Here is a 202083-nt window from a genome sequence, read left to right on the forward strand (position 1 = left end):
ACTGATTATACATAAGGAAAAACAAAAAAAGAAATTGGATCCCTATCCCAATCTGTACACAAAAATTAATCCCTAGTGACTGAAAGAATTAAATGTGATGGAATATAATACTTTTAGAAGAAAATATAACATTTCTATGATATCGGGGAGGGAAGACATTCTTAAGCACACACCAAAAGTGCAAAACATAAATAGTCTGATAAATTGCTAAAATTATGAACTTTTGTTCAACAAGAGACAATAAATAAAAGGTATAGATAAACCACAAATTGGAAGAATATACTGGCAATGTTGGGACAACTAAGTTCTTCTTCAAAGACTCAACTTCCGGGTCACAAGTTATAGAAGTTGTAAATCAATCCTACCCCCCATTTCCTTCTTCTTTTCACAAATCATGCATTTATGCTATTTGGAAAAGTTTAAGTCTTAGCCAATTAGGATCAGCTTAGATTGTGTGGTCCAACCCCAGCCAATATGGGAAGGACACAGACACAGGGACTGCATTAGGATTAAAAACTCCTTCCCTCCTTTGTTCGGTGTGCTCTTGTGATTGTAACAGGTGCAAGCAGCACCCTTTTGCAGAAGTAAAGATGCCTTGCTGAGAAATTTTCTGTCTAAGTGCAGGTTTCTTTTGGCTATGCCAACCACTTATTTCCAACAAATTTGGGGGCTCATCTGGGATCCCGTTCTCCTTTGGGAGTGGCTAGCAATTATCTTTTATGGGGAGTTGCATCCCACTGCCTCATTGTGGTGGCCCCAGGAGTGGAGGATCGATTCCCGCACGAAGTGACAAATAAATACAGACTCTCAGCAACGTGGGCAGTAGGGAGGATCCTTAAGAACTCCATGGTGACCAGATAACTCTGTGCACAGACCAAGGTAAGAAATGTCCCTACTGGGGCAACAAAGTATTCCTTGGTGGTCAGGGTCTCTGGAGGTTGAAAGTGTGTAAGTGAGATGCGCCATTGCGGGTGATGCGAGTGCAGAGTCCAGACTTGGTTCCATGGTCACCTCATACGGCTTAGGGCCGTTTTCCAGTTGGGGGATTATACTGACCTGCCAATGCTAACAGGGGCCTAAAATTCTCACAAGGGAATTAGCCAATAAGGACGAAGTGAGTGCTCACGAGAGTGCAAGAAACCTCCAGTGGGGACTGGGCATGGTGGTTCATGTCTGTAATCCCAGCACTTTGGGAGGCTGAGGTGGGCAGATTTCCTGAGCTCAGGCAGTTGAAACCAGCCAGGGCAACACGGTGAAACCCCGTTTCTACTAAAAATACAAAAAAAGGCCGAGCATGGTGGCTCACGCCTGTAATCCCAGCACTTTGGGAGGCCGAGGCAGCACTTTGGATCACAAGGTCAGGAGATCAAGACCATCCTGCATAACACGGTGAAACCCTGTCTACTAAAAATACAAAAAAATAGCCAGGCATGGTGGCAGGTGCCTGTAGTCCCAGCTACTCGGGAGGCTGAGGCAGGAGAATGGCGTGAACCTGGGAGGCGGAGTTTGCAGTGAGCCAAGATTGCGCCACTGCACTCCAGCCTGGGCGACAGAGTGAGACTCCATCTCAAAAAACAATAAATAAATACAATTAAAAAAATAAATTAAAATACAAAAAAATTAGCCGGGCATGTCGGCATGCATCTGTAGTCCCAGCTACTCGGGAGGCTGAGGGAGGAGAATGGCTTGAACCCGGGAGGCAGAGGTTGTAGTGAGCCGAGATCGCCGCTGCACTCCACACCCCAGCCTGGGTGACAGAGTGAGACTCCATCTTCAAAAAAAAAAAAAAAAAAAGAAAGAAATCTCCAGTGGGAAAAGGGGAGGTTGAACCTTTAGGATATGGGAGTGCAAGAAATCTCTAATACAAGAGATTGAGCCTCATCAGCCCCCAGGATGGGAAATACCCCAAGTAAGACAGGGGCTATAAAAGGCCAAGCAGACAATAAAATTCCCCCGACAGGACCCTAGGCCTTATGTTAAAATACTGCAAGGATAATGAAAGGACCAAACACAAGAAAAGACAACAAATGATAAAGTATTGCTGTTTTATTTGGACTAAGGAACCCATCCTCAGACCTTTCGTCTTTTGGCCAAAGTTTGGGTTGAACAAGGACTGGATATGCCAACTCCTGATCCAATATGTCAATTATAAAAGTCCAGTTTCTCAAGAGGAGATAGATTATGCTCTATGTTGGAGACAAGGACCTCTCCTTCTCTATCCCCTAAAGGACGAAAAAGCAAAGCCAAACTTAAAACCCCCCAAAGACGACCTAGCTAAGTCATATCCCATATCTAAAGATGCATGGGATCCTCTAGACCACCTTCTCCCGCCTAACCCTCTGCCCCAAGCTGAACACTCAGCCCTTCCCCTGCTTACCCCTCTGCCCCAAGCTGAACACTCAGTCCCTCCCCCATATAACCCTGCCCCATGGGCCTTGACACCCCACACCCCCACTGGACAGCCTCCTGAACATGCCCCTTCTTCGGGAAAGTTCCAACGGGAAATAGAACAATGCCAAGGGATATGCAAAACTTTCGTTTCCCCTCTTCCTCAAAGAAGTGTGCCCCAACTCTTTTTCCCTTAAGGGAAATACCACTAGGAGGAGGGGATATTGGCTTCATAAATGCCCCCTTAACCAGTTCAGAGGTTAGAAATCTAAAGAAAAGGAACTCAAACCAGTTAGATGACTCTTTTGGAGTCGCAGATCAAATTTACCAATTTCTGGGGCCACAACTGTACACTTGGGCTGAAGTAATGTCTATTCTAGGTATTCTTTTCTTAGGAAAGAACCATGATCCACAGGGCCTCTGTGATAGTCTAGGAGCACAAGCACCCCTCTTGTCAAAATGTCCTTGCAGTGGAGCATAAATTCCCAGCCCAGGATCCTCAGTGGAATAATAACAGTGCGGCCCACCAAGAAAACATGAGAGATCTCAGAGATATGATAATTAAAGGGATTTGGGAAGCCATTCCTCAAACCCAAGATATTTCCCTAGCATTTAATATACAACAAGGGAAAGATGAAGGACCCATGGAATTCTTGAACAGATTTAAGGAACAGATAAGGAAATATGCAAGTTTGGACATAGAGGATCCAATGGGACAAGGGATGTTAAAGCTCCACTTTGTCACCAATAGATGGCCAGACATTACAAAGAAATTATAAAAGATAGAATATTGGAAAGACCGTCCCATAGAAGAACTTTTAAGAGAGGCCCAAGAGGTATACGTATGAAGGGATGAGGAAAGGCAGAAGCAAGATGCAAAAATTATGCTGTACACCCTACAACAGGGAACTCTTCAACAGGGAGCCCAGGGAACTAGAACTTGTAAACCTTTTAAGTACCCTGGCTGCCAGACCCTATACAGGAAGCAAAGGGATGAAAACCAAGAGTCAGGGAATAGGGAGGGGAAGAAGGGAAAACAGATGTTTCAGGTGTGGAAAGCCAGGACATTCTAAGAGGAAATGTCCCAAATGGGAGAGGGAAAAGAAAGTCCTTCCACTCATGACGTTTGAAGAAGAATAGGGGGGTCAGGGGCTCTACATCTTCCATCTCGTGTCCCACCGAGAGCCCTTGATAAGTTTAACAGTGGGACCCAAATTGGAGATAATCACTTTCTTAGTAGATTCGGGAGCGGCTTGCTCCCCGCTATGTTTTTTCCCATCAGGTTTAGCCTGGTCAGCAGAAGACCATACTGTCTCAGGAGTTAAAGGGGAGGGTTCAGGGCAAAAACTCTAGAGGAAACCGAAGTCAAATATAAGAATAAGTTGGTTACTACTAAGTTCTTGTTAATTCCTGAAGCAGGAACTAATTTATTAGGAAGGGACTTAATGTTAAGATTAGGCCTAGGCCTATATGTTAATCAGGAAAAGCTCCTTACTTCCTTAAACCTGCTCACCACTTCAGAAGAAAGCCACATCCATCCCAACATATGGTCGAAGGAAGGAAATCGAGGAAAGCTACGGGTTACTCCAATCCATGCCAAATTAAAAACTCCTGGGGAAGTAGTGAGAAGAGAACAATACCCTATTCCCTTGGAAGCCAGGATAGGTTTAAAACCTCTAATTGAAAGCCTTGTCCATGACGGACTCCTTAAACCCTGTATGTCCCCTTATAACACTGTAAGGAAGCCAGACAGGTCATACTGGCTAGTGCAAGATCTCCGGGCTATTAATCAAATAGTTCAGACCACCCACACTGTTGTTCCCAATCCTTACACCAATGTCAGCAGAATCCCTCACAACCACCAGCGGTTCACGGTGATAGATTTAAAAGATGCTTTTTGGGCTTGCCTTTTAGCAGAGGACAGCCAGGACATGTTTGCCTTTGAGTGGGAGGACCCTCACTCCGGTCAAAAACAGCAGTACCAATGGACAGTCTTGCCCCAAGGGTTTACAAAGTCCCCAAATCTATTTGGTCAAATTTTAGAACAAGTCTTGGAAACTTCTCCCTGCCTTCATCCATATGCCAATATGTAGATGACCTGCTCATTTCAGGAGATAACAAGGATCAAGTAACAGCAATTTCAGTTAACTTCCTAAATTTCCTGAGGGAACAAGGGTTACAGGTCTCAAAGAACAAACTTCAAGTCGTAGGACCTGAGGTAAAATATCTAGGACACCTAATCAGCAAAGGTAAGCAAAAGATAGAGCCCAAACGAATTGAAGATATCATATCTTTGCCTTTACCCGAAACAAAGCAGGAACTTAGGAAATTCTTAGGATTGGTCAGATATTGTCACCTGTGGATTGACTCTTATGCCTTAAAAACAAAGCCCATATATAAAAACTCACTCAAGAAGGAGCAGACCTGCTCCTTTGGACCCTATCAGAGATCCAATAGGTAAAATAATTAAAACACCTGCTTGTAACTGCCCCCATTCTAGCCTTGCCCTCCTTAGAACAGCCATTCCACCTTTTTGTTAATGTAAGCAAAGGAGTGGCCTTAGGGGTACTCACCCAAAAACACGGAGGCCATGGGCAGCCCATAGACTTCCTGTCAAAAATCCTTGACCCAGTAACCTGTGGATGGCCCGAATGTGTCCAATCCATAGCAGCAACTCCCTTGCTCACAGAAGAAAGCAGGAAAATAACCTTTGGAGGAAACCTCATCATAAGTGTCCCTCATCAAGTGAGAACCGTTCTTAATCAGAAGGCAGGGAGATGGCTCATTGACTCAAGAATTTTAAAATATGAAGCTATCTTATTAGAGAGGGATAACCTAACACTAACCACTGACAATTCACTCAACCCCACTGCTTTCCTAACAGGAAATCCAAACCAGGAAGAACCTGAGCATAAATGCTTAGATTTAATCAGTTATCAAACTAGAGTCAGAGTGGATCTAAGTGAAACCCCTTTCCAAATAGAGGGTCATCTCTTTATAGATGGCTCCTCCTAGGTCATTGAAGCAAAAAGGCACAACAGGTACTCCATAGTTGGTGGGGAAACCCTCACAGAGGTAGAGTCAGGAAGACTGCCAAATAACTGGTTTGCCCAAACACGTTAACTCTTTGCATTAAACCAACCCTTAAAATCCCTGCAGAATCAGGAAGGAACTATTTACATTGACTCCAAGTATGCCTTCTGAGTAGTCCATACCTTTGGAAAGATCTGGATTGAACAAGGCCTCATCGATAGTAAGGGCCAAGATTTGGTCCCCAAGGAATTAATTATGCAAGTATTAGAAAATCTTCAGCTGCCGGAAGAGATTGCGGTTGTCCATGTCCCACAACACCAACACCAAAAGAACTCATCTTTTGAAAGCCGGGGAAATAACCTCGCAGATCAAGTAGCTGAGCAAGCTGCCTCTTCCCAAGTGGCACCCATTTTCCACCTAACTTCTTCTCTTCCCCCTCCAGCTGCAATCCCCATCTTCTCCCACGCAGACCAAGAGAAACTAAAGAAAATAGGAGCTAAGGAGAGCCCAAAGGGCAAGTGGGTACTAACAGATGGAAGGGAAATGCTCTCTAAACCCCTCATGAGGGAAGTATTGTCACAGCTTTATCAAGGAACTCACTGGGGTCCTCGAGCTATATGCAATGCAGCCCTTAGGGTCTATGGGTGTGTAGGGATATATACCCTCGATAGGCAAGTGGCGGATGGTTGCATAGTGTGCAGAAAAACTAATAAGCAAACCCTAAAGAGGCAAGCCTCCCGGGAGAAGAAACCCAGGGCTGAGGCCATTCTAAAGCGTCCAAGTTGACCATACTGAAATGCCCCCAATAGGCTGTCTCAAGTATTTGCTAGTCATAGTAGACTAGCATCCACTGGGTAGAAGCCATCCCCTTCCCAAGCACAATAGCCAGCAATGTAGTCAAAGCCCTGTTGGAACATATCACACCCAGGTTTGGACTAATAGAGAACATTGATTCAGACAATGGGACCCACTTCACTGCACACATCATTAAGGGGCTAACCCAAGCAACAGGAATAAAATGGGAATATCATACTCCCTGGCACTTCCCCTCATCAGGGAGGGTAGAAAGAATGAATCAAACTCTAAACAATCACCTAACCAGGCCAGGTGCGGTGTAATCCCAGCTTCTCAGGAGGCTGAGGCAAGAAGAATTGCTTGAGACTGGGAGACAGAGGTTACAGTGAGCCGAGATCGTGCCACTGCACTCCAGCCTGGCCAACAGAGTGAGACTCTGTCTCAAAAAAAAAAAAAAAATCACCTAACCAAATTAATCTCGGAAACCCAGTTACCATGGACAAAATGCCTTCCCATGGCCTTACTAAGAATCCAAACTGTCCCTTGAAAAGATCTTGGCCTGTCCCCTTATGAAATGCTCTGCGGGCTGCCTTATCTAAATTCCACTACTGACCTTCCCACATTTGAAACAAAAGGTCAGCTTCTCAAAAACTATATACTTGGTCTGTCTTCCACCCTTTCTTCCCTCAGGACTCAAGGCCTCCTAGCGCAAACTCCACCCCTCGAATTCCCAGTTCACCAACACCAGCCCGGAGATCACGTCCTTATCAAAAGTTGGAAAGAGGGAAAGCTCAAACCAACCTGGGAGGGACCTTATCTAGTACTCCTAACCACTGAAACAGCAATCCCAACGAAAAAGGATGGACCCACAACACTTGAGTAAAAAAGGCCCCACCCCTTGGAGAGTCATGGACTTTCACTCCAGGACCTACGGTCTCCAAACTAACATTCAAAAGGGTTTAATCTGTCTTTTTCTTCTGCCTTTAGCTACCGAAGGACATCTTATCATCAGTGCAACCCAATCACCCTCCCCCCCAAACAATTATATTCAATGCCTGTCTTGTCATGCCCTGCGGGGATCTCCAAAGTCAAAGATAGCTAGCCTCTTCAGAAAAGTACCTTTGTCCCTCTAGGATAAATTACACTGCCTACAAAACTAACTCTTGCACTGAATGGGCACGAACTTAGCATTGATGGTTTTGCTATACTTGGGGAGATGTTATATGGACTACTAAGTATCAGGGCTGGACCTCCTCAGAGGGTTGCACCGCCCTAAATCCTACCTCCACTTCACCAAAGGAACCACCCTCTCTAGTTGTCAATCTTACCATTGCAACCCAGTACTTATCTTTATTAATACCCCTACCTCCACCAACCCTACACCCACTTTAGAGTGCTTTTATGGCCTAGGAGCAGATGTCACTGGAAAGGACCCTATAGGCTTCTTCGAAACGCGCTTTGTTCCTCCTCCTCCATCTTCCACCATTACCCCCTCCCCAAACCCACAAAATCAAACCATTTCTCTCTTCATGCCCAATGACAAAACCAAAGTAGCTACAGTAGAAGTCAAGGACTTAAAGCAAACCATAGCCATAGAAACCGGGTATCAAGATGTAAATGCCTGGCTGAAATGGATTAAATATTCTGTTGACACCCTAAATAAAAGCGATTGTTATGCTTGTGCAACGGGCAGGCCAGAAATCCAAATTGTTCCCCTCCCACTCGGATGGGCCAACCAACCCGGCATGGACTGTATGGTAGCCCTCTTCTAGCACCCCACAGCTTGAGGAAACAAGTCATGTGCCACTCTTTCACTACTTTTCCCAAAGGTCAGGAGCCCTATGGGACAGCCCCCAAGGGCCATTCAACTTCCAGCTCTTGATGCCAATTTTACCTCATGTCTCTCATGGCAAGGGGAAAATTTGACATTCCTTGGAAACATAATAGGATGTAGTGACACTAAACTTTTTCAAACTTTTTTCAATCAGTCGGCCCTATCCATCCCTGAGTGGATATGTGGTGGTATTGTGGGGGACCAATATTGGGTACACTGCCAAACGACTGGAGTGGCACTTGCGCTCTGATCCAATTGGCCATCCCTTTCACCTTGGCATTTCATCAATCAGACAGGAAGCAGGTAACCTGAAGAAAAAGAGAAGTCCCAATTAACAGGTCCTTTGACCCCCACGTTTACATAGACAGCATTGGGGTCCTGCTGGGGGTACCAAATGAATTCAACACTTGAAACCAAATAGCTGCTGGGATCGAGTCTATCTTATTCTGGTGGTACACTATAAATAAAAATGTAGACTGGATAAATTATATATACTACAATCAGCAGCGATTCATCAATTATACCAGAGATGCCATAAAAGGAATAGCTGAACAATTAGGCCCTACCAGCCAGATGGCCTGGGAAAATAGAATAGTGCTTGACATGATGTTAGCCAAAAAAGGCGGAGTCTGTGTCATGATTGGGGTCCAGTGTTGTACTTTTATCCCTAATAATACACCACCCGATGGGACAATCTCAAAAGCCTTACAAGGCCTTACCACCCCAGCAAATGAATTAGCCAAAAACTCTGGAATAGAAGATCCCTTTACGGGCCTGATGGAAAGGTGGTTTGGAAAATGGAAAGGACTCATGACCTCAATCATTACCTCCCTTGCAATTGTTACAGATGTACTCATCCTTGTGGGCTGCTGTATCATACCCTATATTCGTGGGTTAACCCAAAGGCTCATAGAAGCAGCTCTCACAAAATCCTCCCCTACGTCTCCCCCTCTGTACTCAGATAAGTTCTTGCTCCTAGATAATCAAGAAGAACAACAAAGCCAAATCCTGTTGAAGAAATCTGAAGAGGAAGAGCTATAGAACAGAAGAGGGGAAATTGTTGGGACAACTAAGTGCCTCTTCAAAGACTCAACTTTCTGCTCGTAAGTTGTAAAAGTTGTAAATCAATCCTACCTGCCCCCCTTCTTCTTCATTTTGCAAATTGTGCGTTTACCATATTTGGAAAAGTTTAAGTCTTAGCCAATCAGGATCAGCTTAGATTGTGCAGTCCAACCCCAGTCAATAGGGGAAGGACACAGAAACAGGAACTGCATTAGGATTAAAAACTCCTTCCCTCCTTTGTTTGGTGTGCTCTTGTGATTTTAACAGGTGCAAGCAGCACCATCCTGCAGAAGTAAAGGTGCCTTACTGAGAAATTTTCTGTCTAAGTGTGGGTTTCTTTTGGCTACGCCAAGCACTTGTTTCCAATAAATCTGGGGGCTCGTCTGGGATCCTGTTCTCCTTCAGGAGGGGCTAGCGATTATCTTTTATGGGGAGACGCATCCCACTGCCTCACTGTGGTATCTCCAAATACCATTACATTGGAGGCTAGGGCTTCAACATGTAAATTATGGGGAGGACACAATTTAGCCTATAGCAGCCTATAAGCATTTTTTTTTTTTTTTTTTTGAGACAAAGTCTTGCTGTTTTGCCCAGGCTGGAGTGCAGTGGCATGATCTCAGTTCACTGCAACCTCTGCCTCCCAGGTCCAAGCAATTCTAAAGTTAACATTTTATTTGGGAGGCAAGAATTGCAATTCAAAGCATATACACAGACTGGGTGTTCTTTGGTTCACTTTGAGGTTTTACAAAAAGGAGAAATGTTACATATGGCTTTGAAAGAAAGTTCATTGGCACTAGGAAAGTTTTAGGTTGCTGGCAAGCTCTTGATTGGTGAGTGACTGCAGTGGGTAAAACTAGTCCTTTGAGGCTGGGCTCAGTGGCTCAAGCCTGTAATCCCAGGACTTTGGGAGGTTTAGGTGAGTGGATCACTTAAGCCTGGGAGTTCAAGGCCAGCCTGGCAACATGATGAAACCCTGTCTCTACAAAAAAGACAAAAATTAACTGGGCTTGCTGGTATGCAGCTGTAGTTCCAACTATTTGGGAAGCTAAAGTGGGAGGATTGATTGAGCCCAGGAGGTCAAGGCTGCAGTGAGCCCCGCCCCGATCACACCACTGCACTTCAGCCTGGGTGACAGGGAGAGAGACCCTGTCAAAAACAAAACAACAACCAACAACAACAACAACAAAAACCACCAAAAAACCAAACTAGTCTTTGAGTCATGGCAGTTTGTTTCAATAGCTATTGGGTAAAACTGGTTTCACGTTACAACAGGCAGTTTCAGCAGACAGGGTTGCAGAGAATTACATTCTTTGAGCAATGAAATGTGCCCTCAGTGTTTCCCCTCCCACCATTTTCGTTGGGTATGAGAAGAATGACCCAATTTGTATGCTTAACTTTCACAAGTGTAATCCAGAGTAAGTCATGAGATTGATTTTAGTAGTGCTGAAGTATAATTTTCTGAAAAGTAAAATCATGACTCTCTTACAAATATAAAAAAAAAGTATCAAATATTTTATTTATCTCATTAACTTATAAGGGAGCCAGTAAGATGTTTAGGAATGTAGCATGAATTTGCTAAGAATCAGGAATGTTTAAATGAATTTGCTAAGAAGGGTAAAAATGGCTTAATATGCTACAGGTCAATAAAACAATGTTTTGGTGTATCTTTTCTACAGATGGGCAAGAATTATTTTAAGTACTACCAGTTTTCTGGTGAAATAGTTTAGTCAATAGAAAGTCAGAGCTCCCTATGGATGCAAATCCTTCCAGCCTTACACTGAAAGGGCACACAGAATTCTCTTTTCCTCATTTCCAAGTCTTTGACAATGTTTGCTGACAATAGGTCCCTGTTAGCAGTTTTTGGTAATGAAATAGAAAAGAAGAAATAAAAATTTAGTGCACTGTGGGTCGTAAGTGTAAACATAGTTTTGTGAAGATTTTGTTTCAGGCCAGGGACGGTGGCTCACACCTCCCAGCACTTTGGGAGGCCGAGGCGGGCGGATCACTTGAGCCCAGGAGTTGGAGACCAGCCTGGTCAACATGGCGAAATCTTGTCTCTACTAAAAATACAAAAAATTAGCCTGGCGGTGGTGGCACAGGCCTGTAGTCCCAGCTACTCAGGAGGCTGAAGTGGGAGGATTACCAGAGCCCAGGAAGTCGAGGCTGCAGTGAGCCGAGATGGCACCACTGCACTCCAGCCTGGGCGACAAAGCCAGGCCCTGTCTCATAAAAAGAGAAAGAAATACACTTTGGGAGGCCGAGTCGGGCGGATCACCTGAGGTGGGGAGTTTGAGACCAGCCTGACCAACATGGAGAAACTCAGTCTGTACTAAAAATACAAAATTAGCCGGGCATGGTGGCGCATGCCTGCAATCCCAGCTACTTGAGAGGCTGAGGCAGGAGAATCGCTTGAACCCAGGAGGCGGAGGTTGCGGTGAGCCGAGATCCGGCCATTGCATTCATTCTAGCCTGGGCAACAAGAGCGAAATTCCGTCTCAAAAAATAAAAAAATAAAAATAAAAATAAAGAAATAAGATTTTGTGTTAGATATATACTTCTATATATATACTCACAAGTATGTGGTATTGAGTTTGATGTAAAATATTTTTGTTCACCGTAGGCTGGGATCAAAACAGTTTGAAAGCCACTAATGTGACACATGAGGGTCAACAGTGAAAAAAACTGGACTTTTGAGTTCTTCCTTCCCCAAAATAAGTATCCCTTCAGTGCCAGGCTCAGTCATGCAGACTCAGAAAACGATTCGAGAGAACGGTAGAGAAGCACCGTGCCAGGTGTTCGGCTCGTCTCTGCTTAACACTGAGATCCGCGGCCTTCTTGGGACACCACAAGAATCAGAGTGCAAGCGGAATGGAAAGGGCGAGCCAGCCGGCCCCAGCAGGCAGAAGCAGAGGCTTGCAGCTAGGCTGTTGATCCTTGGGGAAGCAAGCCCAAGCCCTGGGCCCCATCAGTGGGCACTGAGAGGCGCCAGCGGCCCAGTCTCCCGCGAGCGGAAGAACCTCGCGCACGCGCAGTGAAAACCCAGGGCCCGCGAAGCGTCAGAAGTCCCTTCCCACCGCCCGGCTTCGCCTCCAGTTCTCGGGGAACTGTACGGCCCAGTCACTCCCGCCTCGTCACCCTCGCCAGGTTTCCCCCGCCCTCTCCGGCCGGGGCTGGTCGCGACTGCGCGCGCAGGGCCTAAGCGGGCGCCGGAGGGAAGGGGAAGCGGCGGGTAAGGAGGGCCTGCGTTCGGGCGCGTCTGTGACGGGGTTGGGAACTTCCTCTTCTACTCCCTCCGGCTTTCCGGACCCCTGAGGACTGGAGTGAGAGCAGCCTCTAGAACTGTGTATTTCCTTGTCTTTCCTCCTGCCGCCGCAGGCCTTCCTCCGACAGTCTAAGTGTCGCCCTCCCCAGACCTTCTCGTCCGGACCGCTCCTGCCTCCCCCGCCCCAACTGGGGAATCCTGAGGCTGTGTCCCCAGTCCCTCTGTTGTCGCCTCGTTTGTCTGAGATCCCTTCCCTGACCTTTAGGTAGCGCAGGAACGATTATTAGCTTTTAGTGTAGCAGCAGTTTAGGGCTAGCTCTCTAGGTCGGGCCCCCAACTCAAGCACAAAGAACCACGGGTGTTTTGACACTTGTTCCGGGGATTCTTTCTGACACCCCTTTGCTGAAGCAGTTTCCACATGTTCCCAGCAGTGAATTCAAAGCCAGCAAACATAGGTCCGCTTTAGTTCCTCTGGGCATTTCTACCGTTTCCTAATAATCTGTTTTTTTTGGGGGACAGTCTCGCCCCGTCTCCTAGGCTGGAATGCAGTGGTGCGATCACAACTCACTGCAGCCTCGACTTCTCAGGCTCTAGCGATCCTCTCACCTCAGCCTCCCAAGTAGCCGGAAGTACAGGCTTGCCCCATCACAGCCAGCTAATGTTAAATTTTTTTTTGGGGGTGGGGGTGCTCGCTGTGTTGCCCAGGCTGGTCTTGAACTCTAGGACTCAAGCGATCCTCCCGCCAGGACATCCCAAAGTGCTGGGGTTACAGGTGTGAGCCACCTTGCCCAGTCAACAATCTGCTTTTCAAGTTTGGGGCACGTGAGGCATGCAACGTCACAGAATTGTGCTCTTTTCCTTTGGAAATATGGTCACTCCACATGCCACCTTTTGGGATGACGTTCCTACTCCACTGACAGTGGGATGGTATCAACAGTTACTGAGAAGCATGGTAACAGACTAGTATTTCTGTTGTCTGCCACCCGAATGGATATTCAGTCAACTCTTTCTTGTAGCAGGAGGCAGCATTTTAGCTCAGTGGCTGTGCTTGATGCCTTGAAGTAGGGGACAGAGGAGGTACCTTGTAATTAAACCACTAGGGTTCAAAATGTGCTGACAGAAATGTAAAACAGAAAAGGCCTGACAGTCATGTCATGTTGATAATAGTTCCAGGTCACATTTCTGTGTAGGGCCAAATACATGGTTTCTCCGCCCCCCACCCCCTTTTTTTCCTTTTTTTTTTTGAGACGGAGTCTCTCTGTTGCCCAGGCTGGAATGCAGTGGCTCCATCTCCACTCACTGCAACCTCTGCCTCCCAGGTTCAAGCGATTCTCCTGCCTCAGCCGCCCACGTCACTGGGATTACAGGCGCCCACCACCATGACTGGGTAATTTTTTGTATTTTTTAGTAGAGATGGGGTCACCATGTTGGCCAGGCTGGTCCTGAACGCCTGACCTCTGGTGATCCACCCACCTCAGCCTTCCGAAGTGCTGGGATTAAAGGCGTGAGTCACCGCACCTGCTTTTTGTTGTTGTTGTTGTTGTTGTTGTTGTTGTTGTTGTTGTTGAGACAGGGTCTTGCTCTGTTGTCCAGGCTGGAGTGCAGTGGCACCATCTCAGCTCACTGCAGCCTGGACTTCCCTGGCTCAGGTGGTCCTCCCACCTCAGCCTCCCCTGAGTAGCTGGGACTACAGGCCTGTGCTATCATGCCTGGCTAATTTTTTTGTATTTTTAGTAGAGACAGGGTTTAGCCATGTTGCCCAGACTGGTCTCAAACTCCTGGACTCAAGCAATCTGCCTGCCTCAGCCTCCTAAAAATCTGGGCTTACAGGTATGAGCCACTGTGCCCAGCCCCTTTCACCCTCTTTAAAAAATTTATTTTTCACTTCAATTTGGGTGACAGAGTGAGACCCTGTCCCCCCAAATAGATATTTTTTAAATTGGCACATAATGATTGTTTTATATTTACATTTATGAGGTACAGTGTGATATTTTGATACATGTATATAATGTATAATTATCAAATCAGGGTAATTAGCATATTCATCACCTCAAACACTGCTTGCTTTTACATGCTAGTTATATGTAATATGTTGATATTCTGTAGATGGTGATATGAAGTTTTAGCAGCTACCTTCGAACCTCTCAATCAAATTTCTCAATAAGTTAATTCCTAGAAAGTGATGATAATCAGCCTTGTTATTTTGACTTTGATAAGTTTAAATGCTATAAACGTAACCATTTTTTTCTAACATCAGCCCACACTATAAGTCTTATTACCCATTGTCATTGATACCTAAATTACAAAATCTTAGTCATCTTAAATTTCCCTGTGCTATTCCATATGTCTTATATTACAGGATCTCATGGGTTTTTTTTTTTTTTTTTTTTTTTGAGACAGAGTCTTGCTCTGTCACCCAGCACCCAGGCTGGAGAGTGGAGGGCAGTGGTGTGATCTCAGCTCACTGCAACCTCCATCTCCTGGGCTCAGGCGATTCTTGTGCCTCAGCCTCCCAAGTAGCTGGGATTATAGCCCTGATCCACCACGCCTGGCTAATTTTTATATTTTTAGAAGAGACGGGGTTTTGTCATGTTAGTCAGGTTGGTCTCGAACTCCTGGATTCAAGTGATCCTCATGCCTCAGCATCCCAATGTGCTGGGATTACAGGCGTGAGCCACTGTGCCCAGCAGTTTCTTTATTTAGAAAGTAATTTAGAACGTGTCCGGTGGCCTAATAATTCCTATGCAGTGTGATATGGTGGAACAGTCCTGGATTTAGAGTAAGAAGGCCTGGTTTCAGATACTGAGACTGTCATACTAACATTGTATCCTTGGGAAAACTTTGAGCTTCAGTTTCCTTTTCTCTCATTTTAGATAAGATTATCTTTTCTTCTCACCTCTTAATTATTGTGAGAGTTACCATTGACATAATATGTGGAGAAGCTAAAAGTTAAAAAAAAAAAACACCCAACCTAAGCTATTGTTATTTCTCCTTGTTCTCATTCATTTCACAAACATTGAAAACCTAACATATGTTATATACTGGTGCTAAAGCTATGAAAGATAGTACCTGCCCTTAAAGGGCTGTCTTTCAAGGAGCTCTGAGTGTGTGTGTGTGTGTGTGCGCACTAGGAGTAGGGTGGTAGGGTATTTGATAAGGTAGACCTGTGCTATAGAATGTAAAACCAATAAGCTTAGGGTGAGCAACAAACTCAGATGAGTTTGGGACCATATTTCCACAATTCCAGAGGAGCAATGGGGAAAGGTTCCTGGAGGAAGTTATATTTGAACAGAGTCTTAAATTATAACAAGAATCCCGAAGGGCTTTGTGTGCTACAGGAAGTGTACACATTGAATGATTTTAAGCAGTTAGACTGATCACAACTGCTTTTCGAAAGTTGCTGTTGTCTGTGATGTGTGCTCTGTGATGTGTGCTTTGTTAACTTTCTGTCTTTGTGCTTTATTATTATTTTTTTTACTCCATCAAGAAGTGTCCTCTCCTCATACCTTAATATTAACTGTTTATCTTTCAGTTTCTAGTGCAGGTCCCATTTCTTGTGTGAAGCATTCTCCAATTATTTTAGCTTCCCTACTTATTTCATTCTCTGAAACCATATTAGAAATAGTAATAGTACCACACTTTAGTCCTTATTTGTTTTATGTTTGTTTTATGTCCTTAAGTAGATTTTAAGTATAGAGAATGTTTCTTATATGTGAATAGAAAGCATGTTAAAAAAATTTTGTTGCTTGATCTCTTTGTATTTTGTTTTTCAGGGTAGTAACAGATTATGGGCAACAGTCCTTTTAATTAATCTACTGTCATCATGGCTAATGAGGACTGTCCCAAGGCTGCTGATAGTCCTTTTTCATCAGATAAACATGCCCAACTCATCTTGGCCCAAATCAATAAGATGAGAAATGGAGAGCATTTCTGTGATGTGCAGCTGCAAGTTGGACAGGAAAGTTTTAAAGCTCATCGGCTGGTTTTGGCTGCCAGCAGTCCTTACTTTGCAGCTTTGTTCACTGGAGGAATGAAAGAGTCCTCAAAAGATGTTGTACCGATTCTAGGAATTGAAGCAGGAATCTTTCAGATACTTCTAGATTTCATTTACACAGGTATGTTACATGAGTCTGTTGCTTTGACTGAAGAATGATTCAATCACTCATGCACTAAAGTGGAAATATAAATTGATCTAACTTATCTAGAAGGTAATTTAGCAACAAGTTATTATGTGACTGAAAATTCATATCTTATGACCCGGTGGTCCTTTTCTAGGAATCTGAAGGAATTAATTAGTGATGCAGGCACATATTTACAAACCAGGATTTTATTGTAACATTATTATTATTATTTTATTATTATTTTTTTTTGAGATGGAGTCTCTCTCTGTCACCCAAGCTGGAGTGCAGTGGGGCGATCTTGGCTCATTGCAACCTCTGCCTCCCAGGTTCAAGCGATTCTCCTGCCTCAGCCTCCCGAGTAGCTGGGACTACAGGCGTGTGCCACCATGCCCAGCTAATTTTTATATTTTTAGTATAGACGGGGTTTCACCATGTTGGCCAGGATGGTCTCGATCTCTTGACTTCGTGATCCACCTGCCTCGGCCTCCCAAAGTACTAGGATTACAGGCGTGAGCCACTACGCCTAGCCAAAAATTTTTTTTTTTTAATTAGCTGGGTGTGTGGCTTGTGTCTTTAGTCCCAGCTAACGGGAGGCTGATGTGGGAGGATCCAGGAGTTTGAGGCTGCAGTGAGCTATGATCAAGCTGCTGCACCCTGGACTGGGAGACAGAGTGAGACCCCATCTCTAAATAAAATAAAACAACTGGAATGATGAAGAGGGGAGTAGGGGAAGGGGAAAGAAAGAGAAGGCACACCAAAACGATGTATAGTCTTACAGGATATGCAACAAATATGCATAGAAAAAAGATTTGAAAGGCTGAGATGGGATGATCACTTGAGCCTAGGATGCTGCGGCTTCAGTGAGTGATGATCATGCTACTGCACTCCAGCCTGGGCAACAGAACAAGACACTGTCTCAAAAAGAGAGAGATAAAAACTATATGAAGAAAGACACTACAGTGTTAATACAATGTATGTCTGTGTATGGAAAAATATGTTTTTCATTTTAGTTTTTCTGTCTTAAAGTTCTTTTTACACAGTGAATATATATTACTCTTTTTTTTTTTTTTTTTTTTTGGTGACGGGGTTTCACTTTGTCGCCCAGGCTGGAGTATAGTGGCACAATCTTGGCTCACTGCAACATCTGCCTCCCAGTTTCAAGCGATTCTCCTGCTTCAGCCTCCCAAGTAGCTGGGATTATAGGCTTGCACTAACATGCCCAGCTAATTTTTGTATTTTTTTTTTTAGTAGAGACGGGTTTTCACCATGTTGGCCCGGCTGGTCTCAAACTCCTGACCTCAAGTGATCCACTCACCTCAGCTTCCTAAAGTTCTGGGATTACAGGGGAGAGCCACCGTACCCAGACTCTTTTATTTTTTATTTTGTGAGACAGAGTCTTGCTTTGTCACCCACTCTGGAATGCAGTGGCAAGATCATTGCAGCTTGACCTCCTGGGCTCAAGCTATTCTCCCACCTCAGCCTCCTGAGTACCTGTAGGACCACAACACACACCACCATGCCTGGCTAATTTTTAAATTTTTTTTGTAGAGATTATGTCTGGCTATGTTGCCCAGACTGGTCTCAAACTCCTAGGCTCAAGCAATCCTCCCACCTCAGCCTCCCTAGTAGCTGAGACTACAGGTGCACATGCTACCACACCTGGCTAATTTTTTTTTTTGAGGCGGAGTCTTGCTGGGCTTAGTGGCGCACACCTGTAGTCCCAGCTACTCAGGAGGCTGAGCCAGGAGAATTGCTTGAACCTGGGAGGCAGAGGTTGCAGTGAGCAGAGACCATGCCACTGTACTCTAGCCTGAGCAACAGAGCAAGACCCTGTCTCAAAAAAAAAAAAAAAAAAGATGGGTGTGGTGGCTCACGCCTGTAATCCCAGCACTTTGGGAGGCTGAGGTGGGTGGATCACCTGAGGCCAGGAGTTCGAGACCAGCCTGACCAACATGGTGAAACCTCGTCCCTACTGAAAATACAAAAATTAGCTGGTTGTGGTGGTGCGCATCTGTAATCCTGGCTACTTAGGAGGCTGAGGCAGGAAAATCACTTGAACCCAGGAGGTGTTGGTTGTAGTGGGCCGAGGATGCACCACTATACTCCAACCTGGGTGACATAGTGAGACTCTGTCTCGAAAAAAATAAAAAAATTAAAAAAAGAAAGTGAAGCCCTTGGAAAAGAAAGTGGTATACATAGTTAAGTATTTAATAGTTTCTCTTATGTTATAGATTATTGGTTATTCCTAATATTAAAAACTAGCATTGTGTATAATCCCAGCACTTTGGGAGGCTGAGGTGGGTGGATTGCTTGAGCCCAGGAGTTTGAGATCAGCCTGGGCAATGTGGCGAAACCCTGTCTCTAAAAAAAAAAACACAGAAAATTAGCCGATCATGGTGGTGAGTGTCTGTAGTACCAGCTACTCGGGAGGTTGAGGTGGGAGGCTCACCTGAGCGTGGGAGGCAGAGGTTGCAGTGGGCTAAGATTGCGCCACTGCACTCCAGCCTGGACAACAGAACGAGACCCTGTCTCAAAACAAGCACAAACAAAAAATGAACATTATATGGCGTTTTATCATAATTGAAGATAGAGACCTTGTCTTACTCTCCCCAGTGCCTCAGTAAATGTCTGTTACATGCATATAACCTTATGTTAAAAGCATAGACTTTATTTGTTGTTGTTGCTGTTGTTGTTTGTTTTTTTTCTTTCCAACTTTTAGGTTCAAGAGGTACATATGCGGGTTTGTTCCATGGGTAAATTGTGTGTCTTGGGGGCTTGGTATGTAGATAATTTTGTCCCCCAGTTAATCAGTATAATACCCGATAGGTAGTTTTTCAATCTTTACCCTCCTCCTACCTTCCACTCTCAAGTAGGCCCGAATGTGTATCCATGTCTTCTTGGTGTCCATGTGTATGCAATGTTTAGCTCCCATTTATGAGTGAGAACATATGATATTTGGTTTTCTGTACTTGTGTTAATTTGCTTAGAATCATGGCCTCCAGCTCCATCTGTGTTCCTGTAAAGCACATGATTTCCTTCTTTTTTATGGCAAAAGCATGGACTTTGATGTCAACCCCTACCTTGCAACTTGCTTTACCATGCAACTTTTGGACAAGTGACTTAAACTTTGATCCTGTTTCTTTAATACGAAAATAAGAAAAATAATAATATCTACCACATGGGATTATAATAAGGGTTAAATTAGCATATAAAGCAATTAATACTGCACCTGGTTCATTGTTAAGTTTTTCATAAATGTGTTAGGTATCGTTATCGTTTAAATTTTGTGCTCTTTACTCAAATCCTTGATTGCCTTTTTTAGTGTCTGTCTACTCTGCAGGCATCAAACTATCAGTGAAATCAAATATAATACTTTTTGAATATGGTAAGCCAATGTTTGTTTTTATTTTATTGGCCATTTTGTCTTCCTACTTCTCTAGGTATAGTGAACATAGGTGTGAATAATGTCCAGGAGTTGATTATTGCAGCAGACATGCTACAGTTGACTGAAGTTGTTCATCTTTGCTGTGAATTTCTGAAAGGACAAATTGATCCACTGAACTGCATTGGAATTTTTCAGTTCTCTGAGCAAATTGCCTGCCATGATCTCTTGGAATTCTCAGAAAACTACATTCATGTCCATTTCTTGGAGGTTCATAGTGGAGAAGAGTTCCTGGCACTTACGAAAGATCAGCTGATCAAAATTTTGCGAAGTGAAGAGCTTAGCATTGAGGATGAATACCAGGTCTTCTTAGCTGCAATGCAATGGATTCTGAAAGATTTGGGAAAAAGAAGAAAACATGTGGTGGAAGTGCTAGACCCAATTCGATTCCCTTTATTACCTCCTCAGAGACTTTTAAAGTATATAGAAGGTAACTTTTTTGCTATATATCAAATTAGTTGATTAATTATCCAGTGATGTGTTCTCTGAAATGTGGGAGAGTATTTTCATTTTTTGGTTCAGTAACAGACATTTATTGAATGATTACTCTTTTTTTTTCTTTTTTTAAAATATATTGAATGATTATGTAAGATACAACTTTTGTGTTTTGTGGGTGGGCAGTAGTATTTTAATATTTCTACCCACTATTTTTATCAAAATCTTTCTTGAGATTGATTACTAAGGCAGATTAGTGTTATAGATAAAAATTACTGACAGAGCTACTAACATACCACTGCTGTTGACAGAACCAATTATTTCAGTTAAGATTTCCTCTTGCTACTCTGAAAAATTAAGCAAAACCTAACACTTGGAGAAAATGCATACACTAAAAATAAAAAAACTCAATGAATCCTATAAATCCTTTCATTATAAAATAAATTTGGTATTGATATACAATTATGGCCTCTGAGTAGCCTTTGAATCATCTTTAGATTCTAAACTTAATTCTAAAAATATGTTTTACCATAGTATAAAATAGTTTTTATGTTTATATTAGAAAAATGATGTTTAAATTTATTTCTAAGAATTACTTTAGGCCAGGTGCAGTGGTTCATGCCTATAATTCTGGCACTTTAGCAGGCCAAGGCAGGCAGATCGCTTTAGTGCAAGAATTCAAGACCAGCCTGGGCAACATGGTGAAACCCTGTCTCTACAAAAAAAAAAAAAAAAAAAAAGGCAAAAAATTAGCCCAGCATGGTGGCATGCACTTATAGTCACTGCTACCTGGGAGGCTGAGGTGGGAGGATCACCTGAGTCCAGGAGGTCAAGGCTACAGTGAGCCAGGATTGTGCCATTGCTCTCCAGCCTACTTTAGACCTGGTTTTGAGATTTGAAGTTTTTACTCTTGTCATGCACTGAAAGATTAGGTTGCTATTGAATTACAAATGATTTTATTACAAGTTAAATACACTACTAAGCATTAACGGTGTAATTCTGTAAATACATAATTTAAAATAATGAGTTATTAGTTTTTCTCCACTCTTAGCAATGTTAACATAATTTTGTAGGTTTTTCTGAGTGATATCTTGTTTTACTACAGATATAGTTGATTGTTATTTGCAGTAGTTATGTTGTATAAGTCTGCTGCAAACACGGAATTAGCAAATACTGAACAACTGCTCCTAGGGGAAATACAGGTTTAGGTTCCTGCAAGCCTATAGTCACAACATTTTTGTCACATAGTCAGTAGAGCCTTGTTTTATATAGATTTTTTCTTGTTTGTTTTTGTTTTTGTTTTTGTTTTTTTGAGATGGAGTCTTGCTCTGTTGCCCAGGCTGGAGTGCAGTGGCACAATCTTGGCTCACTGCAAGCTCCGCCTCCTGGGTTCACACCATTCTCCTGCCTCAGCCTCCCAAGTAGCTGGGACTACAGGCGCCCGCCACCATGCCCGGCTAATTTTTTGTATTTTTAGTAGAGACAGGGTTTCACCGTGTTAGCCAGGATGGTCTCGATCTCCTGACCTCGTGATCCACCTGCCTCGGCCTCCCAAAGTGCTGGGATTGTAGGTGTGAGCCACCACGCCCGGCCTATATAGGTTTTTGTCTAAAACCACCTTATTTAATATATATTATTGATTCATTAACAATGAACTCATGGCCACCAGTCTATAACTCATCCCTGAATGAAACTCTGTCTAACGTAGGTATTTTCTCTGTAAGGCACTTCATAGCTTTCTTGCACTTAGGGACACTAGGTAACAACTGAACATTATGGTTAGGGGCCATTTTAAACAGCAAAATTACCAACAAAAAGCACAAAAATGCAAAAAAAAAAAAATGACACTAAATAGACTGTGGAAAAGGATACTTGTTTATAGCATAAGAGCTGAAATGAGAAGACAGAGTGAAACTTTGACCTCACCCAGAAAGTACATGTAGGGTGATTTAAATTTTTTGCCACTCTGTGCATGTCTGTGAATGACTGCAAAAGAACAAGTGCAGTAGTCCCCCTTTATCCATGGGGGATACATTCTAAGAACCCCCCAGTGGATGCCTGAAACTGTAGGTGATAATGAACCTAATGTACATTATGTTTTTTCCTATAAATACATACCTATGATAAAGTTTAATTTATAAATTAGAGACAGTAAGAGATTAATAATAGCTAATAATAAAGTAGAACAATTATGTTCATATTTGTAATAAAAGTTATGTGGATGTACTTTATCTTAAAATATCTTATTATACTGTCCTTACCCTTCTGGTGATGATATGAGATGATAAAGTACCTATGTGATAAGATGAAATGAGGTGAATGACCTAGGCATTGTGTTACAGTGTTAGGCTGTTAATCAAAACTAATGTAAAACTTAAGAACTGTGTATTTCTGGGCCAGGCACGGTGGCTCATGCCTGTAATCCCCGCACTTTGGGAGGATGAGGTGGACAGATCACTTGAGCCTAGGAGTTCAAGACCAGCCTGGGCAACATGGTGAAACCTGTGTCTACAAAAAATAGAAAAATTGGCTGGGGATGGTGGCATGTGCTTGTAGACCCAGCTATTCATGGGGCTGAGGTGGGAAGGTCACTTGAACCCAGGAAGCTGAGGCTGCAGTGAGCCAAGATCGTACCACCGTACTCCAGCCTGGGTGGCAGAGCCAGACCGTGTCTCAAAAAAAAAAAAAAAAAAAAGAATTGTTTATTTCTGGAATTTCCACTTAATATTTTGGAAATATTAATGGGTAATTGAAATCATGGAAAGTAAAACCGCAGATAAGGGTACTACTATATTAATTTGGGGGTTACAAATACATTTTAGCAAGTAGGTATATTCACAAATAAGGAATACATCTTATTCCTTATTTAATTGTGTATAGGAATACACTATTTAAATGTTTAAACAAGGGAGAGAAATTATCCAGACACACATTGGCATGAATCAGGTGAGAATTTAGGAGTGGGACAAAAGCTTTCATGACTGAGTTGGTTTTTCCAAGTGTAGCAGACACAGAGTACTAACAGAAATTTCTTCTGCTAGGAGCAAGGCAGTGTCCCCTAGAAATGGGACATGTTTTCCTACAGCTTTTTCTTTTTTTTTTTTTTTTTTGAGATGGAGTCTCGCTCTGTTGCCCAGGCTGGAGTGCAGTGGCGCGATCTGGGCTCACTGCAACCTCCGCCTCCCGGGTTCATGCCGTTCTCCTGCCTCAGCCTTCCGCGTAGCTGGGACTACGGGCGCCCGCCACCACGCCCGGCTAATTTTTTTTTTGTATTTTTAGTAGAGACAGGGTTTCACCATGTTAGCCAGGATGGTCTCGATCTCCTGACCTCGTGATCCACCCGCCTTGGCCTCCCAAAGTGCTGGGATTACAGTCATGAGCCACCGCGCCCGCCTCCTACGGCCTTTTAAAATTATAATTTATAATTTAAAATTAGACACAGTGAGAGTGTCTAATTCAAGTCCTGAAGTGTTTTTTAAGCATGCCCAGTAGTTATCACCTAGTGGTATTTCAGTGAAGGAAAATACTGCAAAGATCAAGGGAGAAGTAAATTGATTTTTTTTTAAGGCAACCATAATATTTTTCAACTTTGAAACTTTTCCTCTTTGATCATATTGGAGAAAATATAAGCAACTTGTGTAGAAAAATGAGACTATAAAATTCAGAGGGAGCAAAATCTTAAATGGTTAAGTTATATTACATGAAATGTGTAGATTTTTTTCCATAGTATATATATTATTGTACTTACAACTGAAATAATTTAGGCAATTTAATATTATTAGATATTTGATTATATGTCTGTTTCTTGTATTTTAGAGAATAATTTTACTTATCTTTAAATGGAATATGCTTATTATAAAAAGTTTAGGTAATACAGAAATATAAAAACAACAATAGGCTCGGCGTGGTGGTCACAACTGTAATTCCAACACTTTGGGAGGCCAAGGCGGGATGATCACTTGAGACCAGGAGTTTGAGACTAGCCTGGGCTGAACATAGTGAGACCCTGTCTCTACAAAAAAAATTTTTTTTTTTTTTTTGAGATGGAGTCTCGCTCTGTCACTGAAGCTAGAACGCAGTGGTGTGATTTCGGCTCACTGCAACCTCCGCCTCCTGGGTTCAAGTGATTCTCCTGCCTCAGCCTCCCCAGTAGCTGGGACTGCAGGCCTGTGCCACCACACCCGGATAATTTTTTGTATTTTTAGTAGAGACAGGGTTTCACCATGTTAGCCAGGATGGTCTTGATCTCCTGACCTCATGATCCACCCTCCTTGACCTCCCAAAGTGCTGGGATTACAGGCGTGAGACACCGCACCTGGCCTACAAAAAAATTTTTTTAAAAAATTAGCCAGGCGTGGCCGGGTGTGGTGGCTCACGCCTGTAATCCCAGCACTTTGGGAGGCCGAGGCGGGTGGATCACGAGGTCAGGAAATCAAGACAATCCTGGCTAACAGGGTGAAACCCCATCTCTACTAAAACTACAAAAAGTTAGCTGGGTGTGGTGTCACACATCTGTAGTCCCAGCTACTCGAGAGGCTGAGGCAGGAGAATTGCTTGAACCCAGGAGGCGGAGGTGGCAGTGAGCCAAGATCGCACCACTGCACTCCAGCCTGGCGACAGAGCAAGACTCTATCTCACAAAAAAAAAAAAAAAAAATAGCCAGGTCTGGTGGTGCATGCATATAGTCCCAGCTAGGAGGATCAATTGAGCCAAGGAGGTCGAGGCTGCAGTGAGCTGTGATCATGCCACTTCACTCCAGCCTGGGTTAGAGAATGAGACCCTGCCTCAAAAAGAAAAAAAAAAAAAAGCAAAATTAAATCAATAAAAAATAAAATAAAAAGATAAAAAATAAAGCAAGACCTTGTTTCTACAAAAAAAAAAACATTTAAAATTAGTTGCTGGGTGTGGTGTCTCATGCCTTTAATCCCAGCACTTTGGGAGGCAGAGGCAGGTGGATCCCTTGAGGTCAGGAGTTCGAGACCAGCCTGGCCAATATGGTGAAACTCTGTCTCTACTAAAAATACAAAAATTAGCTGGGCGTGGTGGCATGTGCCTGTAGTCCCTGCTACTCTGGAGGCTGAGGCAGGAGAATCACTTGAACCCAGGAGGTTGAGGTTACAGTGAGCCGAGATCGCACCACTGCACTGGAGCCTGGGTTACAAAGCAAGACTCCATCTCAAAATAAAAGCAAATAAAATTAGGCTGGGCACAGTGGCTCACGCCTGTAATCCCAGCACTTTGGGAGGCCAAGGCAGGCAGATCACCTGAGGTCAGGAGTTCTAGACCAGCCTGGCCAACATGGTGAAATCCTGTCTCTACTAAAAATACAAAAATTAGCTGGGTGTGGTGGCACACACCTGTAGTCCCAGCTACTTGGGAGGCTGAGGCAGGAGAATTGCTTGAACCTGGGAGGTGGAGGTTGGTGTGAGCTGAGTTTGTGCCACTGCACTCCCACCTGGCAACAGAGCAGGACTCTGTCTCAAAGAAAAAAAAATAGCCAGGTGTGGTGGTGCATGTCTGTATTCCCAGCCACTCAGGAGGCTGAGGCAGGAGAATTGCTTGAACCCAAGAGGCAGAGGTTGCAGTGAGCCGAGATCTCACCACTGCGCTCCAGCCTGGGCGATAGAGTGAGATTCTGTATCTAAATAAATAAATAAGTAAATAATTTAAAATTACCCTGGCATGGTGGTGCCTACTAGTAGTCCCAGCTACTTGGTGGGAGGCTGACAGGGGAGGATCACTTGAGCTCAGGAGTTTGAGGCTGCAGTGAGCTATGACTGTGCCAGTGCACTCCAGCCTGAGCAACAGAGCAAGACTCTTGTCTCAAAAAAAAAAATAAGGAAGAAAATAATAAAAATAAAAATAATTTTATACATATTATTTATAATACAAAAAATTTACCTAAATCTTGCTATAAGTTAACAAAAGAAGAAACTGAAGTAATAACTAATTTCAGATTTATGTTCCCTTGTCCCAAGAAATATTTATTCTAAAAGGTTCATGTAGAATTAAGGACAAAAGATGAAAATCATTAAAAGAATCATAGTTTCAAATTGTATTTCAATTTTAAACAGTATCAACTTTTTGCTAAGAAAAATTAGGTAATTAGCATTTTTATTTTTCTTTCCACTCCTTTTTTTGTGTCAAGGTGTATAGCCCTTATTTATATATATATTTGTAGTCATGATTCCCCTAGCTCTGTCCTTTTAGTTTTGAATTTAAATGGATTTGATGTTCTCTACCAACTTTTTGACCATGGTCTTTTCATTGATGATTTTTTTTAATATGCATTGTTTTGGTTGGCTGGATTTCATCATCAAGTGCTTTTTTAAAGAAAGCCTCATGATTACTGTGTTTCCTGAATTCCTTCATATTTGAGAATTTCTATGTGTTGCTTTTTAAATTTCACACCAATTTGGGTGGGCATAATACTGTTTTTTTTTTTTGAGATGGAGTCTTACTCTGTCTCCCAGGCTGGAATGCAATGGCGTGATCTCGGCTCACTACAACCTCCGCCTCCTGGGTTCAAGCGATTCTCCTGCCTCAGCCTCCCGAGTAGCTGGGATTACAGATGCCCACCACCACACCCGACTAATTTTTGTATTTTTAGTACAGACGGGGTTTCGCCATATTGGCCAGGCTGGTTTTGAACTCCTGACCTCAGGTGATCCGCCTGCCTCGGCCTCCCAAAGTGCTCAGGCGTGAGCCACCATGCCCGGCCAATATTCTTTAATTATAATGATTCTCCTGTGTCTCCTCTCCTCAAACTTTGTAAGGCATAGTTTGGATTTTGGGGTTTTTCTTTTTAATGACTTGCTTATTTATTTATTTATTTATTTTTTTTGAGATGAAGTCTCACTTTGTCACTCAGGCTGGCGTCAGTGGTGTGATCTCAGCTCACTGCAACTTCTGCCTGCTGGGTTCAAGCAATTCTTCTGCCTCAGCCTTCTGAGTAGCTGGGGACTACAGGCGTGCACCACTATGCCCAGCTAATTTTTGTATTTTTAGTAGAGATGGGGTTTCACCATATTGGCCAGGCTGGTCTCGAACTCCTGACCTTGTGATCTGCCCACCTCGGCCTCCCAAAGTGCTGGGATTACAGGCGTGAGCCGCTGCACCTGGCCATGACTTGATTTTTCTGATTGAATGTCTAAGGAATTCTCTTTCATTATTCTTGATTTGTTTTGAAGTTGATCATTTTTTCATTAGACTGCCGTATATCTTTTCTCTTTGAAATTTTAGTTTTTCCTTCATTTTGGGGAAATTTTCTTATGTGAAATTTCTAAATACTTTAAATGTTTCAAGGCCGGGCACGGTGGCTCGCACCTGTAATCCCAGCACTTTGGGAGGCTGAGGCAGGCAGATCACGAGGTCAGGAGATTGAGACCATTCTGGCTAACACGGTGAAACCCTGTCTCTACTAAAAATACAAAAATTAGCCAGGCGTGGGGGTGGGCGCCTGTAGTCCTAGCTACTCGGAAGGCTGAGGCAGGAGAATGGCATGAACCCAGGAGGTGGAGCTTGCAGGGAGCCGAGATCGCACCACTGCACTCCAGCCTGGGCGACAGAGCAAGACTCTGTCTCAAAATAAATAAATAAATAAATAAAAATACTTTAAATGTTTCATTTGGTAGTCTTTTTCCTTTTATTGGAACTTCTTTGTCATTCATACTTATCATCTTCTAATGTTACAGTATTTTTTCTCTCTATTCACAATTATTTTCTCAAGCCTTTCCTCCACATCAGTAATTTGATTTTCAGTCATATCTATTGTTTCTAATTTATTAACTGTACAATACTGTCATTTCATTTCTTACTTTGTTTTCTTAGCAATGCATCTCATCTGTATTTGAGCTCTTGTTTTGCAGGACCTACATTGTTTTTTGTGTTTTTTTTTTTTTTTTTTTTGAGGCGGAGTCTCGCTCTTTTGCCCAAGCTGGAGTGCAGTGGCGTGATCTCGGCTCACTGCAACCTCCCCCTCCCGGGTTCAAGCAGTTCTCCCTGCCTCAGCCTCCCAAGTGGGTGGGATTACAGGTGCCCACCACAACGCCCAGCTAATTTTTGTAATTTTTAGTAGAGATGAGGTTTCACCATGTTGGCCAGGCTGGTCTTGAACTCTTGACCTCAGGTGATCCACCCGCCATAGCCTCCCAAAGTGCTAGGATTACAGGCATGAGACACCGTGCCCGGCCAGGACCTACATTCTTAAACAATTGTATCATGTGAAGCACTTACGAGGAGTCTGTCTATTTGTAGCTGATGTTTTCTTCTGACTGAATTCTTCAATCTCTTATCTTCTTTTTCCTGGGATGTACTTTTTTTCTTTTTCCCCCGAGACGGAGTGTTGCTCTGTCACCCAGGCTGGAGTGCAGTGGCCGTGATATTGGCTCACCGCAACCTTTGCCTCCCGGGTTCAAGCAATTCTGCTGCCTCAGCCTCCTGAGTAGCTGAGATTACAGGCATGTGCCACCATGCCTGGCTAATTTTTGTATTTTTTAGTAGAGATAGGGTTTCATCATGTTGGCCAGGCTGGTCTCTTAACTCCTGACCTCATGGTTCGCCCCCCTCGGCCTCCCAAAGTGCTGGGATTAGAAGTGTGAGCCACCACACCTGGCCCTGGGATGTACTTTAATAAGGCATATGCTCTTTCTTGATATCTTGCTCATACTGAACTGTTGTTCATGTCAACTCTGTTCAAACTCTGTTCTGATAATACAAGAACTAATTCTCCTTGGCACTCTTTCTACCTAGTACAACTACTTTGTTTTCTCTAGTCTAAAATTTGAAGGCTATGTGTTGTGTTCTTGCCACCTTTGTTCTGTTTTGTTTTGGGACAGAGTCTCACTCTGTCACTCACACTGTCATGCAGTGGGGCAGTCATAGTCACTGAAGCCTTGACTTCCTGGGCTCAAGTGATCCTCCCTCCTCAGCCTCCAGAGTAGCTGGAACTAAAAGTTCATACCACCACGCCCAGCTCATTTTAAAATTTTTTGTAGAGACAGGGTCTCACTGTGTTGCCCAGGCTGGTCTTGAACTCCTGGCCTCAAACAGTCCTCCCACCTCAGCCTCCCAAAGTGCTGGGATTACAGGCATGAGGCACTGTGCTGGCCCTTGCCACTTCTTTCTAGCCTGAGGCATGAGGGTGGTTGAAGACTAGAGATCCACTAGGGCTGAGATCCTTACTTAGGAACTTGACTTTGATATCTCTATTGAGTTCTTGTTATTTATCTTATATCTGGGTCTACTTAACCTGGCCAGAGATGTATCCCACTAGTGTGGACTTTGGCTACCACAGTGTTCTGTTAGAGAGCAAATCCAGGTGATCCTTTCTACCTTAATGGTCTTGTAAAGACTTTTCCTTTTAATGATTTTGTTCGTCAACTTTTCTCAGTTCTGCTTTTCATTCTTGATTCTGTCTGCAAATTATTATTAGTGAAAATTCTCAAGATTTTGTTAGTTGACCATTTTTCTTCAATATTGCTTCTTGTCTGGGATACAGAGAAAAGATTAGAGATGGAAGAATAGGAGACAATCTCTTGCTAGCATTTATAATGCCTTTGTGCAAATTAGAAAATAGTGCCCTTTCAGGGAGAACAGGTCTTACAACTTGGCAAATGAACACAGGTTGACTCTCATCCCGTTTACCTCCTCAGCTAAGCACGCTTGAGCAAGGACAACCTACCTCATCATATGTATAATCCTTTTAGGATATGGTACTCATGCCACCAGAATTTATTTTTCTTGCTTTGTCTATCATTCTTAAATGTTAATGACATAATTTTATATCTTTTTTGTTACGTTTTAAGTATAGAATTTGTGGCTATTTTAATTTTTAAATTTTGTTAGATAATTGTGATCTTGTTTCAGTTTGCAATCTTTATTTGGAAATTCTTCTTTTTTTTTTTTTTTTTATTTTTGAGACAGAATCTCACCCTGTCATCCAGGCTGGAGTGCAGTGGTGCAATCCTGCCTCACTGCAAACTCTGCTTCCCGAGCTCAAGTGGTACTCCCACATGAACCTCCTGAGTAGCTAGAACTATAGGCATGTGCCACCACACCCGGCTAATTTTTGTATTTTTTGTAGCAGCAAAGTTTCATTCACCACATTGGCCAGGCTGGTCTCTAACTCCTGGGCTCAAGCAATCCACCTGACTTGGCCCCCCAAAGTACTGGGATTACATGCGTGAGCTACCACGTCTGGCCTGGAAATTCTTATGCATGGGGGGATACTGTGAAGCATATATATTTTTAGTAATTGCTATTCTGCTTATATATGAAGCATATATTTTAACAACAACCTTTTTTGTTCTTCATTAGTGAAGAAAATACTTACCTTAAAATAGTCAGTACCAATATTTGGTATTGTAGGAAACAAACACCATTGTTTGATGATGATTTTTTATTTCTTGATGGTTAAATGTGTCTTATCTTTATAGAAATGTATTTTTTCAATATTATTTAAAAATTGTTTAAAACATTGTCTTTTAAAATATTGTTTTAGGAGTATCCGATTTTAATCTTCGTGTTGCATTGCAAACACTTCTGAAAGAGTACTGTGAAGTATGCAAATCTCCCAAAGAGAACAAGTTTTGTAGTTTTCTGCAGACATCTAAGGTTCGACCTCGGAAGAAAGCAAGAAAGTACCTGTATGCAGTAGGTGAGAGAGCCCTTAAAAAAGTAATAGAAATTATATTTGTGTTCCAGATCAAACCTTTTTAATATTTTGTTGTTATTACTATACATGTCAGAATATGTGGGTGTGTTGAAGAAGCATATTTAATTTCACATACAGACTACAGATTTATAAACTGCATTTATATATTATGACAAATATGTCTAAAAAGAAATAGCTATTCATTTGATATCTGTTATTCTGTGATCTAAACCTTTGAGTTCGTAGATTATCCAGTTATCAAATAAGTGACTAAAGAAATGCTGCTTTAAAAGTAAAAAATTTGAATTATTGTGAAAAATAAATAAATCTCAAGTTTTTAAACTATTCACAGTATCTTAGTCATTAGGAGTGATAGGAACCAATGATCTCCAAAGTGTGGTTATAAAAGATGATCCATAGGAATATCAGAGGAACATATTACAACTTCTTCTTTTTTTTTTTTGAGGTAGTCTTACTCTGTCTCCCAGGCTGGAGTGCAGTGGCACGATCTCGGATCACTGCAATCTCTGCCTCCTGGGTTCAAGCGATTCTCCTGCCTCAGCCTCCTGAGTAGCTGGGACTACAGGCATGCGCCACCATGCCCAGCTAATTTTTGTATACATATATATATATATTTTTTTTAAGTAGAGACAGGGTTTCACCATATTGGCCAGGCTGGTCTCGAACTCCTGACCTTGTGATCCGCCTGCCTTGGCCTCCCAAAGTGCTGGGATTACAGCCGTGAGCCACTGTGCCCTGCCACATATTACAACTTCTTTTCATTTTTATTTTAAAAAGCATTAAACTTACATCTGGATGTGGTGGCTCATGGCCTGTAATCCCAGCACTTTGGAAGGCTGAGGTGGGAGGATTGTGTGAGCCCAGAAGTTCAAGACCAGTCTAGGCAACATGATGAAACCTTGTCTTTATGCAAAAATACAGAAATTAGCTTGGTGTGGTGGTGTGTGCCTGTAGTCCCAGCTACTTGGGAAGCTGAAGTGGGAGGATCACTTGAGCCCAGGAGGCAGAGGTTGCAGTGAGCAGAGATTGTACCACTGCACTCCAGCCTGGGCAACAGAGCAAGACCCTGTCTCAAAAAAAGAAAAAAAAAGCATTAAACTTTATCAGCATTTAAAATACATATAATATATAGCATATTGATACATATAGTCCAGATCTGTATACATACTATTTTTATGTAAGTACCTTATGTATGAGATAATTTATAATTTACATATATATAATTACATATATGTATTAATATTTAAGTATAATGCTTTTGGGTGCTTAAAATTTTTTTGCCGATTGGATGTATAGTCAAAACAAGGATTTCATCAGGAGGTTGATGAGGGAAGATCGAGGCTGCAGTAAGCTGTGATCACATCACTGCACTCCAGCCTGGGTGACAGAGTGAAACCCTGCCTCAAACACACACACACACACACACACACACACACACACACACACACACAGCTTTCAACTCACTATTTTTAATTGAAAAAGACATTAATGAAAGTTATAATGAAACTTTCCTAATTTAACAGATAAGCAGTGCCTAGGTTTATATTTCATATAATATTCTATTTATAACCAAGACCAAGTGGTAAAACACTGAGGCTAACCTTCTTACTGTATTTAAGCAACAATCTTTCAGGAATTGGCAAATTTAAGAATATTACATTATATGTATATAGAGAAAGTAATTTCTAAACCATTTATTTCTTGTTATATAGTAGTTATACTAAATGTTTAGATGTAGAACAGTAGATTTTCATTACTACTTTTTCTTCTTTTGTTTAGGTGGATATACTCGGTTGCAGGGGGGTCGCTGGAGTGATAGCAGAGCCCTCAGCTGTGTAGAACGTTTTGACACCTTTAGCCAGTACTGGACCACTGTGTCTTCACTTCATCAGGCTCGAAGTGGGCTGGGAGTAACAGTTCTGGGAGGGATGGTCTACGCTATTGGAGGTAATAATAAAAATGTCTTATTTTCTTTATTAGTCTTGTTGGCTATATTCTAATATGCTTTATGATTTATATGTTGCTATGTGACATACATGTATCTAATTGTCCTCAATAAGTATTTACAGAAAGGAAGGAAGGAAGGAAGGAGGGAGGGAGGGAGGGAGGGAGGGAGGAAAGGAAGAGAAAGGGAAGAGAAGGGCAAGGGGAAGGGGAAGGGCAAGATGGTCAATATTTCATATCAGATGAATTCTATGATTTATCACAAGCCAGAATACTTAGGTTTGGTTTTAATGAAAAGTTGTGGCGGGGTGCAGTGGCTCACACCTGTAATCCCAGAACTTTTGGAAGCCAAGGCAGGCGGATCACTTGAGCTCAAGAGTTTGAGACCACCCTGGGCAATATATCGAGACTTTATCTCTACAAAAAATTTAAAAATGAGCCAGATGTGGTGGCACATTCCTGTAGTCCCAGCTACTTGAGAGGATGATGTGGGAAGATTGCTTGAGCCCAGGAGGCAGAGGTTGCAGTGAGCCATGATCGTGCCACTGTACTCCAGCCTGGGTGACAGAGCAAGACCCTCTCTCAAAAAAGAAAAGAAAAGTTGTTTATAGAATATGGCACCTGCCTGGCGTAGTGGCTCATGCCTGTAATCGCTCCCAGCACTTTGGGAGGCCGAGACAGGCAGATCACCTGAGGTCAGGAGTTCAAGACCAGCCTGGCCAACATGGTGAAACCTTGTCTCTACTAAAAATACAAAAAAATTAGCTGGGCATGGTGGCGGGTGCTGGTAATCCCAGCTACTCAGGAGGCTGAGGCAGGAGAATCATTTGAACCCGGGAGGCGGAGGTTGCAGTGAGCTGAGATCGCGCCATTGCACTCCAGCCTGGGCAACAAGAGCGAAACTCCATCTCAAAAAAAAAAAAAAAAAAAAGTGGCATCAAAATTTAGATCAATATTTATGATAGAATTTTTTTAAATTCTGAAAGCTGCATAATGATTCATTTAATAAACCAAGCAGTATGGATACTGGATACATAAAAACCAAGTCAACAAAATAGTAGGATATATTTCTTGGTTGAAATCATGGTGTTTTGTAAAACCGTTTTTATGAATTATTAAATAATAAAGTAACTGGGACTATAGGCATGCATCACCATGTATGGCTCATTAAAAATTTACTTATTTATTTGATATGGAGTTTTGCTCTTGTTGTCCAGGTTGGAGTGCAATGGCATGATCTGGTGATCTCAGCTCACCACAACCTCCACCTCCCGGGTTCAAGCGATTCTCCTGCCTCAGCCTCCTCTGTAGCTGGGATTACAGGCATGCACCACCACGCCCGGCTAATTTTGTATTTTTAGTAGAGACAGGGTTTCTTCATGTTGGTCAGGCTGGTCTCGAACTCCTGACCTCAGGTGATCCATCCGCCTCAGCCTCCCATAGTGCTGGGATTACAGACATGAGCCACCATGCCCAGCCAATTTTTTTTTTTTTTTAGAGATGGGGTCTCACTATGTTGCCCAGGCTGGTCTTGAACTCCTGAGCCCAAGTGATTCTCCTGCCTCAGCCTCCCAAAGTGCTGGGATTACAAATGTGAGCCATGGCACCCATACTGTATATAAAAAAAAATTGTAATTATTTTATTTTTATTTTTATTTTATTTATTTATTTTTTAGTGGGCCAGGGTTTGGTGAGTCATCCCCACCCAAAAATTTTATAAATATTTTCTGACTATGGTACTGTCAGTTTAAATTATGGCGATATAGGAACTATTTGATTTTTATCTTTACTTTGGAGGGTATATAACTCAGAACTGTTTATTAAATCAAGAAATGACATGTGCAACAGAAGATTCCAACAAGGAAATTAGAATTTTAAGCAATAACTTCCTGTCTGCATAAAGAGCACAATTCTGTGTAGTCCTTGACTACAACTTTAATAATTCCTTTTATGTGTCTTTTGTCAATTATGCATAGTTTTATCACTTGAACTCTTCTGTTTAACCTAGGGTCAGAGGTCCTTCTGTGACACTTGCGTATGTATGTATTCCATCCCCTGATACCACAGAAGTGCTTACAGAGGCTCTTCAAAACTGCTATGACTTCACTAGCTATTAATACTGTCAACATTGCTATCTTAAGATATTCCTTAATATATAACTTTTAAATACTTTTAAAATTATAAAAGTAATTCAGGTTTGTTGTAGAAAATTTTGTTAAAACAGAAGCATATGAAAAAGAAAATTTAAATCCCTTATGCCATAATCATACCACCCAGAATAATCACAGTTAACATTTTGGTTTAGTTTCTTCCCGATACATACATATCTGGGTTCATATTCTAAATGTTGGGTTTTTAAAATTAAGATATAATTTGCATACCAAATTCATCATTTAGAGAATATAGTTTAGTGGTTTTTAGCATAGTCACAAAGTTGTGCAATCGTCACCACTATCTCATTCCAGAACATTTCATCACCCCAGAAAGAAACACTGTACCCATCAGCAGTCACTTCCCATCTCTCCTCCTAAACCCTAGTAACCGCTAATCTACTTTATGTCTCTATGGCTTGCCTATTCTGGACATTTCATATAAATGGAATCATATAATATTGTGTCTGACTTCTTTCACTTAGCATGTCATAACACGTATCAGTACTTCATTTCTTTTTATGACTGAATAATATTTCATTGTGTGGAAATAATCATATTTTGTTTGTTTATTCATTCCGTAGTCGATGGACATTTACATTGTTTCCACTTAATATTCAAGTAAAAGTTTTTGTGTAGATGTAAGTTTGATTTCTTTTGGGTATATACTTAGGAGTAGAATTGTTAGGTTATATGGTAACTCTATATTTAACTTTTTGAGATATATATTGTTATTAACTTTTTCTTTTTTTGCTTTTTACTTACATAAAATATTTATTTTTATTTTTATTTTATTTATTTATTTTTTGAGACGGAGTCTCGCTCTGTTGCCCAGGCTGGAATGCAGTGGTGCGATGTCAACTCACTGCAACCTCTGCCTCCTGGATTCAAGTGATGCCTCAGCCTCCCGAGTAGCTGGGATTACAGGCATGCACCACCACACCCGGCTAATTTTTGCATTTTTAATAGAGATGGGGTTTCGCCATGTTGGCCAGGCTGGTCTCGAACTCCTGAACTCAGGTGATCTACCCGCCTTGGCCTCCCAAAGTGCTGGGATTACAGGGTGAGCCACCACCCTGTATTTTTATTTTTATTTTTTGAAACGGAGTCTCACTCTGTCACCCAGGCTAGAGGGCAGTGGCTCAGTCTCGGCTCACAGCAACCTCTGCCTCCCGGGTTCAAGTGATTCTCCTGCCTCAGCCTCCCAAATAGTTGGGATTACAGGCATAGACCACCATGCCTGGCCAGTTTTTTGTTGTTGTTGGTTGTTTGTTTCTTTTTGTTTTGAAACGGAGTCTCACTCTGTGCCAGGCTGTAGTGCAGTGGCGTGATCTCGGCTCACTGCAACCTCTGCCTCTCGGGTTCAAGTGATTCTCCTGCCTCAGCCTCCCAAGTAGCTGGGATTACAGACACACACCACCACGCCTGGCTAATTTTTGTGTTTTTAGTAGAGACAGGGTTTCACCATGTTGGTCAGGCTGGTCAGGCTGGTCAGGCTGGTCTAGAACTCCTGACCTCGTGATCTGCCCGCCTTGGCCTCCCAAAGTGCTGGGATTACAGGCGTGAGCCACCACACCCAGCTGGATTTCTTCTTTCAAGAAGTAACTTTTTAGATACTTAGTGCATTTTTAAAATTGTCTGTTTTGTTGATTTGTAGGTCCATCAGGGTTCCCAAGACCACTCCCAGTTTTAGTGATTTGCTAAAAGGACTTACAAGGTTTAGCATGTAATTGTCTCCACAGTTAAGATTTATTATAGTGAAATGTAGAAAACAAAATCAGGAAAAGGCACATGTGATGAAGTCTGGAAGGAACCAGTTTACAGCTTTCCAGAGTCCTCACCCAGTAGAGTCACAGTCACACATGACATGCTTAATTCCTCAGCAATTAGTTGTGACAACATGTGGGAACTGTCTACCAGGGAAGCTCATTAGAGACATAGTGCCCAAGGTTTTTGCAGGCAGCTGATGACATAGCCTCCTTCTTCCTAGCACATACCAAAATTCCAGACCTTCAGAAGGAAAGCGTGTGTTCAGTATAAACCACGTTGTTTGTATAGTTTAAGCACAGTGAGCCACTCTTACCATTTTGGGAAAATTTTGTATCAGTGGAGGGAACTGTTAACCAGCCATATTCCCAGATTCCAGCAAAGGGTCAATCTTCCAAGTAGGACTTTCTAAGGACAGGCATTTTTAGGCCTGCTGTGTTAATTATTTTCTGTACAATAGGAATTTTGTTTATATTCAGGATTCTAGACCCTCATAAAGTCATATGTGCTATAAATATCTTCTACTGTGCTGCTTCATCTTTTATTCTCTTTATGGTATCCTTTGATGAACAGATATTTTTAATTTTAGTGTAGTCAAATCTCTTATTTTTTTCCCTTTATTGTTAATGTTTCTTGCATCTTATTTAAGACATCTTTCCCTACTCCAAATCATAAGGACCTATACCTTCATTGTTTTATACAGTTTTATAGTTTTTCCATTCATACTTATGTCAGTAATCTACCTGGAATTGAGTTTTTATGGATAATATGCAGTAGGGCATTAGTTTCCTCCCGATGTATAGTCAATTATTCTAGCATGAAAGATTGTTGTTTCCCTACTGCTCTGTAGTGCTAACTCTGTCTTCTATCAAGTAATCATATAGGTACGTCTCTGTTCCTAGAATTTCTTTTCTGTTCCATTAGTCTCTGTCTAACCCTTTCTTCATTACTATAGCTTTGTTATATGTCTTGATATATGATGGGACTGTTTCTCCTTATTCTTTTCCGAGAATGCTTGGCTCTTCTAGGCCCTTTGTACTTCCATATAAATTTTAGAATCAGTTTGTCAAATCTATTAAAAAATGGATTTTTTTGATTGGGAATACATTAAATCTTTAAGTCAATATGGGGTAACTATCATCTTTACACTGACTTTTTTTAAAATACAAAAATCTTCATGATACATTGACTCTTATAATTCATGAACATTATTCATCTCTTCATTTATTTAGATGTTCCATAATTTAAAACCTTAAATAAAATTTATAAATGTTATCCATAGAGGCATTGCATAATCTTTGGTTAGATTTACTCCTAAATATGTTATTTTAAAATTCTAAATTACCTGGACATGGTGGCACATGCTTATAGTCCTAGCTACTTGGGAGGCTGAGGCAGGAGGATCGCTTGAGTCCAGGAGTTCGAGGCTTCAGTGAGCGATGATTGTGCCACTGCACTCTAGCCTGGGTGACAGAGCCAGACTCTGTCTCTAAAAATAAATAAATAAATAAATATCAAAAACATGAAAATTTGGGTATCTTTTTAAAATTTTTTCATTTTCAGGCTGGGTGCGGTGTCTCACACCTGTAATCCCAGCACTTTGGGAGGCTGAGGTGGGCAGATCACGAGGTCAGGATCTTGTGATCCTGGCTAACAAGGTGAAACCCCGTCTCTACTAAAAATACAAAAAATTAGCTGGGCGCGGTGGCAGGCGCCTGTAGTCCCAGCTACTCAGGAGGCTGAGGCAGGAGAATGGCATGAACCCAGGAGGCGGAGCTTGCAGTGAGCCAAGACTGTGCTACTGCACTCCAGCCTGGGCGACAGAGCGAGACTCCGTCTCCAAAAAAAGAAAAATTTCATTTTCTGTTTGTTGTTAGAAAAGGATTACATTAAAACTCAAATTGTACCAGGGCCAGCCACCAAAACTAATATGTGAAAAAAAATATAGAAGTGTTAAAATGCAAATTGTATCCTAAAACATTACATGGATTGTTTGATTGTTTGGGTGGTAGAAATAGATAATAGGAAAATTGTGCCTCTGTTTCATAAGTGGGCTTTAATAAATGGCAGTGCTCTAGATTCAAAATACTGCTTGACAGGCAAATGAAAGTTAATGAATAGTATAAAATCAGACATAATGGTTGAATTTTTGACGATAGGGAATACTACTGAATATTGTGTTATGGTGCTAGTCTGTTGGCATTACTAAACTTTATAATATTTGTCTCTTTTATTTAACTCAGGTGAAAAGGATTCAATGATTTTTGATTGTACCGAATGCTATGATCCAGTTACTAAACAGTGGACAACTGTAGCTTCGATGAATCATCCCCGCTGTGGCTTAGGAGTGTGTGTGTGTTATGGGGCTATCTATGCTTTAGGTAATTATGCCGTTCAGTTTAAAGATAGCTAATATTGTTTATGTATTTTTAATTTTCATTTTTGTGGATACATAATAGGTATATATATTTATGGGGCACATGAGATACAGGCACATAATGCGTAATAATCACATCTTGTAAAATGGGATATCCGTCTCCTCAAATATTTATCCTTTGTGTTACAAACAATCCAGTTATACTCTTCTAGTTATTTTTAAATGTACAATTAAATTATTGACTATAGTCACCCTGTTGCACTATCAAATACTAGGTCTTATTCATTCTTTTTTTTTTTTTTGTATTCATTAACCATACCCACCTCCTCCCTCCCCACCCCCACTACACTACCCTTCCCAGCCTCTGGTAACCATCCTTCTACTCTCTATCTCCATGAGTTCAATTGTTTTGATTTTTAGATCCCACAAAGAAGTGAGAATATGCAGTGTTTATAAAGATAGCTAATATTATTTAAATTATTGGGTTCTGATGACTTTGGAGATGTTCTTTCCCTCTTTTCAGCTCTTTACATTCTTTTTTTAAAAACCAACTGGCTTTAATCTGTATACTCTGGAGGCTGGGCAAGGTCGTAGGGGAAGGTGTAGGTGGGGGTCAGCGGGTCAGGGGTTGGAGGGGGTGCTCCTGGGCTGTCCATCCTAAGGAGGCACTCAGGCGGGGGATGGTACACGAGGACCTGAGCACCTGCAGGGCAGAGCCTTGATGGGCAGATGGTAGATGCCTGCCTGGCCAGTTGGCTGGCTGCCCAAGCTGCTAGTCACACACATTCTTCTGCAGGTATCTCTGGAGCTACTGTATGCTGTAGATGCACTTGCCAGCTCTTTAAATTGTTATTCTCAAAATTGTATTACTGGAGACAAAATATAGATGAGACATCCAGTGAAGTACTTTAGCTGAGTAGTTAAATCTCATTATTTTAATTAAGCATATAACATTTTTACCACCCTGCATAGTGGCCTAATTATGTCTAATATAAGAAAGCACATGCCAAAAAATTAAATATATCACAAGGAAGTTCTGTACTATATTATTTTTATTCTTGTAGATGTAGTGAATGATTATGAGCAAGGTATTCTACTTTGATTATCTGTGTAACAAATGTTACAATCAAGGTTGTTCCTAGGGAAAGTTATAAGGTGACGTAGCTCTCAGCCTCCCCTATTTTCTCCTTCTCACTCCTTCTTCAGTTCACTGTAACTCAGTGTCTTCCCCTCATCCAAACCTATTGTGGAAAAAATATCAGTTACCTTAAGGTGAATTTGATCTATTATATTTTATTACCTCCATAAGTATCTGCATTTTTCAGTTAATTGTGGGAAATAATATTTTCAGTTTTAAGAATTGGAGAGTGTTGGCTGGACATGGTGGCTTACGCCTGTAATCCCAGCACTTTGGGAGGCTGAGGCGGGCAGATCATGAAGTCAGGAGATTGAGACCAACTTGGCTAACATGGTGAAACCCTGTCTCTACTAAAAATACAAACAAAATTAGCTGGGCGTGGTGGTGGGCGCCTGTAGTCCCAGCTACTCCGGAGGCTGAGGCAGGAGAATGGCGTGAACCCAGGAGGTGGAGCTTGCACTGAGCCTGAGCCGAGATTGCACCACTGCACTCCAGCCTGGATGACACAGCGAGACTCCATCTCAAAAAAAAAAAGAATTGGAGAGTGTTAAGAAAATGTTATTGTGGGGATAAGGGGCCTTTTTGAAGTTCCTGAAATTACACCAAATACATGGTATACTCTGATTAGGTTTGGAGCTGGCCTTGATTAGGATAAACATTCTAAATAGCCAGAAGTAATTTCAAAAGGTAGTTTTGCAAAATACCATCTTTTCCATGCAATATATTGAAGTTTTGGGGCTCTTGTTGTTTTGTTTTTAGTCTTTAGTGAAAAATAGGGAGTTAAAAGACTTGAATTCCTTTTTTTTTTTTTTTTTTCTCAAAAGAGCATCAGTTATGCAAAGGACCTGAGTTCTACTCATGGTCAAATTCTAACTTTTTCATGGGATCGTGGAACAGATAACCTCTTTGGCTCATGTGATATCTATAATATGAAGTATTTGGTTTAGATGTTTTCTAAGGTCTTTGTCATAAATAAGAATCTTTTATCCCGGAAACAAACATTTTTCTATTTCATTATAGGTGGATGGGTTGGAGCTGAGATAGGGAACACCATTGAACGATTTGATCCTGATGAAAATAAATGGGAAGTAGTTGGTAACATGGCTGTGTCACGCTACTACTTTGGGTGCTGTGAAATGCAAGGTAATCACTTTATAAAATATTTTTCCTCAAAATGTAGTTCTGAAAAACTGTTTGAGGCCTTATTTTCACAAAAGTATATTTTAAGTCTGTTAGTATTGAATGACTGATACTAGCAGCATAGAAGTTCTGCTTTTTACCTCCTGTCATTGACTTTTATTTCTGTATTGCTAAAATAATTGATTTGATTTTTTCAAAAATAAACAAGGCTAGAATTAAAAATTGTAAGTAAGCAGGAATATCTGACTAGCACAATAAACATTTGAAGTGTTATCTGTTATTGTCTTTTCTCTCCCATGAACATCTAAGTAAATATTTCTAAGTAGGGAGAGAGTATCAGAAACAGTTTTTGGGCATGGTGGCTCATGCCTGTAATCCCAGCACTTTGGGAGGCTGAGGCAGGAGGATCACCTGAGGTTAGGAGTTCGAGACCATCCTGGCCAACGTGGTGAAACCTCATTTCTACTAAAAATACAAAAATTAGCTGGGCATGTTACTACACACCTGTAATCCCAGCTACTAGGGAGGCTGAGGCAGGATAATTGCTTGAACCCAGGAGGCGGAGGTTGCAGTGAGCGAGATGGTGCCACTGCATTGCAGCCTGGGTAACAGTGAGACTCTATCTCAAAAAATAGATAAAAATAAATTATTTTCATGGTCTATAGGCTTCTTTAGCGTTTTTTTTCTACAAAGTACATTGTGATGCCACTCACATAACATATAATCCTGTGACAGATTTAAAGGATTCTATGTTGCATATTAAAGTGGTATACAAACATTATTTTAATTGTCTACTATACTGTTGAGAGGTAGGTAGTAAGCTGTTTTAACTAGAACCTGATTCTCTGTGTAGGATTGGAGAGCTGATTTTTATGCACCTGTGGAGAAGGAAGCAACTTTCCCATTGTTGTATGACAGCCTAACCTGCTAAAGTTCTTTCTGCTTTGTGGTTACCTTCTCTGATTTCCATTAGCAAATTATGCGGTGCAGACTATATCTTACTGTTTAATATTATATTGTCTCCTAGTTGTTTTATATTTATTATTTTTATCATCCCATCTGAAATCATAGAGCTAGCTAGAAAGGGATCTTTGAACTTACCTATGTCAACTTCTTTAAGTTATAGATGAGGAAGCTGAAGATCAGGAAGGTTGTGAGTTATCTTTTCTCATAGCTGGTTACTGGCAAGGCTGGAACTAAAACCCAAGTTTACTATACTAATATTTAGCCCACATTTCTTTTTTTTTTTTTTGAGATGGAGTCTCGCTCTGTCGCCCAGGCTGGAGTGCAGTGGTGCAATCTTGGCTCAGTGCAAGCTCTGCCTTCCAGGTTCACACCATTCTCCTGCCTCAGCCGCCCGAGTAGCTGGGACTACAGGCGCCCACCACCACACCTGGCAAATTTTTTGTATTTTTAGTAGAGATGGGATTTCACCGTGTTAGCCAGGATGATCACAATCTCCTGACCTCGTGATCTGCCCACCTTGGCCCCCTAAAGTGCTGGGATTACAGGCGTGAGCCACCACGCCCGGCCTAGCCCACATTTCTTAAAATATAATTCTTTGTAACTCCTCACTTTAGAAGATGAAGTACAACACTAGAGATTCAAAAATAATTGTAGATTGCCAGAGTTTATAAGGAAATTTTATGTAAATTACATTATATTTTACCATAGTAATTTTTTTTTTTTTTTTTTTTTGAGAGAAGGTCTGGCTCTGTTGCCCAGGCTGGAGTGCAGTGGTGCAATTTTGGCTCACTGTAACCCCTGCCTCCCACGCTCAAGCCATCCTCCCACCTCAGTCTCCTGAGTAGCTGGGACTGCAGGCACACACCACCATGCCTGGCTAATTTTGTATTTTTTGCCCAGGTTGGTCTCAAGCTCAAGTGATCCGCCTGCCCTGTCCTCCCAAAGTGCTGGGATTGTGAACCACTACACCCAGCTGTGTACTGTAGTAATTGATTCTGATATCTTAATTTAGCCATATACTATTTAAATTTAAATTCCCTACTTTATGTCCATCTGAGCAACAGATAGGCTGTTACTAAAGAGGGCCATGTAATTCCCAGCTTAAGTGCATGACATTTTTTAGGGAAAAAAAAATCCATGTTCCTTTCCTGTTTTATCTATGGGTGGATCTGGAACCTGAGATCACCAAGCAGACAATTAGATAGAAAATCCTTAGCTGACAGATTATTTCAAGTTCTTTGAAAACTCAATGCTATTTTAAATTAATTCCACTAATTTTTTGCAACTTGCTGAATAGTGAGGTGATAAACTTGACAAAGTTGATTTTCTCTCTTAAATAATATTGTAAGCCCTAGATTAAACATAGCATCGGCATTGGAAACATAGATCACAATCATTACTTTTCATCATTATTTGTATCTCACTATCTGTAGCATCTGAGCAAAAATATTCCACTTCCAGGTTTAATTTATGTAATTGGAGGCATCAGCAATGAAGGAATAGAACTTCGTTCTTTTGAAGTCTATGATCCACTTTCTAAGCGTTGGTCTCCACTTCCTCCAATGGGAACCAGGAGAGCATATCTTGGTGTGGCTGCACTCAATGACTGCATCTATTCTATTGGAGGATGGAATGAGACCCAAGATGCTCTTCATACTGTAGAAAAATATTCCTTTGAAGAGGTAGGTTGGATGATTTCAGATATTTAGTATCCTGATATTCTTTTAATGTCTGTAAGATCTATGGTGATGCACTCTTTTTCACTCATGATATTGATCATTCGTGGATTTTTTTCCCCTTTTTTCTTTCCAAAGAAGAAACTTTTGGTGTCACTGCTTTTCTTCTATTGTCAATTTTCTGTTTTATTGATTTCTGTTCTTATTTTTCCGTTTTTCCTATTTGTTTTTGATTGAGTTTGCTCTTCTTTTTCTAGATTATTTATTTTTTAATTTTTTAAGAGACAGGGTCTTGCTCTGTTGCCCAGCTGGAGTGCACTGATATAATCATAGCTCACTGTAACATTGAACTCCTGCCCAGTTAATTAAAAAAAAAACTTTTTTTGTACTGCTGGGCGTGGTGGCCCACGCCTGTAATCCCAGCACTTTGGGAAGCCAAGATGAGAGGATAGCTTGAGCCCAGGAGTTCAAGACCAGCGTGAACAGCATAGTGAGACTGTCTATATAATAAATAACAAAATTAGTTGGGCATGGTGGTATGCACCTGTGGTTCTAGCTACTCAGGGGGATGAGGTGGGAGGATCACTTGAGCCTAGGAGGTCAAGGATGCAGTGAGCTGTGATCAAGCCATTGTGCTCCAGCCTCGGTAACAGCAAGAGACCCTCTCTCAAAAGAGTAATTTTTTTTTTTTGAAACGGAGTTTTTCTTTTGTTGCCCAAGCTGGAGTGCAGTGGCACCATCTCACCTCACCACAACCTCCGCCTCCTGGGTTCAAGCAGTTCTCCTGCCTCAACCTCTTGAGTAGCTGGGATTTCAGGCATGCGCCACCATACCTGGCTAGTTTTGTATTTTTAGTGGAGACGGGGTTTCTCTATGTTGGTCAGGCTGGTTTCGAACTCCCGACCTCAGGTGATCCGCCCGCCTCAGCCTCCCAAAGTGCTGGGATTACAGGCATGAGCCACTGCACCCAGCTGAATTTTTTTTTTTCTATGGTTAGGGTCTCGCTATGTAACCCAGACTGATCTCAAACTCCTGGTCTTAAGCGATTCTCCTGCCTTGGCATCCCAAAGCACTGGCATTACAGATCTTTCGGAGCCACTGCGCTCCCCAAATCCCAACAATCTCAGCTCTTTTTTTCTAGATTCTTAAAGTGGAAGCTTAGATGATCGATTTTAGACCTTCCTTTTTCTATAATAGAAACTGTAAATTCTCTTCAAGCACTGCTTTAATTTCATCCCACATATTTTGATATGTTGCCTTTTAATTAGTTGGCATTTATATTAAAATATTTTTTAGTCAGGTGTGGTGGCACATGCCTGTAAACCCAGCACTTTGGGAGCCCAAGGTGGGTGGTGTATATATATATAAAAATATATATATATAATATATATAAATATATATATATATAATATATATAAATATATATATATATAATATATAAATATATATATATAATATATATAAATATATATATATAATATATATAAATATATATATATAATATATATAAATATATATATATAATATATATAAATATATATATATAATATATATAAATATATATATAATATATATAAATATATATATAATATATATAAATATATATATAATATATATAAATATATATATAATATATAAATATATATATATAATATATATAAATATATATATAATATATATAAATATATATATAATATATATAAATATATATATAATATATATAAATATATATATAATATATATAAATATATATATAATATATATATATAATATATATAAATATATATATATTATATATATATAATATATATAAATATATATATAATATATATATATAATATATATAAATATATATATAATATATAAATATATATATAATATATATAAATATATATATAATATATAAATATATATATAATATATATAAAAATATATATATAATATATATATATATTTTTTTTTTCTTTTTTTTTTTGAGACAGAGTCTCTGTCACCCAGGCTGGAGTGCAGTGGTGCGATCTGGGCTCACTACAAGCTCCGCCTCCTGGGTTCACGCCATTCTCCTGCCTCAGCCTTCCAGTAGCTGGGACTGCAGACGCCCGCCACCATGCCTGGCTAATTTTTGTTGTATTTTTAGTAGAGACAGGGTTTCACCATGTTAGCCAGGATGGTCTCGATCTCCTGACCTCGTGATCCTCCTGCCTTGGCCTCCCAAAGTGCTGGGATTACAGGCATGAGCCCACCGTGCCCGGCCTTTTTTTTCTTTTTTAAATTTTTCTGGTAATTTCTTGTTTGACTAATGGGTTGTAAGAACAACGTTATTTAATTTAAAAATATGTGGGGATTTTCCAGATAAATCTTTTATTATTGACTTCTAATTTATTTCTATTATAATCAGAAAACATATTTTGTATTGCTTCTGTCTTATTAATACGTCATGTACATCTGAAAAGAATTTGTATTCTGCTGTTGTTGAATGTGGTGTTCTAATGTCCATTAAGTCAAGTTGGTTGCTTTTTTTTTTTTTTTTTTTTTTTTTAAGACGTCGTCTTGCTCAGTCACCAGGCTGCTCAGCTCACTGCAAACTTGGCCTCCCGGGTTCAAGTGATTCTCCTGCCTCAGCCTCCCGAGTAGCTGGGATTACAGGCATGCGCCACCATGCCTGGTTGATTTTTGTATTTTTTTAGTAGAGCCAGGGTTTCACCATGCTGGCCAGACTGGTCTCGAACTCATGACCTCAAGCAATCCACCCGACTCGGCCTCCCAAAGTGCTGGGATTACAGGTGTAAGCCACCACTCCTGGCCTCAAGTTGGTTTTTTAGTGTCATTCAGATCTTCCCTTGTCTGTCCTACTTGCACAATTGTTCTGTCAGTTTTTAAAAAAGGAGTGTTGGAATGTCCATCTATAATTATGGATTTGTCTGTTTCTCCTTTCATTTCTGTCAGGTTTAGCTTCACATATTTTGAAGATCCATTATTAGATACGTACCCATTGAGTTTATTATGTCTTCTTAATGAATGGATTCTTTGATTTTTATCTCTGGTAATATTCTTTATACTGAAGTCTACTTTTTTTTTTTTTTTGTGACAGAGTCTTACTCTGACCCCTAGGCTAGAGTACAGTGGCATGATCACAGCTCACTGCAACCTCTGTCTCCTGGGTTCAAGCGATTCTTGTGCCTCAACCACCCACGTAGCTGGGATTACAGGCATGTGCCACAACACCCAGCTACTTTTTGTATTTTTAGTAGAGATGGGGTTTTGCCGTGTTGGCCAGACTGGTCTCAAACTCCTGACCTCAAGTGATCTGCCCACCTTGGCCTCCCAAAGTGCTAGGATTACAGGTGTGAGCCATTGCACCCAGCCTCTAAGCTTTCTTTTCATTAGTGTTTTCATGGTATATTTTATCTTTTTCTTTCCTTCTACTTCTGTGTCTTTACAAACTGCACTTCTAGACAGCACATAGTTGTGGTCTGGTTTTTTTTGTTTTTTTTTTTTTGAGACGGAGTCTTCACTCTGTTGCCAGGCTGAAGTGCAATGGCGTGATCTTGGCTCACTACAACCTCCGCCTCCCAGGTTCAAGCAATTCCCTGCCTCAGCCTCCATAGTAGCTGGGACTACAAGCGCCCGCCACCATGCCTGGCTAATTTTGTTTTTCTTTTCTATTTTAGTAGAGATGGGGTTTCACCATGTTGGCTGGGATGGTCTCCATCTCCTGACCTCGGGATCCACCCACCTCGGCCTCCCAAAGTGCTAGGATTATAGGCGTGAGCCACTGCACCCAGCCAGTTGTGGTCTGTTTTTGTTTGTTTGTTTGTTTGTTTGTTTGTTTGTTTGTTTTGAGACGGAGTCTCGCTCTGTCACCCAGGCTAGAGTGCAGTGGTACAATGTCAGCTCACTGCAACCTCTGCCTCCTGGGTTCAAGTGATTCACCTGCCTCAGCCTCCCGAGTAGCAGGGTCTACAGGTGTGCACCACCACGCCTGGCTAATTTTTGTATTTTTGGTAGAGACAGGGTTTCACCATGTTGGCTAGGCTGGTCTTGAACTCCTGACCTCAGGTGATCCACCCGCCTCTGTCTCCCAGAGTGCTGGATTACAGGCGTGAGCCGCTGTGCTTGGCAAAAGTATATTTTTGTAAGTTCCTTACTTTCAAGTGATACAGTATGATATTGTGGATTTGATACACTAAAAATACATAATGTAAACCTGTGATATTATGAAGTACACAGCCTTCAACCCATTTCCTGGCATACAACTCCTAACATCCTGAGAATATCCAAAGTGATGCCCTTTTCTAATGTTGACTGATGGATGGAAGCCCATAGTTAGCTTCAGAATTAGGGCTGCTCACCAGAAAGACCAAGGCATGATTACAGAATTAGAACTTTCAGTCCCATCCCCTGACTTCCAGGGAGGGGAGAGGAGCTGAAGGTTAAGTGGATGCCCAATGATTTAATCAATCATGCCTATGTAATAAAGTCTCCAGAAAAACCAGCCCTGAAGTGGTGGCTCACACCTGTAATCCCAGCACTTTGGGAGGCTGAGGGAGATCAAGACCATCCTGGCCAACATGGTGAAACCCCGTCTCTACTAAAAATACAAAAATTAGCTGGGCGTGGCGGTGCGTGCCTGTAGTCCCAGCTACTTGGGAGGCTGAGGCAGGAGAATTGCTTGAACCCGGGAGGTGGAGGTTGCAGTGAGCCTAGATCGCAACATTTCACTCCAGCCTGGTGACAGAGCAAGACTCCGTCTAAAAAACAAAAACAAAAACAAAACAAAAAAACCCAAAAGGACTGAGTTCGGAGAACTTCCTGATAGTTGAACACCTGGCGGTTCTTAGAGGGTGGCATAAACAGAGAGGGCATAGAAGTACCATGCCATACCCCCATACCTCCCCATATGCATCTCTTCATCTGTATCATTTGAAATATCCCTTATAATAACCTGATAAACATAAGTAAGTGTTTCCCTGAGTTCTGTGAGCCACTCTAGCAAATTAACAGCCTCCAAAGAGGGTGTTGTGAGAACCCCAACTTGGAGCCAGTTGGTCAGAAGTTCCAGAGGCTTGGACTTGGAATAGTGCCTGAAGGAGGGGGCAGTCTTGGGGACTGAGCCCTCAACCTGTGGGGTCTGAGGCTATCTCCAGGTAAACAGTATAAGAATTTAATTGAATTAGAGGACACGTAGCTGGTATCTGCTGCTTAATGTGTAGGGGAAAACCCACACACATTTAGTCACAGAAGTTTTCTGTGTTGATGATTGTTGTGATGTGAGATCAGAGTAGAAAACATGTTGAGTATGTTTTTTCCACCCACAAAACTCTAAAGCAATCACCAAGAAAAAAGGTGAAGAAATGTAGCTAACTAGACAATAAAAGAGATAAAATGGAATACTAAAAAAATCAACATAAAGACGAAAAGAGGAAAAAAGAATCAAAGAATGGATTTCATAAACAGAAAACAAATGGCAAGGCCAGGCATGGTGTCTCACACCTATAATCCCAGCACTTTGGGAGGCCAGGGTGGGGGGAATCACTCAAGGTCAGGAGTTCTAGACCGGCCTGACCAACATGGTGAAACCTCAGCTTTACAAAAAATACAAAAATTAGGAGGGATGGTGGCAGGAACCTGTAATCTCAGCTACTCAGGAGGCTGAGTCAGGAGAATCACTTGAACCTGGGAGGCAGAGGTTGCAGCGAGACGAGATCAAGCCACTGCACCGCCAGCCTGAGCAACAGACCAAGGCTGTCTCAAGAAAAAGAACAAGAACAAACAAACAGCAAAATAGGAGTCTACAAACTGACCATATTTGTAATTACATAGAATATAAATAGTATAAACTCTAAAAGCCATTTAAAGTCAGCGATTGTCAAACTGAATTAAAAAATAGACCACAGGGCCAGGCGCGGTGGCTCACGCCTGTAATCCCAGCACTTTGGGAGGCCGAGGCAGGCGGATCATGAGGTCAGGAGATCGAGACCACCCTGGCTAACACGGTGAAACCCTGTCTCTACTAAAAATACAAAAAATTAGCTGGGCATGGTGGCGGGTGCCTGTAGTCCCAGCTACACGGGAGGCTGAGGCAGGAGAATGGCATGAACCCGGGAGGCAGAGCTTGCAGTGAGCTGAGATCGCACCACTGCACTCCATCTCAAAACAAACAAACAAACAAAAAAACAGACCACAACTGGCTGGGTGCGGTGGCTCACGCCTGTAATCCCTTTTTTTTTTTTTTTAGATGGAGTCTTGCTGTCTTTCGCCAGGCTAGACTGCAGTAGCGTGATCTCGGCTCACTGCAACCTCCGCCTCCCAGGTTCAAGCAATTCTCCTGTTTTAGCCTCCCGAGTAGCTGGGACAACAGGCGCATGCCACCATGCCCAGCTAATTTTTTTGTATTTTTAGTAGAGATGGGGTTCCATCATGATCTCCTGACCTCGTGATCTGCCCTCCTCAGCCTCCCAAAGTGCTGGGATTACAGGCGTGAGCCACCGCGCCCAGCTGAGAATGTCTTTTATAATTACCCATGTTTACTATTTCTAGTTCTATTAACTCTTGTGTAGAATTGCATTTCTATCTCACATCATGTTTTCTTAGCTCAAAGAGCTTCTCTCTCTTTTTTTTTTTTTTTAGACGGAGTCTTGCTCTCTTTCGCCAGGCTAGAGTGCAGTAGCGTGATCTCGGCTCACTGCAACCTCCGCCTCCCGGGTTCAAGCAATTCTCCTGTCTTAGCCTCCCGAGTAGCTGGGACAACAGGCGCATGCCACCATGCCCAGCTAATTTTTTTGTATTTTTAGTAGAGATGGGGTTCCATCATGATCTCCTGACCTCGTGATCTGCCCTCCTCAGCCTCCCAAAGTGCTGGGATTACAGGCGTGAGCCACCGCACCCAGCTGAGAATGTCTTTTATAATTACCCATATGTTTACTATTTCTAGTTCTATTAACTCTTTTGTGTAGAATTGCATTTCTATCTCACATCATGTTTTCTTAGCTCAAAGAGCTTCTCTTTTTTTTTTTTTTTTTTTGAGATGGAGTCTCTCTCTGTCGCCCAGGCTGGAGTGCAGTGGCACGATCTCGGCTCAGTGCAAGTTCTGCTTCCCGGGTTCACACCATTCTCCTGCCTCAGCCTCCCGAGTAGCTGGGACTACAGGCACATGCCGCCATGCCTGGCTAATTTTTTGTATTTTTAGTAGAGACGGGGTTTCACCGTGTTAGCCAGGATGGTCTCGAGCTCCTGACCTCGTGATCTGCCTGTCTTGGCCTCCCAAAGGGCTGGGATTACAATTGTGAGCCACCACACCCAGCCAAAGAGCTTCTCTTAATATTTCTTCCAGTGCAGGTCTGGTGGTGATGGTGATGAACTTCTCTTAGCTTTCATTTTCTGAAACTGTCTTTTTTTTCTCCTTTTTTTTTTGAGATGGAGTCTTGCTCTGTTGCCCAGGCTGGAGTGCAGCGGCACGAGCTCTGATCACTACAACCTCTGCCTCTCGGGTTCAAGCAGTTCTCCTGCCTCAGCCTCCCAAGTAGCTGAGATTACAGGTACCCACCACCACGCCCAGCTAATTTTTGTATTGTTTTAGTAGAGACAGGGTTTTGCCATGTTGGCCAGGCTGGTCTCAAACTACTGACTTCAGGTGATCTACCTGCCTTGGCCTCCCAAAGTGCTGGGATTACAGGCGTGAGCCACCGCGCTCAGACTCTCCTTCATTTTTGAAAGATAGTTTGCTGGGTATAGAATGTTAGGTTGCTTTTTTTTTTTTTTTTTTTTTTGTTTGGAGGTGAGTTTCACTCTCATCACCCAGGCTGGAGTGCAGTGGTGCGATTTTGGCTCACTGCAATGTCTGCCTCCCAGGTTCAAGTGATTGTCCTGCCTTAGCCTCCTGAGTAGCTGGTATTACAGGTGTGTGCCACCACACTTGGTTAATTTTTGTATTATTCCTAAAGACGGGGTTTCACCATGTTGGCCAGGCTGGTTGGTCTTGAACTCCTGGCCTCAGGTAATCCACCTGCCTTGGCCTCCCAAAGTGCTGGGATTACAGATGTGAGCCACCGCGCCTGGCCCTAGGTTGCTTTTTTTTATCTTTAATCACCCTGGGCTGGGCGCAGTGGCTCACGCCTGTTACTCCAGCACTTTGGGAGGCTGAGGCGGGCAGATCACGAGGTCAGGAGATTGAGAGCATCCTGGCTAACACAGTGAAACCCTGTCTCTGCTAAAAGTACAAAAAATGAGCTGGGCGTGGTGGCTGGTGTCTGTAGTCCTAGCCACTTGGGAGGCTGAGGCAGGAGAATGGCGTGAACCTGGGAGGTGGAGCTTGTAGTGAGCCGTGATCGTGCCACTGCACTCCAGCCTGGGCGACAGAGTGAGACTCCATCTCAAAAAAAAAAAAAGTAAAAATAAAATAAAATAATCACCCTGAAGATGTTTTTTAATTTCCTCTTAGATTTTTTTATGACAAGTAGTCAGTAGTAATTTTTGTCTTTGTTCCTCCATATGTAACGTGTTTTTTCTTCCGCAGCTTTTAAGATTTTCTCTTCATCATGGGTCTTCAGTAATTTGATTATGATGTGCCTTGTTATTTTTGTTTAACCTTTTTGGAATTCATTGAACTTCTTGAATCTGTGGGATTATAGCTTTAATCAAGTTGGAATGTTTTCTGCCATATTTTTTCAAATATTCTCTTGTCTTTCTGGGATTCCAATTATATATATATATGTAAGACCACCCAATATTGTCCCACAGCCATTGAGGCTCTGCTAAGTTTTTCCCACTCTTTTTTCTCTCTATGCTTCAGTTTGTCTAGTTTGTTTTGCTCTGTCTTCAAGTTTATTAATCCTTTAGAGTATCCAAACTTCTAGTTCACAGTGTCCAATCCCATCTATGGAATTTTTCATTTTAGATATTGTATTTTTTAGCTCTAGAAGATCTGTTTTCTTATGTCTTCTGTTTCTCTCCTCATCATGTTCATATTTTCCTTTAGCTCCCCAAACAATTAATAATATTAGTTTTAAAGTCATGTCTTTTTTTTTTTTTTTTTGATACGGAGTCTTGCTCTGTCACCCAGGCTGGAGTGCAGTGGCACGATCTTGGCTCACTGCAAGCTCCGCCTCCCAGGTTCACGCCATTCTCCTGCCTCAACCTCCCAAGTAGCTGGGACTACAGGTGCCCACCACCACGCCTGGCTAATTTTTTGTATTTTTAGTAGGGATGGGGTTTCACCGTGTTAGCCAGGATGGTCTCGATCTCCTGACCTCGTGATCCACCCGCCTCGGCCTCCAAAAGTGCTGGGATTACAGGCGTAAGCCACTGTGCCCAGCCTAAAGTCTTTTCTAATTTCATCATCTCTGTCATGTTTGGATATGTATCTGTTGACTTGTAAAATTTTAGAGACAAGGTTTTGCTGTGTTGCTCAGGGTGGCATCAAACTCCTAAGCTCAAGTGGTCTTTCTGCTTCAGCCTCCTGAGTAACTAGTACTACAGACATGCACTATGGTGCCTTGTTGACTTTTTAAATTCCTGGTTTGAGTAACATTTTTTCTGGCTTCTCCACATTTCTATTAACTTTTGATTAGATGGTAGACATTGTAAATATTATGCTGCTGAGTATTTGGATTTTGTTTTCTTCTTTTAAGTGTTGAATTTCTTTTTGTTAAATAATTCAATTATTTGCAAATCAGACTGATATTTTTGAGACTTAAAAAAATTATTTAGGCTGGGTGCAGTGGCTCACACCTATAATCCCAGCACTTTGGGAGGCCAAGATGGGTGGATCACTGAGGTAAGGAGTTCGAGATCAGCCTGGCCAACATGGTGAAACCCTGTCTCTACTAATAAAATACAAAATTAGCTGGGCAGGTTGGTGCATGCCTGTAATCCCAGCTACTTGGGGGGCTGAGGGAGGAGAATCGTTTCAACCTGGAAGGCAGAGGTTGCAGTGAGCTGGGATCATGCAATTGCACTCCAGCCTGGGCAACAAGAGTGAAACTCCGTCCTGGAAAAAAAAAATTATTAAAAATTTTTTTTCAGAGATGAGATCTTGCTGTATTGTCCAGGCTAGACGCAAACTCCCGGACTTAAGTAATCCTCCCAATTTAGCCTTCCAAGTAAGCTGGGACTACAGATACATGCCACGGTACCCAGCTTGAGACTTGTTTTAAGGCTTTGTAGGGAAGGTCTAGAGTAGCCCTTCCTTTAGATCTAGTTTATCCCTATTACTAAAGCATGACTCTTTTTGGGTCTCTGCTGATTGCCCCAGGTGTTCAACAAATTATCTTCACTTTGGTTGGTCAGAACTCAAATATCTCATAGCCTTGTGTGAGCTCTAGGAATTGCTCAGCTTACAACTCCTCCCATTAGTTGTCCTTTGCCTGTACCCACGGAATCTCACCTTAGCATGCATAGATTAGTAGTATTCAGTCAAAGACTGAAGGGGACCTCTATACTGTACCAAACTCTGATCTCTGTCTCCTGTATCAGCTGACTATCATGCACTGCTTGAGATCCCCTTCTGTGTACCTGTTTTCAAAAAGCCCCTCCAGGCATAAAGTCTAGCTGGCTGTGTTTACTTTGTTTCATTTTCTCAGGGATTACAGTTTTACATTGCCCGTTATCTAATGTCTGAGAGGTTTTTTGTTTGTTTGTTTGTTTGTTGAGACGATGTCTCACTCTGTCTCCCAGGCTGGAGTGCAGTGGGGCAGTCTTGGCTCACTGCAGCCTCCACTTCCTGGATTCGAGCGATTCTTGTGCCTCAGCCTCCCAGGTAGCTGAGATTACAGGTGCGCACCACCACACCCAGCTAATTTTTGTATTTTTAGTAGAGACAGGGTTTTGCCATGTTGGCCAGCTGGTCTCAAACTCCTGACCTCAAGTGATCTGCCCACCTCAGCCTCCCAAAGTGCTGGGATTACAGGCGTGAGCCATCACCGCAGCTGGCCTAATGCCTAAAAGTTTTGTTTCATGTTTTATCTAGTTTTCTAGGTCTTTAGGGTCAGAGGGCAAGTTTGGTAACAATTGATCTATTATGTCTGGAAATGGAAATCCCTCCTGTGTCCTTTTGATACATTACTGTCATTCATTCAGCATTTCTTTATTTTCTGGCAGAAATATTTTCAGTTTATCTTATACTTTTTCTGCTTTAGCCCTGGAATCAGCCATTTCTTCAAGAAGCCTTATTTCCTTTTGGTGAAGGACAGTATTTAGAAACCAAGATGTACACACTTAGAGTACTAAATGCTACTTGGATGTTGCTGCTTCTAGCTGTAGCAGGGCAGGAGAGCCCCAAATTGGGCTTAGCCCAGGAATGTTCTTGGCCTTGCTCAGGATGGAATTTAAGAGCAAGCTGGTGGTAGAAGAAAACAACCTTATTGAGGTGGCAGTGTTACAGCTCTGTAACTACTTCTGCAGAGCGGGGCTACTCCATAGACAGTGTGTTGAGAGTAGCAGCTCAGAGGCAGTTCTGCAGTCATTTATACCTACTTTTAATTATGTGCAAATTAAGTGGTGGGTTATTCAGAATTTTCTAGAAAAAGGGTGGTACTTCTGGGTTGTTGCCATGGAAAGGACAGTAACTTCTGGGTGTTGCCACTGGCAATGGTAAACTGACGGCACTGGTGGGTGTGTCTTACAGAGAGTTGCTTTCGCCTCTTCCCTGTTTCAGCTAGTCTTCAATCTTGTCTGGAGTTGATTCACCACCTTCTACCTCATAGCCACCCTCAGTAAACAGAGCTAGGAAATGTATGTATGTAAACAGGTTTTCACACACATATTCATCTGTAAATATTTCTATATCTATTTGTGCAGTTATATTGTAAAACCATGAATTCATAATGATAGCTCCAATTCTAGTACACCAGGTTTTTTCAGACCTTCTCCCTTTCCATGTTGTAAATACCTTTTCTGTCAGTTAAAGACTTTGCCTCCGCCGGGCGCGGTGTCTCACGCCGGTAATCCCAGCACTTGGGGAGGCCGAGGCGGGTGGATTGCTAGGTCAGGAGTTCAAGACCAGCTTGGCCAACATGGTGAAACCCCGTCTCTACTAAAATTACAAAAGTTAGCTGGGCGTGGTGGCAGGCGCCTATAATCCCAGCTACTCTGGAGGCTGAAGCAGGAGAATCGCTTGAACCCAGGAAGCCGAGGCTGCAGTGAGCCAAGATCACGCCACTGCACTCCAGCCTGCGTGACAGAGCGAGGCTCCGTCTCAAAAAAAAAAAAAAAAAGACTTTGCTTCCATTATCGTCAATATTTCATTCAATTTACTTATTTGCTAAATGAAGCCAATTTTCTTACCATACCAGCTGTCTTCTCCACCTAACATCTCCAGTGACCCATCCAGTCACTGCCTAGGTGAATTCCCCAGTGTTCCCTCATTCCCTCAGTTCCTGGGTTGACACAATTATGCTTATAGTAAGAGGAGAGAAGAGAAAGGTAGGAGACAGGAGGTTGCATCTTCATTGAGTCACTGTTCTGTCATGTATTTGTTCATTAGCTCATTTATTCATTCACAAATACAGACTTCTTAGTATGTAAGTATGGATCAGACACCATGCCAGGCAGAAACAAGAACAAACTCAACATATACAGCCACTGCTCTCAAGGAGGCTACATTGCAGTGAGGAATACGAGAAATAAATAGTCAGTTATGTTACAATGTGTTAAGTGCTGGGAAAGTGAAGTACAAAGTGTGTTATGCCCTAGACTTACAGGTTAGGCCAGCTTTTTCCGAATTAATTTCCATGGAATACTAATTTTTTGCACTGTTAATAGGAATTGAGTAACTTGAGTTTCCCTGGTCAACTATATTCAGGGAAATCTGGGTTAAACCAGGTTAAATTAGTTTCTTTACCACAGGACTTCTTTACAGAATTTAGTACAATAATGTACTTTATGAATCTTTGTGTCAAGTCTCTCAAATTCACTTGAACATAACCACCCTTGCTTTGTTCTGTGGATATTTGCAGAATATCTTGTGGAAGTGTTTCAGGGAACATATTTTGAGAAATAAGGTTTAGTCTTATTTGAATTTTATGGTTTTTAATGTCACTTATGGTTAGTAAAACCTTCAGAACTTTTGGCCAGGTGCAGTGGCTCACACCTGTAATCCCAGCACTTTGGGAGGCTGAAGCTGGTGGATCACTTGAGGTCAGGAGTTCGAGACCGGCCTGGGCAACATGATGAAAGCCCGTCTTTACTGAAAATACAAAAATTAGCTGGGCATGGGGGTGGCCTATAATCCCAGCTACTTTGGGAGGCTGATTCAGAAGAATTACTTGAACCTGAGAGGCAGAGGTTGCAATGAGTTGAGATTACCCAACCGTACTCCAGCCTGGGCGAGACTCCATCTCAAAAAAAAAAAAAAATGTTAAGTTTTTTTTTCTACTTTTTTTTTTTTTTTAAGTAGGAGGGTTTTAACAGCTTTATTGAAATATAATTCACTGACCAAACATTTTGGTTGTTTCTACTTTTTGGCTATTACAAACAATGCTACTATGAAGTTTTATGTACAAGTTTTTGTGTAGACATGTGTTTTCATTTCTCTTGGGCATATACCTAGGAGTAGAGTTGCTGGGTCACATAGTAACTGTGTTTAACCTTTTTGTTTGTTTGTTTGTTTTTTGTTTCCTTTTTGAGATGGAGTTTCGCTCTTGTTGCCCAGGCTGGACTGCAATGGTGATCTTGGCTCACTGCAACCTCCGCCTCCAGGGTTCAAATGATTATCCTTCCTCAGCCTCCCTAGTAGCTAGGATTACAGACGTGTGCCACCATGCCCGGCTAATTTTTTGTTTTTAGTAGAAATGGGGTTTCACCATGTTGACCAGGCTGATCTCGAACTCCTGATCTCAGGTGATCTTCGGGCTTCCCAAAGTGCCGGGATTACAGGTGTGAGCCACTGCACCCATCTGTGTTTAACCTTTTTAGGGAATCCCAGACTGTTTCCTAAAGTATCTACACCATTTTACATAACCACCATCAGTGTCTGAGGGTTCCAGTTTCTCCACATCCAATGCTTGTTATTATTTAGTTTTTCTTTTATAGCTGTTCTAGTAGGTATAAATGGGTATCTCATTGTGATTTTGATTTGCATTTCCCTGATAAGCATCTTTTCATTTGTTTTTTGGTCATCTGTTTATCTTCTTTGAAGAAACATCTATTCAATTTATCTGTTTTAAAATTGGATTGTCTTTTTATTATTGAGTTGTAAGAGTTCTGCTGGGCGCGGTGGCTCACGCCTATAATCCCAGCACTTTGGGAGGCTGAGGCAGGCAGATCACGAGGTCAGATCGAGACCATCCTGGCTAACATGGTGAAACCCCTTCTCTACTAAAAATACAAAAAGAATTAGCCAGTCGCGGTGGCGGGCGCCTGTAGTCCCAGCTACTCGGGAGGCTGAGGCAGGAGAATAGCATGAACCCAGGAGGCGGAGCTTGCAGTGAGCCGAGATCGCGCCACTGCACTCCAGCCTGGGCAACAGAGCGAGACTCCTTCTCAAAAAAAAAAGAAGAGTTCTTTTTATAATCTAGGTGCAAGTCCTTTGTCAAATATATAATTTACAATTTTTTCTCCCATTATATGTGTTGTTTTTTTTTTTTTGTTTGTTTGTTTTTTTTTTGAGAGGGAGTCTTGCTCTGTCGCCCAGGCTGGAGTGCAGTGGCTTTGGCTCACTGCAAGCTCCGCCCCCTGGGTTCACGCCGTTCTCCTGCCTCAGCCTCCCGAGTAGCTGGGACTACAGGCGCCCGCCATCACGCCATTTTTTTTTTTTTTTTTTTTTTTTTTTAGTAGAGACGGGGTTTCACCGTGTTAGTCAGGATGGTCTTGATCTCCTGACCTTGTTCCTTGTTCCACCTACCTCAGCCTCCCAAAGTGCTGGGATTACAGGCGTGAGCCACCGCGCCTGGCCCCATTATGTGTGTTTTCTTCACTTTCTTGTTGGTATTCAAGCATAACGTTTAAATTTTGATGTCCAATTTGTTTTGTTCTTTTGTTATTTGTGCGTTTGTTATAACTAAGAAAGCATTGGTTAATCCAAGGTCATAAGGATTTACAACTATGCTTATTTCTAAGAGTTTTATAGTTTTAATTTTTGTATTTAGGTCTTTGATACATTTTGATTTAATTTTATATGTGATGTGAGGAAGAGACCCACCCTCATTCTTTTGTATTTGGGTATCCAGTTGTTCCAGCATCACTGATTAAAAACACTGTTCTTTCCCCCATTGAATTATCTTGGCACCTTTGTTGAAAATAAGTTGACCATAGATGTGAGGGTTTATTTTTGAGCTTTCTATTCTGTTCATTTATCTGTATGTCTCTCTATCCTTTTGCCAGTACCAGACTCTCTTATTACAGCATTGTAGTAAGTTTTGAAATCAGAGAGTGTGAGTCCTTCAAGAAATTTGATCTTTTAAAAATTTGTTTGGCTCTCCTGGGCAACTTGAATTTCATACGCATTTCAGGATCAGCTTGTCAGTTCCTGCAGAGAAGCCAATTGGGTTTTTGACAGAGATTCCATTGAATTTGAGATCCATTTGGAGAGTATCACCACCTTAACAGTATTAAGTCTTTTGATTCATCAGAGGATGTCTTTCCTTTTAGTTAGGGCTTCAGATTGTTTCAACAATGTTTTATAATTTTCAGTTTCTTGTACTTTTTTGGTTAAAATTTATTCAGAAGTATTTTATTCCTTTTTTTTTTTTTTTTTTTTTTTTTGAGACGGAGTTTCGCTCTGTCGCCCAGGCTGGAGTGCAGTGGTGCGATCTCGACTCACTGCAAGCTCTGCCTCCCGGGTTCACGCCATTCTCCTGCCTCAGCCTCCTGCGTAGCTGGGACTACAGGCGCGCGCCACCATGCCTGGCTAATTTTTTGTATTTTTAGTAGAGACGGGGTTTCACCGTGTTAGCCAGGATGGTCTCCATCTCCTGACCTCGTGATCCACCCGTCTCGGCCTCCCAAAGTGCTGGGATTACAGGCGTGAGCCACCTTCCCGGCAGGTATTTTATTCCTTTTAATGCTGTTATAAATTGTTTTATTAATTTCATGTTCAGATTGTTCATTGCTCGTGTGTAGAAATACAATTTATCCTGCGACCTTGCTGCACTCATAGTATAATAGTTTTTTTTGGTGGATTCCTTAGGATTTTCTATATACAAGATCCTATCATCTGTAAATAAAGATTGTTGGCTGAGTGCAGTGACTTAAACCTGTAATCCCAGCACTTTGGGAGGCCAAGGTGGGTAGATCACTTGAGCCCAGGAGTTCAAGACTAGCCTGGGCAACATGGTGAAAACCCTGTCTCTATAAAAAATGTGAAAATTAGCCACGTGTGGTAGTGCACGCCTGTAGTCCCAGCTCCTCAGGAGGCTGAGGTGGGAGGATCACCTGAGCCCAGGAAGGTCAAGGATGCAGTAAGTCATGATTGCACCACGGCACTCCAGCCTGGGCCACAGAGTGAGACCTTGTCGTTAAAACAAACAAACAAAAAAGATTGTTTTACTTCTTCTTAAATCTGGATTAAAACTAGATGCATTTTATTTCATTGTTTTCCCCTCATTACCCTAGCTAGAACCTCCAGTACAATGTTGAAGTGGCAAGAATGGACTTTCATGTCTTGTTGTAAAGCATAAGGATTTTGATTCTCATTTCTGACAAGTTTTAAACTTTGGTGACATTTCAAATTCCTTTCTCCATGATCCTATTTGAGTTTATCTAATATAGAAAGTGAACTTTTTGAGGGCACTTTCTGTTGCTAATTTTTCTATATGGCTTTGAAATGAATAGATTTTAGTTTCAAATTAAGTCTTATCAATAATTGTTACTGGTCGGGTGCAGTGGCTCATGCCTGTAATCACAGCACTTTGGGAGGCTGAGGTGGGTGGATCACCTGAGATCAGGAGTTCAAGACCAGCCTGGCCAACATGGTAAAACCCTGTCTCTACTAAAAATACAAAAATTAGCTGGGAGTGGTGGTGCACACCTGTAATCCTAGCTACTTGGGAGGCTGAAGCAGGAGAATTGCCCCAACCCAGGAGGCAGAGGTTGCAGTGAGCCAAGATCACGTCACTGCACTCCAGCCTGGGCGACAGAGTGAGACTCCATCTCAAATGATAATAATAATAACAACAACAACAACGACAATGTGTTACCTTGTTTTTTATGCATATGAAATTTTATTGTTATTGACTACCTGCTAACAATTTGTGTTACAAATCCAGAAAAGATAGTGTAAAACTTGTTAGTGTTCTTAGAGTTTTTTTTTTTTTGAGGTAACATGGGATAAAGAGCAAATTATATTAGATGAGAACATGTCAATTAAATGAAAAATAAAGTAATAAAAATTTAAAAATTAAACTGTAGTTCTAATACACTGGTAGAAATGAAAGAAGAACAATATAGGATGAGCCCTAAGGTCCCTTTGTTATTGTCAAGGGGCATTTTGTGGGAGAGCAAAGCGTCTCCCTAATTATAAACATAACCTAAATTATCCTAACTTATCTTAACCAGAAATGGATCTTCTTGAGAATGTATTTATATTTTAAAATGTAAGTATTTTTTCAGTTGTGTCAGTTTTGTGATGTGCTCTGTAATTTCAGATGATCAAATAGTTTTCAAATTTAATCTAGTCCTTCACTTTCAAAGAATTGTCCCTGGTTTAGTATTTCATAATCTTATTTAAGTTCACATCAGCAAACATACACTAACTGTTTATAATGTGATGGCACTATCCTAGTACCTATGTGGGTACTGGGATGAGAAGCTCAAGTCCCTGTCCTCAAAAATTTACTTTCTAGCATTGATGAATAATCAGTCTTCACTATTTATGATTAAAAAAACTTTGTTCATCATATGCTTTATTTAAAGATTGATAATCTGTTCTCCCATTACCTGGCCACTTGCTCTTTGCTCTCCTAATTACTTCTTAGGACCTTTAGTAGCTTTCTTGTTTTCTGAGTATGGACGTTTTCCCTCAAGTAAGACACTACTAGTCGCTGGGCGCGGTGGCTCACGCCTGTAATCCCAGCACTTTGGGAGGCCGAGGCGGGTGGATCACTTGAGGTCAGGAGTTCGAGACCAGCCTGGCCAACACGGTGAAACTGTTTCTACCAAAAATACTAAAAATTAGCCAGGCGTGGTGGCGGGTTCCTGTAATCCCAGCTACTCAGGGGGCTGAGGCAGAAGAATCGCTTGAACCTGGGAGACAGAGGTTGCAGTGAGCCAAGATCACACCATTGCACTCCAGCCTGGGCAACAAGAGCGAGACTCTGTCTCAAAAAAAAACAAAAAAAAAAAGTAAGACACTACTAGTCATTTTGGCTATAGCAGCACATTGAAATTTCTTCAGGGAACAATGTATAACAGGAGTTAGCAAACTTTTTGTGTAAAAGGCCAGATAGTAAATATTTTTGGCCTGTGGGCAATACACAATATCCTTTTTTGATATATGCTTTGTCTTTTTTTAAAAAATATCTTTTAATATGGGAAAATCATTGTTTGTTCTCAGGCTATACCAAAGTAGACTATAGTTCCCAACCCCTGGTTAGCCCACCTTTTTGAAAATATGTTCTGCAGATTACTAACTCCACTGGATGCTCCTTGTAAAAAGGATTCCATGGTCAAATAAATTTGTCAGGTGTTCCATGCTGTGTCATTCTCTTGGACATTTTTAAGACCCGTTAAAATACTAAAGGCTTTTAAAAAATCCTTTGGTTTATAAGCTTCTTTCTCCTTGGAGCTTTGTGGTTCTTTTGTTTTTATTTGCTTATTTTTGAGTGTATTACCTACTTGTATTCCATAGACTTTGTTTCTTAGAATGTTGTCCTGTGTATGAATTCTAGGTCATTTCCTGATCATGTTTTATAATCAGACCTTTTAAAAAATTATATTCCTCTAACTTTACTTTGTCCATGCCCACTTCAAGTTTATTTTAAAATATTCTGGGCCGGGTGCTGTGGCTTACACCTGTAATCCTAGCACTTTGGGAGGCTGAGGTGGGACAATCACTTCAGTTTAGGAGTTTAAGACCAGCCTGGACAACATGGTGAAATTCCATCTCTACAATAGAAAAATTAGCTAGGTGTGGTGGTGTACACCTGTAGTCCTACCTACTCAGGAGGCTGAGGCAAGAGGAGCTCTTGAGTCTGGGAGGTTGAGGCTGCATTGAGCTGAGATTGTGCTGTGCATTCCAGCCTGGGTGACAGAGCGAGACCCTGTCTCCAAGGAAAAAACAAAGCAAAAAAAAGAAAAAAAAATCTGTATGCTTACCTGACTAGATAGTTTTACATTTAAACATGTAAAAAGAACTGGAATATCGAATTTCTCAGTGGATTTCTTTACTATCATTTCATAACACTGCTAACATATTTTTTTTTTTATCTCTTAACCAGGAAAAGTGGGTTGAAGTTGCCTCAATGAAAGTGCCTAGAGCAGGCATGTGTGTTGTGGCAGTCAATGGTCTTCTGTATGTTTCTGGAGGTCGATCTTCCAGCCATGATTTTTTGGCTCCGGGTACCTTGGACTCAGTTGAAGTTTATAACCCTCATTCAGATACATGGACAGAAATTGGTAACATGATCACCAGTCGTTGTGAAGGGGGCGTTGCTGTGCTATGAAATATAAAGCATAACAGAGCACAAGGAACATTTTGAAAATGCAGGACCTGACCTTTTGCAAAGCAAACATAGATTTGGTGATAAGACCCTCTGATTCTATGAGTTTTCCATGTATTTGGTAGATAAATGACTAACGAGGCTGGGCACAGTGGCCTCATGCCTATAATCCCAGCACTTTGGAAGGCTGAGGCAGAAGGATCACTTGAGCCCAGGAATTTGAGGTTGTAGTAAGCTACGATCATGCCACTGCACTCCACTCTGGGCAACAGAATGAGATCCTGTCTCTTAAAGAAAAAAAATAAACTCAAGAATGATTTTTCTAAAAATATGAGTGAGAATGGATATGGAATATATCCCAATTAATAAAGAGCTCACACAGATTTGCCAGGTTTACTAATAATAGGAACGCCATTTATGCTGTAGAATTCTCCAGTTTAAATGTAGACAACTCCTATTTTACAAATTTGTAGAAATTATTTACTAGAAGCTTCCTGGCAAATAGTCCCTTTAGCTACTACTCCAGTGCAGTATAAATTGTAACATAAAACTTTATGTGATATAGGAATAGTGTCAATGACACCGTTTAAAGACCTCTATATTCACAATTATATCCAGAGCATAATTTTCCATGGCCATAGTTTGAGCCACAGAGAAAGCCAATGAAATAGATTCCTACTTTTATTTAATGCCAAGAGTTTTCACTAGCCCCAAACTTTTTATTGGCAGCAGATATCCTAGGAGGGGTGTTTGGGAAATATCTAGCTATTTTAATAGATAGATACCTTTTTGCTTGATGATAAGTTTTTGCTTGCTCATATTTTTTGTCTTGATCCTGAGAATGCAAGTAAGGAATTAATAGGAGGTTCTTAGTGACCAGATGTTGTAATGGGCTATACAGTCCAGCAGGCAGTATGCACCTAGAAATTTCTCCCTTTTTTAGGCTGGGCATTGTGGCTCACACCTGTAATCCCAGCACTTTGAGAGGCCGAGGTGAGACGGGAAGATGGCTTGAACTCAGGAGTTCGAGACTAGCCTGGGCAACATGACGAGACTCCGTCTCTACCAAAAAAAATATAAAAATTAGCCGGACGTTGTGGCTTGTACCTGTGGTCCCATCTGCTTGGGAGGCTGAGGTTGCAGGATCACTTGAGCCCAGGAGGTCAAGGCTGCAGTGAGCCAAGATTGTGCCACTGCACACCGGCCTGGGTGACAGCATGAGAACCTGTCTCCAAAAAAAAGAACAAAAAGAAAAAAAAATTTCTTCCTTTTTTGCTAGATTGTTGTGACCAAAATTATCTGTTTGGCTTTAGGAAGAGGGAATTTTATTAGATTATCAAGCTTTGTAAAATTTATTTGTACTTGGGCAAACCTAAGTAAGAGCATACTGCAAAGCTACTGCTTGGATGTAGAGGGCTAAATTGTAGGTACTTCTGAAACTTTTTATAGATACTGACTCATAAGTGTAATTTGAAAGTACCCCTTGACCCAAACAAAACTGCTTCTCAAAACTTCTCATTTTCTCCCTGAGAAGCATTCTAAAGAATTGTTCTCTGTTCATTTCTAAGAGATTTACTGGATGTATGATGGGGTTACTTTTAAGTTATTTCTACTGGCCAGTTGGAGCAATATATATTAAAGGTCCGGCATACAGTAAAAAAATTTTTTTTTTGAGATGGAATTTTGCTCTTGTTGCCCAGGCTGGAGTGCAAAGGCGTGATCTCGGCTCACTGCAACCTCCGCCTCCCGGATTCAAGCGATTCTCCTGCCTCAGCCTCCCAAGTAGCTGGGATTACAGGCGCCCACCACCATGCCTAGCTAATTTTTTTGTACGGGGTTTCACCATGTTGGTCAGGCTGGTCTTGAACTCCTGACCTCAGATGATCCACCTGCCTTGGCCTCCCAAAGTGCTGGGATTACAGGCATGGGCCAGCGTGCCTGGCTGCATACAGTAAAATTTAACTAGTTGACTTAAGGATTTGATGTCCCGTTTCTTCTTTTTTTTTTTTTTTTTTTTAGATGGAGTCTTGCCCTGTCACTCAGACTGGAGTGCAATGGTGCGATCTCAGCTCACTGCAACCTCTGCCTCCCTGGTTCAAACGATTCTTCCGCCTCAGCCTCCCGAGTAACTGGGATTACAGATGTGAGCCACCATGCCCGGCTAATTTTTTGTATCTTTAGTAGAGACGGAGTTTCACTATGTTGGCCAGGCTGGTGTTGAACTCCTGACCTTGTGATCTGCCCACCTTGGCCTCCCAAAGTGCTGGGACTATAGGTGTGAGCCACCGCGCTCTGCCGATTTCCCATTTCTTTGCTAAGGTCCTTCAGTATATTACTATAAGCATCATCAACTTATTTAGATAGAAAACTTTTAATTGCATTAATGAATCAGGTAGCACTCATATCCAAATTATTTGGTTTAGGCTGGGCACCGTGGCTTATGCCTGTAATCCTAGCACTTTGGGAGACTGAGGTGGGCAGATCACTTGAGGTCAGGAGTTCAAGACCAGTCTTGCCAACATGGTGAAACCCCGTCTCTACTAAAAATACAAAAAATTGGCAGCAGGTGGTGGTACATGCCTGTAATCCCAGCTGCTGAGGAGGCTGAGGCAGGAGAATCACTTGAATCCAGGTTGTAGTGAGCTGAGATCATACCACTCACTGTGTTCTAGCCTGGGCCATAGAGCAAGACTTTGTCTCAAAAAAAAAAAAAAACAAAAAATATTTGGTTTAGTCTACAACTATCCCTTCCTTATAACTTAACCATATGCATTTATTAGGAAAAGTTTATGTAATGCAGACAGGAAGCTCTATGTTCCCTTCTCTGGGGCATCCTGAACGTCTGAAGGGTCACAGATGTCTGTGTAGAGATCTGTAAGATGTCAAAGAATAAAGATAATTTATAGACTAAGCTCTAACTCATGTGCCTTTACTATTTCTAGTTACAGAGAATCTGTATTCTGATTCAAAACAGATTTACAAAATACTTCTACAACTAATTTCTCATTATTGTCTAGTAGCAACTGAAAATGACACTTTGAAGAGGTGTGCTTTGCACAGCTGTGGCAGAAATGTAATGTCAAGGCAGTCAGTGTTTTAACAGGTCCTGAAGATCCCTGAAAATAGGTGACTGTAAATATGCTTATTATTCCTAGGTAATGACAAGATTGGTTTTTTGTTTTTGTTTTTGTTTTGAGATGGAGTTTCGCTCTTGTTGCCCAGACTGGAGTGCAATAGCATGATCTTGGCTCACCGCAACCTTTGCCTCCCGGGTTCAAGTGATTCTCCCGCCTCAGTCTCCTGAGTAGCTGGGATTGCAGGCATGAACCACGAGGCCCAGCTAATTTTGTATTTTTCGTAGAGATGGGGTTTCTCCATCTTGGTCACGCTGGTCTCGAACTCCCGACCTCAGGTGATCTGCCTGCCTTGGCCTTCCAAAGTGCTGGGATTACAGGCATGAGCCACCTCGCCAGGCTAACAAGATTGTTTTTAAAAGAATGTACTAATAAAGTATCTAGTTTTTTTGTTTCTTTGTATTACTTTATCAGTGGCATTCTGGGTTACCAAACTGTAGTAGGATTGCACAAGTTTTTTAGTTGGTTTTGTTTTAACTTTAAGGACTTGCACATTTCATTTTACATTTAATTCTGTTTTTTGAGAAATGATTAAAGTGATCTACCTCCAAAATGTTTAACAATCCGATATGCTTCTAAGTATCCTGCCAATGTACTTAATCAAATGTACTTAAAAATCAGTTTTCTTAAAGAAGCATACACTGTAATTCACCTGGAAAAATAGCATTTTTAAGTAAAATTAGGCAATTAGCCTAAAAATATGATTTGCCTCTATTCTGGAAAATAATTCATTTAATTCAGATTATGGAAAAGTCTTAAATTTGTATAGCATTCATGCAATTTAATAACAAAGAAGTGAGTTTCCTTATCAAAATAATCTGAGTAGAATCAGATTGAGACTGAGTGGAAACATCATCTCTAAAAAATATACAGGCCGGGCACGGTGGCTCATGTCTGTAATCCCAGAATTTTGGGAGGCCAAGGTGGGTGGGTCACCTGAAGTTGGGAGTTTCAGACCAGCCTGACCAACATGGAGAAACCCCGTCTCTACTAAAAATACAAAATTAGCTGGGCATGGTGGCGCATGCCTGTAATCCCAGGTACTCGGGAGGCTGAGGCAGGACAATTGCTTCAACACGGGAGGCGGAAGTTGCGGTGAGCCGAGATAGCGCCATTGCACTCCAGCCTGGGCAACAAGAGTGAAACTCCATCTGAAAAAAAAAAAAAAAATTCCAGGTTATACTATATCCTGACCTATATTCTTAGACCATTTTTAATGTTTTTCCTTTTTGGTGAGACTAGGAATTTCAGAAAACTAGGTTTTCTGTTAATTCTTTTTTTCTCCACCTTAAGTAGAGTGATTAGAGACTACGTTTTCAAGTGAAAATCTAAGGTGTTGCTTTTGCTGTTTTAAGAAAGCTTCTGCACTGGGTGCAGTGGCTCACGCCTGCAGTCGTAACACTTTGGGAGCCTAGGCAGGAAGATTGCTTGAGCTCAGTTCAAGACCAGCCTGGGCAACATAGGGAGACCCTGTCTCTACAAAAAATTAAAAAATTAGCTTGGCATAGTGGTGCACAACTGTAGTCCCAGCTACTCAGGAGGCAGAGGTGGGAGAATTGCTTGAGCCCAGGAGGTCGAGGCTGCAGTGAGCCATGACCACACCACTACACTCCGGCCTGAGCGACAGAGTGAGACCCTGCGTTTAAACAAAACAAAAACAAAAACACACCAAAGCTAAAAGCTTCTCTGTGATTTAAAAGATGTAGAACTAGACCAGCCTGTCCAACATGGTGAAATGCCACCTCTACTAAAAATACACACCAAAAAATTAGTTGGGCATGGTGGCACGTGCCTATAATCCCAGCTACTCTAGAGATGCTGAGGCAGGAGAATCACTTGAACTCGGGAGGTGGAGGTTGCGGTGAGCCAAGATCGTGCCACTGCACTCCAGCCTAGGCAACAGAATGAAACTCCATCTCAAAAAAAAAAGATGTAGAACTAGATAGGCCTGCTCATTAGAGTATCAAGATGGCTCCAGCTTGACTTTTCTTTCCTAATTTATATGTACTAGTGGCTTTATTTTAAATAGTTTCCTTTGAAAATAATCATTTTGACCAGCTATTATGTGTTTGGTGGTAAGGGACAAGTTGTTATCTGTACCATGGCAAATATCCTACTAAAAACTGGAAAACATGTCCGACTTACCTTTGAACGTGGCTTTCCCTCATGACACTGCTCCCTACTGACTTTAGAACCATAGATCCTTTTAGCTCATATAATTGGGTTATACCATGTGAAATAAGCTTGGACATGCCTTTCCCAGTGGTAACTCCTGTGAAAACTCAATGGAACTACCTTTTCTTTTCAGATACTCACAGATACGAGGTTTTCCGCTTGAAGTGGGAGAATATGTGCATTCTTTTCAATGATCACAAGACTCTAACAAAGGGGATTTTTAATCTTTAATTTTCAAGATGGTTAAAATATTGAAATGTTTAAGTGGATAACTATATTATTCATAAAATGACTGAGTGAAAACTAATATACTATGAGATGAAAAGTACTTGTCAGGGATTTTCAAGCTTTTGCTCAAGTAATTACCATGAAATAACAATTTCTAGAAATGAAGAACAATCTGTGAAGAATAAATTACCATTGGTGTGGGGAAAAAAAGCCAAACAGAAGTAGAAAAACGTGTAGCTGGCATACAAATGTTATCTACAGTGTATTTATATATATATATTTTTAAAACTTTTAACTAAAAAGTAAACTTTAATGTCGAAAATGCAAACTTGGGGAAGACAGAAAAGATCACACACAAGGCTGTCACTTCACACTTGGAAGGTTGCACAGCGGCCAGGCAGAGGCGCTCCTCACACTTCCCAGATGGTCAGGCGATCAGGCAGAGGTGCTCCTCACTTCCCAGAGGGGGCGGCAGGCAGGCAGAGGCGCTCCTCACTTCCCAGACGGGGCGGCGGCCAGGCAGAGGTGCTCCTCACTTCCCAGAGGGGGCGGCGGGCAGGCAGAGGCGCTCCTCACTTCCCAGACGGGGTGGCGGCCGGGCAGAGGTGCTCCTCACTTCCCAGACTTTTGTATTTTTTATACTTGACCAGGTCTCTTATGTCCTTTTTCTGGAAAACTACTTTTAACTACTAAAGTGATTATAAATGAAAAAGTGGCCAATAAAGTGACTACTATCCTCAGGGCTTTAAACCAGTTGGGAAAATGTGGTAAGAGGAAAAGTTCAAGGTGGAATGCTACTCCCATACCCATTATTACTGTGACTATGGCTTCACTAAGTCTTTCAGAAATAAGGAAGGCAAACCATGAAAAGAAAAGAGGAGCTGTACTGCTAGCTAAATTAAGGTAGTCTGGTTTGGCTGGACTACCTTCTGGTAGAGCAAAACCCCATCTGATCCCACCCAAGAAAGATAGGAAACTGGCTCCATAAGCCATCTGAGTAAAAGCTAATATGGGAATATAAGTTTTTGTCATCAGCATGACCAGTGGTGGAGCAATGAAGGGGATTAGTCCTGCCAGAGTTACATATAATGCTGGCTTTGGGCTGTCAGTTAGGTAAGTGATGGTGCTTGGGGGCCTGGCTAGAAGTGCTTGCTTCTGCTTCTTTTTAAAGCTGCAGGGGGATGTATGATAGCACTGTGTCTTGCTCATATACGCTGGAAATGATGAGGAAAGCCAAGGCCTTGGACATGGGGAAAAGTTCTGCTGGAGAGACATCTTGAGAGAAAGTATATCTGTTCTGCTGGTTCTTAGTCCCACTGGGAAAGAGTACTTCAGTATCTACAAAGAAAATAGAACCAAAAGACAAAATTAAAAATATATATATGTGTCATCAGATTTTAGTCAATCCCAGTATGAAATAATTGGGATTGTTTGAAAGGAGCAAACAAAAAAGATCTGCTTTCCATTACCACATCAAATTATACAGAAAGGATGAACTAATAACTCTGAAGTGATATTATTGCTGGTAAGAGTATTAAATGGCTATACAATGTACAGAAGAAACCACTGAACACAAACTAGTGATCTATTTCAACCTACCACTTAATCTTATTCCATGAGAAAAATATCTGAAAGAGGAGCAGGTAAAGACTAGATCTTCAGAATTTGGCCTTCTAAACTGCCTCTTTTATTGATAAATAGCAAAAGCAGCAGCACTAATTACCGTGGGAATGCTGTTTTTATATGGAGAAAATAAATCTACCTTCCAACTTAGTTTTATAAACACCACATACTTTTCACAGTTCCACACCTTTGTGTATGCTCTGCCTAGAATTCTAGCTCTTACTACTTTCCTATCTAGGAAACTTACCTCAACATTCAACATTCAACTTAAAGCTTTCCTTTACCCTTCTACGGTCTGATTTAATGCTCCTATAGTAAGTACCCTGTGCACACTTCCATCATAATTCTTCTCACAGTGAATTAAAATTGTGTGTTTACTTGTCTTTGTCTCAGTAGACTTGAGAGCCAGGACCGTATTTTTTTCCTTGCCTTAAAATCCCCAGGGCCTTTCATTGTACACGGGCAAAGTAATAACCCTTTCCTGCTGATTCTGTGTTTTAGTGACCAGACTTCAACTAAAAAGTGTTGCATTAAAGAAAAAATTGAAGTTATTGAAGAATCTCAGTGATTACTCAAACATGCTAGGAATGGTTCCATCTTGGAACCATTTCCCTGTTTCCATATTTACTGCTCTTCCCTCAGTTACCTATTTCTGATCCCCTGCCATTTATAAGTCCAATCCTACATCTTGACACTACCTATTGCCCTTCCCTGCTTTATAGTTCTCCACAGCATTTACCACTTGATGTATTAATTTTTATTTTTATCTTTTTGAGACTGAGTTTTGCTCTATCACCCAGGCTGGAGTGCAGTGGTACAATCTCTGCTCACTGCAACCTCTGCCTCCCAGGTTCAAGCGATTCTCTGCCTCAGCCTCCCGAGTAGCTGGGATTACAGGCGTCCGCCACCATGCCCGGCTAATTTTTGTATTTTTAGTAGAGACAGGGTTTCACCATGTTGTCCAGGCTGGTCTCGAACTCCTGACCTCAAGTGATCTGCCCGCCTTGGCATCCCAAAGTTTTGGGATTACAGGAGTGAGTGACCGTGCCTGGCCTTATTTTTTTAAATTTTTACTTTTTGAGATGAAGTATTCCTCTGTCACCCAAGCCAGAGTGCAGTGGCATAATCTCGGCTCACTGCAACCTTTGCTTCCTGGGTTCAAGTGATTCTTCTGCCTCAGCCCCCCAGGTAGCTGGGACTACAGGCGCCTACCACCATGCTGAGCTAATTTTTGTATTTTTCAGTGGAGACAAAGGTTTTACCATGTTGGCCAGGCAGGTACTGAACTCCTGACCTCAAGTGATCCACCTGCCTAAATTCCCAAAGTGCTGGGATTTCAGCCGTAAGCCACGGCACCTAGCCAATTTTTTTTTTTTTTTTTTTTTTTTAAACATTGTCTTGCTGTGTCACCCAGGCTGCAGTGCAGTGGCATGATCTCAGCTCACTGCAGCCTCAACCTCCTGGGCTAAAGCGATCCTCCTCCCTCAGCCTCCCAGGTAGCTGGGGCTATAGGCGTGTGACCCCATGCCCAGCTAATTTTTTGTATAGATGGGGTTTTGCCATGTGCCCAGACTGGTCTTGAACTCCTTGAGCTCAAGTGATCCCACCCACCTCGGCCTGCCAAATTGCTGGGACTACAGGCGTGAGCCACTGCACCCAGCCTGATATAATAAACATTTTACTTACTTGTATTTTACTTAACTCTTCCCTCCATCACCTGAATACACGAGGGTAAGGATTTTTGTCTTTTTCACTGCTACTGACCTAGCCCAAGGAATATTTGGCAAATAGTGCTCAAATATCTGCTGAACAAACCAACCTTTGAAGATGCTTGAGAAAACTTCTGGATGAAGCGAAGCATACTGGCCCCTATTGAAAGTCTTGTTCAGGAAGATGCCAGGCAGTTCTGATTAACGTGTTACAGCTAAGCAGAGGCACTGAATCAGGGGCATGTTTCTGTGTATAACACAAGGTGTCACTTAATTTTCCTCATTTTATACATTAATTTTTAAATAGTAGTAATTCATGAATATAACACTTTCCTTTGAAAAGAATCATTAATGTTTTCAAACTGTCGGTAACACAGTAACAAAATAGATCCTTTTAGTACCTGAACTGTTCTTTTAGCTTTGGCTGTCTAGTGTAATAGAAAGAGTAATGCACATAGAGATTTTACAGATACTTCCACCATTTCCTAGCTGTGTGACACTGGGCAAATTGCTCGAGTACCGGTTTTCTCATCTTTAAAATGAAGGGTCTTCTAAGTGGTGTTTTTGTGAAATTTAAAAAAAAAACAAAACCAAACTGGAAGGTCATAGCTTCTGTTTCCTTTTTTCCTCCTATTTTGGGGCTTAAGAGTTCACAACTCAAAATAACGATAGTACCAACCAATATAATTTAGGTTTTTTAATTTGTTTGTTTGTTTTGAGACAAGAGTCTTGCTGTGTCGCCCAGGCTGGAGTGCAGTGGCGCGATCTTGGCTCACTGCATCATCTGCCTACCGGGTTCAAGCGATTCTTGTGCCTCAGCCTCCCAAGTAGCTGGGATTACAGGCTCCTGCCACCATGTCTGGCCAATTTTTGTATTTTCAGGAGAGATGGGGTTTTGCCATGTTGGCCAGGCTGGTCCTGAACTCCTGACCTCAGGTGATCCAACTGCCTAGGCCTCCCAAAGTGTTGGGATTACAGGCATGAGCCACCGCGCCCGGTGAGCATTAACTCATTTAATGCTCAAAATAACCTCATTAACTTAGTACTGAGAGAGAATAGCCTGTTGGAATGCAGACTTTGGTGTCAAACTTGGTTGGAATCCTGGCTCCACTACTTATTAGCTGTGTGTCTTTGAACAAATTATTTAATCTTGTTATGGTGCAGTTCATTCACCTTTGAAATATGGGTACTAATTCATAGGGTTGATGTAACTTTTTTTTTTTTTTTTGGATACAGGGTCTCGCTCTGTCACCCAATCTGGAGTGCAGTGGCGTGATCTCCGCTGTCTGCAGCCTTGACCTCCCAGGATCGAGGGATCTTACCACCTCAGCCCTCTAAGGAGCTGGGACTACAGGCCACGCCACCATGCCCAGCCAATTTTTTGAGACGGAGTCTTGCTCTGTCGCCCAGGGTGGAGTGCAGTGGTGCCATCTCAGCTCACTGCAAGCTTCACCTCCCAGGTTCATGCCATTCTCCTGCCTCAGCCTCCTGAGTAGCTGGGACTACAGGCATATGCCACCACACCCAGCTCATTTTTTGTATTTTTAGGAGAGACGGAGTTTCACCATGTTCGGATGGTCTCGATCTCCTGACCTCGTGATCCGCCTGCTTCGGCCTCCCAAAGTGCTGGGATTACAGGCATTAGGCACCGTGCCTGGCCCCAGTTTTTGTATTTTTTGTATAGAAGGGGTTTTGCCATATTGCTCAGGCTGGTTTTGAACTCCTGAGCTCAAACAATCCACCTGCCTCGGCCTCCCAAAGTGCTGGGATTACAGGTGTGTGCCACTTAGCCTGATGTAACACTTAATAAGTTACTACATGTAAATAGCTGAGAACCGTCCCTGACACAAAGCACTTTACACAGGAGGGACTGATTAAAAACTCTAATGTAAGCAGCCAGTAAAAACAGGTGAATGATAATATGGATCTAGATCTGACAATTTCATTCTTAACCAAGAGAATGGGATGTCTAAAAAAACCTACAGTTGCTGCTTAATTTTAAAAAATCGATTGGGCAGGGCGCAGTGACTCGCTCCTGTAAGCCCAGCAGTTTGGGAGGCCAAGGTGGGTGGATCACGAGGTCAGGAGTTCGAGACCAGCCTGGCCAACGTAGTGAACCTCCCCCCGGTCTCTACTAAAAATACAAAAAATTAGCTGGGCGTGGTGGCAGGCGCCTGTAATCCCAGCTACTGGGGAGGCTGAGGCAGGAGAATTGCTTGAACCTGGGAGGCGGAGGTTGCAGTGAGCCGAGATCGCGCCATTGCACTCCAGCCCACGCGACAGTGCGAAGCTCCGTCTCAAAAAAAAAAAAAAAAAAATCGATTGAACTAATTTATTGATCACAGATCTTAGGGCTGGGTCAAGAAATCCTGTATACCAGTTAATGTCTTCATGCTATACTTAAGGAAGCAAGTAGGGAGGTAAGTAATCCTGGGCCTCCGAGTAGAATTTAGATCACACCCACACCCACCCACCTGAGCCCCAGACCAAAATGCCCGCAGAGCGTACCCATCACTTTTGTTCAAAATCACTTTCTTCGTAAGGACTTTCCAGACCACTCCATTTAAAATCTCAACCATCCCCCCATCTTTGGAAACTCCCTTTCCTCTGTGGCACGTGCTTTCCAACTAGTGGGTATTAAAAAGTGATAACCTAAAAAGTCCAGGGACGGCAGGTGATGCGGGATTAAGGACTGAGACTCAAAGCTTAATCCTCCTAATATAAATGAAAAAGCTCAATATTCCCATTGCCCTGGTGGGAAGACTGCAAACTGCCAGCTTCAAACTGACCTCTGAGAAAGGAAGGCGGGGTTTAGACGCCAGTGTCTTCGGGAAACCCTGCCCGAGAGTGCCCGCGTCTCCAATTTACTACCAACCCTTGGTGCCCTCCCATCCCAGCGTCGCAAATTTACTACCAACCCTTGGTGCCTTCCATCCCAACCTGCACCTGTGGCGACTTTGAGACTTGCCAGCGTTGCACGTAGAGAAGGAAAACAACCGCAACAACCCAGGTCCACTGGAAAGGCACTTCCGGCAAGTGGACTCAGAGAGGCCCCTACTTCCTGAGGGCTGAAAAAAAATGAGTCCGGGTAGGGACTTGACCTGCGCTAACTGGTTCCTAGGCCCGGCTTTCTGTTTGGGGGCCATTCTTAATTTCTAGTTGAATCCAGATGTTGAACGGTCCTTGAAGTTCTATTCCAGGGCTCCCAGGCAGCAGAATCTGCCCACAGAGTTCGGGAAAGTAGAGTGCAAGTACTGAAACAATCTCAGAATTATGGTGGTGAAGGAAGGTAAGAGACAGGATTTTAGGCCCAGTGTGACCTGAATTGCTTGCCATCTGTGGAACTTATGTTTTACTTTGCAAAACAGGGTTTATAAGGCCTATGGGGACACATCTCACTCTGCATTAGGACCCTTTACTATCATTTAGAGGGGGAAAAAAGCCCAGTTCTTACATCCATTTTCTTTGCTAGGACCTATAAACTTCATTAAGGGTTAAAGAGCACAAGAGCAGGATTTTCACTTCCATGAAAGGTGTTGTGATAAGGGCCCTAGGCTTGGGGGTGGTTCGGAAAGTCAGATCATTTCTCCTACTGCCCTCGGCTTTATTTCTCGGCTATGTGACCTTGGGCAAGTCCCTTCTCTTATCTAGACTTGTTTCACAGGAAATGGCACCAGGCAATTTTAGTGTCCTTCCGTGTCTATGGATAAAGCTGAAGACATGTAATAGGAGATCTCAGGGGCCCACGCCTGCCAGTCCCTCCAATCCTCCGGATTCTAGGTAGTCTAGCTTCCTGGTTGCCAGCCATTACACGGTTTAGCTTTCCGTGCCGGATGGAGCCACAGCGAAGTCTTCCTTAATAGTAAGCGCTTTTAGTCGAGCTAGGCCTTCAGTTTTATTGCCTTCTCTGTCATGGCAGCGCCGCCCCTTCCAGTAGTGCGATACCCAATGAGACTTCAGGTAGGAGAAACGGCACTGTCACAAGCGCAGGCTCTCGCCGGAATCCCGCCCTTCGCTGGGGCGGGGGAGTGACGCCTGAGCTCCAGGGGAACTACTACTCCCAGCGGGTAGCGCGGCCGACGCAGCCGCGCAGCCTCCGGGGCCAGGCCGTGTGGCCCGCTGGGGACTGGAGTCTCAACGACGCGCACACGTGAAGTAAGGAGCGGAAGGTGGGAAAGGGCCGGAAAACACACGTTCCTCCGAAACCGGTTTGCAAGTCCTTGTAGAGGTAGTTTCGGGACGCGCACTGGCCCAGGGGCGGGCTGTGGGAGGGTGAAGAAAAAAGGGATACACATATGCATACCCACCCACTCATTCATATGCGCCCAGGCCCTGGAAGTGGGCAGGGGGGTTAGAAGGGGCGTACTAAACTAGGCTTGTCCGTGCCTCAGGCGGCACGAGGAAAGGCAGAGGATTCAATTCTGTAGGGGGCAGAGGCGACCACGCGCCGCCTCAAGCGGCGAGGAAGGGAGCCGGGGGCGGGGCAGGGCATAACCGCCGTTCTGGAGGCCGAACGTTGGCAGCGTAGGGAACTGGCGTCCGGCAGGGTCGCCGGAGCAGGTCCCTTGCGCATGCGCTTCTTCAGGTGGGCGTGTGTAAGGCGGGGTCGGACGGGGGAGGGGAGGGCCGTGCTGCTGGTCGCTCCTCCTCCTCCACCCGCTCTGCCCCTCCTGGACCTTGTGGGCCGGGCAGCCATTTTGGGAAGAGCTTTGTTATGGTTGTGGACTAGCCGCCTCTGCCGGGTCGACAAGCTGGGGACGCGTCCTCAGACGCAGCGTCTAGTCCCTGGCCATAGCTCCGCCGCTGCCCGGTGAGTGGGAGTTTGGGAAACGGGGCAGTAGGAGATCTTGGAGTCGTTCTGGCGCGGGGCTCCGCCCGGTGCCTAACCAACCGGCTGTTAAAACTAGTTGAAAGAAGCTCTCACACAGGTAGTTGGGTGTAGGTCCGACCCGAGAGGGGCGAGCGGAGCCCACGGGTCAAGTGGTTCGGATGCGGCACCCCCGCCTCCCCCGTGCGTGGAGCTTTGCACGCGAGCGTCGCCGGGGCTCCGCGAAAGCGCTCCTACTTTAACTTCGGTCGTCGGGTCGGAACGCTCACCTGCGGCTCTTTGGCTCCTCTCCAGGCGATCCGGCTTGGTGCTGGTTGAGTGACTTGGCTTACGGGTTTTTTTCTTTCCTTCTTGAAATGAGAGCTAAGGGCTTTTGTTTTCCTTCAAAGGAAAACCTAAGGAGGAAAAAGTGTAAGTCAAATGTTGGATATCTGAGGGGAAAAAAGTTTTAACCCCCAGCTTTCCGGTTCTCTGTGGTAGCGAGGTGTTTTCGCTTAGATTGAGTCTATCCGATATCTACCAACCTCCTTTCCTTGAAGGGGCAGGGAAAGCTGGTCGATCCTGAAATGTTTTAAGTGTTATTTTTTTTCTCTTGTTTTAAATCTAGTTCTCCCCAGCCCGTGAAATTCGAAAGACAGTCTGAATCTAAAATGGCTGTAGCTTGGGGAAGTGCCCTGCCCTTCGATTACTTAAGTACATTAACGTTTAAAGATTTTAGTCCTTTCCCCTGTGGGGACATTAACTGAATCTTTTGATATTTTGGTTTTTTGCAGTTGGTGTCTCACCTTTAACTCTCCTTATGCTGGGTGAAAACAAAGGTGAGGCTCACAAAGTTGACTATTCCAAAAGTTTACATAAGAATGGGTGCGGTGCGGTGGTGTGTGTGTTTAATAGTTGCTTATAGTTTTGAAATTGTGCTGTGGTGTCAATTTTATCTGACAACTTCGTGCTCTGAAGTTGGCTTGTCATATTTGTTGAAATATTTTTAACATTGACATTTATTGCTTACCAGAAAAATACAGAGTTAATAATAGTGGTTCATGTTTTAGTTTAGTAGTAAGTCATGTTCTTGTGTAAATCTTATCCAAAAGTAAAGTGATTGGTAGTCACTCCTCATTAGACTTATATTTGTAATTTAGTAGACTGCTGATCTTTTCTAAGGTCTTTTATATCCAATATTTGAAAGGAAATTAGGGTGCTATTAAGTTTGAGATATTTACTAGAATAGTGTAAGACATTTTAACAAGTGAAAACATACTTTAGGTATGGAGTACCTGATTGTCGTGCCCTTTTGAACAAGAGACTTTTTGTTTGCTTTTTTTTTTTAATCGATAGATCCAGAAGTTTAAACAAAAAGTCATAGATTGGAAACCAAAACCAATAAATTTCAATATTTGGAAAGGTGCTGAAGCCTGTATCTATTTAAAAGATAAAAGAGTGAAATGCTAATTGTGAATGAGAACTTTGAAATTAATAGTAAAATAAACTCATCTTTCCTAGGGAGTCAGTTTTCAATGTACCTTTTGACGTTTTTTCAAATACAAAAGTTGGTTTTTGTTAATACCCCTAGGATTTTTTTTGTTGTTGTTAAATTATTTTGGTGGTTTTACAGGAAAAATATTTAAAGTTTTTAATAGAAATTACAAGCTAGTTGCTTTGTGTTTTGTCACTGTTAACTACTAAACTGGAGTGAGATCTTGATTTTTTTGGGGGGTACTCAGTGGTTTGTACATGTTAATATAAACATTCAGTTGATTTTGGTTGGTGTCTTATCAGAGCTCTTGATTTGTGGTGTGGGGGGAACTCTTGGGGAAACCTCTTTATTTTGAGCGAATTCAATTTACTAGATTGCTCATCAGTGGCTGTTAAAATGCTTAGCTGAGGAGGGCACATTCAACCATTTAAATTTAGAATGATAAGAAATCTGGTGCATATTTCTGCTTGTAATTCATTTTTAATTTTGAGTTAAAGATAAGACACAATCGTGAATCATACTTAAGAAGATTGCATATCTTTATTTTATGGTTATAACTGATGTGCCAGGGACTGACTGCTGTTTAAAGTGCTTTGTATTTGTTACTTACTTTTTTTTCCTTCTTTTCTTTTCTTTTTCTTTTTCTTTTTTTTTTTTTTTTTTTGAGATGGAGTTTCACTCTTGTCGCCCCGGCTGGAGTGCGGTGGCTTGATTTCTGTTTACTGCAACCTCCGCCTCCTGGGTTCAAGCGATTCACCTGTCTCAGCCTCCTGAGTAGCTGGTATTACAGGGGCTCACCACTACGCCTGGCTAATTTTTTGTATTTTTAGTAGAGATGGGTTTCACCATGTTGGCCAGGCTGGTCTTGAACTCCTGACCTCAGGTGATCCGCCTGCCTTGGCCTCCCAAAGTGCTGGGATTACAGTCATGAGCCACCACCCCCGCCCGGCTTGTTGTTTACTTTTATAAGTATACTGGTTTATTTGTTTTGTTTTGTTTTTGATACGGGGTCTCTGTCACCCAGATTGGAGTGCGGTGGCGTGATTTCAGCTCACTGCAGCCTCCACCTCTCAGGCTTAAGCAGTCCTCCCACCTCAACCTCCCTAGTAGCTGGGACGACAGGTGCGTGCCACCTCACCCAGCTAATTTTTTTTTTTTTTTGTATTTTATTAGGAGGGGGAGGGTTCATCATATTGCCCAAGCTGGTCTTGAAGTCAGGGACTCAAGCAATCTGCTCACTTTAGCCTCCCAAAGTGTTGGGATTACAGGCGTGAGCCACAGCGCCAGGTCTAAGTAGATAGTGTTTTATACCCTATTTTGTAGTTGAGGAAAAGGAGTCCAGGGACTCATCCAGCTGGTAGGTAACAGTCTATATTCAGGCCGGGCGCGGTGGCTCACGCCTGTAATCCCAGCACTTTGGGAGGCCGAGGCGGGTGGATCACGAGGTCAGGAGATGGAGACCATCTTGGCTAACACTGTGAAACCCCGTCTCTACTAAAAATACAAAAAATAGCTGGGCGTGGTGGTAGGCGCCTGTAGTCGCAGCTACTCTGGAGGCTGAGGCTGGAGAATGGCATGAATCCGGAAGGCAGAGCTTCCAGTGAGCCGAGATCTGCGCTCCAACCTGGGGACAGAGCGAGACTCCCTCTCAAAAAAAAAAAAAAAAAAAAAAAAAAAAAAAAAAAGCCTATATTCAAATTTAGGCAATCTAAGTTGTTGTGTTTAACTTGACTGTTATGGTCACTGCCTTTAAACATGAAAGTAAGACTGTTGGTCTAAAAAGATGAAGGGCAGACAAAATTTTAAAGGATTCCAACTAAAAAAAAAACTAATGGGAAAGGCAAATTTTGGTGTATTTATGATTGTTCAGATAGATGAGGGGAAAAATAACATACCACCTCATAAGTGGCTGTAGTTGCTGTTGTCTGGAATTTAATACGTGGTTGTGCTGTTAGAGACCTAATTGCCCAAGTTACTTCTAAATCAGACTCAGTGTTTCCTATTTCCCACTGAAATCTGCCTCAAACAGCCTATAATCAAACTTGGAAAATAGTTCAGTAAGAGGAACTGAACTTTTGTCCACAGGTATACTTTAACTGAGGTAGATATATTTCTAATGTTATGTAAATTGAATTTTTATAGGTGATTTCAAACGTGCTAGGCAAACATTTAAAAGAGCCTATTATTTTTCTTTACTAAGGCAAATAATTGATCTGTTAGCTGAATCATTTTTCAGCTAAAACAGCTCAATCATTTATTTTTGTTAAGAAACTAGGGATTGGGAGTATCTAGATGACCATAAAACAAAGAACTTTACGGTTTAACAGATAATACTTAATAGTTGGAGGATAACATAAAAAGCATTTACTCTTAAAGGAGTTGATTTTAACAAACTCATTAAGTTCACCTTCCTTTTCTAAGATAAAAACCGCTTTGCCTTTTGTTAACCAGAGGTCAGGCTAGAGAATCACCAGAATGAACAAAGTTTTAGTACCCTTTTCTGAGCAGTAGGTCTATTTGTGTGGAGTAAGTTTTTTCCCCCAGAAAAATCTCATTTGGTTAAGTTTAGCTATACTTTAAATTGAGCTTGCAAACTCTGTTTCTGCTTAAGTTTAAAAGTTTGGTATATAAAAAAGTTATTGTCTGAATTATTGCTATCTTTAAAGTTTATAAGTATATAGAAAAGTTGGTTTTGGGGCTGTTTAGTTAGTTTGAAAGTAGAGCTTTTCCAGTTTTTGTGCTGTTTGTAAATTTTTCTACTTTTTAATTCGTCTTACCACGTATGGCAGGAAGGGCAATAGGAACCATTGTGGGCTTCATAAACGCAGATGCTGTAATAGAGTCAATTATGTAATCTTATTATTCCTTACTATTTAAAGAAGTAGATATTAACCCTTCTACAAGAGAGTATACAGAGGTTCCAAGAAGTTAAGTAATTTCGGTAACATAGAGATGGAGATTTGGGCTGCTTTCTGTGATTCCAAAGCATAATTTCCACCATAGCACACAGAGAAATGGCATAGTATGGTAATCAGTGGTTGGCTTTGTAGCCAGACCATTTGGGTTCGAATCTCAGCTTTGCTGCTTACAGCTTCGTGACTTTGAGTGAATTACTTAAATGAGACTGTTTGCCTGTTTCTTCATCTGTTAAATGGGGACAATAATAGTACCTTCTCCTAGAGTTGTTGTAATAAATAATATTTGTATAATTCTTAAAATAATGTCTGACGGTAAGAACTTCATGATTATTAGAGAAGTTGTCTTTAATGAACATCCTTTAACACACCAATCCAATGAAATTCAGTGAAATCTGCACAGATGAGTTGCACACGGAGTGGTGTTTTTCTTTCTTAGATACTGCTTTTCTGTTGACCTTTGTAATTTATTTGAATCAGGATCTAGGTCCCACAAACTGCAATTGGCTGCCATTTTAAATGCCTTAATTTGCATATTTCTCCTCAGTTTTTTTCCTTGTACTTTGTTGAAGAAACCAGGTCATTTGTCCTGCAGTTTCCCACATTCCAGATTTTCTTGATTCCTTGTAAATTGGTAGTTGGATATAGAGGCTTAGATTGAGGTTTGATTTGGAGGTAGAGAAGACTGAGAAGACTAAATTTGTTAGGTGATTCTGTGTATTTGGGGATTTTTATTTTCTGGTTTGTTCAGTGGTTCTCATCTGTATCATTTTCTTGCAATTTCTCTGTTGTGCAACATAGAATAACTTTATGGGTTATTTACTCTCATTTGAGATGCTAAGTAACGTGGAGCGTTTGGTTTGCTTTGGTGCCCAATTCAGTATTAACTTTTCCAGGTAGTTTCTTTCCTGCCTTTTTTTTTTTCCTACTTGTATATTTATTCTGTTATAAAATTGAGCCAAGTATCATGGGTTTTCAGTGTTCTTATTTCCTGGTTTTGGTTACTAATGAATAGTTGTCTCAGCATATTCAATCTGAAAATTTCTCAAAACTGAGTTTTTTTCCCTATTTTCTACCCTCCAACTATTAGGCATTTTATTATTTGCACTTATGGTATACTCACTGTAGGCTAGGCACTATTCTTTTTTCTTTTTGCAGGGAACAACATCCAGGCATTACTCTTAACACTTTATATACATTCATTCATTTAATCAACAATTCAAGAGTCTCCACATTAGGTATTTGGGACAAAAAGGGGTGAAATAACTTATTCAAAGTCACACAGCTAGTGTGTGACAGAGCCATCTAGGTCCAGAATTTGCTATTCTAACTTAAAAATTAATATTTGCATTGGAAGTGAAGCTCATCTTAAGAAGAGATTTTTAGAGATGCTTTTAAATGATTCTTTAAAAAAAAAAAAAAAAAGTATGTCTCAGCCGGTCATGGTGGCTCACAACTGTAATGCCAGCACTTTGGGAGGCTGAGGCAGGCGGATCACATGAGGCCAGGAGTTTAAGACCAGGCTGGTCAACATGGTGAAACCCTGTCTCTACTAAAAATACAAAAATTAGCCGGGCATGGTGGTGAATGTCTGTAATCCCAGCTGCTCTGGAGGCTGAGGCACTAGAATCACTGGAACCTGGGAGGTGGTGGTTGCAGTGAGCCAAGACTGTGCCATTGAACTCCAGCCTAGGTGACACAGCGAGACTGTCTCAAGGAAAAAAAAAAAAGCGTGTCTCAATCTGTTAGTCACTACTATTAAATCACTCATTTGTTTAAAAAAACTATAGTTTTGAAAATGTTACAAATAGCCTGTTTACTTGTAATCATAGGGAAATAGAGCCTTTTGGTGCTGCTGAAACTGATAAAAGTTTATTTATTTTGTAGAGACAGGGTCTTGCTCTGTTGCTCAGATTGGAGTGCAGTGGCATGTTCATAGCTCACTGCAGCTTTGACCTCCTAGGCTCAAGTGATCCTCCCACCTCAGCTCCATCCTGGGCCCCCACCCCCCGCCCTGCTGGGAATACAAGTGTGTGCCAGCATGCCTGGCTAATTTTTTTTTTTTTTTTTTTGTATAGATAAGAGTCTCTCACTGTTGTCCAGGCTGGTCTTGAACTTCTGGACTCAAGCAATTCCTCCCATCTTTACCTCCCCACATGATGGGATTACAGGCATGAGCCACTGTGCCTTGCCTAAAATTACTTTTTAGGAAATTTTTTTGGAACAATGAAGTAGAAGAAGGCACCGTAATTCAAGTTGATTCCAAATGGCAAGACTGGCAGGATTCCTGTGTTGGACATTTTACTAATTGGGCTTTAAAATGATCCTTTGTTGTTTCTTTTGTCTGTTTACCATTTTAGCCCCCTTCCGGTATTGCTTTTTTGTGAATCTTATTGGGAGAGGATGCTGGAAAGGTTGGGTGCACACATACACATACCATATAGATAAACTTTCTGTGCTGGACCCCTGGCAGCTAGAGCTGGGTCATGTTACCCAAACTGTGCCAGTCAGATGCCCTTTACTTTGGGGACTTACACCAGAAGTGAGAGATGCAAAGATGCAAGGACCGTTTGGAGTTCATTCCGGTGGCTGTTGGTGGTGGCATTACTAGCTGGAGCAGTTTCCTAAGCAGGCTCTTCCTGTGGCATGACCTTGGCAGGGGTTTTGAATGCTTAGCTTCCTTTGGTTTTTTGTGTTTGCCAAGTCAAGGGAATCTCTGCTTCGTCCTCTGAATTCCCAGGGTTCTTCTGATAAATTCCTTTTTAAACCTTGTCAGACAATTTTCCCTTTTATCTGTCCCAATTCTCAAAAGTGATAGTTATCAACCTTTTAAAATTTATCTGGGGTAAGGCCTGGACATCAGTGGTTTATTAAAACTCTCCGTGTGATTCTTTCTTTTTATTATTACAGAAGCAATGTAAGGGTAATGTAGAATATTAGACTATATAGATATGCAAAAATAAAGCCTTGGCATTCCCATCACACAGGAGTTACTACTGTTCACAACTCCGTGCATTTTTTTCCAGATTGTAGTCTAAGTGCATATGTTTAGGTTTCTATTTTTATTTTACTAAATGAGATCAACTTGCTTTTTTTTAGTTGGTGATACCCACTTTCCATGTGAGTAAATGATCATTTCTTCTAATACCCAGGTGCTATTCAAATTTCTCCATCTGATCCAAAAAATGTTTATTACAGCTAGCTATCCAAGCCATTATCTGATTCAGGACCTTGTTGCAAATGTTTAATTTATCTATATCTTTTTAGTGCAGTATAGTCTTTATTTTTCAGTGACACTGATTTTGAGACTGTGTCACTTACCCTAGAGTGGTTTGGTATGATTGCATCCTTATGGTATTATTTAGCTTGTTCTTTTTTTAATTCCTGTATTTTTCTCTAAAGTTTATAGCTGACAGATTGATGGATTCACCTTTAAACATTGTTGACTAAAATACAGCATAGCAATTCCTCATTTTGCATTGTATCACAAAAGACATTGTAATGCTAAGATTGGTTCTTTATTAAGGTAGTCCTATCTATATATTAAACAATCTTTCCCCTTAGAACAAGAAACTAATTTGCATGGTGTTACCTTGGTGGCGAAGGATTTCCCAGTCCCTTATCAATCGTTGGTCTTAATTTTTGGGGGAATAGCTTCATTGAGCTGTAATTTATATAACAAAATACAGTTATTTAAAGTGTTCGATTTAGTGGCTTTTAGTATATTCGCATGTGTACAACCATTGCTACTAATTGTAGAACATTTTCATCATCCCAAAATAAACTGTAACCATTACCAGTCATTCTTCATTCCTCTCTAGCTCTAGACGACCACTAATCTACTTTCTCTCTCTCTGGATTTGCCTATTCTGGATGTTTCATGTAAGTATACCATGTGGTCTTTTGTGTCTGGCTTCTTTCATGTAGCATAATGGATGAAGGTTCATCCATGTTGTAGGATGTTATCAGAATTTCTTGTGGTCATGGGTGATTAGGATTAATGGGTCATAGAGGTTTTACAACTTGTTAGCCAGTTTCCAAAGTGGTTGTGTGCCAGTGTTCACTCTAATCAGCAATATATGAGAATTCTTTGTTTGTGCCTCATCTTCATTAACACTTTGTAGTGTCAGAATTTCTTTTGCCAGTTTGATAGGTGTAAAATAGTCTCATGATTTGATTCAGGTTTTAAGAGTATGAATTAGTGAATAATTCGAGATAATGTTCTATATTGTGCTTTATATTATGTCATAGCACTTCACATGATTTCTCTCATGCACCTCTTATGGGTACAGAAATCCCATTGTTGTCGTTGAATTTGTGATAGAAATACAATTTTTGTTTGTTTATATTTTTTTGTTTTCCTAGCCACTACAGGGATTTTGTTTATTAGACCTCCATAGTAGACTTTACATATCCATGTTAATCACCGTAGTATTAGGTACTTTCTCTTTGTTTTTGCTGTTGTGAAACAGGGTCTCACACTGTAGCACAGGCTGGAGTGTAGTGGCATGATCATCACAGCTCACTGTAGCCTTGACTTCCCATGCTCCCACCCCAGCCTTCCAAGTAGTTGGGACTACAACACCACTATGCCTGGCTAAAATTCTTTTTTTTTTTTTTTTTTTTTCCTGAGACGAATCTTCCTCTGTCACCCAGGCTGGAGTGCAGTGGCGCAATCTCAGCTCACTCACTGCAACCTCCGCCTCCTAGGTTCAAGCAGTTCTCCTGCCTTAGTCTCCCGAGTAGCTGGGACTACAGGCATGCGCCACCATGCATGGCTAATTTTTGTATTTTTAGTAGAGATGGGGTTTCACCACATTGGCCAAGCTGGTCTCAAACTCCTGACCTCAAGTGATCCACCTGCCTCTCAGCCTCCCAAAGTGCTGGGATTACAGGCGTGAGCCACTGCACTGGCCCTTTTTTTGTTTTGTTTTGTTTTTTTGGTAGAGATCTTGCCATGTGGCTCAGGTTGATGGCAGACTCCTGGGCTCAAGTGATCCTCCCTCTTCGGCCTCCCAAAGTATTGGGATTACAGGCATGAGCCACCGTTCCTGGCCAAGTACTTTGTTGTTGTTGCTGTTTTGAGACAGGGTCTCTCTGTGTCACCCAGGCTGGAGTGCAGTGGCACAATCATGGCTCACTGCAGCTTAGACCTCCCGGATTCAAGTGATCCTCCCACTTCAGCTTCCCAAGTAGCTGGGACTACAGGCATGTGCCACCATGCCTAATTTTTTTTTTTTTTTTTTTTTGAGACAGAGTTTCACTCTTGTTGCCCAGGCTGGAATGCAGTGGTGCAGTCTCGGCTCACTGCAGCCTCCGCCTCCCAGGTTCAAGCGATACTCCTGCCTCAGCCTCCCGAGCAGCTGGGATTACAGGTGCCTGCCACCAAGCCCGGCTAATTTTTTGTATTTTTTAGTAGAGACAGGGTTTCACCGTGTTAGCCAGGATGGTCTCGATCTCCTGACCTCAGGTGATCCTCCCACCTCGGCCTCCCAAAGCTGGCTAATTTTTTTGTGTTTTTTTGTAGAGATGGGGTCTTGCCCTGTTTCCCAAGTTTGTCTTAAACTCCTGGGCTCAAGCAGTCTGTTCACCCTGGCCTCCAAAAGTGCTGGAATTACAGGCATGAGCCACTGTGCTCAGCCCCAAGTATTTTCTTAATAGACAGAAATGCTGTATGGGGAAAAAAATCTTAAGGTATCTTATATCCGTTTTTGGTTCATTGAAAGACTTGCTCAAATTTCATATTCTTCAGAAAATCTTAAATAGGAATTTCTCTCTTCTGGAGATAAAATAAGTAGTATTAAGTAGAAAATGGCTTTGGGCTCGTTTCTGTTAAGAATTAGAAATAAAAGAAGCAAGGCACTAATAACCCTTGAGTACTCCTTGTTGAGGACTTAGGAGGGAAACTATGTACAGATAGAAAATGAGTATATAGACTACTGTAAGGTTATACAGTCCTTTGAAGGAAGTCCCTTAAACCTGTGTGGTTTTCAAATCATGAGATTTTGAAAAGAAATATTAGGGTTAGTGAATATTTAAAGATAAACATACTATAGTCTTAGGATCTGCAGTTTAAGGAATAAGGAATGCTCAAGGATAGCTCTTAAGAACAGTAAGAAGGCTGGGTACAGTGGCTCATGCCTGTAATCCTAGCACTTTGGGAGGCCGAGGCTGGTGGATTGCTTGAGTCCAGGAGTTTGAGACCAGCCTGGGCAACATGGCCAAGACCCTGTCTCTACAAAAATTACAAAATATAGCCAGGCATGGTGATAGGTGCCTGTAGTCCTTGCTACTTGGGAAGCTGAGCTGGGAGGATCACTCGAGCCTGGGAGGTCAACTGTAATGAGCCGTGATCGTGCCACTGCACTCCAGCCTAGGCAACAGAGTGAGACCCTGTCTCAAAAAAGAACAGTTAAGATGAAGGGGATACTAATTTATAGAATTGTCAACACTTCAAAAAAATTACCATTTATTGGGCACCCACTAAATAGACCCCGTCTATAAAAAGATAGAGATAATCACCTTTGCTATTAATCCCTACCAAGTGTGTCCCATTTGTAAGGGAGATAAATACATAAAAAGGTAAGTGTAACGCATTGTGATGGGCCCATGAAGCAAGAATTTTTAATTTTTTTATTTTTATTTATTTATTTTTATTTTTTTTTGAGACAGAGTCTCGCTCTGTTGCCAGGCTGGAGTGCAGTGGCTCGATCTCGGCTCACTGCAACCTCCGCCTCCTGGGTTCAAGCGATTCTCCTGCCTCAGCCTCCCAAGTAGCTGGGACTACAGGCATGCACCTCCAAGCCCAGCTAATTTTTGTATTTTTAGTAGAGACGGGATTTCACCATGTTAGCCAGAATGGTCTTGATCTCTTGACCTTGTGATCTGCCCACCTCGGCCTCCCAATGAAGCAAGAATTTAAGTCACTCACTTGGAGACCTGAAGTCTTGAAAATTGATGAGATAATGAAGAGCACAGAAGAACAAGAAAAGGACTACATGGAAGCATTTAAAGAACCATTACATTGACAAGAGAAAGGAAGAGTCCAAAAAAAGTACAGCTACTCCTTGACTTACATCTGGATAAACCCATTGTAATTTGAAAATAACGTTAAGTTGAAAATGCACTTAATATGCCTAACCTACGAAGCATCATAGCCTACCTTACATAAGCCTAGCCTACCTTACGCGTTTTCAGAATGCTTACATGAGCTTGCTGTTGGGCAGAATCATCTGGCAACACATACCCTGTACAGTATCAGTTGTTTACTGTTGTCTGACCCTTGTGACTGACTGGGAGCTATGGCTTGCTGGCACTGCCCAGCATCACACGAAAATATTGTACTGCGTATTGCTAGCCTGGGCAAAGATCACAATTCAAAGTATGGTTTCTGTTGAGTTGCTTTCTCACCTCACACCATTGTAAAGTTGAACAATCTTAAATTGAACTATCGTCCTAAGTTAGGGACCATCTGTAATCACAGGGTAGGGAGAAGATCAGGATATATTAATACAGTGGTTGTCACTCATTGCTGCTCTCTGACAAAGACTTCAGCCCTTTGTGAATATTATCAATGTAAGATTGTTAACTTTTTTTTAAGGTGAGTTGTTCCTTTTTCCAAGATTTGTCTTTTATGACATACTGTCTTTAATGGAATTGTGATATTAAAATTTTTAATCTTCTACTAATCCAAATAAAATAGGCAATCCTGTGTCAGTCCTTAAAACATCTTTTGAATTTTTTTAGCTTGATGTAATCCAGGTTTGAGAACTGCTGGTCTAATGATGTAATGTCATGGAAATGAGGGGATTTAAGATGGGTTTTGCTAAGGAACATGTAAACAGTGTAAGCCATTGAAGTTGGGGATTCACAGGTCATTGACTTTTTCTTTTTTTGACAATTTCACTCTGTCACACAGGCTGGAGTGCAATGGCACAATCTCGGCTCACTGCAGCCTCCCACTCCCGTGTTCAAGAGATTCTCGTGATTTAGCCTCTTGAGTAGCTGGGATTACAAGCTTGGGCCACCGTGCCCGGCTTTCATTGACTTTTGAGAGTATATTGATTAGGGTTCTTTGTTATAGAAAACAATTTTTTTTGTTTGTTTGTTTGAGACGGAGTCTTGCTCTGTTGCCTGGCCTGGAGTGCAGTGGCGTGATCTTGGCTCAGTGCAACCTCCGTCTCCCGGATTCAAGCAATTCTGCCTCAACCTCCCGACTAGCTGGGATTACAGGCATGTGCCATTACGCCTGGCTAATTTTTTTGTATTTTTAGTAGAGATGGGGTTTCACCATATTGGGCAGGTTGGTCTTGAACTCCTGACCTTGTGATCCGCCTGCCTCGGCCTCCCAAAGTGCTAGGATTACAGGCGTGAGCCACCGTGCCCAGCCGAAAACAAATATTTAAAAGCATGGTTGTGTCTCTTTCAACCACAGTCAGCTTCATGGGTGACAAGCAAAGTAAGCAAGAACTGGGATCTTAACTTAGATTGGCATTTGGGGAATTGGGTATGGGTCAGTGAGAAGAGCAAGAGACTTCAGGGAGTCAAAAGTCATGGTAGCTTACAGGTGTGGGCCCTTACTCTGCTGGGAAGCTCTACTGTATCTGTGTAGTTCATTCTTCAGTTTCACGCTTTAATTCTTCTCACACCCCTCAACTCCTCTGCACCTACCCATACTTTTAGCTGAAGGTCTTGCTATCTACTTAGTTGAGAAGATAGAAGCAATCAGGGTAGACCTTCCAAGCTCTCATTGCATTAGTACCCACGTGTTCTGCTTTCCCACCTGTTCCTGTAAAGGAAGTATTCATGAGCCTGTTGAAGGCCAGTCTTTACTGGTACATCCCATCTCACCCCTCTGAACTGCTGAAGGATATTTCAGCAGTTTTCTGTATCAGCTGCATCGTTTTCTTTTTTTACTGGGTTATTCCTGTCAGTGCAGTAAAAAACTTATTTTGACCACACATCCCCTTCTAGCCTACATGCTCCTTTTCTCTGTTGTGCAGCAACACTTCTCAAAAGAGTTGTCTATACTTTTAGTCTCCAGTTCCTTCCCTCTTGAACTCACTGGAATCAGGCTTTCACCACCTCCCCTATCCAACATCATCACTGACACTTCCATGTGGATCCAGTGATGAGTTCTCAGCTTTTTATCCTATTTAATAACATTTGAAAATGGTCACTCTACCTTCTTGAAACATGTTTCTGCTTAGCTTCTGGGTCCCCACACTTTGATGGTTTTTTTCCTCAGTCTCCCCAATCTTTAAAGCTGTATATCAAGATTCCATCTCTTTTTACATTCACTTTGTTGATGATCTCATCTGGGTCCATGGATTTAAATAAAATTGGTCTACAGTCTGTATTTCTGTCATGAACTGCAGACTCTTATCCAGCTATCTACTTAACATCTCCACTTCGATGTCTGGTAGGCACCTAAAAGTTAACATGTGTATAAAAAGAGTTCTTCTGTCTCTCATTATTTGTGGAATCTATAGACAAATTATTAGAATTAATGAGAGTTTAGCAAGGTTGCTGGATATAATTTATGCCAGCAGTAAACAGCCATTTAAAGGAAATAATGCAATAGCATCAAAAAATATATATAAGATACCTAAGAATAAATCCTTTTTTTTTTTTTTTTTTTTTTTTTTTGTCGCCTGGGCTGGAGTGCAGTGGCACAATCTCAGCTCACTGCAACCTCCGCCTCCCGGATTCAAGTGATTCTCCTGCCTCAGCCTCCCGAGTAGTTAGGACTACAAGCGCCTGGCCACCATGCCCAGCTAATTTTTTTATTTTTAGTAGAGACATGGTTTCATAGTGTTGGCCAGGCTGGTCTCGAGCTCCTGACCTTGTGATTTGCCTGCCTTGGCCTCCCAAAGTGCTGGGATTACAGGCATGAGCCACCGCACCCGGCCTGAATAAATCTTTTTAAAAAGGTATTATTGCATCTTTATGGAGAAAAGTTTAGAACTTTATTTGATGATGTTAAAGAAGACTTAAATAAGAAATTGACCATGCTTATGATTTGGAAGATTTATTATGAAGATGTCAGTTCTCCCATTTTGATCTAGATTTATTGCCATTCCAAGCAGTGTCATAACAATATTTTCCACCTTAAATTTGACAGTTGTTTTTAAAATTATTTATTTATTTATTTATTTATTTATTATTATTATTATTAGAGACAGAGTCTCGCTCTGTCACCCAGGCCTGGAGTGCAGTGATGCCATCTCTGCTCACTGCGGCCTCAGCTTCCCAGGTTCAAGCAATCCTCCCACCTCAGCCTCCTGAGTAGTTGGGACTACAGGTGCAAGCCACCACATGCAGCTGATTTTTGTATTTTCTTTGTTGTAGAGATGGGGTTTCACCATGATGCTGAGGTTGATTTCGAACTCCTGAGCTCAAGCGATTCTCCCACCTCAGCCTCCCAAAGTGCTGGAATTACAGGCATGTACCACTGTGCCTGGCCTGTTTTAAAACTAATATTAAAGAGTCAGAGAGGCTGGGCATGGTGGCTCAAGCCTGTAATCCCAGCATTTTGGGAGGCCCAGGCAGGTGGATCAGTTGAGGCCAGGAGTTCAAGACCAGCTTGGCCAACATGGTGAAACCCCGTGTCTACTAAAAATACAAAAATTAGCTGGGCATGGTGGCACACGCCTGTAATCCCAGCTACTTGAGAAGGTGAGGCACGAGATTTGCTTGAACCTGGGAGGCAGAGGTTGCAGTGAGCTGAGATCACACCACTGTACTCCAGCCTAGGTGATAGAGTGAGACTGTCTCAAAAAAAAAAAGCCAGAGAGCCAAGAATAGCTAAGGCATTCTATAGGTATATTATGAGGGGAGATGGCCTTGCTCTAATACATATCAGAATATTATTGTAAAGGTATATAGTTAAGACATATGGTAGTCCGGGCGCGGTGGCTCACGCCTGTAATCCCAGCACTTTGGGAGGCTGAGGCGGGCGGATCACTTGAGGTCAGGAGTTCGAGACAAGCCTGGCTAACACAGTGAAACCCCGTCTCTAGTGAAAATACAAAAAATTAGCTGGGCGTGGTGGCGGGCGCCTGTAGTCCCAGCTACTCGGGAGGCTGAGGCAGGAGAATGGCGTGAACCTGGGAGGCGGAGCTTGCAGTGAGCCGAGATCACACCACTGCACTCCAGCCTGGGTGACAGAGCGAGACTCCATCTCACAAAAAAAAAAAAAAAAAAAAAAAAAAAGACATATGGCAGTAGTGTAGAAATACGTAAATAAGCCAATGGAACATAAATTTGGAAGCAGTTGCATACATATATAGAAACAATTTATGATAGAGCTGGCTGTATAAATCAGTGGAAAAAGAATACTTCTGGGACAGTTTTTTTTTCATATGGAAAAGAATGAAATTGGACCTGGGTCTCATACTGTATACAAATCATTTGCAACTGATTGAAGTCCTAAATGTGAAAGACAAAACTAAGAAGTCAATATAGGTAAATTGTTTGGACCTTGGAGAAGAACTGTTACAAACAAGACACAGAAATGTGAATCATAAAGGAGATGACCAGCAGCTTTGATTGCATCTAAATTAAGAACGTGTGCTCATCAAAAGACGTGGGAAAGAAAATCAAAAGATAACCCATGAAGTGGAAAAAGGTATTTGCAACTCATATAATCATAGGATTCGTATCTGATTTATTCTCTTGCGTTAAATAAATAAGATCAACAACCAAAAGAAGAATGGTAAAAAGAATAGGTATTCTATAAAAAGGGAAGTACAAAGACCTGATAAATAGATTAAAAGACCACACGGTAGGTGATCATGTTAAACCTACCAGCAGAGCAAAGAATAATCTCCATTCTGGCCATATGTAGTTTGGTTGAAGATGTAAAGCAGATGGAACGCTTAAAATGCTGCTGCTGATGGTGAAAACTGGTTACACGTTGTTCAGAAGTATTATGACATTACCTTGTGAGGTTGAAGATGTACTGCCCTACTAGTCACCAAAGCATTTATTAATACACTCATTCAGGAAATATTTATCTACTATGTTCCAGATAGTGTTCTATGTGCTTGGGATCAGTGGGAGACAGATAAAGATAGATTGATAACTAGTGATACGGGGAAATACTAAAAAGGAGTTCAGTTTTGTGCCAACTTATGTTTTTCATTTTTATGGATATAAGTTCTAAGAATGTTACATACTGTTTGATCAGTGCCACTCAGTTCTTTGAATCCTTGTATTTACTAAAAGTCACTTCACAATCCATCAAAAATTATTTTTAATGATCCCTTAGCTGAGAACTACATTCTTTTTCTATTTTGTGGAATACACAGATTGTAAACTATCCAATTAATTTATGAAATCATGTTACTTAGTCATTTTCTCAATTTTGGCAGGGGGTTGGGGGGGGGGTCATACCCAAAAGCCTTTACTCTGAAGAAGACTTTCAAATGACTAAACTATGTCTGTTATTCTTTTACTTAAAGTCACTTTGTTTATGGAGCCAAAATTAAACAAGGCTGGTCAAAAGTCAGATGCTGCATACTTTTAGATTTTCCCATAGAGCTATTAAATCCCTGGGCTGGCCACAGTGGCTCACACCTATAATTCTAGCACTTTGGGAGGCTGAGGCAGAAGGGCCCCTTGAGGCCAGGAGTTTGACACCAACCTGAGCAACATAGTGAGACCTCCATGTCTACCACCACTGTTGGTGGTATGCGCCTGTTGTCTCAGCTACTTGGGAGGCTAAAGCAAGAGGATTGCTTAAACTCAGGAGCTTGAAGCTATGGTGAACTATGATTGTGCCAGTGCACTCTAGGCTGGGCAACAGAGTGAGACCCTGTCTCCAAAAAAAGAAAGAATAATCTCTGTATTTGAGCCAAACTTAAATGGTATTACAGAGAGGACAATGCTTTTTAATTGTTTTATATAGTATAGATAGAATGGAAACTATTTCATGGTTGAAGATGTGCTCAAAATTATGCTTTTGACAGAATTAAAATGGTATCAATGACAGATGGAGAATGTATTGAAATTAAGTGAAGCTTTTAATTTTTATTTTTTTAGACACGGTCTCACTGTCACCCAGACTGGAGCGCAGTAGTACAGTCATAGCCTACTGCAACCTTGAATTCCTGGGCTCAAGTGATCTCTCACCTCAGCCTCCCAAGTAGCTGTAGGCGCCCACCACCATGCCTGGCTAAGTTTTAAATTTTTTGTAGATACAGGGTCTCCCTATTTTGCCTAGGCTGGTGAAGTTTTTCAAGTTTAGGGCATTACATCAGCCATTAACATCCTCAAGAACATTTGTTCAGCCTAATATGTAGATGCAGGTGTTCTGTTTTGGTTTTTTTGTTTTGTTTTTGTTTTTGAGACGGAGTCTTGCTCTGTTGCCCAAGCTGGAGTGCAGTGGTGTGATCTCGGCTCACTGCAACCTCTGCCACTTCCCGGGTTCAAGCAGTTCTTGTGCCTCAACAGCCCAAGTAGCCAGGATTACAGGTGTGTGCCATCATGCCCGGCTAATTCTTGTATTTTTAGTAGAGATGAGGTTTCACCATGTTGGCCAGGATGGCCTTGAACCCCTGACCTCAAGTTATCCACCTGCCTCAGCCTCCCAGAGTGCTGAGATGACCGGCGTGAGCCACCGCACCTGGCTGGGTGTTCTGTTTTTAAGTGTGCGATTTAATTTATTAGGTACTTAAAAAATTTCATAAATATTCCTACAGAATGTTGAATACTATAAATATATTCATTCTTATTTCAGCGCATATCTTTTCTTCACTGTCATTCATCAACCATTTCTCTGCAAACTTATTTATGCCTATCATATACTAGTTAGATTAACTTAATGGGAATATTTTGAAAATAGAGGGGCACCAGTCAGAGCTGTGGGAGAAAGGTAATTTTCTGTGGGTTGAGGAATAAATGGGTGAGTGAGGAAACAAAGACAATAAGGGTACACTATTCTGTATAGATTTTTGTTAAGACTAGAGGGCAGGCCGGGTGGCGTGGCTCACACCTGTAATCCCAGCACTCTTGGAGGCCAAGGCAGGTGGATCACTTGAGGCCAGGAGTTGGAGACCAGCCTGGCCAACATGGTGAAACTCCGTCTCTACTAAAAATACAAAATACAGGTCACACATGCCTGTAATCTCAGCTGTTCGGGAGGCTGAGGCACAAGAATTGTTTGAACCCAGGAGGTGGGGGTTGCAGTGAGCCAAGATTGAGCCATTGTACTCCAGCCTGGGTGACAATGAGACTCTGTCTCAAAGAACTGGAGAGTAAAGCACATAAAGGATATACCTGGAGCAAGATACAGGCTCTAGGAAGGGGGTTTGTTTTAATTTGGAGAATTGGATACAGTTTTTTGTTAAGTGGACCCAGTGTAAATAGAAGTTGAAGTTACCAGAAGGAATAAATTGATGATGCTACTGGACTCTGGAGAAAATGAGTGGTTGAAGCCAAGAGCACTGGTAGTGTATCTAGGTAAAAGGAGCCTGAAGTAGAGGTAATTGAGATAAGACTCTTGGCCGGGGAGGTGCTCTCCTAGCAGTATAAACTTAATTATAAAATATAAAATTAGGTCATGTTGTGAAGTACCGAATAGTGCACCTGACATATGAGGTGCCCAATAAGTTGGAGGTTTTGAAGAGATAAAATATTTGACAGATGTTTATGAATGAATGGTTGGATCAAGTATTCAGATACAAGGAGTTTGTAGAGAGGGAGCAAAAGTACTTACGTAATCTGAAAAAGAATGGGTGATGTAGGGCAGTGTTTGTATTTAATATTAACATTGACTGCTTTATTATAATTTTTTTAATTATGGGAAAATACAAGATTTACCATCATAACCAATTGAAAAAGTGTGCAATTCCATGGCATGAAGTACATTCTCAGCGTTGTGCAACCGTCACCACTATGTAGTTCCAGAACCTTTTCTTACCCCAAACTAAATTTTCATCTATATTAAGCAGTCACACCCCATTCCCTCCTCTTCCCAGTCCCTGGTAATCACGGATCTGTTTTTAGCTCTGTGAGACTGGATGTTCCATATAAGTGGAATAATACAACTTACAGTTTTTGTGTGTGGCTTCTTTCATTTAACGTAATATTTTCATGGTTCATCCATGTCGTAGCTTATATCAGTACTTCGTTTCCTTTTTATAGCTGAATAATAGCCTGTGGTGTGAATATACAGTATTTTGTTCATTCATCTGTTGATAGACATTTCAGTTGTTTCTGCTTTGTAGCTATTGTGAATAAGGCTGCTGTGAATGTTCATGTACAAGTGTTTGTGTGGACATGTTTTTATTTCTCTTGGATATATACCTAGAAGTAGAATTATTAGGTCATATGGTGCCTCAGTGTTTAATCAGTTATTCACAGTAGCTGCACCATTTTACATTTCTACCAGCAATACATTAGGTTTCTAATTTCTCTGCATCCTTTCTTTATTATAATTCATAAAAATTTATTAAACTTTTGAATCTTTATCATATGCATGGTACCATGCTAGATACATGCTGTGTGTGTCCTGGAAGAAGTGAGTATTAGTGGCTTAATAGGCACAATGAAAGTACTTTGAGGCCGGGCGCGGTGGCTCACACCTGTAATCCCAGCACTTTGGGAGGCCGAGGCGGGCGGATCACCTGAGGTCAGGAGTTCAAGACTAACCTGACCAATATGGTGAAACCCCGTCTCTACTAAAAATACAAAAATTAGCCGGGCATGGTGGTGGGTGCCTGTAGTCCCAGCTACTTGGGAGGCTGAGACAGGAGAATTGCTTGATTCTCCTGGGGGTTGGAGGTTGCAGTGGGTGCCACTGGGGGATGGAGGTTGCAGTGGGTGCCACTGCACTCCAGCCTGGGTGACAGAAGACTCCGTCTAAAAAAAAAAAAGTGTTTGAAGATTTCATTTTCAGAGGCAGGGATTACTTCCAGACTAAAGGAGACTTTTTAGACTCGTTTTTGAGGGGTGGGGGAAAGGCTTATTTCTTGTCTCTTAGACTGAGGAATTTAAATCCTGTCGTATTGTTGGTGGGAAATCAGAACTTTTTGAGCAGGGTAGTGATATAATTACAACCTAAGTCTAGGAACAGAGAGTGGCAACCAGTAGGAGAGGCTGAGGCAGATGGTGGAAAGAGACTAGTAGTGCCTAAAAAATTAGTTTTTTAAGTTAAAGAGTAATTTGACCTTGAAGAGTTGAAAGTAACAGGTGGAAAAGAAGTAAGGAAATAAACAAGACTTGGAAACTTTCCCTTTTTTTTTTTTTTTTTTTTTTTTTTTTTAGACGGCGTCTCGCTCTGTTGCCCAGGCTGGAGTGCAGTGGTGGCGTGATCTTGGCTCACTGCAACCTCCGCCTCCCGGTTTCAAGCGATTCTCCTGCCTCAGCCTTCTGAGTAGCTGGGATTACAGGCGTGCACCACCACACCCGGCTAGTTTTTGTATTTTTAGCAGGGACAGGGTTTCACCATGTTGGTCAGGCTGGTCTCAAACTCGTGATCCGCCTGCCTCAAACTCTCAAAGTGCTGGGATTACAAGTGTGAGCCACCGCGCTTGGCCAACTTTTCCATCTTTGTGTTCTCCTTGGATTTCACCTATTCCCAAACTTTAAATGTTGTCTACTAAATACTGACAGTTATGAAAATTCTACCAGTAGAACACACCTCCCCTTTGAGCTCCAGAGCACATGCTTGACATCTCATATTAGAAAGAATCTTGATTTCCCCTCCAGTCTAGTCTTTCATGTTTTGTTTTTCTTTGTGAGAGTCTCCCTCAGCCTGCAATGGGCGTGATCTCGGCTCACTTCAACCTCCCGAGTTCAATCAATTCTCCTGCCTCAGCCTCCCAAGTAGCTGGTATTACAGGTGCCAGCCACCACACCCAGCGAATTTTTGTATTTATAGTAGAGACGGGGGTTTCACCATATTGGCCAGGCTGGTCTCGAACTCCTGATTTCAGGTGATCCAACCCCCTTGGCCTCCCAAAGTGCTAGGATTACAGGTGTGAGCCACCACACCCGGCCATCTTTCATCTTTTTTAAAAGATCTATGAGGCCAGGTGCAGTGGCTCACACCTTTAATCCCAGCACTTTGGGAGGCCCAGGCGGTGGATCATTTCAAGTCAGGAGTTCAAGACCAACCTGGCTAACATGGCGAAACTCTATCTCTGCTAAAAATACAAAAATTAACCAGGTGTGGTGGTGGGCGCCTGCAATCCCAGCTACTTGAGAGGCTGAGGCATGAGAATTGCTTGAACCCGGGAGGAGGCAGAGGTTGCAGTGATCCGAGGTCATGCCACTGCACTCCAGCCAGGGTCACGAAGTAAGACTTCATCTCAAAAACAAAACAAAACAAAAAAACTGTGAGATGCTTGAGCTCAGGCATTTGAGACCAGCCTAGGCAACATAGTGAAACCCCATCTCTATGGAAGAATTTTATTTTATTTTGTTTTATTTGAGACAGAGTCTTGCTCTGTCGCCCAAGCTGGAGTGCAGTGGCCCATCTCCACTCACGGCAAGCTCCACCTCCCGGGTTCACGCCATTCTCCTGCCTCAGCCTCCGTAGTAGCTGGAACTACAGGCGCCCACCACCACGCCCAGCTAATTTTTTGTATTTTTAGTAGAGTCGGGGTTTCACCGTGTTAGCCAGGATGGTCTCAATCTCCTGACCTCGTGAGCCACCGCGCCCGGCCTTTTTTTTGAGACGGAGTCTCACTCTGTCGCCCAGGCTGGAGTGCAGTGGCACGATCTCGGTTCACTGCAAGCTCCACCTCCCGGGTTCCCGCCATTCTCCTGACTCAGCCTCCCGAGTAGCTGGTACTACAGGCGCCTGCCACCATGCCCAGCTAATTTTTTGTATTTTTAGTAGAGATGGAGTTTTACCATGGTCTCGATTTCCTGACCTCGTGATCCGCCCACCTCGGCCTCCCGAAGTGCTGGGATTACAGGCGTGAGCCACCGCGCCTGGCCCAAGAAATTTTTTTTTAATTAGCTCAGCATGGTGGCTTTCACCTGCAGTCCCAGCTACTCTGAACACTGCTCTATTGTCTCAAAAAAAAAAAAAAAGTTCTAAGAGAATTTTAAATGATGTGTTTTTTCTTCTCAGAATTTTTTAGTAATAAGCAGAAGTCTCCCAGTTAGCCATTCTGTAAAAATAGCCACAGCCCTAAAAGACATCACTAAAGATCTTTAATTTAAAATTTGCAGAGCAAGTAAGTTCGTTACAAAAACTTTTGACTAATAGAGAAGATAAAACAAAATGCCCATAATTCCACCATCCTAATAAAACCATGATTAACATTTTGGGATTTTTCCTTTTAGTCTTTTACTTCCAGAACAGAAATCTGTTTTATCTGTCTTCTTCATTTTTTATTTGTTCTGTTTGATTAAATGTCCCCACTTATGGCGCATCTCCTCTCAACCACATACTCTGCACATGCATGTGTAGGTCACACTCTTTACACTTCAGATATCGCAGCTTCTTGAGTGTGATGGGTGAGTAATTGTTATGGGATATATAACAGCTGTAGGACCTGTAACAGTAGCAAAGTATTGCTAGTTAGTATTTCTTCTACAGTCACTGCCTAAGTTGGGACTCTGCTATAGAAACTTTTGATTCGGTATGTAAAACACTGAAAAGGTGATGGTGTGTATCAGCTGGAAAACCGGAAAGTACCTAGTGGTGATTGAAAAGAGGGAATTGTTTATGTTGAAAATTGAGGCATTTTCCTTTGTGTCCAACAGCTTTATACCCTAACAGATGATTTATCTCTCTGTCTTGAACTTCAGGTTCTCTGTGGTTTAAACTAGAATTCGTAAGATAAAAAGTATGCACCAGACAGTTAATTATATCTTTTCCATATGGATGCTTGACTTGATTATTTTTCCAGAATAACTTCACTACAGGGACAGTTTCATGTATCTATTACTGAGAGTTACAGGTGTAGGCTTATATAAAAACAATTTTGGGGTTTTTTGCTTTTTTTTTTTTTTTTTGAGACAGAGTCTGGCTCTGTCTCCCAGGCTGGAGTGCATTGGTGGGATCTCGGCTCACTGTAACCTCCGCCTCCCGGATTCAAGTTATTCTCTTGCCTCAGCCTCCTGAGTAGCTGGAACTATGGGCATGCACCACCATGCCTGGCTAATTTTCGTATTTTTAGTAGTGACGGGGTTTCACCATGTTGGCCAGGCTGGTCTTGAACTCCTGACCTCCATTAATCCACCGTCTCGGCCTCCCAAAGTGCTGGGATTATAGGCGTGAGCCACCGCACCCGGCCTAATATTCTTTTAAGTGTTAGAAGTTTATAAAAAGAGCAATAAGTGAATAGTCATCTTGTACCCATCGCTCAACTTGAGAAATAATGCATTACAGATACAGTTGAAACTCTTTGGGGCCTCTCTTTTATTGCCCTTCATTTCCCCAGAGATACTTACTATCCTGAATTTGATATTTCTTATTCCTATGAACTTATTCCCATGAACAATAGTGCAAGGCTGCTGAATTGGATATATGAGAAATATCTTCCAAACTAAGATTTACCAGTATAGACCAGAATTGCCCATAGATGCAAAAATTCTTTTCTATCAAAAAATTATTTCCACAGCCAGGCACAGTGGCTCACACCTGTAATCTCAGCACTTTGAGAGGCCACAGCAGGAGGATTGCTTGAACCTAGGAGTTCAAGACCAGCCTGGGCAACACAGTGAGATCCTGTGTCTACAAAAAAATGTTTTTTAATTAGATGGGCATGATGGTGCATATCTGTACCATCTGTTTTTGTTACTCGGGAAGCTGAGGTCTCTGAGAGGATTGCTTAAGCCTGGGAGTTCAAGGATGCAGTGAGCTACGATCAAGTCACTGCACTCCAGCCTAGGCAGTAGGGTGAGACCCTGTTTCTAATTTGTATCCCCTGAAAGAATGTTGAGAAATTACCGAAGAAATTTTTGTTTCACTCCGTGCCTAACAAGTTAGATTATAAAAGTTTTAAATCTCTGAATTGAGAGCCAGGTATCTAAAAATATATACCATATAAATATATAAAAAATACTGTCACAGATATCTCAAGGATCCTAGCTGTGGCTAGTACTAAGCAAATAGGTAGTTGGTGATATACCAGCAAGCTATATGGTTCTTTGACCACTCATGGCAACCTGTCCCATTTATGAGAGAAAAATCTATATCTGAAAGACCTATTATTTTGCATTTCTGAATACCTTAGATAGCTGATTGGAAAATTTGGCCTCTCAAAGTGTTGAGATTACATGTGCTTTTATATAAAAAAGCAAACTCCAGGCCAGGCATGGTGGGTCACTCATGTAATCCCAGCACTTTGGGAGGCTAAGGTGGGTGGATCACAAAGTCGAGTTCGAGACCAGCCTGGACAACATAGTGAAACCCCATGTCTACTAAAGATACAAAAAATTAGCCGGGCGTGGTAGTGCACACCTGTAATCCCAGCTACTCAGGAGGCTGAGGCAGGCGAATCGCTTGAACCCGGGAGGTGGAGGTTGCAGTGAGCTGAGATGGCGACATTGCACTCCAGCTTGGGCAACAAGAGCGAAACTCCATCTCCAAAAAAAAAAAAAAAAAGAGCAAACTCTGTTTAGGTGACTTTTCTCAAATCCTTAAAAAAGATTTATATCCAATTCATCTTGTTGGTATAGGTGGTGACATACATCTGTAGTATCTAAATTGAACTTAAGAGTTTTGACTCTCAGGACCTTGATTTCATTATTTAACTGTGTCTCATTTTAGCAGATATATGTATATATGATAGTGATTTTGCCTTCTGTGATTTTATGTTTTGTTTTTTCATTTACAGAGTGATAGATTCGTGTGGCCTTTCAAATGATTGTGAAGTGGTGGAAATGGATCCAAAATAATAAGTGACTTCTCTACCAAAGCATAGAAGATTCTTCATATCTCCTTCCAGTGGCTCAATTCAGATTTTGGGAAGGAGCAGAACAAGTGAAACACAGAAAACTGAAGAGAAGAAATCCTCATTTTGGACCTATATTTCTCCTTGACTATTTCTTAATATCCATCCTACCCATCTTTCTAATGTTTTAACTTTGCTCTGAATTTATAAATAGTAAAGGCCAAAGACATAGAATATACATTTAGGAGCTTTATACCAAGAAATTTGCCTTGAAAGCTGCTGTTCGTGGAGGGAAAAGTGTAGCAAATTCCTATTTTTATTTTTTATTTTTTTTTTTAACAAAGACAAGATTTATGTCCCTAGATTTTGAAGGTTAAGGCAAATATAAATACATATCTGCACACTATTTTTTAGCAGTTGCATGAGTAAGAGTAATGAGATTTGTATTTTAAGGACTTTGTCATGTGGATGTTTTGGAGTTGACTGCTCAGATCTTTTATAGGGCTTTAATATTTTTGATCTATTACCTTGATGACATTATTTGTCCACACTTGAGCCCATCTGTCTTTCTAGCTATGACCTTGTTATGAACAGTATTTGCACTCGGTGCAAATATCCATGTCTTACCTAATTAAGCAACATCATAGTGCCATAACTCAAGGAAGTTGAATGAGGTGAACATAGATACAGCTCTTTCCCCTTCCCCCCCTTTTTAAATGTAACAAATACTTTTTATGTTCCCCTTCCCCCCTTCCCCTTTTCCCCTTTCCCCTTTTGGAAACGTGTCAGGAACCAAATAGTTTAAGATGAGCAGTTGAGGGGACTGAGAGAGTGATCCACACAGAACCTGGCTTCTTCGTGCTTCATCATAAGTCGTGCTGCCGGCCAGGTTACTTAAGCACCCTTTTAACAAGAAAACCTTGTGGGAGATCCAGCTGGCCAACTCGAGTTCAGAAACAGGACCACAGAGGTTACACTCTGCGGTAAATATTCTCCATATGTCTAACTTGGAAAGAAGACTCTATGTATATGCATCATGAAAAATACCTACTGCTTTCTGATGTATTTAATTTTGGAGAATATCAGTGGGGTGGTTTGAAGACACCAACAGATCTCAGGAAAACTGATGCTAGTTGGTATTTGAAGAAATTAATGTGAACTAAATACAAAAGCTCTTGAGAGGTTGTATCGTCCTTCTCTAGGAAGATCTTTTTTTTCCCCCTTCTTGAGGCAGGGTCTCACTCTGTCACCCAGGCTGGAGTGCAGTGGTGCAATCTCAGCTCACTGCAGCCTCAACCTTCCCAGCTCAGGTGATTCTCCCACCTTAGCCTCCAGAGTAGCTGGGACCACAGACGTGTGCCACCACACCTGGCTCCTTTATTATTATTTTTGTACAGATGAGGTTTTGCCATGTTGCCCAGACTGGTCTCGAACTGCTGGGCTCAAGCGATCCACCTCGGCCTCCCAAGGTGCTGAGATTACAGGTGTGAGCCACCGTGCCCAGCCAAGAAGATCTTTTCTACTGCTTTTGCTAGAAGTTACCTGAGTACTTGAAGCAGATTAATCTCTTTTGATAAGTATCTGTGGTTTTAAATAGATGTTTAATTCTTCATGTTCTTTGATGTAACAATCAAGAATTCATTAGCTTCCTTCATAAAACCTTCCAGATTCACTGGGCGCAGTGACTCACACCTGTAATCCCAACACTTCGCGAGGCTGAAGCAGGATGATCTCTTGAGGCCAGGAGTTCAAGATCAGCCTGGGCAACACAGCAAGACCCTTCCTCTAACAAAAAATAAAAATAAATCTTCCAGGCTCATGTTACAGTTTTCTTTTGTTTAGAACTTTTGTTTTAACAAAAATTGCTTTTATTTAGAACTTCTCTGAATTATAAGGCTTGGTAAGTAATCTGTAGAGAGGCCCAGAGGGCAGGTCTTTCTGTAAAGAGGAATCTTAGAATAATTACAGATTCCTTTACACATTGGTGTCAGATTCTTGTAAACATAAGTGATTTGAATTGTTTTGTTTTCAGATCCTGGCCATGAGGTTGGATGCCTCACCTTACTGAAAGGAGACACTGGACCTAAATGGCGCAGCATGATTTTGTTCCTGCTTGGCTAAATTTCTCAACACCACAGTCAGCTAAGGTACTGTTCTCCATTCCTGTAGTAACTTCTCAAATACGAGAGGGTTTGGGGGTGGTTTTGGTTGTTTTTTGGTTTCATTTTGTTTTGAGACAGGGTCTCCCTCTGTCACCCAGGATGAAGTGCGGTAGTGTGATCACAGCTCACTGCAGCTTTGGCCTTCTGGGCTCAGGCAGTCCTCCTGACTCAGCTCCCAGAGTAGCTGGGCCTACAGGCTGTGTACCACCACGCCCTGCTAATTTTTGTTTTTGTTGTTGTTGTTTTATAGAGATGGAATTTCACCATGTTGCCCAGGCTGGTTTTCAGCTCCTAAGCTCAAGTGATCCGCCTGCCTGGACTTCCCAAAGTGCTGGGATTACAGGCGTGAGCCACTGCACTCAGCCCAGTCTTGATGTTTTTTAATATATTCAACCTCGTGTGAGGATTTCAAAAACATTTTCATAGACTTAATAGCTTTCTGTTAGAAGGATGTAAGTAATTAGGCAGTCCACATGAATGTCTACCTTATTACTGCCAAGTATCTCACTTTTTTATGTTTCTTTTTTTCTTTTTTTAAGTATCTCACTTTTTTCGTTATATCCTAAGGCTTTTCTCATTACATGACACAGTTAAGTCTTGTATTAGCTGCAGCACACTTTGGAGATTAAACGTACTTGCTAACCTATTGTGGAGGTCAAAGGGGCAGAGGTAAAAGGGGAATGGCACTTGGGTAAACAGACCTTTGGAGTGAACACACATTTGTTTATGGCGATAGATGAAGAGGAGGAAAAGGTAGAGGCAGTGATTGTTCAACTACTACATGGATCTCAGATTAAATCCTAGAAACTGTTTTAGAGGCATTAACCTACTTAATAGTTTCAGGGGGGATGTGTGTTGTATTAAGGGTAAACATAAATGGAATTACCAGTTTATATAGATTAAAGCAGACCTAGTCACAGTACACAAAAGAATCAGCCTGAGTTATTGATAAAACATTTGGGAAGCTAGTAAACTTAAAAGTGCTTCCCATTTTGCCAGCGAATAGAGGAAGGATGAAATTGGTAGGCATTCCCAAAAATAAAGGCCTACCTTTCCTATTTTAAAATGTGGACTTTTGGGAAGGTGCTTCTGGTCTCATCTAGACCCATGGTCTTTTGCTCTAAACTTCATTTTGTTTCAATTTTATTTTACTTATTTATTTTTGAGACAGGGTCTCTGTCACCGAGGCTGGAGTACAGTGGCATGGTCATAGTTCATTGCAGCCTTGAACTCCCGGGCTCAAGCAATCCTCTCGCCTTAGTCTCTAGAGTAGCTGGTACTACAGGTGAGCACCACCATGCCCAGCTAACTTTTTTGGGTTTTTTGTAGAGATAGGGTCTCACCATGTTGCCCAAGGTGGTCTAGAACTGGCCTCAAACGATCCTGTCACCTCAGCCTCCAAAAGTGCTGAGATTACAGGCATGAGCCACTGTACCAGGCTAAACTTCATTTGGGGATTTTTGTTTGTTTTTTTTATTGAAACGGGGTCTTACTCTGTTGCCCAGGCTGGAGTGCAGTGATGTGATCATGGCTTACTGCAGCCTTGACTTCCCTGGCTCAGGCGATCCTCCTACCTCATCCTCCCAGGTAGCTGGGATTACAGGCGCACAGTACCACTCCCAGCTAACTTTTTGTAGTTTTCTGTAGAAGACAGGGTTTTGCCATGTTACCCGGCTGGTCTTGAAATCCTGGGCTCAAGCGATGTACCTGCCTCAGTCTCCCAAAGTGCTGGGATTACAGCAATGAACCACCACACCCGGCTCTAAACTTCATTTCAAATTGTCTTAACAAAATTTGCAGGACCTCATAATTGGCCTAATCTGACCCAAGGCTTGGAGCTAGTGGGCTACCTGAAAAGTATATAGATCTATCAGAGAAGAATAATTGTTTTAGCACAGTGAACTTAAGTAAAAAGAATTAGAAGACATTCTTTCATTTTCGAAACTATAATAAGCAAAGCCCTGTGGTTTTGGCGTAATGATAGACATAAAAGGAATAGAATAGAGAGTTCAAAAATAGGCCTGTAGAGGCTGGGCTCAGTAGCTCATGCCTGTAATCCAGCACTTTGAGAGGCTGACGCAGAAGGATTGCTTGAAAGCCAGGAGTTTGAGACCAGCTTGGGCAGCAAAGTGAGACCTTGTCTCTACAAGAAAAATTAAAAAAAAAACAACAACAAAAGCTAGGGAGGTGTGGTGGTGAATACCTGTCATCTCAGCTCCTTGGGAGGCTAAGGCAGGAGGATTGCTTGAGTCAAGGAGTTTGAGGCTACAGTGAGCTATGATTGGGCTACTGTACTCCAGCCTGGGTGACTGAGACCCTGGCTCTTAAAAAAAAAAAAAAAAAGGCTTATGTATGTATTTTGTTGTTTTTTGACTAAAGTACAAAGGTAATTCAATGGGGAAGTGATGATAGTGTGTTTTTGAGCTAGAAGAACTAGCTTCTATCTATATGGGGGCGGAGTAAAGAACCTCAGCCTTTGCTTCATACACAAAAAAATTAACCTGAAATGGAACATAAGTTAAAAAGCTAAAACCATAAAACTTTTAAGAGAAAACAGGAGAAAATCTTTTTACCGACTCGAATGGGTAAAATATTGGCAAGGATGTTGATAGTAAGAAAAATAAATGTAAACATGCCCCGACTTACGGTTTTCCTTGTCAAACATACCCATATTTTCATGGCTTTGTGGACTTTGGTCTCTATCGTTTAAGAATGTCATAGAATAAAATTCTTTGAAATAGGAAGGGATATTAGAGTTCATCTATAACAATGTTTCTCAAACTGCTTCCTTCCAGTTTTGTTACCTCAAAGACTTATTTTTTCTGTCTGACTTCTTTCATTATGTGTAAATGAGTAAAATGGGTATGATGCCAAAAGTTTAGTATTGTTACAGGTATTATATCTGGAAATAAATGTTTTATAAAACTGTAAAAACTCTAGTAGTTGGGAGCTGTGGCTTATACCTGTAATCCCAGAGCTTTGAGAGGCCAAGGCAGGAGGATTGCTTGAGGCCAGGACTGAGAGATCAGCCTGGGCAACATAGTGAGATCCCCATCTCTACAAAAAAATTAAAAAATTAGCCAGTCTTAGTGGCATGGGCCAATAGTTCTAGCTACTCCATAGGCCGAGGCAGGAGGATCCTTTAAGCTCAAGGGTAAGCAGCTGTAGTGAGCTTTGATTGTGCCACTGCACTCCAGCCTGGGCGACCGTGAGACTTCATCTCTTTTTTTTTTTTTTTTTTTTTTTTTTTAAGTTCTGTAATTACTACTGACCTCCCAGGGTGATATTTCAACCGTTGCCTTCACCCTTATTCCAGAAATACTAAAACTTTAGAATTATTTTTGAGGCAATCATCTTGATTTTCCTCTCCTACAAGATAAATATTTTTAAGTGTAAAGTTTTGGAGCTTATATTTATGAATATTTGCAAGGCTTTTTTTCCCTCCGCCTCCTTTCATGCAAACAATTGAAGTGGCTAGCTTTTCTCCTCTCCTGGAATAAAGGAAGTGAATTAACAATTGAATATATAACCTAGGACTTCTCTAAATTAGGCACCTGTGGGTACCCTTAGGGTCCATATGCTTACAATATGAGTTTCTATCACCATTATTACTTGTTTTTTGAAGGCCTGATGCAAAGCCTATTAAGATATTGAAAAGGACTAATAGCTATTTATCCATTTGCCTCTCCATACTTCATCATCTTAGTCACCTACTGCCACCTTCGAAAAACACGGAGAGCACCTACCCAGAGGAGAAGGCAGATTTGGAGTAAGCCGCCGTCGACATAATTCCTCTGATGGTTTTTTTAACAATGGTCCCCTACGAACTGCAGGAGGTGAGCCATGTCCAACTTTCATGACTATATTTAAGCTACTCATTTAGGACAAGCCCAGGCTGTGGGTACATGTCTGTAATCTTGAAATAGGATCTTTTCTGAACATAGTTTTCATTTAGATTCTCTAGTAGTCATTACGCAACTACATTGGCTTTCTAGGTCTAACTATGATTATGATTCTCATGAATCATCTGTTCAGTTGAACTGATTTCAGAAATTACCTCACAAAGAAAAGATACATTTTTTGATTTTTTTTGTGTGGACTTTTTATTAACGAGGTCCCCTGAAGGCCTTTGGCCAATACCGTAAACCAAATCAGGAAGCAAACAATCTAATTAGTCCTTTTCTTTACTATTCTAGATTCTTGGCACCAGCCCTCCCTGTTCCGCCATGATTCTGTGGACTCTGGTGTCTCTAAGGGAGCATATGCTGGAATCACAGGGAACGCATCTGGTTGGCATAGCTCTTCCCGAGGTCATGATGGCATGAGCCAACGTAGTGGGGGTGGCACAGGGAACCATCGCCACTGGAATGGCACCTTCCACTCCCGGAAAGGATGTGCTTTTCAGGAAAAGCCACCTATGGAGATTAGGGAAGAAAAGAAAGAAGACAAGGTGGAAAAGTTGCAGTTTGAAGAGGAGGACTTTGTAAGTATGAATCTTTAGATGTGTGGTTAGAAGCCAACAAATAATGTCTGAAATATGAGACCCTGTTAGTAATGAGAACATTTCAGAAATTACAGAAAAAGGAATTTGTAAGTTGAGGTTTTTATTGTTTTTAGAGGAAAGAAGTTAAGTTGATAATATTTGAAAATGGTGACCAAAACTCCTATGTAACTTGTAGCAAATTTTTCATCTTTGTGTCTTTGGAATTTAGAAAAATATTTAATTTCTCTTAAGTCTTATAAAGTTTACTCAAATATAATTATGTTAAGATGTACTCTTGCATGTTAAATTGTCTTTTTTCCAACTATGATAAAACATTTTTTCTCTTGATTTTGTTCTCTATCATATAAAATTACTGTGACATGAACATGTAGTTGGGAGTATTTCAGCTGTTGCCTATACGTTCAGTAACACTTGATGTTATTGTGTGTTAAATTACATGCCTTTTGGCCTCTTAAATCAAAGGTAGCATTTTCAGAGTATCTTTAAAATTTTTAAAATATATTTTATTTAAGAAAAGATTATCAGGCTGGGCTCGGTGGCTCATGCTTGTAATCTGAGCACTTTGGGAAGCCGAGGTGGGTGGATCACCTGAGGGCAGGAGTTCAAGATCAGCCTGACCAACATGGTGAAACCCCATATCTACTAAAAACACAAAAATTAGCTGGGCTTGGTGGCAAGTGCCTATAATTCCAGCTACTCAGGAGGCTGAGGCAGGAGAATCACGTGAACCCAGGTGGCAGAGGTTGCAGTGGGCTGAGATTGCGCCATTACACTCCAGTCTGGGCAATAGAGTGAGACTCCGTCTCAAAAAAAAAAAAAAAGAAAAAAAAGATTATCATTTTAACAAATCAGTATCTTTAAGTTGGCCAGGCATAGTGGCTCATGCCTGTAATCCCAGCACTTTCAGAGACCAAGCCAGGAGGATTGCTTGATGCCAGGAGTTTGAGACCAGCCTGGGGAGCACAGCAAGACCCTTGTCTCTGTAAAAAAATTTTGAAAAATTAGCTGGGCATGATGGCACATGTCTGCAGTCCCAGCCACTAGGGAGACTGAGGCAGGAGGATTACTTGAGCCCAGGAGTTTGAGGCTGCAGTGAGCTATGATTGCACCACTGCATTCATGCCACCACGCCCAGCTAATTTTTTTGTTTCTTATAGAGACTAGCTATCACTATGTTGCCCAGGCCAGTCTCAAATGCCTGACCTCAAGTGATCTTCCCACCTCGGCCTCCCAAAGTGCTAGGATTACAGACAGCCACCGCACCCAGCCTCTAGCTGTTTTTAAGTAGCACATCGATCAGTCACTTCTGTTATAGCCATTTCATCAGTTAGTAGAGTCACCTAAAGAGGAGTGAAATTTAGGCATTAGCTCCTCTACCCTCAAGTCTAGGAAGTGACCTGGGGTCCTTGCTGTAAATTATATATTAATGTGAATTCCTATTCCCAGGTGACTGTTCTTCAAAACTTTATCCTCAGGAAGGTCTATACTGCCCTTACATATTGAATATTTGTCCAGAATGTTCTAGATAACAAATAGTCGAGAAATTACTACAATTTCAAAGGTAATCTTTATTATTTATACAGCAAACTTGTATTACAAGCAAATCCAAGAAAGACCAGTGGGAATAATTTGAAAACAATGTATGTTGCTCATTACACTTAAGGAACTTGATGAAATTCATATCAAACTAGCAATGAAAGCATTAGCAACAGAGCTGGTGGACATGGGTGGTGTGCACCTATAGCCCCAGCTACTTGGGAGGCGGAGGTGGAAGCAAGACTCTATCTCTTAAAAAAAAAAAAATGCAGCAATTACAGTATATTCTTATTAAAAAACAACTTTCCTTTAATACTTTTATTCTATGATTAAATAAACCCATAATGATTTTAACATAATTTGTATCTGAAATGAAATATTTAGAGTATATCTAATATTATAACCATAGCCAACTGTGCATATAGAAGACTAATTTATTTGAATCCCCAATAGTTTTGATTTCTTATGTACTTCAATAAGAAAAAGAGAAGATTGTAGCAAACAAGAAATAGTGTGGAGTAAAGTAGAAGTAATTGTACCTTTTAAACTGGGTAGTATGCTACTGATTAGCATAGTTTGATTAGAAACTTCATTATCAGTCCTGTGACATTCCCAGTGGGAATGATACAAACATTCTATTTTATCAATTTGTGCATTTTTTTACCTTCATATGAATAATTCATACTGTAATTCTCTTATTTATGTAAAATTGTTTGAAGCTTACATGTGTTGAATCATGAGGCTCTAGCTTAGTGGTTCTCAACTAGGGGCAAGTTTGCCCGCTGGGGGATATTTGGCATTATATGGAGACATCTTTGTTGTCACAACTGGGGTTAGTGTTAATATCATCTAATATGTAGAGATCAGGGATGTTGCTAAACACTTAAAACGCACTGGACAGCCTCATAACAGAATTAACCAGGCTGAAATGTTAGTAGTGTCATGGCTGACACACTTTGCTCTAGATCTTTTTTACTACTCTATAGCAAATATTATATTGTGTGAATACACTTGATTTATTTATCCATTTTTCTGTTAATGGAAATTCAGTTTGTAAAAGACCTTGTTTTGGAGACTAAACTTAAAGGATTGGAACTGAGGTATTTTTAATTAGAGAAGGAAGAGTCAAAAATAAGATTTCTTCTCCTCCCGCCACCCAAGATGCCGAAAGGAAAGAAGGGCAAGGGGAAGAAGTTGGCTCTGGCCCCTGCTGTCGTCAAGAAGCAGAGCAGGAGGCCAAGAAAGTGGTGAATCCGCTGTTTAAGAAAAGGCCTAAGAATTTTGGCATTGGACAGGACACCCAGCCCAAAAGAGACCTCACCTGCTTTGTGAAATGGCCCTGCTATATCAGGTTGCAGCAGCAGAGAGCCATCCTCTATATGCAGCTGAAAATGCCTCCTGCGATTAACCAGTTCATCCAGGCCCTGCGCTGCCAAACAGCTACTCAGCTACTTAAGCTGGCCCACAAGTACAGATCAGAGACAAAGCAAGAGAAAGAAGCAGAGGCTATTGGCCCAGGCTGAGAAGAAAGCTGCCGGCAAAGGGGATGTCCCCAGTAAGAGACCACCTGTCTTTCAAGCAGGAGTCAGCACTTCACCACCTTGGTGGAGAACGCGAAGACTCAGCTAGTGGTGATTGCATATGACATGGATCCCATCAAGCTGGTTGTCTTCCTACCTGCCCTGTGTCGTAAAATGGGTGTCCCTTACTGCATTATCAAGGGGAAGTCAAGAGTGGGATGTCTACTCCACAGAAAGACCTGCACCACTGGTTGCCTTCACACAGGTTAACTTGGAAGACAAAGGAGCTTTGTCTAAGCTGGTGGAAGCTATCAGGATCGATTACAATGACAGATACAATGAGATCTGCCATCACTGGGGAGGCAATGTCCTGGGTCCCAAGTCTGTGACTCGCATTGCCAAGCTCATAAAGGCAAAGGCTAAAGAACTTGCCACCAATTGGATTAAATGTACACTGTTGAGCTTTCTGTACATAAAAAAGAAGGTAATGCAAATTTTCCTAAAGATTTCTATCCAAAGTGACTTGATGAATAATATGTAATTAACTTGAAGAGAGAAAGCAGAAGGAGCAGAATTGGTTGGAGAAAACAAATTCTTGATGCCAAAGAGATGGGTTAGGTCTAGAGAAGTGCACGTGAAAATAGAGATAATAGTTGAGGTTTGTGGATAAATAAAATCGCTCAAGGAGAGTAATACATTGGAAAGAAGGGAGGTGTAGAGCAGAACCTGTGGATTAGCAGTAAGGGAGACTGAGAAGTGGTTAGCTGAAGAAGGAACAAGTATACCAAGAAAAAGTAGGTAGATAAAAATCACAAATTGAAGATGTTTTGGGACCTGATTGTTTGCAGTAGATTTTCTATATTATTTTTTTCTATACCATATGTATGTATAATTAGAAAATTATTTTAAAATCATATTGGTTTCGTGTAATTAACAGTCCTATATTGTTACCTGGGCAAGTTAAATAGTCCTAATTGTCCCTGAGTTGTTAGAGAATGTTTGTGAACCACTCAGCACAGACCTTGACAGATAGGTTTTTGTTTTTTGCTTTTTTGAAGTACATGATATAGACAGGAACACAGATTTTTAAATGGTAGCTGTTACTAAGTATGGGAGAGAGCTTTGACTCTGGCAGTTTGGGATGGCCTTTCAAAAGTGACAAGTGTGGTTGTAAGGGTTAGAGAGTAAGTTGGTGATGAATGATACACTACTCTTTGGAGAATAAAGAGCCAGGTGTGAGGGTAGAGTTTTCTAGGATTAGGAGACTTGGATGTGTTTGAAACCTGAGGAGTAAGAAATTGGTGGAGAGAAGGGACTCTGAGAGGATGCCAGCAGTATTGGCTACAGCTTTTTCATCTTCCCCAATTATCCATCCAGTAAAAGCAGAGCTCCCTTTAATATTGGGAGCAATATTAAGATGTTTACTCATCACTTGTATTTATCATTGTATTGGAGGTCCTAACAAGTACAATAAGGCAAGAAAAAGAAATGTATACAGTTTAACAAGAGGAAATAAAACTTTGTGTTTGCAGGTGAAATGAAAATCCTAAGGACTCTGTAGAAAAACTATATATGAAATTCCAGAACAGCCAAATAATGTATGATGGGAAAGAAAATCAGAATGGTTTTATGGTTGCCTGTGCACAGTCCCATAACTGGGACTGTTAACTGGGAAAGGGTATGAAGGGAACTTTCTGGTTGATGGAAGTGTTAATAATCTTCATAGAAGTTAGGGAGGTATTAGCATTTTAAAAACTCATAGAATTGAGTATATTTTATATGTGTACATTTTACTGTATGAAAATTTTAGTATTAAAAATATTAAAATTACCAGTAGTGAAACATAGATTTAAACCTCCTGATATGATGGCACTGAGAAATATGCACCATCACCTCTGTAACATTCCTTCCAGAAATGCTTTGCCTGGATCTAATCATAGGAGACATCAGACAAGCCCAAATTGAGGATTCTACAAAAGAATTGCAAAATAACTGGCCTGTAGTCTTCAAAAATGTTAAGGCCATGAAAAAAAAAAAAAAAAGCTCCAGATAAAAGAACTAGAGATATGACAACTGAAAACAACATGTAAACCTAGATTAAATAACTACTGGGTGAGGCAAAACCATTTTGCAAAAATTTTCTTTTGCTAAAACATCAGTGGGACAATTTGAATAAGTGTTGTAGATTAGATAATATTATGTATAAGTGTTAATAATTACTCTGATTATGTAAAAGATATCCTTCTAAGGAAATACATATTTAAGGGTAAGTGGCATCAAGTCCTGCAACTTGCACATGGTTCAGGAGAAAGAATGGGGAAGCAAATGTGAAATATTAATACAGGTTGAGCATCTGCAGTCTAAAACTTTTTGAGTGTGGATGTCATGCCACAAGTAGAAAATTCCATACCTGATCTCATGCAACAGGTTGCAGTGAAAACTTTGTTTCCTGCACAAAATTATTTGAGACAGAGATTCACTCTTGTGTCTCAGGCTGGAGTGCAATGGCGCGATCTTGGCTCACTGCAACCTGCGCTTCCTGGGTTCAAGCCATTCTCCTGCCTCAGCCTCCCAAGTAGCTGGGATTACAGGCATGCGCACCCCTACGCCCAGCTAATTTTTGTATTTTTAGTAGAGGCGGGATTTCGCCATGTTGGTCAGGCTGGTCTCAAACTCCTGACCTCAAGTGATCCACCTGCCTCAGCCTCCCAAAGTGCTGGGATTACAGGTGTGAGCCACCGTGCTCAGCCCTGAAATTATTTTAAAGTAAAGTTAAAAATAAGACAAAGCAAGTACAGTTGAGGAACCAACAAAATCTACAGATGCCATCTACGTCAAAGCAAAATGATATTTCCCCACAAACCCGTAAAGGGATAGGGACAAACCACCAAAATCTATATAAGAGGCTTGGTTAATACTAGCATTTGTGCAGGGGGAACTGAAGGGAAGCAGCAGAGCACCTGACAGCATAAAGAATGCTAGCAGAGCCAACCGTTTTTCTGGAAAGCTCGTAGGGCATATTTGAGAAGAGCAGCAGTTAATCGGGAGTAGTTTTCCGTAATGGAATAACGAGTAAATACAGGGGCTCTGGGATAAGGTATGAAGGATCTGACTGGACCAGTCAAGAGTTCAAACCACACAGTAGTTTGAATAGAGAAAGTTAATATAAGGAATTGTTAACTATAGCAAGATTGGAGTAATGAAGGATTGACTAGTACAAAGTAAAAAGATCTTTAAAGAAAATAGAAATAGCACGTAGTCACAGTTCAGTGGCTCATGCCTGTGATTGCAGCACTTTGGGAGGTCGAGGCAGGGTGATTGCTTGAGTCCAGGAGTTTGAGACCAGCCTGGGCAACGTGGTGAAACTTTTGTCTCTACAAAAAAATTTAAAAATTAGCTGGACGTGGTGGGTACCTGGTAGTCCCAGCTACTCAGGGGGCTGAGGTGGGAGGATTGCTTGAGTCTGGCAGGTCATAGCTGCAGTGAGCCCAGATGGCACCACTTCATTCCACCCTGGGTAACAGAGTGACACCCTGTCTCAAAAAAAAAGAAAAAAACATACACACAGACATACATGCATACATACAAGGAGCAGCCACTACCCTTAGGGCTAAGACAGTGTGTCCAAGAATGAGTCCCCCATTTCCCTACCACCACCCCAGGGCTGAGATTCATACCTGGTTAGAAAGGGCTCAGTTGTGGCTCACTGAATGGCAGAGTAATTGCTGATGTGCTTCTCTGGGGAAGCGTGCTGAAAGGCTTTTCATGAGAGGTGTCACTCTGCTACAAAACTACTCAGATGAGGTGCTGCGGGAAGCTGCTGGTCTCTGAGCTCACTTATATGTCAGAACCTGGCTTTGAGGAACTGGGTGCTGTGGGAGCCTGCTGAAAAACACACGGGAACAGGAAGTAAAAATCTCTCCATTGTTCTCCGCTGGCAGAAGTTAACATGCCAGCTGTCAAAGGAAAAGTTTTAAAGTGTCCAGGCACATTTTTGCTCAACAGGCAGAAGGGATGACTTTGTGACTAAGAAGCAGTAACCAGCACAGGGTTCTATCGTTGTTCATGCTAACTGGCCACTATACCCTTCCAGAACAAAGCCCCTCACTGAGGACAAACTGTTGGAAATATAATCCAGATTGAGCTGCAGAGAGACAAGTCAGTAGAGACGAAAGGAAAGGTTCAGATAAAAGCGGTAGGGAGAAGATAACCAGGACATTAAAGAACGTAAACCCGGGAGGCAGAGGTTGCAGTGAGCCAAGATCGCGCCATTGCACTCCGGCCTGGGCAACAAGAGTATGAAACTCGGTCTCAGAAAAAAAAAAAAAAAAAAAAATCCTAAGTTGGTTTAAAAAAAAAAAATCATCTGGGAAAACTCAAAATAAGGGGCTAGAACTCTTGAAAAGAAGTAATAATAAAAGATTTCAGAAAAATAAAGACTAAAGAAAGAATAAAGAGAATAAATAATATTTTTCAAGAATTAGACAGCGAAGGAAAATTTTTTAAATGAAGGAGAAATACATAGGTAAGAAATTAAAACTGGAAAAAAAAAGTTTGGCAGAAAAGATCTAATATAGATATATAATAGGATCTTCCCACCCCCGCCCCCAGAAAGAAAACCAAAATAAAGGAATAGCTTAAATACTGACAAGTGGCCGGGTACGGTGGCTCACACCTGTAATCCCAGCAGTTTGGGAGGCCGAGGGGGGCAGATCACGAGGTCAGGAGATCGAGACCATCCTGACTAACATGTTGAAACCCTGTCTCTACTAAAAATACAAAAAATTAGCCAGGCATGGTGGCGGGCGCCTGTAGTCCTAGCTACTCGGGAGGCTGTGAGGCAGGAGAATGGCGTGAACCCGGGAGGTGGAGCTTGCAGTGAGCTGAGATCGCGCCACTGCACTCCAGCCTGGGGACAGAGTGAGACTCCGTCTCAAAAAAAAAAAAAAAATACTGAAAAGTATAGTTCAAGAACATTTTTCTGAAATACATTTAGATTTGAATCTACAAATTGAAAGGACAGCAGGATGACTAAGACATACTCTTACAAAATACTAGACTTGAACAAAAAAAGAAAGATATCCTTTGGCCATTCAGGCATAAAGACTGAGTTGTTAAGAGAAAGAAAACCAGATAGACTGTGACAGCAAAGCTTTATAACAAGTAAATGGAGTAACAATTACAATAAAGAAAATGTGAGCCAAAGATTTTGTGCTTTGTCAAGCTAATGTTCAGTTATAAAGATCACAGACAAACATCAATGTGTAAGTACTTGGAATATTGCTCTTTCCGGCATTGTTTCGCGCTGCCACAATGGTGTGTGTGAACGTCCTACCTGTTGCTCTCAAGAGTATCACCAATGCCAAAAAGAGAGGGAAACGCCGGTTCTTACTAGGCCATGCTCCAAAGTCATTCTCCAACTTCTAGCTGTGATGATGAAGCATCGTTACATTGGAAAATTTGAAATCATTGATGATAACAGAGCTGGGAAAATTGTGAACCTCACAGGCAGGCTAAACAAGTGTAGAGCCCCAGCTTTGATTTGCAACTCAAAGATCTAGAAAAACGGCAGAACAATCTGCTTCTATCCCAACCATTTGACTTCGTCATATTGACAGCCTTAGCTGGTATCATGGACCATGAAGAAGCAAGACGAAAACACACAGGAGGGAAAATCCTTGGATTTTGTTTCTAGGGATGCAATACATATTTACAAATAAAATGCCTCAAAAAAAAAAAAAAAAACTTCGGAATATCGTTTCCAAGACTTTTCCTGAGAACTACTGAAGAACAAGCTTCTGACAAACTAACCAGAAAGATTACAAAAGGAATGGTGGTAAATATTAAATGTATGGTTAATTGTAGAGCTAAGAAGAAATGAGGGTTAAAAGAGAGTTAGCATGTGATAGTTATATGATCTCACAATCTGGACACAGTATAACTTTTTTAAAGTGGGAAGATGGGGAGAACATGTCCAAAAAAAACAAAACATTTTGGTCACTGGTGAAATACTGACATTGCTATTCTGAAACTTGTGCATAATATGGGATAAAGCAATTAAATATGATATTCTATCCTTTGTATGCTTGAGAATCAGGATTCTTGTAGGAGGAAATAACATAAAATAGATGTTCCGTAAAATCCACAAGGGTACTCAGTTTGAATTGGGAATATCAGTAATAAGTTATGAGGTGTTTTAGCTTTGGAGTGAAAAATACATACTTCTAGGCGGTTCTGTCCACTGAAAAGACATAAAAACAGTGAACAACCCCATAGCAATGAGTGGCTCTACTGCCTGGATTGTGATCTTGAAATAATTTATCCAGACAGCATACTTAAAAGAAGAGCTTGGAATATTTTTTCAAACTAGATAACAAGTAAAGAACTACTTAGGGTTGTAGCAAAAGGATTTAGAAGCCAAATTGAAGAGGGTTCCACAGGCCAAACATGGGACAGTTTTATGCATCAATTAATAATAATAACGACGAGGGTTGAATCACATCAAATTGGATTTAAATCTGTGAATTCACAATGATACCTACCTCACCTTAGGAACAAGCATGTATCATATTTTTTCTATATGAACTGTACTGTTGAATCGCCAAATAGGGGAAGTTCCTATTTATGGAAGTTTACTACTTTATAAAGAATTGTAAAATTAGATCATTGTTTTTGCATCTTGTATTGAGCTGACAGTTTTAGGCTATGAGCACCAGTGTCTGCCAGCATCACTAAAAGAAGCACAACCACATGTTATTTGTGTGTGTCTCCTAATGGAAGAATACAAAACCACTAAGTATTCTGTAACCTCTAGAACCAACTACCAATTTATAGAAAGAGGCTTAAGATTTTCTAAAAACTAGTAGACTAAAAGTTGAGATTGTTTTTGGAGACAAAACTATAGTGTCAAGGGAGACACAATGGGTTAGTAAAAAAAAAAAAATGCGGTGATCACCATAAGTATGAGTAGTTTTGGGGTTTTTTTCTAATGAGATTTGTAATGTCTTTCTGGTTTGTCTGGTAATGTTATGTTGCTTAAACCATGTAGTGTTTAAAAGAACTTTTACCCATTAACTTATTCATTCGTTTTATATTTTTCCTGTTTATATTTTACAAGTTTTAAAACTGTATTTTTTAAAACAGTAGAAAGAGATCAAAGATACTGTATAAATAGGAGCATTGTCTCTGAGAACCCTGGGTACAACATGCCTATTAAAATGAAACAAGGGGCCGGGCGTGGTGGCTCACGCCTGTAATCCCAGCACTTTGGGAGGCCGAGACGGGTGGATCACGAGGTCAGGAGATCGAGACCATCCTGGCTAACACGGTGAAACCCCGTCTCTACTAAAAATACAAAAATTAGCCGGGCATGGTGGCGCGCGCCTGTAGTCCCAGCTACGCGGGAGGCTGAGGCAGGAGAATGGCGTGAACCCGGGAGGCAGAGCTTGCAGTGAGTCGATATCGCACCACTGCACTCCAGCCTGGGCGACAGAGCGAAACTCCGTCTCAAAAAAAAAAAAAAAAAATGAAACAACCACAGCTTTTATGGCTGGGTACTCCTTCTGCCTCTACTACTCCATCTAGAGGAATGTATTTACCTGTCCTTGAAAATCTGTCACTGATTTGTCCACTTACATAGAGAGTTGGTAGTTTCATTTGCATTTGGGCTTGTTCTCCTATTGTAGTGGTTCTCACCTTGATTGCTTGGAAAATACATACCTGCTAGAGGCCCTGCCCCTGGAGATTCTGATTCTGAAGCTCTGTAGTGGAGCCTGGGTGTCTTTTTGTTGTTGTATAATGTTCACAGGCAATTGTGCTGAAAAGCCATTTTCCTGCTGCGCACAGTGGCTCATGCCTGTAATCTCAGCACTTTGGGAGGCCAAGGTGAGTGGATCACTTGAGGTCAGTTCGAGACCAGCCTGGCCAGCATGGTGAAACCCTGTCTCTACTAAAAATAGAAAAATTAGCTGGGTGTGGTGGTGCGCACCTGTAATCCCAGTTACTCAGGAAGCTGAGACAGGAGAATTGCTTGAACCTGGAAAGTGGAGGTTGCAGTGAGCCAAGATTGTGCCACTGTACTCCAACCTGGGCAACAGAGTGACACTCTGTCTCAAAAAAAAAAAAAAAAAAAAAAGCCATTTTCCTACCCTGTTACCAGATTGTAAAGTTTGGGCTAGGACAGCAGTGTCATACGATTAGTTATTAAGTCTAGTCTATTGCTCTTAACTCTTCCCTGCCCTTTTCCTTATCTCGTTCTCTACTTCTGTTACCTTTATTACCCTCCCGGACTATGGAATTGATCTCCTAATGGTCTCTTAGTTGATGTTTAAATACCTCAGATCCATCCTTCAAGCTGCTACTAGAGTGACGGTTGTAAATTGATAGATTATGTTAACTGCATGAAAGATGGATCCTCATTACCTGTAGAATAAAACTTAATCTCCCCTAAGAAATCCTCCACAAGCTGGCTCTTGCCCACTTTGCCAGATACCTCTTTCCCTACAGAAGGGTCCCCTCCTTCCCTAGCACTACTCATGCTGAACTATTTGCAGACCTGAATATTCTGTTCTTTTTAATGCTTTCTGTTCCTGGAATTACCGATTTTCCAGCGTTGGAATTCATCTTTAAGGATTCTTAAATCACCTGTTAGTAAAGCCTTTTCTGATAACACTTCTCTTTCAAGTAGAATTGATGTTTCTTACTGAGTACTCCTTCTTCCCTAATATGAATTTTTTTCATCATCCTTGTAACCTTTTATTGTACTTAACTTGTCTACAAGTTTTTATAGCAAAACTGTGACCCGTGTGAAGACAGGGGCTCTTTATTGTATTTCTAGCACAGTCCTTGGCATATGGTCTGCCCCTGCCCTACACCCATCTTAGAAATGCAGTGAATACTATACATTTCACTGACCACATTGTCCTCCTTTAATCTGAGGAAAATGATCCACATTCTTGTTCATCTAACTTTCAGTGCCTCCTTATTTGGCATACATATCCTATAGGAAAGTGGGAATTTGCACATTTAGTCTGTTTATTTAAAATAAATGAAATCCCTTATATCAAAGGAAATGAAACTCAGGAGAACCTAATATTAACATAATACCTATTGATTTTGTATTTTGATATTTTCTGTTTGTTACAATTCTGAATACAGTGTCAAATTAGTAAGTGTTGCTAATATGTAAAATATGTAATTATTTGATAGGTTCCATGGTGATGGCTACTTTGTGAAAAGTGCCAAAATGATCAGCTTTCTGTATCAACCATTCATGTCCCTTTTTTCCTAGCCTTCCTTGAATCCAGAAGCTGGCAAACAGCATCAGCCATGCAGACCTATTGGGACACCTTCTGGAGTATGGGGTAGGTAGATTTTGCCATTTTAAAGGCACAACTTTAAAATTTTTTCTTAGCAGGGAGGGGAGCAAAGATTCCTTATCTCTTTTTATCTCTTGTTTCTCATCTCATGCATTTGCCCATGGTAACTAACATCTGACTGTAGCGGGTTATTCTGCCCCCCCACCCCACCCCCACAACCCCCAAACACCACTGAAATGTTACCATAGTAGTAGAGTCAAAATACAGACAACTGAGAGCTTATAGAACCCTGAATTTGGAAGCAGTTGTTTTGGTGGTGGTGTTTGTTAGTCTGTTTGTTTGAGACAGTCTCATTCTGTTGCCCAGGCTGTAGTGCAGTGGCGCAATCTCAGCTCACCGCAGCCTCCACCTCCCTAGCTGGGACTACACCATGCCTGGCTAATGTTTGTATTTTTAGTCCAGACAGGGTTTTACCGTGTTGATCAGGCTTGTCTTGAATTCCTGGCCTCAAGTGATCCACCCACCTTGGCCTCCCAAAGTGCTGGGATTACAGGCATGAGCTACCGTAGCCAACATGGAAGCAGATTTTAAGTAGAAAAAGTTCATGAAAAGTAACTTAATTAACATTGCTACTTCACTTACTTTTTTTTTTTTTTTTTTTTGAGATGGAGTCTCACTCTGTTGCCAGGCTGGAGTGCGGTGGCGAGATCTCAGCTCACTGCAACCTCAGCCTCCCGGATTCAAGCGATTCTCCTGCCTCAGCCTCCTAAGTAGCTGGGATTACAGGCCTATGCCACCACGCCCGGCTAATTTTTGTTATTTAGTAGAGATGGGGTTTCATCATGTTGGCCACGATGGTCTCGATCTCTTGACCTCATCATCCACCTGCCTCGGCCTCTCAAAGTGCTGAGATTACAGGCGTGAGCCACCATACCCAGCCCATAACAATATATTCTTAAACATTCATATATATGTATGTTTAAATATTCGTGTGTGTGTGTGTGTGTTTATGTGTATGTGTGTGTATATATATGTTTGTGGTTTTTTGTTTTGTTTTGTTTTGTTTTTTGAGACAGAATCTCACTCTGTCGCCCAGGCTGGAGTGCAGTGGTGCGATAGGAATCTGTATTTCAAACCAAACCTCATCTGTGGCATTGGGATCTTTGGCATTTACAAATTGGACTCTCCTGGTTTCTTCATTAGACATGTTGATAGCCATGAACATGGGAAGTCTTTAACATATCTAAATGATGGGTTTAGAATCCAGTATTGTAGGATTAAGATTGATCAATGTACCTTCTCCTCTTTGCTAATGGTGTATACCTTTGCTCCAGTTTGCCTCATCAGAGGGTTTCATGGCAGACTCCAATCCTTGATTACCTCATCTCTCTCTATTCTCATGCTGACAGGAGCTGCTACTTTTAGGTGGTTTTTTTTTGTTTTGTTTTGTTTTGTTTTTGTTTTTTTGAGTTAGGGTCTGACTTTGTCATCCATGCTGGAATGCAGTGGCACAGTCATGGCTTGCTGCAGCCTCGACCTGGGCTCAAGTGATTCTCCCGCCTCAGCCTCCTGAGTAGCTGGGACCACAGGAGTGCACCACCATGCCTGGCTAATGTTTGTATTTTTTGTAAAGATGGGGATTTGCCACAGGGTTTGCTAGCCCAGGCTGGTCTCGAACTCTTGGACTCAAGTGATCTGCCCACCTCAGCACCTCCAAGTGCTGGAATTACAGGCATGAGCCACAGTGCCTGGCCCTTGGATTTATTCTTGTTTGGTTCATGCTTGACTGATCACACTGTCCATCAGACATATTGTGCCCCTGAAGGACTGCTAACATCTTTGGACTTCCTGGCTGATTTATAAATTTAGTATCCAGTTCCTCATATGCTGCATTTTTTTGTACAGTTCCTGAGTAGTCTCACTTTTGAGAGTATCTATTAAGTGCATACCAGGGAATGTTTAATCCCTCTGTCTCAACTGTCAGCTGTTTTGTTGACTAAGGCCTTTGTATAAACTATGCTTCATGTTACACAACAGGTTTGACATTCTGTTGTCTCTCCACTCTTGTACTTCACAGAAAACCCGCCTAGTGCCAAGCAACCCTCCAAGATGCTAGTTATCAAAAAAGTTTCCAAAGAGGATCCTGCTGCTGCCTTCTCTGCTGCATTCACCTCACCAGGATGTCACCATGCAAATGGGAACAAATTGTCATCCATGGTTCCAAGTGTCTATAAGAACCTGGTTCCTAAGCCTGTACCACCTCCTTCCAAGGTATGATTTAGAATCAGGGCAAGAACCTTATACAAGAGAGGTTTGGGAATAAATCAGGAAAAAATTAATAAATTTGTTTTTTCTTGCCGAATCAGTCACCAGATACTCATTCAGTACCTGTTATATGTATACAGCTTTCTTTGCTTTTTTTTTTTTCTTTTTCTTTATTTTTTTTGAGACAAGGTCTCACTCTGTCACCCAGGCTGGAATGCAGTGGCACAATCATGGCTCAGTGTGACCTCAGCCTCCCAAGTAGCTGAAACTACAGGGGCACGCCATTATGCCTGGCTATTTTTTTTATTTATTTTATTTTTTGTTTTGTTTTGTTTTTTTGAGATGGAGCCTCGCTCTGTCACCCAGGCTGGAGTGCAGTGGCACGATCTCAGCTCACTGCAAGCTCCACCTCCTGGGTTCACACCATTCTTCCTCAGCCTCCCGAGTAGCTGGGACTACAGGCACCCGCCACCACACCCGGCTCATTTTTTTTTTGTATTTTTAGTAGAGACGGGGTTTCACTGTGTTAGCCAGGATGGTCTCAATCTCCTGACCTCGTGATCCGCCCGCCTCGGCCTCCCAAGGTGCTGGGATTACAGGTGTGAGCCGCCACGCCCAGCCGTTTTTTTTTTTTTTTAATTATTTTTTGTAGAGACAGAATCTCATTTTGTTGCCCAGGCTGGTCTCTATCTCCTGGCCTCAAGGAATCCTTCTGCCTCAGCCTCCCAGAGCACTGAGATTATGGGCGTGAGCCACCACACCTGGCCCCTCTGGTTTTCTGTAATAGCAACAACATCCTCATCACTCAGCTTGACTATCTTGGCTACTTCTCTCTCTTCCTCCTTAGTCATTCTCCTCAGCCAAGGAATTACAAAGTCCCTGTTATTCTCTCTATGCTGTCCTTGTTCAGGACTTTGTCTTCTCACATTTACTATTCTAGTATACCTTTCTATTTTCTCATGTCTCTATGTCCTACAGAACTGCCAGAATGATCATCCCAAAACAATTGAATATATCACATGCCTTCCTGAATTCCTTCAGTGGCTCCAAACAATGTATGGCAGGGATTGGTAATTTTTTTCTATGAAGGGCCAGATAATAAATATTTTAGGCTTTGCTTGATAAATATGATTTTTGTTACACATTGCCTTTTTTTTTTTTCAGCTCTTTAAAAATGTAAAAATAAGTATGAGCTCATGAATCATACAGAAATGCCTTGGGCAAGATTTGGCCCATGGGTCATAGTATGCTAGTCCTGTCGTCAGTGTGCAGAGTAAGCAGAGGTGTGTGAAGTTTCTCATAGCCAAACTCTAATCCATCTTTTGCATCTTATTGCCCCTTTTTTCTCTTACCCGGGAAGAAATTATTCTTCTGGCGCATGCCATCCTCTCTGTGAATAATTTTCTTTCTTTTCTTTCATCTATTTATTTAAAATACTGATTGGGGTCTCGCTATATTGCCCAGGCTGGTCTCGAACTTCTGGGCTCAAGCCATCCTCCCGCCTTGACCTCACAAAGTGCTAGGATTACAGACGTGAGCCACCGTGCTCACCCTCTGAATAAATTCACTGGGAATTACTATCCTAGTGATAATGATTGGAGTTTTCAAGGTAGATTAGATATACAAGAGAAGAGGATGGAAGAAGAGAAGAGGATAGAAGAGGAGTAAAGAATGGGATAGTACTGAGAAACTAGTTCAGAAAAAAATGGTAAACTCTCACAGAAATACAAGTGGGTGAGTTTGCAATAGCAACAGGGGTAACAAGTTGAGGAAAATAACTGAGAAAAAACCTTAGTGATTATCTTAGGAGACTTTTGAGTTGATGTTTTTAGGGAATAAAGTAGGGCTGAAACAGTATTTCAAGGGCTTTTGGAAATGTGTGGAGGTAGTGGCACCTTTTAACCTTGACAGTAAAAGGAACTAGATAGAATATAGGCAGTGGAAAAGATAAGTGAATGGATGAGGAAGTCTGTTGGAAGAAGCCACTGGAAGCAACTTGAACTGTACTTGGAAGAGAAGAGATCATTAAAGGATTATGGGCCAAGAAAAAATATGTGGGAATAAAACTAATTGACAAGTACAATTATCTTTGAAAAGGGTTTGGGATACTTAGGGTTTATTTTCCTCTGATGTAGAAGGGAAAGAATGTGAATTCAAGTGAAGAGAGCAACTATTACAAAGAAACAGCTGAGCATGGAAGTTAACTGCCGGGCTATGGAATAGACAGATTCCAACCTTACACCTTCTTCATCTTACGACCTTGAGCAAGTTTCTTCACTTCCCAGTCTCAGTTTCTTCTTCTATAAAATAGACGTAACAATGCCCCCCTTTTTTTTGTGAGGAGTAAATGAGAAAATTTTATGAAATACCTAAAACTGGCATATAATAAGTGCCAATAAATGGTAGCTATTGTTACCAACCTGCCAGCACAACTTATGTTTGTCCCATTTCTTGAGAGTTTATAAAGACTTTCTTAAGTGTTACTTTAAGATGTCTGCAAGCATTCTGCAGGACTACAGAAAATATAAAAATGAGTAAGAAAATGTCGTGTCCTCAAGGATCTCATAAATCAAAAGGTAAAAAAATTTTTACAAGGATAAAAATTATGATACAAAACTTAAGATCACTTTAGCCCTGTTGTGAGTCAGGGGTAGAATGAAGATTGGAAAACTAATATAAAGGCTGCTGCTCTTGAAGCTTGAAGAGGATGGTAACAGTTGGCAGAGAATGGCAGAGATGGTAACAATTGGCAGAGGTGGCAATGGCAGATAGTGGGAGGCAAATTAGGCAGCAAAAGAAAACAGAAGACATTCTTCCTGGGAAAATTGGGGTAAATATGGAAGGTCAGGTTTCAGGAAATGTGATTGTGGTTCTGGGTACGTAGGATATGAGATGTTAGAGGGAGGAAGAGGTACGATAACTAATAAGCAGATGTTGATTTATCCATTCATTTTATCTAAACATTAGCAATAATTATTGAGTATCTGAGTAGTAAACACTGTGTCACTAGAGACACAAAATAATACTTGGCCTGTAATCGCAAAGAGTTTACTGTCTAGTGAAGAAAGAGTTATTTGAAAAAAATTGTGCTTCTCTGCGTGGGGAGGGTCATCAAAGTCTTTACGGATAACTGGGATTCAAATACATGATAAAGGAAAGAGAACTGCCATTTGTTGACATCTTACTATGTTGCTTGGTTAGGGCTTTTACACATATTAAAGCATTTACTCTTAATCCTGGGATATAGAGAATTACACACTGTGGGGTTACGTAGCTAATAAGTGATAGAGTCAGGCTTTTAACTCAGGTCTGACTTCAAAACCAGGGCTCTTTCTCCTGTTCCAGAATGCCTCCTGTCTTGAAGGATGAAGAATAGAAGAGGAAGTTGAGAAATTAATCTTTTGACTCAAACTTAGCTAAGTTGAAATCTTTGTGACACTTTCTAGGGTTGTGATCTTAAGCAAGTTATTAGATTTTGCTAAACTCTTCTTGACAGTAAATTGGAGCAAGTACTTGGAATATAGTTTTTGAAACATCCTAATTACCCAGTAAGTGGACGTTTAAAAACAGTAGTACAGTAGTTCATTAGAAAGCAAGTAGGTAGGACATTCTCGGCAGAGGGAACCTGTTGTTACCCAGAAAATGGATGCAGAATATGGTATGTTTGGAGTAAAGGAACCGTATTGGTTCGGTATGACTGGTATGTGAAAGTGAATGGGGAAGTCAGACTTGATGGAGGCCTGTATAAAAAGAACAGGAGAGAAGTTAAAGTAGGTAGAGATGCAATTTTACATATTATCTACACAATTTTAACATTTTAAACTGAAACAGTTATAAGTAATTGCTTTTTCTAATGAAATTCACCTAGTTCAACAGATTACAGAAGAAGAAGAGTACTGAGTCTGGAATGCTAGTATACCTACATCCATTGAAAAGAAGGGAATTCAAGAGGCAAAGAGAGAACTGAGAGTGAAGCATCAGGAAATCAAGAAGGGAAAAAGGGACAGGTTCAGAAAATATTCATAATGAGCAATATCGCATTTCCCAAAGAAGACAGGTTTTTTAGAGCTGGCCTTTGTAATATAAGGATGAAAGTTTTGGTTATTTATGAAAGAGTTTTACTAAAATTGGGGATAGAGGTGAGTATTGCAGGGAACTAAGCAGTAAATAGTTAATGAACGAGTGAAAGATAATGTATACTGACTTACTCAGAAGTTTGGCAATAAGAAGGTGGTATATAAGATTGAGGGAAAATAAGAAGTCTGGCCTTTTTCTCCTAATTTCAATAAGGTGGATTAGCATATTTGATAAACCCAAAAGGAAAGAGAACAAAATGCTAGAAAGGGAGGAGGACATTCCTTTGAACTTGAGGGGCAAACGGCAGAGGAGGTGGGAGAAAGTTTGAGCCCAGTGATTTTAGAATTTTTAGTCCAGTAGAAGAAGATTCTGAAGTGGAGCAAGCTAGGGTTGATTAGGAATTTAGAGGAAAAGGAGAGAACATTTAAAAAACAACAACAAAAAAAACTGGTTATACAGTTCACCTTAATGGACTTTTACATATATAATCATCTAATAAAAACAGGTGTGGGGCATAATGATTTTTCCAGGGGGTAGTCTAGCTATCTCATAGGGTTTAAGTTACTGAAAATTAAGTTGAAATAAAATTGGCAGAGACATAGATATTCTGTTTTATGTAACAGAGTAAATCTTTTGTACTACTGTGGCAGAAACCCAAGTGTTTCTGTGCTCTGAAGTGACATTGTTTTAAAGACAGGACATCTGGTGACTACAGCTCAGGGGAAGCCACAAATCATCTTTGAGAGTTAACCTGACACAAGCAACCATCTTTAGATTTTTATCAATGCAAGAAAAAAATTAATCTTCATTCTGGTTGGGTCATCGTTTCTCTTATCTGCTTGCTTGTTCTTTGTGGAGGCATTTTGGGATAGTGGAAAGGTGGTTTCATTTACTAGCTGAATAACCTTGAACAAATTGTGGAACTTCCTTATTGTCAGTGTCATCCTCTATTAAAAGTCAGCGTAACAATTATTATTCCTGATTGGTTTAAGAATTAAATAGTCTGACCATCACCTGGTACATGGTAGATAGTAAAGTTAATTCCTTTCCTAAAGCTATTATTGTGTCTTCTTTTAATACCCATCAATCAAGAAAGCAACCAGGAAGGGAATCCATTTCACTCAGGCCCCTTTGTCCTGGAGGTCCTCAGTTCTAAGTGTTTCATTCTGGAAAAATAAGTTGGAAGTTTTTCATTTGCTTCAGCACCACTCCACTGGCTTGCCACATCTTCCTTGGTCTCCTTGGACAGTGTGGTAACTCAGTATTCCAGCTTTCCATCATACTTGGGGTTATGGCCAGAGTGACAGAATGGGCCCAGACCCTGCAGAGTTGAGTAGACGGGCCTCCAGACTAAATAAATCAGGATTGTTCAACCATTTACAATAGCCACCCTGGCCTGGAACTAGCCTTTTGCCATCAGAGTTCCTGGAAAGCAGCAATTTTGTGATGCACTTTGTGGGCTATCAGGATTACATCCAGAGTTAACAAACACTACTAAAAAAAGTTTTGGGATTCAATAAATTAGGAAAATGCTGCATAACTGCCTCTCAAATTCTTATGCGCAGTTAAGTGCTTTGAGAAATTGCACAGTGAAGAACCTTGTTGAACTTTTTTCACCCTGGCACCTCCCAAACTCATTGAACTATTGAACTAGAGCCCGGTTTTTGGGAAGTCACTATTAATGTCCAATGGCTCTTCTGTATCCCATCTACCATTTTCCTTGAAGTGCCTAACCTCCGAAAGAGGTTGCATACTTCCCAAACATGTTAAGACAGGTAAGCCCTGGAAACTTATGTTCTCATGTAACATTTCACTCTTTGCTTTATGATTTTATAAGCTGAGCTTCTGTTTGTGTGCTTGTTCTGACTGATTTGTTCTTTCACCCTGTGTAGCCTAATGCATGGAAAGCTAACAGGATGGAGCACAAGTCAGGATCCCTTTCCTCTAGCCGGGAGTCTGCTTTTACCAGTCCAATCTCTGTTACCAAACCAGTGGTACTGGCTAGTGGTGCAGCTCTGAGTTCTCCCAAAGAGGTGAGTGAGGATGAAGCAGGACAGTCTTTTCTGAAATTGCCATTTCCCGTTCACTTAGATAACAAGTGTAATATGTATAGCTGTGACACTTGTTTTATAGCTATATTTAGCTGAGAATAGTTTCTTTATTGATGTTTTCTGTTAGCATCCAAAAGTGGGCAGTGGCTAAATGGGGTAGATGCTCTGTGGTGGACCAAGGTCATCCTATGTTAGACTGGCATTCTGCTGATGTCTGTAGAAAGATCAAAGAGGTGCCATGTAAGCCAGCTGCTCTTAACTGTATAAACCCTGCAAAACTGAAGTTTGAACTGCTTAAATAAAAGGATTGTTTGGTTTAAGACAGAGTGATAAATAGGCTACCAGATTCTTGAAGTCAGCACTTAGTAGAAGAGAACCCCAGTTCTTGCTCTTTGCTGTCAGGAGCAACCTGTTTGTGGTATTTGCCCAGAGTCCCTCCAGCACCACCCCTCCAATTGAGATCAGCTCCTCTCGTCTGACCAAGTTGACCCGCCGAACCACCGACAGGAAGAGTGAGTTCCTGAAAACTCTGAAGGATGACCGGAATGGAGACTTCTCAGAGAACAGAGACTGTGACAAGCTGGAAGATGTAAGAGCATCTGCCTTTTCTGGGGGTAGCCTAGGAATTTTCCTTTGATACATACGTGATTTCTTCTTCTTAAAGGATAAAGATGTGGCAAGATTTTTAAATGTACAGAGATACTGTCTGTAGGTGTAACTGCCTTCTAGACCACATAGTAAAGTGAGTTTAATCCTTTTTTCAGCAAAAATTTTAAATTCGGGTTTATTTTAGTAATCACTCACCTATTGAAGTACATCTTGGTTGCTTCCAAGTGTTGGCAACTATGAATAAAACTGCAGTAAACATCCATGTGCAGGTTTTTGTGCTGGCATAAGTTCAGCAACTCCTTTGGGTAAATACCAAGGAGCGCAATTGCTGGATCATATGGTAAGAGCATGTTTAGCTTGTCAGGAAACCACCAAACTGTCTTCCAAAGTGGTTGTGCCATTTTGCATTCCCACCAGCAATAAATGAGAATTCCTGTTGGTACACCTCCTCACCAGTATTCGATATTATCAGTGTTCTGGATTTTGGCCCTCCTGATAGGTGTGTAGTTTTAATTTGCACTTCCATGATGACATATCATGTGGAGCATCCATCTATGTATCTTCTTTGTTGATGTGTTTGTTCAGGTCCCTTACCCATTTTTTAATGAGGTTGTCTGTTTTCTTATTGCTAAGTTTTAAGAGTTCTTAGAGTTCTTTGTATATCTTAGTTAATAGTCCTTTATTAGATGTGTCTTTGACTACAGTTTCTCCAAGTCTGTGATTTGACTCTTCATTCTTTCTTATTTATTTATTTTGAGACAGAGTCTCGCTCTTATCACCCAGACTGGAGTGCAGTGGCACGATCTGGGCTCATTGCAACCTCCGCCTCCCGGGTTCAAGCGATCCTCCTGCCTCAGCTTCCTGAGTAGCTGGGATTACAGGCACCCGCCACCACACCCAGCTAATTTTTGTATTCTTAGTAGAGATGGAGTTTCGTCATGTTGGCCAGGCTGGTCTTGAACTCCTGGCCTCAAGTGTTCTGCCTGTCTCAGCCTCCCAAAGTGCTAGGATTAAAGGCATAAGCCACCACATGTGGTCATATTTATTTATTTATTTATTTATTTATTTGTATTATTTTATTTTTTGAGATGGAGTTTCACTCTGTTGCCCAGGCTGGAGTGCAATGGAGCAATCTCAGCTTACTGCAACCACCGCCTTCCAGGTTCAAGCAGTTCTCCTGCCTCAGCCTCCCAAGTAGCTGGGATTACAGGCATGTGCCACCACATGACACACGTTATTTAGCTTCTTAGCTCTGGCCAGAGGACCAGGAAACTACAGTGCAGAACAAGAGGCAGAGGAAGGCCAACCTGCTTCCTTAAAGACCAAGAGCTCAGACCATAACTCTGGAACACAGCCTTGTGGTTCTGATAAGGAGTTAGACCTGTGAGGATGAAAGAGCATACTATTTTCTGGAATTTTTTTTGTATGTAGTAGAGACAAGGTTTCACCATGTTGGTCAGGCTGGTCTCGGATTCCAGACCTCAGGTAATCCACCCACCTCAGCCTCCCAAAATGCTGGGATTACAGGCATGAGCTGCCATGCCCAGCCGGCCATATTTGTTTTTGAGACAGTGTCTCACTCTGTCGCCCAGGCTGAATGCAGTGGCATTAATGATCACATTTCACTGCAGCCTCGACCTCCCCTCCTCAAGCTATCCCCCAGCCTCAGCCTCAGCCTCCCGAGTAGCTGGGACTATAGGCTTGTGCCACCATGCCTGGCTAATATTTTGTTTGTTACAGAGATAGCTTCTTGCTATGTTGCTCAGGCTGGTGTTAAACTCCTGGACTCAAGCAGTCCTCCCACCTTTGGCCTCTGAAAGTGCTAGGATTACAGGTGTGAGCAACTACACTGTCTTTTAATTCTCTTGACAGAGTGTTTTGCAGAGCAGAAATTTTTTTTATTTTAATGAAATCTAGCCTAATTAATTGTAGGCCAGGCACGGTGGCTCAAACCTATAATCCCAACACTTTGGTTGGCTGAGGTGGGCGGATCACCTGAGGTCAGGAGTTTGAGACCAGCCTGGCCAACCTGGCGAAACCCCGTTCCTACTAAAAACAGAAAAATTAGCCGGGCGTGGTAGCATGCACCCGTAGTCACAGCTACATGGGAGGCTGAGGCATGAGAATCACTTGAACATGGGAGGCGGGGGTTGCAGTGAGCCGAGATTGCGCCACTGCACTCCAGCCTGAGCAACAGAGTGAGACTTGATCTCCAAAAATAAGTAAGCAAATAAACAAATAAATAAATAAATAAATGTCATACCCAAGGTAATCTAAGTTTTCTTGTATGTTATCCTTATAGGAGTTTTATAGTTTTGTGTTTTACATTTAGGTCTGTGACCCATTTTGAGTTTATTGTTGTGACGGCTGTAAGGTCTTTGTTTAGACTGATTTTTTTTTTTTAGTGTGGCTGTCCAATTGTTCCCTCACCATTTGTTGAAAAGACTATCTTTTCTCCATTGTATTTCCTTTGTCAAAGATCAGTTGTCTATTTGTGGGCTCTCTGTTCTGTCCCATTGGACTATTTGTGTCATCTTCTGCCAGTACCACACTTTTTCCCCCCACACCTCTTATGAGCACTGTTACCATACTGTTTTAATTACTCTAGCTTTTGTGGTAAGTCTTGATGTCAGGTAATATCAGTACTCTGGTTTTATTCTTCAGTATTGTGTTGGCTGTTCTGGATCTTTTGCCTTTTCATTAAAACTTTAGAATCAGTTTGCTGATACAGCAGGTCCTCATTTGTAAATGGGGAAAAAAATCTGTGGGCTGAGGCTGTCTTTTGGAAAACACTTTCCTGGGTCGTGAGTCCTTGATTTCATAGGTTGCTTATATTACTACAAAGGAACCTTAAACCAACTGTGTCCTTCCTTTTCCTTATTGCAGTTGGAGGACAACAGCACACCTGAACCAAAGGAAAATGGGGAGGAAGACTGTCATCAAAATGGTCTTGCCCTCCCTGTAGTGGAAGAAGGGGAGGTTCTCTCACACTCTCTAGAAGCAGAGCACAGGTAAGTGAGGAGGACATCACAGGGCATGCAGTGTCTGACCTTTAAGGACCTTGAACATACTGGAGAAGATATCTCAGATAGATAGGTCCCACATGCAGAGAGAAGTGGCCCAGTCATAACTTGTTCTCTGTGTATGCCCCAGGTTGGCCTGTTGCTCATCAAGCATTCTCTCTCAGACTCAGCCATCTTTTCCACAATCTACTCTCCAATACTTTAATACTTTTAACTTCAGGCCGGGTGCAGTGGCTCATGCCTGTAATCCCAGCACTTTGGGAGGCCGGGGTGGGTGGATCAGTCGAGGTCAAGAGTTTGAGACCAGCTTGGCCAACATGGCGAAACCCCGTCTCTACCAAAAATACAAAAAGTAGCTGGGCATGGTAGTGTGCACCTGTAATCCTAGCTACTAGGGAGGCTGGGACGGGAGAATGGCTTGAACCCGGGAGGCGGAGGTTGCAGTGAACTGAGATTGCACCACTGCACTTCAGCCTGGGTGACAGAGTGAGACTCCATCCCAAAAAAAAAAAAAAGCCAGACTGCAAGTGCTCTCTTTCTTCCTTACACTGTCTTGGTTTTGCTTCTACTGTCTCTTCTTTAGCTCTTCCTCTCTCAACTGTGAAGAGCCTCCATTTATTTACAGGCACCCAGGTACCCACAATTAAAGCTTGTCCCACAGGGAGGAAAACAAAATTCCTTCTTTGACATCCATTGCCCCTGGGCAGAAAATTTTTCTGTGAAAAGTGGTGGGCTGTTCACTTAGGCTTAGTGATGTTGTATTCTCTTTACCTGTCCTTCTGCGTCCACCAGGTTATTGAAAGCTATGGGTTGGCAGGAATATCCTGAAAACGATGAGAATTGCCTTCCCCTCACAGAGGATGAGCTCAAAGAGTTCCACATGAAGACAGAGCAGGTATGTTGTAAACCTTCTTCCTAGAGACCAGTTAGTAACCAGGAGAATAAGGAGTCAAGACAGTTCTTGCCCTGAGGGAGCAAGTTTAATGTGAGAGAAAGATGGCGGGGGAGGGGGGGGAATTACCTTAGTAGAAATGTAGTGGGGCCCCTAAATCTGCCTGGGAAATAAGGATCCCCAGTGTTAGATACAAAAACCAAGTGTCAGTGATGAGCAGATTCCAAAAAATAGTATGCTCTTTCATCCTAACAGCTCTAACTCCTTATCAGAACCACAAGGCTGTGTTCCAGAGTTATGGTCTGACCTCTTGGTCTTTAAGGAAGCAGGTTCACCTTCCTCTGCTTCCTGTTCTGCACTGTAGTTTCCTGGTCCTCTGGCCAGAGCTAAGAAGCTAAATAGCTTGTGTCAGTTTATCCAGCAGTTGCTTGGATTCTTTCTCTGAATAAAACACTGCTAGATCTTAGGGTGAACAAGACAAATGGGGTTTCTATAAAAATCCTTGAACTTCTGGTGGCCTGTATTTACAGCACAATTGGCCAAGTCCTTAAAAGGGGCATGGCACAAGCTGATGTGAGACCTTGCCACTTAGAACTCTGTTAGAAATAAGGACTTATGGCTGGGCACAGTGGCTCATGCCTGTAATCCCAACACTTTGGGAGGCCGAGGCAGGCAGATGATGAGGTCAGGAGCTCAAGAGCAGCCTGGCCAATATTGGTGAAGCCCCATCTCTACTAAAAATACAAAAATTAACTAGGCGTGGTGGTGTGTGCCTGTAATCCAAGCTACTTGGGAGGCTGAGGCAGGAGAATCGCTTGAACCCAGGAGGCGGAGGATGCAGTGAGCCGAGATTGTGCCATTGCACTCTAGCCTGGGTGACAGAGCGAGACTCCGTCTCAAAAAAATAAATAAATAAGAAATAAGGACTTTCAAGCCCCATCCCAGACATTCTGAATCTGAATCTGCATTTTTGAAAGATGCGTAGATGACTCATAAATTAAAATTTGAAAAGCACTGCTATAAGAGATCTCAGAGGGTCTCTTAGAAGCACCCCCCGCCCCACATTCTACCTAGAATTGAATTGAGGCCTGGCCTTTCCCAGGGCTTATGGGTCAGTACAGTCATTGATACTTTTTTCTTTTTTCTTTCTCTCCCATGCTAACCATAGCTGAGAAGAAATGGCTTTGGAAAGAATGGCTTCTTGCAGAGCCGCAGTTCCAGCCTGTTCTCCCCTTGGAGAAGCACTTGCAAAGCAGAGTTTGAGGACTCAGACACCGAAACCAGTAGCAGTGAAACATCAGATGACGATGCCTGGAAGTAGGCATATAAATGCTCACAGTTAAATCTGACCCAGTAAACTCTGTGTGTTTAGGGAGTATACAAAAGAAATCGTTCTTTTCCTTTTCTTATGTTGTTGAATACTTCATTCACAAGGGAAATAATCATATCCCAAAGAGAGAGCGATTGGCTTGTTTTGCTTTTGTTGTTGTTCTTCCCTGTTATCTGCTTAATAGAGAGAAGTTTGTGTGGTGGGACAGATTTTTTAAACACACACACACACACACACACCCCCAGTATATATGGGGCGATGCACAGGTAGGAGCTGGCAGTGCAGGGAAGAGGAGACACTGGTCTGCAGCAACAGCTTCTACTACCAGCCCTTGGGGCACTCACCCCTGTGATCAAGTAATCATTGTCAATGACAAAGTGACTATTGAAGTTATAATTGTATTAAATTAATGCTAATAATTTGGATATTTTATTTTATTTTTGGCTGCTCGGGTAACTTTAGCCCTTAACCAAGCATATGTGGGTTTTTTTGGTTGTTTTTTTGTTTTTGTTTTTTTTCTTTTTCCTTTCTGGGTACAGCTGTAAAATATTTGGATATAGGAAATGTTGTGTTATTCTTGCAGCCTTGATATTCAGGGTGGATTGTAAAATATAAATTTTTGTGAGATTTCAAAGATTAAGATTATTTTGATAACATTATTTACAGAGTTAAAAGATGTGGTTATCACAAGTCTCGAGGGGGAAACTACTGCATAAAATAACTAACTTGGAATAAATATTTTGCATCAGTTTGGATTGTCTTGTGTAAGAAGTATATTTTCTTTAAAATTAGATGAGTGGATTCTTTTTTAGGGGAAATATTTTTAGAAGTTGGGGGGAAATGTGAATTCAGACACAACTGTTTCTCTTTTTAGCAGATACTTTTTTGATGCAGAAAAACCTGTGCAATAAATTACCAGTAATAAAGTCAGAAACCAAGTTTTTTTTTTTCCTGAAACTGTTTTTTAGTGCCCATGTATTTACCAGTGTACGTATTTTAAGGGAAGTCTGTTCTGTTTTCCTACTAAATAAGAACTTGGAGTGGGGGTTGGGGGGGAGCTGGACGATGCTAGCTGAACGGCTAGTGAAGGAAGCAGGTTTTTTCATTCAACAAATACTTTTTTTTTTTTTATTTTTTTTGAGACGGAGTCTCACTCTGTCACCCAGGCTGGAGTGCAGTAGCGATCTCAGCTCACTGCAAGCTCCGCCTCCCGGGTTCCCACCATTCTCCTGCCTCAGCCTCCCGAGTAGCTGGGACTACAGGCGCCTGCCACCACGCCTGGCTCATTTTTTGTATTTTTAGTAGAGACAGGGTTTCACCGTGTTTGCCAGGATGGTCTCGATCTCCTGATCTTGTGATCCACCCACCTCGGCCTCCCAAAGTTCTGGGATTACAGGCATGAGCCATCGCACCCGGCCCATTCAACAAATACTTTCTAAGCCCCTGTTGTATGTCCCAGGCATTATGCAAGGCTCTGAGGATGCAAGGAGTGCCCAGCCCAGTAGGGGAGAGAATAGACAGTGATCTAAGAAAAGGACAGGGGTTCAAGACCAGCCTGGGCAACACAGTGACCTGTCTCTATAAAAAACAAAAACATTAAAATGGTCAGGTCCAGCCAGGCGTGGCTCACGCCTGTAATCCCAGCACTTTGGGAGGCTGAAGCGGGTGGATCACCTGAGGTCAGGAGTTCGAGACCAGCCTGGCTAACATGGTGAAACCCCATCTCTACTGAAAATACAAAAAATTAGCCAGGCGTGGTGGTGGGTGTCTGTAGTCCCAGCTACTCGGGAGGCTGAGGCAGGAGATTGGCATGAACCCGGGAGGCAGAGCTTGCAGTGAGCTGAGATAGCACCACTGCACTCCAGCCTGGGAGAAAGAGCGAGACTCTGTCTCAAAAAAAAAAAAAAAAAAAACAGCCAGGCATGGCAGCAAGCACCTGTAATCCTAACTATTTAGGAGGCTGAGGCAGGAGAATTGCTTGAGCCCAGGAGGCAGAGGTTGCAGTGAGCCCATACTGCACCATTGCATTCCAGCCTGGGCAACAGAGCAAGACTCTGTCTCAAAAACAGAAACAAAACAGACAGGTCCACGTGGTAGCACACACTTGTAGTCCCAGCTTCTTGGGAGGCTAAGGCAGGAGGATTGCTTGATTCCAAGGCAGTTCAGGGCTACAGTGAGCCATGATGGCACCACTACAATCCAGCCTGGATGACAATCCTGCTCCCGCCTCTTCGGCCTAGAGCAGGAGATTAGAGAACTACAAGCTGTCTCTTGAGGGAAAAAAAAAAAAAAAAAAAATTGGTAGTGGTATTTCTACTGAATGCCCATCACTGTTGCACCATTGTAAAGTCAACCAGTCAAAAGTCTAACCGTTGAAAATTGGGACAAACTTAGTTGTTGAAAAGGAGGTTTCGATTTGGGCTTTGCTATTTACTTGTTTTCTGAGAACATATTTCTAAAAATGTACTCTTTATGTCAGTTGGAATTAAGCTGAACTGAGATGACGTACTTTGAACACTTCGTAACTTGCTGCTGGTGGGTCATACCTTGGCTTTAGGTACTGAGTAGGGAAATGTGTTAAGTCCCTGTCTTGTTTAGAAAAGGGAGTTTCGGCCAGGCATGGTGGCTCACACCTGTAATCCCAGCACTTTGGGAGGCCGAGGCGGGCGAATCACGAGGTCAGGAGATCGAGACCATCCTGGCTAACACTGTGAAACCCCGTCTCTACTAAAAATACAAAAAATTAGCCAGGCATAAGGCTGGGCGCAGTGGCTCACGCCTGTAATCTCAGCATTTTGGCAGGCCGAGGCAGGCGGATCACGAGGTCAGGAGATCAAGACCATCCTGGCTAACACGGTGAAACCCCATCTCTACTAAAAATACAAAAAAAATTAGCCAGGCGCAGTGGTGGGCACCTGTAGTCTCAGCTACTTGGGAGGCTGAGGCAGGAGAATGGCTTGAACCCGGAAGGCGGAGCTTGCAGTGAGCCCAGATAGTGCCACTGCACTTTGGCCTGGGCAAAAGAGCGAGACTCCGTCTCAAAAAAAAAAAAAAAAAAATTAGCCGGGTGTGGTGGCAGGCGCCTGTAGTCCCAGCTACTGGGGAGGCTGAGGCAGGAGAAGGGTGTCAACCTGGGAGGCAGAGCTTGCAGTGAGCCGAGACCGTGCCATTTGCAGTGAGCCGAGATCGTGCCATTGCACTGTAGCCTGGGCAACACAGCGAGACTGTCTCAAAAAAAAGAAAAGAAAAGGGTGTTTCTTGGCCAGGCGCAGTGGCTTACGCCTGTAATCCCAGCACTTTGGGAGGCCAAGGCGGGCGGATCACGAGGTCAGGAGATCGAGACCATCCTGGCTAACATGGTGAATCCCCATCTCTAATAAAAAAATACAAAAAATGAGCCAAGCGTGGTGGCGGGCACCTGTAGTCTCAGCTACTTGGGAGGCTGAGGCAGGAGAATGGCGTGAACCCAGGAGGCAGAGCTCATTGCAGTGAGCTGAGATCGCGCCACTGCACTTCGGCCTGGGCGACAGAGCGAGACTCCATCTCAAAAAAAAAAAAAAAGTAAAGAGGGTTTCTTAAGAAATATGCGGTCACCTCAGAGCTCCTCCATATATTTTGGGAGTGGGAGTGAAGAATTTCACCAACAGTTCAGGGTCTTTCTGGCTTCTGGCCAATCTTGGGAGAGAGAAGGGGTTTCTTCCTGGACTTGATTCCCTCATCTGATAGATTCACTCTGTTCGCCCACAGCTTTCATTTCTTGGGCTGTGCTGATTATCTTCGTCTACAGCTGAAAAATGAGGAATCAGGGAATGGGAGTTAGGGAGAGACTGCTATCCCTGGTGCGACATGGTTTCCAGGCAGAATGCTGGAAAGGTCAGAGTGCCTCCTTTGCCAGGTAGTTCTCTGGATTGGAGAATGGTACAAACTGTTACATCCACTTGGGAGTACAGCAATGAAAAAGATGACACTTGCCTTTTAGAGGCTATTAAATGACCAATGATATAGTAAGTGATAAGGGCCCAGCTAGTCTAGGAGGCAGCTGCTTTTTCTTCTTTATTAATAGTCAGGGAAACCAAGCTACAATTAGAGACTTGCCCACGTTCAGACTTTGTAACACTTTTTCAAGCCAGTGGCTCCTCCCAAACGGCTGAGGTTTCCCCACCCATTCTCCTGACCTGCCCAGCCCTGTGGTTGCTGTCCAGGGAGCTAAGGCTCTCCCCAAACAAACTTGAAGATCTCACAGACCTAATAGACCCAGCCTTTCCTCTCTGCCTCTGGCTTTATGTCTCTTTCATCCTCCTCTGCCTTTCCCCTGCCCTTGATCCCTTCTGCAGGTCTTGGCTGGTTTCAGGAAACAGGTCCCATCCCATGGACTCCCACTCTGGGGAGCCAGCGCTCCTGCCGTGTGGGACCTGTGACATGGTTTTCCGCTCCTCAGCTCTGTTAGCCACCCACACTCAGCGCTTCTGCATTGGCCACCCGACCCAAGAGATGACATTTGGAGCACAGGCATCAGTTGCCACTGAACCCCAGCGGGCCGCGGTAAGGGCCTCCATGGCCATGGGTGGGGATTCAAAGGAGCCAGGACCTTTATGATTCCTCATCCTACTACACCCTGTCCCCAGGTTGTGCCACAAGAACACCAGGGCGTGCCACAAGAACCCCAGGGCCTCCCAGACCAGCAGGCCAGTAGATCTGCTCTAAAGAGGTTAACAGAGGAGGTACAGCTACCTACCTTCCCCCAGGGCTCAAAACGTTGAGCGTCTTCCCCAAACCTGTAGATCATACTTGGGACAGATTCTGCCCACGCGGAGATCGCGGATCGCTGTTACCTCCAGGTGCAGTGGCTGCGGCTATCCCTACAGGAAATGCGGCCCTGGATAACAGAGGTCCCCAGGGTGTTCGCGGGGCCCTGGACACGTTCCGAGGCGCGGCCTCAGAGTCCCATGTCCGAGGCGGTGGGAAGCCCCAGCGAGCGGCTGCGGGCGCTGTTCAGGACTCGCGCGAGGCGCGTGGCGGAGATGGAAGCGCAGAGCCGGGCCCTGCAGCTACGCGGCGAGGGTGAAGGAGATGGGGGACGGGGACCAAGGACCTCCTCTGCCCTCGCCCTTTGGCTTAAGCTTGCTCGGGCCGGTTCTGACTCGGCCCGCATTCCCTCAGAACTGAGCCGACGCCTCCAAGTTGTGGCCTGTACGCGGGGCGGGATGTCCCGCCTCTTCGGCCTGGAGCAGGAGATTCGAGAACTACAAGCTGAGGCCGGGAGGACGCGGGGAGCTCTAGAGGTGTTGGGGGCCCGCATTCAGGAGCTGCAGGCGGAGCCAGGGTGAGACCCGACTAAGCGGATCCCCGGAACATGCGGCTCCGGGGTGGGAGGGGCGGGCTGGCTGCAGCTCCGGGGCTTCTGATGCGTTACCGTCTCCCTGCGCGTCGCCTGCCACCCCAGGAACCCGCTGAGCTCCCGGCGAGAGGCAGAACTTTATTCTCCAGTGCTAAAGGCCAACCCGGGAACTCTGGCTGCCGAAATCCGGTGAGAGCCGGGGCCGGAGATGGGCATAGGGCGAAGCGCTGAGCAGTTCTGGAAAGACGGCCTTCCTGTTCCCCACTCCCTAGGGCGCTGCGGGAGGCCTACATTCGAGACGGGGGCCGGGACCCCGGCGTGCTGGGCCAGATATGGCAGTTGCAGGTGGAGGCGTCTGCACTGGAGCTGCAGCGGTCGCAGACCCGTAGAGGTGAACAGGAGGGCCTCTCGCCAGCGGTGGTCAGTCCTGGGAGGAGAAAAGAACTCGAGGGAGGGCCTGTGGCTGTGGATGGGATGTGAGCTGACAAGTCCAGCCTTATCCGAAGAGCCTTAGCGCTGGAGAGCTGCTCACAGCCGGACGCGGCCAGTCACCAGAGGTCAAAGGTGACAGGTCACACTTGTTCATCGCAGGAAGGGCAGGTGCCACCTCAGGGGAGCTTCCAGTAGTGGAGGCTGAAAACCGGCGCCTGGAGGCAGAAATCTTGGCCTTGCAAATGCAGAGGGGTCGGGCACCCTTGGGTCAGTGAGCACCCCAACCCTATCCCATCCCACCTATCTCTCCCCAGCAGGCCTGGCTCAGGCAGACAGTGCATGGGGAACAAGACCCGTGTTTGTGACTCCCCTAGTTCATGTCTGCACGTGTGTATCCCTGTATCCACAGGGCTCCGCCAACCCATTTGTGGGCCCAACTCTTGGGGGAGGGGTATCTCAGCTAATTACCTGCTTTGTCCAACTTAGGGGCACCCTAACCCTTCTGCTCCTAGGGCCCCAGGATCTGCGACTCCTGGGGGATGCCAGCCTACAACCGAAGGGGAGGAGAGATCCCCCACTCCTCCCGCCACCGGTGGCACCACCACTGCCACCACTTCCAGGCTTCTCAGAGGTTCAGTTCTTGGGTGGAGCAAAGACTGTGAGGACACGGGGTGGGTTGGGGGAACAGGTTGGAGGCAGCTCTGCTCTGAGCAGTTGGGGGAACATGAGCAGCTACAAGGCTTTCTGGAGGAGTCAGCTCTCTTCCCCACAGCCACAGCTTCCTGGAACAATGACCAGAAACCTGGGCCTGGACCCACACTTCCTCCTGCCCACATCGGACGTGCTGGGCCCTGCACCCTATGATCCTGGGTGAGGCCCGTGCCAGCTTTGACAGCCTCTGTGACTTGGCCAGCACTGCTGGTTAAGGGAGCCCACTAGGACCAGATAGGGTTAGGGACCTGCCTGAGAGGAGGGAGGTTGAAAGGAGTTGGGTATTTCTGTGCTAAGACTTGTGTTCCCCAGGGCTGGCCTGGTCATTTTCTATGATTTCCTGCGGGGCCTTGAGGCTTCCTGGATTTGGGTGCAACTAAGGACTGGCTTGGCACGCGATGGACAGGATACAGGAAGGACCACAGCGTTGCCCCCAGCCCTTTGCCTGCCCCCCCCTCCTGCTCCCGGGCCCATGGGCAACTGTGCCATCCTTGCCAGCAGGCAGCCTGTGCCCAGGTCAGTAGGTGGGGATCATGACTCTGGTACTCTGCCACAATTGAGGCTTATCCACCATTCTGCTAAGTTTTCTCATCTGTATACAGAGGCCGCTGGCTCTAAAGGGCTAAGTCCTAGGAAGGGACTGTAGCTCTGGCTTCCGACACTGCTTTTTGGTTATTCTAGACTACCACCCTCACCATCAGTATCTTTGGTCTGTGAGCTGCAGGTCTGGCAGGGGCTGGCATGGGCTAGGGCACCACAGCCAAAGGCTTGGGTCTCACTTGGACTATTTGACCAAGATCAGCGGGTGCTAAGTGGCCGCTGGCGCCTCCCACTTCGGGCCCTTCCTCTGGACCCCAGCCTTAGCCTTGGGCAGCTGAATGGGATTCCTCAGGTGAGTGTGGTGCGCAGGGATTGGGCATACAGCAAAGTACAAGTGCAATACCATTTCATCTCTCCCCAGGCAGGTCAGGCTGAGCTCTTTCTGCGGCTGGTGAATGCAAGAGATGCAGCTGTCCAGACACTGGCAGAGATCAATCCAGCAAGTGTCCATGAGTACCAGTACCCACTTCCGGTGAGGGCCCAGCTGCAGCTAGGGACACCACAGCTACACATACCGGTGTGGCTGGTATGGCTAATAGCCAGCCTTTATTGACCACTGTGTGCCAGTCACTACCAATGCTTTCTTGTTTGATCCTCACATCTCTATGAAGTCCTACTATGTAACAGATAAGGAAATCAAAGCAGGACCAGGTTAACTTGGTTCACAGTGAGACTCTAAGGAAGCCTAACTCCAAAACCTGTGTGCTTAACCTTTACATTTTTGCTCAAAACCTGCCTTCTCCCTGTTCCACAGGTGTCCAGCACATCTTCACTGGAAGCCAACTTCCTCACCCCCGCAGTTGGCTTTGCTGATCCCCCACCTCGTACAGAAGAGCCCCTCAGTGGAGTCAAGGATAGAGATGAGGGTTTGGGCCCTCACCACAGTTCTGACTTGCCCCCAGTGAGTTTCTGAACCCAAGTGAATGTGGAGATGAGCATCTGAACATGCACAGGACTGGGGCCTATTTCCAGACCTACAGCTTTACTACTCCATGTTCTGACATTGGGTCTAGAAGCATCTAGCAGTTGAGTACAGAAAACGAGTTCCAACCACAGCTTTACCACCTCCCGTAAGTCCTTAACTTTTCTGTACCTCTTCTGTTTTTGTAAAACAGATTAAGGATTAAATGAGTTTGTCAGGTATTTGTGATATTGTCTGGCACTTACGAAGTTCTCCGAAAGGTGACTAGGGGGCATTAATTCCCACTAAAGCAACTTTAAATTCCCACTAGTTCCCACTGCTTTTTTTGGTAAAGCCAGTTTTATTGCCAAACTTAAATCCGTTTCCTCAGTATTTCTGCCAGGAAACCTTTCAGGTTCTCAATGTACCCATCAACAGGAAGCTCCTGAGGCCTTATGTACTTCGATTCTGGGATAGGTCCCCAGCCCAAGGTTGTTCCCCCAACCAGGGGTCACATGTGAGATCTAGCTTAGATACTGTGCCTAGCCCTAGATCCCAGTGCCAACCAGAGAAGGTCAAGTGCCTGGGAGTAAACTACATCATGACTGTCCTGACCAAGAAAAGGGGGCAAAGCGCCTCAGGACCTGGAACATATACTGCAACGGCAACATCAGGAAGAAACTGCACAGCCAGGATAAGCCAGAGATCCTGCAACCCTGAGTTACTGTGACCAGCCCAGAAAAACTTACTTAGTCTGAAAAATGGGGTTGAATTGAGGGGCCGGCCATCGCTTCTTCTGCCTCCAGTGCAACAAAGCAGCCCTATGGGTGTCAGGACTACTAAATTGAAGTGGTGATATAGGGCAGGCATTGTTTGGAATTCAGATCCTAACTGGTACTTAAGAGTCAGGTCAGAGGCAGTTCAGTCTCAAGTGAGCCCTGACCCCTAGACACCAGTGAGAGCACAACAGGTCTAACATTAATACTAGTGCCCTCACCACCAGCATCCTTGGACTGGTGGGCTCGTTTCTGCCTTTGAAACCCTCTATCGCACACAGAAATGCTCCAGGCAGTCAGGTGAAGTGGCTCACGCCTGTAATCCTAACATTCCTGAGGCCAAAGTGGGCAGATCACTTTAGGTCAGGAGTTCGAGACCAGCCTGGCCAACATGGTGAAACCTCGTCTCCACCAAAAATACAAAAATTAGCCTGTAGTGCTGGCTACTTGGGAGCCTCCTGAGGCAGGATAATCTCTTGAACCCAGGAGACAGAGGTTGCAGTGAGCCGAGATCACGCCACTGCACTCCAGCCTGGGCGACAAGAGTAAGATTCCATCTCAAAAAAAAAAAAAGCAGCCTCTAAGACCCCACTGTAAGATCTTTAAACATAATTCCAGACAAGGAGATTTTTAGCATCTTTATTTGAGAAGTCAATTCTGCAGATGGGTAACAATTCCAAGTGTTGATATATCTCAACCTTTCTATACAGAAAATAACAAAACTCAACCAGCCAGCTTCTCCACATATGCTTCCAGCCACATCTGGAGTGTCCACCATCAGTCCCCTTGGCTACTTTCAAACCAGAGCTCAAATGCAGACCGTTTTCCTTAGGAATCATTCCCCTGACCCAGGTTTTCAGAGTTCTTTTTCCAGGACAGAATTATAGCCCCAGGTGAAGACTAGGTGGATATAGGACAAGTACCATCCTAGGCCTGGCTCACAGCCAAAGTCCATCATCCATTTTCAGCACTGAAGAGCAAGATCTTCACCAAGTCTTGTTTTTGTAGCCCCCATCCAGGGACAGCACCACTGAAAGTTTGCAAGACAGCTGGGTTCAAGTGAAGTGTTTGAAAACAGAATATAGCACCATTGGAAAACAAAGGCCTACAGCCACACTTGATCACCTCCACGTTAGACAGATAGGAATTAGGATCAGGAACACAGATCAGTACAGAAGGCCAGAACAAAACCTTTGGCTAATATATAAAACCAGCAGTGCTCCAAGGCAGATTCAGCCAATAATTAAGAAAAAAACCATCAAAGCCTCAACCTTTGCTTACAATCTTTATTGAAGTTATACAAAAAGAATCCTCCAAAAGTGAAAAAATACATTATATACAAAAACACTTTCCCTTGGGAGGAGGGCTGTGCCCCCTCTTAACATGCAGTGCTTTCAACTGTAGCTCCAGCCTCCACTGTCCCCTCCACTGCTGCCCGGCTTTCAGCCTGATTCTCAGCCTGGAAGACAAACAGAACCCGGGCATGAGTGAGCCTAGTTTAAGCCATTCTGTCTTATACAACCGAGGCCTCAGTCAGAGGAAGCATATACAAGTCACCCAAACTCTGCTTTGCTCCCTGTATTAAGAGGGCAGTGACCACGAAGTATTTCTTGAATACTCTGTGATAATGGGGCTGACAGAGCCAATAATCATCACGTGGAAGAAAGTGACCTAATGGTTTTGCCCATCAAGTGCCTTCTCATATTGTTCATCGAGGGACCTATAACATACAGGTTCCATTTGTCAGTGAGTCATCCTACACTCCCATAACCAAACTGTTTTCCTGCACAAGTACCGTTTTCTTGTACACAAGTACCGAGGACTGCACTCAACAATCGTTAGCAGGCTCAAGGTGGGGAGCATGCACTTGAGAGGACTGATTTCCCCAGGTCCTGAGAACAAGGAATGAGGCAAGAGGCTAAGCCCTGCTTAACTGCCCACCTCCTCCTCCATGTTTTCCGAAACTTCATTTCCACTGGAGACAGCATCCCCACTGCCTCCGTTCACCTCCGGCTCTTGTTTGGCTTTCTTTGCATCATCTTTCCGGGGACTCTCTTCCTCTGGTTTCCTCTAAAGATATAATTGTGAAGGCTTCACAAATGTGCTTAATGTTTTTAAAAAGACAACTGCAAAACATTTCCTTAACCCTTGTGGTGCAAAGATCCTGAACATCAGGATTCACAGCTCTAAGGGTCTCTCTCCCTAGCCACAGGCAGATGCCAACCTGTACTCTCAGAATAAATTAATCTGTCCCACCATATCACTTCAGGCCCCTCTACCGGAAGCACAGGGAGATAGGGTTGGGGTGAGGAGATGTGAATGGTAATCACTGTACAAATTTGAATTCCTGTGTTTGAGTCAGGAAACAGAACAGGAGTTCAGAGTTCCCTGGCTGAGGGCAGTGGCTCACGCTTATAATCCCAGCGCTTTGGGATGCCGAGGTGGGTGGATCACGAGGTCAGCAGTTCAAGACCAGCCTGGTCAGTATGGCAAAACCCCATCTCTACTAAAAATACAAAAACTAGCCAGGCGTGGTGGCGGGCGCCTGTAATCCCAGCTACTTGGGAAGCTGAGGCAGGAGAATCACTTGAACCTGGGGGGCAGAGGTTTCAGTGAGCCGAGACCGCACCACTGCACTCCAGCCTGGGTGACAGAGCAAGACTCCGTCTCAAAACAAAACAAAACAGTCTCCACTCACAAATCCTTATCACCTTTGGAAAATAAGTGTCTTATATGCACCAACTATAGGGAGGGGTTTATAGGAAAGGTATTAAAAATGGAGTCTGAGGAAACGGTAGAAAAGAAACACCACATATAGACTTACCTTCTTTCTGACAAGGTGGGAAATATCAGTCACACAATTTGATGAGGAAGCACCGTCTGTTGGCTTTCTACTGGCAATCTGGCAAAATAAGCCCTTATTAGCAATTGTACAAGGTATATGAGATCAATGCTGAGGCTTTTATAATTTTTTAGTTTTTCAGAGACAAGGTCTCACTATGTTGCCCAGGCTAGTGTTGAATTCCAAGCCTCAAGCAATCTTCCTGCCTTGGCCTCCCAAAATGCTGGGATTACAGGCATGAGCCAACACTGAGACTTAATGTAAGTGACCAAAAAACCACCTGAATACGCACCATGGAGACTGAAGAGCCTCCTCCACCAGGAGTGAAACCTGAAGTAGAACTCTCCACCTGCGAGAAATGACAAATCCAAATTAGTTTGAAGATAGAACCCAGGCCACCCACAGCCTTATAACAGGTACCCATCACCATCCAAACAACTGAGTAAGACCTGAAATGCTAGTGGCCTCCATATAGTATCAAGTTCTACCCCTGGCCCACCTATGCCTGTCTAGCAGCCACCCAGAGCATAGTCTATACATAGAGTGTACATAATAAACTAAATCTTCTATATCCTACCTGCAGGGTAAAAAGGTCTGTGCCAAAAACAGAACCAGGCAATTTGTGGTGAATGCCTCTCAATGCCTCATTAATTTACGCAAATGAGTTCTTGGAGATGGAAATAGCAACTTACATTTTTTAAGAAATGTCTATTTTTCCAGTACTGTCAGAAGTATATTTTACACATATGTACTACAGGTCGGGCATCCCATCCCTTAATCCAACAATCTGAAACTTTTTGAGGACTGACTGACACTCAAAGGAAATGCTCTCTGGAGCATTTCAGATTTTAGATTAAGGGTATCCAGCTGTTGAGTATGATGCAAATATTCCAAAATCCAAAAGCATCTGAAATGCAAAACACTTCTGGTCTCAAGCATTCAGGTAAGGATACTCAACCTGTATTATCCCCATTTTACAAATGGGTCAACTGAGGGAGAGAAAGGCCCATGGCCACACGTAAGTATGGAATTAAAACCCAGATAGTCTGGGGCTCCAGGGTATTTCCTCTTAACCACTGCATTATTTGATAGGAATAATTAGATGAGCCCACCAACTCCCTGGAAACCAAGTCATGATGAAAAGTTCCTGGCAAATAGAACATTAACATAAATGGTACCAAACATGCTATTATCAAAATGTTAACGGAACCAACCAGAGTAGCTTTCAGAGCCAGTTCAGCTACATTCCCACTACGCTGAGACTCCTTTGCATCTTCTATCTTCTCTCTAATTTCGGGTAGCAGTTCCTTTAGTTCCTCGATTTCTTTCTTGTATTCAGCAGACGATCCTTCAGCCTCCTTCACCTGCTCGTTTAGTACAGCTAAAAAGAATAAAGTGATTAGTAACGGCACAAAAAAGAACTGTTTTCTTCCTTGTTAATTGCTGGATCCAACATCACCATGAAGCAGCTCGTCTTCACTCACCCATTCTGTTCTCAATGACTTCAATAGATTTGCTGAACTGTGCCACTGCCTCATCATACTGAGAGTTGTACCCATAAGCCAAGCCCAGCTGGTAGTGGGTCTCTGCAAGGAGACGGTCGTGGGCTTCCAGGTACTGTTCCTGCAGGTTAAGGCAGGACTGGAACTCCTCCACAGCTTGCACATAGTTTTCTAACGAAGAGAAAAAGAAGAGCAAGTAAATGGACAGCATTTAACATAAAATACTTCCAGAATTCAGACCCATCCTATGGGAATGCACCCATATTTAACATTCCATTTTTGTTTATAGTTATTTCCAGGACCCTTGGCTATAAAGAAAGTCAAAATGACTTTTAAAAACCTATTGAGGCTGGGCGTGGTGGCTCACACCTGTAATCCCAGCACTTTGGGAGGCTGAGGCGGGCAGATCACAAGGTCAGGAGTTCAAGACCAGCCTGGCCAATATGGTGAAACCCCATCTCTACTAAAAATACAAAAATTAACCGGGCGTGGTGGTGGGTGCCTGTAATCCCAGCTACTCGAGAGCCTGAGGCAGGAGAATCGCTTGAACCCGGGAAGCTGAGGTTGCAGTGAGCTGAGATTACGCCATTGCACTCCAGCCTGGGCGACAGAGCAAGACCCCATCTCAAAAAAACAAAACAAACCTACTGGAAGACTGAGTGCCACTTGGAAGAGACTGTTCATTGTTCCAGGGTCTACAGGGAACACAGACCTATCTTTTTAAATATCAAGTTCGGTTCCACAGAATCTATTAGAGGAAGAACGAGGGAGCTGAAGAGAGTAGGAGAGTATAAAATGGAAAATGCATTACCAGATTCAACACTAACTTCTCCAAGTTTAAGATGTGCCTGGGCAGCATAAAGCTGTGCTTCTTTTGTTTCTTGCCTAAAAGAAGGAAAATTGATCAAAAACCTTAACAGTACCTGTCTAACCCTAACTGGTTTCTATTTAACCACCAAACTCCCAACCCAAGCCTAGAAGCACCAAGAGTTTTACCTTTTAAAAATGATCTTTGCTAAATCCAGCATATCCCAGGCAAGCTCTAGGTTCCCAATCTCCTCCTCCTCATTTTCTTGAAGAGACTAAAGTATAACCAAATAATAAAAAGATAGGCATCTTTTTCAAATACAAATCTAAATGTATAACAGCGTAGCTTAAAAAAAGTTGATATACGATTCAAAATTTGGACTTTCTCCCTAAAATCTAGAGAATGGGTCCACATACTGTCTTAAGTCATGACCATGTCACTGATATTTTAACAGTGAAATGTTGGCTCACATACTAACACACAGGAACCCCAGGATCAAATATATCCACCCATCCTAGGCATGAATAAAGGGTCCCTAATCCATAACCAAGAGACAGTTATCTATAATAATCATGCCTAGGGCTGGGCATGGTGGGTTATGCCTATAATCCCAACACTTTGGGAGGCTGAGGCAGGAGAATAACTTGAGGCCAGGTTTGAGACCAGCCTGGGCAGCACAGCAAGATGGCTGTCTAAACAAAATAAAATTAGAGAACAAATTAGCCAGACATGGTGGCAGACATCTGGAGACCTAGCTATCTGAGAAGATGAGGCAGAAGGATTCCTTGAACCCAGGAGGCTGAAGATACAGTGAGCCCTGATCATGCCAGTGCACTCCGGCCTGGGCAACAGAGACAGAGATTCTATCTCTTAAAAAAATAATAATTGTGCCTAAACTAGGTAAGCTACAGTCCTGCAAACTAGCTGGGCATGTTGGCACAAGCCTGTAGTCCCAGCTACTTGAGAGGCTGAGGTGAGGCGATCACTTAAACCCGGGTCTAGGCTGCAGTGAGCCATGATCATGATCACCCCACTGCAATCCAGCCTAGGCAACAAGAGTGAGCTCCAGTCTCCCAAAAACAGAAAAAGGCTGACAACAGTACTGAGTGGCTAACAACATACCTTGTTTTCAAGGACTGAGTCATTTGGCATTTCTTCGGTCTTATCATTTTCTTTATCATCCTCTTCTGAGCCTTCAGTTTCTACAAGTAAAAATTCCTCAGTATTGAGAATATAACTAAGAACATATTCTGACTAGTCAGAGATTCCAATGCACGTCTCAACCTATATTCAGAGATAGGACAGGCCAGATGCTAATCCAAGTGAGTTAACACCTGAACTGAATATATCGTCAGTGGGTGCAGTCTAGTTCAAGTGTAACCTAGACTAAGAATGTGTAATCTTATAGTCTATGGGTCAGACCTTCAGCAATTAAAAGGCTGAGTGTTTCTCTTATAAAAGTCAACCTGGACCATTCAGAATAAGAAACATTGGCTACTGCCTCTTATTCAATGGCTAGAAGCTCCCATTCATTCAGCCAGAAGCAGGTGGAGACCTCAGTGTTTCTGGTATCTTTAAGCCACTCATTAGATAATACTAATAGCCTGGGAAAGTACCAAAGTTAAATTATTCCAGTCCATTCTGATCAAGAATGCTCAAGAGACTAGCTTTCCCACAAGAGATGTGGAGCAAAAAGCATAGTCCTTACCGACTTACACCAATGAGCATGCCACAGACTCCAGCCAGCTCTAGCACATACAGAATTTGAGTAAGGAATACTATAACCCCTATTTTACTCCTATACCTTGCTAATGACACCTCTAAAATCTGCAGCCATATATCAATACCATATTTCACCATATTGAATACACTCACAAGTCAACCATCTAAAGGTCAGGCTCCTAATCAATAGCTCTACTGTGATTAGACAAATCAACAATGTTAAGTGATTAAAATAAGCTTTCTGTTAACACAAACAACTCATGAATTGGATATAATATGCCTCTCTCTGCCATCTTTCATTATGCATTTTTAACACCAGCAAAAAAGCTCAAACACTATCTCCAAACACTCTTACTATGGGAATATAAATATGGCAATGAGGACTTAGAGCAATCGTCAGGTCAAAGGAGTTTTATCAGCAGAAACCACAAAGAGATTCCGTTCTCAAAGAAGCTTAGAAAATACTTTAACAGGGTCAGGCGCGGTGGCTCACGCCTGTAATCCCAGCTCTTTGGGAGGCTGAGGCGGGCGGATCACGAGGTCAGGAGATTGAGACCATCCTGGCGAACATGGTGAAACCCCGTCTCTACAAAAAAAAACAAAAAACAAAAAACAAAAAAATTAGCCGGGTGTGGTGGCAGGCGCATGTAGTCCCAGCTACTCGGGAGGCTGAGGCAGGAGAGTGGCGTGAACCCAGGAGGTGGAGCTTGCAGTGAGCGGATTATCGCACCACTGCACTCCAGCCTGGGTGACAGAGCAAGACTCCATCTCAAAAAAAAAAAGATACTTTAACAAATTTACTGAGGACATCAGGGCATTGCCATTGATACCTGGGCACAAGTTGGGAAAGGTTTTAAAGTAATGGCAACGGCTGCCAGGTGCGGTGGCTCACACCTGTAATCCTAGCACTTTGGGAGGCCAAGGTGGGCAGATCACCAGGTCAGGAGATTGGGACCATCCTGGCTAACACGGTGAAACCCCGTCTCTACTAAAAATACAAAAAATTAGCCGGGCGTGGTGGCACATGCCTGTAGTCCCAGCTACTCGGAAGGCGGAGGCAGAACAATCACTTGAACCTAGGAGGCGGAGGTTGCAGTGAGCCTAGATCACGCCACTGCATTCCAGCCTGGGTGACAGAGCAAGACTCTGTCTCAAAAAAAAAAAAAAAGTAATGGCGATGGCTTTCTCCTTAACCTAGCTCCCCACCATTCCTTGAAGATGGTACAGATTCCTCAAGAGGAACCAGTAATATTCTTCTGAAGCAATTATAGGAATTTTAATTTAAAAATTTGATGTAAAACTTCCAAGTAATTAAGATATTTTGTTTCAAATTAGAGGTTGTCTTCTAGTATTCTGGTATGAGTAGGAAGAGATACCAGGTAAGAATAGAAGATAACAATATCAATTTAATTTTTCCTACAAATTGGGAAGATGAAGTATTTACTTTTCTATCAATTATCCTACATATGTAAATCTACTTCAGCTTTTCTGCATATTCTGCTAGAGGATGGGCAGAGTTAATAAGACCATCCATCTGGTCTAACTTTGGGGAACTAAGCCCGGACCCACTTGGAAATTTGGATATGAGAAGATAATGGCGTATGGTGGGCCAGGTGCAATGGTTCACACCTGTAATCCCAGCACTCTGGGAGGCTGAGGCTAGTGGATCACCTGAGGTCAGGAGTTCGAGACCAACCTGGCCAGCATGGTGAAATCCCATCTCTAGTAAAAATACAAAAAAATTAGTCGGGCCTGGGGGCATGTGCCTGTAGTCCCAGCTACTCAGGAGGCTGAGGTAGGAGAATCGCTTGAACCTGGGAGATGCAGGTTGCAGTGAGCGAGACTACACCACTGCACCCCAGCTGGGCATGGTGATACACACCCATAGTCTCAGCTGCCTGAGAGACTGAGGGAGGAAGATGGCTTCAGCAAAGGAGTTTGAGGCTGTAGTGAGCCATGACTGCGATGCCACTGTACTCCAGCCTGGCAAAAGAGCAAGACCCGATTCAAAGAGAAAAAGAAGAGACCAATTATCTTTATTAGAAGCAAATGTACAGCCCAACACATGGCAAAGAGTCAAGAGGTGGCAGTAAACAGGGTTTTAATTTTTAAGTGAAAAAAACTGCTTGGAAGTTTTCTGCAGAATGGTGCTGCCACATAAAGGCAAATAAAGCACAGAAAGTAAGTGGTTGAGTACTCAAGCCAGAAGTTTGGGTAGCAGGCTTCTCCTTACTGTGTGACTAGGGCAAGTTACTTAAACCCCTTTCTCCCATGTCTTCTTTTGTAAAATATGGAAAACTGTATTGTCTTTACAAGCAGAACAGTATCTGATATACAACACCAAAAAATGCAGCATATGAAAAGCCTGGGGCTTTTAAAATATAGTTAATTTTTTAAATAAGTGACAAATTTTTCTTTTGGAAGACAGAGACTCGCTGTGTTGCCCAGGCTGGAGCGCAGCGGCATGATCTCAGCTCACTGCAACCTCTGCCTCCCGGGTTCAAGCGATTCTTCCAGTTCGGCCTCCCAAGTAGCTGGGACCACAGGCGCATGCCACCATGTCCAGCTAATTTTTGTATTTTTAGTAGAGTCAAAGTTTCAACATATTGGCCAGGCTAGTCTCAAACTTCTGACCATGTGATCTGCCCACCTCAGCCTCTCAAAGTGCTGGGATACAGGTGTGAAGCTACTGCACCCAGCCCACGACAAAATTTCTAAGCAGTGGGTGTAGGAAAGGGATGAACACTGTCTTCTTCAATGTGTGGTAACTTGGGAAGAATAATATATTCAAGGCAGATCTGGGTTCAGATTCAGTATTATGACCCTAAACAAGTCATGTAACCTTTAAACCTCAACCTCATCACTGTAACTTGGGCAATACTACCTATCACATAGTATTGTTTTAGGATCAGATGTAATGTATGAGAGTTCCAACAATGTTAATTATGATCCAACGAGTTTTCGAACAATCTGTAAGGGACTGTGATATCTCTATTGTAGCTTACCATTCAAGGTCTTAGGGGCCAGCCAGCAGAGCTTTTTACCATCCTTGCTCACAATCATTAAGATCAAGACATGGGAGTTTTGTTTTTTTGTGTGTGTGGTTTTTTTTGTTTTTGTTTTTCGTTTGTTTGTTTTTTTTGAGGAATTTAGTTCTGTGCTTTTTTCCACAAAGAACTCCTAAAGCTCCATTAAGAAACCCAATGGTGCTACCATTTTAGCCAATTCATTTCCAGTTACTGAGCCTGTGTTGGCTGGAGTACAGGGACCTGCACATAGGTAGAAGGAAGTTTACCAGAATGAGCTCAAAGTATCGAAGATGGGTCTCTGAAAATCTAAAACTTACGAGAACTCTTGAAGTAGTCTGGCAATTACAAGAAGTAACAATTAGTTGGAATATACCTGTGGTTATTAATGCCAATGTTAGATGAAACTTATATACAGTAGAATCCTCAAATGATAGCAAAAGTCAGACGTGCCAGTTATGTATTAGAGGCTTATACACCTTAATGAAATTTAATCACACTTAGACCAATAGCATTATAGAAAGCATTCACACTTTATAATATTCTAAGTAACAAAAATTCAGTTTAGCAGCCGAAGCAAGCATGAAATGAGGAAGGAAAACAGGAAGAGAGCTAATGGTTATGTTTTCTGTTGCCTTGGGGAAGGTGGGGGGGCCTGTTTTAACTAATGTGAATAAGCCTCTAAACACTTCCTGAAGACTTAGAGAGGGGCACCAGAATTCTTTAACTCTGGTGATACAACAGTCAAGGTTAACTGCCTTCATTTAAATGGCATGCCTGCTTCAGTGTACCAATTCAGTGGATTCTACTGCTCTGTAGCTGCTTCCCAATGCCCAGAAAAGGAGTCATGTGAACAATAATTTTAAAATCCAGAGGCATGCAAGTGAACATCCATTCAGCATTCTCTGCCAGCCTAGCCCACTATTTCCCTACCTACCCCACCCCTCATCTACCTTTTCCATCCCACTTTATTGGCTAGTATGCTGCAACAAGTTACTGATAGCTAGCCAAGTCTCAGAAATCACACAGAAGGCCTATTTTGCAGTTAGTAAAAGTGTTAGTTTATAAGCCAGCTAAAGAAGACTTGCTGCTTTTAACTTACTTGACTATCACGACCTTGTTAAACTACCCCCCTTTTCATTTAGCCCTTTCCTAATCCAAAGGCAGACGGAAAATCCTGAATGGAAGGCTGACTTTTACCCATAATTAGTGAGTCAAATCCAGAATGTACTCCACCCACTGCAGCTCTTGCATATCCCGGTTACCTTCACCCTCTTTCATCTGTTCTTCTCTCTCTTGTGTCTCTTCATTAGCAGCTATCTGAACTTTGTCTTCAGGTGATTTCTCAGTAGCTCCCTGGGCTACCTTGGTATCAACCCCATCTCCAGCTGCCTCAGACTCTTCTACAGACAGCTTAGTCTCCTCCTGACTAGGAACCAGCTTTGCCCTGACCTTCTCCTCTAGTCCTGAGCCATCTTTTGTTTCTGTCAGTCTTTCTATAGAAGTCTGTGGTTCAATAGGAGTCTGATCTCCTACAACTGACGGTCCATTGACTGCACCATCCTTAGGGAGAACTGGAGCCTCCTGCCCAGGCTTTTCAGAGACTTCTGATCCAGCCTCTACAGCTGAGGCCTCTGCAGCCTCTGTTGTCACCTCTGGTGACTCTTCAGCAGGTGGCACTTCTTGACCTACCAGTTGTTCAAGAACCGCCTTTCCTGCCTCGTTTTCAGAGGTAACTACCTTCTCCTCTGGCTCGTCCCCACCCACATCCACTGGCTTGACTGTCGGGTCTAAAGACTCGGCTTCTACCTCCACTGCAGTGCCCTGCTTTTCTAGAGTCACCACAGGCTGCTCTTCTGAAACTTCTTTTGGCTTCTCCTCTATGCTCACAATTACCTCTCCCTGCTTCTCCTGACCTCCTTTTTCTGTGCACTCTTCTTGGACATCAGTTCCAGAAACTGATTTTTCTTCCTCAGCATCTGGTACTTCCTGTTCTGGCTTCCCAGAAGTGACCTCAGCTTCATTCGGTCCTTCTGGTGCTGCTCCTCCTTTTGCCTCTTCAGAGGTTTCAGTTAACCAATCTAGAGTCAAGTCAACTTTTTCCTGTGGCTCCTCTGCAGATTTACTTATATCCATATCTTCTCTTCCACCCTTCTCCATTTCACTGTCCTGTTCTTTATCAGTTTCAGGCTTTGCCAAAGACTTGTCTTCTGTTTTTTTGGCTTCTTCTTTTTCTCCCATGGCGTCATAAACCTGTTCTCTCAACTCTTCCCTTGCTTCCTCTACATGGTTAAAGAACATGAAGCATAAACATGTCTTCGAGTTTAATGATAAAGGCATAAATGGAAACTAAAAATACATTCCCTTTAAACCCTCAAAAAGCCTACCAAGTTTCAGCAGATGGCCTAAAAATTATCTGCCCCCTAGAGAAAAGGAAAGGGAGCATCCCGGCTAGCAGAGCAACTTACTGCAAAAGAAACCCAAGCTTGTTACACTAGGTATTGTTTTACTTGAGCATTCTGATTACCAGTTAGGTAAGAGATGCCAAGCTTTTCATTCTCCCCCATCTGATATGTAAAACTATAGCAGCCAAATTCAGCTTAGAAATTATATAATTTTCGCATACATAAAAAATGTACAAGGGCTCTAAAAGTACCGCTATTAAAATAACTGAACTGCACAGGCTCTTTCATAAAATTTGCATCAGAAAAATACTTAAGGTTGTAATAGTATTTAAAACACCAATTTAATCTTGCTTTTATCTTTTTGATTTAAAAAACCCCAATCGAAATTAACTGGATTTACTTGAGAAAATAAGTTATTCTCTTTCAAAAATCTGCTGTCAGCTTCAGTAAACAGCTACCCCCACTGCAATCTCCACCAGATGCAGGCATCATCACCCCAAGCATCTTAGGAGAGACCATCCAGGACAGGTAGAGCCCCGTTTCCACCACTGTATACAAGAAATATACAACGTCGCATCTCTTGAATGTCACATGCAACTCCACATACCATCTATGTTATTATTTTCTACCAGAGATTCATCTTCTGTTTTTTCTCCTTCTTCCTCTTCCACATGCACACCTTCCAAGGCGTTTCCCAACACACCATTCTCCATTCTAGGAGAACAAAAGAAAGCACCAAAGGTTTGATGGCTAGAACCTAGCAATTTTTTCTAAGACAGAAAATACAGTCCTATATTACAAAAGCAAGGGAAGAGTAAGCCAAGCGCAGGCAATACAAAACTATGTATATTCAAGGAAGCAATGATCAAAACTTTAGTAATATAAATTAAGACTGCAAGAGCACTGAAGGAAATAAGCATATTCCTCCATCCAGCCGCCTGAAAAGCATGTCTCTTGTCAAAAGAACAAGACCTATATGCATCCCATTTGTAATAGGACCATACTATTTCCCAACTTTGTATCCACCCCATTTCTCTAAATAGCCAAAAATACTCTAGAGCAAGATTTTCACAGCAAATCATGAGAAAGTTCTGTATGATTACGAGATTAAAAACTTACCACAGACCAGGCACGGTGGCTCACGCCTATAATCCCAGCACTTTGGGAGGCAGAGGCAGGCAGATCACCTGAGGTCAGGAGTTCAAGACCAGCCTGACCAACATGGAGAAACCCCGTCTCTACTAAAAATACAAAATTAGCTGGACATGGTGGCGCATGCTTGTAATCCCAGCTACTCAGGAAGCTAAGGCAGGAGAATCGCTCGAACCTGGGAGGCAGAGGTTGCGGTGAGCGGAGATCGCACCATTGCACTCCAGCCTGGGTGACAAGAGTGAAACTCCGTCTTAAAAAAAAAAAAAAACTTATCAGAACTGGGCCAGGCGCAGTGACTCACGCCTGTAATCCCAGCACTTTGGGAGGCCGAGGTGGGTGGATCACCTGAGGTCAGGAGTTCGAGACCAGCCTGGCCAACATGGTGAAACCCTGTCTCTACTAAAAATAAAAAATTAGCCGGGTGTGGTGACATGCGCCTGTAGTCCCAGCTACTCAGGAGGCTGAGGCAGAAGAATCACCTGAACCCGGAAGATGAAGGATGCAGTGAGCCGAGATCGCGCCACTGCATTCCAGCCTGGGTGACAGAGTGAGACTCCATCTCAAAAAAAAAAAAAAAAAACCTTACCAGAACTGAGATTAAATAGATGACATCATTTGCTAGTTTGTATACCCTAAACAGAACTTATTCTGATTAATAAATTCTGATAGAACATAGCCAAGAACTTTTCAATAGTAAAAGTCTTTTTTACTGGACAGTCTCACCTGCTAATTCTTTCCAGTTGTCCTCTATTCAGTCCTTGTTTTGAGCTAGCTCACAGTGCTTTTAAAGATTCTCTCTCTACACTGAACTTTGGATCATTCACTATTGGAAAGATCTTTGCTTCTACTGACTCCAAAAGTCAAAACTTAAATATAACTACTAATTGTATCAAGTGCCATTCACAACTTCCATCACTACTTCAAGCTCCTTCAAAACTCTCTAGGTAAAACCAATCTTGCTTAGCTCCTGTGAAATCTCAAAGCTAGTAAACAATCTTAACAAGGAAACTTCAGTTTTTAAATACAACATCCATACCTTGCCAACTCCAGAAGTGATTTCCCATAGAAAAAGAAGGCTTCTCCACACTCATTAGCTGTCTCTCCATACTTCTTACCTCTACAAAGAGAATAAACATCTAAAATCTGAATTACCATCTAATCTAAAACATTTAGTTCTAGTTCTTCAGTTATTAATTGATATTTCTCCAGTAACATACTCCTAGAAAACCAATACCCCTCTTGCTTTCAAGGTCAAAGTGACATTAAACAATGCATGAAAATTTTGTATGCTCTTTATCAATATATAATATATATACATCCTAAGTGACATAAATGTGCTACAATTAGTAATACATAATGTAGGGCCAAACAGCCCTAAGGTATTAATAGGTATTCCTCCTGCTAAAAGATGGATGTCAGTATGGATCAGAATAGTTAAAGGACCTTTGGCTGGGACCTAGAGGATGATTAAGGCCCACGGAAAGGCATGATGTAAAGCACAGAATATCTGGAGTTCTTCTAACTGGATTCAAATCCTACCTTTAACCCATAACTAGCTGTGAGACCTTAGACAAATTATTCTCAGTGCCTTAGTTTTCTCATCTGTAAAATGCGAATGTTAATAACTGTTTGTTCAAAGAGCTATTGCAAGAACTAAATGAGTTAATGTATGTAAAAGCACTGAAAACAATGTTTAGACAACAAATAGCGCTGTGTATTAAGTCTTAGCTATTAATATCTAGACAGAAGGAAGAAGGACAAAAATTACGTAAGTATAATGAACAAAAGGAGAAAGTACTTCTCTACGTAAGGTAAGAAGACTGGCTTTCATGGAGTAAAATACTGGCAGAATTCATGCAAAGTCAGGCCAACTAATGGCCTAAGAGTCTATTGAGAGTAACTAGAGAATCTAAGCAGTAAATTGTGATGGAGGTCATGCTTAAGGGTAGTCTACTAGATTAGAATAAGACATCTCAAATTTTCCTCCTAAATACCCTTAATGGCAGGAAAGTGGGAATACTGACCTCTCCAGTAATCTGGGAAAAATAACCTAAGAGAAAGTATTTATGTGTGCTTAAAAACTTAGGTAACATTTTATGTTGTAAGACAACCATGCATTTTTAAATAAAAATACCTAAATACAGCTGGGCATGGTGGCTCACGCCTGTAATCCCAGAACTTTGGGAGGCCGAGGTAGGTGAATCACCTGAGGTCGGGCGTTTGAGACCAGCCTGACCAACATGGAGAAACCCCATCTCTACTAAAAATACAAAATTAGGCAGGTGTGGTGATGCATGCCTGTAATCCCAGCTACTTGGGAGGCAGAGGCAGGAGAATCACTTAAACCAGGGAGGCGGGGGTTGCAGTGAGCTGACATCACGCCATCGCACCCCAGCCAGGGCAACAAGAGCGAAACTCCATCTCAAAAAAAAAAAAAAAAAAAAAAAAAATCTCTAAATACTACCAGATAAAATTTAGTCTCTCAGAGCCCCAATTCATTAAGGTCAAGCAGAGAGGAACAAAGAGGACAGGAATCAGACAAAAGATTTTTGCAGATATCCAGGAGTAAGATTCTGTTCTGGATGTTGGCAGAGGCAGTAGGGGTTTAGGAAAAGAATGGATTAAGCGTCAAACCTGAAACCCACAAACGCTTTGTTATAACCATTTCTTTTATAAGGAAGATTTAACTTAACTATATGTAATGTAATCAACTGTATGTAATGTATGCAACGATTGACCTTCAAGTTCAATTGCAATTGCTAATACTGTATTTGAGGAAACTCAAACCTTGCCATAGACCAAAAGCCTATTGCTTGACGATTTAACTTGCTTTTTTTTCTCTCAGATAATGGAGGTACATTAAAGTCTTTGGGGAAAATAAATGATCTTTAAGGCACTAAAGCTAACCTTTTCCTCCAGGATTTAGGTCTATATGGCTACCTGGTGGTAGCTACCAACTTCTAAGCAAATCCAACAACAGTGCTAAGAATGTATGAAAAATGTGCTAAAAATGTATGAAAAAATGCTGTGCTAATAATAGCACTATCAATCAATCATGACTTTCTTGGACCTAAAGAGTTTCCATAGACACAGAACTAGTGTTAAAACTCGGAAAGTCAGGCTGGGGCTCAGTGGCTCACGCCTGTAATCCCTTTGCAAAGCACTTTGGGAGGTCAAGGTGGATGAATCGCTTAAGCCCAAGAGTTCGAGACCAGCCTGGGCAATGTGGGGAAACCCTATCTCTACCAAAAGAAATACAAAAATTAGCTGGGCATGGTGGCACACACCTATGGTCCCAGCTACTGGGGAGCCTGGGAGGTTGAGGCTGCAGTGAGCATGAGATTGTGCCACTGCACTCCAGCCTGGGTGACAGAGACCCTGTCTCAACAAAAAAAAGTGGGGGTGGAGAGATGGGGAGAGAGGTCCTAGATAAATCAGGACAAGGTGTAAGGTGTGGTCACCCAAATTAGTAGTGACTGGAATAAAAATTACATTACTCAGGAAAATGAAAGGGTGGAATCGCTTGGTGATATTTAAGTTTTACACTTATAGTTACTGGTACAAACCACATGAAAAATAATCAAATGTTTTAAAACTCTTGCTCTTCATGCTTTTTCCCCATAAAATAATTTTTGATAACTCAAGGTTTATTAGAACATAATATTACATCATAGCAAAATACACAATACTTACAAAAGACTAGCTGCCTCCTGGAATGCATTGACAGCTGCTGGAATATCCCCCATCACAAGATGTTTCTGTCCTAAACCCAACAGTTTCTTAGCTTCACTATCCACATCCAGACTGCAAAAAAAAGATTTTTTCTAGTGTCAAGTACTGTTTAAATCAGTATTTTTTGAATACCTGCTACATTTGAGCAATAGTTTAATTTTTTAAAACTTTTGGACTACTCTGGCAAGGCCTGGCTAACACACTTATTTACCATCACAAAATCAAAAGAAATCTTAAAGGCAACATTCCCAGAAGCCTGACTAGAGTATTTTCTCAGTCGGGTGCGGTGACTCATGCCTGTAATCCCAGCACTTTGGGAGGCCGAGGCGGGCAGACCACAAGGTCAGGAGATCGAGACCATCCTGGCTAACATGGTGAAACCCTGTCTCTACTAAAAATACAAAAAATTAGCCGGGCGTGGTGGCGGGTGCCTGTAGTCCCAGCTACGGGAGGCTGAGGCAGTAGAATGGCGTGAACCCAGGAGGCAGAGCATGCAGTGAGCTGAGATGCGCCACTGCACTCCAGCCTGGGCAACAGAGCGAGACTCCACCTCAAAAAAAAAAAAAAAAAAAATTCTCTTAACGGCTCATCTAATCACAAAGCCTGTATTGTATATTACTATAAATATTTCCTAATTAATCCACAAATAAAAAAGGTATCATAAAAGAACCATAAATTCATACAAATTGCACTAGCTAAAAGAAATATTAAAATTAAGAAGCATTTAGGTAAACAGGGCAAGAGGCAGTGATTTCAAGATTAAGACAATGTAGTATTGGCATAAAGAAAACCAAATGGATCAAATAGAACACAGTACAAAAACAGATCCATGCATATATGACTGACTGAAATTTTGAAAAAGGTACCAAGGCAATGCAATGAGGAATGGATAATCTTTCTAACAAATGGTGCTGGAGTAATTATAAATCCACATGCAATAAAGTGAACCTCAACTGTTATCTCATATCTCATACAAAAATTAATCTGAAATGGATCATAGGCTTTCTAAATATAAGATTTAAACCATAAAGTTTCTACAAGAAAATACAGGATAAAATCTTAGTGACTTTGGCTTTGGCAAAGACTTCTTGAATATGAAAGAAAAAGCACAAACTATTAACAAGAGGAAAAAAAATCAATAAACTAGACACACCACTAAAATGAAAAACTTGGTTTTGAAAGACACTGTTATAAAAACAAAAAAGGCAGGCCAAACTGGGAGAAAATATATGCAAAACTTCTGATAAAGGACTTGAATATATAAAGAACTCTTAGAATGCAGTAATAAAAAAACAATCCAATAAAAAGGGGGCGAAAGATTTTAACAAACATGTCATCAAAGATACACAGATGGCAAATAAGCACATGAAAAGATGCAAACATTATTGGTCACTCAAAAAATACAAACTAAACCCACAATAAGATACTGCTATATTCACTATAATAGCTAAAATTTTAAAAGACTGACCACATATCAAATGATGGTGAGGATGTAGGGCAACTAGAACTGTCAAACACTGCTGGTAAGAATGTAATGGTAGAATCACTTTAGAAAACAGTTTGGACATTTCTTAAAGTTAGATATATACCTACCATATGATCTAGCCATTCTACTCCTAGGTATGAACCCAAAAAATGGAAATGAATGCCCATACAAAGACTTGTACACAAATATTCACAGCAGCTTTATTTGTAAGCCAAAAACTGGAAATCCAAATGGATAAACAAATTGTGATATATCTACATCATAAAATGTCATTCACTAACAAAAAGAATGAACTATTAATACAGGTGGTAACATGGATGAATCTCAAAATAATTATGCGAATCAAAGAAACTATACAAAAAGAAACAGTACTTACTGTATGATTCTATTTAGATAATATTCTACAAAATGCAACCCATCTTCAGTGACAGAAAGCAGATTAATGGTTGCTGGGGAGGGAATGAAGTACAAAGGCACATGAGGAAACTTTGAGGTGATGAAAATGCTCATTATCTTGATTGTGATAATGGTTTACAGGTGTATACATATGTAGAAACTCATAACTGTTACTTTTAAAGTTATGTGCAGTTTCCTGTATGTCACTTAGACTTTCATTTAATGTTTCTTATAGCTTTAAGAAAAACCTGGGTCAAAAGAGCAAGAGTCAGTGACATTTTAAGTTCCATTAATGAAAACCAAATTATTTGGAAGGATAATCCCTCTTCTTAATTCAATCAACAATACTTGGGTACCTGATATTGCTGGACACAATTCAAGACACTGTGATTATAACAAGAATGAGCTAAGACCACATGGACAATGTCAAATTGAAGCAGAGAACTTAAGAAGGCAAGCCAAAAAAAAAAAAAAAAAAATACAGAGGAAAAGCACTCTAGGACAGAGGCAATAGTAAGTTCAAAGCTCTAAAAGAAGCTTGCTTAAAATATTTGAGAAACAGAAAACTCTTCTGGCTAGAGTAAGCTGGGGAAGAATTATGGGAAATAAAGGTGAGGAAGAGGGAGAGAGCAGCATCACATTAGTATAGACTTTAAGATAGAACAAGAACAGAACTGGGGAGAAAACCAGTTGGAAAGAAAGTCTGGCCGGGCAGCAGTGGCTCATGCCTGTAATCCCAGCACTTTGGGAGGCTGAGGCGGGCAGATCACAAGGTCAGGAGTTCAAAACCAGCCTGGCCAAGATGGTGAAACCCCCCCTCTCTACTGAAAATACAAAAGTTAGCCGGGTGTGGTGGTGTGTGCCTGTAGTCCCAGCTACTCGGGAGACTGAGGCAGAAGAACTGCTTGAACCAGGGAGGCAAAGGTTGCAGTGAGCCGAGATTGTGCTACTGCACTCCAGCCTGGGTGACAGAGCGAGACTCCATCTCAAAAAAAGAAAAGAAAAGAGAAGAAAAGAAAAAGTCTAAGGCTGAGCATGGTGGCTCATGCCTGTAATCCCAGCACTTTGGGAGGCCAAGGTGGGAGGATCACTTGAGCCCAGGAGTTAGAGACTAGCATCTCTACAAGAAAATACAAAAATTAGCTGACATCACGGTATGCACCTGTAGTCCCCGTTACTCGCAAGGCTAAGGCAGGAAGACTGTTTGAGCCCAGGAATTCAAGGCTGCAGTGAACTAGGATCACACTGCTGCACTCCAGCGTGGGCAACAGAGCAAGACCCTATGTCCAAACAAACAAACAAACAAACAAACAAACAAAAACACTCTTTCTCTATTTAAAAAAAAAGGAAAGAAACCGTAAAAATCTAGACAAGAACCTGAGGAGTATTAGAGAGGGTTAGATTCTGAATATACTTATTTTAAAATTTGCTAATGGACTAGATATATAATTTATTGAATGAAAGAGATAAAACAAATTTTTTTTGGCCTGGGCAACTGGTATTAAGTGTTAATAATGGACTATGCAGAAATTTCATCTACATTTAAATCCTAGGATCTACACCTCATAAAGTTATTGAATTATTACCCCCACTTTACAGATGGAAAACTGAATATTAATGGCAGCGATTCAAATCTACACAATCTAGATGAAAAGTTCTAGAACAACATTGCCATTGACTGATTAAAAAGTCAACTGAAGGAAAAGCCAGGGAGAAACAAGGCAATCAATTACTGTACAGTATTTAGCTTTGGATATGTTAATTCTGAGATCCCTATCAGACCTCCAAGATATTAAAAGGGAGAAATTTGGGAGAGATATGGGGACTGGAGATACAAATGGGAGAGTCAGGTACTTAAAGCCACTGGACTTAACAGAGGAGAATACACAGGGAGTGGCTACTAATAAAGACATTCTAGGACTGACTGAGTCCTGGGAGCCTTCCAACATTTAGAGGTAGGGACGACGAGGAAGAATGGGGGTTGAGGGGAATAGCCAGTGAAGGAAAAGAGACAAGAAAATAGTATGAAGAAAAGTAATGGGTCCAGGCGCAACGACTGGCCAACATGGCGAAACCCCGTCTCTACTAAAAATACAAAATTAGCCGGGCATGGTGGTGCACACCTGTAATCCCAGCTATTTGGGAGGCTGAGGCAGGAGAATTGCTTAAACCTGGGAGAAGGAGGCTGCAGTGAGCCAAGATCGTGCCATTGCACTCAAGCCTGGGTGACAGAGCAAGACTCCATCTCAAAAAAAAAAAAAGTAACAGGAGTAATGGATTGGGTCAAATGTTACTGACAAGATTAACTCAGAGAGCTGAGAAATGACTACTAGAGTAAGGAATATGGATGGTATTAAAGACCATAAACAAGACTATTTTAGTAGAATGGTAGAGAAAAACTTCATTGAAGCAGCTTCAATTAAGAACAAAAGTAGTAGCAGATAAACAGAGTGGACACCTTTCACATTTTCCTGTCAAAGAAACTGATGTGAGGTAATAGACAAAGGGAAGTATGAGGGGGTCAACAAACGGTTAAATCTGATGATACCTAGTGGGCTGATATAAGTAATCTCATAGGAAACAAGAAGAGTATTGTTGCATAAAGAACTAAAGGAGTTCTATTATTAAGTAAATGAGGAGTGGGCTCTTGTGAACAAACGGAGATGTTGGTGTTATGTAAGAGCAAAGAAACTATGATGTCAGGACCCTTTACACTGTTATGTTACTGTAGCCCCCCCAAAAGCCTCTGTGTATCCAAGTTATATCTGTCAGTATTTGCCATACTGAAATTAAAACTAAAATAATTTTAAATAGTTTAAAATGTTACATGTTAATAACATGACTTTCTTTGAAAAATAACTCTTCAAAACAAAAATTTGATAAGAATAGTGGCACTGTTTTACATTTTTACAAATCTCCTAAATGTCTGTTAGAAGAGAACAGGATTTTCATATTCACTACTCTACCATGTTTTCTTTTCATTAAAGTACAGGAATATCTGACTTGATACAGATATGTAGTTGGAAACAATATTTAAATAGTCCTTTCAGATAACTCCATATTCTTCTGTTACCACACCCAAACCCAACAAGTGGTCATTTGTCTTTAAAAAAAAAAAAAAGTCTTGCTCTGTCGCCCAGGCTAGAGTGCAGTGGCACGATCTCAGCTCACTGCAACCTCCACCTCCTGGGTTGAAGCCATTCTTGTGCCTCAGCCTCCCCAGTAGCTGGGATTAAAAGCGGGCACCACCACACCCAGCTAATTTTTGTATTTTTAGTAGAGACGGTTTCACCATGTTGGCCAGGCTGGTCTCAAACTCCTGACCTCAAGTGATCCGCTGCCTTGGCCTCCCAAAGTGCTGGGATTACAGGCGTGAGCCACGATGCCCAGCCAACAAGTGGTAATTTCTTTTTTCTTTTCTTTTTTTTTTTTTTTGAGACAGCGTCTCGCTCTATTGCCCAGGCTGGAGTGCAGTAGTGCGATCTCAGCTCACTGCAACCTCTGCCTCCCAGGTTCAAGCGATTCTCCTGCCTCAGCCACTTTGAGTAGCAGGGATTACAGGGACATGCCACCATGCCCCGCTAATTTTTGTATTTTTACTAGAGACAGGGTTTTACCATGTTTGCCAAACTGGTCTCGAACTCCTGATCCTCCCGCCTCAGCCTCCCAAAGTACTGGGATGCAGGCGTGAGCCACAGCACTTGACCAACAAGTGGTAATTTCTTAAAGGTTAGTTGTACTGTATAATCTGAAAACACTGATGAACTTCTCATACTGGTACATTAAAAACCAGTCTATCTTGTATTCTAGATCTACTTATGAACGATTACATAAACCCAACGTCACAGCAGCAGTACTCACGATAAAAAGCAAGGAAATTCTGACATACCACAACATGGATGAACATTAAGAACACTATGCTAAGTGAAATAAGCCAGTCACAAAAAGGTAAATATTCTATTATTCCATTTATACGAGGTACCTAAAGTAGCCAAATTCAGAGACAGAAAGCAGAATGGTGGTTGCCAGGGGCTAGGGGAGACAGAAAGAGGGAGTTGTTTACTGGGTAATAGTTTCAGATTTGCAAGATAAGATTGGGTATACGACAATGTGAATTTACTTAACACTACTGACTTACACACTTAAAAAGATGGAAAATTTTATATTATGTGTGTTTTACCACAACTTAAAAATCAATTTCATCAGAACAGTCAAAGTATTAGGATACTGTCAGTCTCACAACAGCAGTTGATATATAACTTATCCAAAATTTTTATTTTTCATGTGAAAGCTCACATTCTATCACTAGCACCCAATACTGTCAGTTATTTCCCTTAAAGTGACAGGCTCACTGTATTCATTTTGGAGAAAACATCTGCTAAGTATCAAGACTAAATAAAAGTTTGTCTGTTGGTCATTCTTTCAAAAATAAAACTTTCGAATAAAACATTCTTTCGAATAAAAGCCAGTAAAGTTACATGAAAAAAGTAGCTCAATCAACTCTTAATCACACAAGGGCTTTTCATAAAGAAAATCACTGTACCCACTTTTGATATGCTGAAGCGCTCCATCCATAATTCCTATTTTGCCAGGTTACCTTAAAACCATGTAGTCAAGGACTGAGAATTAATAAACTTCAGTTTGTAATGCTTCCTCATGGACATTTTCTAAGTGAAGGTGATAGTGAAGAACACAAGAATTGCTAGTACTATTTGTTGCCACTGCCTTGATTTATGTTAAGGTAACAGCAGGTTTATCCACCATTACTTTTGCACGATCACTGCCAGTGGTCAAAAAGGCAGTCTTGTTATTACAAAAACAGTTTTGATCTTACATTATCCCTGAAAGAGTACTGGAGACCCCAAAGGTATACAAGAAAAAAACTTTGAGAACTGCTGAATAAGAGCATGAACAGGCATTCAAAAGGAGAGAATATATGGGTACAGATTTATGGCACAGTGTTAAGAAATTTCTCTTCATATTGTTTATTCAGTGAACAAACAAAAATCCAGAACCAAATATAAAACAAAGGAAAATCATCAGGTAAAAGCAAGATGACGGGTATGGTGTTGAATGTTTAAGAATATATAAAGAAAAAGTTGATCAGCTGGGTGCAGTGGCTCATGCTTATAATTCCAACAACTCAGGAGGCTGAGGAGGGAGCATCATAGGGAGGCCAGGAGTTCAACACCTGCCTGAGCAACATAATAAGACCCTGTCTCTAAAACACACACACACAAAACTTAGTCTGGCAGGCTGAGGCAGGAGTATCTCTTGAGCCCAGGAATTTGAGGCTGCACCAAGCCAGGATCAGGACCCACTGTACTCCAGCCTGAGTGGCTGAGCAATACCCTGACTCAAGGGGGGAAAAAAAAGAAGGAAAGATTAAGCAGTTCCGCAGAATGGGAAAACAACTTGACCGGAGAAATGCGGTATAACTGCCAATCAAAACTAAAAACCCACTTCAGGTCAGAGGTTATAAATTTAAGGTGAGACTAATAATGTGTTTTCCAACCATCCTTCATGTTTCTCTCAGAATCAGAATATTCTGGTCCTCTAAAAATCAAATGCTTATGCCAAGCATAGTGGCTCACACCTGTAATCCCAGCACTTCAGGTGGCTGAGGTGAGAAGATGGCTTGAGCCCCAGCCTGGGCAATGTGACGAAACCTCATCTCTAAAAACAAAATACAAAAATTAGCCAGGCATAGTGGCACACATCTGTAGGTCCTAGCTACCCAGGAGTCTAAGGCAGGAGGATCACCTGAGCCCAGGGAAGGTCAAGGCTGCAGTGAGCCACGATCACTCCACTGTACTCCAACCTGGGCAATGAAGTTTAATACTGATGATTACATTATCAAGCACTGTGTTTTGGGTAGCCTAGCTACATTTAGTCAGTCCAGAAACTTAAATACTATGGTACATCCTATGAGTAACCCCCTTGAAAGTATTGTGTTTAGGATCAACCCTAAACAGTATTCAGTATTCATACCACCCAAATACCAGATTAACTCACAAGATAGTTTTTGTTGTTTTGTTTTTTTTTTGAGAGTTTCGCTCGTCACCCAGGATGGAGTGCAGTAGCGTGATCTTGGCTGACTGCAACTTCCACCTCCCGGGTTCAAGTGATTCTTCTGCCTCAGCCTCCCAAGTAGCTGGAATTACAGGCGCTAGCCACCACGACCGGCTAATTTTTATATCTTTTTTAGTAGAGACGGGGTTTCACCATGTTGGCCAGGCTGATCTTGAACTCCTGACCTCAGGTGATTCACCCACCTCAGCCTCCCAAAGTGCTGGGATTACAGGCGTGAGCCACCGCGCCTAGCCCTATTTTTTTTCTTTCCATTTTTTTTTTTTTTTTTTGGAGACAGGGTCTCACTCTGTCACCCAGACTAGAGTGCAGTGGCAGGATCATAGCTCACCACCACCTCGACTTCCTGGGCTTCCGCAATCCTCCTACCTCAGCCTCCCCAGTATCTGGGACCACACGCAAGTGCCACAACGAACAGTTAATTAAAAAAAAATTTTTTTTGTACAGATGGCGTCTTGCTATGTTGCCCAGGCTGGTCTCAAACTCCTGGGGTCATGTGATCCTCTCAGAGATGGAGGTCTTGCTTGGCCTCCCAAAGTGTTGGGATTACTGGTGTAAGCTACCACACTCAGCCAAGCAGTAATTTCATAAGACTTATTTTAACCCTTTTCCCGTTTAAGAGAAAAAAAAAAAAGTACAGCTCATTGCCAGCACTCATTTAATTATACATAAACATGTTCTTTGAAGCTGAAGCAAATCTGACTTTCAGCATGAAAATAAAAATATAAAACTGTTCTCGGAGGTTTTTTTTTTTTTTTGAGACAGTCTCACTCTGTCACCCAGGCTGGAGTGCAGTGGCACAATCTTGGCTCAACGCAACCTCCACCTCCCAGGTTCAAGTGATTCTCTTGCCTCAGCCTCCCGAGTAGCTGGGATTATAGGCGCCCGCCACCACGCTCAACTAATTTTTGTATTTTTAGTAGAGAGAGGGTTTCACCATGTTGGCCAGGCTGGTCTTGAACTCCTGACCTCAAGTGATCAGCCCACTTCAGTCTCCCAAAGTGCTGGGATTACAGACATGAGCCACCTGCCTGGCCGGAGTTATTTCTAAACACAACTAATATCAGAATCGTCTATTTCATAAAAATTGGATTCATCAAATGAATCTTTGGCCAACAACCATTTGAGAATGATGTTAACATCATACATAGGAATGCTACGTTTTCTAGGATTTGACATTTACAGCAATCGAGAATTACCCTATTTTGTAAATGGAAATAACCATTACTAAAAACAGAGTGCTATAAATAGAATGATGTCTTTTTATCCAAAATCTATATATTAGAGTGATGTGAAAATAATAATAAAGGAGAGCTATTTCATGGCAGTTTTCACTGGGTAAATGCTGCAGCCCCAAGCACCACCAGCAAGTATTCTCAGGGCAAATGGGAAAAGGGTTAAATAACCAAGATGACAACAGGATTTCAAACATGAAAAACATAAAACCCTATGGACACTTAAAAAATGTATTTGTGGCCGGGTGTGGTGGCTCACGCTTGTAATCCCAGCACTCTGGGAGGCCAAGACGGGCGGATCACCCGAGGTCAGGAGTTCGAGACCAGCCTGACCAACATGGCGAAACCCTGTCTCTACTAAAAATACAAAAATTAGCCGGGTATGGTGGTGGGTGCCTGTAATCCCAACTACTTGGGAGACTGAGGCAGGAGAATCGCTTGAACCCGGGAGGCAGAGGTTGCAGTGAGCCAAGATCATGCCATTGCACTCCAGCCTGGGTGACAGAGTGAGACTCCATCTCAAAAAACAAACAAACAAACAAAATATTTGTAAGATATTCTAACAGTAATAATTCTCAATCTTATCAGAAAGCTTTTCCATAACACATGAACCCAAATTTTATCTCAAGCTCAACAAATAAAATCAGCTGGGCATGGTAGATCAAGCTGGTAATCCCAACACTTAGGGAAGCCAAGGCAGGGGGATTGCTTGAGCCCAGGTTGGAGACCAGCCTGGCCAACAAAGCAAGACTCCGCTTCGAAAAATATAATTCGGGTGGGCACAGTGGCTCACGCCTGTAATCCCAACACTTTGGGAGGCCAAGGCGGGCAGATCACCTGAGGTCAGGAGTTCAAGACCAACCTGGCCAACATGGTGAAACCCCATCTCTACTAAAAATAGAAAAATTAGCCGGGTATAGTGGCACCCGCCTGTAATCCCAGCTACTTGTGAGACTGAGGCAGAATTGCTTGAACCCAGGAGGCAGATGTTGCAGTGAGCCAAGATTGCGCCACTGCACTCCAGCCTGGGCGACAAGAGTGAAACTCAGTCTAAAAAATTAATAAATAAAATAAAAGAATTAGCCAGATGTGGTGGTGCATGCCTACAGTCCCAGCTACTCAGGAGGCTGAGGCAGAAGAATCCCTTTAGCCCGGGAGTTCAAGGTGGTGGTGAGCTATGATAACATCACTGTACTCCAGCTTGGGCAACAGAGCAAGACCCTGTCTCTAAAAAATGAAACAAGAAATCTCTAGGGATGTAACCTAGCATCTACCTTTTCGGTAAGCTTTTTAGTTAATTATTATGCCCACCTCTGATTAAGAAACATAGTCATTGCGGGTGTAGATCTGAGATAAAGAAAAACAAAAAACTATAGTCATATCAAGATGGAAACGTTACAGGGGGGAGGAGGTGAGACGGGCCTGGTAGTTCACACCTATAATCCTACACTTTGAAAGGCTTAGGCAGGGAGGAATGCTTGAGGCTAGGAGTTTGAGACCAGCCTTGGCAACATAGCAAGACCCCATCTCTCAAAAAAATTTAAAAATGAGCCAAGTGTAGTGGCATGTGCCTATAGTCCTAGCTACTCAGGAGGTTGAAGTGGGAAGATTGTTTGAGCCCAGGAGTTCAAGGTTGTAGTGAGCCCTGATTGCACACTGCACTTCGGCCTGAGCAACAAAGCGACACCTTGCCTCTATCAAAAATAAATTAATTAAAAAATAAAAATAACTTTAAAGTTATATTGCTCTTAGTTTATGTTCCTGATACGAATCTAACTGTACCATGTAAATAATCTTACCTCTCCACTTTATCTGCAGATGTAGAAGGAGCAGGAACATCTTCAATTCTGTAATAAAAAATTAAAGGGGAAAAAAATGTAAAACTGGAGGCAATTATTAAGCCTGAAAATAAATTCAGAAAAATATAAAGGAATAAAAGAGCTGTCATTTATTAAATACTCAAGTATTATTTACTTACTTACATTATCAAATTTAATTCATTTAATTCTTACTCAAATATCCAGGGCTGAAAATAAGTGGCAACTTCACAGCTATAACCACAGGGATGAGGAACAACTTAAAGGGCAGTGCTTTCAGCTACAGGTTGTAAGCTATCTGGGCCATTTGCCTAGAATCTTGAAATGGTCTTGGATCCTTATCTACAAACTCTGTCACAGACAGTCATTTATATCGAATAGTTTTATTAAGAGGTCATTCTGACCAAATGGTCTAGCACAGAGCCTCTCAAACTACCTGTGGTTAAGGGACTAGGTCTTTTATTTCCAGTCTATAACACACAGGTTTTTTAAAATACAACGTCAGGGAGATATCACAGCGAGACTCCGTCTCAAAAAAAAAAAAAAAAAAAAGTTACACTATGACTGCAATATAAGACTCTGAATTGAATACGATTAAAAGCAAGGAACCAGTAAAAACACTATTAAGTATCATTGTAAAGCATTTATCAGTGATAAATTTCTTTTTTTTTTTTTTTTTTTGAGACGGAGTCTTGCTCTGTCGCCCAGGCTGGAGTGCCCTGGCGCGATCTCCCGCTCACTGCAAGCTCCGCCTCCCGGGTTCACGCCATTCTCCTGCCTCAGCCTGGGCCTGGTGCCAGGCCGGTGCCTGTGCACCGGCCACCACGCCCGGCGCCTGTGCACCGGCCACCACGCCCGGCTAATTTTTTTGTATTTTTAGTAGAGACAGGGTTTCACCATGTTAGCCAGGATGGTCTCGATCTCCTGACCTCGTGATCCACCTGCCTCGGCCTCCCAAAGTGCTGGGAATACAGGCGTGAGCCACCGCGCCTGGCCGATAAATTTATTTCTATTCTTGCTTAGCACAAGCCTAGACAAATAGAAAAGAGGGTGAACTAAGGCAGTACTTGTACAGTTGGAAAAAAAGATGAATTAAAGCAGTGTTTCTCAAATTTTAGTCTGTATGCAAACCATTTGGAGGAACTGTTAAAACAGTTTGAGCTCCACCCCCTACAGTTTCTGAGTCAGAAGGTTTGAGGTAAGGTTCAAGAATCTGCATTTCTAACAACTGCCCAGGTGACACACTGCTGGTTTCTAGAACCATGCTCTGAGGACTACTGGATCAGAACAAAAATTATAAACGGATGTTCATGTCCTATCTGGGCAATAGATATGTCTGATCCAGTTTTGTTTTGTTTTTGAGACAGTCTTTCTCTGTTGCCCAGGCTGGAGTGCAGTGGTATCATCTCAGCTCCCTGCAACCTCTGCCTTCTGGGTTCAAGCAATTCTCCTGCCTCAGCCTCCCAAGTAGCTGGGATTACAGGCGCCCACCACCACGCCTGGCTAATTTTTCTGTTTTTTACCAGAGATGGGGTTTCACCGTGTTAGCCAGTCTGGTCTCGAGCTCCTGACCTCAAGTGATCCTCCCGCCTGGGCCTCCCAAAGTGCTGAGATTACAGGTGTGAGCCACTGCGCCCGGCCTGATCCAGTTATTTTTTAAAATGTTAATTCTAATAGTCACTACATTTACAACTATGAAGCTATGGCTTCATAGTTTTATGACGTTCATTATGAATTTTTAGAATGAGCATGAATCCAGAGAAGTACTAGAGGAAATGATAGGGAAATTACTTGGTAATTTGTTTGGAGAAGGCCGTTTTAAACCCAGAAACCAGACTGGGTGCAGTGGCTCTCTCCTGTAATCCCAACACTTTGTGAGGCCGAGGTAGGTGGACTGCTTGAGCTCAGGGGTTCAAAAACCAACCTGGGCAACACAGCGAGACCTATCTCTACCAAAAATAAAATTAGATGGGCATGGTGGTACATGCCTGTAGTCCCAGCTACTCCAGAGACTGATATGGGAAGATTGCTTGAGCCCAGGAGATAGAGGCTGCAGTGAGCTATGATCGTACCACTATACTCTAGCCTGGGTGACAGAGTAAGACCTTGTTTCAAATAAATAAACAAACAAACCAGAAACCATAGGATATTGATAGATTCTACTCCATCTAATTCATTTCACAAAAGGTTAACTTAGCAAATATACATAGAATCTTAGTCAACAGGATAAAAAAGCCCAATGGGAATAGATTAATGGATTTAATATAAACATTCACAAAAAAACAAACAAACAAACACTTGACCACCTGCTACTGCTCATTCTTTTGTTTTTGAGACGGAGTCTCGCACTGTTGCCCAGGCTGGAGTGCAGTGGCACGATCTCCGCTCACTGCAAGCTCCGCCTCCCGGGTTCACGCCGTTCTCCTGCCTCAGCCTCTCAAGTAGCTGGGACTACATTTTTTTTTGTATTTTTTTTTTTTTTTTTTTTGAGACGGAGTCTGGCTCTGTCGCCCAGGCTGGAGTGCAGTGGCGCAATCTCAGCTCACTGCAAGCTCCGCCTCCCGGGTTCACGCCATTCTCCTGCCTCAGCCTCCCGAGTAGCTGGGACTACAGGCGCCCGCCACTACGCCCGGTTAATTTTTTGTATTTGTAGTAGAGACGGGGTTTCACCATGTTAGCCAGGATGGTCTCGATCTCCTGACCTCGTGATCCACCCGCCTCGGCCTCCCAAAGTGCTGGGATTACAGGCGTGAGCCACCGCGCCCGGCCTTTTTTTTGTATTTTTAGTAGAGATGGGGTTTCACCGTGTTAGCCAGGATGGTCTCGATCTCCTAACCTCGTGATCTGCCCACCTCGGCCTCCCAAAGTGCTGGATTACAGGTGTGAGCCACCGCGCCCGGCCGCTCATTCATTCTTGAGAGAAACAAAAAAACTATACTTAGAAAGTATGTTTTACCCATCGAATAGTCAAAGATAGGGTTAAGGAGAAATTGTACTCCCATACATTGCTAACAGAAATTCAAGGCTAGGCTCACAGCTATAATCCCTGCACTTTGGAAGGCAGAAGGACTGTTTGAGGCTAGGAGTTTGCGACCAGGCTAAGCAGCAAAATGAGACCCCTTCTCTAGTTCAAAAAATTAATTTAAAAAAAAAGAAGTGTAGCCTGGGCACGGTGGCTAATGCCTATAATCCCAGAACTTTGGGAGGCCAAGGTGAGTGGATCACCTGAGGTCAGGAGTTCGAGACCAGCCGGGCCAACATGGTAAAACCTCATTTCTACTAAAAATACAAAAATTAGCCAGGTGTGGTGGCGGGCGCCTGTAATCCCAACTACTTGGGAGGCTGAGGCAGGAGAATTGCTTGAACCCTGGAGGTGGAGACTGCGGTGAGCCTAGATCACGCCAGTGCACTCCAGCCTGAGCAACGGAGTTAGACTCTGTATGACTACAGTCATGCGCAACCACGCCTGGCTGATTTTTGTATTTTTAGTAGAGACGGGGTTTTGCCATGTCAGCCAGGCTGGTCTCGAACTCCTGGCTTCAAGTGATATGCCCGTGTTGGCTTCACCACGTGAGCCACACCACCTGGCCTTTTTTTTTTTTGAGATGGAGTCTTGCTCTGAGGCTAGAGTACAGTGGCACAATCTCGACTCACTGCAACCTCCGCCTCCCGGTTTCAAGCGATTACAGGACCCCGCTACCCATGCTCGGCTAATTTTTGTAAACTGTAGTCTCAGCTACTTGGGAGGCTGATGCACAAGAATCGCTTGCACAGAGGAGGCAGAAGTTGCAGTAAGCCAAGTTCTGGCCACTACGCTCCAGCTTGGGCGAGACAACGGGACTCTTTCTCCAAAAAACTAATTAATTAATTAATTAATTATATATATATATATATATATATATATATATATATAAGAAAAAACTCAAGACAAACCTCATAGCCTAGAAATGTTGAATTAACAAAATGTATGTAATCAATGCATAAAAGATATGTAGGTACTAGTCTTCTTTACTACCATAAAATACACACAAATTATAAAAAGTTAAAATTCATCAAAACACACAGACCATACACGGCACCATCCACAGCTGAGATATGTAAATGAACAAAGATGCAGTATTAAATCATAACTGCAGCCGGGCACGGTGGCTCACGCCGAGACCAGCGGATCACCTGAGGTCAGGAGTTCGAGATCACCCTGGCCAACATGGCAAAACCCCAAAAAATTAGCCAGGTGTGGTGGTACGCACACCTGCAGTCCCAGCTACTTGGGAGGCTGAGGCAAGAGAATTGCTTGAATCCGGAAGGGCGGAGGTTGCAGTGAGCAGAGATTGTGCCACTGCACTCCAGCCTGGGTGACAGAACTCCCTCTCAAAAAAAAAAAAAAAAAACCCAACTAAGAACTAGTTAGAAAGCTAAGAATGACAGGATTAATTTAGCATGTAGATATACATCACCTTAAACAATACTGCTTTAATGGCACAAGGGGACAAAAGCCAACCTAAGACTTTTTGCAGACGACAAAACTGTGGTCCAATATCACTACTGAAGCAATGAAGCTGCTATCAAAGCCAATTCTAAGCCAGGCGAGGTGATGCATGCCTGTAGTCCCAGCTACCCAGAAGGCTGAGATGGAAGGATTGCTTGAGACTAGGAGTTGGGAAACCAGCCTGGGCAACATAGTAAGATCCTCATCTCCTAAATTTAAAAAACCTGAACTGAGGTTTATTTCTCATTCCATTTTTTTTCTTTCTACTGGTTTGGAAGTTATATTTATTCTTTCAATGGTCATCCTCGAATTATAATGTACATTCTTACCTAAAGTCTAAATTTAAGTCATTTTCTTTATCCTACCCTTAAACATGAGGACCTTATAAACTTTACCTCTAAGTGTCCCCACTAACTTACTTAACTGAGACACACTGCTTTCATGTTCTCTCACACTAATTAGATGGGGAAACGAAGGAATGAAAATGAAAATACTAGCCAGGCTTGGTGGCTCACGCCGGTAATCTCAGCACTTTGAGAGGCCCACGTGGGTGGATCCCTTGAGCCTAGGAGTTGGGAGACCAGCTTGGGCAACATGGCGAAAACTCGTCTTTACAAAATAAATACTAGAATCAGCTGGGCCTTGTGGTGTGCGCCTGCAGTCCTGAGGCGGGACAATCACTTGAGCCCAGGAGGTAGGGGCTGCAGTGGGCCGAGATGGCATCACTGCACTCCAGCCTGGGTGACAGAGACCCTGCCCACCCCTCCACACACACACAGAGACCCTGCCCCCCCACCACACACACACACACACACACACACACACACACACACACAGAGGTAGGGGCTGCAGTGGGCCGAGATGGCATCACTGCACTCCAGCCTGGGTGACAGAGACCCTGCCCCCCACCACCACACACACACACACCCAGCACATATAATTGCTCAGTTTTAGCTTTCAATTTATGCTGTGAGGAACTAAATGGTTTGCTTTCTTCTAGCCACATACACATGAACTTTCTCTATGTATAACCTGCCAGGAAACTAAATTCACTAATGACCTAACTCTGGCTAGACACAGGGGACCTGCAAGAGGTATTTGTTGCATACTTCTACCTCAAAAAACAAAAACACCTGGCCCTGCGCCGTGCCTCACGCCTGTAACCTCAACACTTTGGGAGGCCAAGGCGGGAGGACTGCTTGAGTCCAAGAGTCCGAGACCAGCCTGGGCAACATTAAGACCTTGTATCTACAAAAAATTGGCCAGGTGTGGTGGCACACCTGTAGTCCCAAGCTACTAGGGAAGATCAGTTGTGCCCAGGAGTTCGAGGTTGCAGTGAGCTATGATCACAACACTGCACTCCAGCCTGGATGTGAGAGCCAGACCCCGTCTGCAAACACAAAACAAAAACACACAGCTGTCAGTGAAATACTGACTGCTAGAGCTGCCTAGGAAACATTATAAAAAGCAGCTCTTTTTATAATAGCTACAGCACGACTCCCAAGCCCAATCTATACTGCTTATACCGAATCAATGGGGAAAGAGGCAGGTAATGGGAGTTTGAAATTAAAATTGTATTTCCCATGAGTTCCCAAATGATTCTCAGGGTGATTTGAGAACCACTGCTCTACAAGAACGCAGAGAGAAAAGGTGGTAAGCAGAGATATAAGTAAATCTCTAGTGTAAGCCTATAGAATATCAATTTAAAAAACTTCACAGCAACCATTCCTTTTACAGGGAAGGCAGCTAACCGCTAAAGCGCACAAGATTAGGAAAAAAAATAGAACCAGATCCCTAAAAATATATGGCAAGATTGGGAAATCAGACCTACTGTATGGGAAACAGCACTTGTTTCCTTGAACTCATGTAGTGTTTCCCTCCACTGTTCAAAAAAAACAGATTACGCCTGAGTGGCACTGTGCCGCTTTCAAAGCAATCCTATCTTGTTTCCCTCCAGTCCTTCTCCACTTCGTGCATACTACTGCCGATTCACCTAGCAACCAAACAGTGCTGGTGAGAGCGCCAGACAGCGCTTCCTGAAGACGCTTTACGTCCGGATAATGTTCCCCCCAAACAGGCAACACCTCCAAAGTCTAAAGAACGACAATCCTCCCCACCACAGGCAGGGGCTCACGGAGTCGCGGGGAGCGATAACTATCTCCCAGCACAAGACGTGAGCGAGGTGTGGGGGGAACTAGCCTCGCCGGCCCCACCGAGATAGTCCAAAGCTCCTGCTGGAGCCGCAGCGGCCCCAAACAATGGAGTTTTCCCGCCTCCTCAAGGCCCCGCCCCCTGCCCCAGAGCCGGCGAGGGAAGCGAACGCACGCGCGCAAAACCCCGCCCTCAGCAAGGCCCCGCCCACCACGACCCCTCAGGTCCAGCCTCCTTCCTCGTGCAAGGTTTTTTTCCCTTTTGGCGCCAAATCTCCGTTGGTTATATTCCCGGGTTATCCAGGGACTCTACCAGAGGCACACGCTGGGGACAGAAGGGGCGTGAAAGCCAACCCGCGCGCCAGGGCCCCGCCTCCCGGCCAACCGCCCCGGGCCGGGGAAGGAAGGAGAGGGGCAGGCGAAGGATACAGCCGCCGCTGCCCCCGGCAAGATGGCGGCCGCGAAAAGCGGGGCAGGGGGCGCCAGCCGACCGCCGTTACCGCTGCTGCGCGAGGCTCTCAGCAAAAGGAGGACTGCTCCAGTGACCAGGCCTTCCCGAACAGCGACAGCTGCTCTTGGGAAGGCAAGTACTCCCGCCCACCGGTCTGCCCCTTCTCCGGAGCCCCCGTCCATTAGCCCTCCCCACGGACTGGCCAGTGCCTTAAGCTTTCCACAGTCCCGCTTACTTGTCGGCAGAAACCAGCTCCGCGGCGACGGCGGCAGTGGCTGTGGACTCCGTGGCCATCGTTCCCCTGAGGTGGCGAACCAGCGAATGGAATAGAGCCTGCGAGAAAAACAGGCAATTTCGGACGCCAGAGAATCACTAAGGGACAGAAAATGGCAGATTAGAGACCCCGCGCGGCCGGGGCCCTTTTATATACGAGGACCCTTCGCCCCGCCCATCCACTTCCGGATCCTCCCCCTCGGGTTTAAAGGGCCAGGACTCAACACCCATACCCTCCGTCCCCTGCCGGCCTACCACTATCTAGACACCTCCTGCCCTCTCCATATGGCTCCGCGGGATTGTTTCCCTCCCTAGCCCGACTTCTCCGATAAACAGCAACTTCCTGCTTCTCCAGCAAGTCGCATAAGAAGAACTGGAATCTTGACACTACAACTCCTGACAGGACGCCCCTGCGGCATCCAGAGACAGGGAAGCCAGTGCTGCTCTGCATGTTCAGGGCGAGTAGCCGAGAGTCTCCTTCCGGCCTGGATACTGAGGAAGGTGACTTAGACTTTCTCTCCGTCCTCTGAGTCGTAACGGACGGACACGCAAGAGCCGAGGACGGGTACAAGCAGCAGCGACTAGAACTGATCTGGGTGAGATCTGGGTCTCAGCAACAACTGACGCAAGAAGATTTTGTTCTAGGATTGGCTACAGCTGAAACTACCGCGCTTGATTCAAAGCTCGGGGCTAGCAGCGGGAGGCAGCTGGCTCCTCCCTCTGAACCCGCCCCCTTTGGCTGGCCCAATCCGCTGATCCCATCCTCTTAGGCCCTGCCCAGACTCCAAATCTACCAGGTTTAATGCTCCCAGCGCTTTTTGTCCACTCCTGCCTATGATTTGCTGTGTGACTACTACTCGTGGGGGTACCGTGATTAGATGCTTTAAAGCTATTAGCTATCTTGTTTAATATTAACAATGCTACTAGTGAGATCAGTGTTAGTCTATTTCTTAGAAAAGTAAGCCAACGGGCCGGACGCGGTGGCTCACGCCTGTAATCCCAGCACTTTGGGAGGCCTAGGCTGGTGGATCACGAGGTCAGGAGCTCAAGACCAGCCTGGCCAAGATGGTGAGACCCCGTCTCTACTAAAAAATACAAAAATTAGCCGGGCGTGGTGGCGGGCGCCTGTAATCCCAGCTACTCGGGAGGCTGAGGTAGGAGAATACTAGAACCCGGAAGGCAGAGGTTGCAGTGAGCCGAGAGCTCGCCACTGCACTCCAGCCTGGGCAACAGAGCGAAACTCCGTCTCAAAAATAAATAAATAAATAGGCCAAGGTTCCAACCTGGCCAACATGGTGAAACTCCGTCTCTACTAAAAATACGAAAATTAGCCAGGTGTGGTGGCAGGCTCCTGTAATCCCAGCTACTCGGGAGGCTAAGGCAGGAGAATCACTTGAACTCGGGAGGCAAAGGTTGCAGTGAGCCGAGATCTCGCCACTGCACTGCAGCCTGGGCAACAGAGCGAGACTCAGTCTCAAAAAAAAAAAAAGGGGGAAGCTGTGACTTGTTCAGAAAGTTGCAAGACAAATCGGTTATGGAAAGCAGTGTGCCTCATTTCCTGCAAATGGCTGAGTGAAAAATAACTGGCAGGCTAAAAAGCTGCAATTCCTCACACCTGGAGTATCATCCATTCCTTTTCACCATGGCCCAGTCTACGCTGATCGGAGTAGGGGTTTTTATTTCCCTTTAGGTTCCAGCATATTGGGAAAGATTCCTGGAGAGGATTCTTATTCCAATCTGTCAAGGCTCGAAGAGGTTGAAATCTTTGGGGCTAGAGAGCTGGACGTGAAAATGCCAATTCCTATGGCAAACATACATGGGCTCTTCCATTATTAGCTAGGTGACGTGAGCCAGGTCACGTAACCCAGATTGTAATCGAGTAGCTGGGATTAAGGTTAAGTGTGAAATGAAGACATATTAGTAGCCACCGCTTAAGGACATTGTGAGAATTACAGGTAATTAGCACTGTGTAGAATTCACGCTAAGCACTCATTGAATGGCTACCACAGTCTGATGACGTGGTAAATGGAGGGTGTTGGGAGGGGAGATCTCTCCAAAGTCCTTGCAGCCAGGGCTAGGGCCTGAGAAAACCTCTGCAATTACTGGTGTGACCGATTCATCCATTAAATTAATATTCACTGAGCAACTTTGAGGTACAAGACTTTGTACTAGGTTCTGGGGACAAAAGACATGGACTCTACCTTTGAGGAACTCAGAGAAATATATTTTAAAATATATTTTAGGCTGGGCGTGGTAGCAGGTTCCTGTTATCCCAGCACTTTGGGAGGCTGAGGCAGGCGGATCACTTGAAGTCAGGAGTGACCAGCTTAGCCAACATAGTGAAACACCATCTCTACTAAAAATACAAAAATTAGCCAGGAGTGGTGGCAGGCTCCTGCAATCCCAGCTACTTGGGAGGCTGAGGCAAGAGAACCACTTGAACCCAGGAGTTGGAGGTTGCAGTGAGCTGAGATTGCACTACTACACTCCAGCCTGGGCGACAGTGAGTCTCCATCTCAAAAAAATAAATAGCTGGATGCAGGCCGGGCGCGGTGGCTCACTCCTGTAATCCCAGCACTTTGGGAGGCCGAGGCAGGCAGATCACCTGAGGTCAGGAATTCGAGACCAGCCTGGCCAATATGGTGAAACCCCATCTCTACTAAAAATACAAAAATTAGGCAGGCGTAGTGGCAGGCGCCTGAAATCTCAGCTAGTCAGGAGGCTGAGGCAGGAGAATCGCTTGAACCTGGGAGGCAGTTTGCAGTGAGCCGACATCGTGCCACTGCATTCCAGCCTGGCAACAGAGCAAGACTTCATCTCAAAAAATAAATAAATAAAATAAAATGAATAGCTGGGCACAGTGGCTCACGCCTGTAATCCCAACACTTTGGGAGGCCAAGGCGGGTGCATCACACTGTCAGGAGATCAAGACCATCCTAGCCAACATGGTAAAAACCCGTCTCTACTAAAAATTCAAAAATTAGCCGGACATGGTGGTGGGGGCCTGTACTCCCAGCTACTCAGGAGGCTGAGGCAGGAGAATCACTTAAACCCAGGAGGTAGAGGTTGCAGTGAGCTGAGATCGCACCACTGTACTCCAGCCTGGGTGACAGAGTGAGACTCTGTCTCAAAAATAAATAAATAATAAATAAATAAAAATAAGGCCAGGCAGGGTGGCTCACGCCTGTAATCCCAGAACTTTGAGAGGCCGAGGCAGGCGGATCACCTGAGGTCAGGAGTTTGAGACCAGCCTGGCCAACATGGTGAAACCCCGTCTCTACTAAAAGTACAAAAATTAGCCGGGCATGGTGGTGGGCGCCTATAATCCTAGCTACTCAGGAGGCTAAGGCAGGAGAATCGCTTGAACCTAGGAGGTGGAGGTTGCAGTGAGTCGAGATTGCACCACTGCACTCCAGCCTGGGCAACAGAGTGAGACTCCATCTCAAAAAAACAAAAAATAAAAATTTTAAAAAATAAGTATATTTTAAATCCATGTACTTTTTAAATTTTTTTTGAGACAGAGTCTCACTCTGTCGCCCAGGCTGGAGTGTGCTGTCATGATCTCAGCTCACTGCAATCTCCACCTCCTGGGTTCAAGTGATTATCCTGCCTCAGCCTCCCGAGTAGCTAGCATTACAGGCGAGCACCACCGTGCACAGCTAATTTTTGTATTTTTCGTAGAGATGGGGTTTCACCACATTGGCCAGGCTGGTCTTGAACTCCCGACCTCAGCAGATCCACCCACCTTGGCCTCCCAAAGTGCTAGGATTACAGGCATGAGCCACCATGCCCGGCCTGTTTTCCTCATGTAACCCCAGGAATTAAAAGTCCTCAAAGGCCAATGGTCCAAATAGGAGATTGGCAAATGAAGGATCTTGTGGGGGCTGGGTTTTCTTCTGCCTGTCCGTGGAGTTATATACGTGTTGTGTGTGACGTCTATAGAAATAGCTCTAATTAATTGGCCTAAAGGAAGATAAGCACTTGGATCAAATATTTATTAAAGGGAAGATAGGCTGGGTGTGGTGGCTCACGCCTGTAATCCCAGCACTTTGGGAAGCCAAGGCGGGCGGATCACCTGAAGTCAGGAGTTCGAGACCAGCCTGACCAACATGGACATACCCCATCTCTACTAAAAATACAAAATTAGCCAGGCTTGGTGGCCCATGCCTGTAATCCCAGCTACTTGGGAAGCTGAGGCAGGAGACTCAGTTGAACCTGGAAGGTGGAGGTTGCGGTGAGCTGAGATTGTGCCATTGCACTCAAGCCTGGATAACAAGAGTGAAACTCCATCTCAAAAAAAATAAAAGGGAAGATAAGACCTGTGGTACTTTTCAGTTCACATGACTTTAATCTTTGAGAAATGAAAACAGCCTTAAAGATTATTGGTAAAAAGCCAATGTCATCAAAATATAAATAAGTGGACTGGGCCGGGTGTAGTGGCTCACACCTGTAATCCCAGCACTTTGGGAGGCTGAGGTGAGCGGATTGCCTGAGCTCAGGAGTTCAAGACCAGCCTGGGCATCAGGGTGAAACCCCATCTCTACTAAAATACAAAAAATTAGCTGGGCATGGTGGCGTGCTCCTATAGTCCCAGCTACTTAGGAGGCTGAGGCAGGAGAATTGCTTGAATCCAGGAGGCAGAGGTTGCAGTGAGTCGAGATCATGCCACTGCACTGCATCCTGGGCAACAAAGCAAAACTTTGTGTAAAAAAAAAAAAAATAGTTGGACTAAATTATGCAGGTCAGATACCAGGTTGGCTAAATGTTTTATGGTTATAAACTGCTTTTTGGTCTCTACTAAAAATACAAAAATTAGCTTGGCATTGTGGCAGGCACCTGTAGTCCCAGCTACTTGGGACTCTGAGACACAAGAATTGCTTGAACCGTGAGACAGAGGTTGCAGTGAGCTGGAATCATGCCACTGCACTCTAGCCTGGGTGATAGAGTGAGACTCCATCTCCATCTCAAAAAAAAAAAATTAATCTTGCAAAGAAATTCTCTGTGTGAACATATTGACTAAATTCAAAAGTGTATTGTATGATTTTTCTGTAAATTGAACATTGAAATAAAAGCACAATAAGGTACTCTTAAGGCACTAATCTGCTCTTTGGCAAAATTTGTAAAGGCTTATAAAAGGTTTTTTTTTTTTCTTTTTATGTTTCTGAGTCATTATTTTGGCAAAATAAATAATTTATTGTAATCTGGAATTCTATTTCAAGTGTTTCAAACCTCTAACATATTTAACAGGCTTTCCAAAATAAAACTTCAGTTTCAAAATTGTCTTTCCTGACACCTGGCTTTTCGAATACTTCAGAAGGGCCCCTAGAGTGTCCAGAAAAGAGAGCTAAACAGGATTATTTGAAACATTTAGGTACTTGATACTGTGTTCAATCTTCTTTAGGTTACATTTTGGTGAATAATACATGTTCCAAAATTGTATGGAATTTCTAAAATTCTAATGTCTGAGTATATGCTATCAATCATAATTAAGGTTGTTAAGTTTTTGTAAGCCATGGAGATAATCAAACTTCTTTGTCAATTGTGCTTCTAACTGTAACTACACTGAACATTTTGTTATTCACAGACAATTGTTGTTTTGTTTTAATCCTTTTCAAAACAAGGTTTATAATAAGCTATAGAACTTTGACAGGTGCTCTCAAATACAGGTTTCTGATAACTTTGGAGATTGTGACATTGGAATAAAGGAAAAACGTACAGGACTCATGAAGAGCCAAAATGTTCACAAATATCAAGTAAAACAAGAGTTAACTGAATGAATGTACTCAAGAAACTGAAGCAAACTTTTTAACTTTTGCTTGGAATACTGCTGATCCTTATTTTGTTTTTCAGAGTCAAGGAAACTTACTTTGAGTTATTTATGTCCTTTAATAAATTGAGTAAGGTATCCTCTTTTTTTTTTTTTTTTTCTGAGATGGAGTCTCACTCTGTCTCCCAGGCTGGAGTGCAGTGGCACAATCTCAGCTCACTGCAAGCTCCGCCTCCCAGGTTCACGCTGTTCTCCTGCCTCAGCCTCCCGAGTAGCTGGGACTACAGGTGCCCGCCACCAGGCCTGGCTATTTTTTTTGTATTTTCAGTAGAGACAGGGTTTCACTGTGTTAGCCAGGATGGTCTCAATCTCCTGACCTTGTGATCCGCCAGCCTCAGCCTCCCAAAGTGCTGGGATTACAGGCATGAGGAGTAAGGTATACTCTTCTGAACAAAATCTGGAGCATGTTTTTTGTTTCTGTCTGCCTTGTTCCTCTAGAATTTGGAAACTATCTGTGAGTATTCTTTTTTGTTTTTTTGTTTGTTTGTTTTTTGAGATGAAGTCTCATTCTTGTCCCCCAGGCTTATCGGGGGAACCTGCCCCTGATAGTCATGTAAGTTCTTTTCTATTTTCCCTAAGTGTTGGCCAGTCTGAGAAATAAAGGGAAAGAGTACAAAAGAGAGAAATTTTAAAGCTGGGTGTTCGGGGGAGACATCACATGTAGGCAGGTTCCGTGATGCCCCCCAAGCTGTAAAACCAGCAAGTTTTTATTAGTGATTTTCAAAAGGGGAGGGAGTGTACGAATAGGGTGTGGGTCACAGAGATCATGTGCTTCACAAGGTAATAGAATATCACAAGGCAAATGGAGGCAGGACGAGATCACAGGACCACAGGACCAGGGAAAAATTAAAATTGCTAATGAAGTTTTGGCACACATTGTCATTGATAACATCTTATCAGGAGACAGGGTTTGAGAGCAGACAACCGATCTGACCAAAATTTATCAGGTGGGAATTTCCTTGTCCTAATAAGCCTGGGAGCGCTACGGGAGACTGGGGCTTATTTCATCCCTACAGCTTCGACCAAAAAAGACAGCTGCCCCCCAAAGTGGCCATTTCAGAGGCCTACCCTCAGGGATGCATTCTCTTTCTCAGGGATGTTCCTTGCTGAGAAAAAGAATTCAGTGATATTTCTCCCATTTGCTTTTGAAAGAAGAGAAATGTGGCTCTGTTCTGCCAAGCTCACTGGCAGACAGAGTTTGAGGTTATCTCTCTTGTTCCCTGAACATTGCTGTTATCCTGTTCTTTTTTCAAGGTGCCCAGATTTCATATTGTTCAAACACACATGCTCTACAAACAATTTGTGCAGTTAATGCAATCATCACAGGGTCCTGAGGCAACATACATCCTCCTCAGCTTATGAAGATGATGGAATTAAGAGATTAAAGACAGGCATAGGAAATCACAAGGGTATTGATTGGGGAAGTGAAAAGTGTCCATGAAATCTTCACAATTTATGTTCAGAGATTGAAGTAAAGACAGGCGTAAGAAATTATACAAGTATTAATTTGGGGAACTAATAAATGTCCATGAAATCTTCACAATTTATGTTCTTCTGCCATGGCTTCAGCTGGTCCCTCCATTCGGGGTTCCTGACTTCCCACAACACAGGCTGGAGTGCAATGGCGTGATCTCAGCTCGCTGCAACCTCCACCTCCCGGGTTCAAGCAATTCTCCTGCCTCATCCTCCCAAGTAGCTGGGATTACAGGTGCCTGCCACCACACCTGGCTAATTTTTGTATTTTTAGTAGAGATGGGGTTTCACCATGTTGGCCAGGCTGATCTTGAACTCCTGACCTCAGGTGATCTGCCCACCTCGGCCTCCCAAAGTGCTGGTATTACAGGCATGAGCCACCGCACCCAGCCTCTGTGAGTATTTTTAACTTGTGGTAATATAGTTGTTTGCATCAGTGCAGTAAGAATCCATTTTCTTTTGCAACAGGATGCAACTGGAGAAACTGGTTGTTTTACCAAGGCTTTGAGTGCAAGGGTGTGCTTCCCTTTAAGCAGTCAAGCTCGAGATGCAGAGCCAAAAAAATCCCCTTGGGGAGAAAACTGGCTTCATACCCTTGCCTACACAGTCCCTGTACAGGGTTCCTGACCTGTGGTCAGTAAAGAATGTCACTTTCTTTTTTTTTTTTGAGACAGAGTCTTGCTCTGTCGCCCAGACTGGAGTGCAGTGGCATCTTGGCTCACTGCAGCCTCTGCCTCCCAGGTTCAAGCTATTCTCCTGCCTCAGCCTCCTGAGTAGCTGGGATTACAGGCATGTGGCACCACACCCAGCTAATTTTTTTTTTTTTTTTTTTTGTATTTTTGGCAGAGATGGGGTTTCACCATGTTAGCCAGGATGGTCTGGATCTCCTGACCTCGTGATCCGCCTGCCTCGGCCTCCCAAAGTGCTGGGATTACAGGTGTGAGCCACCATGCCCGGCCAAGAGTGTCACTTTCTAACTGGCCCAGAGTTCCAAGTTTATCTTGGGACCTTAAGAGAAGAGGATCACTCAGCTCACAGGTATTTAAGGATACAGACCCATGGCTGGGCTCGGCTTTAAAAGGTCTTCTCTAAGAGTCCTTGTGGAACAGAGTTGCATCAAAGCCAATCTAAAAGGCCTATGTAGAAATAGTTATTCTTGCTGCACTTTATGCAACTAATCAGGCCAAGTATAAGACTAAAGTCTATTTTGCAAACAACTCAGTCCTATCATGATTTTTTAACAGAAATGAGAACTGGTAACAAAAGAAAAATTGAAAAATAAAAATAAAAATAAATGAGAACTGCAGAGAAATAAATTGTTTCAAAATGTATACATTTGTCATTAAATTCTTTTTGTTTGTTTGTTTGTTTGTTTTTTGAGACAGAGTCTCGCTCTGTTGCCAGGCTGGAGTGCAGTGGTGCGATCTTGGCTCACTGCAACCTCTGCCTCCAGGGTTCAAGCAATCCTCCTGCCTCAGCCTCCTGAGTAGCTGGGACTACAGGCGTACACCACCATAGCTAATTTTTGTATTTTTAGTAGAGATGGGGTTTCACCATGTTGACTAGGATGGTCTCAATCTCTTGACCTCATGATCCGCCTGCCTTGGCCTCCCAAAGTGCTGGGATTACAGGCGTGAGCCACCGCACCTGACTTCATTTGTCATTAAATTCTAAACTAATTAGTTGTTTTTAAGTCTTTGCCTACATTTTAGACTAACCCTGCTTGTTCCTGTGAACCAACCAGCAATCTCCAGCTACAGCTCAGAAAGAAAAAAAGGGATGGGTAATGTAGAAATCTGGATCAATATTCTTGTTCTGAGCAATTATACATCAAATCCTGCCAGGCAATGGGAATAAATAGGGTGCCCATCACCTGGGGGTTTCCTTTTTGGGAAAGCAAGACCAAGGGAGCTAACCAAAGCCAAGCACCATGCTCCCAAATCCTAGCAAGCATAACTATAGCCACCAGTTATCTGGGTGTGTCACAAGACAACCTTTTCTTTCCCTTGTTGGGGGAGGACTCAATTCCACAGCTTCACTTTAGCATTTGGCTTATGATAAGGAGTCCATGCAACTCCCTCCAAGACACATTTTTGTCTCAAACTCAATTCCAAGCTTTGGGTCAAAGCCCTAGGAAAGAAGACTGGATCTGAGGGATCCAGAGGCAGATGATAATGGAAGTTAAAAGGCACAGCACAGGTGAGCGTGGCTGACTCTTGCCGATTAAGCTAAGCTTTCTGTTTCATGGATAAAAGTCATGCTAGTATCCATGGCGTAAATGAAGTCTAGGGAATTCACGGCTACTTACAGCAGGGGAGATAAGGCGTATGTGAGTAGAGTGAATAATTCCCACCCCCAGCCCCGCTAGTTAACATGGGTAAAAGCCTCTTTAACACCCATGGGTGGCATGCTGTTGCATTCGCCAGGACTCAGGGATACAAGGATGGTAGAAAGAAAGAGGAATGCCTCACTTTCCCTCCCTCACATACCCCAGGTATTTGGTAGGAAGAGAAAGGAACTAGGGGCGCCTGCTTGCCCCTTTCTAGATGAGTAGCCATTCACCTTCAGTTTGTACTCCTTTTGAATGCATCTTGAACTCCTGGGACTCCTTTGAAAAAACACCTTTTTTTTCTCCCCTCAGATAATCCTCCAAATTGAGAAAGAGTTAATTTCCGGAACCTTAAACTGGCTAACTTAGAATTGGGCTCAGGGGAAGGGAACCCAGAAGCCTGACATGCCAGCAAAAGGGTAAAAGTTTTTTTTACCAATTGGGCTTTCGGCCTCCCTCTCCCCATACAAACTGGTAAAAGGCCTCATGATTTTTCACCTGTCCTTACCCTTGTTTTGTTTTGATACATGTTTTCTAATAATCCAGTTTGTCTCTTCTCAGCTTCAGGCCATCAAACTCCAAACAGACATGCAACCAGAGCCTTGGACAATGGCCCCTTCTGCAGGGGACCCTAATATAGGCCTCTGAGGGAGATCTGACTGCCATCTTCCCAAAACAGCACCCCCTGTCAGCAGGAAGCAGTTAAGATTGGTCTTTGTCCTTAGCCTCACTCTAAGGGCAGTTAGATGTATTTCTTTAGACGGGGGAATGAGACAGCCAAATATAAAGGGGTTCCTAGAGAACCTCTGACTGGCCTGTGCACTGGGAGAATGGGGTGGAGCCATGGAAGTTCATGCTGTTTGCAGCAGGGAGAAGCCTGGCCCCTCCTGTTCCTGTGTGGAACCTGGGATTCAATCTGTGAGATGAGGGCCTGTTAACAGGAACCCCTCTCTTGCTTTGCTGTGTTGTTTTTCCTTTTTCCCCAATAAATTCCATCCCCCTCACCCCTCAAAGTTTCTGTGAGCTTAATCTTTCCTGTTCATGTGACAAGAACCTGGATTTTCCTACAATCACAGTGATTAGACAAAGATGTCTGTTGCTAATTTTTCAGGTAAGTTGTTAACAACAAGAAAATAGACATTTGCTATAGAGAATGTTAATGTTAGGCAGGGTGAGATGTTTAAGTCAAGACTAATTTCTGAACAGTCTGGAAAAGAAATAAAGTAATCCCATTTACAACAGCTACAAATAAAACCAAATATCTAGGAATGAGCTTAACCAAAGAAAAAAATCTCTATAATGAAAATTATAAAACACTGACAAAATAAATTGAAGAGGACACAAAAAAATGGAAATATATTCCATGTTCATGAATTGGAAGAATCAATATTGTTAAAATGTCCATACTACTGAAAGCAATCTATAGATTCAATGCAATCACTATCAAAATATCAATGACATTCTTTACAGAAATGGAAAAAACAATCATAAAATTTATATGGAACCACAAAAGACCCAGAATAGCCAAAGCTATACTAAGCAAAAAGAACAAAACTGAAGGAATCACATTATCTTACTTCAAATTTTGTTACAGAGCTATAGTAACCAAAACAGCATGGTACTGGCATAAAAACAGACATATAGACCAATGGAACAGAATAGAGGACTCAGAAACAAATCCACACACCTGCAGTGAACTCATTGTCAACAAACGTGCCAAGAACACATACTGGGGAAAAGACAGTCTCTTCAATAAATGGTGCTGGGAAAACAGGATATCCATATGCAGAAGAATGAAACTAGACCCCTATCTCTCACCATAAACAAAAATTAAATCAAAATGAATTAAAGACTTAAATCTAAGACCTCGAAATATGAAACGACTGCAAGAAAACACCGGAGAAACTCTCCAGGACATTGATCTGTGTAAAAATTTCTTGAGTAATACCCCACAAGCACAGGCAACCACAGTAAAAATGGACAAATGGGATCACATCTAGTTAAAAAGCTTCTGTACAGCAAAGGAAACAATCATTAAAGTGAAGAGATAACCCACAGAATGGGAGAAAATATTTGCAAACTACCTCTCTGACAAAGGATTAATAACCAGAGTATATAAGGAAGTCAAACAACTCTATGGGAAAAAATATAATCTAGTGAAAATAGACAAAACATTTGAATAGACATTTCTCAAAAGAAGACATACAAATGGAAAACGGGCATATGAAAAGGTGCTCAACATCACGGATCATCAGAAAAATGCAAGTTAAAGCTACAATGAGATATCATCTCACCCCAGTTCAAACGACTTTTATCCAAAAGACAGGCAATAACAAATGCTGGAGAGGATGTGGAGAAAAGAGAACCCTCAAACACTGTTGGTGGGAATGTAAATTAGTGCAACCACTATGGAGAACATTTTAGAGGTTTCTCAAAAAACTAAAAATAGAGCTACGATATGATCCAGCAATCTCACTGCTGAGTATATACCCAAAAGAAAGGGAATCACTGTATCAGAGAGATCTGCACTTCCATGTTTGTTGCAGCACTGTTCACAAAGATTTGGAAGTGGCTGGGTGTAGTGGCTCACACGTATAATCCCAGCACTTTGGGAGGCCAAGAATTTAGGAGTCTTGAACCTAGGAGTTCAAAATCAGCCTGGGAGGGCTGGGTGCAGTGGCTCATGCCTATAATCCTAGTACTTTGGGAGGCTGAGGCGGGCAGATCACTTGAGGTCAGGAGTTCAAGACCAGCCTGGCCAACACGGGGAAACCCCATCCCTACCAAAAATACAAAAAATTAGCCAGGTGTCATGGCGGGGACTTGTAATCCCAGCTACTCAGGAGGCTGAGGCAGGAGAATCGCTTGAACCAAGGAGGCGGAGGTTGCAGTAAGCCGAGATGGCGCCACTGCACTCCAGCCTGGGTGACAGAGCAAGACTCCATCACAAAACAAACAAACAAAAAACAGCCTGGGCAACATAAGGAGACCTAATCTCTATAAAAATTTAAAATTTTTGTACACTACAGCCTCGGTGACAGAGACCTCAATTCAAAAAATAAATAATAGAAATCTCAACAGTCTTCTAGGCCTTCCAATCATCAGTTCCTACCAATTCCAGCACTGTTTTATGCCATCGCCTCTACCACCAGGTCCCCCTTACTTTTAGTTGCTGTCATACAAGTCTTCTTTAGGTTTTTCCAGCAGCGTCTTCCAGTTTCAAGACTTTTCCCTAAGCTGTCCAATTTGTATGGAATGCTGTTCCCACTCTTACCTCCTTTAACTAATTAATCCCTATTCATCTTTCAGACCTTAGCTGATTAAATAAGTAGGCTACTCGCCCTGCACTTCTCATAACACTTCTTCCGACTGTAATTAAACTAATTATGCAATTACTTAGTCTGTCTCCTCAAGTAGGCTGTAGGGACTTATGTGTCTTGGTTATAGCTATATCCCCAGGGCTTAGCATCATGCCTAACCCATAAGTACCCAATAAATACTTCTTGAACAAAGAGCAATGGTTTGGGAAAGTAAAGAGTTTCGTGTGACTGGAGGTTAGAGAGATTTGCCAAAAACCTTCCTAAAACCTGTTTATCAGTGGCCTCTGGTGCCCACCAATAAAAAGTGCATAAGATAGGGCCTTAGGGGCCGAGTGACAAGGTCTGGGCGGGACTGTTGCCTCCTGCAGGTCACCTATGCACACTGACTATAGTGTCTGATGGAGAAAGCCCCTGTCCCCACCTTTTGTGATTTTGCAAGCTAGGATTCCCTAACTTCTTAATGTAAGTCGCTTGGACTCTTCATATTACTAAGCCTAGGCACTGGTCAGGACAGGGGGATGGAAACTTAAGGCCCAGGTCCAGCACTGCCTTGAAACCAACGGACAATCATTGCCCTGATCGCTCACTCCTGAGGTGGCCAATTTGAGGCATTCTTGAGAAGACTCCAGGGAAGCATGCAGTGCTTAAGATGTGCCAGTAGATGGCGCTACTTCCCAACGTGCCTAATGCAAGGATACAGAATTACTCAGCCTCCTCACAGGTTCCTCCAGAACCAGGATATGAATATTTGGGCTTCAAGGGCAGGTCACATCCAGCAGCCCGAGGTCTGTCATCCCTGAGGGAAACAGCCTCCATCTCAGGCCTGACCAGGCAAATAAGACAAGCAAGCAATATGGATGCTCCAATGGCTTTATTAACTCCCTCTTTCCGTTGTGGCAGGACCTCATTAGCTGGAGAGCTGGAAGGGAGGCCAAGAAGCTGTGGTCTCAGTACGGGTCATTAAAGGGGTACAGAGGATGCCCTGCATCCCTTGGGACTCTCTTCCCATCCACCTGGAAAGAGAGACAGATAGATTACTCCATCAGCAGGAGCTGCCGTTCCAAAGACTCCAGGCATCTTCCCCAAATCTTCCTAAACAAACTCATCTGTGTACAGCACTATGCCAGATGGCAGTGGCTGGGATCCCCATCCTCAGAGAACACCACAGTATCAACACCATTCTAGCACCAAACTCATAGCCTGCTATGTAGCTACCCCCGCCCCTAAGAGTTTGCAGTCTGAACTGAGATCAAGAGGCCAGGAACCATTTATTTCCCTAAGTACAGCAGACTTCCCTCCCAACCCCAATCCCTCGAGTGAGGTCAACAATGCCTTCTGGGCTCTCCTCATATCATTTACTGAGAATCTACTACATGTCAGGAACTGGGCTCATTTTACACATAGGAAGCTGAGGCTTGCAGAAGTTTAATAACTTGCTCTAGGTTACAAGATATCAAGAAGCAGGACTGGGACTCACAGGTTATATGCCTTATCCCTGAGCCATACTACTTCCCTGAGCTCAATAAAGAGAAATGAGGGCACTATGTCCAGCATAGCAATCCCACCCACAACACTGTGTCCTTCTCACAACCAGCAAGCCTTAGGTCACACCTGGGCCAGAATCCCACCCCAAATCTCACATTCCTCAAGTCTAGGAGGCTGATACATCCTCACCATAAGCATAGGCACAATATATCTCCAATTTTTGTTCAGGGCATTTAGCTGCTTCATCTCTTCTGGGCTAAAGGTGAAGTCAAACACCTGAGGATGGAGAGTGGGGTTCAAGAAAGCCAGCTTTGTGAGCAGAAGCTGGGGTTCCACAACACTGCCTTTTTAGCCAGGTAGAGTCAGGGCCAAGAAAATGTCCCAAAGAGCTAAAGAAGATAGAACCCATTACCAAGTACCTTGATGTTCTGAAGGATTCGAGAAGGAGTGATACTTTTGGGGATGCAGATCACTTTCCGCTGGACCTGCCACCTAAGTTGGGGGATTAGACAGATGAGGAAAAGGGGTCAGTATTCATAAGCACTATTTTGTTCCCCATGCAGCCTTCCCTAAGCTCCTGGAGCACCTGAGCCCTGCTGAAATGGGAAATATGCCTAGAGTGGCCTCCCTCCAGATCACAAGGCAAGATCCTCAGCCTCACCCAGACACTGAAATAAGAAATCCCTTAACCCTTACCTCCCAACCCAGGGCCCTCTCCCTAAGACTGCCCCATACCTGAGCAAGATCTGAGCTGGAGATCGGCCATACTTTTCAGCCAATGCCAGGACTACTGGTTCCTCCAGCAGGACAGGCTCATCAGGATCACGCCATGCACGATCAGAGGAGCCCAAAGGGCTATAAGCAGTTACCTCCAGGCCACGTGCTTGGCAGTGGGCAATTAGCTCGTTTTGAGCCAAGTATGGGTGGCATTCCACCTGAGCCAAAGAATAACCCATCACCATGAAGTGGTGACACCCAGCTTGCTTGGCCCATCCCAGACATGCATGTCTGGACCACCCCCTATTGCTGACTCCTCCACTCCCCTTCAGCCTGCTTTTCTCACCATTTCCCATCGGCAATTTCATTCTCTCCCACTGCTTCAATGCCCACCTTTATGCAGAGAACTTCTGCACCAACACTCTGACAACTTGCTAGCTATCTCCCTTAAGCAGATCCATCGTCTGCTCACTCATGCTCTTGAGCAGACAACCCCTAAACCACTCATCTGCTTGCTGTCCTTACCTGCAAGACAGCTGGACGCACGGAGGCCACACTGAGTATGTCATCAATCTGCCGACTGTTGAAGTTGGACAGGCCCAGCGCCTGCACCAGCCCCTTAGCCACCAGTGCCTCCAGAGCCTTCCAAGTCTCCTTGTAGTGGGTGGAGTCGTAGCATATAGTCCCATCAGCATTCTTGGGGAAGGGGTTGTCTCCCCGCCTGAGTGAGAGACAGCCCCACCAAGTGTGGACACAAATGCCAGGCTTCTACCCTACCTGCCCATCCAGCCACTCTATGTCCCAAACTCCAATCCCAGAGAGGACAAAGGGCCAAGAATTTTTAAAAAGCCATGCTTTTTCTTTTTTTTTTTTTTTGAGATGGAGTCTCGCTCTGCTGCCCAGGCTGGAGTGCAGTGGCACTATCTCAGCTCACTGCAAGCTCCACCTCCCGGGTTCACGCCATTCTCCTGCCTCAGCCTCCCCAGTAGCTGGGACTACAGGCGCTCGCCACCACGCGCAGCTAATTTTTTGTATTTTTAGTAGAGACGGGGTTTCACCGTGTTAGCCAGGATGGTCTCGATCTCCTGACCTCGTGATCCACCCGCCTCAGCCTCCCAAAGTGCTGGGATTATAGGCGTGAGCCACCGCGCCTGGCCAAAAAAAGCCATGCTTTTTCATCCTTCCAGATCGTAACCCAGGTGTTAAGTTTACATGGAATGCCTATGCCCCCTCCTCTTCCTAGACCTAGATATCTCCTCTCCCCTAGGAAGTCTTCCTTAACTCATCCTCAGGGAGTTATCCACCCTTCTTCCAGCACAGGGCACGGCACTAATGGTGAGCTCTTCTCATATCTTCTGCTGAGACTTACTTATTACTGTAACCCCAGGTGCTCAACAGAAAAGTCAGCACCTTTTCTAAATGATTAAAGGGAGCAGGAGGGTTACAGGTGCATACCCTGGGGTACACACCATGTGAGACTGCCTTCCTTTTTCCAGAGTTAAACTCCTGTAGCTACAGCTAAGCTGCTGTAGCAGAAGAGGCTACGATCCCATGTCAAGCTCCTCAGCTTGGCATGCAAATAAGTGTTCCTATCCTGCTCTGCTGCTGTGACTTACAATAAGTTACTAACACCATCCTGCTCAACCCCCTGATTCCCCAGATGAGGCTCTGGCAAGGCTCACTCAAAGGCATAAGGCCAGTGCATCAGGTACAGGTCCAGATACTCCAGCTGGAGGTCAGCCAGAGTCTTCCGGAGGGCAGGCTCCACATCCTCGGGGTGGTGCTTGGTGTTCCACAGCTTGGATGTCACAAACAGCTCCTCCCGAGGCACCGCCTAGTGCAGGGGGCAGGGCCCACAGTGAGAAGAGCCATGAGCACGTGGTCTCACCCACCCTCAACTCTGGGAGAGGAACTGGAAGGAAGCTGATGCCAGATTCCCTCCAGCTGGGCCCCATCCCTAGCTTCAGCTTCTAAGTTCTCTTACGCCACCTCTCTTTACAACCCCAGTCCTTACCTTGCCTGGTCCCACGTCCTCCTTCAGGGCCTCCCCAATCTCAGGCTCATTGCCGTAGATAGCAGCACAATCAATGTGGCGGTAGCCCACACTAAGGGCATACTTAACAGCTGCTTTTACCTGCCAGGTGAGAGAAGCAGAGGTTTCAGCTATGTTGGTTTCAGCCTTCTACTGTCACCACCCCAAGGTCAATGCTGGGGGAAGGGGGCTCAGAAATATAACAGGCACATCTATGCAGTGGAGGTGAAAAGATGGAAGATGAACTGGGCGCGGTGGCTCACGCCTGTAATCCCAGCACTTTGGGAGGCTGAGGTGGGCAGATCCCCTGAGGTCAGGAGTTCGAGACCAGCCTGGCCAGCTGGAGGTCAGCCTGGCCAACATGGTGAAACCCCATCTCTGCTAAAAATACAAAATTAGCCAGGTGTGGTGGCAGGCGCCTGTAATCCCAGCTACTCAGGAGGCTGAGGCAGGAGAATCACTTGAACCCAGGAGGCAGAGGTTGCAGTGAGCTGAGATTGTGCCACTGCACTTCAGCCTCGGCAACAAGAGCGAAACTTCATCTCAAAAAAAAAAAAAAAAAAAAAAGATGGAAGATGGTTTCAGTCTAAGGGACCAGAAGCCTCTTCAGAGGCTCCAAACCCTTTGCTCTGCTCCCACCCCAACCAGTCTCTAAGATGCCTTCCTACCCAAGCCATCTCAGCAAGGTCTAGCAAAAACTAACAATATTTTCCCGGCATCTACCATAAAGAGGGCTTTAGTAAATATTTTTTCAGGCTGAGCACAGTGGCTCACGCCTGTAATCCTAGGACTCTGGGAGGCCGACATGGGAGCATTGCTTGAAGGCAGAAGTTCAAGACCAGCCTAGTCAACATAGTGAGACCCCCCACCTCTTTAAAAAAAAAAAAAAAAATTAAGGCCAGGCGTGGTGGCTCACGCCTATAATCCCAGCACTTTGGGAAGAAGAGGCAGGTGAATCACCTGAGGTCAGGGGTTTGAGACCAGCCTGGCCAACATGGTGAAACTCTTGTCTCTACTAAAAATACAAAAATTAGCTGTGCATGGTGGCATATGCCTGTAGTCCCAGCTACTCAGGAGGCTGAGATAGGAAGATCACTTGAACCCAGGAGGAGGAGGCTGCAGTGAGCTGAGATCATGCCACTGCACTTCATCCTGGGCGAGACAGAGTGAGACTCCATCTCAAAAAAACACACAAAAAATAACAACAAAAAATTGAAAATAAATTTTTTTTTTTTAAATAAAAGCCAGGCGCGGTGGCTCACACCTGTAATCCCAGCACTTTGGGAGACCGAGGTGGGTGGATCACCTGAGGTCGGGAGTTTGAGACCAGCCTAACCAACACGGAGAAACCCCGTCTCTACTAAAAATACAAAATTAGCTGGGCGTGGTGGTGCATGCCTATAATCCTGGGTACTTGGGAGGCTGAGGCAGGAGAATTGCTTGAACCCGGGAGGTGGAGGTTACAGTGAGCCAAGATCATGCCATTGCACTCCAGCCTGGGCAACAAGAGTGAAACTCCTTCTCAAAAAAAAAAAAAAAAAAAAAAAAATGGCTGGGTGTGGTGGTTCACGCCTGTAGTCCCAGAACTTTGGGAGGCTGAGGCGGGTGGATCATGAGGTCAGGAGATTGAGACCATCCTGGCTAACACAGTGAAACACCGTCTCTACTAAAAATACAAAAAATTAGCTGGGCATGGTAGGGGGTGCCTGTAGTCCCAGCTACTCAGGAGGCTGAGGCAGGAGAATGGTGTGAACCTAGGAGGCGGAGCTTGCAGTGAGGCGAGACTGCACCACTGCACTCCAGCCTGGGCGACAGAGCAAGACTCCATCTCAAAAATAAAATAAAATAAAATAATAAATAAATAAATAAAAATTTAAAAATTTTAAAAAATAAATAATTTTTTTTTTCAATCTGAAGACAGATGGATAAATAGAGAACAGAAGTATAGACCATGGAAACAAGTTCCAGGTTCTAAGGAGCTGGTTAGAGAAACACAGGAAAAAATTCCTAGGCCAAGGACATACAGGGAGTTGTGTAGACAGACTCTGGGAACTCTGGGAGCACAGGCCAGCAAAAGAGGTTAGAAGGGGGAAAAGATTAAGGAAGGCAGATAAGTAGGCTGAAAGCTGGAGGCAGATAAGTGGGCTAAAAGCTGGACCCAGAACTCCCTAATGAGAGAGAAGAAAACAGGCATCAGATAGAAGGATGGGTCAGTTAATTTTGCTAAAATCCAGACTGGAAACATGGCATCAGCAGCAGAAACAAGGGTACCCAGCCCTAGACACAAAGCACCCAAAGCTCTTGTTGTGGGTGCCTGACATAGTATTCAAGATCCCCACCCGGGTGCCGACGTACTTCCCCTAACATCTGACCCCTGCTGTTCCATGCCCCGCCTTGGCCTTGTCTGTGGCCCCCACCCGCTGCCTTGACCTAGCTCCTGGACTTCTCCGAGGCTGTGAGAAGTGCCTGCCTGAAGCACAGGGACCCTGGCTCCAGGCTCCTTGGCAGCTATAGGAAAGAAAGCAAAAGGGAAAAGAGACACAGGTCATCCAAGCACACCACAAACATCAGTCTAAATCCCAGATAGAAGAATCTGTTCTCTCTGCTGGGGCTTCTCTGAAACTTAATCCCCAAACTTCTCTTCACTCTGACTCAAGATTTCCAAGGAAGAAGGAAGAAGCCCTGGGGAAATGCCCCATTCCAGGCAGGAGCCAAATCTCATAGCTACGTCCACCCTGAGAGAGCAGGTCCACATTCCCAGACTCCCCTCAGCTGGGAGGGTCTACACCAGGGGTCAGTCAATTATCAACTTTAACAGTTCTTGAGTTAAGAACTACATTTATATTTTTAAGTGGTTATTTATTTTATTATTATTTTTCTTGGGACGCAGTTTTGCTCTTGTTGCCCAGGCTGGAGTGCAATGGCACGATCTCGGCTCACTGCAACCCCCGCCTCCCGGATTCAAGTGATTCTCCTGCCTCAGACTCCTGAGTAGCTGGGATTACAGGCATGCACCACCACGCCTGGCTAATTTTGCATTTTTAGTAGAGATGAGGTTTCTCCGTGTTGGTCAGGCTGGTCTCGAACTGCCAAACTCAGGTGATCCGCCTGCCTCAGCCTCCCAAAATGCTGGGATTACAGGCATGAGCCACCACACCCAGCTTAAGTGGTTACATATTAAAAGGTCACGAGTGTATAATCACCTCCATCTGTAACTTGTCCAATAGAATCTAATTGTTTTTTAACTTTTTTTCCTAATTTTTCCCCCTAGACGGAGTCTTGCTCTGTTGCCTAGGCTGGAGTGCAGTGGCGTAATTTTGGCTCACTGCAACCTCTGCCTCCCAGGTTCAAGCAATTCTAATGCCTCAGCCTCCCAAGTAGCTGGGATTACAGGTGTGTGCCACCACGCCTGGCTAATTTTTGTATTTTTAGTAGAGACGGGGTTTCACGATGTTGGCCAAGCTGGTCTCGAACTCCTGACCTTGTGATCCGCCTCCCAAAGTGCTGGGATTACAGGCGTGAGCCACAGTGTCCGGCCTACCTTTTTTTTTTAAGATGGTCTCGCTCTGTCCAGGCTGGAGTGCAGTGGCATGATCATAGGTCACTGCAGCCTCGACTTCCAGGGCTCCAACAATCCCCCTAACTCAGTCTCTCAAGTAGTTGGGACCACAGGCGCATTCGAATTTTTTAATTTTTTGTAGAGATGGGGGTCTCACTGTGTTGCCCAGTCTGGTCTCAAATTCCTGGGCTCAAGCAATCTTCCTGCCTCGGCCTCCCAAAGTGCTGGGATTACAGGTATGAGCCACCACACTTGGCCCTATCTTGTTCTTTAAAAAATAGTTTGTGGCCGGGCAAGGTGGCTCACATCTGTAATCCCAGCACTTTGGGAGGCCAAGGCAGGTGGATCTCCTGAGGTCAGGAGTTCAAGACCAGCCTTGCCAACATGGTAAAACCCTGTCTCTACTAAAAATACAAAAATTAGCCAAGTGTGGTGGCTCATGCCTGTAGTCCCAGCTACTCGAGAGGCTGAGGCAGGAGAATCACTTGAACCCATGAGGCAGAGGTTGCAGTGAGCCGAGATCACGCCACTGCACTCCAGCCTGGGGAACAGAGTGAGACTCGGTTTCAAAAAAAAAAAAAGTTTGCTGGGCCTGTGTGTTAGTGTGTGCCTGCGGTCCCAGCTACTCAGGAGGCTGAGGTGGGAGGGTCACTTGAGCCCAGGAGGTCAAGGCTGCCATGAGCCAAGATTGTGCCACTGCACTCCAGCCTGGGCAACAGAGCGAGACCCTGTCTCAAGTAAAAAAAAAAAAAAAAAGTTTGCTGACCTTTGGTCTATACAATATACAATTCACCTAGTTATTCTTCAAACCTTGACACCTGCTATGTGCCTAATTCTGGACTGAGCAGTAGGGAGAGGCTGAGCCCTCAAAGAACCCAGTGTGGGAGAGGAGACATGATCACAGCACAGGGTGATAACTGCCATATTAGGGGTCATAGCATAGGGATGGGCACAGAGGGGCCCCATGTTTGCCACAGCAC

General features: G+C 42.9%; 6 protein-coding genes and 1 pseudogene across 31 annotated transcripts in view; 4 read left to right on the forward strand and 3 right to left on the reverse strand.

Moving 5' to 3' along the window:
• The first annotated feature begins 11732 nt into the window (after nucleotides 1-11732).
• IPP (intracisternal A particle-promoted polypeptide) lies at nucleotides 11733-70578 on the forward strand. Of its 5 annotated transcripts, XM_055347674.2 has the most exons (10): nucleotides 12148-12341; nucleotides 16148-16489; nucleotides 19936-20367; nucleotides 30874-31029; nucleotides 32827-32994; nucleotides 39152-39289; nucleotides 41444-41566; nucleotides 43991-44211; nucleotides 63576-63696; nucleotides 69240-69337. In XM_055347674.2, the coding sequence occupies exons 2-10, from the start codon at nucleotides 16198-16200 to the stop codon at nucleotides 69335-69337; spliced, it is 1749 nt and encodes a 582-aa protein (XP_055203649.2). In that variant the 5' UTR covers nucleotides 12148-12341; nucleotides 16148-16197. The 5 variants fall into 5 exon arrangements, with proteins under 5 accessions (XP_055203619.2, XP_055203649.2, XP_055203641.2 ...); XM_055347644.2 differs by lacking the exon at nucleotides 69240-69337 and having other exon boundaries at nucleotides 11733-12341; nucleotides 63576-66708; XM_055347666.2 differs by lacking the exon at nucleotides 63576-63696 and having other exon boundaries at nucleotides 69240-70578.
• On the reverse strand, nucleotides 69319-75827 carry TMEM69 (transmembrane protein 69). Of its 5 annotated transcripts, none has more exons than XM_055347766.2 (3): nucleotides 75635-75713; nucleotides 72777-72913; nucleotides 69319-70672 (listed from the first exon to the last, which is right to left on the reverse strand). In XM_055347766.2, the coding sequence occupies exons 2-3, from the start codon at nucleotides 72816-72818 to the stop codon at nucleotides 69971-69973; spliced, it is 744 nt and encodes a 247-aa protein (XP_055203741.1). In that variant the 5' UTR covers nucleotides 72819-72913; nucleotides 75635-75713; the 3' UTR covers nucleotides 69319-69970. The 5 variants fall into 5 exon arrangements, with proteins under 5 accessions (XP_055203741.1, XP_055203733.1, XP_055203737.1 ...); XM_055347758.2 differs by having other exon boundaries at nucleotides 75613-75713; XM_055347762.2 differs by having other exon boundaries at nucleotides 75607-75693.
• GPBP1L1 (GC-rich promoter binding protein 1 like 1) lies at nucleotides 75738-136965 on the forward strand. Of its 11 annotated transcripts, none has more exons than XM_055347709.2 (14): nucleotides 76753-76894; nucleotides 78268-78312; nucleotides 102685-103724; nucleotides 104409-104641; nucleotides 104774-104888; nucleotides 108610-108739; nucleotides 109100-109386; nucleotides 121753-121825; nucleotides 123858-124051; nucleotides 130015-130155; nucleotides 130604-130762; nucleotides 133669-133793; nucleotides 134598-134700; nucleotides 135866-136965. In XM_055347709.2, exons 5-14 carry the CDS (start codon nucleotides 104829-104831, stop codon nucleotides 136016-136018), a joined length of 1425 nt encoding a protein of 474 aa, XP_055203684.1. In that variant the 5' UTR covers nucleotides 76753-76894; nucleotides 78268-78312; nucleotides 102685-103724; nucleotides 104409-104641; nucleotides 104774-104828; the 3' UTR covers nucleotides 136019-136965. The 11 variants fall into 11 exon arrangements, with proteins under 11 accessions (XP_055203709.1, XP_055203667.1, XP_055203668.1 ...); XM_055347698.2 differs by lacking the exon at nucleotides 76753-76894 and adding an exon at nucleotides 77264-77476; XM_055347693.2 differs by lacking the exon at nucleotides 104409-104641 and having other exon boundaries at nucleotides 76597-76894.
• On the forward strand, nucleotides 110975-118208 carry LOC134757376 (large ribosomal subunit protein eL8-like; annotated as a pseudogene). The gene has a single exon (XR_010131241.1). The product of XR_010131241.1 is annotated as a large ribosomal subunit protein eL8-like (transcript).
• An 843-nt stretch (nucleotides 136966-137808) lies between the features above and the next one.
• Nucleotides 137809-144844, forward strand: CCDC17 (coiled-coil domain containing 17). The gene is made up of 11 exons (XM_055347641.2): nucleotides 137809-140569; nucleotides 140653-140748; nucleotides 140866-141350; nucleotides 141471-141554; nucleotides 141638-141756; nucleotides 141957-142064; nucleotides 142310-142667; nucleotides 142821-143024; nucleotides 143190-143400; nucleotides 143470-143580; nucleotides 143863-144844. The coding sequence occupies exons 1-11, from the start codon at nucleotides 140396-140398 to the stop codon at nucleotides 144019-144021; spliced, it is 2109 nt and encodes a 702-aa protein (XP_055203616.2). The 5' UTR covers nucleotides 137809-140395; the 3' UTR covers nucleotides 144022-144844.
• Nucleotides 144845-146057: 1213 nt separating this feature from the next.
• Nucleotides 146058-180938, reverse strand: NASP (nuclear autoantigenic sperm protein). 4 transcript variants are annotated; one of them, XM_019017612.4, is made up of 16 exons: nucleotides 180324-180511; nucleotides 172981-173028; nucleotides 163837-163909; nucleotides 161936-162046; nucleotides 159279-159359; nucleotides 157698-157804; nucleotides 155951-156967; nucleotides 151060-151139; nucleotides 150126-150211; nucleotides 149941-150014; nucleotides 149112-149300; nucleotides 148842-149008; nucleotides 147920-147976; nucleotides 147610-147687; nucleotides 146727-146855; nucleotides 146058-146244 (listed from the first exon to the last, which is right to left on the reverse strand). In XM_019017612.4, exons 2-16 carry the CDS (start codon nucleotides 173018-173020, stop codon nucleotides 146164-146166), a joined length of 2370 nt encoding a protein of 789 aa, XP_018873157.1. In that variant the 5' UTR covers nucleotides 173021-173028; nucleotides 180324-180511; the 3' UTR covers nucleotides 146058-146163. The 4 variants fall into 4 exon arrangements, with proteins under 4 accessions (XP_018873157.1, XP_018873160.1, XP_018873165.1 ...); XM_019017615.4 differs by lacking the exon at nucleotides 163837-163909 and having other exon boundaries at nucleotides 180324-180938; XM_019017620.4 differs by lacking the exon at nucleotides 155951-156967 and having other exon boundaries at nucleotides 180324-180499.
• A 13226-nt stretch (nucleotides 180939-194164) lies between these two features.
• Nucleotides 194165-202083, reverse strand: part of AKR1A1 (aldo-keto reductase family 1 member A1) — a 19271-nt gene continuing 11352 nt past the window's right edge. For 2 of the 4 annotated variants that reach the window (XM_019017605.2, XM_019017606.4), the window contains 7 exons: nucleotides 197527-197646; nucleotides 197195-197346; nucleotides 196038-196233; nucleotides 195531-195730; nucleotides 195215-195287; nucleotides 194985-195071; nucleotides 194165-194323 (listed from right to left, as the gene is read on the reverse strand). In XM_019017605.2, coding sequence (XP_018873150.2) covers nucleotides 194258-194323; nucleotides 194985-195071; nucleotides 195215-195287; nucleotides 195531-195730; nucleotides 196038-196233; nucleotides 197195-197346; nucleotides 197527-197646 — 894 coding nt within the window. In that variant the 3' untranslated portion in view covers nucleotides 194165-194257. The remainder of the gene's footprint in view (nucleotides 194324-194984; nucleotides 195072-195214; nucleotides 195288-195530; nucleotides 195731-196037; nucleotides 196234-197194; nucleotides 197347-197526; nucleotides 197647-202083) is intronic. The other 2 variants (XM_019017609.3, XM_063699236.1) reach the window with 1 other exon arrangement.

The sequence above is a fragment of the Gorilla gorilla genome, chromosome 1 (genome assembly GCF_029281585.2).
Source record: "Gorilla gorilla gorilla isolate KB3781 chromosome 1, NHGRI_mGorGor1-v2.1_pri, whole genome shotgun sequence".
NCBI lineage: Eukaryota > Metazoa > Chordata > Mammalia > Primates > Hominidae > Gorilla > Gorilla gorilla.

What these genes read in the sequence shown, in the direction of transcription:
- IPP (XM_055347644.2), top strand. Translation starts at nt 16,198, where the DNA reads ATGGCTAATGAGGACTGTCCCAAGGCTGCTGATAGTCCTTTTTCATCA. An exon ending in TCTAGATTTCATTTACACAG is followed by an intron (nt 16,490 to 19,935) that starts GTATGTTACATG and finishes CTACTTCTCTAG; the next exon opens with GTATAGTGAACATAGGTGTG. An exon ending in TGGGGCTATCTATGCTTTAG is followed by an intron (nt 39,290 to 41,443) that starts GTAATTATGCCG and finishes ATTTCATTATAG; the next exon opens with GTGGATGGGTTGGAGCTGAG.
- TMEM69 (XM_055347749.2), bottom strand. Translation starts at nt 75,812, where the DNA reads ATGGCCCCCAAACAGAAAGCCGGGCCTAGGAACCAGTTAGCGCAGGTC. An exon ending in TGGGATGGAAGGCACCAAGG is followed by an intron (nt 70,673 to 75,584) that starts GTTGGTAGTAAA and finishes TTTTCTTTGTAG; the next exon opens with ATACTGAAGTACTCTTTCCC.
- GPBP1L1 (XM_055347734.2), top strand. Translation starts at nt 104,829, where the DNA reads ATGGCGCAGCATGATTTTGTTCCTGCTTGGCTAAATTTCTCAACACCA. An exon ending in AGTTTGAAGAGGAGGACTTT is followed by an intron (nt 109,387 to 121,752) that starts GTAAGTATGAAT and finishes CTTTTTTCCTAG; the next exon opens with CCTTCCTTGAATCCAGAAGC. An exon ending in GACACCTTCTGGAGTATGGG is followed by an intron (nt 121,826 to 123,857) that starts GTAGGTAGATTT and finishes TGTACTTCACAG; the next exon opens with AAAACCCGCCTAGTGCCAAG.
- CCDC17 (XM_055347641.2), top strand. Translation starts at nt 140,396, where the DNA reads ATGGACTCCCACTCTGGGGAGCCAGCGCTCCTGCCGTGTGGGACCTGT. An exon ending in ACTCTGGCTGCCGAAATCCG is followed by an intron (nt 141,555 to 141,637) that starts GTGAGAGCCGGG and finishes CCCACTCCCTAG; the next exon opens with GGCGCTGCGGGAGGCCTACA. An exon ending in AGCAGGCAGCCTGTGCCCAG is followed by an intron (nt 143,025 to 143,189) that starts GTCAGTAGGTGG and finishes TGGTTATTCTAG; the next exon opens with ACTACCACCCTCACCATCAG.
- NASP (XM_019017612.4), bottom strand. Translation starts at nt 173,020, where the DNA reads ATGTTCCTGCTCCTTCTACATCTGCAGATAAAGTGGAGAG. An exon ending in TCACTTCTGGAGTTGGCAAG is followed by an intron (nt 157,805 to 159,278) that starts GTATGGATGTTG and finishes TTGTTCTCCTAG; the next exon opens with AATGGAGAATGGTGTGTTGG. An exon ending in AGAAGTTAGTGTTGAATCTG is followed by an intron (nt 149,301 to 149,940) that starts GTAATGCATTTT and finishes TCTCTTCGTTAG; the next exon opens with AAAACTATGTGCAAGCTGTG.